General features: G+C 35.4%; 5 protein-coding genes and 2 pseudogenes across 11 annotated transcripts; 5 read left to right on the top strand and 2 right to left on the bottom strand.

The window, feature by feature from the left end:
* Positions 1–9,663: 9,663 nt before the first annotated feature.
* Positions 9,664–52,918, top strand: Ripk2 (receptor interacting serine/threonine kinase 2). The gene is made up of 11 exons (XM_026383825.2): positions 9,664–10,105; positions 15,077–15,230; positions 17,456–17,611; positions 37,796–37,953; positions 39,683–39,732; positions 40,589–40,750; positions 44,104–44,189; positions 48,326–48,412; positions 49,534–49,627; positions 51,459–51,617; positions 52,151–52,918. The coding sequence occupies exons 1-11, from the start codon at positions 9,933–9,935 to the stop codon at positions 52,486–52,488; spliced, it is 1,617 nt and encodes a 538-aa protein (XP_026239610.1). The 5' UTR covers positions 9,664–9,932; the 3' UTR covers positions 52,489–52,918.
* An 83,653-nt stretch (positions 52,919–136,571) lies between these two features.
* On the top strand, positions 136,572–162,007 carry Osgin2 (oxidative stress induced growth inhibitor family member 2). The gene is made up of 6 exons (XM_026383178.2): positions 136,572–136,699; positions 143,140–143,294; positions 149,065–149,201; positions 149,689–149,880; positions 157,055–157,146; positions 159,878–162,007. The coding sequence occupies exons 1-6, from the start codon at positions 136,656–136,658 to the stop codon at positions 160,908–160,910; spliced, it is 1,653 nt and encodes a 550-aa protein (XP_026238963.1). The 5' UTR covers positions 136,572–136,655; the 3' UTR covers positions 160,911–162,007.
* Positions 162,008–173,878: 11,871 nt separating this feature from the next.
* On the bottom strand, positions 173,879–212,582 carry Nbn (nibrin). Of its 4 annotated transcripts, XM_026382941.2 has the most exons (16): positions 212,215–212,582; positions 209,102–209,235; positions 207,110–207,258; positions 206,520–206,679; positions 204,147–204,250; positions 198,492–198,609; positions 197,749–197,942; positions 191,959–192,056; positions 189,886–190,015; positions 187,304–187,579; positions 185,659–186,109; positions 182,628–182,696; positions 181,525–181,677; positions 180,614–180,727; positions 175,241–175,290; positions 173,879–174,058 (listed from the first exon to the last, which is right to left on the bottom strand). In XM_026382941.2, the coding sequence occupies exons 1-16, from the start codon at positions 212,249–212,251 to the stop codon at positions 174,028–174,030; spliced, it is 2,268 nt and encodes a 755-aa protein (XP_026238726.2). In that variant the 5' UTR covers positions 212,252–212,582; the 3' UTR covers positions 173,879–174,027. The 4 variants fall into 4 exon arrangements, with proteins under 4 accessions (XP_026238726.2, XP_026238728.2, XP_026238735.2 ...); XM_026382943.2 differs by lacking the exons at positions 206,520–206,679; positions 207,110–207,258 and having other exon boundaries at positions 212,215–212,581; XM_026382950.2 differs by lacking the exons at positions 207,110–207,258; positions 212,215–212,582 and having other exon boundaries at positions 209,102–209,189.
* Positions 178,597–178,776, top strand: LOC113180281 (U2 spliceosomal RNA; annotated as a pseudogene).
* On the top strand, positions 201,319–202,076 carry LOC113179596 (protein BTG3 pseudogene; annotated as a pseudogene).
* Positions 212,583–217,258: 4,676 nt separating the features above from the next.
* Positions 217,259–254,594, top strand: Decr1 (2,4-dienoyl-CoA reductase 1). 3 transcript variants are annotated; one of them, XM_077800839.1, is made up of 11 exons: positions 217,337–217,425; positions 225,018–225,124; positions 231,320–231,522; positions 232,972–233,029; positions 233,155–233,241; positions 234,179–234,326; positions 245,719–245,818; positions 250,851–250,923; positions 252,926–253,072; positions 253,493–253,555; positions 253,681–254,594. In XM_077800839.1, the coding sequence occupies exons 2-11, from the start codon at positions 225,113–225,115 to the stop codon at positions 253,738–253,740; spliced, it is 951 nt and encodes a 316-aa protein (XP_077656965.1). In that variant the 5' UTR covers positions 217,337–217,425; positions 225,018–225,112; the 3' UTR covers positions 253,741–254,594. The 3 variants fall into 3 exon arrangements, with proteins under 3 accessions (XP_026239846.2, XP_026239872.2, XP_077656965.1); XM_026384061.2 differs by lacking the exon at positions 225,018–225,124 and having other exon boundaries at positions 217,259–217,425; XM_026384087.2 differs by lacking the exon at positions 225,018–225,124 and having other exon boundaries at positions 217,336–217,425; positions 231,399–231,522.
* Positions 254,595–262,443: 7,849 nt separating this feature from the next.
* Calb1 (calbindin 1) lies at positions 262,444–284,336 on the bottom strand. Of its 2 annotated transcripts, XM_026384109.2 has the most exons (11): positions 284,258–284,336; positions 283,657–283,733; positions 279,991–280,065; positions 272,020–272,103; positions 271,869–271,925; positions 268,734–268,811; positions 266,138–266,193; positions 266,008–266,047; positions 265,832–265,885; positions 262,896–262,967; positions 262,444–262,557 (listed from the first exon to the last, which is right to left on the bottom strand). In XM_026384109.2, exons 1-11 carry the CDS (start codon positions 284,334–284,336, stop codon positions 262,444–262,446), a joined length of 786 nt encoding a protein of 261 aa, XP_026239894.1. The 2 variants fall into 2 exon arrangements, with proteins under 2 accessions (XP_026239894.1, XP_077657210.1); XM_077801084.1 differs by lacking the exon at positions 279,991–280,065.
* Between the last annotated feature and the right edge of the window lie 4,022 nt (positions 284,337–288,358).

Raw genomic sequence — 288,358 nt, 5'->3', positions numbered from 1 at the left:
AGGTACAACTGCATTCAGGGCCAGAGTTCTTGCTAAAAGATTATATTTTCTACATGATATTATATAAACAAGTACAAGTTGTAGCAGGCATAGGAGAGATAATAAATCAAAATCAAACTGGCACAGCTAGATCCTAAAAGCCAATTTGATTACTCTTCCCACATTTTGCCAATCACCATATATAAGATCACAGGCTATACCGTATCAATGAACATATTACTTCTGAGTACCCGATCCACCTGGAACATGTTAGTCAGTAAAAGAATATTTATTAAGCTTCCCAGAGATGAATAATTTTAGAAACAATATTAACAGAAAACGTACAGGGTGGAATAATTGCTAAGCCTCTAAAAACTGTTCACTCTTCTTCCAGAACACCTAGAAAGCAGGATATCCTGTTTTCCCATATGTGCCCAACATAATATTCATCCTCAAAACAATATTAAACTAAAATAACGACAATTTTAGAGTAGGGCCAGGATCCAAAACTTAATGAACATGTTGGAGTTCGTGAAGCACTTGCACATACCTTATTTCATTGACTTCTCCCTGGAACCCTTACAAATGACAAAGATAAGTTTCATAAAATAGGCAATGTGGGTACCAAAATGAAGAATGGGCCTGAAACAAAGCATGGTCCTGTTAACATGTTTTTTGTATGTCTGAGTAAAGCCAAGTACCATAGAATTTTAGAGCCTTTACCCATATACCCACAAGTTGTAAAGAAGAACTTACTTCATAACACTCAACTCTTAATACATTTCATTGCTGCAGAGTGCATGAGAGTACGGACCTGATTAACTGCGACTACTGATCCCTTGTAGCTTGCAGGCCTACTAGTGGTACGGAATAATGTGTTTTCACTCTTAGACTTTATAGTCTTCTCTAAAATGCGTCATACAGACTCCATATGAACTTCCTTCTTGTCTGTAATTAAAAAAAATGGTTTTCTCTTGTAAATTGCCCTTCTTTCCTTAACTTTATCCTAATCATTTACATCCTGCAAAATACTTCTAATTGAATTCTTTATTCATAACCTCCCTAGTAACTGTCTCACTTTAGCATGAATACTACTGAAACTTTTCATTGTGTTTCTGTTAAATATTTTTGTGCATATACACATATACACTCTGGTATGTCTAGAAGGCAAGGCACTTAATGACTAAGATGTTTCATAAAACTTAATCCAAATATGTGCATGAGGTTGGTGGCAGGATACTAGAGATTGAACCCAGGACCTCACACAAGCTAGACAAGTACTCTACCACTGAATTACATCCCCAACTAATTTTGGTTTTGCTTTTTTGAAATAGGTCCTCCCTAAGTTGCCCAGGCTGGTCTCAAACTTGTGATCTTCCTGCCTCCACCTCCCAAGTAACTGGAATTATAGGTATGCTCTACTTAGCTGGTTTTGTATGCATTATTTGAGTACTCACTAAATAGAAATATTACAATACCTTTATTCTAATGAGTTCACTTCCTATTACAAAGCAAATAGAAAGCTGCAAATTTACAATATTTGGCTCTGATATTTACATGTCTAGGATCAAATTTTTACTTAACTCTAAGATATCATATCATGAACTAAATTAACAAGGACTTTCTGATAAACCTGAATTAGACTAAGGTTTACTTACAGCTCTATCACTTCCTGCTTGAAGCCAATCACTCTACTTTTAGGTTCAGGATTATCTTCTTTAAGTTGGAAATTGTTGACAAGAACACCTACCACCATCCCTCCATTCTGGACATTTCATTCTAGGAGGAGAGTTTTTTATTGGAGTAACTTTGTGGTCTCTCTCTGCACCATCCATTCCCCACATCTCCCTAGACCCAGTGCTCCTTCCTAAAAGAGGAGGAGTATCTTACCTGACTTGGGAGTTTGGAAACATGGCAGCTCATCCCCTCTTTCTTTGGAATCTTCCTGCCTTCAGAGAGAATGCATTCTGCTTTGCTCCTCAATGCCAGACCCTTGACAATGGAAGACCTCCACAGAGAAAGGCCTGGATTTGTCCTTCCTGTGGTCAGGTAGCAACAGGATTCACAAGCTGGCTTGCCCAATACATCTAAATCATGTTCCCCAAATTTCAGTAAATTCACATTTTGGTCTCCATCCATGCTGTTCTTGCTTGCCCCATTGGTTCCAAACTTAGATAAAGGATATCATTTATTAGCCGCATTATGTAACACTAAATATAAGTTACAAGATTGTATTTAAATATATTGTATTTGGTGGCATATTAAACATCTTTTATATATAAGGAGTTCATATTTCAATTTTATCACTTCTTTAATTTATCTATTTACTTCCTAATAATTTTTAATATGTGTTTATTCATTCAGTCAAACAGTAAAGTTTCATTTTCTAAATAGGTAATAGGAAATACACTGCATTTGGATGTAGCCTAGCATTTAGAATATAGTCTCTAAATATTGGTAACAAAACTTTTTTAAATATGCACTTTTTTACAGCTTTATATCTGTGAATTATAATCATTTTTAAATATGAACTTGGTAACTCTGAGAAAGCTGAGAATAATCATATCACATAAATCTGCATGCTTTAATCTGAGAATTGTGGTCTTCAAATTGCCATGACATATAGCATCCTCCTACAGCCTAAGGTAATAAAGGTGAATTATTATCACTTTTGTTTATGGTCCTAGGCACTGGTAAACACATAAATATGGCTCTGTCTTCATGGGGCTCCCATTTGAAACAAGAGCATAACATTTCATAAATCAGCTTTGACAATCACCTTAAAAGTTGATAATTCTCATACTAAAATTAACAAGGTCACAAATATTTTATTTGAAGAAGGGAAGCTAATATTCATTTGATATAACCTTATGCACATAATCTTAATTCTTATAATATCCTCAAGAAAAGTTATTACTATCACTAAAAGATGAAGGTAATCGGCTCACTGAGATTACATAATACCAAAAAGATCACACATATTAGATAAAGGAGACTAACTCATCTCCATTCAATTCTGAAGTTCTTATTTTTTCTGCTAAAATTAATCAAATAGTGTCAATTATATCCCAAGTCAAAATTGTTATGATAATGAAAAAGATTTTTAAGGGAAAAATGATGTATATGAAGATCTGGCATTATGCCTGTGTAGGTAGCAACATAGAGCTTATATGTCCCTTATAGAATTAGTTCTTTAAATAAAGCTTAAATCATTCCTAACCACAAATTTTTATTACAGACACATTAATACTCTAAGATTACTAGACTGCCCTTCTTTAAAAGACATCCTTGATCATAGATAAAGTAACTCTTCATACAAAAGCACGTTGATTTATATCAAATAATTCACACTCCCATCTCTCAGTGACCTAATACCATTTTATAAGAACAGTTGAATAAATTCAGAATGCAATGATTTGATTTCCTTAATTCAAATCCAGGCATTCTTATAGTTGTGTGACTTCATCAAGTAAGTAATCTTTCTGTGCCTCAGTTTCTTCATCTGTAAAGTGAGAAAGTAAATAACATGTACTCTATTGTTGTGTTGTATTAAATGCTATTTTAAGAACATTCCTAGAAGAGTGCCTGGCATGTGGTAAACATCTTGAAAGTGTTAGTTTTATTGCTATTGTTTTAAAGAAATTTAGTATCTTGGATTCATGTCCCCATAATCCACAAACGACACGGGAGTCTGAGTTTACAACTAGCCACAGTCTTTTCCTCACAAGGTCTGGGTTCTGAAATACCACTAATACCATAGACAAATCTCTAGAAAAGCCAGAGGAACCAGCTCTCTGCCTAAGAGACAGTGAGAGCTCCTACAGGGTAATAACTACTCTATGAACTCATATGTCTTTTAGTCAATGACTAGGAACATATCTGCAGGTCTACTAAGCTGAGTGTATTTATTCATTGCAAGGAGGAGAAACAAATACCATTGGGAACCACAGGGCACCTCAATAAGACAATGTTAGAAAGATCTTAGTATAGGATTTGGGACTTGGGTGCATTCAAGAAAATAGGGATCCTCCCTGGACTGGATGCTGTCCAGAAGCACGGATGATTCTCTGATTAAGTATCTTAATAATTATTACCTAAACCTTAGAGACATAAAGAAAAGCTGATGTTATAGTTGGAAAACAAGCAGTAGTCAGCCACTATTAGCCAAGAAAGGGAGGTGTTTGTTCATTTTCATGGTTTGGAAAATGATCTTATATTTTCTGTTTAGACATAATCATGATGATCTTATTTTTGTCTTGCTCTACTACAGTCACAAATGCTCTTATCTAAGGTTGGTGTTCTATGACAGCATTTATATTCAACAGGAGAACACTGCAATATCATTGTGAGCACCAGGCAGCTCCAGGCTAGCAGAGGTTGCTTTACTAGTTCTCAAAGTAGATAAGACAGTTTCGTTCAGGAGGAAGAACCGGCCAGGAAAATAACTATTATTGTTATTATTTATATATATCGTCAGGCTTACAGTTTTTAAAGTCCTTTTGTATTCACTGTATAACTTGAGCCTCTCAGAACAATCCTGGAAAATAAGTAAGCCAGAAGGCCTCCTCATTGCACAACTGCAGGGGCCTCCTTCATAATGTATTTCACGTGAATGATACTTGTTTGATGTGAATAACGCCCCCTGCAGTTGTGCAACAAGACTGCCCTGGGAGGGATATTTCTATTCCTTTTGACAATTATGAAAATTGGGTCACAGAAGCTTCTGGATTGCTTCTTATTTCTCAATAATCCTTAGCATTTTCCTTAGCAATCTGTTCAGCTGCTGACGTTGAATTGCTGATTCAGTCACAGTTTCCACTTTCAGAAAATTGCACCAGCCTATCCTGTTATGAACTAAACTATACAGGCTACAGTAGTGAGAAAGTTCTGCCTTTTTCCACAGCTATGTCTGCCTGCCCAAAACAGGATGCTTAAATGGGTGTTAACCTTTTATAACCTCCTTCACCAAGTAACTTCCTAAAGCAAAAATAAGTATGTGTGTTGCCTAAAAAGTTAATATACCTTAGTATATTTTGCTTACAGCCTGGAAGTAACAAATGATTATGACTTCTGAAAAAGAAAAATTTAAAAAGCAAAATATTAAAAAGCAAAATATTCTCCTACATTCCAGGGCTGAAATGTTTAAATGTACACCGAGCTACTAGTTACATGTTTTTCCACATTCTTAGAAACCTAACAATTAAATCTCAAAGGAAAATGGAATTTCCCATGAAATTTCTCTAATAAAAAAATCTTTGCAAGCACAATATTTTTGTAGGTGGGAAATTCCCTCTTTTCATTAAAGTTCTCTCCTAAGCATCACATAAAGTGAAACTGAAAGTGGAAACACCACTGATTATTATCAAACTAAAGCAGTTCCCATAAAGAATACGGACTTTGATTCAAACACATTTGTTGGGGAATATGTCTCTGTAACTTACAACTATGGCTTCTATCAGTTTACCTAACCTCTATGAACCTGGCTTTTATTAAATTAAGACACATGCTTCTGTCCTCTGTTACAGGGGAATACCCTGGGACTTCTCTTTCAAAACCAAATGTTCTGGTGTCTAACCCTCTTAGAACACTCAAAGCATTTTGAGGGTAGAGACCACCAATATTTATATCCACAAAATGTCACTTAAGTTTACTTATTGGCAAAGGGTAGGTGGGTTTGTCATCAGACAGGGATCCAAGGAGGTCCCTTTAAGAAGGCAGTTGGACCTCAAGTTTGCCTACACAGGTTCTTGACTTCTCCCACTAAAAAGAATTTCAAGCCACATTGAAAGCAAGAAGTTATTAAAGGAGCAAAATAAAGGTATACCCAAAGGCAGAGTGTGGAAGCCCCTTACCCCTCAGAGAAAATGAGTGACACCCCCAAAGCTGAGCTCTCTAATTCCATATATGATTTTCCTGTGAAGAAATGTGCAGATTCACTGGCAAGCTTTTGTGAAAATCAAATTTCACATCAATCATTTGATCTTTGGGGTTTAGAATTTTGGGGGGTTGGTTAAGCAGTCTAGCCATAAATCAGCCACAGGCATTTTGAATTTGGTGACATTTACACTGATTATGTTTTTGTTCTGGTTGATCTGCTAGACGCATACACTGGAGATTTTGCTCTTATAACAAAAGAGGCAAGTGTAGCTGGTCATGCTCACAGATCTGGATCTCCATCTAATAAGGGTCTCTTTCTCTCGCTGAGTAAAGATCTGGAATACTAAAAAGGCTTGGTTTTCATTTGCATGTCTTTTAAAAATGTTTGAATGTTTTACTATGCCTATTGGGTACATATATTTCTTTTTAACTAAAAATCATAGTACATGAATAGAAGAAAATGTTTCTTGGATATATATATAGGCAAATGAACATATAATAATGAGTAGAGGACACTGAACATTGTTCGGCTTCCTTTCTTCTTTGGGCATGGGATTCAAAGTGATGATTTTAAGACGAATTATTTATTCATCTTCCACATAATAAACCATATGTCTAATTTTGTAGACTAAAATATAATTTCATTTGAATGAAATTTTTTTTCTTTTATTATGAAGAAAAGATTAAGGAGTGTTAATCCCCTCAGTTCTATTTTAAATCCAGGACTTTCCAGTTTGAGGAGAGATGAGAAGGGCACAGGACCATAAACTCCCATGGGATGAATACCAAATTTCCTGGCTTTTATATTGTATCTTAATTACATAAGGTGCAATCATGAGGGGAATTGGGTGATGATACATGGTGCCTCTCTGTATTATTATTTTTTTACTTTTTAGTTATACATGAACACAATATCTTTACTTTATTTATTTTTATGTGGTGCTGAGGATCAAACCCAGTGCCTCACATGTGCAAGGCAAGTGCTCTGCCTCTGAGTCACAACCCTAGCCCTATGCATTATTTTTGAACTTCTGTGAATTTATAAAAGCTTTTAAACATTGTCCCTGAGTGTACTCATTTCCTAGATGTTGGCAGGGTTGGTTACTTCTGACAACTGGGAGAGAGAATCTGTTCCACTTCTCACTCCCAGATTCAGTTTTCCTCAGCTTGGTGGCCTCAGTCATTCCTTGACTTAGAGATGACACTCTCACTGTATCTTTGCAGTGTCTTCCCTCTATGCATTCTTGTCACTGAAATCAAATTTCTCCTTCTGATAAGGACTAGGTCATCTAGGATTAAGGCCTTCTACAATGACTTTAACTTGATCATTGCAACGACCCTATTTCAAAATATGGTTAGTCACAGGAACTGGAGGTTAGGACTTCCATTTTAGGGAGGATACCCAATTCAGTTCATAGTACTTGGTCTCCCAGTGGCTCAGGAGGCTAAGGAAGGAAGATCATGAGTTCAAAGCCAGCCTCAACAACTTAGGGAAACTCTATAAAAACTTAGTGAGACCCTGTCTCAAAATAAAAAATGAAAAGGGTTGGGGATGTGGCTCAGTGGTTAAGCACTGGGGTTCAATTACCAGTACCAAAATAATAATAATAATAGAAAAAACTAAAATGTAACTAATATAGAATTAGTAAATACTATGATTTTAATGTAATCTTTACTAAGAATTCTAAAATGAGAAGTGTTTAGTTTTTTTCCAATTGACATGTGAAACATTTTGTTTAATGCAGCTTAATTATCTTAGAAAAACCATTTTTAAACGACACTATGTCAATTTTAGGATTGAATATGAAATGGCTAAATGTGAAACATAATTGTACTCTAACTGCAAAAATGGGTATTCTTTTACTCATAAGAAACTCCACATCATTAGATATAGCAGGTTTGATTTTTAGTTTGGGGGGTGCAGAAAGATACCAAATGTACTCCAAAGCATTAGTTTTCTCATGTAGAACATTCATTATCATACAATTATACAGACTTGCTGGCATTTGTGTTTTTAAAATTTCAAGGTACTTTTAGATTGAAAAACAGAACATTTATGAATATGAGATGTTGGGAATTCTTGGATTTGTGTGCTTTTAAGTGGCTTTTCAATTTTTTTTGTTCTTGTTTCTAATTGAAGAGATGAGATATTTAATATTGCTACTTCTTAAAATTACACAAACAGGTACAAATTTTTAAAAAGTGAATGGAACACAAATTTTGATGTAATTTTATCAATTTATTTAGCACAGGGGACTGAACCCAGGGGCACTTAACCACTGAGCCACATTCCCAGTCCTTTTTATTTTTTATGACAGGATTTCCCTAAGTTGCTTAGGGATTGGCCAAGTTGCTGACGCTGGCTTTGGACTTGGAAATCCTCCTACCTCAGTCGCCCCAGTCACTAGGATTACAGGCCTGTGCCACTGGCCCAGTTTGATATAATTTCAAACACATGAATCCAACATATAGAAATGATGCTTGGTTTTAAGAATAATTTGCATAACTATTCTATTTTTGTTTCTTATTTATCAATGTATTAGTATTCCTTAAGCTTTCTGTCTTTAACCAATTAATTATGGAAACTAAACAATATATAATATATTCACACACATATATTCCCAGGTAGAAAATTTTTCCATTTATATAAAATATGTATTCTTAGTTGGAAATATATAGTTTAATTCATTTCCATATATAACCAAGAACACATATTTTTAACATATTGTATACAGGTAAAAACTATGATGCTTTAAAGTATAGGGGAGGGGCTCATGATCTAGCTCAGGACAAGAGTGTTTGCTTACCATGTGCGAGGTTCTGGGTTTAATCCTCAGTACAACAAAAATAAAAAGGAAACAAAGAAAGAAAAGGATAGGGGAGATATGCCTAGGTTATATATACTCTACCATTTATACAAGGGACTTAAGCATCTGCAAATTTTAGTGTCCTACAAGCGAGGCCCCCACAAGTATGGGATGCCAAGAACTAACTGCACCACACACCCTGTAAAGTGCATCTAATTAGAAAGGTGTTTGTTTAAATGGATTGATGGTTGCAGTCTTTTTCTTTTGGCATTTAACACTGCATCTTACCAGTCCGTAAGAAATCTTGGCAGTCTTACCTAGAGTCAGAGGGATAGATTCTCTCAAGGTTATTTTTTCAACCTCTACATATGCTTATGTGAGTTAAGAGGTGGGAAAACATTCCCTAGTAGAGGCGCACGTCACGTGAGCTAAACATCTGAACGTGTTCCACCAAGGTGGAGTTCTCCTCCAAACCTCACTCCTTAAGTGGCAGGAAGTGAGGAAGGCTGGAGTCCAGGTAAGTACGCGAATCGAGGCCTTCATTCAGTGTGGAGAACCTAGAAGTCACAAAACTTGCCTCAAACGCTTCCTCTGCAGCAGGGGTGGGGACCCCACTCCCCACCCGCTGTCCTGGGATTCCAGGGGCTACAGGAAGGCACGCAGCCCGGAGGAAAATCCTCCCACGTGTGGAGGCCAGCTGACTAGCCTGACACCGGTCAGCAGGCCTCTGAGAGGGACTTTCCCGAAAGAAAAACTCTTCCAAACCTGGGGGTGGAGGAGAGCAAGCAAAAGGCGCGCCCGGAACTCCCTCTCCCAGCCTCCCCCGGAAAACCAGCCGAACCCCTCGAAGTCGCGCGGACCGTGGGGGCGGCGAAGGATCCCGCGCTCAGGTTCGGCGAGACCCGCCCCGAGAGCCGCGAGTGGGCGGCGCCTAGCCCCGCCCCGCCCAGTGGCCAGCTGACCACGCCTGGGAAGTTTGGAGCGGGAGGGGCGCGGCTGGCCGGCCAGGCTGCGCGCCGGGGAGGGCCGGGTCCGCGAGAGCAAGCTCCTCCTTGGCGCGACGCGGCGCTGCGTAGTTGACCAGGAATCCCCCCCGCGAGGGTCCGCGGGAGTCTGATCGGCCGGGAAAGCGGTGGGAGCCAGGGGCATGGGCGGCCGGGCGACCTAGCGTCCCACACAGGAAGGAGCTCGCGGCCACTCGGGCAGGCCGGGATCTCGGCGTCCGGAGCCGAGGAGCAGCGGGCGCACCGGAATCCGCCGGCCGCCACCATGAACGGAGAGGCCATCTGCAGCGCCCTGCCCACCATTCCCTACCGCAAGCTCGCCGACCTGTGCTACCTGAGCCGCGGCGCCTCTGGCACCGTGTCGTCCGCCCGCCACGCAGACTGGCGCGTCCAGGTGGCTGTGAAGCACCTGCACATCCACACCCCGCTGCTCGACAGGTAGGGCGCCAGCGCGGATTCCAGGTGGATCCCCGAGCGCTGCTGCACACACCCCCGCACACACACCCAGGCGAGCGGGTTTCAGAATCCTGACGACCGAGACCCTTGGGTTTGGCCCCACCCCTCGTCACTTCTAGGTAGACCCCCAAGCCTTTCGCCGTGGAAGGTGGGGAGAAACTGCACTGCTGGAGATGAGTCAGTCGCTTTCCTGCACTCTTCTCTCCGCCGTCCTTTCTCGCCTTACCTCCTACTCTCCAAGTCGTCTTTTCTCCCTACTCCAAAAATCAGCAATGACAGCCCAACTCGAAAAGCTGTTTATTGAAGCTTATGTGTTTGTGTGTTGGGTGTTGGCTTTGTTTGCTTTTGGCTTTATATTTTTTAATGGGACTCTTAAGATTGCACAGTTCACTCTGGAGCTAGACACAAGAGCTATTGAGTTCTTGGAACGTGACCCTCTGAATGGAGATAGGCAAGAAATGTGAAAGACACACCTGATTTTTTTAACCTTTACTTTTATTTTATTTATGTCTTAATTTGTTATTATATAAAGCAGAATATATGATATGTATTTCATATCTCTGGTTGTACACAGAGTCATTCATGTCTTCATACTTGTACTTAGGGTAATGATATCCACCTCCCTCCATCGTCTCTCCAACTCCATGCCCACTCCCTTCCCATCCATCTCCTTTGCCCTATCTAGAGTTCATCTAATCCTCCCAACACACCGGATTTTTAATAATAATATCTCAATAGTTTTATATTGATTACATACTGAAATGGAATCTTTAGGGGGGTTAAATGTAAGATGTTAAAAACTCATCTAGTGCTTCTTTTTTTTTTTAATGTGGCCACTAGAAAATCTAAAATTGTATATTTTCACTGGACAGTGCTACACTAGAGATGTTTGGGTTTGGTTTTTTGTTTTGTTTGTGGTTTATTACATGTGGTCATGAAAGTTCAAATGTCAAACTCTTTAATAGAAGTTCAGTTTCTCTTACTGTCACAGGGGAACACTGCCCACAGAGGAAATGTGTATTATTTTTGCTAACAATAAATTGAATTAGAAAAAGATCAAATGGTCAAAAATTGTGAATATCTCTCATACCCTGGAACAATTTTAGCCCAGTGTTCACATTATTTTTAATTTTTTTTAGTTGTAGATAGACACATTTTGTTTATTTATATTTTTTTGGTGGTGCTGAGGATTGAACTCAGTGCCTCATAGGTGCTAGGCAAGCCTCTACCACTGAGCTTCAAACACAGGCCCCAGTGTTCATATTTTAAGAAAAAACTGGCATTAGTTTCTCTTTCCATTACAATCACATACCATGGACCTGTGACTGGATGTTTCAGTCATAGTCTATTCACTAGTACTGTGGAATTTGACTAGAACTTTACTTTCAGTTCTGGGTGAATTAACATCCTTTGCTGTGGCATCCTCTTCTTTTGTGTCTATTGTGAGAATATGTCATGATAGACGAGTGCTTGTTCAAAGGCTGTTAATATCAATATCAGATAAATCTCTCAACTTTACCACTGCCAAATTCTAGATTTTCATCTGCCTGTGGGGGCTAGATTCCATTGTAGATTTGGAACACCTCTAAAAATAGTTTACACTTTTTTTTGTATTATAATCCAGTTCAGCCACGTACCAAGTGTAATGTGTACTTACCCTGGATCTTTATAGTCTGTGGAGCAGATGCTGGGCAATGTGTGTATGTCGTCACCTTTTAATGGTGGTGGACATATTTTAGAACCAGCTATATACAAATGCAGCACTGCTGGACCATTACGTATTCTAAAGCCAATTGATCCTGCCATTTTGGATGCTGCTTTTCAAGATTTTAATTTTTCTAAGTTTTGCGCCATTTGAGGACAAGGGGTGAGAAGGGAGTTTTCTTCCCATACTCATTAAAAGCTTTCATAGTATAAAATTTGTCACTAAATTGAGTAAGAAATTAATTCTATCCTCAAAAGAAGCCATAAGACCAGTAAAACCCTAACATTTCAATATCACATTCTTTTCTCCCACTTGTTGCTTAAGATCTTTTAGCAGTATTTATGTAGTCTGAGAATAGGGCTAAGCTTATGCAATTGACTTGTAGGGTGTCTTATTTCCTCACGTAAAAGAAATGTGAATAATACAGTCCATATATTTCTTAGACTCTGGTGTGGATAATGTTTGCATTGTTCTTTGGGATCACATGGAATAAAAATAAGTTTATGAGATGTTACATGTTATTTTAGTGATTGGTGATCATTCCTCATAACCTTTTATCTAGTGAGTGGAAATTCTGCAACATCTTTCTCCTTTTGAGGAGATAAATCCTATTGGTTGTTTAAGTACCCTATGGGTAACATAACTGTTTTTTCTATTGAAATTTTGAGTTGGGTAATTTTAGTGAGCCACCTATAAAAAGCTATATTTTACATTTTTAATTTTCACATCTTGCCTTTTTAAAAATGTTCCAACTCTCAAAGTCTTCCTAAAATTAGTCTTCATGAACTGTCCTTGCTTCTCTAATCAAGAAATGCAATTGGAAGAACATTGGCTTTAGAATACTATGATTGTATTTAAATCTGATTCCAGCCCTTCTGGTTGTAGTGGTATAGTCATTAGAAAATTATTCCTTTTTTCTGATCCCCAGTGCCCTTATTTATAAAGTGTAGATAATGAAGAGAACTTTAGAGGATTGATCTTAGGATGATAGCACACAAGAGGAGGAAAGAATGTATTAGATACCATTGGAACTTTCACAATATTTCCTCTCAGTAGTTCTTAGTATCCAGGAATCGTCAGGTTCATTCTTTGACTCCCTGGAAAGGTACTACCCAGTAACAGTCTTAATGGCTCATGTCTTTAGGGAAAATACAGAACACTCTGAACTTAAGGAGTATGAGTTTAATTAAACAGATACACTGATAAAATTGGTTTTCTCACACTTAAGGTATGAGGTGGTTGAGGGACAAGAAGGAGGAGAGACACTTTTCACTTTATGTCTTCTTGCAACTCTTGAATTTTAAAACATACAAAATATATTACCTACTCAAAAAATAAGATTTTTATTTTTGCTTTGTTTTGGTTTTTATGGGTTCTTAAACAGGCTTTATGAGTCTGGTCAGGAATGTCTGTTGGTATTCTTTTTTCAACAACCATTCATCCAGAGCTTGGGTGTTTTAAGAGCCAACTAATCATCACCACTTACCTAATAGACTTCTCCTGGAAGCATTTCTATTTCTGTTATTGTTACCAACACCCACTCATCTAGGTTAAAAACTGATGACGTCTTCATTTCCCTTCCATTTTTCTAATCCCCCATAATCAGTCACCACAGCCCAGCTGAGGCATTCTGTTCAGCTCGTGTTTTCCTTTGCAATTCCATGGCTACCCACATAGTGTAGGGCTCCCCTTGATTCACAAGTTGACCAGTATTAAAATCTCCCAACACCTGACTTTCAAATTCTTCCTCTTTCTATTGATCCTGTATCCTGCTGCCAAGTTAACCATCCTAAACTTTTGTTTTACTGATGTCATTCTCCTGCTCAAAACCTTTAATCACAACTATCAAATAAAGAGTCACCACCTAACCTGCCTTTAGGACTCAGTGGTAGCCCCAGCCTGTCTTGTTGTCCTTCACTCCTTTTATATACACTGTTGCATATCCTGATCCATTTTAAACAGTTTGCAGTTTCCCAAACATAACCTTCATTTTTACTCCTTGAAATCAGTTGACACATATCTACTGGACATCTATGTTACTATGCCCAAGGTACTCTTCACATCCAGGGGTGCACATGTGAACTAGAAAAGCATGGTCCATCCTCATCCATCTTAACTGCCCTGTCTCCAGTTTTGAAATTCTGTTCATCCTTAAGGTACAGCCAAAATCCTACTTCCCTGCAGACAGTGTGACTTCCCCAGACCAAAATTATTCTTTCCTTGGAGCTCCCATAATTTTTATTTTTTCTTTTTCTTTCTGTTCATATATGTTTATATTTTCTTTTCTCCCTTTCTACTTAACTTTAAAAATTAAATACAAATATTCTACTATGTATATATATTTTTTTATTTTTGTTTGTATTTTGGTGGCTCTTATCACATTCTGTCTGACACTTTTACTTATTTTTCTTAAAAGATTTTCAGGCAGTTTGAAGGCAAAGAATACATCTTTTTATTTTTATATGCTTCATAATGCTGAGCACATTTCTTATACTAAAATACTTATTTGTTTTGTTTATGAATAAGCAAATGAACCTGGTATCCAGAGTTATACTTGGGATGTGTTATGAGCATTTATCTGCTCTCAGTGTTCTTTTCTAAGCATCATTGATCTTTATGCAGCCATTATCATCTAGTCATTTAAATCTACAACATTTAAATGTTTTAAAATTCAGAATATTTGGGAAAATGTACATTGTATGCAACCATAACATTTAATGTAATATTCTAATTGAATCTGTTTGATACAAAATAAACATAATTAGTTCAAGCACTAATCATTCTAACATAGATAGGCTTTATAAACTTCTCTAAAACACTGTATTCTTTCCCATTCCTAGGAAACACAATAATAGTAACATGGGTATAGCACTTTGACCTGACAGTGGTTTCATTGTTTTGTTTTATTTAATATTTTTCAAATTGTGGATGGACACAATGCCTTTATTTTGTTTATTTTTATGTGGTGCCTGGATCGAACCAGTGCCTCATGCATGCTCGAGAAGTGCTCTACCACAACCCTGGCCCTGACAGTGGTTTTTTAAAAGTTATTTTGGTCTGTAAGCAGACCTGTGGAATACATAGGGTGGATATTACCTGTTTTAAATGTAATGGAACTAAGGGACAGAAAATTTGCAGGGTTTATTTGAGGTCATATAATTAAGGAAAAATACAGGGTTAATTAATCTTATAGATATGATAATTGTATATTTTTCATTACCCAAAATATTTATGCTTTTTTTCCTTAGTGAAAGAAATGACGTCTTAAGAGAAGCTGAAATTTTGCACAAAGCAAGATTTAGTTACATTCTTCCTATATTGGGAATTTGCAATGAGCCAGAATTTTTGGGAATAGTTACTGAATACATGCCAAATGGATCATTAAATGAACTCCTACATAGGGTAAGTATTATTCATTTTCATTAGTTACCATTTCTGTTATTCAAACTACATTATATTTTGGCTTTACATTCATTTTGATTATTTGGGTATCTCAGTGAATCAAAGTAAGAATACTGAAAAACAGTGGCAGTGATAAAGTTCCACTTTTGTGGCTTCATGGTATTAAGATATACTGTAGAGTCAAGCCTTGTATTCCATGAGATCTTGATTATTTTGTTTAGGTTACTGTTTCTGATGTTTATAATGAATTCCAATATTCCCATATGTGAGTGAACACAAGTAAGAAAGAGAAAAGAGAAGCTCTGCATATACTATAATCCACAGTTAAGCCATCCTTTCATATTAATGACATTTAGAGTTAGTACTAAGTGTTCTAATACCATATACCTACCATAAAGTTCTGAATTAACAGGCCAAATTAATTATTTGAGTACCAGATACTCTAAGTTTGCCAATAAGAGACAGCAGTTTGAGGTATTTATATTTTTTCTCAAGATTTCAGTTCTTCTGGCTTTCAGTTCTATCAGTAAGCCAGTTTGGGAAGCCCTCATTCTCAAAATTCAATTATTATTTTTTGCTTGAACTTACCTTATAATTATCTCCCATCTGCATTTTCTCTTGAGAAATCTTGTAAACCACTTGGTCCATTTTGTGAGAGTTGGTTTAGTTAAAACTGCATAATTTATAAAATCTGGTTAGATAAATCTAATTACGATGTATTACTTAATTAGATAAATCTAATTACAATATATCACATGTTCTGTCAGCCACCAAGGGAAAGTGGACAGCATCATCAGCCACTCATGGAGTAGCCTCCTCTTTTTTCAGAATACATCCCATTCTGCTCATGACTTGTGACATCTGAAACAAGTCAAGTAACTGTTGTCAGTCTGTGTAACCACCTCAGGAAACAAAATATAAATATTAAAAAAGCAAAAAATTGTTTTCCTTGAGAAATGAATATAAGTAGAAATTCTAATGGTTTCTTCGTGCACTCCCTAGAGATACTCTGGAACCCAAATTTGGAGGCCCCTGGAAATTCTGGGTATTGCTAATTCCTGGCGGGGAGTATAAATTTATAATGAGTGCCCTCCACCTGTGTCCATGCCCAAAAGCCTTCATACAGCAAACACTATGCTGTTGGGAGGCTTTGTTATTCCTTTAAACTGCAGAATTTTTAGAAAAATTTCCCTTTTTAGAGATTAAAAGTCATTTACTCCAGCGAATAGGGCCATGTATATCCCAGAGAAAGTAGTGTTCCATGCATGTGTTTTAGATGTCTTTTAGTTTTCTAAATTGTAACTAATGATCACAAAAGGTCTGAAGAAAGAATTCTCAAGAACAGTTTTGAACTTTCAGTAGCAGCAGATTTTTTCATAGCACTTGGAAAAAGTGTACCAAGCAGTGTATGCCTGATGATTCATTGTCAGTCTTCCCAAATTATTTGATTTTTCTGAGTATGTTCATTTTCCTGGGAAACTTTTTTGACAGATATGTTCAGAAAATACTTATTTTAAGGAAGCTCATATAGATATTGCAGTTATAAATACCAGGAATTTAAAACATAACATTCCAAATGTGTCTTTACATAGGTTTAGAAACAAAAATGATCTTTGTCTCCTTCAGAAAAAGAAAACTCTCAAAGATTAATTTTTCAAGAGGGAATATAAATTATGATATAAAGTATGAGATATTAATGGTTAATATGCAAAAATATAACATGGTCATAATTTTTAATTGATGCAAAGATTATTATGATGAAGTGTGGTTTTATACTAGTAGAAAATTAAAATGTAAATTTTGAATGAATTGGTATATATCAGAAACAAATCAAGTGTAATTTTCTGTGTGTGTGCTGGCCAGTGCACAAGTTACTAAATCAGAATGGGATAGTGGATATAAGTGCAGGAATATGAATCTGGCTATAAGTGGCAGAAATTAATTGAGAGCCATGTTACTTGAAAAAAAAAAAGAACCAATACCATGTGACTGCATATAAATTAAGGTAATATTAATGCTATAAGATTATCATTATTTTCTCTAAAAAGTAAGGAAAGTAAGAACATTAAACAATATCAAATTGATGCTATCATATGAAAATGAGCATATGTCTTGACCTTAGTTCACAGTATTTTTTTCTCATGGATTTAATTTCCTAAGTGTGAAATGGAGAGAAATTTGGATGCTAATTTTCTTTTTTTTTTCCTTTTCATTTATATATAAAGAAAATTGAATATCCTGATGTTCCTTGGCCATTAAGATTCCGCATCCTGCATGAAATCGCACTTGGTGTAAATTACCTGCATAATATGAATCCTCCTCTACTTCATCATGACTTGAAGACTCAGAATATCTTGTTAGACAGTGAATTTCATGTTAAGGTAATTATTTTTTTTTAAGTTTATCTGTTTTAAAAGTCTTTTTAGTTATTTCTTACACCTAGCCAATTTAATACCTTTTCCATATCCCTAGTTCCTATGTTGAGTTCCCCTTCTTCCTACTGTAGTGACTTATTTATCCCTCAACTTCAGAAATAAGTAGAATTATGGCACAAAATGCTTTCATCATGTTTCTTAAGTGAAATTGTTAAGAATACCTTTTTATTTTTTTACTTTGTATCTTGAAATTATAGATTCATGGTAAGTTACAAAGAGATCCCATGTACCTTTCACCCAGTTTCCGTGTTACATAACACATAACAATGTACACCTTCAAGACCTAAGAATTTGACAGGAATTGATACAATGTGTGTATGTCTTTATGTGACATTATCATGTATATAATTGCATAACCATCACAGATCAGGGTGTGTAGCACTTATCCATCACCACAAAGGTATTTGTCAAGCTACCGTTTTATAATTATACCCACTTCATCCCACTCACCATCACATATTCCTGATAATCCCTAATCTATCTTCCATCTATAATTCCATAATTTTGAAAATACTGTAAAAATGAAATTATAAAGTATCTATACCTTGAGATTGGTTTTGTTCACTGAACATAATAGCCTTGTATTATTCAAACTGTTCTTTGTATCAGCAGTTGATTGTTATTAATTAATGGTATACTATGGTGTGGATGTACTGCAGGTATTTAGACATTCAGTGAGGGACTATCGGGCTTTTACCATGGTTTTGGCAGTTAAAAAGCTGCCATGGATAGTCCTCTACAGGTTTACGACTAAATAGGTCTTCATTCCTCAAGGGTAAATGCTTAAGAGTGCAGCTTCTCAGTCATATGGTAAGGGTGCGTGTATTTTAAGAAACTATCAAACTATTTTCCAGAGTGGCTGTACCATTTTACCTTCCACCAACAATGTGTGAGAGACCCAGCTTTTCTACATCCTCACCAGCGCTTGGTATTATCACTGTTTTTTATTTAGCTATTCATATGTCTATATTAATTTGTATTTTCCTAATAGCTAATGATGTTGAAAACTTTTTTTTTGCTTACTTACCACCTCTTTAGCCTCTTTAGTTTAATGTCTTTTCATGTCATAAGCCCATTTCCTAATTGGAGTTTTTGGCTTTTATTGTTCAGTATTGAGAATTCTGTATAGATTTAGATTTAGATATGGGTCCTTGCAGTTTTCAAAAATTTCCTCCTAATCCATGGTTTGTCTTTTTGTCCTTTCAATAGATCCTTTCACAGTAGAAGTTTTAATCCAGTTTATCATTTTTATCCTGTATGTATCATGCTTTTGCATCAGCTCTAGGTACTGGTGTTCTCCTTCTAGATATCATCTAAAGATTTTGTAGTTTTATGTTTACGTCAAAATCTATGATCTGTTTTGATTTTATTTTTGTAAGAAGTGTAAGGCTTAGGTACTAATAGCACTCATGTAGTGACTTTAGTTACCCTACATCTAACTAATAACAGCAAATAAAAAGTAGTTGCCAACACTGAATGCAATAAAATTTATTTTTACATATTATTTTTCTATACTTTTTCAATAACATAATCAGAAGACTAGCATAAGCATCAAAAATGTTCAAACAAATTAATAATAGAGAAGTTGATGCAATAGAAAAACTAACACAAGGCCAGGAGTGCTGGCGCATATCTGTAATCCCAATGACTATATTGACTAAGGCAGAAAGATCACAAGTTCAAGGCCAGCATGGGTAACTTAGACTTTATCTCAAAGTGCAAAAAAAAAAAAGATGTAGCTTAGCCATAAAGCAATCCCCAGTACCAGGAAAAAAGAAAAGAAATGTGACATAAAATGATGAGAAAAATTAAGGAACAAAGCATTCTTTATTTAAGACACTTCCTTTCTCTGGAATGAAGTGGTAGGGGAAGTGAGAAAGAAAAGAAAGCTTCTACACAGCATTAAGTTCTCTGAATTCATGTGTAGCAGACCTTGTTTCCCAAGACAACTATGCTATGAAGGAGACTTAACATCCTTACTTAAGTGACTGATATTTTCTTGTATTATCAGTCAAAGATCAAAATCTCTTCCCTGTTACCTTCACCCATCTGTCCTACTTTACCTCTTTGTTCAAACTGAATAAACCCAATCTACTTACACATATCAGCCCTTCCAATATTTGAATATAGCTATGATTCTTCCACTCCTCACATGCCCATAGATTTTGTCCTTCTTCCTGCTAAATATCCTTAGTTCCTCCTGAAAATTTCCTTATTACATAGGTTTTAATCCCTGGTGCTATTTAGATGCATCTGTTTGTTTGAGTCTCCCTTAAATTTTGGTCCTAAAGCTGAACTTTTGTGAAATTTTCTAAGCTTTTTTAAACCAGGATTTACTGACAATATCTTAGTAGGTATGTAAATTTGTAAAATCATCATTTTTTTAAATTAGACTGACATTTACTTTTCTTTTTTGTTTTTAATTTTTAATTGACAATATTTATAATAGCTATGAGATGATAATTCAGTACATGTATATAGTGTTTCATGTTCAAGTCATGGTTATTTCCATCTTCTCAAACATATATCATTTCCATGTGTTGAGAACTTTCAGAATCTTCTAGTTATTTTAAAATATTTCCTAAATTATTGTAGTTTACGTTTACCCCGTTGTGCTATTAAAACACAGAACTTATTTTTTCTGTCTGACTGTATTGTGGCACTCTATTTACCCTTACCCCTGCACTTCCAAGTCTCTAGTAACATCTCTTTTACTCTCTTCTATTCGAGTGTTAGATGCTAACACTTTAAATATACTATATTTTCTCTTTATTCTGTCTCAGAAGAACACTAATAGCACTGTGGAAGTGTTTGTAGGTTTTCTCAACTTTAAATTATAATGATCCTTGTACCTTTCAACATCCTGCAACTTGTTTCCTTTATTATAGTCCATAAACCTGATAAGACAGAAGTTGATGTCCTCCACTTTTTCTTTTTTATCCACCAATAGGGTACCATTGGTCGTTCTGTGCTATGAGTGTTTTAAATATTATTGGTTTTGTGAATTTTTTATAGATTTTGTTTTAGGATAAATAGTACTCTGAACTTGCTGATATTTTTCTCATAAATTATTATTTTTCTTGTAAATATTTTTTCTTATAAATTTCTTTTATACAAAAGAACATATACTCTTTTATATGCATCCTTATGTATCTCTACCTTTTCTTTATGAATATCCTTTAAAAATCAAAGTTCATCAGGGACTCATGAAGAAGTCATAGTTTGTTTTTTTTTATTGGTTGTTCAAAACATTACAAAGCTCTTGACATATCGTATTTCATACATTAGATTCAATTGGGTTATGAACTCCCATTTTTACATAATGCCATTTTAGTGACTGTTGTAATCTGCTACGTTTCCTATCCACAAATATCCCCCCTCTCCCCTCCCATCTTCTCTCTCTACCCCATCTACTGTAATTCATTTCTCTCCTTGTTTATTTTCCCATTCCACTCACAACCTCTTACATAATTTTGTATAACAATGAGGGTCTCCTTCCATTTCCATGCAATATCCCTTTTCTCTCCCTTTCCCTCCCACCTCATGTCTCTGTTTAATGTTAATCTTTTCCTCCTGCTCTTCCTCCCTGCTCTGTTCTTAGTTGCTCTCATTATATCAAAGAAGACATTTGGCATTTGTTTTTTAGGGATTGGCTAGCTTCACTTAGCATAATCTGCTCTAGTGCCATCCATTTCCCTGCAGATTCCATGATTTTGTCATTTTTTTAGTGCTGCGTAAAACTCCATGGCATATAAATGCCACATTTTTTTTTATCCATTCATCTATTGAAGGGCATCTGGGTTGGTTCCACAGTCTAGCAATTGTGAATTGTGCTGCTATGAACATCAATGTGGCAGTATCCCTGTAGTATGCTCTTTTAAGGTCTTCAGGGAATAGTTCAAGAAGAGCAATAGCTGGGTCAAATGGTGGTTCCATTCCCAGCTTTCCCAGGAATCTCCATATTGCTTTCCAAATTGGCCGCACCAATTTGCAGTCTCACCAGCAATGTACAAGAGTACCCTTTTCCCCACATCCTTGCCTTGTTGTTGTTTGACTTCATAATGGCTGCCAATCTTACTGGAGTGAGATGGTATCTTAGGGTGGTTTTGATTTGCATTTCTCTGACTGCTAGAGATGGTGAGCATTTTTTCATGTACTTGTTGATTGATTGTATGTCCTCCTCTGAGAAGTGTCTGTTCAGGTCCTTGGCCTATTTGTTGATTGGGTTATTTGTTATCTTATTGTCTAATTTTTTGAGTTCTTTGTATACTCTGGATATTAGGGCTCTATCTGAAGTGTGAGGAGTAAAAATTTGTTCCCATGATGTAGGTTCCCTATTTACCTCTCTTATTGTTTCTCTTGCTGAGAAAAAACTTTTTAGTTTAAGTAAGTCCCATTTATTGATTCTTGTTATTAACTCTTGTGCTATGGGTGTCCTATTAAGGAATTTGGAGCCCGACCCCACAATATGTAGATCGGAGCCAACTTTTTCTTCTATCAGACGCACAGTCTCTGATTTGATATCAAGCTCCTTGATCCATTTTGAGTTAACTTTTGTGCATGGCGAGAGGAGGGTATTCAGTTTCATTTTGTTGCATATGGATTTCCAGTTTTCCCAACACCATTTGTTGAAGATGCTATCCTTCCTCCATTGCATGCTTTTAGCCCCTTTATCAAATATAAGATAGTTGTAACTTTGAGGATTAGTCTCTGTGTCCTCAATTCGATACCATTGGTCCACCCGCCTGTTTTGGTACCAGTACCATGCTGTTTTTGTCACTGTTGCTCTGTATTATAGTTTGAAATCTGGTATCCCTATACCGCCTGATTCACACTTCCTGCTTAGAATTGCTTTTGCTATTCTGGGTCTTTTATTTTTCCAAATGAATTTCATGATTGCTTTATCTATTTCTACAAGAAATGCCTTTGGGATTTTGATTGTCATTGCATTAAACCTATAGAGAACTTTTGGTAATATTGCCATTTTGATGATGTTAGTTCTGCCTATCCATGAACAGGGTATATTTTTCCATCTTCTAAGATCTTCTTCTACTTCTCTCTTTAGGGTTCTGTAGTTTTCATTATATAAATCTTTCACCTCTTTTGTTAGGTTGATTCCCAAGTATTTTATTTTTTTTGAGGATATTGTGAATGGAGTGTTTTTCCTCATTTCCGTTTCAGAAGTTTTGTTGCTGATATACAGAAATGCCTTTGAATTATGCGTGTTGATTTTATATCCTGCCACTTTGCTGAATTCATTTATTAGTTCTAGTAGTTTTTTGTAGATCCTTTTGGGTCTTCTAGGTGTAGAATCATGTCGACCGCAAATAGTGATAATTTAAGTTCTTCTTTTTCTATTTTTATGCCTTTAATTTCTTCCGTCTAATTGCTCTGGCCAGTGTTTCGAGAACTATATTGAATAGAAGTGGTGATAGAGGGCATCCCTGTCTTGTTCCAGATTTTACAGGGAATGCCTTCAATTTTCTCCATTCAGAATGATGCTAGCCTGAGGCTTAGTATAGATAGCTTTTACAATGTTGAGGTAAGTTCTTGTTATCCCTAGTTTTTCTAATGTTTTGAACATAAAGGGATGCTGTACTTTGTCAAATGCTTTTTCTTTGTCTATTGAGATGATCATATGGTTCTTATCTTTAAGTCTATTGATGTGGTGAATAACATTTATTGATTTCCGTATATTGAACCATTCTTGCATCCCAGGGATGAATCCTACTTGATTATGGTGCACAATTTTTTTGATATGTTTTTGTATCCAATTCGCCAGGATTTTATTGAGGATTTTTGCATCTAGGTTCATTAGAGATATTGGTCTATAGTTTTCTTTCTTTGAGGTGTCTTTGTCTGGTTTTGGAATCAGGGTGATGTTGGCCTCATAGAATGAATTTGGAAGAGCTCCCTCTTTTTCTAATTCCTGAAATAACTTGACAAGTATTGGTATTAATTCTTCTTTAAAGGTTTTGTAAAACTCCGCTGTATATCCATCTGGTCCTGGGCTTTTCTTGGTTGGTAGTCTTTTGATTGCTTCTTCTATTTCATCCATTGATATTGGTCTGTTCAAATTGTGTGTAATCTCCTGACTCAGTCTGGGCAAATCATATGACTTAAGAAATTTATCAATGTCTTCACTATCTTCTATTTTATTGGAATATAGGTTTTCAAAATCATTTCTAATTGTCTCCTGTATTTCTGTAGCATCTGTTATGATATTGCCTTTTTCATCCTGCACGTTAGTAATTTGAGTTCTCTCTCTTCTTCTCTTCATTAGCATGGCTAAGGGTCTGTCGATCTTATTTATTTGTTCGAAGAATCAACTTTTGGTTTTGTTAATTTTTTTTTATTGTTGGTAGTTTAAAACATTACACAGTTCTTAATATATCATATTTCACAGTTTGATTCAAGTGGGTTAGTTTTGTTAATTTTTTAAATAGTTTCTTTTGTTTCAATTTCGTTGATTTCCGCTCTGATTTTAATTATTTCTTGTCTTCTGCTACATTTGCTGTTGTTTTGCTCTTCCTTTTCTAGGGGTTTGAGATGAAGTGTGAGCTCATTTATTTGTTGGTTTTTTCTTTTTTTGAGGAATGACCTCCAGGCAATGAATTTCCCTCTTAAAACTGCTTTCATTGTGTCCCATATATTCCGATATGTTTTGTCTGTATTTTCATTTATCTCTAAGAATTTTTTGATTTCCTCCTTTATGTCTTCTGTAACCCATTGATCATTCAGTAACATATTGTTCATTTTACATGTGGTGTAGAATTTTTCCTTCCTTCTTTTATCATTGATTTCCAGTTTCATTCCATTATGATCAGATAAAATGCATGGTATTATCTCCACCCCTTTATATTTACTGAGGGTTGCCCTACGGCATAATATATGGTCTATTTTTGAGAAGGATCCATGTGCTGCTGCGAAAAAAGTATATCCACTTGATCGTTGATATATTCTATATATGTCAGTTAAGTCTAGGTTATTGATTGTGATATTGAGTTATATAGTTTCTTTATTCAACTTTTGTTTGGAGGATCTGTCCAATGGTGAGAGAGGTGTGTTGAAGTCACCCATAATTATTGTGTTGTGGTCTATTTAATTCTTGAACTTGAGGAGAATTTGTTTTATGAACGTCGCAGCACCATTATTTGGTGCATAAATATTGATAATTGTTATGTGTTGTTGGTGAATGGTTCCTTTGAACAGTATATAATGTCCTTCCTTATCCCTTTTGATTAACTTAGTCTTGAAGTCGATTTTATTTGATATGAGGATTACCACCCCTGCTTGCTTACAAGGACCGTGTGTGTGGTATATTTTTTCCCAACCTTTCACCTTCAGCCTGTGTATGTCTTTTCCAATCAGATGTGTCTCCTGGAGGCAGCATATTGTTGGATTTGTTTTTTTTAATCCATGTTACCAGCCTATGTCGCTTTATTGGAGAGTTTAAGCCATTAACGTTTACAGTTACTATTGATATATGGTTTGTACTTCCAGCCATGTTTGATTACTTATCTTTTTTTTTTAATTTAGTTTGTTTTTCCATGATTAGCTTTCCCCCCGCCCTCTGTCTTTACTGAGGCACTTCCCACTGATGGTTTTGGTTATTGTTTTTCATTTCTTCCTCGTCTAGTGTTTTGCTCAAGATGCTTTGTAGTGCTGGTTTTCTGGCTGCAAATTCTTTTAACTTTTGTTTATCATGAAAGATTTTTATTTCGTTGTCGTACCTGAAGCTTAATTTTGCTGGATACCGAATTCTTGGTTGGCATCCATTGTCTTTCAGTGTTTGAAATACGTTGTTCCAGGATCTTCTCGCTTTCAGCATCTGTGATGAAAAATTTCTTGTTAAGCTTATTGGTTTACCCCTGAATGTAATCTGCCTCCTTTCTCTTGTAGCTTTTAATATTTTCTCTTTGTTCTGTATATTGGATATCTTCATAACAATGTGTCTTGGCTTTGGTCTACTGTGATTTTGTATGCTCGGTGTCTTGTATGCATCTACAATTTGTATATCCATTTCCTTTTTCATTTCTGGAAAGTTTTCTGTAATTATTTCATTCAGCAGGTTACTCATTCCCTTGGTTTGAATCTCTATACCTTCCTCTATCCCGATGACTCTTAAGTTTGGTTTTTTTTATGTTATCCCATATCTCTTGGATGTTTTTCTCATGATTTTTTACCAGCCTTTCTGAGTTGGCTAGACTCTTTTCAAGATGATATATTTTGTCTTCATTATCTGACGTTCTGGCTTCTACTTGCTCCACTCTGTTAGTGATACTCTCATTTGAGTTTTTAATTTGGTCTATCGTTTCCTTCATTTCTAGAATTATTGTTTGATTTTTTTATAATCTCTATCTCCTGATAAAGATGCTTGACTTCTTCTTTTATCTGTTTATGTAATTCATTTTCAATGTGTTCTTTCACTGTTTGAATTTGCTGTCTCATATCCTCTTTAAGGTTCCATTCCATCTGTCTAAGGTATTCCTTGAGTTCTTTATTTGACCATATTTCTGGTGACTCTATATCCTCCTAAATATTTAGGCTTTCCTGCATTGTTTGCACTCCTTTTCTTCCTTGCTTTTTCATGCTGCTCATGTTACTTCTTGTTCTGTTTGACTGCTGAGTTACTGTTTACTCCTATAAATTTATTTGATGCTTGGGAGGAAAGGTATTAAAATGGAAGGGAAGAAGTCACTAAAGAGAATGAGAGTAAGCAGGTGGAATTCAAGGAAGGGGGAATAAGAAAATTGAAAAGAAATGAAAAGACAAAAGAAAAAAATAGAAAATAAAAAAGAAAAAAATAATAAAAAAATAAAAATTTAAATTAAAAAAAATTAAAAAATTTTTTTTAAAAATTAAAAAACAAAAAAAATGAAAATAAAAAAACCCCAAATTTAAAAAAAATTAATAAATGCAGTTTTAGAGTTTGATTGACTTCTCTTCCAGTAAGTGGAGCTGTGCCCACCGGGCCAAGCTTCTCCTGTCAATATGCGGGAACCAATCACTGTGCAGCAGCTCCTCCTCCCAGACTGGGTGGGTCTCCAATCCTGAGTGCCTAGGGCCTTCTCTTGTGTCTAGTCACTTCCCCACTTTTCCTCAAGCCAGGCCCCGCTCACCGGTGATGTTCACCACAATACTGTCTACACGCCAGGTCTGCTGCTCCCGGGAGCCCTGTTTTCATGAATGATTGGGCACACTCTCCCTGTTTGCCATTCCCTCAGACCCTAAGTTTGTAGAGCTTGGGGCTGAGAACCCTCAGCGAGTTTGCTTGCCCTTCGGTAGCCACGCCCCCGGTAGCTGGTGCAAGAGACCTCAGTTGTCAGCACTGGTGGGAGCGGTAGCCGGGAGTTCTGCGCCGCGAGTCCCGCACCACTCCTGATTCCCTTGGTCTGGCTATTGCGCACGGGAGAGCTGGGAGGGGCCCTTACGGGAGAGCTGGGAGGGGCCCTTAAGGTTTCCCCGTTGTGTGGAGAGGGAAGGCTAGGGGGTTACACACCTGTCGCCGCTGGTTTCAGTGAAGTTATCTCCTCTGCCACATTCTGGTGATGTCAGTCCTCTGCCATGGTGGAATCCCATGCAAATGGCTACAGTTCGTTTCCCTTTGCCAGGTGACCAATGCAACGGGTGGGTCCTGACTGGCTCTCCCAAGCCCCGTTTCAATCCTGTGGCCACTGCCTATGAAGGCTCAGTTGGCATTTACCTCCATAGGTTCAAAAGGGCCGCCCAGTTGTTTCAGCGGGATCGTTTAGTGCTGAGTCACAGCAGTTTGTCTGCGAGAAGCAGGTGAACGGGAGCTTGAATTCAGCCAATCCGGGCTCAGTGTGTGTTCTGAGAGGCCCAGACTATTCGCCCCAGATCCACATCAGCTCAGCATTGGCTAGTGATCCTGAGCAAACAGCATTTAGACGGTTTAAGACTCCCTATGCCTGCGCAGCTGAATCGGTCAGAGACTTGATCTCTCCGCGCCCGCCGCCATGTTGGATCTCCGAAGTCATAGTTTTTTTAATCAACTTACCAGTTTGTAGGGCCTTTAAATGAATTCTAAAAAAATCTTTAAGATAGATAATAAAATTAAATTGAAATTAGTACCTTGCTACCATTTTTTTGAAGCAAATTTTCTTACTGGAATTCTAACTAGAAACATAGTACCTAATAGAAAAACATTTACAACCAATTAAGGGCAGTTGAGACTTCTCTGTGTCTGCTTAGTGTCTACAAATACATCCCAGAAAGAGAGAAACCAGTGTTAAAAGTTAAACCAGTTTGAAAAGAAAATAATTATACCTACCATTTCTGCTTTCTCTGCTGTCATATCAATCTTGTGTGGAAACCAGAGTGCTTACTGTTCTTCACAGTTTCTTGCAGACAATAATATTATAGATATTCAGATATGAATAGCATTTTTATTTTTTTATTTTTTACATACATGACAATAGAGGAATGCATTACATTCATAATTATCCATTCACAGCATGACTTTTTGTAACTCTGTATATAAAGTATGTTCACGCCAAATTATGCCATTATACATGAATTCTATTTTTTTTTGCATTACAATTCTTAATACACATTTATACCACAATTTATCATATCTGTTTGTATATAAGGTATGTTGACACCAAATCTTCATACATGTATTTTGTATAATGATGACCATCACCTTCCATCATCCTTGCTATTCCCCTTACCCCTCCCTTTCCCTCCCACCCCTCTTCTCTATCTAGAAATAATCTTCCTCCCATGCTCTCCTTCCCTAAAATGAAAGTAGTCTAGTAGGATGATGGGATTATGGCAGATTTTTGTGGATAGTATATTTTAATATTTTTAAATCTTTCTGTCATCTTTTCCATTAGCTTTGAAATACCTGTAAAGATCTTGTCTCAAATAAGAAAGTTCCAGCTCTCAATTTTCACTGTTTCTCAAGTCCTTCAAAAATTATATAATTATTTCTTCCATTGCATTCTCCCCTTCCCAATGTTCTTTTCTACTGAAGATCAAGACGTAGTGAATTTTATCTTACTTATATTTGTAACAGAAAAGGGAAAAGTATGGTTGATGTGAAAACTAATCTAAATCATCTAATAGAAAGAATTCTTATTAAGGAGGTTCTCAGCCACATTTGAAAGCACAAAGATGAATGTCCAACGTAAAGTAAAAGGAGCACATATAGAAGCAAGCCAAGGAATGTGTTTTCTCTAGCACTGCATTTAAGAGAAGTTAGCCTCCAGTTGTTTGGAAATTATGGTTCAAGTGTAAGGTGAGACAACATACTGCATTTTTTTTTAGCAATTCTAATTATAGCACAAAAATAAACTATGCCATAGTAATGCTTTGTTATCCTAGCAGATATGCAACTAGAGAACTGTTTTTATTTTAGATGGTAGGTAGAGGGCAAGTATAGAAGTGGCAAGTAGAGAAGGTGATATTTAGAGTCCTCACTCCTCAATTGTGATTTGATTCAAGGCCCTAAAACTTTGTTCTGATTTTTGTTGGTATTATGTGAATGACAGCAATTTTTATTTAGAGACTTCCTGTCTTTAAAATATTAATAATGGCAACCAACATATATGGATCACATATTATATGTCAGATATTATTCTGAATGCTTTACTTATACAACTCATTTAATTTTCTCAATATACCCCTATGAGGTAAATTATCCCCAGTTTAGGATTGGGTATTCTAGGCACAGAGAAATCAAACAACTTCCTAAAGTTCACACAAATAAAAAAGCAGTAGAATTGGAATAAAAATTTAATCTAGGCTCCAGAACCCACATTTTCTCTCTCCTCCCTCCGTCCCTCCCTTTGTCCCACCACCCCCATACATATTAATTTTTGTTAGTTTATTTTAGTTATACGTAATATTAGGGTTCATTTTGATATAATTGTACGAGCATGGAATATAATCTGCTCTGAACCAGTCCCAAATACTTTCCCTTTTCTTCTCTTCCTCCCTCTCCCTGACCCTTTACCTCTACTCTACTGATCTTTCTTCTACTTAATAATTTTTTAAATTAATCCTTATCAGTATACATAAAGGTATACTTTATGTATATGTATACTTTGGTATATTCATATAGATAACCTAGGAAAGTTAGGTCAGGTTGATTCCACCGTTCTTCCCTTTTCCGTCCCTCCTCCCTTCCCATGAATCCTATTCTTCTTCTCCTCTGATTTCTATTTTTCATGGAATTTCATACTCCCACTTTTTTCCTTTTTCCCCCTTTCCCTCTTATTTTGACCTAGCTTCCACATATCAGAGAAAACATTCAGCCTTTGACTTTCTGGGTTATTTCACTTAGCATGATGATCTCCAATTCTATCCATTAACTGGAAAATACCATAATTTCATTCTTCTTTATGGCTGAGTTAGCACTCCATCATGTATATATTCCATATTTCCTTTATCCATTCGTCTCTCCGTCAGCACCTGGGTTGTTTGCATAGCTTGGCTATTGTGAATTGTGCTGCTATAAACATTGATGTGGTTGCATCCATTATAGTATTTGGTGATTTTAGATATTTTGGGTATATACTGAAGAGTGGATAGCTGAATCATATGGTAGTCCACTCCTGGTGTTGTGTTTTGTTTTGTTTTGTTTTGTGGAATCTACATACTGCTTTCCAGACTGGTTGCAATAATTTGCAGTCCCACCAATAATGTATGGGTGGGCCTTTTCCCCACCAGCTTTTATTATTATTATTCGTATTCTTGATGATTGCCATTCTGACTGGAGTGAGGTAAAATCTCAATGTGGTTTGATTTGCAACTCTCTGATTGCTGGAGATGGTTAATATTTTTTTATATATTTATTGGCCATTTCTATTTCTTCCTTTGAGAAATATCTATTTAGATATTTTGTCTGTTTATTAATTATATTATTTGTGTGTGTGTGTGTGTGTGTAAGTCTTTTAAGTTCTTTGTATATTCTGATATTAATGCCCGAAAGAATAGGTGGCAAAGATCATCTCCCTTTGTATTGGCTCTCTCTTCACACTTAATCATTTCCTTTGCTGTGCAGAAGCTTTTTAATTTGGAACTGGCCCACTTATTGATTCTTGATTTTATTTCCTTGTGTTTTAAGTCTTATTAAGGAAATCATTGCCTATGCCATTGTGTTGCAGTGTTGAGCCTTCATTTTCTTCGAGCAGTTGCAGAGTTTTGGGTCTAGTTCCTAGGTCTTTGATCGACTTTGAGTTGACTTTTGTGCAGGTGAGAAATAGGGAGTCAGGTTTCCTTCTTGTACCTGTGGATATTCAGTTTTCCCAGCACCATTTGTTAAGAAAACTATCTTTTCTCCAGCATATGGTTTTGGCACCTTCATCAAGGATCAGATGACTATAAATATGTGGATTTATCTGTGTGTCTTCTATTCCATTGGTCTTTGTGTCTCCTTTGGTGCCAATACCATGCTGATTTTGTTAAGGTAGCTCTGTAGTATAACTTGAGGTCTGGTATTGTGATCCCTCCAGAATTACCCTTCTTGTTCAGAATTACTTTGGCTATTTAGTGTTTCTTATTCTTTCAAATTAGTTTTAGAACTGTTTTTTCTGGTTCTATGATGAATGTCTTTGGTGTTTTATTTGATGGGAACTATACTGAATGTGGATGACACTTTTGGTAGTATGGCCATTTTGACAATATTAAATTCTGCCTATCCAAGAACAGGGGATAGTTTTCTATCTTGTAAGGTTTTCTCCAATTTCTTTCTTCATTGTTCTATAGTTTCCATTACACAGGTTTCATCTCCTTTGTTAGATTAATTCCCAAGTTTGTTTGTTTGTTTGTTTTGAGGTTTTTGTGAATGGGATAGTTTTACTAATTTCTTTTTCAACAGATTTATTATTGGAGTTAAGGAAAGCAATTGATTTATGTAAATTGATCTTGTATCCTGCTACTTTACTAATTTTTTTAAATCAGCTCTTGATATCCTCTGGTGGAGTTTTTTTTTTTTTTTTGGTTTTATTTTATTTATTTGATCAGCAAACAGAAATAATTTTACTTCTTCTTTCCCTATTTAGACCCCCTTTAATTTCATTCTCTTGCCTAATAGCTCTGGCTAGAATTTTAAGAACTATGTTGAATAGGAGTGGTGTGAGTAGATGTCCTTGTCTTCTTCCCGTTTTTGGAGAAATTGGTTTCAGTTTTTCAGTATGATGTTGACCTTGGGTTTGTCATATGTAGATTTTACCATGTTGAGGTAAGTTCCTTCTAGCCCTAGTTTCTCTAATGTTTTAAACAAGAATGGGTACTATATTTTGTGAAATGCTTTTTCATCATCTATTGAGATAATCATGTGATTCTTATCATTAACTGTTAATTATGTGGTGAATTACATTTATTCATTTGCCTGTGTTGAAACAAACTTGCTTCTCTGGAATGAAACCCACTTGATCATGGTGCACTATCTTCTTAATATGGTTTTGAATGCAGTTCACCAGTATTTTATTAAGAATTTTTGCATCTATGTTCATCAAGGATATTGGCCTGAAATTTTTGTCTCTTGATATGTCTGTTTTTGGTATCAGACAGATCCTGGCATCAAAGAATGAACCTGACAGTGTTCCCTCCTTTTCTATTTAATGAAATAATTTGAAAAGGACTGATATTATGTCTTCTTTAAATGTCTGGTAGACATCCTCAGCTGAGAATTCATTTGGCCTTGGGATTTTCTTTGTTGGAAGACTTTTACTAACTACTTCAATTTTTTTTAACTTGATATTGATGTGTTTAAGTTTTCTATATCCTCATGGTTCAACTTGGGTAGGTCATATGTCTCTAGGAATTTGTCAGTGTCAGATTTCAAAACTTGTTGGCATATAAATTTACAAATAATTTCCAGTGATCCTCTGGATTTTAGTAGTAATAATATTTCTTTTTTGTCTCTAATTTGTTAATTTGGGTCTTCTGTCTTTCTTTTGGTTAGTTTGACTAAGGTTTATCAATCTTGTTCATCCTTTTAGAGAAAAGAACTCTGTTTCATATATCTTCATTTGATCCTTTGTCTTTTTTTATTCTCAATTTCAATGATTTTTGGCCCTGATTTTAATTATTTTCTGTCTTCTGCTTTGGGTGTAAGTTTGTTCCAGGCCTTGAGATGTAACATTGGATTATTTATGTTGGTATCTTCCTATTTATTTAATGTAGGAACTCAGTTCTATAAACCTTCCTCTTAAAACTGCCTTTACCATTGCCCCAGAGATTTTGGTATGTTGCATCACTATTCTCATTTGTGTTCTAAGATTTTTTTTATTTCTCCCCTGATTTCTTTTGCTATCTGTTCATCACTTAGAAAATTATTATCTTATCTCCACGTGTTAAGAGTGGTTCCTGGTTTTTAATCTTATTTCTCATTTCTTTGCATTATGATCTGATTGATTATCTGAGTTTTTTTAATTATTATTTGCTAAAATTTGCTTTGCGCCCTAGAATATGATCTATTTTAGAGAACGTTTCATGTGCTGTGAGAAGAAAGTGAATTTGGTTGTCGATGGATGAAATATTCTGTAGATATCGATTAGGTTCATTTGATTAATAGTACTTTTTTAGTTCTGAAGAATCTTAATTTGGTTTATGTATGGATGACCTATCTAGTGTTAAGAGAGGTGTGTTGAAATTATCCAGTATTATTGTATTGTGGCTTGTTTCATTCTTTATATTGAGAAGAGTTTATTTTATGTACATAGATGCACCATTGTTTTAGGGCATAAAGATCTAAAATCACTATATCTTCTTGTTGTATGGTTCCCTTAGCCCCATGACATGACCTTCTTTATTTCTTCTGATTAACTTTGGCTTGAAGTCCACTTTGAGACATTTTCATGGTATATATATTTCCCATCCTTTTACCAGTCTGTGGATGTCTACATCTGTAATATAAGTCTGTTGTAAACAACATATTGTTGGGTCTTCTTTTTAATCCAGTCTGTCAATCTGTGTCTTTTAATTGGAGAGTTTAGGCCATTTACATACAGTGTTGCTATAGAGAGGTGATTTTTTTTAATTATTTCTTGCCAATTTGATTTATTTCTAATGCTTAATTTGGACTTGATTTTCTTTTAATTAACTATTTTTCTAATGCAGTTCATCCAAATGCTGATTTTCATTTTAATTTTTTATTTCTTTTGCATGAATATTTCATCGAATATATTTTGTAATAAAGTCTTAGTGGTTATGAATTCTTTTAGTTTCTGCTTATCATGGAAAGTTTTTATTTCATCTTAAATTCTGAAGGATGATTTTGTTGGATATAGTAATTATGGTTGGCTCCCATATTCTTTCAGGACTTTGTATGTATTAGTCTAAGCCTTCCTGGCTTTGAGGATTTGATTTGAGAAATCAGTTGAAATCCAAATATAACCTCCTGTTTTTCTCTTGTGACTTTTAAAATTCTGTCCTTACTTGGTATAGATGTGTCTTAGAGAGGATCTCTTTTGGTCTTGCCTATCTGGAGTTTAGTATGTGTCTTATATTTGGATTTCCATTTCATTCCTAAGATTTGGAAATTTTCCTAATATTATTTAATTGAAAAGATTGCTCATTCTTTGAATTTGTTTTTTGGAAACTTTATCTACTCCAGTGATTCTTATATCTTGATGTCACCCCAGATTTCTTGAATATTCTGGTCATAGTCTCTTTATCATCCTTTCTTTATTGTTAACTTTATTTTCAAGATTATATACTTTGTCTTCTCAGCCTGAAAATCTGTCTTCAAAGTGGTCTTATCTATTGGTGATGCTTTGCATTGAATTTTTAATTCGATTTATTGAGTCTTTCATTTACAGGACTTCTGTTTGGTTTTTTTCAAAGACTCTCTCTTTATTGAAATGATCTTTCACCTCCTATTATTTTTTCCCTAATTTTACTTCTCATATTTTCTTTTATCTCATTGAATATTTTAACTATGAACTTTTTTACTTCTTTCTTCAACATTTCCTCCACTGTGGTGTCAGCAGAATCAGTTGTTGAAATGGGCTATTTGAAGTGGTTTGTTCCCTTGGTTTTTCATACTTCTTCTGTATCTACCCATCTGTTGGGATGGTTATCACTTCTACCTTTATACAAGGGACTTTTTTGTGCGCTTCTTTCTCTTAAGAAGCCGAGGCTGGGAGAATATCCAGGTATAGATACTTTAACTCAGAGTGTGAACTCTCCTATTCCCAATATCAGCACCATTTTGAGAGAAGACACTGAACCCTATTTACTACAGTCACTTCAGAGCAAAGCCCACATACTATTTTTTTTATTCAGCCTTATGAAAAATGAAAATTTATTGATATTGTGCACCACAGGTCCTCTAATTCAGGTATAAACTTATAGTTAAGTTCTGGAATAGGTTGAAAAAATTATTTATTTATAAATAAAGTAAAATTGCTAGAACATTATATAGAGGCTGAATGAGGGAAGAGAGAAAAATTGAGCAAAAGAGAGAAAAAAGAAAGAAATGATAGACACACAAAGTTAAAAAAGAAAGAAAAGAAAAAGATAGAGGGGAGAATTGGAGGTAGTAGCAGGTAAAAGGACTGGGTAAGAACAGCAAGTATAAACCAGAGCTAGGAAAACAAAGAATGATTCCAATTAATGCTTTAAAACATTAGGAGAAATATAGTCAAATGGGTTGAAAGCACGGTATTGTCTACTAGGGCAACAACTATCAAAATGAGAGATGTATATATGACCAAAGTTGACATTAGAGCTATTTATAGTAAACCATGCCAAGGTAAAGGACATCCTTATTGAGTCTTGGTTTGGATTTCATCAGGATTTGGGATCTTTAAAAGATATCCATGATCTTTGGCTTTGGATCCCTCCAGGGGTGCTGGAACACAAGAGCCTCGCTAGTTGCTATGGACCTCCCACCAGCTGGTGCTCCTTGTCAGCCCTGGGGCCTGACACTGGCTGTTCAGAGGGTGTCATGTTGTGTCTGCTGACTCTTTCTGTCGTGTGCAGCAACTCAGGATGCAGGGCTCTGAGCTTTCTCTCTGATTGCTATGGGTCACCTTGTACCTGCTCCCCTCCTTAGGACCCTTCTCAAAATGGCATGGATCCTGTGGCTGTCTGGAATACAGGTCCTGTAGTTGTGGATTCTCTTTGGGTAATCTGTGGTGCAGAAACATCCACCCTGGCCAACACAACTCATAGGGTACTGTCCCTACTATTAGGTAAAGAGACTCAGTCAATTTGCCTAGATTCTTGCTTCCACTGCCCCCAGTTGGGAGCCTCAGGCACCTCTTCCCCCTTTGCTGCCTGGCCCACAGGCAGCTTCCAGTTGTGACCAGCTTCCCAGCACTACTTTCCCACTAAGGAGGCTCCAGTGGAGGCTGTGTGGTATGCTGGGGTAGGCTGACCCTTCCCCAGATGGGGCTGCTCTACCATGTTCACAGTGGAGAGGGGGTTTCAGCCACTTTCAGCTAGTAACAATCTCTCTACAAGTTCTTTCTAGATGGATTCTTAAGACAACCCACTGCAGGGGTCCTCCCTCTGGTTCAAGTTTTTGCTGTACAGAGGTGGGAAGATGCCATGTTTAATTTCTTCTTGGGTGACTAGTGTGTTGTGGGCTCCACAAAAAAGGCTGCCATGTCCTGAACGTCTTTCTGGCTATAATTTGGTTTAAACTTTTGATCTCCCCCAGTGACCATGTTTTAATTTGGTCTGCTTTTCTTTCCAGCTGTTGTTAAGGGAGTGGCCTTCTGTGCTTTTTTTCTCCGTGTTTCTCTCTGGGTTGCCCCTTTTACCTTCCCCACCTTGATCCAGGTTTGGGGTTGGGAAACTCTGTCCTTATTTTCTGCTCTAGTAGTTGAACTTCAAGTCCCAGGTATCAGTCAGGGTTGGAGTTTCACATGTTGACACCATGTTTTCTTGCAATTTTTATTCTTTTTTTTTCCTTTTTTTGTCTTATACTTGCCTTTTTATTATATTAAAGGTAGAATACTCATGTATTCTATCTTCCTACTAGGGATGAGAGGCTACATTTTTTTTTAATCTCAAATACATCTAAATGCTTTTAAAACCAATAAAAATATAAGTTAAATAATCAAAATACAGCTGATGTATTGGTTGCAGCTCATTCCATCCTGTCAATTTCTTAAGTAAACATTATAAAACTCTAAGTAATTTAAATGTCTTTAAAGTTTTCCCATAATTCCTTGTCCACTAAATATCATTTCTTTTTGCATTTTGCCTTTTATTTTTTTAAAAACAAAGAACCTTTTAAATATTTATAATTACAAGGTATTATGTAACATCTCCACAATATTTGCAATTAAAGTAAAACTGTAAAGGATATATATAAAATGTGTAGAATGTTATTCATTGATAATTCTCTAAATACCCATTGTCGTGGTCTTAAATACGCCTATATGGTAGCTATATTATTTTTTACCAAATATGACACTTTTAGTAGTGAGCATTAGACATATAATGATAATCTTTACAATTGAGATTTTACTTTTTCCAAAACTTAAGGACTTCTAGGACATTATGAATAAGAACATATAAACCGAAGTTGTGAAAAATGCCTAGTAACAGTTGTATGAAATGTACTTAGCAATTCTGAGATTTATATGAATTTGGAAAGCACATGCTATAAAATTACTTGACTTAAAAATTACTGTTAAGCCAGGCACGATGACAGTGTCTGTAATCTCAGTGCCTGGAAGGCTGAGACAGGAGGATCATGAGTTCAAAGCCAGCCTCAGCAACGGGGAGGCACTAAGCATCTCAGTGAGACCCTGTTTCTAAATAAAATACAAAATAGGGCTGGGTGTGTGGCTCAGTGGTTTGAATACACCTGAGTTCAATCCCTGGTACAAAAAATAAAATAAAAAATTACTGTTGAGTATATATTCATTCAGAATATAAGGCAAAAACCATTAGATTGCCTTGTAAATTTTGTAATAGTGTGCTAAACTTCAAGTCAGTATTTATTATTTCAAGAATTTGGGGGCATAGCACTATGGAATTTAATTCAGTATGAAACTGGCAGAATAAATAGGAATAAAATATTAGCATATATGACATCTGTGATAACTAACTACAGTGACTAAACACAAAGAGAGTCAATTCTTGGGCTTTTTAAAGAGCAAATACTTAAATTCAGCTATGTACTCTTTTCTTTTGCAGATTGCAGATTTTGGTTTATCAAAATGGCGTATGATGTCTCTCTCACAATCACGAAGTAACAAATCTGCTCCAGAAGGAGGGACAATTATCTATATGCCACCTGAAAACTATGAACCTGGACAGAAATCAAGGGCCAGTGTCAAACATGATATATATAGGTACTACATCTTGTCTAAAACATAAGGTTAATCAACCAGAATTTTGAAACTTTAAAGTATCATTTTTTAATTCTTCTTCCGTAATTGTGGTGAACATAAATTAGAAACCACAGTAATTAATATTTTTCAAATTAAAGGTGCTGTCCTTTAAGAAACTTTTGTATTCTTTAAAAAAATGTTAAAAGTTCTTCTATTAATTTGTAATATGTACTCAAATGTTCTTATCATATGCCCTGGGGAGGCATAGAGAAACTGATTCCTCATAGCTTAGCTTTAAATTTTTCAACCTTTCAATCTCTGTTATCTGTTCATATTTTCAGAAAAAATGAATGAGCTTATAAATGTACTGGGGATTTTTCTATTTTAAGAATCCCTGATGCTTGTAAATGTGTGCCAAAGGAATCATTGTTTGATAAAATCGTGTTTTTGTGTTTCAATGCAGATTACTTATAATCTCATAATACAGTAATAAGTATAATACATTGTTCTTGGTAGTGGTTATTTGATAAGAGAAAAGGAAAGTGATAATTTTTAATGCATAGAATTAGGAGTGGGTGCATTCACTTCATGTATAAGTTAAACTAGTGTCTTTTAACATGATAATTTATGCAAAATCAGACATTTACCATGAACACATTTTATGTCCCTTTAAAAGAACTTTTTTCTATCTTTAAAAAATAATCTACCTGATAAATATAAAGATGCTTTTCAGCAATTAATGCTGTAGCTCTACAAAAAAACTGTAGAGTTAATTAATCTTTTCCAAAAAGATTTTAATTTTTGTTACTTCTAATTAAATCCAATGCCAGCCAATACATATTAGTGACTGCATTTAAACACCAGGTATAAATCTTGTACATTCACACTATTGTATGAATAAATATTCTTTTTATATTCTGTTCCCTGATATTTTTAGCTGATTTTATATATTATTCTGAGGAAAGGGAACAAAAATATTTACATATTCTAGCCAACAATTCTTGAAAGCTGATTTGATTTTGTAAAAAAAAAGACCAACTTAAATCTACTTATTCATTTTGTGAATTATGCCATTATGTTCAATTTTGGTATTCCCTGTCAGGGAAAATGAGGAAATGTTATTTCTTGATTTGAGTGAGCATTTCCTCTGTAATCTTCACTCTCCCTCTAAGACTGTGTATCAGTACCTAATCGATTCAATGTGTCCATTTTGGATGCACAGTTAATTTGGTAGTGCAGTAAAATTTCTATATCCTACTTAATCATTGATCCCAAATATAAGCTTAGTGAACCCTAAGTGATTTACAATCAAAGTTTAATTGTAAGCAGAATATTTTCAGAATAAACAGTCAACAGAGTAGGGCTACATAAGACAGACATTTTTATGTTCTTTATTTTGTGTAAAAAGTAGAATCATGTAATTAGAGAGCATGGCTTACCTGAGTATTCAGGAATGACAATTAATTTTCCTCTAAAAAGGTAACTTTAAACTTTTATTACAGTAACTTCCTGGATGTTTTCAAGTTAAGATTAATTCCCATTCAAAATAATGCTTTGTATGAGCATTCATCCTCTTGGTTGCATGTGGTGATTCTTTAAGCAGCATTTCAACCACCTTCACTTTAAGAAATGCTATCTGCACAGTCTGCTTTCAAATTAGTTCTGTTTTAATTTATTATGCAAAGCTCACATATAACATATAATATATAAATCACATTTAATTTAAAATAAATGTTTTTATTTTAAACAGCTATGCAGTTATCATGTGGGAAGTGTTATCCAGAAAACAGCCTTTTGAAGGTAACTTACTGTGACTTCCTTATTCTTGGTAGCATCAGGTTGTTAGGCCATACTCAGAACTATCTAAAGCTTATCTTATTTTAAATCTATAACTTATTTCATACAAAAAGTACTATAAAAATATAGCAGTTTATTAATTATGCATATCTGTGTACTCCAAAGTATACTGGATTAAAGATCTGTTCTGATTTCACCATATACTGGAGAGTGTACTGGATTAAAGATCAGAAAAATCTAGATTCTAATTCTTGATCTGACAGTAATTAGCTCATGATCAAGCTTCTTGACTTCTCATTTTTTGTCTTCTATAAGAGTTATGAATAACTATTTCCAAGATCCATTCTATAAAAATTTAATTAATATTCCTTTTGGAAAGACTGCTAAACTTTGAAAAATAATGTCTTTTTCATTCTCTGATAATATTGGTTTTATTTGGAGGTTTATATAGGTCAGCTTGCTGTGTACCAATTTCGAAATCTCATTGGCTTACAAAGTAAACATTTATTTCTTATGCACATTAGATATTAGTCACTGTAACTCCTCTTGCCCTGCTAGGTTTCACTCAGCCCTACTGAGCTCTGCCCAGCTCTGCTCTACTCATGTCCCCTTGACAAAATCGCAAAACAGGGCCAAGCCCAGAATTAATGAAATGAGGAAGTAAATTCCTCCCACAGGAGGTGGACAGGTCTGACACTGCCCGGGAATTGCACAGATTCCTTTTACAGAAAGGGGTAGTAGGAATTCTAGGAATGATTCCTAGAATTTTAAGATCCCCTCATTTTCATTTGGCTAGATTGGGTGTTTAATATACTGGAGCATAATATCTTTCTACTTAATGACATATTTGTTTTGACAGACGTCACCAATCCTTTGCAGATTATGTACAGTGTGTCTCAAGGACATCGACCTGACACTACTGAAGAAAGTTTGCCATTTGATATACCTCATCGAGCAGTCATGACCCCTCTAATAGAAAGCGGATGGGCACAAAATCCAGATGAAAGACCTTCTTTCTTAAGTGAGTATACAGTTTTAATCTGGACCCTTTGAATTACAGAAATAACCGATAGAGTGTGAATAAAATATTGGAAATTATGCAAATTACCTGAGTAGCTCAAAGTTGTCTGAATTCTTTTCACCTTTGTTACTCATAGCACTTATATATAGGGACTGTTTCTAGAGAAGAATAGAGAATGTATAACAGAAAAGAGAAATTTCTGACAGGAGTAACAGTTCCATTCATGTATTCAGCAAGTATTTGTTGAACACTTAGCATCTGACACCTACTCACTGGGATAAGCACCCAAAACAAATAACAAAATATAAATTACTAACTTCCCAAGAGCTCACATTTAGTCAAAAAGGCAGAAAACAAATCAGGTACAGATTGTAAATTCTTATGAGACAATAAGCATGATAGTAGACTAGTTAAGGAAAGGGCTTTATAAGGAGCTAATATTTGAGTTGAGATTTGAAGCTTAAAAAAAGCTAGTCATTCAAAAGCTAAATGAAGAGTGTTTCAGTCTGAGAAAACAGCAAGATTCTGAGCCTAGAAGAAGAAAACATTTCTATTTGTAGGCAACAAAAAGAAAGTCTGTTTAGCTGGAATTTAGTGAGCAAGGAATGAAGTAAAGGAGGTGAGAATAGAGAGGTGATAAAGATGTTGGCCATCGTAGAAGGTTAAATTTTTTTTCAAGTGTGATGGAAAGCCATCATAGTGTGTTTTACAGGAAGTATGGTCTGATTTAAGACTAGGTGAAATTACTCTTGCTACTGTGTGGGAAACTGGAGAAAGGCAAGAGTAGAAGCAAAGAGACCAGCTAGGAAGTCTTTCATTAATTGTCTAATTAGGTGATGATTCTGGAGATAGAAAAATTATACAGATTTAAGATGTATTTCAGAGGTACAGTGACAAAATTCTGGTGAAAGACATCTAAATGTGAATGTAGGAGAAAATCTTCATGGCCTTGGATTAAGCAGAGTTCTGAAATTTGACATCAAAACAGAATTTATAAAAACAATTGGTAGTGGGACTTTAAAAAATTGGAAACTTTTAAGCTTCAGAATGCACACTGAATCAGGAAAAGACAAGCTACAGATAGAGAAAACATATTGTATATCATGTATCTGATAAAAGGATTTGTATCTAGAAATATAAAGAACTCTGACAATTCAATAATTGGTCAAATAACATAATTTAAAAAATGAATAGAAGATTTGAATTTCACCAAAGGAATTATACAAATGATTAAAAAAATGAAAAGGTGATTAACATTATTAGAAAATACAGATTAAAACTACAAGGGCTGGGCTTGTGGCTCAGTGGTAGAGCACTTGCCTAGCATATGTGAGGCACTGGGTTCAATTTTCAGCACTGCATATAAATAAATAAATGAATGAAATAAAGGTCCATCAACATCTAAAAAATGTTTTTAAAAAAACTACATAAAAATACCATTACATATCTACTTTAACTAAAAAGACACATAATAAGTGTTGACAGTGACATGAAGAAGCAAAACACTCAGAGATAGTGGATAGGAATGTAATGTGGTTGTTTTAGTCAGCTTTTTCACTGCTGTGACTAAAAGGATCCAACCAGAATAATTTTAGGGGAGGAAAAGTTTATTTAAGGGCTCACAGTTTCAGAGGTTTTAATGCATAGAAAGTCAGTTCCATTCCTCAGGGCTCAAGGTGAGGCAGGACATCATGTGGCACAGGGAAGCAGCTCACATAATGATCATGAAGCAGAGAGAGAGGTCTCCACTTGACAGACAAATATATACCCCAAATGCACTCCCCCAGTTCCCTCCTCCTCCAGCCACACCCTACCACTTCAGTTACCACTCAGTTAATGCCTATCAAGGGATTAATTCACTCATTGGGTTAAGATTCTCAAAATCCAATTATTTCTCCTCTGAACCTCTTGCATTGTCTCACCCACGAGCTTTTGGGGGACACTCACATCCAAACCAGCCATGGGGAAAATGGTTTGGAAGTTTATTAACAATGAAAAATAAGTTTACTGTGCAACCCTGTAATTCCACTCACAGGTAGTTACCTAAGAGAAATAAAAACATGTTCATACAACGACTTTTATATGAATAATCATTGTAGCATTATTCAGATTGCCAACAAGTGGAAAGCATCATAATTACTGATACTACTATAATAATATGCAAATTTGTTGCTCAAGGGAGAAACTAGGGCTCCTTGTATAAAATTGAACTTCATTCACAGACAGTCTGGACTGAGTAGAGAATATTGACAATAAAGAGTCAAGTACCCATATTAGACCTCTGAGCCATTCAAGCACTTAGAAACATGAGTAGAAGAAGAAGAAAAGAAATTAAAAATTAGAAGAAATAGAAAGTGTAGTTTCTTGTATCTCAGAAGCCACAAGAAGAAAAGTTTCTGGGAGGAAATACCAGTCAGCCATATTTAATCTGCCAAGAATCCAAATAAAATAAGAGGTTAGCTGGGTATAGTGGTGGGAGGCTGAGATAGGCGGCTCTCTTGAGCCTAGGAGTTCAAGTTCAGGGGTCAGCCTAGAAAACATAGCAACACCCCATTGCAAAACAACAACAATAAAATAATTTCCCATCACTGTCATCATTGGAAACTCAAACAAATGTAATTTTAATGGCAATACAAAAGCAGACTGATGTATATCTAAAAATCAATTAACTGGAAAGAAATAGGGAAAATTTATATATAAGATTTTTACTCATTTTTAAATTGTTATTTGTTCTGTTATTGAACTGTCAGAGTTCTTTACATATTCTAGGTACAAGTCCTTTAGCAGATATGTAACATGCAAATATATTCTCCAATCATTAGCTTATCTTTTTATTTTTTTCCTTAACAGTATTTTTCTGAAGTGCGAAAATGTTCAGATTTTTGAAGTACAATGATCAGGGTTTTTTTATGGATCCTGTTTTTGATGTTTTATCTAAGAAATCTTCCTAACTCAAGGTGATGAAGATTTTTTTCTATGTTTACATTTAGGCTATGATCCTTTTCAAATTAATTTTTATGTGTGATGGTGAGGTAAGGATCTAAACTACCGGTTTTCATGTGACTGTACAGTTTTCTCATCACTATTTCTTAAAAAGACTGCCCTTTCCCCCATTGAATCGACTTAGCCCCCTTGTTGAAAATCAGTTGACCATGATTGTAAGAGTTTATATTCAGACTCTCAATTCTATTCCTTTGATCCTTATGTCTAACTTTATACCAGTAATAAAAATTCTTTAAAAAAGCTGGCTGTCATTAGCTTAACTTAGGGCTTTATGACTTAAATGTTAACATTTTAACTTAATGATTACAATCAATCTGAAGTCAAATTATGATTTGTTTTTTCTTATCTAGAGTGTTTAATAGAGCTTGAGCCAGTTCTGAGAACATATGAAGAGATAACTTTTCTTGAAGCTGTTATTCAGCTAAAGAAAACAAAGGTAAATTGCCCTATGAAATGCTAGAAATTGGAACTTTAAACAACTCTCTGTGACTTATGAAGTTTTTAGATTAGTTTTTATCTATATACTTTACACAGATATGGGTTATAGTTTTAAGATAGGAGAATTTATCAGAGACTTTGAATACTACCTTTCCCTGTCACCACAGGGTTTTTCTGTATTTTTCAGAAATGACCAAGATCAGATTTAACATTCCAGAATCTTCATATATCAGCTGTAAATTTAAAATGTGTAATGAAAGGCCATCTATATATAATGAGTGTGAATATCACACAGGGGTGGTTGTGTATATGTGTTTTAATTTACATTTACCTTCCTTAAGTTTTAATATCTTACAAAGTAGTAGATACCTGGGTTCTTGGATTTTAATATGAATTACCTAGGACAGTTGTTTGATCAGTCTGGCTCCTGTGGATCAGAAGAACATAAAGGACTTTACTCTAGGGTTTTCTGATTATTTAAAATTGTTTAAAAAGCTGCTGTAGTCCTTTAGGGCTGAGTAAGGATGGATTAGCATTTGCTAGGTCTCATTAAATTGTACTTAATATTTGATAATAAAAACCACCAGTTTGGGGTCAGGGATGTGGCTCAAGCGGTAACGCTCTCGCCTGGCATGTGCAGGGCACTGGGTTCAATCCTCAACACCACATAAAAATAAAATAAAGATGTTGTGTCCGCCGAAATATCTCTCTCTTTCTCTCTCTCTCTCTCTCTCTCTCTCTCTCTCTCTCTCTCTCTCTGTCTCTCTCTCTCTAAAAAAAAAAAAAAAAAAAAAAAAAAGACATCAGTTAGCCAAATTCTTAGGTTATGGAACAAGCACAGTCTACAGTTAACTTTATTACTTAATGAGACTGCTTTCTCCTTGTGATTCACTACATCTTTTAACATAACCTTTAGTTTAGTTTAAAAGGAAATACAAAGGAAACAACTAATCCAACTTCAAATTTGTGGTAGCAATATTCATGCCTGAGTTTTGGCAGGAACTTAAAAAGGAACTACTGTTTTTGAGATCTTTTGATAAACTTTTCAATAACTCTCTTCTTTTTTTTGCAGGGATTGGGGGTGGTTACCAGGGATTGAACTCAGGGGCACTCCACCCCTGAGCCACATCCCCAGCCCAATTTTTTTATTTAGAGACAGGGTCTCACTGAGTTTCTTAGCATCTTGCTTTTGCTGAGGCTGGCTTTTAACTCAGGATCCTTCTGCCTCAGCCTCCTGAGATTACAGGCGTGCGCAGGGCTTGACTCCCTCACTTCTGAGAAATCCTTTCCAGAGCATACCAGTTTCTCCACTTGATAGATACAAACCTCAGAAAATATCTCTTTCTGCCTAATTATTTCAGTTCCTTTTTTTCCTCCTTACAATTTTTTCTTGTCCTTCCAAACAAAGCTGGATGGAAGGGCCTATTGTCTTAGTTATGAAGGGGAAGTTTCAAGGGGATGATGGCCAGTGTCTCACTGGGGGATTCTTCTGCCCAGGGGAATCCAGGCCACCATAAATGGCCACCCTAAATCTTATTATCTCAAATAATTAACAAATAATAAAACACAAACACTCAGAATATATATTTACAAAAGTGAAGCCCTTAATAAATCTACTCCACATGGGTTCTTGAACTAGACAAAGACAAAATGGCTCCAGTATTTTATTTAAGGGAGTACATCAAAGGCAGGGGTAGTTTCAAGGGTGAAGTCTTACTTTCCTGATGTCTTGTGGTCAGCAGATTTATTGATATCTTGGCAGGTCACACCCATCTCAGGTGCCCTGTGGGATCTTGGGCAGAGCTTGAGGGGGAGGTTCACCTGCATCAGTCGATCAGACCCTGGGGGGTGCTACAGGGAGTTGGCAATGCCAGACCTGTTCCCTCATTAGGCTACTATGCACAAGAGTCCACACACAGCCGTTGGACGGCTCGTGACAGTTACGAGAACCATTCTAGATCATTTTTGTTTCTAGCACTAGGATTCTATATATAACATTAAGTTTTAAAGAAATTTTGGCCTTTAAAGTAAAGTATATATTTTCAGATATATTAATACCATTTAGTAATAGCATTACTTTCTTCAGTGTTTTTAAGTTGCAGTATTGCTTTCACTTGGAGTTGTTATAGTTTGGGGTGTTTTTATTTGGTTTGGTTTTCTCTTTAAACCCTTGTGTCATTCTGTGAAGCTGCTAAAGTGAAAATATCATCTGATTTTTACAGATTAGATATCTAAGATATAGAGAAGTTGTCACTTAAATAACACCTCACATAGCTAGTTAATAGCAGGGCCAACCGTAGAATACAAATATAATAAGATTTTTCATAAAGAAATTTCTGAAAATGAAGATCACTATCTAGAGTGACTTATTTTGTTTGCATTTCCTACATTTTTTTCCAATTTTTTGAACCAGCTCTTGCAATTCATGTTTCCACAGATAAATGCTTCCTACATCTTGAATAGTAAAACTTGAATTAAAAAATTATTTCATTTCTTAGGGACTGATTTTACTGCTTGATGGGCAATTTGAATTATCACCTGGTCAGTTACTAATGCATATTCAGTTACATTTATAAGAAATGTTTTGTTCAAGTTACAGAAAACCTTACACAATGGACACATAGAATAAAACTAATTTTTTTAAGTTTCATATAAAAACGAATTTATAGGGGATAGGGTTGTGGCTCAGTGTAGAGTATTTGCCTGGCAAGTGTGAGGCACTGGGTTCAATTCTCAGCACCTCATAAAAAAATAAATAAATAAAATAAATAAATAAATAAATAAATAAATGTCCATCGACAACTAAAAGAAATATTTTTTAAAAAACAAGTTTATGGATGTTTATTGAACTACTGTGTACCAAATATTATAGTTGATGTGTTGTATACACAGTTGAATAGGAATTTTTTACTTCTAATAGAACAGGTAGACATAACTGAATAATGGAGGGCTCGGTGCAAAACTCAGCAGTTTTTAAAGTTCTGAAAAGCAGTTGGCATTATGTTGGTTTGAGGAAGAAAACAGACATATAGGTTGTTTTTCTGTTGTTTGACTGGTTTTTTGCAGTACTAAGTATTGAACACAGGGGTACTTTACCACTGAGCTACATTCGAGCCTTTTTCATTTTTTACTAGTAATCATAGGTCCTGTTTGCATATATTACACTTAATTCTCCTTATAGTAATTGTATAAAACGTATTATTATCTATAATTTATAGATATGATAAATTGAGATACATTCTCATGCTTGAGGTCAAATAGTTAGGTATTCTTGGATTCTGAACCACATCTGATTGGATACTTGACCTCCACCATTCCATTATAACATATTAGTTCCTTTACTAAGTCCAAGCCTTCGTTTCTTATCAATAAAACAAAAATAATAGTACAAACCCAGTGCATGAAACAGTTAATGCTAAATAATCATTGATAGAAAATGTGTGTATGTGTGTGCTACACACACACACACACACACACACCAAAATTTAATAAGTAATAATTTTTTTTTTTAGTTGTAGATGGACATGCTATTTTTATTTGTTTTTGTTTTTGTTTTTATGTGGTGCTGAGGATCGAACTCAGGGCCTCATGCATGCGAGGCAAATGCTCTACCGCTGAGCTACAATCCCAGCCCAAGTACCTAATTCTTACCAGGCACTTTATATTTATTATCTCAATTTTTAGGGACAATCCTGCATGCAGGTATTATTTTAAAAATGAAGCCCTGAGACTCTGATTGATCAATAATCTTCTCAAGGCAACTAATTAATATGAGACATAATTCAAGGTCTCTCTATCTAAGGATATTTCCATTTTTTTATACTATCTCTGCCTATAAGTTATATACTGTGTTCTCAACCAATCTAGAGTTTGTTTCCATTGATTTTGTATAAATATATAAAATATGTTAAGTATGGGCTGGGGATGTGGCTCAAGTGGTAGCACGCTCGCTTTGCATGTGTGAGGCACTGGGTTCGATTCTCAGCACCACATAAAAATAAAATAAAGATATTGTGTCCACCTAAAAAAAAAAACTAAAAAATATATATTTTTTAAAAATGTGTTAAGTAAGTGTATTTTAATTCTAATTTCCTAATTGCTTCCAATTAAAGTGCGTGTATATGTTCATTCCAGTTACAGAGTGCCTCGAGTACTATTCACTCATGTGACAAGAGGAAGGAGGTGTCTCTGAACATACCTGTAAATCATGGTCCCCAGGAGGTAAAAAAAAAAATACACACACACACATGCAAATGTACATTTTATACACACACACACACACACACACACACATATATATATATATTCTTACATATATATATATATATGTATGTAAGAATATGAAAAATCACTCAGTCTAACCCCTTCTTTTAACAATAGGGAACTAAAGCTCAGGAAGCTTTTGGAATTTGGTAGCCCAGGGAAAACTTGAAATCAGCTTCTCTGATTCTCTTTCATCACTGATCCCATCAAATCATAAAATTTTTTTTCTTTGGCATTGACTTCTGTCCCTGTCATTTTGTACAGTTAATAATGATCTAGGGTGTGTTATATGGGCAACTCATTGACTGTAACTCTACTACATTATTTATGCTGCCTAGTCCTTGCCTTTTATAGTAATTAGTAAGAGAGAAAGTCTTTTTTTTTTCCTCACCAAGAAGAAAGATTTCTTTTGGAGCACTCTTCCAGATTTATTTCATGAGTTGTTTTTTCAAAAATATATATATTCACTTTACAGATTCAGAAAAGTAATAATGCCTTCAAAAAAAACCTAAAGCAGAATATGTGGTTTTTTAAGTCACTTTATATAAACCATCTCATTTGATCCTTGAACCTATGCATGCATATTTGAGATAGACAGTACAAAGAATCAGAGAGCCAGAGAGTTAAATGCCTTGTCAAAGATTAGTCAGTAATTCCATGACAGAGCTAGGAGAAGAGTCAATTTCTCCATTACTTTTTCAAGGGTTTCCACTTCTTATTGAAGGAACCTAATAATAAGCCATTGGGGTAAGTCAGTAGATAACCCAGATTCCAAATTTCTTATCCACTATTCAAGCCACTGGACAAAGCCTCTGAGATCATATAGATTATACTGAAAAAAAATTTCTAGTAATTGTTGCCCATCTCCTCCATTTGATAAGAAAATTAAGTTTGTATTTGTTGAGTATTTTATATATGTTCCTTTAATTCTCTAAGTTATAATCTGTTAATAGTTCTGAATCTTTGTAAACCAAAAGCAAGAACTGTTAGAAACTCAAGCTGTATAACTTAAAAAAAAAATTTTTTATTACCCATTAGGAGTAGTCTCCCTAAACCTATTTATCATTTGTTTACTTTAGGAATCATGTGGATCCTCTCAGCTTCATAAAAGCATTAGTTCTCCTGGAACCTCGAGGTCCCTGTCAACTCCCCAAGAAAACGACTTTTTATCTGGTACATTAATTTTTCAATCAGAATTGATTTCAAGTTTTCCATTTTCTTTCAAGGACATTTTCTTGGCAGGGAGTTATGGTTTGTATTGAATATACTTTCATATGTATTCATAACTCATTTTCTTAAATGACAAGGTCTAAAGATGTGAAGATAGCAGTGGCATGTTCAATACACACATTTAAGTATTAAAGGTGTTGTGTTAGATACTTTAAAAAAAAGTTATTAACAAGAGAGGAGAAATGTTTGTAAGTTACCGCAGTATGAAATAGAAACAGATGTGGGGGTTGGTAACTAGGGATCGAACACTGAGCACCTTACCATTGAGCCACATCTCAAGCCCTGAAACTTGCAATCCTTCTACATAAGCCTCCCAAATCACTGAGATTATAGACATGCATCACTGCACCTAACTTCAAGAGTAATACTCTTTACAGAGTACCGCTCTTTACAGAGTACTTCAACAGCAGCTTTGAAAGGGAGGTAGTCTTCATTTTTATAGATTAAGAACCCTCTGGATCACAGAGCTAGTAGCAGGCAAACCCAAGACTGGACTGAAATCAGGTCCTTTAAGGAGGACTTTTATGTCACTCCGATACACCAAATTGTTATCATGATGACACCGTTTCTGGCCTGGACATCTAGTTATAAAGCAGAAGCATTCCAGAGAAAAAGAACAACACAGAGGCCCAAGACCAAGAAGACAGACAACAGTGAGTAGTTTGGTTTGGTTGATGAAGAGGGTGAACGAAAGAAGATAGATAAGTAGGCAGGGGAGTTACATCGTCCAGAATTCTGACACTCAACTCAGCTCCTTCGTATGTTGAATTGAGGAGGGAGTAATGTTGGAAAATTTTTGAGCAGGAATGTGTTATGATAAAATTCTTCAATGTAGGAGACTTTTACCAAAGTACTGGTAAGTGATTATGAAAACTGATCCAGAGTGAAAACAAGCAGAGATGGTGTGAGAATTATTATGGAGGCCTCACGGATAGGAGTTGTAACTTTTCACTTGAAGAAGTTAAGAAAGAAAAAAAAAAGATAAAGATAAACAAGTTGTTAAACCTGGTCCCTGGGTGAATATTAATGCTACTCACAAAAATAAGAGTTGAAGCAGGTCTTAGAGTTAGTGAATGATGGTGGAAATTTTTAACTTTTTTTTTTTTAATTTGAGGTTCTAGCATTACATATGGAGGTGATGTCCAGTGGGCTGTTGAAAATGTAAAACCATATTCAACAATGACAGAAAATTTAATTACACATATCTGAGAACACAAATAGACAATTGAGACTCTGAGTGAGGCTGGATAGAATTGGGAGAGGGTGGAAGATAAATGTCATATATAGATTGATACATTTAAAAATGTATATTAACTACATATTGACACATGTATAGAGCTCATGTTTAAAGTGCAGTGGAAGGAAAAGAAGACAGAGAATAAATATGGGACTATGAGAAGAAATGAAATTCCACAGCTCATAATTAATATAGAATAGACAACACAGACAAAAGTATAGTAAGAACATATGGTATATACCCTTATTTGATCTAAAACCTGTTTATTTGCAGAATTAGTTTTCTGAGGCAACTTTATTTATTTAGTTAGTTATAGATGAACATAACATCTTCATTTTGTTTGTTTATTCTTGTGTGGTGCTGAGAATCGAACCCAGTGAGGCAAGAGCCACAACCCCAGCCCCTGAAGCAACTTTAAGAGCAGTGAAAACCTAAGAGATTGGGGCCTACCTTCTATGCAACCAGAATGTTGATATTTTAGCTAATAGGAATATCTAAGGAATATTTCAGCCCTAATGAAGATCTTGTGTTTTATAGGAAAAACTCCAGACTACTCTTCTATGAATCTACATCAGTCAGTAAATCACAGTTGGGATAGTACTGTTGCTGCATCTCAGAAGGCTGTATTCTGTGATCACAAGACCACCCCTTGCTCTTCAACAATAATAAATTCATTCTTAACTGAGAGGTATTCAGGTAAATGTTTACCATGAGACATATTGTAAATGATGCCATCTTACCTCATAAGTATATATCCAGCAGATGCACTGGACAAGATATGTTTGTTGTGTTTCCTCAGTAAGATAAATAAATACATACCCTCTTAAGTAGGAAAACACTTTCAAACTCTGCTGACATAATATCCCATGAACATCTAATTAAGAAGGAAGTGCTAACAGGAGGTATTACTATGTCACTAAAGGTAAAGCTATTTTTTAATTTAACAAATATTCATATATCCTGTATATTTGAAAGAAATCAAAAAACAAAACCCAAAGAATAAAAGAATATTTTCCCCATGATTTGTGGCATATAAAAGGGTAGTGCTTTTTCTGAAAGGTGAAGGAAAGATAATCCAGATCTCCATGTTTCCTGAAAAAATATACAGTGTCCCACATTAGCACAATCATACAAAAATTAGGTTTTATGCCTACTTTTTTTTTAGTAATTTTAGTCATTGCTAAATATCCATCCTCACCTTCTTAATTGTTCATCCCTTACCTTTACAGAGCGTCTACAACCTGGTATAGCCCAACAGTGGATCCAGAGCAAAAGGGAAGACATTGTGAACCAAATGACTGAAGCCTGCCTTAACCAATCACTAGATGCCCTCCTGTCCAGGGACTTGATCATGAAGGAGGACTATGAACTTATTAGTACCAAACCTACAAGGACTTCAAAAGTTAGACAATTATTGGACACCAGTGACATCCAAGGAGAAGAATTTGCTAAAGTTATAGTACAAAAGTTGAAAGATAACAAACAAATGGGTCTTCAACCCTACCCAGAAATACTAGTGGTTTCCAGACTACCATCTTCAAATTTCCCTCAAAATAAAAGTTTATAAGTCTTTTTCAAGAAGAAAAGTCAGTTTATAGAAGATTATTTATATCTCTGTTACATTGACATTGTTTTTACAAAATCCATATGAGTATTACAAGCTTTACTGAAGATATTTTTTGGAGGGCAAATGTTATCTCCTTCCATGATATTGCAGTATTTTTTTAAGTTAACATAAGTAAAAAGTTTGCATTTTTGCTACATGTTTCAATTTTACTGCCTCTTTCATTAATTAGAACTATGTTTAGTGTAATAATGTTCTTGTACTTAAAAGTTGTCTTAAAGTATCCTGTGTTTCTGATAGAAGCCATTTGCACACTCATTTTCTCTGTGGATTATTTATTACTCGCCTAAGATTTGATCTTTATGAAGTGTAGACCCTCTATAGACAAACCAGAAATAGCAAAGCATTCCTACTCTGTCTTCCCAGATTCAAATTCTCTCTAAAAAATCATTCATTCTAAACTCCATGTTCCAGGTTACATTTTTCCTATAAAACAGGATTATTTCAAGGAATACTCTTAATAGCATTATCTGCCCCGACTTTTTAAAAATTTTTTTTTAGTTGTTGATGGGCCTTTATTTTATTTATTTTATTTTATACGTGGTGCTGAGAATCGAATCCAGAGCCTCACACATGCTAAGCAAGTGCTCTACCACTGAGCTACAACCTCACCCCCCTGCCCCGACTTTTAACCTCAGCCCTACCCACTGTCAATAACAACCAAGTTCACTAAGGTTAGCAGCCTGATGTGTATTCTCATGCACCTCTTCTTGCTCATAACAAAGTATATGCTAATTTGAGAGAAGGTCATTTCTTAATATTATTATCTTTAAACATCATCCTGCAGCCTACTTTTTGCATTTAGTAGGACAGCATGTATAACTGTCCAGATCAAATATAGATCTAACTATTTAATTGCTGCACAGACTGCTTTTTTTCTTTTTTCTTTTTTCTTCTTCACCCCAACTGTAGCCCAATCAGTAAAGGTACAATGTGAATGGTTTTTTTAATAATGGGCTATATCACTAAATGAAAACCTACAAGGAATAGTAGCCTTTTCCTGAAAAACATCTAACAAAATCAGTAAAAAGTAAGATACAAGGTAAATTTGAAAGTACAAATTTTCAAGAAACCCCAGACCCATAACTTGAAAAAAAACTGAATAAAAAAATAAAAGAAATTAACTGGAAGAAAAACGAATAAAAGAAATTTGATGGCATTAAGGCGATTAAAATTTTTTTTATTTAAAATAACTCTTTCAATCTCCTGTAGTATTTCATTAACTTTTGCTGTCTCCTTATGTGCCTTTGAGAAGTATGGAAGTTGATAGGGAAAAATGAAAACTAATTAGTTAATTAACAGCACAGCTACCTAGTAACTCTAAAAAGTGATAATATAAAGGTTTAATTTGGGAAACAATCAGTAGAAGAAGAAAAAATTTCTTTTGGAGGCTTTCCCTTTCTTCTCTGTATATTCTTTTTAAAATTTTTTTATATTGATGGCCTCAAACTGACTTATGTTGATTTGGGGGTGGTATATGTGAGTTGATAAAATGAGCTTTGCCCTGCATTTTCCATTTTCTTCAAAGATCTAAAACCTCATCAACTCTCTGCTATGGCTATGTGCTTACCGCACACTTTCTCCCATGGATCACTGTGTGAAGGACACAGATATAGTCATCCATCATCAGCTCTTCAAACTCTACATGAATAACAACATATTGATTAATAAGAAGATGGTGTCAAGGATCAGAGTGAATCTGCAATGAACTCACCTCCTTTCATAGAATTATTAGAATCTCCGCAACTGATTTTCATGATGACCCATATTTAAAAATATAGTGATGCTTTGGGAGAAGGTGAGACAGTATGCTGATTAGGGCCAGTCAATACAGAATAGGGTCAGGCACATACAGTGGCACCTTTCTAAAATACTCTTTAATGAATAATTAATCAGTGGAATAAAAGCTGGAGAAGAAAAGAGGGTATTTCACTTTAATCACATTTCCCAAAATGTAGTACAAGTACAGCTAATAGTGAATGGGGTTAAGAAGTACACAGATATAACACTAAACAACATTTGAATCATATAGTAAATGAGTTTCATTCAGTCCATTTTGGAGCCTTCTGATTAAGAGAAATGTCTTAATTTTGTGCTATCATCTTTTGATCTCCCTTAACAGAACTTCAGAAGTAATATTAGCAAGGGCCTGGGGTTACAAATTACAGCTCAGTGGTAGAGTGCTTGCCTACCATGTTTGAGGCACTAGGTTCGATCCTCAGCATCACATAAAAATAAATAGAACAAAGGTATTGTGTCTATCTACAACTTTAAAAATACTTAAGAATAGAATATTAGCAAGAATTTTGTAATTATTTTAAACTGTATTTCCTTTGAAAACAAATCACGTTTGACAAATAGTCCTGGTTTTTATGTTTGTAATAATATATAAAGTTTTATAATATTCAAATAAAAAGACACTTTGAAATAGAAATTGTAAATAGGTGGTACGTGAGTATGCCAACAATCACACAGAAGTAGTAGAACAATGAGTTGGATTCAGTCTCTAGGATTTTTTTTTTTTTTTTTTTTTTTTTTTTTTTGGAGACAGGGACTTGCTAAGTTGCTGAGGCTGTCCTAGAACTAGTGATCCTCCTGTTTCAGCCTCCAGAGTTGGTGGGATTACGGGTGTGTGCCACCAGGCCCAGCCAGATAATCCTAATTAGACTAGAAAATGACATTCTTTACATTGTATTTTATAGCTGTGCTGTCTGGACGTGTAGTCCACACATCAGCTGCATTAGCATCACCTGAAGCTTGTTAGAAATTCAAATTAAGGCTTCTCTATAGAGGTGGAGTCCAGAAATCTGTTTTAACAAATCCTCCTGGCAATCTCAAGACCATAGTTTTAAGAACTACTATAGGTAGAACTGTGTATAACATAATTTCTCTTTAGGCTTACAAATCAATTTTTCTTACTTCTGATTGCCATGTTTGTCTTCAGAATGTATAGTCTCTGAACTGAGGTTTGATTGGAAATTTTTACTTTTGCATCCAACCTGAATTCCCAAAGCATTTTAGTCATATATTGTATTTTGGAAAGATTGCTTAACATGACCCTCAGATCAGATTAGAATCTAAAACTAAATTTTTTAAGAAGAACTTCAGAAGGAACACTTAAATGATGACAGCAGGAGAGCTGAGTTGACATAGGAAGAACAACCCAAGAAGCAATACCAGGTTGTATTAAAAGTTATACCGAAGAAACAGGTAAGATTGAAAGAATGGGGTATTGGAGTAAATCTAATTTCTCCATATGATAGCCCTTTATGTGTATTTTAGGCAACTCTTCTGTTCCTGATGTTTTGTTTTATTTGGCTCTTCTTTAGAATAATCCCTGCCTGCCTCAATGGTTATTTAAGAGGGATGGTCTGAATGCTTCTGAAAGCATGGTTCCCTAGCTAAACATCATGCTCCTAATTCTAGTTGGCTTGCCAATACAACTGAAATATCTCCTCCCTTGCATTTAAATAATATCATGCAGTGGGCGCCCGTCATTTTTCTCCATCATGCATAGTTCATCATAACTTTACCTAGTAATTGGGATGATCTATTGTGTTAACTGATTTTCTTTGTCCAAAGGAAAGATGATCATTTTTAAAGGAATTAAGAGTACGATTTGAAGTCAGGCAGCCTGCTGAAGTTAGACTGCAACCCTCAAGGACAAAATGGAGGGGGGTAGGAGTGGGGAATCTTCCTGGATGATGACATTACAAAGAAATGGCTCCTGGGTTTTGAGAAAGACACTCCTGAGTAATAAAGCTGCTTAAAGACCTTTCTCCAGGAGGATTTATATGTTTTTCAAAAAGATGAGAAAATGCTTACAACCAAAAATTTTCTAAAATGCTGACTCCAAAATAAAATAATGCAATAAAAAGAGGAGGAAAACATTTTTAACAGGGACTTCAGCTTTTTATTTTTAATTTTGTTTTTTAAGGCCTTGCTAAGTTTCTGAGGACGGCTTTGAACTTGCAATCTTCTGCCTCAGCCTCCTACGCCAATGTTATTATAGGCATGCACCACCACACTGGGCATTTAATAATTTAATACCATCTTTTTTTTGGTACCAGGGATTGAACCCAGGGGCATTTAACCACTGGGCAACATCCCCAGCCCTTTTTTATATTTTATTTGAGACAGGTTCTCCTGAGTTGTTTAGGGCCTCGCTAAGTATTTAAAGGAGTCTACTCTCTTGAAGAGGACTCTACCCTCAAGAAAATCATCTTTTCACAGCTGAATGGAACAGCAATCTATAAACAAGCAAAAGAAGATAATTATAGATTATAGAGCTAGAAATGAAACAAACAAGTACTATTGATAGAATTTGCTTGTGAGGTAGAAAGAATGAATTTGCATGGGCTGGTAGGGAACATCTCTCTCTGAAGGGGATGCTACAGTGCATCACTGGAGAATGGGACAGCCATGATGAGGGGTGGGGAAAGGACTTTAGTGATAAAACATTAGTGGGCAGTGAGGATGGAAGACAATAGAGATGATGAGAGATGACAGGAGAAAGAAACACAGCCCAAAAGGTGACATATGATTAGGTCTGGTAAGAAATTTAATTTTACTCTAATGTATCATGTAACATGTTGAAGGCTTCATTTGAAAGGGATTCTTTGTGGGGTGGGAGGCAAGAGTTGACTGTGAGACTCCATTTAAAAGGTTTAGACTGGAGTAGGCCAGTCTTCACAGAAGAGATTTGATATATAGTCCAGAGCGAGAAACAGCACAATATGGCAATGGACTAGATGTGAGAGAAGAAAAGGACTAAGGATTACTCCTGACCTGAGTAATTTAGCAGATGGAAAAAGAATAGGAAAAGGTTTTGTTTTATTTTGATTGGTTTTGGGGAAGTGAAGATATTTGTTTTGGATACAATATATTCAAGACGCTTTTTCGGACACCAATCAGAGAGAACAAGTAGGCAGTTGATCACAGAAGAAGATCACAGATGGGCACCAGATCAGAGATTTAAGTGTAAATCATTAGCAAAAAGATGGTTTTTATATAACTGGAATTGCTTAATATAGTAGCTATCATCTTTTGAATGTTTGCTCTGTATTAGACTAACCAACCCATTCAAGTGTTTTTGCAAATATCATCTAATGTATTTCTGAAAACAATATTGTGTGGGTGATATTCTTATTATCCTTATCATATAGATGAGAGAAAACTGAGGTTTTAGTGACTTGTCTTAGGTGACCCAGCTAGTAATTTGCAGAGTCTAGAAAGACTTCTTCTGAACCCACAGTGATTCCATTAGCCACCATAACCTTTTTTAACCAGCTCTTATATCCTGTTACTAAATAGATTCTATTTTCATTTGCTGAATCCCAAATGATACGTTTCAAGCAGCTACTATAATGCCCCCCAGCATTGTGTTCTTTTACACTAAAAGAAACAATATCATTTTAATCCAAGGTAAAAAGAGCAGTGAAAGTGGGACTAACAGAGCAAAACAGAAAAGTCAGTCATGGATCACATTAAATTGATCTGTCTTTATTAGACACCTTGTGTAGAATTATCTGTGATTGGGACTATCTGAACTAGTAAGAAGAATCATGATGTGAACCTCTATTCTCAAGTTGCCCATACTGTAGTCATAGGGAGAAAATATACATACAGAATAACTAAGAAGATAGAGCTAGAGATACACAATCATACAGAGATAAGCCTGCCAATCAGCAGTGGAGACAAATCATTCATTCATTGAACAATATTTACTGAGCATCCTCTGTGTACCAGAGATTTTCAAGAACTTGGTATATAGGTATGTCAGTAGACAAGGCAGACATTTGACATGTTTCTTTAGTCTCTTGTCATTCTTGATTTCTAACAGCCTACTATCCCTACTCATTCCACGGCCTTTATTTATTTATTTGGCTATAATCCACTTAGGTATTGTTGAGGGTATAAATTGATACAGACTTTTAGAAGAGAATTTGCCAATATTCATTGACATTTAAAGTTTTATACTTTTAGACCCAAGAAGTTAAATTTCTAGACATGTGCCATTTTATATATATTTCTAATAGCAGAAAGTTGGGAAAATAAATAAAGGAAGGAAGGAAATAAATAAATAAATAAGTAAATCTGGCTTCTATCTGAACCACTCCCCTGAAATTGTTCTTGCCCAAAATGACTAATACATCTTCCCAGTTTCTAAGCCCAGGGAAAGCTATTCGGTCCTTCCCTGTCTGATGTAGCTGGCCACTCTCTCCTTTGTAAATAGTTCTCTCCTCTTTCATGGCACCACACATCACTGGTTTTTCTACTAGGTCTTAGTACTGTTCTAGTCAAGTACTTTAGGTATTGTACTTACTCCAGGTACAGTCTGGACCTTCTCATGTTCCTAACCCACTTACCTCTTGTCACTTCCCTGATCTACCACATCCCCCTCCATGGTCTTTAGTTATCACCTCGACGTCCATGAGTCCAAAGTCAGCTCATTCTCCTAAACTCGAGGTTCACTTCCTACCAGCCCAGCCCTCTTGACTGCTCCACAGGAAACTCCACATTCCAAGCCTGACCTCCTCATTCCTCTCTGCAACATCACACAAAACTTTATTTCTTTCTCCTGTGTCTTCTCTCAGCAACTAAGACAACCCTCTACTGATAACACCGGCTCCTCCCTCCCTCTGCTTCTTCTTACTCTACTCTCAAGGTCCTCACCATTCATACTCACTTAATCTCAAGTCCTACGAGTTCTACCTCCAGAATATATCTACAGCCTGACCACTTTTTCCATCCTCATTGATGGATATCATACTGCAGGTCAATAAACAACTTCTCTTTCCCAGACAACTCTATCATCAGGTTGTTAAAAAGTAAATACTCCCAAGTCAGCTTCTGGCTTAAAACCTGCTCCCCCCTTTTTTCAGTTGTAGATGGATACAATACCTTTATTTTATTATTTATGTGATGCTGATGATCGAACCCCATGCCCCACTCATGCGAGGCAAGCGCTTAACCACTGAGTCATAACCCCAGCCCAAAACTTTTTTTTTACACTCTTCCTTCTTTGTTGTTGTTCTAATTAGGTATATATGACAGCAGAATGCATTTTGATTCATTGCTCAAAAATGGAGCACAACATTTCTCTGGTTGTACATGATGTAGTGTTGCACCATATGTGCAGTCATACATGTACCTGGAGTAATGATGTCCATCTCATTCCACCATCTTTCTAATCTCCATGCCCCCACCCCTTCCCTTCCTCCCCTTAGCCTAGTTAAAGTTCCTCCATTCTTCTTATGCTCCCCCCTATTATAGATCAGCATCCACTTATCAGAATATTCAGCCTTTGGTTTTGGGGGATTGACTTAATTCACTTAGCATGATATTCTCCAACTTCACCCATTTACCTGAAATGCCATAATTTTATTCTATTTTATTGCTGAGTAATATTCCATTATGCATATATACCACAGTTTCTTTATCCATTCATCTATTGAAGGGCATCTAGGTTGCTTCCACAGCTATTGTGAATTGAGCTGCTATAAATATTGGCTGTGTCATTTTAGTAGGCTGATTTTAAGTCCTGTGGGTAAAGACTGAAGAGGGATATCTGGGTCAAATGGTGGTTCCATTCCAAGTTTTTATTAAGGAATCTCCATACTGCTTTCCAGAGTGGTTGCACCGATTTGCAGTGCTACCAGCAATGTATGAGTGTACATTCTGACTGGAATGAGATGAAATCATAGTTTTAATTTGCATTTCTGTAATTACTAGAGAAGTTGAACATTTTTTCATACATTTGTTGATCGATTATATATCTTCTTCTGAAAAGTGTCTGTTCAGTTCCTTAGCCAATTTATTGATTGGGTTATTTATTTGGTTATTTATTTATTTATTTATTTTGGTGTTAAGTTTTTGAGTTCTTTATGCATGCAAGGCAAGCACTCTACCAACCGAACTATATCCTCAGCCCGTGTTTAAACTCTCTTCATGCTTAAGGGAAAAGAAATCTACAAGATGTGAGCATGCTGGTCTTTGATCTTATGTCATATCCTTCTCCTTGCAGGCTCCTCTAGAGCTCACCTTTGCCCTTTCAAAATGGGATCTTTCTTGACATGAATCTTCTGGGTCCTTCAAAATCTCAGCTCACATCTCATTTTCTCAGAACGGCCTTCCCTGGTCACTATATCTAAGTGGGTTCCCAGTTACTCTCAGCCCTATGTATTCCTTTTGTACCATATCTCAATGGGTAAATATTTCATTTATTTATTTTCTACTTGCTTTATCTTCAACAAATAAATCTCATAAGGGTAGGTGGGAACCATGGCTATTTTATTCTAAGTATCTTATTACCTAGCATATCCTACTAGTCCAAGAAAGTATTTATTGAATTTGAATGAACGATTCATTGCTCCATTCCTCAATACATTTTTTTAACATAGGAACCAAAAATAATGGTGTGTAATCCGTTTCTTCCCTTTTTGTATCCTTTGATGGTTTTTCATTGTCCCAGGCCATAAGAGGCCTCCAAATTCTGCTTTAGCTTCACTTTCTTTCCTCTCCTTTCTCCAAATCCTTCTGTTGAATTTAATTCACCCAAGCTGTCAGCAGTCCACATAACCTCAGCTACCTTCTCTGACTCCTGCTATTTTAATAAGACCCTTCTTCCTTTTCCCTTTCAGGCTATCCTAAGCTTTTCTGAAGGGTCTTGCTTTTGAAATCTACCATTGAGCCTCACCTGATCCTGAGTCATTGGTCTCTTCCCATAGGCCTAGATCTTTTTCTTTACCTACTGCTAAACAATCGACAACAACAAAGATGCCCAAGTCCTAATTCCTAGAACCTGTGAATATTATCTTGTGCAGCAAAAGAGATTTTTACTGATATGGTGAAGTGGAGAATCTCAAAACAGGGAAATTATCCTGGATTGTGGGAGTGGACCCTAAACCTAATCACAAACATCCTTACAGAGGGAAGGTGGTATCATCACAAAAGAAATATAGCATGTGATCAAGGAAGCCAGGAGATTTGAAGATGATATGTCTTTAAAATAGAGGAAGCCACCAAAAGCAAAGAAATGCAAGTAAGGAAGCTGTAGAAACTGGAAAGGACACCCTGACCCTCTACTCAGAACCTCCAGGAGGAACCAGCCCTGCAAACACCTTGACATTAGCCCAGTAAAACTGATTTTGGACTAACAGCCTCCAGAACTAGAAGAGAATAAATCTGTGTTGTTTTAAGCCACTAAATTCATGGTACTTAGTCACAGCAGCAATAGAAAATTAGTAAACCTGCCTCTTCACAGTTTTAATTTCCTGTCTTATAGTTGCTTACTATTGGACTAAATCCCCCATTAAACCTTGGGGACAAGAAATATGTTTTGTTTTCCAGGCATAGTGACACATACTTGTAATTCCAGTAACTCGGAAGGCTGAGGCAAGAATATCTCCAAGTTCAAGGTCAGCTTCAGCAATTTATCAAGACCCTTTCTCAAAATAACCAATAAAAAAGACTGGGATTGTAGCTGAGTGGTTCAATTTTCAGTACCAAAAAAAGAATTCTGTCTTACTTACAGTAGTGTTCATCCTAAATGAGCCTACTCTTTTTTTATTTTTCATTTGTTATATTCATACATTCACACAATAAAACAGTATAATTTGATCAATTTTAAGTAAGACTACTGTTGCCTAAGATATAAAAGTAGGAGCAGATTGTATGTTCAAACCCAGAAATAGTATTACTCATCAGACTGCAATGCTAATTAAATGTCTATGTGTTTATCAAATCTTTTTTAGACAATTTTACAAATTCTTTAGTGCCATAATCAAGAGATGGCTATGTGTTGCCTGTATAAGCATAGCATAGTAAAAATGTAAATGTACAGATGTTGGAGTAGTCTAAAAGTAGTCAAAATTACTGTGCTGAAAAAATCAAATGACTTTGGAATAAAATGAGGATGCTATTATCACTTAATAGATATTTATTGAGTATTTTTTATTTATTTCTAAGTCCTGTGGCTCATTGGTAATAAAGAGAGGGGTCATCTCTGCCTTAAATGAGCTCACATGACTATGAAATAAACAGACAATAAATGGAATCAAATATAAAATAATTACAGATTGTTATTAAAACATTGAAGCCCAAGGAGGAGGAGTAAGAATGACTAATGAAGAAACTTACATTAATTAGAGTAGTTGGGAAAGACCTCCATAAAGAGGTGTCATTGACACTGAATTTTAAATTGGAGTCAGGAGCTAGCTTTCCTGGGTATGACCATCTAGTTAATCTGGGAGAACCAGAAATGCAAAATAGCAATGGAAAAGGTTGTTTTGCTTTTTGTTTTTGGTGTAACTAGAATACCTCATAAAAGGAGGTAGGGAAGATCAAGATCATACAGGGCTTTACAGAGCAGGGAAGGAGTTTGCATATAATCCCAAGTGCAAAAGGAACTTCTGAGAGGGTTCACAGGAGAGTAAAAGCATAATTATTTGAATTTTTAAATATCACAAAAGCTGCTACATGCGCATATGAAGTGAAGGAAGGAGCACCAGTTAGGAGGCTGGTCTAGGTGGGAGACTGTGGTGACTTAGACCAAGGTCTCCACAGTGGGGACAGAAAGCAGTGTTGGAGTTCAGGCTTATTTTAGAGATATAACAACATGATTTGCCTACATATTGGGTATGAGAACAGTGGGTAAGAAGGGAAAGAGGAATCAAGACAAGCCCCAAAGTTTTAGCTGTGAACATGAAAGAAAAACAATCCAATTTTCTGAGAAAATTATAATTCCTCAAGGTTTGAAGTGAAAAATACCAAGAGTTGAGTTTGGTATTAAGTTTCAAAATGCAATAAGAAGTCCAAAACTACAAAGCACAGTCTGTGATCAGAAAAGTCTGAGCCAGATAAATAAATTTGATAGTCATCAATATATAAATAACATAGATGTTACTTAATTTCATGAAAACAGATGAAATCACCAGAATGGTAATAAAGAAGACTAGAAAAATAAAAGTGTATTAAGATACAGCAAATGATAGTTACTATCCAAATGCTAATACATAGACAAACCAGAAAATTATCACTTCTTTATTTTTAGTATATATTTTAGATTTGTTTAAAAATTTTAAGTTACTCATGATGATTCTGGAACTAAACCAGTACATTTTTGAAACAATGATATTAGGGCTGGGACTGGGGCTCAGTGGCAGAACGCTTGCCTGGCACATGTGAAGCACTGGGTTTGATCCTCAGCACCACATAAAAATAAAAACAAAGACATGTTGTCCATCTACAACTACAAAAAAAATTTTTTTAATGATGTTACCTTTAATAAGTGCTCTTTAAAAGAAAATCTATGTAAGGAGGAGGCGTTGATTTTCATTGGAAAAAGAGATCTTTTTTTCTGGTTAATAAAATTAACTTTAATAGTAGATTGTATATGTTTCAAATGTTGATTAATTATATCAGTTTCTAACTTGAGTAATTGAATTATTTTGTTAAATATTGATGCTTCTAACATATACATTTTACATCTGTCCCAAAGTATTAAATATATGAATGTAGCCATTTCTAAGCAGAAGTAAGCACACATATTTCAAAATTTTTAAAATACTTTTTTCCTGTTTTTTTTTATAATGCTTTTATTAAGGCATGAGTGGACATACAATTTTATTTATTTAATATATACAACTTGATAGGGAGTCTGAGGCAGGAAGATCATGGGTCAAAGCCAGCCTCAGCAACAGTGAGGTGCTAAGCAACTCAGTGAGACCCTGTCTCTAAATAAAATACAAAATAGGGCTGGGGATGTGGCTCAGTGGTTGAGTGACCCTGAATTCAATCCCCGGTACCCCCAAAAGAGATGAATCTTGAAAAACATTTTTTGCTTCTTTGTGTTTTGAGTCTCCCCTACACACACACACACACACACACACACACACACACACACACCTTCCTTTGGTTTGTTTTTAGTTTTCACCCCACCTTCACCCCCCCATGCCTTTTTCTTTTCTCAGTTTGCTTTTAAATATGTTGTTTGGTCACAGTTAATGAACGATGACTGAACACACCCTTTCTAAGTTAGTAATCTGCAAATAGAAGATTGGTAGCTTCTTTGTGGTGAGAAATCATCAATACTTATTATTTCAAATCTCTTTAGATGAACTCTTCAGGAATTCAGAGCTCTTTACCAGCAAAGAGGAAACATCCCTCTTTCCTTGTATCTCGTTTATCTTGTGTGTATGTAATAATCACTAGGGAATAGCACTGGAGCACTTCACACTAAAATGGCCTTAAATGATAGATAATAGGCAAATTGAGAAGCCACCAAAGGAGTTTGGCTTCCAGAAATCTACTCAGTAGGACCAAGACTGACCTGATAAAGCTCTCGGGAAAGAAAAGAAAGGAAAGAAAAGAAAAAGGCCAGTGGTCTTGTCAGAAAAGTCTTCAGATTCCCAAGGAAATAAATTGACTATTGCTCTTCTTCATACTGGTAGAATCCTTCCCTAACCATATAACTACTTTCCATACTCAAAAATCTCTTCTCTTTTGCCTCCTTTTTTTACTTCCTGTGCCAAACTACAGCCACTCTCTCTGACCCCTTCTCCCTAGATATAGATGCAGGATTCTATATGCCCTGGTGCATTAAAAGTACTCTGGGCTTTCCAACCATATCATGGGCAGAACTTGTGCTTTTCTCAGATCATGTTTCGAAAGGACAAGTTCTTTTCAGCCAATCAGAGGTCTCTGCTGAGGCACAAGATTGCTTTCTGACTCAGCTCAGGGCATACTTAAATTAGTTGGGCAGATGGACCATGACTGGGTTTTCCCCAGGAGAAGGAAGTTTGTTTCTATCAACTTAACTGTTCAATTATCTGAAAAGAAAGAGAGTGCAAGGTGTACGTACTCTTTTTGCCTCAGCCTGCTGGGATTATAAGTGTGTACTGGGATTATAGGTTTGCACCACCGAGCCTGGCTAAGGGGTATTCTTTTTCTCTCTGGGATTTCTTACAGCTTTTATTTAAAAATCCAAACAGCATGTCCAATATATATGTGTAACTTTTGTTCATCTTTCAAATGCATAGCTCTTTACATCTTTCAAATACATAGCACTTTAGAAGTCAGAGATAACTTTCAATCCTGTAGATCTGGTATTTTTATGCAATGTATTAAAATAAAACTGAACCTTAAGCTAGGCTGTCAAACTTTAATTTTTATCTTAATAAAATGGAATAGGAATTATATTCCTAAGACTGCTATGTAGAGGGTGGCTGGTGATGGCTCAAACAGAGAGGCTGATGGCATTCTAAAGCATTTGCACATACTTTATCTGCTATTTGCACCACTCATGCCCACCCCACTGCATGTAGTTCAAGTTCTTAGTTTACCATCAATTCCAGCAAGCCTTTCCAGAGCCCACATCTTAGAACCATCCATGCCACTCTTTTGTGCTCTCATGGAGCTGGGTATTACCTCTATCGTTCTATATTGTGGGTATTCATTTACTTGTCTCAAGTTTCATGTAAATGGTAAGCCCCAAGTTTCTCTTGCTTGTTGTTACAGAACCCAAAGCAATGCCAGCACTTAGCTGTCACTCAACATTTTCTGAATAAATTCAGCAAAGTTAAATGCAGCCAATGACTGGGAATCTTCAAGGCTATAGTGAGAATTGATGTCTTTGCCAGGAACAGTTTAGCAAGGGAGCCTAGAATCCATGGATGAAGTCCGGCTTTTGTGAATAGTATTTGGGACCAACGACCCACACTTAGCATCTAAAACAACCCACATTTGCTATTTCACATTTCTATAGGTCAAAAGTCTGATTCTGACACAAGTAATAGAGCTAACATCTAAGTGTGGTGGGCAGCATTCCTTTGCAGAGGCTTTAGGGGAGACACCATTGTCTTGCTTGTTGGAGGTACTGCTAGAATTTAGTTTCCTTACAGTGATAGGACTGATGTCCCCTTTGCTGACAGCTAAGTGTTGTTTGCAACTTCTAAGGGCTGCCCATACCTGTTGGCTCCTGGCTTGCTACCTCCAGGTTCAAAGTCCCCAGGAAAGTGTAGAATTACTCTCACACTTTGTACCTCTCCTGCTCCTTTTTAAATAATTGCTTGTGCAGCTGTAACTTCCTAATGTAACACATTAACCATAATGTGATATATTCATGATCACAGTAGCATGATGCAAATCATGCGGTCCCCATTCCAGCCTGTCACACACTTAGTGCCTCAAAATTTCTTTTATCACCCGGCAAGGACAAGAAAATTCATTTTATATAATAGAAAACTTAATGACTCCTCCATCATTATACACATTTTTGTAGAGGAAGTGAACATAATTGACTTTTTCAGAAACAAAGACCATACCAGTTGTTTTTATTTCAGGATAACAATATCTTAATGGAGAAGACAGAGAAGGAAAATAGAGATCCCAGAGAAAATTCTCTAAAGAGAATCCATCTCTGCCTAGAAAAAAAAATCTTCCATTTTGATGCAATTTTGATATTCCTAAGCTACTTTTCAAATTTTCTAGTAGTGTACTGGCCTTCACATTTTTCTTCTCAGAAACTTACGATTGGCCATTTCTTTGCCCACACTCATTGTGACTGTCATTTTCTGACTATGTAGTTTATTATACTGTCCTAGAACAAATGATGCTGTTGCTGTGATAAGTTTGAAACAAGCTACTGCTCTTTCCCTCAACTAAGTTTTTTTTTTCTTTTTATTATGCTACTGGGGAGTAAACCCAGAGGTGCTATACCACATCCTCATCCCTCTTTCTTTTGAGACAGGGACTCACTAATTTGCCCAGGTTGGCCTTGAACTTAAGATCTTTTGGGGATTGTAGATATGTGTCACCATGGCAGGCCACTGTGATTTTTTCAAATTAGAAAATACTAGTATGGGAATATCATAAAGATTAAATCAGTTCTACATTTAGTGTTTACAACAGAGTTTGGCATAGCACTGTGGTTTGGGTAAGTGTCCTCAAAGGCCCTTGTGTTAAGAACTTGGTCAACAACCCAGGGTGCTATCAGGACATGGTGGAATCTTTAAGACACAGAGCCCCCCGGGGAAGGAATTTAGGTCACAGGGCAGAGTGAGGGATACTGGAACCCTAGCCCCTTCCTCTCTGTTTCCTGTCTACCATGAGATGAGCAGCTTCCTCTGCTCTGTGCTCCCACTATGATGGATTGTCTTGCCACAGGTCCAAAGCAATGAGTCAATCTATCATGGACTAAAATCTCCAAAACTGTAAGCCAAAATAAATCTTTCCTCTTTTTTGGTTGATTATCTCAGTTATTTTGTTAGAGTGACATAAATATGACTATCTCACATAATAACCTAAATTCACTGATAAAAATTCTTCAGATCATTAAGAAGTATTCACTATTGTCACACTTATCAACTACAGGCCACATTCTGCACACCAGGAAATATCAGGAGGGCGATTCTGATTCTCTATGGAAAGACTGAATCACAAAATCAGGCATAAGATTTCCTAATGTCATGAAACCTATTTACAGCCAAGGTGGTCACAGGTCAACACACAGTAGTTTCTCAATCGTGTTTGTTTACTCTACCTGTGACCTCGGGGAAGTTCCCAATGTGCTACCCAACAAATTACTCCTCTGTCTACAACAAATTTTTACCAGGAGGTTGGCTGACCAGAGCAACATCAGGGATTAATTGTGCTCACAGTATCCTAATGTTATAGGCTGATTTCACTCATCTCCTTTTTAAAACTTTTACATCTCCTTTGAAAAAACTGAAAACAGATGTGATATTCCCAGCTCTGATTCCTAACTTAACAGTTTTAAAAAATACATATTTTAACTCATTGTAAAATCAAGGGAAAAAAAGAAAAATATTATGAACTTAATCGGACAGTACATTGTGGCATAATATGCCTTTATAAATATGACTTTAGGTTTTTGAGAGGAAATGAACCAAGAGAAACATGGGTATTAATTAGGTTCCTTTTAGGCTGTACAATAACTTAAGAGCTTATTGACATCTCTCCATATAAGACATAGAGATCATCAACACACCAAATTTTGCTATTATTGGTATGATTTGTCAATTTCTTAAGTAGCACTACATCCATGTAAATTGATTTCAAATCTCTGTGTACTTAAATGAGTCCTGAAAGTGAACCATAGGTTCTCACTAATGACCTTTTTTTCTACTAATTATTTTCTTTTCTGATTCCTCCTCCCTTCTCAGATACTTAGTAATAAGGTCCTTGGTCATGTTCTAGGACTAATTCTTACTATAGTGACCATGTTTTGTTTCAATGGACTGAACTCATCAATTGTTATTGCATCCAGGAAAGAAAAACAAAAATGATTTAGCTACTCATGTTCTTGAAGCTCAACTAAGGGAAATCAATAGCTTCTTAGGTTCAGTGGTGCTAATAACCCCAGCCATACCCTTCCAGTACATCTTGATCTTGTTTTCTCCATAAACCTATTCCAGTGATTTAAAATGCTAAAGTAGGGTCTCTATTTCAGTCACATTTGTCTTTCACAGGTTCTGCATAAATACAGCCCCTTTAAAATGACTCCCATGAAGTGAGAAAGCACACAGCAGCTCAGTCATTTCGTACACCTTGCATGGTCGTGGGCCGGGATCATTACTCAGCAAAGCACTAATGCAGAGAAGTGCTGAGTGGATGAATACAAAGGAGCCAACTGATGAGCACAGCAAAGGCTATGCAAAACCCAATATCCATGCACACCTTGCTCAAGGTGCTTAAAATCCCCTCCAGTCTGCCCACTGTACGTTCCTGGTTGGCCATCTCAGCTGCCCTGCTACTAGCTAGACTAATGTGGGACAAGCAGACAGCAAATGAATTATAAAGAGAATAGAGGACGTTAGTATGGGCATACTTAGAAAAGGTTTTTGGGTAATGATTGTAGTTTGGGATGGTGAATAATAAAGATGAAGCAATTTAACTTTAAATAATAAAGTTTTCACAATTAGCATTACTAATCTTATCTACTGTCACAAACCTGGTGAAATTGTTGCTGCTAAGAGTATAACTGTCCTTGTCTTTGAGGTGGGTAAACATAATCATTCAGGGAAATGTGATGGGCCTGATCCAAGATCACACGCCAGTAAATGACAGAACTCAGGACTCATTCTCCTGTCTCTGACGCCAGCTTCTGTGGCTTTCCCATCGTACCAGGCCCCCTCTTGCTAATGATAAGTGAGGTCTGCTTCTGTCCAGTGAGAGAAATGGTTTGTCTCAGTTTTTCATTTCCTCTTGGTTGTCTTGTCTAGTGTCTGCGTTAAATCGTATTTGGCAGCACTTGGTCCTGTCTGCCTTTGTCCCACCTTCCCCCTCCTCCTAAAAAGTGACCAAAGTGTCAAGTACAAGTGGATCTCAGTTCTACTATCTTGTTCTTGTGTGACCTTTGATTTCTCTTAGTTTGAGAGTAAGAAAGTAAAACGTCAGTGCTTCATGATGTGCACCATCTGAACCTCTCCCCTTCTTGCCACCAAATTTACATAGAAACACCAGCTTCTGGGTTAGCAGATCTTCTAACTGATGGCAGATAAAGCCATTTATCCTTCACACCCATTTTCTTGGCTCTTGAATGTGGGCTCAAGGGAAGGGCACCTCACTACTGTTTAAGCACAACCCATGTGGAATGATTCACACCCGTCTCCGCTCTGCTCTTCAATGTAGACAAATGATGTCTACCTCACAGAAATAGCCATCAATGAGAAAGCCTCTCTTGTCTTACTTATTTTCTATATTTATGTTTCTAAGAATATTCACACATCTCCACCCAGCTTTAAAATAAGAGAAGTGCATCTTAGAGCTTCTTTTTTTTTTTTTTTTAAGGGCCGAGGACTAAACTCAGGACCTTACACATGCTAGGCATGTGCTCTGCCATTGATCTAAATCCCCAACCTCAATTAGAATTTCTTAAATCTATGAGAGACCAAGAAGCCTGGGCCAAAGATAAGCAAGACCTGGAATCTGAACAACACATGCCCCCCTTGAGTCCTCTATACCCTTGCCACTTTGATAGGTAATCAGGAAAACAAGGCTTTCCTCTGTTCTTCTTGAGTTTCTAATTATTAAGGTTTTAAGAGTTTGAGTTTGTAAACTTAATTACAGTTTAGCCACACGAGAAATTGTTTTTCTCCAATAAATAATTGTGATAGAAAAATCTCATCTTTCCCTTCCTGTACACTGATCTTAATAGCACTATACTTTCTGGTTATTTTTGTTGTTATTTTAGGAATTTGAGAGCAGAGGAAAGAGAAGTGGGTTTAGAGAAGCTGATCTGTCTTCTATGCTCAGAAAGCCATGAAGCTGGCTCTCTTCTAACCACAAAAGTAGATGTTGAAGACATTCATGTGGTTGAATTCCTAATTTTCTATTTTAGCTAGCCAAGTGTTTGAAAAAAAAAAGAATAAGGAATAAAACTTATCTTAATTTTCATTTTAGTTAATTTATCCCTTCTTGCACATCCAAGTCTGAAAGATGGGTTGTCTACCACAGTTAAGAAAACTGATTTCTATTCATTTATATTTCAACATCATTATCGATGAAGTGCAAGATAGATAGATTGCTACTAGTAACTACTGGAAAAGATTTTTTTGTTGTTTTTTTCCTAAAATGTGTGACTGAAGTTTCTGTCATAACTACTTTTTTTAATATGAAGATTTGTTCCTATGAATCATTGAAAAGATGAAAAATATTTCCTATTGAAAAATATTTATTCCTTGGAAACACTATGTAAATGAAAGATTTTATATTTTTTCTACTGATGTAGCTTGTTTTTATAGAAAACATCAATGGATCATGGCTTCAAGAATCTCGGGCTCAGGGCTGGAGTTGTGGCTCAGTAGTAGAGCATTTGGCTGGCACATGTGAGGCCCTGGGTTCGGTCCTCAGCACCACATATAAATAAGTAAAATAAAAGATTCATTTAGAACTAAAAAATATATATTTAAAAAAAGGGGGCTGGGATTGTGATGCAGTGGTAGAGCCCTTGCCTAGCATGTGCAAGGCACTGTGTTCTATTCTCAGCACCACATATAAATAAATAAAGATCCATTGACAACTAGACAATTTAAAAAAAAGAATCTTGGGCTCATAATAATTATCACTTATTAAATATTTGCTATATGCCAGATGTGGTAATAGGGACCAGGATTACAGAAATAAGTTAGACACAATTCTGTACTCAAAGAATTTGGGCCTTAGAAATAAGTTCACACTAAATTTGGAGATAGTTGGAAACCAACTTTTAGTGCAAAATTAGAATTACCTAGGGTGATACTACAATAGTGTGAAAAGGGCATGGGGATGGTTTGGGATAATATGCAAAGGTTCTATAGAGAAATCACCATTTCTAGAGTCAATATTAAAGTTGGGTAAAAGTAATGATACACTCTTTCAGTTCAGTTTAGATAGAATAGAAGATATGTGAATCATCTAACATAGTCACTAAAGATTAAGTAAGAAAAAGAAATGGGCTGGAGCTGTAGCTCAGTGATAGAACACTTGCCTAGTGCATGTAAGGCACTGTTTTAATCCTCAGTGCTACATAAAAAGAAATAAATAAAAAGAATAAGAAACAACCCTTGCAAAAAATCGAAATAAAAAAGAAACAAGCTTTGTTAAGAATTATATGGAGGGAGAGACAACCTAACCAACAAGTACAATAACGTGTGACTGGTATTATTACAGAATACAAGAATAGAATATTATAGAATACAAGGTCCACAGAGGAGGGTACTTCCCTCAGCTCTGCAGATTAGGAAGGCTTCCCGGGACAGAGATGCTTTAGCTGAATTTTAATGAATAGGAATTTCCCATCAAGTCAGGCAAATAGGACAAAAAGGGCAGTTAATGAGAGACTACATGGGGGGAGATATTGGAGATATAAAGGATAATGTGTACTTATTGGGCACTTACTATGTGCTAGACACTGGGTGTGATGGGAAGCAATGGGGTGAAGATTGACCTTGGATAAGATATTCAGCAGCCTGATAGTCTTATAAAAAATAAATCACATCATCTTACTCATCTCACTCTCTTATTGAATAACTTTCAAATGTGGGTTCCATTTGCAAACTCATTAACTATAGCAGGTCCTCTCAGCATGACCCACAACATCCAACATGATTAGTCCCTGACACTTTCAACAAGCTCTTGTCTTGCAACATCCACTTATTCCATCCCTCTGACCTTCTTCCTATTTTACAGGAAAACCCCTTATGTTTCCCCCTGGAATTTGCATTCACCATTTCCTGGAATGTTTATTCCTCAGCGTTCAGGCTATGATTCAACTACTTTGAGAAGCCTTTCATTACTACCATAAGATGGTAGCCCTGACCTGCCCAACTCTTATCCCTGACCCGTCTCCTTGTTTTGCTATCTCAGTTTTTATTAATCAAACTTAAAAGTGTCTATTTATTTGCTTTGAGTGTTCTATCCCCTCTAACAAAACTCTACAGAAACAGAAACGTCTATTTTTTAAACACTGCTCTTACCTCAGTATCTAGAAGACTAGCCAATTGCCTGTTGATAAATAAATGAATAATAACCACAAAAGCGAGTAAGGTGAGCAGTGTTTGTGATCATAAGAAATGAGATTAAGGGGGCTGGGGTAGTGGCTCAATGACAGAGCACTTGCCTTGTACATGTGAGGCACTGGGTTCAATCCTCAGCACCACATGAAAATAAATAAACAAAATAAAGATATATATATATATATATATACACATACATATATACATTCATATACACACACACATATACATATATATATATATATATATATATATATATATATATATATATATGATTAAAAGGTTTTCCTGGGTGAAGAGAAGCCCAGATAGGAAACTAAACAACTAAATTGAAGAAGATATAAAAAAATTAATCTATGAGTAATTATATTGTAAGAGAACAACACAGTAAGTGTGATTATTTATATTGGGAATGTTTGTGCAATCCTGGAATTTTATGCCAAAGGATTTAAATTTTCATCTGTATAAAACCATAAACATATTGTTTCATAAAACATGGTAGTCATGATGTGTCTTCTGATAAAGAACATCTTTCAACAGTTTAACTATCATTCCTTCAGCTACCAATGCTGCTTTGGGCTCTCTGTTACAGGATTGATGTACTCATAAGGAAAACACAGTCTGAAAGACCAATGCTAATCAGTGTAGGTAAAATATACACAATCTGAAAATATCTCACTACAGTACTTGAATATTTTTTTGACATATGTTCACACATGGTTTCTTGTTTTTTTAAAAAAAATAAAAGAAATACCTGTGAAAAGCAAAGTTAGTTTTTTAAAGAAATAATTCTTGCTAGGCACAGTGGCACATGCCTAAAATCTCAGTTACCCTGGACGCTGAGTCAAGAGGACTGCAAATTCAAGACTAGCCTTGACAACTTAGTAAGACCCTTTCTCAAAAAAAAAAAGAAAAAAGAAAGAAAGCTGGGGGTTTATAGATCAGTGGTGGAGCACCTGGGGTGATTCCCTAGTAAAACACACACACACACACACACACACACACACGTCATTCTTTACCAAACATTTACATATGTAGTAATTTATTGTAAAGGTAAAATTTAATCAACATGAAAAGAAAAGTATATCAAGGTCAGCTATACCTGTATTTGTAAAAAAAAAAAAAAAATAAAGAATAACAAAATATGCAGCAACTTGATAGGACATCATCCTATAGCTTATAAAATGATACAAAATCCATACAAAGCAGAAAAATTCATGATAAAATATATATTTAAATGAAAATAACAATATTAAAATAGCATTCATAGTACAGCAGTCCTCCCTTATCCTTGGAGGACATGTTTTAAAACCCATAGTTTTGATGTAGATCCTGAAACTGCAGATAGTAATGAACCTGATGTATACTATGTTTTTTCTATACATACATATCTATAATAAAGTTTAATTTATAAATTAAGCACAGTAAGAGGATAGCAACAATAATAGTAAAATAGAGCAATTATTAAAATGTGCTTTTTCTTTCTTCGTCTTTTTTGAATAGATAATTTCTTACATAGATTTTAGAAACCTTAATATACATTTTTTTTCTTTATTAAATTACAAAATTTCAGCTTTTCACTTAGAAGAAGTACTTCATGGCCTCTTTTGGGGATACTTGAATTGCAAGTATCACACTGGTCTTCCACTTTTAGGGCCATTATTGAGTAAAATAAGGCTTACTCAAACATTAGCACTGATAGCTCAGTCAACTTGATAACCAGCCAACTGCTGAGTGACTACTGGGCAGGTAACATAGAGGGCATGGAGATGCTGGACAAAGGATGATTCATGTCCCAGGCAGGATGGAGTAGAACAGCATGAGATATCATCATGCTACTCAGAACAGTGCATAATTTAAAACTTAGGAATTGTTTATTAAAACTCTGGAATTTTCCATCTAGTATTTTCAAACCACCATTGACCAGTGGCAACTGAACCCTTGAAAAGCAAAACTATAAGAAAGGACTACTGTATAATATGTTGGGTCAGATTAGATTAGAATATGAGAATCTTTATCCAAATACCATTTAGTCATTTATGCATTGTATGGCCTTGGGCATGTCCCTTAATATTATTAAAGCTATGTTTTCTCATTTGCAAACTAAAAAGATAAATATCATTAATTCTATCCCATAGGAACAATTTTTTTGTCAATTGAAATTTATTTATTATAAAAAAATGTTATTGGAATCCCTCATTAAAAAATATTCATGTGAAGGGCTGGGGATATAGCTCAGTGGTAAAGTGCCTGTCTCGCATGCAAAAGGCCCTGGGTTCAATCCCCAGCACCACAAAATATATATATATGTTCATGTGAATGTTCTCTCTGATATGTGGATGCTAACACACAAGAGTAGGAGGAGGGTAAGAATAGAAGTCAATGAAGTAGACAAAGGGGGTGAAGGGAAGGGAGGAGGGACAGGAATAGGAAAGACAGGGAAATAAATCTGACACAATTTTCCTATGTACATATATGAATACACCACAGTGAATCTCACCATCAAGTATAACCTCAGGACTAGGATCCTAATTAGAATAAGAAACACTCCATGTTTGTATAAATGTCAAAATATACTCTGCTGACATGAATAACTAAAAAGAACAAATTTAAAAATATGGCAAAAATATATTCATCAGATGGGGCTGGGCATGTAGCTCAGAGGCAGAAGACTTGCCTAGCACAGAGAAGGCCATGCATTAGATCCCCAGGCCCAGCATCCCCCCACCCCCATATTTTATCTGAAAATCATTTGTTACCTTCTTTGCAACACATTTTTTTTTATTTTGTATTTAACTTTTATATCAAGTTATGGTTCTCATTTTGTTTTCTTGCATGGTACTCATAGTTCATCATCATAATCCATTTTTGAAGAAAAAGCTAATGAAGTTTCATTAGAGGACTTGTTTGGGAGAGTCTAAGCTATTTATAAAATAGGAAAGAAATAAATAACAGCAAATCCATGACAGATGAAAAGAAAGAAAAACGAGTGAATGAGTATTTGTAAAGAGAACAGATAAAGTGGGTTAATGAAATGCAATAATGAATCTATGAATAATTTTCACAGATGGCTACAATTCCAGGTATGATATCTATGAGCAGCATCTAATACACTCAATCATTTCATTTCAATTCAGCAATTCTAAATCTATAATATTTAGAAATGCTGAGATAATATAACCTGCTGTTTCTGGCTCACAGATTTGTCACTGTAATACAAAAAGTATTACTGCCTTCTTGCTGTATTGATAGAAGGCTGACTAGCTTATTTGTTTCTGTGTCATTAACAGCACTTGCTGACTATTGTAAATACCAACTATCATTTCAGTTGCCTCTCTTATAATTTTATTGGGATATTTATATTCTTTTTACCTAGAGATGTTTTTGTTTGTGATCAAATATGATAAACTGGGAAAATTACAGTAGTAAATTCTAATCTATTTCTCTCCAGGTAAATGGAGGTAGGAGTTGTTATGGTTTTTAGTTGTAATGCATGAATAAAATAATTTAAAGTTCACTTTTACTTGATGCTTTTCATGACCAAGTGAAGATTGGAATTAAGATTTTAGTGTTAGGGGATTCCCACAGATGTCAAGAGTCAGGTCTTCACATGGCCCAAATCTTCTGTGTTTAGGATCATCTTTTTTTTTTTAATTGGTTGTTCAAAACATTACAAAGCTCTTGACATATCATATTTCATACATTAGATTCAAGTGGGTTAGGAACTCCCATTTTTACCCCAATAGGATCATCTTAAATGTCACAATCAGCTCAGATTCTGTCATTGCACAAGCAAAACTAAATTTATGAATTTTGACCCATTGCTTGTATTACTAACATAAGAAGATAGTGGAGTTGAAAAAGATAGCTGGTAGAATAAGGATCAGAGTCAGAGAGAAGAGGCCACTTGGTACCTCCTGTAGTTATATAATTATTTCTTTTGTTCTCTCTTATCCCAAGCCAAGTCTCTTCTTTCTCATGATTCATTGCCTGTGTACCCTCTTCCTGATGATGCCCCCTCCCCTTCATTGATAAAATCAACTTCCTAATTGGAATCAGAGTTTCTCTTCTGAATTCCCGCATATTTCTTGATACTATATTTACCAGTTAAAAGTCAGTTTTAAGGGATTGGGGTTGTAGCTCAGTGGTGGAGCACTTGCCTCACACATGTGAGGCACTGGATTTGATCTTCAGCACTACATAAAAACAAATAAATAAAATAAAGATATTGTGTCCATATGCAACTAAAAATATCTTTTTAAGAAAGTCAAGCTCACCTTTTCTTCCTATTGCACAATTAGACTTACATTCGTAACCATGTGAATGGAGTAAATGCTCGTTCGTATAAAATGAAAGGACTTCCCCCTTTCACTTCCTCCAAAACACATGCATGCATCCACGTCTGAAAGCATTTAGCAATGTGTCCAGCACAAGACCGAATATTATTTCCCCTTTCCTTTGTATAGGACTGTGCAAGCCACCAAATATAACCTTAGGGAATTAACGAGCAAAGTAAAAGACAGAAAGAGTAGCTCAGATTGGAAAAGAGAGCTCTGGTGTCAGACCCGGTTTTGAATACCAGCTTTATCATTTGACAGCTTTCTGTCCTTAGAAGAATGACTTCACCTCTGATTCTCAGTTTCCTTTGTACACAGTAAGGCTTGCACCACTTAGGCCATTGAATGGTTACTAAAAGTAACAAGATATTCTATGCAAAGCTTCTAGCACAGTACCTAGAACATATGTATTTTTGAATCTTTTTTATAAAGGACATACCCATTAATCATTAGAAAAAATGTAAATCAAAACACCAATGCAATATCACCTCACATTCAGTAGGAGGACAGAAAGAAAGAAAAAAAAAGAAAAGAAAAGAAGAGAGAGAAAGAAAGAAAGAAAGAAAGAAAGAAAGAAAGAAGGAAAATAACAAATGTTGTTGAGAATGTGGAAAAATTGGAATCCTGTGTACTACTAGAGAGAATGTAAAATAGTGTAGCTGTGATAGGAAACAGTATGGAGTTTTCTCAGAAGAGGAGTGTAATCCTTACCATAGCATTCAGCATCACAATTCTGGGAATACGCCCAAAGAAATATAAAGCAAGATATCAAAGAACTATTTGTACCCCTATGTTCATTGCAGCAGCATTTACAATAGCCAACTCAAAGAAACAGCCCAAATGTCCTTTGATAGATAATGAATAAAGACAATGTGTCATACACATACAATGGAATTATTCAGCCCTTTCAAAAAAGGAGATCTTGTCTCATGCTATAACATGGATAAAACCTGAAGACATTATGTGGACAAAACAAGCCAGACACAAAAGGACAAATACTGTTTGATTCCATTTACATGAGATATCTAGAGTGGTCAAAATCATAGAAACTGAAAGTAGAACGGTGGTTTCCAGGGAGTTGCTGGAGGGTGAAATGGGAAGTTGTTTTCTGATGGGTAAAGAGCTTCAGTTTTGCAAGATGAAAAAGTTCCAGGGATATGTTACACAACATTGTGCATACAGTTAACTGTGCTAAACTGTATACTTAAAGATGGTTAACAGAGTAAATTTCATATTATGTTTTTTTCACCACCATTTTTTTAAATAGGGAAAACTAAAACAAAACTTAGGTTGTTAAGTTCTCTCTGATGCCCAGAATAGAGAAGGGAGAGGAGAAAGAGGAAGATTTAGAAAGCAAAGAACAACTTTCAATTCTTAAAGTAAATCTGTGTAACAGAAAAGCCTAATCAGAAGCACCTTCCCCACTCCCCACCCCATGGGACACTCAAAAGAGACTATAAACAACTGTCATGGATAAACAAGTGTCTGAGGGTATGTTTGCCTAAGAATTGGTAATGAGAAGAGTTGAAAGGTAGGAAAGAAAACTTTGAAAGGGAGAAAAGGAAAAAAGTGTTATAGGAAAAAAAAGTCAATAATTTGAATTAAAATGCAGAGTTTGAACCCTGTTTCTACTACTTGCTTATCTTCTCTGGGGTTGACTTTCCTTCATCAGGAAAAACAAGGATGATATCGTGCATATGCGAATATGAAACAATGAATCTCACCATTATGTATAATTATAAGACACCAGTAAAAATTGGTTGAAAAGGGATGATCATGCTTTTGTGGCAGAGATGTTGTGAACATTCGCCTAAGATCCTGTGTTTGAAATGTTCTTTCCATCCTATGAAGCACAAAACACATTTTACTTGCAATTTCTACAGCTATGCAAACTAGCTGATGACCACCACAGGGGAAAACAGTAGTTTCTATATTCTTACACATGGGGATAATTACTTATTATTTTGATGCCTATCATTAGTCTTGCTTATGAATATCAGTATTTGTTCAGTGCAGGAAAGTGTGGGATGATTCTTATCTTCAAAGTGAAAATGTGACAGTTTACCCCCTGAGCATTAAAGATAATAAATCAGATGTTCTTAATCAAAACAAGGAAACAGTTTAATGTTTCTTAAAAAAAAAATCACATTGAATCATGGCTCAAGAATGCAAGTCTATTCATTGTTGCCCCCTTTTCTAAAGACAATATTAAATGCAGCATTTACAAAAGGTAATAATCAAATTCTTTCTACTGCCAAAGACAAAGGAGAAAAAAATCACCTTGAAAAATAGAGGATATTTTAATAAAGCTGATATGATCGTGGGCTTTTGTTTGTTTGCTTGCTTGCTTGCTTGCTTGTTTGTTTTAAAGAAAATCATAGTTTTTTGTTCCATTGAAGTTTTTTTTTTTGTTTTTTTGTTTTGTTTTGTTTTGTTTTTTGTACGAGGGATTGAACTCAGGGAGCACTTGGCCACTGAGCTACATCCCTAGCCCTATTTTGTATTTTATTTAGAGACAGGGTCTCACTGAGTTGCTGAGCACCTTGACATTGCTGAAGCTGGCCTTGAACTCACAAACCTCCTGCCTCAGCTTCCTGAGTGGCTGGGATTACAGGCATGTGCCACTGCGCCCAGCTTCATTGGGGTCTTTAATTGAAGATCTTCCATCTCCTAAAGTGTGAAGTTCGTTTCAATGCTTCTGGGAATCAGAATTCACAATACTGAAAGTTAATATTTCCCAGGGTGGTTGTCAGTAATGCAACTTCCCATTTTTTTGTTTTTGAGTAGATATCGTAGTTTCAATAACAAAATACTTTTGGTTGGTCTGCTGCTCTTGTCTAAAGCGTTGGACAAGAAAATTTTTCTTGTTGAACAAGAAAAATCTCAATGAATACCTATAGCCATGTACCACATTTTCAAATTACATGGGCTTTTCTTATCTATAGCCTGGATTCTGTATTAGTTTCTTTTCTGATGTTTAACATTTTCTCTGCTGAAATTGGTTTACTTTACCACCAAGATTTTTAAAGTATTGATTAATTATTTTGGACTGATATCTGTTTTGTTTTAATATGAAAACTCAATCACTATCTATAATTTGGACAGGGGAATCTATAAATAATATCAAGAGCATTCACTTATGTTCTTATGAATCTCATTAGAGGAAAGTTAGTAAATAATCTTAACCTTGTAAAAAATAAATAAATAAATAAATTACCTTCAAAGTATTTGAGGCGTGTTGATTTTGGTAGTGTTTAATAAAGCAATACCAATTTCCTTTGCTAGTGTTCTCCAAATACTAACAGTAAAGGAATTGTTTCAGTGGGTTCCACTTCACTAATCTACTCCTGACTCACTTCAACTGTGAGCCTTTCCACTTAGTTCTATCCCTTTGGACTTGCTTTCAACATATCCTTTTCATGTGCAATCAGAGGGAAGAGAAAAACTTGAATGTGTATATGAACAGAAAGAAAAAGATGAAGCAGTAAAAGGTTTCCAGGAAAGTAGAAATTTCTATGAAAATCTTTAGCCTCTTTTTTTTAAAAACACTATAAACAATCTTTGTGTCTCACCCAACTTGACTTTTTTAGCTGGTCTGCAACTAATCCATTTTTTTAGCTGGTCTGCAACTAATCGTTTAAGTGAGGAACTTTAAAATAGAGCTGAATGACAAATCCTATTTTATATTTTCTTTCTTCTCTAACTAAACCAAGAGATTGCCATGGAGATTGTTTTAAAATTAGGCTTCACATCCAAGGCATGAGGTTTAGAGGAATAATCAGTAGATTTGGAGCCTGGATTCTAGAGGTGACTTTGTCCATTATTGTGACCTTGGACAAGAGTTCTTAACTCATGAGGCCTTACTTCATCTTTGAAGTTGCCTAAAATTTCTACCTTTATAGTTTAGGTAATATTAAATTTAATAGAAATTTAGAAGTTTAAATATATCCTTTGGAAGGGGGGAAATCATGCCTTCTCTGGACCCTCGGATGGTGACATCAGTTTGCGTTGTCAATTTCAATGATATCTTTTTAGAGAGGCTTTCCCCAACTGCTCTATTATTGCCATCTATCTGAGCTGGCAACCTAAGCTGGGTTCACAAAATCTGACTACTACAATAACCGAAGAAAACGGTGAAGAAAGCACGCAAGCACACAGAAGTACCTTTTCAAAATCCGGAGATGGCTCTCCACCATAGGGTCGTTGGAAAAAAGAGAGCACCACCTGAATTCTTTATTCTTATATAGGGGGGGACACACAAAGGGAAGTTCCATGAAATGCATGGAATGTTATTTCCAAAAAAAAAGGTCAGGGGTAATATTACAAAGGAACAAGAAGGCAGCTCACTCCGTTGGGTAATGCCCACTCCCAAAGCTTTGCTCCTCTCCTGAGCGGAGCGGGGGATCCACCTGCTTCCCAGCCAGTCTCCACATTTCCATTGCTCAAAGCTAAGGGGCGCTCAGCTCCTATGTGGCAGCTCCCAACACTCTATAATAATGTCAGTCTCTTCATTGGTCGCTAATACTCCTCCTTGGGCATCAACGTTCTAATAATGATCTGCAATTATTTCATGTTGATTCTGTTTATTTTATGTTTACTGCACCATCGGGTAAGCTCCCTAAAGGCAGAGATGTGCCCTCTCCTTATTACCACTGAGCCACAGGACTTAGAAATAAATAATAAGTACTCAATAAATATCTATTAAAAGTGATAATAGTACCCTCATTTTATACCAAAGTCCTGTATCATTTAATTTGATTTTTTTTTAAGCACAGAAATTTTGGCCTGAGTACCTCAACGTCTGTACATTTACATTTTTACTATGCTATGCTTATGCAGATAACACATTGTCTTGTTGGGTCTGGAAGATGAAGAAAGCTACACTGTGAAGTGTGAAAACCAAAGAAGAGAAAGTTGGTTGAGGCTGACCCTATCAAGGAAAGAAAAATGAAATGTGCTGCCAAGGAGTCCTCATACTGCTTCTCTTTGTCCCAAGGCCACATTTGGGTGGTAGAGATGTCTGGGAGTGATGTGACTTGAGAACAGGTTATTGAGGGACAGAAGGACAACCACCCAAAGTGTACCCAGGAAGCTGGAAAATAGGCATTGCTCTGATACTTTCAGTTAAAATTCATGTGTGAGGATTATGCCTGAGGTTACATAGGAAGAAGAGAAGGTTAAATATGGAAGCATGGGGAAAAAAAAGAAAAAACTAGATTTTTATTCAAGTAAAATGTAAATTCATTATTGAAAAGTTAAAAGGTACAATTTTTTTAAAGTTAAGAGGAACAGATAATCACAAAATGAGCTTACTTTACTTAAGCACAAAATAAGTACCATTAATATTTTGCTGCATATTATTCCAGATTTTTATAGACAAACCTATACATAAATACATGCTTTTTAAAAATAGGCTTGGGGCTGGGGTTGTGGCTCAGCGGTATAGCGCCTGCCTTGCACGTGTGAGACCCTGGGTTTATAAATGTACACCTTTAAGTATACGTAGAAAGTACCAATCAGAAATAAATAAAGGAGGGTGAAAAGGAGAGGGAGTAAGGGAGGAAAGGAAGGATAGAAATTGAAATAAAATTATTTGTATGTATAATTTTGTCTAAATGAAACCAAGTACTATATATAATTTTTTAAATGAAACAAATAGACTTATTCAAAAGTGCTAAGCTTTTAGGTTTAGTAGAAATTGTATCATATTTACGTGAAATTTGTTTTCTTTTCATGATTTATGGCAATACCCTTTATATTTCAAGCCCTATGACATTCAAATATGCATTTCTACAGTCCTAAAGAGTATCAGATTTATTATCTGTGGGTCATACTTGCTGGACATGTGTTAAATTGTGTAGTTTTTAAAAATACAGTTTGTATAAATTTCTTGTATTTCATTATGAAAGGATTAAGAAATTAAAACAGCTGTTCTCTAATTCTATTTATTTCATGTTAGTAGGGCCATTAATCTGTTACCAAGCAGAAATGTACTTAGAACAAAATTTATAATTATTTTCTATCCTGCATGTGTTGAATCATGGTCAGAAATAAGGCTTCTTGATGTTGTCTTTCTCATCACATTAACCACCTATCAGGAGTGAGCCTTCATCTACAGCAGAGAATGAATTTCCAGATTTATATACAGATTGCCTCCAGGTCAAGTAATTTTAGAAGTAATGTTTTGTTATGGGTATGATGGTGCATGCCTGTAATCCCAGCGGCTTGGGAGGCTGAGACAGGGAAGATCGAGAGTTCAAAGCCAGCCTCAGCAAAAGCCAGGTGCTAAGCAACTCAGTGAGATCCTGTCTCTAAATAAAATACAAAATAGAGCTGGAGATGTGGCTCAGTGGTTGAGTGCCCCTGAGTTCAATCTCCAGTACCAAAAAAAAAAAGTAGTATAAATGTTTTTGAAGAAAAGGGGCTCATGTTCTGCATATTTTTTTAAGGTAAAATTCACAAGAGCCATTTTAAAGTGTACAATTCAGTTGCTCTTAGCATATTCACAATGAGGTGGTGTATCCAATACCTCTGTCCAGTGCTAAAATATTTTCATTGTTCCAAAAGGAAAACTTGTACCCATTAAGCAGTTGCTATTCATTCCTCCCCCCACCCCCAACCCCCAATCTCTGGCAACTAACATTCTGCGTCCCATGTCTACTGATTTACCTATTCAGTATATGTAACATAAATGGAATCATGAAGATACTTGCTCCACCCAATGACCTCACTTCTTTCTCCCTGCTGGTTTCTTTCTCCACTGTCTGAAAACAGTTCTCCCTGGCCACTGGCTCCCTCCTTCCTTTCAACAATTGTTAATGAGAATGGGAAGGATCTGAGTGTACTGAGTGTAATAGCATCTGAAAGGATCTGGAATCAGTGAAACATTGTGTACGTGATGAAAGTGGGGGAGGGAGGGGTCTAGATGACTCAGAAGTGTCCTCTAAGAAGCAACAGCAACATGGTCAGCGGGTGACTGACTCAGCTGACCACCTTAGCAGGAGGAGCTATTACACATGAGAAGTTTCACCAGCGAGTTCTTCAGAATTTGCTATCATACTGCCTTATTTCATCACTAATGATTCACTACTTACTCTCTGACCTTTAGTTTCTCCCTCTGTTAATTTGCCTGAACTATCAGCATTGCACAGAGAGTAATTTCTAAAGCTGAGACTTACAAAGAACAGATACAAAAATTAGCAGCAGTGGTATAAAATCAAGAACAACTTGAAAGTCCCAGCCAGACTTCTATGAATAATGCAAGGAATGCCAAAGTTTAACATGAGCTTTAAACGAGTCTTCAGAAGAACAATTAAAGTTTGGGAATAACAGACAAAAGGGAATCCTTATTAGCTATTGCGGCGCAACATTTAACTGGAGGAAAAGAAAGTAGAACTATGCAATCTACATCTGCCTTTCTTCTGCTCTAACAAGGAAAAGATCTTCAATGAAAAGCTCCACCAGCTCAAAACATAAAACAAGAATATTTAAGGAGAAAGAGGGAATGATAATCCCATTTAGTTATTTTCTTTGTTCAATTTGGAATACTTTTCAGAGCACTAAAAGGAGCTGTACGTGTCAGTGAGAGACGGCCGTTGATAATCTTTGAAAAATTACAACAAATTGGAGAGGTGCCACACATTGCTAGTGGGACTGCAGATTGGTGCAGCCACACTGAAGCAGGATGGAGATTCCTCAGAAAAAAACTCAGAATGGAACCATCATTTGACCCAGTTATCCCACTCCTCAGGTATACTCAAAGGACTTAAAATCAGCATACTACACTGACATGACCACATGGATGTTTACAACAGATCAATTCACAATTGCTAAGCTATGGAACCATCCTAGGTGCCCTAAAACAGATGAATGGATAAAGAGAATGTACTATATATATACACAATGAACTATTATTCAGCCATAAAGAATAATGCAATTATGGCACTTGCCAGTAAATGGTCAGAATTGGAGACTATAATGTTAAGTAAAATAAGCCAATTCCCCAAAACCAGAAGCTGAAACTTCTCTTTGATATGTGGAGATAATACACAATAAGGGGTGGGGAGAATAGAAGTGCAGTAGATTAGACAACAGGGAATGAAGGGAAGGGAGGGAGGATGGGAATAGGAAAGACAGTGGAATGAATCAGACATCCTATGTTCATATATGAATCTACCACCAGTGAAACTCCACATCATGTACAATCACAAGAATGGGATCCTAATAAGTTATACTCCATGTATGTATATTATATCAAAGTACAATCTACTGTCATGTATATTTAAAAAGAACAAATAAAAAGAAAAGAAGAAAGGAAGGAAGGGAGGGAGGAGGGAGGGAGATGTGGAAGAGAAATAGACATGGGCATGCCTTAACTTAAAAAAACAAAAAACTTTTCTTCTAGTTACCACATGCTGGGTGAGGTTGATGAGATTTCAAAGTAGAACTCTCTAACAACTGCTTATCATAGAAAGGAAAGGGTGGTTTCCCATTAAAGGTGGCCGGCTAGATATGTGCATTCATCCTTCTTCCCAAATCCAACAAAATGTCAGAAGAGAGAAATTAAATAAAAATTAACCTAAGTAAGTTTTAGAAAACTCAGAAGGAATACGTTGAGGAATTCCCAGAATACACTGATGCCCAAACACAACAGAATTGAAAGACCCACAAGGGGCTAGGAATGTGGCTTGCTGATAAAGCACTTGCCTCACAAGTGAGTCCTGAGTTCAATCCCCAGCACCACCAAAATAAGGGGGGGGGGGAAAGACCCACAAGTCCAGATCATGAAAGATAACACTGAAAACTAATTTTCTTGGCAGAGTTCTGTAAAAGACTCACACTCAAATTAAGTAGGCCCAGATTGGAAGAAGTGAGGCCTCCATGTATGTATATTATATCAAAATACACTCTACTGTCATGTATATTTAAAAAGAACAAATAAAAAGAAAAGAAGGAAAGATGGGAGGAAGGGAGGAGGGAGGGAGATGTGGAAGAGAAATAGACATGGGCATGCATGTTGGAAAGTTGGAAAGTTGGAAAGGCAAAGTTGATTCTTACTCCACCTAAGGGTTGATGCAGATGAGTCTCAAAGAGGTCCAGAGAGTGAGGTCCTTGTCACAGGCAAATGGCAGCTGTGCATCCTTTAAACAAAGCACCCTCAAGGCTGAAGGAAATGTCCACCCTCTCTCTACTATGTAAGAAATAAAAGGTCCAGTGGTCCATTTTCAAATACGGTATTTCACCTTAAATGTAAAATTGGGATATAAGACAGGCAACTGGAGCAGAGAACAGAATGAAAGTTACAAGCAGGTTTCACAAGAGTGTGAAAACTCCAGAGCCCCTTGACAGGAGGTGAGAGAGAAGGGGCCAGCCTGACCAACAGAGAAGACTTCATACGTGCCAAAATGCACTCAATCCCAGAAAGGCCTTCCTGCCACAAGAGGACAAAGGGAGGTGGGAACAGATAAAGGAGTATTTCTTTAAATAATCCAATAGGAGTCAGTAAAATCTAGGTGACATTTGAGAAGATTGTGCATCACATAGTACTCAGCCATTGAGGAACCGTGGGAGGGACCTTGCACTCTAGGGGATAAAATATTGGTTGTAACCTCCCCTCAGATCTGTTTTCCCCAGACACCTATCTTGCAAGATTGTCAATAAAGCCTTGCTTTTTGCTCTACCTTATGTCTGTTATGTTTCTTTGGGTTTGGACAAAGGAGCATGTGTGTAGTTGTGTTTCTCACAACTACACACAACCACCTGAGATAATTTAACCCAATACTCAGACTCTGGCCACACAAAGAAGAATTTTAACACTTTCCAGTCATTCATACTATTCAAATTAGTATTTGTCTACAAATACGTCCAAACAACCAAGAGCCATCCACCAATCAAAAATGCAAAAAGAAGCACCAAACTCAAAAAGCAGAACTAAGGCCTGACAAAATGCAACATGGGCATCAAATAAAGTGACAAGTAAGTACATTTAATACTTTCAGAGAGATTCCAGGAAGCTCTGAACCCATAAAAAAAAAATGAAATACAACCAGCCATGGTGGCACATTCCTGTAATCTCAGTGACTAACGAGGCCGAGGCAAGAGAATTGCAAGTTGGAGGCCAGCCTAGGCAACTTAGTGAGATCTCATCTCAAAATTAAAAAAAAAAAAAAAAAAGAAAAGGGATGGGGATGTAGCTCAGTGGCAAAGCACTCCCAGATTCAATCCAAACTAAAAAAAAAAAAAAAAAAAAAAAAAGTGGGGGATGGCGGGGGACTATTAAAGAGAAAAGAAATATAGATGGTTCTAAACATAACTAATGAAATACCATTCAAATATTGAGACCAGGGATAGAGATGGCACTTGTATAGCAAATATGAAGTCCTGAGTTTGATCCCCAAACCAAAATAGAATAAAAAAGAGTTACTTGAATGTTTAAAATAACAAAAGGAGTTGGAAAAAGGGAAGCGGTGACCACTCCAAATCAGCATGGACTCATGAAGGACAAGTCATGCCTCAGTTACTTCATTTCCTTTCTTGAGAGTCATCAGACTGTACATCTGGCAATGCCAATTGCATGGTGTGTCTGGTGTCCAGAAAGCCATTAATTAATTATTTCATGACTTTAGACTCTGAAAAATATTATATCCTATCAGTGATTGACTAATAAATCAATAAGCTAATAGATATATATATATATAACACCTAGTATACAAATTTTAAATTTAATTGTTTTTCCCTCTATATTAGAAACTTCTTGAGCAAAGAAATATTTTTTAATTACATTCAACCTATCTCTATGGCCTAAAATAATATGGTAGATGCTCAGTGAGTATTTATGAAATGATAATTAAACAAATATAATTAATGCAGTCTGTTTAAAAGCATAGATGAGGTTAAAGAGGAGTAGCTAGGTGCTCAGTTTATTTGGGAGTGATAAATTGGTAGCACCATCCCATTTATATTTACCACTGAGTTACATCCCCAACCCTTTTTATTTTTTTTATTTTGGTTTTAGTTTGTTGCTTAATGCTGTCAACTAAAATGCTGTGATGTGGCTGACAAGACAACTACAAATAAAAAGCTATGGCAATGAACAAATAGTGACATTGTGGTTTGGATGTGAGGTGTCCCCCCAAAGCTCATGTGTGAGACATTGCAATAAGATTTGGAGGAGAAATTATTGGGTTAGTGAATTAATCCCCTGATGGGATTTTTGTATCTGCTGAGTGGAGTCTCTCTCTTCTTTCTGATCATCAATGTGAGCCACTTGCCACACTCTTCCGCCATGATGTTCTGCCTCACCTTGAGCCCCAAGCATTAGAGGCAGCCTTCAATGAACTGAGACCTCTGAAACCATAAACCCCTAAATAAAGTTTTCCTCCTAATTATTCTTGTGAAGACTTTTAGTCACCGTAGTGAAAAAGCTGACTAAAATAAGTGAAAAACACAGGAGAATGTGACACACATCCAGCCATCTTCCTTTTCCTGGAAGTCACTTTTCTTGGATGATTCCCACACATTTATCAGAGTTCAGAGTACGTATGGACTCTTACATGAGGTTTTTCTAGCCAATCTTTTCTCTAAGATCCTACATGGATCTCTACAACCACCTAAGACACTACTTCATAATTGTCAATTGGCTTACATATTTGTTATCAATTCTAAACACCAGAGTATCCACAGAATCCACTACAAGTCGAACATATCAATACAATCAATAAAATGCTTCCCAAAGGAACCACAGAAGAACTATTTGGAGAGACCAAGAAGTCAAGGGAAATATTTTAGCATGCTACTCCCTAGGATCAAACTTCAGTTCAGTCATTTTCCAGCTGTGGAACCCTAGACAAGTTACTTAACCTCTCTGTAATTGGTTGCAATGTCTGTTACATGAAAATAATAATAAACATGTCATGGGGTTTGTTATGAAGATTAAATAATATCATATGTAAACAAGTTCTACATGGTGTAAGCATTTAGTAAAAGGTCATTATTATTTTATGACCCTCACTTATCTATGAGATCCTTTCTGTGTTCTTCATCATTGTATTCTCAGAACCTGGCATGTAATAGATATTTAATTAATATTTGATGAGTTAATCTATATGAATAGGTATATTTTAAATATTCAAAAATAGTTTTTCTCCATCTCTCACCACTTCTATTCAACATAGTTCTTGAAACACTGGCCAGAGCAATTAGACAGATAAAAGAAATTAAAGGAATAAGTATAGGAAAAGAAGAACTTAAACTAGTACTATTTGCTGATGATATGATTCTATACCTAGAAGACCCAAAAAACTCCACCAGAAAACTTCTAGAACTAGTAAATGAATTCAGCAAAGTAGCAGGATATAAAATCAACACCCATAAATCAAAGGCATTTCTGTATATCAGTGACAAATCCTCTGAGAATGAAATGAGGAAAACTACCCCATCCACAATATCCTCAAAAATAAAAAAATTGGGAATCAACTTAACAAAAGCAGTGAAAGATCTAGACAATGAAAACTACAAAACCCTCAAGAGAGAATTCAAAGAAGACCTTAGAAGATGGAAAGATCTACCTTGCTCATGGATAGGCAGAATTAATATTATCAAAATGACCATACTACCAAAAGCACTATACAGATTTAATGCAATTCCGATCAAAATCCCAATGGTATTCCTCATAGAAATAGCAATCATGAAATTCATCTGGAAAAATAAGAGACCTAGAATAGCTAAAGCAATTCTTAGCAGGAAGAGTGAAGCAGGTGGTATCACTATACCAGACCTTAAACTATAATACAAAGCAATAGTAACAAAAAAAGCATGGTATTGGCACCAAAACAGGCCAGTAGACCAATGGTACAGAATAGAGGACACAGAGACTAACCCACAAAATTACAATTATCTTATATTAGACAAAGGTGCCAAAAACATGCACTGGAGAAAAGATAGTATCTTCAACAAATGGTGCTGGGAAAACTGGAAATCCATATGCAACAAAATGAAATTGAACCCCTATCTCTCACCATGCAGAAAACTTAACTCAAAATGGATCAAGCACCTAGGAATTAAACCAGAGATTCTGCGTCTAATAGAAGAAAAAATAGGCCCTAATCTTCATCATATGGGATTAGGCCCAAACTTCCTTAATAAGACTCCTATAGCACAAGAATTAAAATCAAGAATCAATAAATGTGATGAATTCAAACTAAAAAGTTTTTTCTCAGCAAAAGAAACAATCTGTGAAAACAGAGAGCCTACATCCTGGGAGCAAATTTTTACCCCTCACACATCTGATAGAGCACTCATCTCTAGGGTATATAAAGATCTCAAGAAGCTAAGCACCAAAAAAAAAAAAAAACAGATAACCCAATCAATAAATGGGCCAAGGACCTGAACAAACACCTCTCAGAAGAGGATATAAAGTCAATCAACAAATATATGAAAAATGCTCATCATCTCTAGCAATCAGAGAAATGCAAATCAAAACTACACTAAGATATCATCTCACTCCAGTCAGAATGGCAGCTATTATGAAGACAAACAAGAAGTGTTGGCGTGGATGTGGGGAAAAAGGTACACTCATACATTGCTGGTGGGACTGAAAATTGGTGCAGCCAATTTGTAAAGCAATATGGAGATTCCTTGGAAATCTGAGAATGGAACCACCATTTGACCCAGCTATTCCTCTTCTCGGACTATACCCAAAGGACTTTAAAACAGCATACTACAGGGACACAGCCACATCAATGTTTATAGCAGCACAATTCACAATAGCTAAACTGTGGAACCAACCTAGATGTCCTTCAGTAGATGAATGGATAAAAAAAATGTGGCATTTATACACAATGGAATATTACTCAGCATTAAAAAAAGAACAAATCATGGCATTTGCAGGTAAATATATTGCGTTGGAGAAGATAATGCTAAGTGAAGTCAGCCAATCCCCAAAAAACAAATGTTGAATGTTTTCTCTGATATAAGCGGGGTGAATCATAGTGGGGTAGGGAGGGATAGCGTAGGAGGATTAAATTAATTCTAGATGGGGAAGAGGGGTGGGAGGGAAAGGGAGGAGGAAGGGGATTAGCAAGGATAATACATATACAAAATATATGTATGAAGACTTGAATTGGGTGTCAACATACCTGTATACAAACAGAGATATGAAAAATTGTGGTATATCTGTGTATTAAGAATTGTAATGCAAAAACTGTACATGTATAATGGCATAAATTGACGTGAATATACTTTATATACAGAGATACGAAAAATTGCACCCTATATCTGTAATAAGGATTATAAGGCATTCCACTGCTGTTGTGTATTTGAAAAATAATAAAATCAATTAAAAATAGTTTTTCTTTAATAACTAATTATTTGGTCTGTGAAGTCAATTCTTCACTGATTGCAGCAGGATAGAGAGCATGCAGTGTTGGAGAAGCCATATTTCAGTCCTAGAGGTGAAAAACACAGGTAACCTCACCCAATTCTGAGGAAGGCTGCTGATGTACTTCCAAGTTTTTCTTTCAGAATGTTCTTTCCATACTTTCAGGCTTATATTATATGTTCCTAAATCCATAATCATCTCCTTTCTTATGTCTTTCTTCCATTACCCATAACTTTGATAATAACTGTTGAACAATAACAAAAAAGGTCACACAGGAAGGTGAGGAGACATCTAATCCTACCTCCAGTTTCTGGAATAAGACCTACCTTAGAATATTCAAAATGAATAATAATTGACACAGAGTTTCAGTAAAAGGATCTCTGTTCAGTGGCTCACTAGTACCTACAAAATGGAAAAAGCTAACTACAGTTCTCCATTTCTCATTCCAGGTCACTTTAAGCCCATTTGAAAAACAATTCTTGTAAATTCATAGGGAAGATGAAATAACAGATGTGGAAGGGCTTTGGGTAGCACCAGTTAACAATAATGAGGCAGTAGAGGCCAATGCAGGAGGTTAGAGAAAAGATCTGTGGTATTAGAAGCAATATATGTCATCATGTTTTGCTTTGAGAATAAATTCTCCTTTTTGTACCTTCAGCACTAAAAGTTGGCAATAGTTACCAATATCAATTTAAAATTCTAAATTAAACCTAAGGAAGGTTAAAAATAGGTATGTTTTTGTCATATCTCAGAAGTATCAGGGCCCATTAATATTAGCAAAATGAGAGATTTGAGAAATATTTTCACAGTTCCAATAACCAGGCACCTCTAGTGAACAGTAAACATGGCATCTCTTCCTCTCCACAGAAGTTAAGAACCAGGGTGAGAGAGCTGGGATAAATCTCTTCATCCAGTAGCAAGTGTGTTCTACCTAAAGAGCTCCACACCCTGAGCCCTTTTCATAATATTTTAAGTTACTGAGGTATTTATATAGAACACTTTATGCTCTACAATTATTTTCCTGAACAAAATATCTGTAAGGAAGTGGTGTTTGGGCCAAGTCTTAAGAAGACTGACAGGGAGGGTTGGAAAGGAAGTATGGAAGCAAGGAAAAATGGAAGGAAGGAAAGAGTGAAAGAAAGGAGGGAGGGACATATATTTGGGGACACTAACAGGTCCTATAGATTGAATACACAGACCCATCCCAGTGACCCAGACAACAGGACCATTCTGGAACCTGGCTAGGCCCTGTAGACTCATACTCAAGGCCTAACCCAGTGCAAGTTCAGGTTCTGTGGACCCAGGCTTCAGGGGACCCCCAAGCAGATACAAGCTCCAGGTTTACCCCTCATAGATTCACTCTCCAGGAATATCCCCCATGGACCTAATCACAGGTCCAGCCCAATGGATGCAAAGTCCAAGATCCAGACCCACCCAGCTGCTGACCCAGGCACCCTCCCAGCCTGTCATGACCCTAACTTGCCTAGACCATTCCACATGACCTGCCCATAATGTCTGAACAGGTTGACAAAAGACAAGTTACTTGAAACATATATAGTCGAGGATAAAAATGAGAAAGATTAAAAAAAAAAAGAATGAAAAAAGCTTAGAGTATTTGTGGGAGGGAATTTAAAGAATAAATATGCAAGTTATAGGAATGTAAAATGGAGAAGAGAAAGATAAAGGGTAGGCACCTGTTTCTAAATTTGGAAACTTTTCAAATTTAGAGAATGATATAAATATCCAGATACTTGTCAGTAAGGTTAAAGGTCTCTAATCAGATTCAATCCAAACAAAACTACACCAAGCCATATTAGAAACCGTCAAAAATCAAATGCAAAGAGAAGATCTTAAAAGCAGCAGGAGAAAATAAGCAAATCACATACAAGGGAGTTCCATTAAGGCTAGCAATGGATGCCTCCTCAGAAAACTTACAGGTTGGGAGACAATTCAAAGTGCTGAAAGAAAAAAAAATGTCCAACAAGACTACTATGTCCATCAAAGTTGTTCTTCAGAAATTAAAGCTAGATAAGACAGTCCAAGACCAATAAAAGCTGAGATAATTCATCATGCCAAACCTATCTTACAAGAAATACTAATAGAAATCCGTTAAGCTGAAAGATAAGAAAACTATTTAGTAACACAAAAATTTATTAAAGCATCAAACTCATTGGTAAAAAGTAAGGGCACAATCAAGTTTAGAATACTGTAATGGTAGAGTATGAATCACTTATCTCTTTAGTATGAAGGTTAAAAGAAAAAAATTTTAAAGTGGTAGCTATAATAATTTGTTAAGGAATGCACAATGTAAGAAGATTTAAGTTGTGACAATGAAAACATAAAATGTAGGTGGGGTGGAATCAAAGTGTAGAGTATGTTTATGCTATAAAAGTTGCGTTGTGGGGCTCGGGTTGTAGCTCAGTGATAGAACACTTGCTTAGCATGTGTAAGGCACTGAGTTCAATCCTCAGCACCACATAAAAATAAATAAATAAAATAAAGGTACTGTGTCCATCTAAAATTAAAAATATATATTTTTAAAAAGGTTGTTCATCTCTAGCAATTAGAGAAATACAATTCAAAACTACTCTTAAGATTTCATCTCAAGCCAGTCAGAATGGCAGTTATCAAAAATACAAGCAACAATAAGTATTGGCGAGGATGTTGGGGGAAAGGCACATTCATACATTGCTGGTAGGACTCCGAATTGGTGCAACGAATCTGGAAAGTAATATGGAGATTCCTTAAAAAACTTGGAATGGAATCACTATTTGACCCACTCACTCCTTGGGCTTTACCCAAAGGACTTAAAAACAGTATACTACAGTAATGCAGCCACATCAATGCTTATAGCACCACACTTCCCAATAGCCAAACTGTGGAACCAATCTAGATGCCCTTCAATAGATAAATAGATAAAGAAACTGTTGTATATATATACAGTGAAATATTACTCATCAACAAGAGAATAAAATCATGACATTTGCAGATAAATGGATGGAGTTGGAGAATATCATGTTAAATGAAGTAAGTCATTCTCAAAAAAACAAAGGCCAAATGTTTTCTCTGGATGCTAATCCATAAGAGGAGGGCAGGCATGGGATGGGTAGAGTAACTTGGGGAGGGGAGGGGACATGGGGATAGGAAGGATGGTGGAATGAGACAGACATCCTTACCCTACATACATGTATGATTACATGAATGATGTGACCCTACTTCCTGCACAGCCAGAGAGGTGAAAAATTACACTACATTTGTGTGCATTGAATCGAAGAACATTCTCCTATCATGTATAACTGACTAGAACAAATAAAAAGTTTTAAAAAGGTTGTTATCAGCTTAACATAGTCTGTTATAACTATGTTTTATGTAGGCCTTATGGTAACCACAAGGCAAAAATGTATAGTAGGTGAAGGAAAATAATATTCCTACAAGACAGTTCCCCTGGGAAAAAATGGAGGGACAGTGTGACTCAGAAGGAGGGAGAGGATATTAACCAAACAGTAAACTTCTCCCAGTACCTCCTTTCCCAGTAACAATGGGCCCCAAGGAAAAAAAAGCAAACTTTCATACCTTCCCTGGTTCATCCCCAGCACCTCCACCAAAAGCAAACATTTACCCCCTCTAAACCACAAGTCCTGAAGGGAAGAGGTGAATACTGAAATGCTGCACCCTGGACTCCAACCTTTCCCATTGCAGATGACTCCTGGAAAGAGAAAAGCAAATAGTGAAGTTTTAGGTAACAATGTGTCACAGAGTAAGGAAGATAAGCAGTGAACACCAAGTTATGAGCTTTCCCCAATGACAATGAGTTTCAAACTTTCTATAATTGCCTTCCTGAGTTAAAATTTTAACCTGCACAACTAGATCCCTGACTGTCTGAATGGCACATTTGCAGTCTCAAATGACTAATTCACCCTCATTTTAAACTATAAAACCCAGACTACTTCTGTAACTCGGGGGCCATTTCCATACCCAGAAAATGAGCCCTCCTGTGCCTGATTGACTTCACTGAAGAATAAATGAAAGCTTGCTGATCCAAGGTTTGCTTCCTATCTCCTGCCTCCATTATTTGTGTGCCATGAGCTTGCAGTAGGAATACAAAAGATAAAAGGTAAGGAAGCAAAGTGTATCACTAGAAGAAATCACCTAATCAAAGAAAAATACAATGGGAGAAAAAAAAGGAACAAAAAAGCTACAAAACAACTAGAAAACAATTAACAGAATTGCAGTTGGCCTTACTTATCAATAATTACTGTGAATGAAAATGGATTAAATTCTCCAATCAAAAGACATGGAGTGGGGGCTGGGGATGTGGCTCAAGCGGTAGGGCGCTCACCTGGTGTGCAGGGGGCGCTGGCTTCTATCCTCAGCAACACATAAAAATAAAATAAAGATGTTGTGTCCACCAAAAACTAAAAAATAAATATTAAAAAATTCTCTCTCTCTCTCTCTCTCTCTCTCTCTCTCTCTCTCTCTCTCTCTCCCTCTCTTAAAAAAAAAAAAAAAGACATGGAGTGGCTGATTAGATTTTTAAAAAGCACAAACAAAAATCAAGACCCAACTACATGCTGCCTACAATAGACTCACATCACCTTTCAAGACATATAATAGACAGAAAGTGAAGAAATGGAAAAAGATATTCTACACAAATGGAAACCAAGAGCAGAGGCATGTATGTATGTGTATATGTATGTATGTATGTGTGTGTATATATAACATCAGATCTTTAAGTCAAAAACTGTAAAATGAGATAATGAAAGTCATTACATAATGATAAAAGAGTTAGTTCATCAGAAGAATACAACCATTATAAATCTTAGTGCACTCAACATCAGAGCACCTAAATATATACAGTAAATATCATATATATCTGAAGGGAGAGATAGATTATAGTACAATATTAGTAGGAGACCTCAATATCACACTTTCAGCAATGAATAGATCATTCAGACAGAAAATCAATAAGGAAATATCAGACCTAAAATACACTTTAGACCAAATGGACTGAACAGACACATACAGAACATTCGATCCAGCAACAGCAGATTATACATTCTTCTCAAGGGCATACAAGAAATTGTTTGGCATAGATCATAGGTTAGGGCACAAAGTAACTCTTAACAAATTTAAGGAGTTTAAGTCATATTAAGTATATTTTCCAATCACAATGATATGAAATTAAAAATAAAAAGAATTTTAGAAAATTTACAAATATTAAACAAAATATTCCTAAACAACTAATGTATCAAAGGAGAAATTAAAAGGAAAAATTTTAAATACATTGAGAGAAATCCTGGGGTGCACCAAAGGCAGTTGTCAGAGGGTAGTTTGCAGCAATAAAGGCCTACATCAAGAAAAGAAGAAGGATCCCAAATAAACAGTCAAATGTTACATCTCAAGGAACTAGAGAAAGAAAAATGAAATAAGCCTGAAGTCAGTAGAAGAAAGTAGATAATAAAGGTCAGTGCAGAAATAAAAGAAATAGAGATTAGAAAAGATGAACAAAGATCTGGGTTGTGGCTCAGTGATAGAGCACTTGCCTAGCACATGTGAGGCCCTGGGTTCAAACCTCAGCACCACATCAAATAAGTGAATAAAATAAAGCTATATATATAAAAATAAAAGTTCAACAAAATGCCGAGTTGGTTTTTGAAAAGATAAAATTGGTAAGTCTTTAGCTAGACTAAGGAAAAGGAGAAATTTTAAAAATAATAAAATGAGCAAAAGGCAAAAAAAAAAAGAGAGAGGGAAGGGAAAATTCAAATATATAAAATTAGAAATGAAAAAGGATAATTGCAACTGATACCACAGAAAAAGGAAGGATCATGGAAGATGTCAGGTCAGTGGTGGTGACTTAGGAACAAAGCACCAAGCAGCCCATACACAGGAAAGAAACATCAACCAGGCACCAGTGAACCACCTGTCAATCAGCAGAGTCTCCTGGCCAATCCTGGATCTCAGCCAGTTCCCCCCAACCAACTCCACTGGGACAAGGGACTCTAAAAATCCCTTTTCTTGTCCCAAGCCCTTCCTTTCCTGCTGTAAGCCCCATAAAATTCCAGTCCTATACAGCCCCCACGTGGTTTCTCCTCAAACCCTCTTCCTATCCACTCTGTTAGTTTGATAGAGTTCCTCCAAGGAGTGGAGTCTCAATAAAGCTTTGTTCAGCGGCCTTTTTAAATCTGCCTCCTTTTGGTTGCCGCCATTTTCTGACCTTACAGAAGATATTATGAATTATTATATACTGAAAAACTGAATAACTTAACACAAATGGATAAATTTCTAGACACATAAATCTCTAAAGACTAAATCATGACAAAATAGAAAATCTGAACAGAAAAATGATTAAGTATGGAGATGGAATCAGTAACATATAAAAAAAAAATCACTCATCAAAGAAAAGCCCAGAACCTTACAGCTTCACTATTAAATTCCACCAAACATTTAAAGAGAACTAATACCAATTCTTCTAAACTCTTCCAAAAACTTGAAGAGGAAGAAAAACTCCCAAATTCACTTAGAAAGGCCCAAGATGGACCACCATAAGAAAGGAAAATTAAAGGCTAGTATCTCTGACAATACTGATGCAAAAATTGTCAACAATATACTAGAAAATCCAGTCATGTATGGTGGCATAAGCCTGCAATTCCAGCCAGTTAGGAGGCTGAGGCGGGAGGATCCCAAAATAGAGTCCAGTATGGGCAATTCAGTATCTCAAAATAAAATTTAAAAAAGGGCTGGAGATGTAGGGCTAGGGGTGTGGCTCAGTGGTAGAGTGCTCACCTAGCATATACAAGGTGCTGCGTTTGATCCTCAGCACCACATAAAAATAAATAAATAAGATAAAGGTATTGTGTCCAACTACAACTAAAAAAAAAATGTATATTAAGCAAACCAACCAACCAACAAACACAAAAAGGGCTGGAGATGTAGCTCAGTGGTAGAATGCAGGCAGAAGCCCTGGTTGAATACCCAATAGAGGAAAAAAGAGAGAGAGAGAGTGAGAGAGAGAGAGAGAGAGAGAGAGAGAGAGAGAGAGAGAGAGAGAGAGAGAGAAGGGAAAGAAGGAAAAAAAATTTAAAAAAATACTAACAAATCCAATTCAACAGAATATTAAAAGGATCATGCAGCACAATCAAGTGGAATTTATCCCTGATTTGCAAGGTGTTTCAATGTACGTAAATAAATAAACGTGATATACAACATTAACAGAATGAAGAACAAAACACATGATCATCTCAGCAGATGCAGAAAAGCCATTCAACATTCTTTCATTGTTAAACAAAACTCACAACAGATTACATACAGACAGAATATACCACAACAGAGTAAAGACTATGTAGGACAAGTACACGGCCACATCATTCATACCCAATGATCATCAGTGGATAAGGGATAAGGAAAATTTCCACACAAAGAATATTCTGTCATCCAATTATCTGTGATGACATGGAGGTACCTGAAGGACATTATGTTAAGTGAAATAAGCCAGGCATAGAAAGACAAATACCTCATTTATGATCTCACATATAAGTGAAGCATAAAAAAGTAAATCTTCTACAGAGTAAATTGATGGTTATTAGAATTGAGGTGTCAAAGGACACAGTTTGAATGGTGTCTTTTCACACTATTTTATAATCTCATGAAACATCATCAGCTATTGTAACTTCCATTTTTAGTAATCCTTTGAAATTATAATTTTGCTGGGTTCAGGGGCTCATGCCTGTAATCCCAGCAACTTGGGATTGCTAAGGCAGGAGGGTCATGAGTTCGAGATCAACCTCAGAAATTTAGTAAGACTCTAAGGACTTATCCAGATCCTGTCTCAAAATAAAAACATAAAAAAAAGGGGGGGGGGGAGGGATGTGGCTCAGCGGTAAAGCATCTCTGGGTTCAATCCCCAGTACAAATTTAATTAATTTATTAATTAAAATTTAAAATAAAGTTATAGTTTTTTTAAGTTATAGATGGACACAATGCCTTTATTCTATTTATTCATTTATTTTTTACTTGGTGCTGAGAATCTAACCTAGTGCCTCACACCTGCTAGGCAAGTGCTCTACCACTGAGCTCAAACCCAGCCCTAAAATTATAGTTTTACAAAATATTTCCTTAACAAAAGTTCTGACTCAGTAAATATCTACCATTGTATAAAATTAAGTAAGAATAAAGGTAATTAAATTTAATAAATTTAAAATAATTGAAATGCAAAATTTGTAAACCATCAGTTTTTAAATGCATCTAACAAGATTGTCACTAGAGGGAGCTCAGCATTTAATTTGTATTCTAAAAGAGTCCAGCCCTCTGGCCATCAAAACTGCGGTTTGCATCCCAATTCACTGTATGTGAGGGGGTTCCAAATAAACTGACACCATTATTTTTCCTAGAAAATGAAAGTGACTGAAAGTATTAGCTCTCATGCTTTTCATGGTATCTGGAGCAAATATAAATGTCTTCGCCTCTGTGGCGCCGCTGTCAAAATAACACATACACTTCTTTGAATGCAGTTCCAAAATGGCTCATGCTCTCTGCAGAAGTCCAAAATGGAATGGAGGAATAAAGATCAGGACACGACCCACACAGTGTGATTCAGCACAGAGATCTCAACAGGAGGGCCTATGCAGGACAGAAAGCACAGTAGCCCCAGGAAAAGGTCTGGCCTCAGATGGTTCTCCACCTTTCAACTTGTATTAATATCATATTTGAAGTGCTCATAAGTACATCTTTTGTGATAGATGACGTTTTTAAGAAAACAAGGAAGACCTCTACTGTGTCACCACCATTTTGGCCCAAATCAACTGAACTTTAGAGCTTTTTTCTAAGAATAGATGAGACATTTAGAAGACAATAAACTTTTCCCCTCGGAAGGAGGGATTTGAATAAAAATAAAGCAGTTCTAGGCCTCCTAAAAAGAATTGAATTGAATGAGCCTGTAAACAAATAAAAATTAGGATGATAACATCACACATAATTTCACAAGCCTGATTTTTAGTGAAGAAGTAAAATATAAAAGAACCAGGCATCCTTTCTACTTTCTAGAGCAAAACCAGTGAATGTCTTTGCTTATTTGCACAATTTGAGGGAAATGTTGAAGTTCATAAAATTGCAGACTCTTAAATCTACAAGGAGCTCAGGAGTAGCTGTCCAACCTTTACCCATACAAAATCCCCTTGCCTTTCTAATTCCTATGCTTTCTTGGACAGAACTGGAGTTCACACAGTAACCAGGGAATCTCAGCACTTCTAAGGCAACCCCATCCTGTATTGGGTCATCCTAATTCTGCCAAAGAAACTCTACTATCTTCAGAACTGCAATTTTCTGCTATGTACTTTTATTCTGGTTCTGCCCTTTGGTGGAAATTTAAAAGGACACTTTTCATGTTCTCAGGACACGCTGCATTTGAACTTGGGCTCTTCTGCATAGCTGCCTCTGTCTTCCCAGCTCCAGCTCCCTCCCACAAACTCTTCTTATATTCAGCCAAGATACTATAAGCTTATTTTCCTTTCCATTAAAATTGTCTTTTATCACTTTTCCCTTGACATAAAACTTTGTAGAAAAAATTAAAATTCAGATATGCCAAATGAGGAAAATAAACTTACTGCTCAACTGCTTAGAAATAACTCAACTTTTTTTTTTTTTTTTTGGTACTGTGGATTGAACCCAGGGAAACTTAACCACAGAGGACAGCCTCAGCTTTTTTATTTAGAGACAGGGTCTTGCTAAGTTGCTTAGGGCCTCACTAAGTTGTTGAAGCTGGCTTTGAACTTGTGATACTCCTACCTCAGCCTCCTGAGTCACTGGGATTACAGGTATGCAACATCACGTCCTGCTGACTCTTTCTATGTTAACATATACCTCTTAAAGTTTTTGACAAAAAAATAGAATATTATTATTTCTAAACTTTCATATAACCAATCAATAAACCATCCACAACATTTCTAAAGCTGAATCATACTCCACTGTGTGTTTAAATCATATTTATTGAAATAATTCCGGGTTGGGGATGTGGCTCAAGCGGTAGCGCGCTTGCCTGGCATGTGTGCAGCCCGGGTTCGATCCTCAGCACCACATACCAACAAAGATGTTGTGTCCACCAAAAACTAAAAAATAAATATTAAAATTCTCTCTCTCTCTCTCTCTCTCTCTAAAAAAAAAAGAAAGAAAGAAAGAAAGAATTCCTACTGTTGGATATTTAGGTAATTTTATATTGGGGCTATTAAAAAACTTCTTATAGGTGTATGATTTATAAGACACGTATTATTTTCTTATATTTTAGTTTCCTAATCTAAAATTCCAATTTTTATAGATTAAAACTATAAATTTTAAAAAGCTAGTAAAGTAAAAATACATTCTTCACTTCCTCAACATCTAATGAAACATTGTCCAAATCTATCACCATTCTGATGAACCTCAAAATCTTAATATATCTTTCCAAACACTTATTCCAAAAAGCCACACACACACACAAACACAAACCACCCTATGTCATTTTGTTAAGGAGGCTCCCTGAGTCTGGCCTAGATCAGGTCTTTGTTATAAAGTCTCATCACAATTTTATTTGTCTTTTATGGTATTTTTTCATTATTATAGTTATGTATTTCATAGAATGATAATTTAATTCCACTTGTCTTTGAGATTCACAAGTGTAGAAATCATGTCTGTTAATTCAGTGCGTATCAAAAAGCATACACTCAGTAAAACATTTCTCGAATAAATGGAAAGGTGTGGATTTTACAGAAGAAAGTGACTGGGGACCAGTGAAGTCCACCATCTTGGGTGGGCAAGCTATATGGTTTAATGTTCTATGTTCCAAGTCCTAACTCTACAGGACTCCCAGAAGGCTTAGCCTCAGTTATTAACTGTTTCCATATTTTGTCACTTCACCTCATATTGAGCTATAGTTTTGAGATCCTATACAATAGGGCCAAAGCTTTGAAAAGGGCTTTCTGTACATTGATCATCTATCTGCAGATATTGCCAATCCAATATTCCTCTCTGACTGACCTCTTTAGATCTGTGTTTTTTTTTCATAACTTCTGAGACATGTCTGAGACATGAGAATCTTCTTATTAAGCTGCCTCCATCACAAAAGTCCACATCCACAAAACACAATACTCAGTTATCTGTTGGCCTTTCCACCTCCCTAGAAGGTGCAGAGAAAAGTAAATTCTCCCTGCTCAGTGACCTCCGATTATCTCTGTCTTCTTCCACGACCAGCCTATAGAAACCTCTTTATTGCTTAACTAAAACAGTATAAAAATGGGCAAAAGTTAATAGTTTACACACACACACACACACACACACACACACAAATACAATTTTTTTTTTTTGTACCAGAGATTGAACCCACTGTACTTAACCACTGAACCATACCCCATCTCTTTTGTTATATTTTATTTAGAGACAGGGTCTTGCTGAGTTACTTAGGGCCTCACTAAATTGCTGAGGCTGGCATTGAACTTGCATTCCTTCTGCCTCAGCCTCGCAAGCCGCTGGGATTACAAGTGTGTGCCACCACACCTGGCACAAATGTTTCTTACACATATGAAACAATGTTAAACCCAAATTCCAATCAGATCCATGAAAGTGAAAATTATGAGATATCGTATTTTACTTATAAAATTACAAAGCTCTGGAATGCAAGAGAATACAATCCTGATGGGAATATATATCAGTCCCACTTTAAGGCAGATTAAAGTCTGGTTGAAAATTCTTTCTCCCCAGTCCCAGTTGTTCTAGGACTTCTAGCCCAGGTGCCAGACACAGGAGTGAAGAGGGCTTCAGATGACTGTCCTCAGCAGCCATCTGTCTAAAACAAGCATATGAAACTCCAAGTCAAACCATCCAGCTGAGCTCATAAACAGAACAGTGAGAGAAAATTGTTGGGGTTTTATTTTATTTTATTTTAGTTGTAAATGGAACAATACCTTTATTTTGTTTATTTTTACGTGGTGCTAAGGATCCAACCCAGTGCCCCATGCATGCAAGGCAAGCATGTTACCACTGAGCCATAATCCCAACCTGGAAAAGATGCTTTTTATTTAAATAGTTGTATTAGTTCAAATATATGATTTCACCCCAGAGTAAACTTTTCAAGTAAGTCAGACTGGTATAATCTTCATTTTATAGATGAAAAAATTAAGATCTTAAAAGTAAGGTGACAGTGGCAACCCCAGATCTTCTCGGTGCATAAGGCTCGGAATGACAATCTGACCAGAAGCCAGGAGGACCAGTTTTATAGACACTGCTGTATAATCAGGTATACTGATTTTACTTAGACTACACATAGCTCAAGTTGCTAATATCCTCCCAAGACCACCACTCCCTCCAGTTTTTCCCCTGTACTCCATCCCATGAAGGGGCTTGCCCAACTGCTCCCAGTCACTGTGTCACAGAGCTCTCACCAGAAACAGAACTCAGCTCAGTCCTCTGACCATTTCCGCCTCAGATTGGCACTAGGTTTGTTTTTTGGAAATATTACACCTGTTGAATCGACACTATCTTTTTAGTGAACACTCTACCCTTAGTAAATCAAGAAAAATAATACATTCTTTTAAAATAAGGTATTTCATTAAGAGTTAGGAAACTTTATTTTTTGACATCTATTTTGTCTACATAAAAGGGGTAACTAGTTACTATTATCATTGTTATTACTAGTACAAATCATAAGGCAAATGCAAGATTCATTTACTGATCTTTTTTGCTCTGTGCTATGTAGTGCAGTAACTTATGTATATATGTCCATTCCTTTCAGCAGCAATGTTAGACAAATATCATCTCTCCATTTGATAGATGAGAGACTGAGACTTCAGAGAAACTAAATAACTTGTTTAAGTTCATACCATTCACTAGAACAGAGTCATCATTTAAAACCAGGTGTTTCTGACTATAAAGCACTACTATTTCTCCTGGATCACTCCACCTCCCTGGATTAATTGTCATTACTGCAATGACAAAAGAGACAAAATTTGTCTTACACGTGAAATATATATGTGCCCTTAAACACAGTAGGTCTTATTCATTTTGTATCCCCCATATCTAAAAAAGCTCCTAACACGTAGCCAGAGCTCAATAAACATTTCATAAAAAGAATCAATTTTCAAATTTGTTGAATATGTTAAAATATATTTCAAAGAAAGCCTATTTGATGACATTTCAACTTTTCTGGATCAACAAAAGTCCGGCCTAAACAGGAAAAAAAATCTGTCAGGCTACAGTTTTTACAAAATATAAACCTTTCTTTGTTTCTAATAGCTGAGCTAAATGCAACTTTCTCACAGTTGGGGAAGAATCATGAGGCCACTCAGTTCCACCCTGGAATGGAATGTCCACTTGTTGCTTGTTCAGGGAAATGATGATGCCAACTATTCTTTGTCTTTGATATAATCAGACTCTGAAGTTTGTCCAGACCTCTCGGTTCAGGCTGCCAACATTGGCAGCATGGTTTCCAGATAATTGACCTTGGTTCTGCTGACTCGGAAAGTCAACTCCCAGAGGCAGACAGGACTCCTATTCAGACGGGACCAATGTTCCTTAACCTTTTTTCTTGGGGGGGATGGGGGAAAGTGAGGAGTGGGGAGTGTGCTCATGAAACTCTTTGAAATAAAAGGGGATTCATCTGAACCCTGAAGCCAATGTCCATGGATACCCAAAATAAGATTTTAAAACTATACTATTTTGCAAAACCAAATAATTTCTTTTCCATCTTCTTAAATATTTTCTACTCAAAATGACTTGATTTGAGTAAGTCATATCTTCCGGTGGCTTCTGTAACAAAATGCAAGATAACAGAGTGATTTTTGATATTCTTTATATCCCCAAAATAATTTTTTCAGCAGCAACTTGCTCAAAACTATTCTTTACATTCTGTTATTAGATTTAAAACATTTGGAGAACGTTAGTATGCCCATCAAAGGAAAATGTAAATTGAGATGAAAAGGTATTGGGGTCTGGAAGTTTGTATAATGTCAGTGTCTCCCACAAAGAAAACATGACAATACAATTTTACTTGTGTGTTTTTTTTAAGGTTTATTTATTTATTGAAGTGCTGGGGATTGAACCCAGGGCCTCACATATGCCAACAAAGTGCTCTACCACTGAGCCACACCCCCAGCAATACAATTTTATTTCTACTGACCAAGCTTGAGAAGGCATTACAATTTTCATACCCAAAGCTTGATGGAAAATCTTAGTTATTGAAATGTTATAATTTTTTCCTTACACATTTAATGGTGGCAATATGTACCGAGTAATGGAATAAGAAGTGCCTGCTCTCAGGGTCAAGACAGTACCCAGGTCACAATATTTACAAATGTTTTGGACTTTGTTAATATCTGTGGCTACAGATAGTACACATAGTGTACCCAAGCACTTTCCTGGCTAAAGCAGTTTGGAAACTATCTTACTCACAAGGCATGTTTTTCTTTTGCAACATAGAACCCTGTGAAGATTTACAAGGCCAGGAAGGATTGTACCCTGTCTGGATTTCTAGATCAGAGATGGAGTAACAAAGGCATATGAACTAATAAGATCATAAGACTGTAAAGATAAGATGTTTTATCAAGTAGTGTTGAAGCAAATTGTTAAAGGCCTCCTGTTTCTTCAGATAAATATTATCATTTTACCATTTTGCAACTGAGGAGGCCAATCTTTGGAAAATTTAAGTAACTTCACCCAAAAATCACCTGGTCAAAAGTGTAAAAAATATCTCAACACATAACTCCATATCCTCAAACCCATATCAACTCCAACATATTTTAACTGAATATATGTGAAAAATACTATTATTTAGTTAGTTCAGATACTATGGGAGGCAACATTAGTGTGAATGATTCAAAATGTAAATTTAAAAAAGTGTTTTCATAAACTTTGAAATGAAATTCTATAACCACATTTGGATATGAATGTTGCTAATCTGAAAATTCATAACATTGCCTTGTTCCCCAAAGCCAGGAGAAATAATTAGCTATCTTGATTTCAAAACAAATTTCATGTATTTTTTCCTTTCAATAGCCTTTGGATTTGAAGTTTCCAAAGCCCAAAATGATTTGAATGTATTTGTGGGGATGAAAGAAAAGATTTGAAGTCAGAATTGTCTGAAATATGTGGTTGTTTTTTTGCCAAATATAATTTAGTATTATACACAGTAAATACAATAATATTAACAAGAAAGTATTATATTTGAGCAATTGAAATTGCCTGGACTAAATTAAGGCAAAATTTTTTTGGATAAGTCTGTATTGTTCATGCATACATAGGACAGAGCAGGTGACAATTTAGTGACAACACGCCTTGCTAATTCTAGATCACCGAGGAAACGAAAAATGCTTGGAACTAAAAAGGCAGCTGAACTAATTTGCAATGGTGCTTTAAGACTGAAATGTTACATTCTCAGTAGTCAGCTAAAGATCTTGGGAAGGAGTAGACACATTAAACATTCTGATTAAATATCATCAAATGTTTAAAAATCACTAAAAATAGCAGGTGATAACAATATAAAACTTAAGTGATTAAAACTGCTTTATATAACATGGGTCTGAGGTTTTCATAAGATAATTAAAAACCAAAATTATTCATCAACAACAAAATCAATGCATACTTTTAGAAAATCTAAAATAAATTGTAAAAAAAGAAATCCCAAGCTTAATATTCTGAAAAGAGCAAAAAACAAACCTCCAAACACAAATAATAACGTTTTGATGTATTTTTTTGCTATCTTTTTACCAAACATAATGCTTGTGTATTTTTATCTACCTATAAATGAAATCCTACTGAACAACTGTTTTGTATTCTGTGAATTTATCATGTTTTATTTAACAATTCTCCTACAGCCAGAAATATAGAATATTTTGGTGTTTATAAATGTAAATAACATTGTTGTGAACATCTTTGTACACAGACTTCTCTGCAGTTATTATTATTTATTCAGAAAATATTCCTAGCAAATGGGTTGTTGATAGCAAAAGAAAAGATGTAAATCATTTAAAATCTTGTCCACCATTGTAAACCATATTTCATTTGTTCTCTAATGTACTTCCTTTTACATTTTCAAATTTTCAAAATTGAGACATAGCATACAACCCATGTTTCAAAGTGCCCTGCAGTAGTTGTCATTCCTTGTGTATTTGTGAACTGAGTGGGAATATATCTGGTGGAAACAACTGGACCACTGTAACCCTCAGAATTTTAGTTAAAGGGCCTGTTAGGAGTCTTTTGAAGAATATAAGAATCTTCATTGTTATTTGAAAACACTCCATTGACATTTTTGGCAAGATCAAGAAAGCACATGTTTCAAAATTTAACCCAAATACAATGAGTTTTAGACACTTAGAGCTGTCTTTGAAGGAAGGATGTAGTATTTTACCATAGAATGTATGGAGGATAAAAATGATGAAAAACGTGGATAAAACTCCAAACAAATGTGACACAGAGTTGGATTCTGACTATAAAGACATCTTCTTGTAGTTTACACTTTATACACACACCGATATTATTAATAACAGTTCATGTTTGAAGAATTCTGAAATAAAAAAGTATAAAACAAATGTTACAAATAATAAGTCACTGTGTCCCACCCAGCATATGGCAGTTTTACTTCTTTCTTAGTGATAAATAAAGTTGCATATTAAGATTGAAGGAGGCTGGGGTTGTGGCTCAGTGGTAGAGCACTTGCCTAGCACATGTGAGACTTGGGTTCCATCCTCAGCACCACATCAAAATAAATAAATAAAATAAAGATTGAAGGAGCTAAAAATATGCCATGCTGATCATGGTCAAATATTCAGGTTCAAAGCACTTGAAAAAAAGCAGGTGCAAAAGATTCACTCTGATCTTCATGCTATTTCTTATAAGCAAAATTGAGATTCTCTTGGGAAACATGCAACCTCCTTATTCTTAAGGACAACGAGTGGAGACCAAGAGAATCCTATTCAGAACTTATTATAACAACTCTTATCTTTTTAACACTCCCCAGATGTTTCTGTTGCTTCTTCAAAACTTACTTTTCTTTGTCCAATTCAGGGTGTCAGTAACTGGCTTCTTAGGGTCTTCATTTCTTCATGAAAGTTGACTTGCCATGTAAAATTTGTATTAAATAAATGTGTATGCTTTTCTCCTGTTGATCTGTCTCATGTTGGTTTAATTCTTGGACTCTGCTAGGACCCTGAGGGGATGCAGGTGGAGTTTGTGCAGCCTGTACAGATTGTGACATTTTAGATTCTGAAAGCACATTGTACGCCAAATTACTTTTCAAAGGTGTTACATGAATTTACAAACAAGCAATGTATGATGATGGCCAATTCAACATTTAAAAATTCATTAAATATATAATATATTAAAAGACAAAGATAAAATAGGATATAAAAATTTATTAACACATTTATATTTATAAAAAACTACTTCACAAATGTCCACAGATCTTTTACATTGTACAAAATAGGTACCTAATAAATATTTGTTGATAATAATATACTTAAAGCTGTGATGACAACAATTTTATAATATGGTACTCTTCATGTAATATTTAAACATTAAGCATGGTATATTTTTAGCTCCTTCAATATTAAAATTGCCTGCTTTTTAAAAATATTTATAGGAAAGGAAAACTTATAAACTATTTATCTTCATCTTCACAATGCAGTTCAGCTTTTTGAAAATTGTGTCTCCTTGTCAGAATAATACCGGTTGAGTCATGGACATGAAACCATGAGGCTCTGGAGAACATGATATTAAAAATACAAAATAATGGCTGGAAATGTAGCTCAGTGGCAAAGCACACCATGTACCACGTGCAAGGCCCTGGGTTTGACCCTTAGCACTATCAAAAATAAATAAATAAATAAATGTAAAAACTCAATTGTTCCTGCAGGTAATGGAGTTGATAGTCATAGATAAAATCAGACAAGTTTAGGAACATACAGGCAAATGGCCAATGAACCCATTTTTAAGTACTTAACCTTATTAATAAATGAGGAATTGCAAATTAAAGTAAAATACCATTTTTATTTATCAGACAGAAAGTATTAAAAAATATCACAATGGGGAGCTGGGGTTGTAGCTCAGTGGTTGAGCACTTACCTCACATGTGTGAGGCACTGGGTTCATCCTCAGCCACATAAAAAATAAATAAATGAATAAATAAAGATATTATGTCCATCTACAACTAAACAATTACTAAAAAGATTATCTTTTTTTTTTTTTGAGAATTTTAATATTTATTTTCCATTTCTCGGCAGACACAACATCTTTGTTGGTATGTGGTGCTGAGGATCGAACCCGGGCCGCACGCATGCGAGGCGAGCGCGGTACCACTTGAGCCACATCCCCAGCCCTAAAAAGATTATCTTATTAAAAAATCACAATGGAGGAAAGGATGCTTTTATGTAAGAATTTTGATAGTGTAAAATAATAGTAGCTATCAAAAAAAGTGAAAATATACATATCCTTTGACCTAGTAGTTATATTTCTTAGTATTTCTCCAATAAAAATCATCACCCAAAGTGGTAAGGATATGTTTGAAAATATTCTTAACAGTATTTTTTTTAAATTATAAAGAGTTAGAACAAATTTAAGGAAAATCATTGAGGAATGTTTAAAAAAAAGTGTGTTAAACTCTTTCAATAGAATAAGAGTCAGACTTTAAAATAATAAAGTAGATATATACATAATGGAAGGATGTCAGGGTATGTCATTGAATAAAGGAGGCAAATTACAGAATTCTATATTAGTCATGATTATTTATGTATTTATTTATTTATTTATTTATGTACTGGGGATTGAACCCAAGGGTGCTTTACTACTGAGCTACATCTCCAGACTTTTTTATTTTTTATTTTTAGACAAGGTCTCACCAAGTTGCCAAGTCTGGCCTCAAATTTGTGTTCCTCTTGCTTCAGCCTCCCTAGTTGCTGGGATTACAGGTGTGTACCATTGCCTGGCAACAATTTGGTTTTTAAAAGAAGTATGTCTGGATTGTATAAAGAAGGGTATAATAGGATAGAAACTAAATTTTTAAAAATTGTTACATCTAAGGAGGCAAAATTGCAACTCAAAGTAGATCAGAAACATGAATCTCAGTAAGATTTGGTAATTTTCAACCATTTCCAAATTTTCAAATGAAAATATTTTTAAATAAAAAGAGATAAACATTTTTTTAAAGTGACCAAATATTTCTTAGAGAAAACAAAGTACACAGATTTGACAATGTCTCAAGAAGTTCAAGTTAAGGAGACAGAGCTGGAAACTTTAGAGTTGGGAAATTTAGTCCAATTTTCTCTCAACTGAAAAATTTAACCCTAAAAACTGAGAGGTGCAATTTTTATTTTCTTGATTTTTTAAAAATTGTTTTTATTGAGTTGCAATAAATTGTTCACTTATTTAAAAAAGTGAACTGTTTTTAAATACACAATAAAGTTTTACAAGTTGTGGGAAAAATCACATTTTCTTTTGTTTTAAGTATGTATGTATATGTGTGTGTATGTATATATATGCATATATGTGTGTGTGCATGTATATCATATATATTCATATGTGTGTGTATATATATGTATGTGTATATATATGTGTGTGTGTGTGTGTGTGTGTGTGTGTATCTCATAAGTTCAGGAACTCATCATTCATTCTTTCATGCACATTTGCACTTTAATAGAAATCTTATTCAGATGCTCTCTACCAAAGGGATAAAACTTTAATTAAGTATTAGCATCCTACTTCTTTCAAAGCACTGTATATCAGGACAAACATGCCCCAGGTCTCTCATGAAAGCAAGACACAAATAAGGTGAGATATTTAGAGTCTATACAAGTGTTCAGATTCCAGAAAATAAATTACTTGCCAGTGTGCTCATTCATGTCTTGCCTGTTTGTTGCCAATTCAATCCCCTGCTGATTTTCTATGCTCCAGACTGGGTTCAGTAACCTTACTTTTTAAAAAATATTTTTTAGTTGTTGATGGACCATTATTTATTTACTAATTTCTATGTGGTGCTGAGAACCAAACCCAGTGTCTCACACATGCTAGACCAGTGCTCTACCACTAAGCCACAACCTCAGCCCAGTAACCTTACATGTTTGGCTTTGATTCTGGTTGACCTACAAATTCTCCATTGTTTCTGCTGTTTTGGACCTCAGCACACTTCTGCAGCATTTAGTTTTGCTCCCTTTATAGGCAATTGCTTATTCACTACAACCCAGATTCTTGGAATAACCTGCTAATCCGCAATAGGGACACCCAGAATCCCGTAGAAATTTGAAAGGAGAAAAAATATTTGGAGACTTTACACTGTCCATCAGGCTGTCAAGAACCCTTTTCTTTGCCCAGGGTTGAATATGGTCCTCTGCTCTTTCTCTTACCTCACTGATTTTATATTGGCTTGCTTCTTAAGGTGACTAGGCCTTTTGATCAAATTTCTAGTTGAGCAGTCTTTAAATTTGAGTTCAAGAGTCAGGGAAATGGCATTACAGACATCTATTTCATTTAACCAGTTTATTTCCAAACAGCATGTATAACTTTTGCAACATTTAAAATAAAATATATCAACTGAAGACAAAAATGGTGAGGTAGTAAGGCATAAGCCTTTTAAGGGAATCATTTGCCAGATCTTGATTTTCATCTTAAAATGAATCTTTCCCAAGAGTTCTTTACAATGACCTATTTCCCCTGGTACAGAACAAATACATGCTTCTCAATCCCACATTGTACTATAATGCTTCAGGTATGAACACCCCCAGGAAAAACAAAGGGAAATCATAAAGTATTGAAATAGGTGTTGAGAAAATGAATTTTTCTAAAGATTGGGGAGCAAATTGACTTTACAGTTCTTTGATTTTATCAGAATTGATATAGGATCTAATCTATCAACTTATACTTATTTTTAAATAACCTTTAATAATAGATCCTTATGAAGGGGGGTTGACATATAACTTGGAAAGACTTCAAAATGACATTGCTACAACAAACTTTTTACATTTGTATTGAAATACATTTGTATTTGCATTTATGAAAACCCAGTTTCTCACCATTATATTATACTTAAAAAAATAGAAATGGAATTGATACTGAATCTTGCCTCATTCTATCAACTAATACTATTCATTAATGTAAAACTGTTCTAACCTGAAAAATTGAAAAACAAAACAAATCCACCCACCTCCTTAAGTGATACAAAATTTTAGCTTTTGTTTTTCATAACTATATAAATTATATGTAAAAGATTTCATTTGTGTACAAATTATGATTTATTAGAAATTCAGTTGAGAAAAAAATTATAACACTCAGATTTAGGATCATAATTTTTAAAAATTCAATTAATAAGGACATTGTTGCAGAGAAGTATAATAGGATGATCAAGATGAGATTTTCAATTACGTTACATTAAGAGGGTAGGATATACCTTAAAAATAGTGTTCTTGCCTAGCATGTATAATGCCCTAGATTCAATACCATAAAAAAAAAACATAAAAGTGTGAAGAGAGAGTAGAACAGAAATGAAAAAGACAGGAATTAGGTAATAGATATTATCCTTAATAGTTTGTTCATTTGTATATAAATATCATTTTAGTATAGAAATTTAAAAATACATGCAAAAGAGCTGAGGTTGAGGTTCAGTGGTAGAGCACTTGCCTCAAATGTGTGGAGTACTGGATTTGATCCTCAGCACCACATAAATAAATAAAACACAGATATTGTGTCCATCGACAACTAAAGTTTTGTAAAAAAAAAAAATACAAAAATAAAATGATATGGAAAAACTTCATCACCTGGCTTCAACAATTACTAATATTTTGCCCATCTTATTTAATCTATTTCATCACACTCTTTTCTGGGTGAAGTTTTTAAATCAAATATTAGATATCTTTTCATAGTAAATGATATATTTGCAAAGTGGGTGATAGTGAGTATCAATTTACTAATTGTACTTAAAGTTAATTGGAAACATTGCAAAAGAACATTAGGAAAGTTTATTTTTAAATATTAATAATGACTATAGGTCTGGGGTTGTGGCTCAGTGGTAGAGCACTTGCTTAGCATGTGTGAGGTACTGGGTTTGATTCTCAGCACTACATATAAATAAGTTAATAAAATAAAGGTCCATCAACATCTAAAATAATAATAATAATAATGACTATATGCCTGCAATCACTATTGATTATAAGATGTACATTTCTCAAAAAAGTAAGTACAACACCTATTCTTTTTCCTTTTAAAAGATTTGGTTTTAAAAGAATACTACTTTCTAAAATATACATTTTATTTTACGTAAGTATAAATTATAATGAATAAAAATATGATATTTTACCCCTATATAGCTTATGGCATCATTACAGTTAACTTTCGTCAGTTAAAAAGGCAACTAAAAATGGATGAAATAATTAAATGTAAGACCTAGAATTATGAAATTACTAGTAGAAAATATGAGGAAAATGTTTTAGGTCATTGGAATGGAATTCCAACAGGTGAGGGTTTTTTGGTTAAGACAACAAGAAACACAGGTAACAAAAGCAAAAATGGACAAACAGGATTATATCAAAATATAAAGCTTCTTCACAGCAAAGGAAATAATGAACAGAGTGACGAGACAGCCTACCAAAAGTTTTTCATAATTTTAGCGTAAACTTATTAGGTAGCAAAATCCAACTAAGATGATGTTATTTATGGTTTTTATTTATTTCACTTCATATGAATATGCATCCATTTTGTTGCAAAAAATTGTTGTTTTAAAAATATTAATATGTTTGATTAGAGGATGCTGCCTCAGACCCTTATGGAATATCACTTGAATGACAAAAAGCAGATGTTTCAAAAAACCTTATGGAATAAATATGACCTCAAGAGTTTTAGATAAGGGGTTGTGGGCCTATATTAATAACTTTATATTTGATTTAGCTGCAGAAAAATCACAGTCTGCATTTTTAATTAAATCTATTTTTTTCACTAATACATAAAACACAAGATTACACATATTAATGGGGTACCATGTGATGTTTCATGAATATATTGTGTCATGTTTAAACCCATTTAAATATTTCTCACTCCTCAAACACTTATCATTTCTTTCTGGTGAAAACTTTTAAAATATTTCAAAATATTATTTCAAATGACAGGATTCTATTTATGGCTAAATAGTATTCTACTGTGTATGTGTATCATATTTTCTTTATCCATCAATTGATGGACACTTAGGTTTTTGGCTATTATGAATAGTGCTAGAATAAATATGGTAGTGCAGATATCTCTTCGACATACTGACTTAATTTCCTTTGCTTATATACACCAGTAGTAGGATGGCTGGACTATATAGTAATCCTATTTTTAACTCTTGAGTATCTTTCATATTGTTTTCCATAATGGCTAAACTAATTTCCATTCCTATTATTAACATTTAAGATTTCCCTTTCCTCTACATTCTCACCAGGATTTGTTCACTTTTGTCTTTTTGATAAACAGGCATTCTAATTGGACTGTGGTAATATCTCATCGTGGTTTTGATTTGCATTTTCCTAATGATTAGTGTTGTGAATGCTTTTCATATACCTGTTGGCTATTTGAATGTCTTTATTTTCATGTCTTTATTTAATAAATGTCTATTTCTATTTCTTAAATAGTTTTTTACGTTTTTGCTATCAGGTTCTTTGTGTATTCTGGATATTCACCTCTTATCAGCTGTGTAATTTGGAAACATTACCTCCATTTGTCCATTTTTGCTTATGTTATCTGTGTTTCTTGTTGTCTTAACCAAAAAACCCTTGCCTGTTGGAATTCCATTCCAATGACCTAAAACATTTTCCTCATATTTCCTACTAGTAATTTCATATTTCTAGGTCTTACATTTAATTATTTCATCCATTTTGAGTTGACTTTTTAACTGGCAAAAGATAGGATTCTAGCTTTATTCTTCTGCATGTGGATATCTAATTTTCCAGACATTCTGTACTTTTTAACCCACATATTGCATTACTTACTTTGCAGTTGGTGGTCTACTCTTAATAAGATGGAATATAATATAAAGCAAATATGCATATTTACATAGCTAATGACCACAGATGCAGCAAAAACTATATCTATACTTAAAAAATATTGGAGTTTTTAAATAGAATGGAACTAACACTTGACAAGTTCTTTTTTGTACCCCTTTGGAATTAAACTGTTTTCTCCAAAATAGAACCAAATACTAAAAGCTTGCATTTATTATTAGGCACACTTATGTCTGAAAATAACACATGATTGATGAAATAACTAAATAAGCTCCACAATGGAAATTTTAATCACCTAGATTACTTCCCCAGCTCTCCCTCACTCGTATCCAATATATCCCCCAAGCCTTTAAAGTAATCTTCATCGAAAATAATATAAATGGTATATTTATAGGTAAAAGAAACAATAAAAAAATACTTTGTCTTTTAAGAAAAAAAATGGATTTTTCTACAGGAATTTTCCAAAACAGAAGCAGTATGTCTTCCTCACATTTTGACTCATGCAAACATTCTATTTAGACAATCTAAAAACATCTCAAATGTTCAATGTAACATCTAACAAGCTAAGAGAACCAAAACCATTGTGTATGTCAAAAATACAGAAGTAAGCATGTAAATAACAGAGGAATCATTTCAAACTTATTTCACAATCAATATAATGTTAAAAATAGCAAAAATTAAAGAGTATTTATACTAGAAGATTGGATTTATGCTTTTTCTTAGATGTTTAAAAAATCACTTCTAGGTCTTAATAAGAATTATATAAATGATTGGGTTATATTCATCAAGATACTTAAAATTTAGAAAATCTCATCATCAGAATGTTAATCAAAAGTCTTAAATTTTATGACTTTTGATTGGCAGGAGGTGTGGTTATTATTTTTATTATAATCAATCTCCTATCCCTGAACTGTAGCAATGACTGAATAGGCATGTGTAATAATCAGTTTTCTGTCACTATGATAAAATACTTGACACAGAATACCTATGAAGTTTGTCCTGGCTCATGTTTCAGAAGGTTCAAGTCCAAGATCAGGCAGCACCATTAGTTTGGGCTTCTGGTGAGGGCAGCTCTTCATAACAGGAGCACATGTCAGATCAAGTGATCATACCTCAAGTCAAGAAGACAGAAGACTGAGTTCTCACAATCCCCTTTAAGGGCATGCCCCCATGACCTAAGGACCTCCCACTAGGTCCAACCTCTTAAAGATACAAAGTATCTCTTAGCACTGTCACCCTGGGGATCAAGCCTTCACATATGGACCTTTGGGGAACACTCAATACCAATCACAGTGGCATGAGAATAAGAGGGAGGGAAAATAACATTTTCTCTTGTTTGTCTAGCCTAATTTCTGGCTAAATTTCATGTTTTTTTTTCTATTATTATTCACATAAATACTTTTTATTGGGCTATACTTTCTCTATCCCTACTCCACGGTGGTAACTCTGTGCCTTCCTTACTCTCACCATTTGTACCTTTCTTACTCTCACCATCTACCAACATCTTCCCACTATTTAGTCCTAATCCATGATAAATAAGGGACCATGGCAGTCAAAGGTGTCAGAGCAGATATAGTAGCAGCCACTGACTTAAAAACAAAACAACAATAGCCATGGCAGTATATACCTGCAATCCCATTGATTGGGTAGGCTGAAACAGAAGGATCTCAAGTTCAAGACCAGATTGGCCAACTTAGTGAGACCCTTAGTGAATCTCAAAAAGGGCTGGAGTTGTAACTCAGTGTAAAGCACCCTGGGTTCAATCGCTAGTACCAAAAAACATCAAACAAACAACAACAGAGAAGCATACCATAGACCAAATTCTAAGTCAACTGAAGACATAAACACTTTCTCTGGACTATTTCAACACCTTCCATCACCTTTCTTTTAGATTTACATGAGTAGGAACCAAGCAGTAAGAGATGCACAGCTCAGTGCTCACCTCTCTAGTCTTGTCCAAAATATATATATTCTAAAGAAGGCTGCAAAGGAAATCCACATGAGGAGTTCCATCAGTAGCAAGAGGAAGTACTGATATGTCTTCCTTAAACGTGCTCTCATAACTGCTAGAACTTTATGCTTAAAACAATGAAAAATCGTATCTTGCAGTGTTATATATGTTTTATCATTTCCGACACTCATCAACATTCTAAGGTTAGTGAATCAAGAGAAGGAAAACAGAGACGGATATCTGCGACTTACCCAACCATATGACTGGGAAGGACTAGAACTGAGGTTTTCAGAGTACAGAGGTTTAGGATGTGGGCTGGAAATGCTGATTCTGAAGATTGAAATCTTGATTTCACCATTTCTGAGCCTGGTGATCTTGGTAAACGATTTACCCTCCCTGCGGCTGTACACTGAGCTACATAATCAGCCCTCAGTTTCCATGGGAGATAAGTTCCTGGACCCCTCCAGACACCAAATTCACAGATGTTCCATTCCCACATATAAAATGACATATATTAGCACATAACCTATTCAATCCTCCTTTATATTTTGAATCATCTCTAGATTATTTATAATACATACATAAATACTATGAAAATAGCTATTATATTGTATGGTTTAGGGAATAATGAGAAGAAAAAAGTTCATACATGTTCAATACAGATGCAACCATCATAGGCCTACCTACATATTTTTTATCTTTATTATCTCAGAGTTTCTGAGGTCATACCTTGTGCTATGGTTCAGGTATGATATGTCCCCCAAAGATTTTATACTGGAAGGTTGGTACCTAATTTACATTATTGAGAGATGGTGGAAACTTTAGAGTTTGGGCCTGAAAGGAGGTATGAAATGATGGGAACATCACTCTCAGAAAGGATTAATGCTCAAATCATGGGAGTGGGTTGGGTCTTATGGGTCTATACAGGTGATTGGAGAGTGGGGTGTTGTAAATTGGGACCATCCTATGTTTGGCCCCTCCTGCATGCCTTGCCTGCTGCTGCTCTCACATGCACTACCACTGTGTGGGGTCATCCACTGTTATTATGACAAACCATGAGAACTGAGACACCTTCCCATTCCCCTTGCATAGCAATGTACTCTCCCTTTTCAAAGCTATACTTTATATTTTCCTCTATTGCCTGGATGAAACTTGAGGATGGGTCCTACTCTGCTTCAATTATGTCCAATGACTGATTACTATAATTAGAAATGAACTTTATAAAAAAATTCCTTGGTATTATGAGGCTTACATGAATTAACTTGTATAATACTCTTAGGAGTATCTGACAAGCATCCTATAAGTGTTATTTATTATTATGTGCCCTCTTCCTTATTCTCACATGGGGCCCTTAGAATCTGAATCTTTGCTTACAACTGCTTTCACCAAATTAACATAATATCTAAGGGATGGTGATCCCAACATGTGGTTTCATTGGCCTAACTTCCAAATTATCCCAGGTCTCATGAAAGATTCATTTAAGGAGGGAATCTTTGGAGAGAATCTCAGATTTGCAATTTCTAGGCTAGACTGTGGGACATTAGAGCTATTTGGAAGTGGCTACGTGTTCTTGGTGCAAATCTAGTCCCTGTCCTGGGAGTAGACCCCTCCTCTAATCTCCATGGGGAGTGAAGAGGACTTGCTGAGGTCTTTGAGAAAAAAGAGTTGTGAGCCTTCTCTTCGCTCCCACTTCCCACCCCACCCAGCCCTTTGTGCTCCCATTACAAACCACATTTCTAAATTTTCATTTGGAGCCTTTCTTTTCTTCTTTTTTTGGGGGGGCTGCGGATTGAACTCAGGGGCACTCAGTTTCACTGAGTCATATCCTGTTGGGAGCTGCACATAGGAACGAGCACTCCTTAGCCTTGAGCAACGAGAATGTGGAGATATGGCAAGCCAGCCGTTGGCTGTGTGTGTGAACTATGAGCATTGGGCACACAAAGTGGACCGAACCAACGTTGCCGTCTTTTTGGACGGACAACATATGTGTCTTTTCACTGGCTCTGCCTATGAGCCCAAAGAGCACATGAGATGGGCGTGGCCTTCCCAGATGTCAGTCAACCTGCTGACAGCAAGACATCATGAAGCTAGTCTCAACCCCCTGAAACCTGAGTTCTTGCCTCATTTGAATGGCTTCTCCCCAATAAAAGGATTCAGCACGTGCTCCTCGCTCTCTTTTCTTGGCCTGCCTTGCCCCCGGGTGAGAGCTGCAGCTGAGGAGCAGTCACTGAATCAAAAAAAAAGGTACTTTCTGTGTCTGTGTCTTTATTTATTCCGCCAAATTCACTTAGAGTGATCCTGACCAGTTTAGTCTTGTGAGGAGACTACATCCCCAGCCCTATTTTGTATTTTATTTAGCGATAGGGTCTCACTGAATTGCTTAGCACCTTGCTGTGGCTGAGGCTGGTTTTGAACTCACAATCCTCCTGTCTCATCCTGCTGAGCAGCTGGGATTCCAGGCATGCACCACCGCACCTGGCCTGGAGCCTTTATTTTCAAACCAAGCTTGTATAGCCACTAAGCCCTGTCTTATTATGCAATTATGAGGTCTATATTTCCAAAAATAAAAAGGAAATGAAGTTTTTAAATATTTTCCTTGAATTTTTTCCAGCTGGTGTTTCTATATCTACTTTCAAATCAGATTAGTTCTTTTTTTTTTTTTTTAAATATATCCTCTGCAGCAAGTAAGACAACATTGCATCCTCTAGTTCTTTAATTCATTTCAAGATTGTTTGATTCCAGATAAGGAACTTGCTTTTCTGGTAAGGAAACACTGACCTTATGTGAACTCCCTACTTGCAGCAGTGACCAGCATGATGTCTGGTGGAATCTATGGAAGGGTGGCACCCGTTAGAACTCAGCATGGTTTGTTTTTCCCTCTTTCTTTTGAAGAACTTTCTGTGAATCCATGGCCATATTTGGAGAGAAGGAACAGAGCTGTAATAGAGATAGAGCCATGACCTTCCAGCTTTCTCCACAGAAAACTGGATTTGAAACAAAAAGACCTCTATGCTGAGCCAACCCAAACTTGCTCTTCACTGAGGATAAAAATGCATGCAAAAGAGTGCAGAAAGGATTTTCTCTGGTTTAAATATTTGAGTTGCTAAATTCTATTTTTTTTTTTGCCTAAATGTTTAACAGGAAGGAATACAGTTAAATATTCTAAGAAAAATACAGTGTATTATTAGGAAACTATTGAAGTATTTTGAAAGGATATTTAATGAAAGTAGGATTTTAAAAATGTGTATGTAGGTATGCACATATCTATCTGTATTTATGAAGGTATATATGTTTATTATATAAAACAATGCATAAAAATATTAATTATGGTTATGCATAGTGGTAGGATTCTCATGACTCATTTTTAGGAGTTGGTATAAAGGAAAAACAGTGAAATGAAGCTGACCTAACTTTCCAAGGTACATATATGAATATACTACAGTGAATCTCTTAAGTATATCTGCAAGACATTAATTTTACAAAAAAAAGTAAATAGATCAGTAGAGTAAAAGAAAGAACAAGAGGAGGGTGGAAGGGATTGGTGAGGGTAAGTACTGGAGACTTAATTGGAGCATGCATTTATAATTATGTCAAAATGAATCCTAGGGGGGCACGGTGGTGCACGCCTGTAATCCCAGCAGCTCTGGAGGCTGAGACAGGAGGAACATGAGTTCAAAGCCAGCCTCAGTCACAGCAAGGTGCTAAGCAATTCAGTGAGACTCTCTTTAAAAAAAAAAAAAAAAAAAAAAAACCTGTCTCTGAATAAAAAACAAAATAGGGCTGGGGATGTGGCTCAGAGGTTGAGTGCCCCTGAGTTCAATCCCTAGTACAAAAAAAAAAAAATACTAATGTTATATATAACTATTATGAACCAATATATAATAAATACGAAAAAACAACTGGTATCATGTAATATGTCAATTCTGAGATGCTTGTTAAGAGTCTTTTTGTTGGGGGGAGTACCAGGGATTGAACTCAAGGGCACTTGACAACTTAGCCTCATCCCCAGCCATGTTTGTATTTTTTATTTAGAGACTGGGTCTCACTGAGTTGCATAATGCCTTGCTTTTTCTGAGTCTGGCTTTGAACTCACGATTCTCCTGCCTCAGCTTCCTGAGCCGCTGGGATTCCAGGTATGTACTACCATGCCTGGCAAGAGTCTTTCAAAGTCTTATTTTCATCAAATTGTCTTTATTTTTCTATAAGTTTCTGCCTCTTCTGTGGTTGCTATGTTGTATGGTGCATAAAGGTTTATATATGTTGTATCTTCAACAACAACAAAAAGAGTTGGTATTATGGTTTACAAACTATTATACTCTCTTTATTGTACCAGTGAATACTAAGTGTAATTAGTTCAATGGACCCTTATATAATAGAGGACTGCTTTCTGATACAGAATTTGTTCTAGAATCTAAAAGTAAAAAACAAAAAACAAAAAATCAAAAAACTTAAGTAACTTAACAAGAAAATAATAAAATAATACATTTTGTTCACTAAAGAAGATATATGAATTGTAAAAGAACAAAAGATGCTCAACAGTGTTAATTGCTCATGAAAAGCTAATAAAGTCACCATAAGAAGACACTACATATATCATCAGAAGTTTAAAACTACAAAGACAGCTGTGGGTTGTGGCAGACACCTGTAATACTAGTGGCTCCGTAGGCTTAGGCAGGAGGATTGTGAGTTCAAAGGCAGCTTCAGCAAATTAGCAAGGCCCTAAGCAACTTAGTGAGACCCTATCTCAAAATAAAACATAAAAAAGGGCTGGTAATGTGGCTCAGTGGTTAAGCACCTTTGGGTTCAATCCTAGGTACCAAAAAAAAAAAAAAAAACAAACAAAGAAAGAGAAAATTTAAAAAACTAATAACCACCAAGTGTTAGTGAAGATACTGATCAACCAAAGTACACATGCATTTCTAGTTGGAATACAAAATGATACAGCCACTTTGTAAAAGAGTTGGGAAGTTTCTTATAAAGGTGTTTTAGTCAGTTTTTTCATGGCTGTGACTAAAGGACTTGATGAGAACCCATAGAGGAGGAAAAGTTGACTTGGGGGCTCATGGTTTTGAAGTTCTCAATCCATACAAGCAGGCTCCATTCCTTGGGGTTCAAGGTGAGGCAGAACAACATGGTAGAAGAGTGTGGTGGAGGAAAGTGGTGCACATGACCATCAGGAAGCAGAGAGAGAGAGAGATTTTCACTTGCCAGATACAAATATATTCTCCAAAGCCACGGCCCCAGTGCCCTACCTTCTCCAGTCATGCCCCACCTGCCTTCAATTAATAATCAAATAATCTCATAATTCACTGACTAGGTTAAGACGCTCATAACCTAATCACTTCTCCTCTCAACCTTGCATTGTCTCACACATTAGCTTTTAGGAGACACCTCACATCCAAACCATAATAAAAAGTAAACTTACGCTTGCCTTTATACTCCTAGGTATTTTCCCAAATGAAATGAAAATATATCTATAGAAAGACCTGCATGCAAATGTCTAGAGCAGTTTTATTTTTTAAATTTATATTCATGATAGCCCCAAACTGGAAACAACTCAATGTCTGCTAACTGGTAGGTTATGGTAGTTCATATAATTCTACTCAGCCATAAAAGGGAGGACATTACAAAAAAAAAAAAAAGACAATGACTAGTGCAAAAGTTCAAGACAAGAATTAGCTTGGTGTACTAATGTAAATATTAGAATTTGGTGGTCACCTGGAGTTTTTCTGAAGGGATAAACAGCTATTAAAATAAACTCTATAACTTGTATGCTATGCTGACTTAAATGTTAGATTCTAGGTGATTCCAACTTGTACAACTGGATTTAGATTGAATAAGACAACAGGCAAGTACTGAGATAAAATAGAGAATATCTGTTCACAAGTGCATGAACTGACATTGCCAAGGTACCCTAACTTGTGCAGGTAGACTAGGGAGTCAGACAGGGATGTGAACAATGGCATCCATTATATTTTCTAGAAGGTGTAATTTAAACATATAGGATTTAAATAAGTATACTTTTTCAACTAACCAAAGACTACCGAGGACAAAAGAATATGATATTTTCTTCTGTCAATAAGATAAATAAAGTTTTAAATCGTTTTCTCCAGATTTGGCTCCAAAGATGAAGTCAAGAAATTTAACACATAAAGGAATTACAAACTTTACAGATCAGCTTTCAATTTAAGAAAATAAAGTTGGGTGCAGTGATATATGCCCGTATCCCAGCAGCTAGGGAAGCTAAGGAGGCAGGAAGATAGGATTCCAAGTTTGAGGCCAGCCAGGCAAGATCCTCAGCAACTTAGTGAGACTCTGTTTCAAATTAAAATATGAAAGGACTGAGGATATAGTTCTGTGGTAGAGCACCCTGGAGTTCAACCCACAGTAAAAAAAAAAAAAAAAAAAAAAATTCAACAACAACAAAAGAAAATAAAAAGCTTAGTTGAACAAAGCCAACCAGGATGATTTGATCACAGGAGTACCCCAGATGGAAATATAAAATAGGAAGAAACTGGATCATAGCTAGCAGGGAAAATTTGAGGCCCAGGAAGGAAGGCAGTCACTAGAACTGTTTACAGAAAGTCAGTTACAATAATGGAGGTTTATTGCCAAGTTCTATAATTTCACCAAGTCTCCCCTTGGCAGTCCTGAGTGCCCTGCCTGGACCTGCAGCATCCAAAGAGATAACCAGAGGACCATGTTGTAAGGAAAGGATCTATGTCCAAAAGAAACAAGCACAAATAGGGGACTGAAGAGTAGGTGTTAGGACAAGGAATCAGCCCCAATAGGTTATAACTCCTTGGGTGAAAGCTTATACCCCACTTAGAATCACTTAATTTGTGGCTCTGCCATGTATGTCTAAATTCAGCACATGCATAGACTCTGCCTGATTTGTTCAGCTTGTCCATCTTGTGTCTCAATTCTGGTAACTGGGCTTTTATTACAAGCCAAAACTCTAGTGCCCACTTTGACTTAATTCAGATTTAAAAATAGGGCTACTTTGTTCTAAATGTCAATGTCACTTCCAGTTAGTTTTCTGAGTACTTCAGCCTACTGGAAGCCTTCTTAGTTTTTGTTAGTCCCACTTTAATGGGACAGAATCCTGACTTTGAGCAACAAGTAATTAGATGTAAATGCTACTGCCAAAATAGTTTTACTAGCTGTAATATGCCAAATAATAATAAAATATTGAGTACTGTGCATATCAGTAGTGAATTTAAGTGAAAAAGTACTAGTTAGATTCTTTTGAAAAGAAAAAAAATGTTATTCTACTTTACCCTAGAAATGATGAACATTCAGAAACCACATATTAGAAAAGGTTCATTCAACTATTTCAAGGTGATTAAAAAAAAGAAAAATAATCTCTGTTTACTATCTTTGTATCCATGATACAAGTAAATGTAATTATAAAAAGGAAAGTAATTAATAAGCCCAACTAGAATTCACAATAAAAAAGATTATAAAGATTTTTATATATTAAATTCATAAATTTGGATTTATACATCAGCACAAGCTTGTATTAGAAGGATCCCTTCTTACCAACACAAACACATGAATCAAACATAACAATGTATGATTTGGACACAATGTCAAGTTAGAAATTGACAGGAAAGTCTCCAGACTGTAGGAATAAAAAAGGAATGGAAAACGTAAGGAATGGAAAAAGTGGAGCTGTGATTAGTGAGCAGAAACAGAAGTTAAAATAGCTTAAGGTGACCATACATGGGCTTGTTTACCAAGGACAGGTTTGCTTTGTGCCTACTATTTCAAAGTAATTAATACTAATGTGCATTTTCAATTTCCAAAGTGCCCTGATTTCAATGATAAATTATAAGTTGGGATGCTTGATAAACACCTGCAAGGAGTATCCTGGCCAAAAGTCCTAACTGTAAGTTCCCTGCATACAAGCAGAAGTCATGGGGGTAACTCTTCTATAAAAGGAAAGAGTTAAGGATTGGCTCTGCCTAGGAAACTGCCTCATCCTCTGTCTAGGTTCTTAAATGGGGAAAAAAAGAAAACACCCACAGGAAGCCAGCCCCTTTACCTGTGGGTTCTTGTGTGGAATCCAAATTCCTCAGTTGGCTGGCACAAATGATCCTGAACTAACATTTCTATTAGAGTTGGTCCAGATAAGGCAAAACCCACCCAGTCTAAGTAAGGCCAATGTGAAATTGCCCTGTGGTTAAGATTCTATACAGCCCACATACCAATAGTCAACCTCCCACTGGACATGAATTTATAGCCAGAGATTATAATCTGTTTGAGGATGTGAATCACTGTGAGAAAGGATTAGCAGAACCAACAAATAGGAGAATTTGTTACCAAGGACAAGAAAAACTGATACAATCTAGTTGTAAAGATGCTTTGAAATAAATATTTACAAGGAAGAAAAGATTATAAATCATAATGAAAGAACAAAGCAGTATTTTAAATAAGAGCTAACAGATTTATAAAATAGCCAAACAAACCTAATGCAAGCAAAATATATACAATACACATAAGATAATGGGAAAAAAACAGTGGATAGAGCTTAAATCTCTTCTCTTTCATTAGTTTTATTTAAGTCTTTGTTATGTTATATTATTAACTGTGGAAATTAACTCTTGAATACAAAGGATTTTTAAACAGGAAAGAAGATTAATTCTTCCCCTCTGAAATTGTACATGGAAGGCTAGATGGGTTTTTCATGCTTTTCTGGAAATTCATTTCAAACTAATTTTAAGCTTTGGATGTCACACTAAATTTCTAAAATATTTAACATAAGTTTTCATTGATTTCTACTGTGGTGCTTAAATTAGCATAAAAATGCATAAAATAAGCACATTCCTTGGCAATCCTACAAAAGGATTCCCTTATTAAATATTCTAGAAACAGAATGTAACAGGCAATTAGATTATCAAAAAAGAGTTATTTTAATTATGTCATGACTGGTACATATTCTAAAACAAAATTTAAGAAATAACTATTCACCCTTATGATTAAAGGTATCACTTGTGGGATTTATAAATATCTGGTTTTGGATGGAGAACAAGAAAGAGTATATAGCTATTCTAGTCATTTAAATATTTGGTAATACCACTATTACCTAAATGTAAGTTATCTTATTATAAAATAGTTCTACAATTTTAAATGTCTTAAAATGTCAAGTAAACAATTTTTTTTAAATCATGTAAACATATCAAGAATAAATTACAGTGGTGGAAATTCAAGACTCTTTCCAAATAACCTTAACTCTGGTGCATTTGATATTGCAGTGCTTTCTTTCGATATAGGAAATAAATGCAGAATAGCAGTGGATGTTCAAAAAGTCACTTATTTGTTCAGTCATCTCTGAACTCCAAGACTGGAAGCAATTTAACAATTAATATGTAAAATTCATGTACAAAAGAATTGCTATGTCATAAAATCCTTTTTGTTGATTTGGGAGACTAGTTAAACTAAAACAGAATAAAGTTAAAAACAAAATAACACAATACACTTAAAAGGAAAAAAATCAGTGCCCTCATAAAATAATATTCATTAGTGGCATAAATTTAAATTCTGAATTTTCTGCACTGAAATGTTGCAAATGCGTCCCTTTCCAAAATTACTTTGCCATACATCTTAACATTTTTTCCTGGTTTAATGGGCTAGATACCAGTACAAAGGATGATTAAGTAGAAAAGATATCTAAAATTGTATTTATTCTAAGTCTTGTTTTACAGATAAATGGATTAAGGGAAGGTAATGTGCTTTGCAAGATGCAGATTGGATATGCTTATATAGCACCAACCAAGTAGCAATATTTAAATCAAATAAACCTTGCTCCATCAAGACAAAGAACTAAAATCATCCATTTCTCTAGTCAATAATCTCAATAAAGGCACAGTTACTATCATCATATCATCATTCAAATAGAATCTTATTGTAGCACTAAATTAGCCCCTAATTGGAATAAAATCTAATAGGAATATATCCATGTAAATTAATAAATCTAATTGATTAAATATTTCCCACACTAATATTTTTCTGAAATATTAAAAAGGCTAACTATATGAAAGATATTAAAATGTTACTATATTCTTATGAACATAAAAGGCTGAATATGCCAATGGACAATAGCCAGACCATATATAAAATAAGAACTCTGACCAACAATCTACAACAACCCATCAGGAAACCAAACCTCTCATCTACAATAAGCAGCTTAGAAAGCCAGCCTGATACATGTCAGACTTGTAGAAAGTCAGATTACTATCTCTAGTGACAATCCAGGAATCATAACAATAACTTCTGTAATGAGAAACTAAACAGTAACTTGTGTAACTTATTGTTACAGAAGGACTTGATTAGAAACTGACAGTTCCCCTAATTTTTGTTCCCACTTCCAACTTAGATCCAACTAGAGAAAACCAGTAACCAACTACGTAACCCATTAACCAATCCTGCTTCTAGTGAGCTTGCCAACAACTTCCCCATGCCAATAGCCTCCACTTACAGAACACCTGAACCTTTCCCACTCTTTGTTTTCCTTTGAGTATCTGCCGAAATGGCAAGCATTTGCAAGAGCTGACTCCCTTGCAAATAGGTCCAAATAAATAGCTTTTGTTTTTCTCAATAAGTCCAATGTCTTTACTTATTTCTACAACCCATGCAACAGAAAATGATGCTATGATTAGTATTTCATAAAAAGCTGATAGTAAAAAATTATTAAGCCCTTATCACGGATCATGAACTGTACTAAATGTTTTTACACAGATTATGTAATTTAATTTCACAATAAATATAATAATGCTTACTGAAATTGATGGCATTATTGCATTCATTTTACAGATGAAACATCTGAGGCTAAGAGAAGTTGAATAACTTGTTGATACTTTGGTAATAAGTAGCTAAGAATGTCTTAAAATAAAGACAATTTGATGCCAAAGAGGTAACTCTTAATCACTATACCTAATTCAACTTGGAATATGAAGATATGTATATGTTTAACTTTTCTAAGAAAATATAAAATTAACACTTCATTTTATTTCAAGCTCACAGTTGGTAATAAAATACTGCATAATAGAAGAGGAAAGGAATTTAGAATTCATTTATCCTTTCCTTTATAGATTATATAAATAAAGTTCATAGTAGTAAATAACTTATCAAATATTATATATCTAGTTAATAGACAAAATCAAAGCCCCAGTCTTCTGCTGGCTGTTCCAGATGCCCAGCAGCTTCACTGGGAGACAAATTTGCCTGGGGAGATTTAGAACACCACAAAGATTTTATGTAACAATGTAATGCTAGCACATTCCAAACACATATTATATAACATGGCTAAACACACCTCTTTTATAATGAGCTAAATGTTATTGAAAAGGCCACTGTAGTTCAGCAAATATCTATTTGAGTGTTCAGTAGTTTTAGATACATTAGCTTCCCTAGTGAACAAAATGTAAAAAAAAAAAACCCATCTTATTGGTTTGTATTCTAGCGGGCGTGAACAAAAAAATAAAAATAGGCAAGTTATATGTTAGAAGGTGCTAAAGTGCTTATGATAAAATTGGGCAAAGTAAGTTAGATTGGAAGTGACATTTCAAAACAGAGTGCAGTCAAAACTTTTCAACAGGTGATCAAGGTCAGCCTCATTCTAAAGGTGACCCATTTATATAGTGGGTACTCCAAGTAGGGGAAGCAGGTAGTACAAAACCCCAAGGAAGAGAATTTGCTTGGCACATTTGGAGAACATGTTGGAAAGGTAGAAAAACTCGAGAATACCAGCAGGTGAGATAAGAACACAAATTAGGGTATGGGTGTGCAGGGAGACTTTTGACTATTGAATTAACTTTATTAATGAAATAAAAGCTATATATTTTATGTTTATGCTATTACTATGTATTCTAACACCAAAGAAGTGATTGTAGTTTTTTTCTCAGATTTTTAACAATATTACAATTGTCAGAAGGAAAATGTTTGACAAAGTGTTTTGACACTTCAATTTGTTTTGCTAATTCAATCAATTGTGCAGAAATTGCATGTAGATTGCATATTAATGATTTGAGAGTTTGTTTGGAGGTTCTAGCAGGGGAGCATAGCTACTTGTACACCCATGATCAAAGAACAGTCCTCATCTATCTAGGAAGGTCGTCCTCTTTGACCCAGCCCACAGCTTCAGGAGGGACTTACATAGAGCAGTGAGGAAGAAAGGAGACACTCGGCTAGCCAGCCAGATCAGTGAAATCAACCCTGGAGATCAATGGGGTGACAGAAGTCACAGCTAGATTGCCTTCACATCCTTATGATTTGAATCATGGACCTGAGGTCCTTCCCTTAGACACTTCTTAATCTATTTGGTAGTGGTGGGATTCGGGAGAGGAGGAGGTTGCTAGACAAGTGCTCCCTACTATTGTGCTACTCCTCAGCCTAGCATTTATATATATTTTTTTCATGTTGGTTATGTTGACTTTCAAATAATTTTTAATAGTTGGTCTTTTTAGTTATTCATGACAATAGAATCTATTTTGCTATGTATTTATGTAAACTTGAGATATATCTTATTCTAATTAGGATCCCAGTCTTGTGGATGTACATGATGGTGAAATTCACTGAGGTGTATTCTTACATGCACACAGGAAAGTTGTCAGATTCATTCTACAGTCTTTCCCATTCCCATCTCTCCTCCTTTCCCTTCACTCCCCTTTATCTAATCCACTGAACTATTTTCCCCTCCTCCCTCATTGTGTGTTAGTATCCACATATCAAAGAGAACATTCAACCTTTGGTTTTTTGGGATTGGCTTATTTCACTTAGCATGATAATTTTTAGATGCATCCATTTACCAGTGAATGTCATAATTTCATTCTTTTTTTTAGCTTAGCAATGTTCCATTGTGTATATACATCACAATTTCTTTACCTATTCATCTGTTGATGGGCATCTAGGTTGGTTCCATAGCTTAGTTCTTGTGAAATGTGCTGCTATAAAAACATTGATGTGGCTGCATCATTGCAATATGGTGATTTTAACTCCTTTGGGTATATACCAAGGAGTGGGATAACTTGGTCAAATGGTGGTTCCATTCCTAGTTTTTTGAAGAATCTCCATACTGCTTTCCAGAGTGGCTGCATTAATTTGCAATCCCAATAATATATGAGTGCACCTCATACACTCATGCATTGATGCTTTTTTAAAAAGCTTCCTGGTGATTCTAATATTCAGTCCTGGTTGAAAACCACTATGTAAAAAAGAGATTTTTGTTTTATTATTTCTGCTTTCAAGTAATCTGCTTAATGTGCTCCTCACTGTTGCTCCTGTACTGTCATTATCTGGAACGCCAAAACCAGAAATTCCCTCTGCAAAATTCTGGGACCTCTGCCACCCATTCCTGGGTACAAAAAAGATAGGACAGGCCACATTTCTCCTTTACTGCACCTTTGTGAGTTCCCCACACCAACAAACAAGACTTTGTTTTTATTGTGTTAGCATCCACATATCAGAGGACTGCAAACTTTGTGTTAGAGAATAAAAATGGAAGAGGAATAATGAGAACAAAGGATAGCAACCAGTTGGCATCAATTGCCTAATAAACAATTTTAAAAACAAAGTTATCTAATATTCAATTTGAAATTTGGCATTGTTATGATAGAAATATCCTGTATCTCCAAATATTCAGCAAAGTCCATTTGAAATATTTATGTGTGCCTGATATACACATTTTTATATGAATGAACAAATTCAAGTGGGCTCAATGCAAAAAGCAGCAGGTCCCCAACCAATCTTATTCATACCCTTGGAATTGTTTTCAAGAAACAATCACATCTTACTGGTTTTAGTTCCCTCCTATCTTTCAAAATATGCTTATAATACTATTTCTCAATTAGTCAATGTTAGATCTTGCATACCCAGTTCTTGTCATTATAAGGTTTTAATTACATTAGATCACCCCAAAATCTCCCTACCTACATGCAATACCTAATAAATTATGTCACTATTTAGTTTTCTCACTGATTATGTTTGTGATTTTGAACACTATACTTAAACACATATTTCTGATTTCAACTATAAGCAGTATCTCTTCACTGTGTCAGTTAAGAATTTTTTTTATTCCATAACCTTTCTTTCTTTTGTTCTCTTTTATGTTAACATACTTAACATTTACAACCTGTTCTGTAACCATAGTTAAGTGATTCTTTGTCTACAGGTGGACTGTAAATTTGAAAATCAGTAAACAATGTTTATATTTCGTCTACTTAAACATTATTCACCCAGGCAAATGGTATTATTTGCCCAGGCAAATGGTATTCTATGATTATACTTTATTTGGTTGTTTTTGTCACACAATCAACCCCACTAGATTTCAAATTGCCATTTTTAAAATATTTTTAATATAACTTTATTTTATGTATTTATTTATTTATTTTTATGTGGTGCTGAGGATCAAACACAGTGCCTCACACATGCTAGGCAAATGCTCCAGTGAGCTACTTCAGTCCTCAAATCGCCTTTTTACTTTTGTCTCAAGTCTCCTTCCACGCCATTGTTAGAACAGGTTCTTCCAATATTTCCAGGATATTATCAAGTCTAAAAGTTCCTTTGTTTTTTCCCTTGTGCATAAATATGTATATGTGTGTGCGTGTGTGTGTGTGTATGCATACACATATGTTTATTTTTCTTTTTCCTGCTCAGTACTTACTCAGTAGGTTTTCTTCATCTGCAGACTCATGTCTCCTTTTAGTTCTAAAACTTTTTTCTTGTTAATAATTTTCATCCAACCACTTTCTCTAATCTCACTTTCTGGAACTGCTGATACTAAAAATCTAGATTAATTCTTATGACTTATCTCTTATCATATGTACTCTTTCTCTACTTCTCCTTATCTTGTAGAATGCAAACAGTGCCTTCCAATTGACCTTATAAACAATGAGATAGAAAAATCTCATAACTAATATTTTTTCCTTCCATTTCGTTCAAGGCTTACCCAACTTTGGCCCTGCTGGTTTTATTGGGTGAGTGTTATCTGATTTGTGTGTTGCTCCTATCAATATCAAGATCTGTTCTCAGTGTTGAGTATACAACATTGAACAAAGAAAAAAAATTTCTGACCTCCTGAACTCACTTTGTAGGACAGGGAGGCAGTGAAGGGAAATCGAGGAACAAGAGACAGGTGAACAAGAAATGAAAGATGGAAACCATGCAGAGATACATACGAGAGTTTATTTGTCAGAGCTGACAAACAAAGGCTATCTCTCTATAGGAGAGAGAGGCAAAACAGGCTTGAATTCTGGGATTTTTATAAGGTAGACTCAGGAATCAGAGTAGGTGGGTCCTAATTAAAGCAGTTAAGGGTTGGGTTAGTATGAGGGTGGTGAGCTTTTCTCAGAAAGGCCCTTGGGTGGGAAAGTGAAACTTTTTCCTTAAAATGATGGCTGTCACTTAAGATGGCCATCCAGATGCCAAGCAAGGACCTTATAGGCAGATTTTTTTAAAAAAAAGATTAAAATATTACACATCAGGTATATATATTTCTGGAATCAGAGGCTGTAGCAAAATTTTCTGATTTGGTAGGCAGCTTTTCATTCACAGACAACAGCTCCCTTGGTGACTGCTCTTGCTGTGACAGGGAATTTTTCAGAGTTCTACCTATGTTTCTTTAGTCTTCCTCTAAGTCTGCAAAATATTTAATACCTGTATTCTTAAATTAGCCAGAGTGAATTTTATGTATTGTTTTCTGCAACTGAACATGACTGCTACAATATTCACAAAAATAAAATGTTTTTTTTTTAGTAGGAAGCCACCTTGGTATTTTTCTCTCTGTCCCCTGAGATCAAACTGTAGGAGCAAACATCATCTTAAAGTCCCAAACATAGCTCCTGTCTCCAACTTTGTACTTACTCAGGGAAGCACTCTTATTATTTGCCATCTATATGGAACATTGAATTGATGAGAATTCCAAGCTGGCAGTTGAACAGAGGTAGTTAGTGTAAAAACAAGTATATCAACAGGCTTGAGTCAGATAAAAAATCTGAAAGGCATCCGAGGTTCTCAGAATTTCAAGTTTAATAAAGGAGTAACTGTTTCTCTACAATGTTTTCTAGAACCACCTGAGTCTTACACTATCAATTTACCTTTTCTGGCATGGTCCACTGACTGATTTGCAGAGATTATGAACTGCAACCAGTTTATTTTGAATAGTTTACATTAAAAGTTTTGGTTTGCTTCTAGAAAATACAAATACATACTGTCTTAGTCATCTTGGGCTTCCATAATAAAATACCAAAGACTAGGTGGCTTAAACAATAGAAATTTGTTTTCTTACAGCTGTGAAGACTAAGAAGTCCAAGATTAGGTGGCCAGGGAATTCAATTCCTGGTGAAGGCACTCTGCTTAGCTTGCCCCTTTATCCTCTTTTTGAAGGAGGAGCTCTATCTTCTTATAAGGCACCAGTCATAACCCATTAGGGCTCCACCTTTATAGCTTCATTTAACTTTTATTACCCCCTTTTAGGTCCTGGCTCCAAATACAGTCACATTAGTGGTTGGGCTTCAATTAAAAAATTTGGGGGACACAATTCAGTCCACAGCATATACTTTTCGGAATTTTGCTTTTAGGAAATGTAAAAATACTTTGCAATATTACAAATAATACTGAAAATAACATTCATTTGGCAACCAATAGGAGCCAGGCACTGTGATTCTCATAAATGTTCTATCATCACAACTGCTGATGTAAGTTCCATTATCTTCATTTTACAAATGAGGATATGCTCTGAAATGCTAACGTCACTTGCCCAAGATCACACAGCTAAGATAGTGAAGATTCCAGTATAGGATCCTCTTGGTCACTACACTATAATTTAATGTATATATCAGTAAGATTGTTTGGTAAGGAGTTTACAACCAGGTGACACTGTGGACCCAGAACTACCATTCACTGTAAATTAGATTGTGGTCATAGAGTACATTGAGTTCCTCAAATGCAAGTGATAGAGTTTTGGATTACCTCCTGATCTGCACTCTCACCAACAGTATCTGATTCTATTTCCCCATTACTTCACCAACCATGGGTTTTATGCTTAAATAACATTTCACCCACAATTTCAATTCAAAAATATGAAAATTCGGATATGCCTCATTTGCCCTAATAAAAATCCTCTACACAGTCATTGTGGCCTGGTTTCACCACAAGCTGTTATCAAGTTTAAACCATCACAGCAAGTTCACAAGGTTAAATATAAACCAGATTAAGCCCCAAAACTGACATACCTACTTTTTATTTATTGTGAAAATACTGCAAGAAAACTAAAAATGAAAACAAAGCCATGAAGGAAAAATGTATATAATAAAACAGTGTAGGATCTGATTGGCATAGCTGTCAAGAATTTAGGGGCTTTTAAAAGGATAATGGTGTAAATATTAAACTTCATGCTTCACTCTTAGAACCAACATTAAACTGAACATGTCACATTTGTCAGTAGTTGAAAGAAGAGAAAAAGAGAACTTTTAATATTGGCAAACATACTCTTTGATTGTATAAACCTGTTGGCAAGTTGAATCCTACGGTTCTCTTTAAGCACCACAAAACCTAAAATAACTGCAAACTGCAAGTCTGGTCAAGGATAATATCCAGCAAAATCCGAAAACTTGTTTTAAAAACTATATTTAAAAACACAAACACTCTGGGCTCTTGGGCACTTGCCTCTAATCCCAGCAACTAGGAAGGCTGAGCCAGGAGGATTCCAAACTGGAGGCCAACCTTGGCAATTTAACAAGACCTTGTGTCAAAATGTAAAATACAAAGGGCTAGGAATGCAGCTTAGTGGCAAAGCTAGTGAGTTTTGCATTTCAGCGGCTCAAACCCCAGGGGTTAGGGGGAGTGGGTACGAAACACAAATATTGATATTTTAATTCCCCCCAATAATCGGGGCTTTTCTGGAGGCAGGATAGAATGCATTTCTGTTCAGTACAGTATGCAATCAATTCCTTCCAGTTGTCCACTGCCAGCCTCTCACCCCGCGCCTTTTAATTTTGACAAACACCAAATAGGGACACTCACGAATTACCTTTACCTCCAAATCGCATCACAGTCACCTAGAGGGACTCCAACACGCACCCGGTCCGTCCCACTTCCCCACACTGACTCGGTAGGTCTGTACTGCTCACATTTGCGCGTGTCTGAGAGCCACTTACTGAAAGAAGGGAGGCTGACCCCTTCCAGGAATGTGGATTTTCAAAATTGCAATCTTTGGGGATGTGGCCCGGCACCAGTGGTGTGAGGACTCCCAAGGTGACTGTGATGCTGTGTCGGACGGCAGTACCTAGGAGCTCTGGGAGTCTGCATCCCGGCCAGCGCGAGCAAATGCGCTCAGGCTGCGCCGGGGCGGGGAGCTCGGGCTTTCCGCGGACCTCGGCAGGGTGGCGAAGGCCGCGTGGGACGCGGGGACCTCCCCAGGGACGGATTAGCAGCGCCTCCTTTTCCGCTCCGGCCTCAGACCCCTGGGAGCCCCCAGGCTGCATACCGGGCGCAGGCCGAGGTTCGGGAAGGGCCTCGCCGCCGCCGCCGCGCGGTTGGCCCGCCGAGTTCGGCAGGCGGCCAGCACAGCCTCCTCTCCATCAGGCCCGGCCCCTCGCCGTCTCCGCGGCTCCACCAATCACAGGCCTCGCCCGCCGCCGCCGCACCTGTGAGGAGGAGCCCGCGCGCCTCGGCGCTGTCGTCGCAGCGTCCCCGCCCCGCTCCGCCCCCACCGCGGCGCCCGAGATCACCCGCCGCCGGCGCTCGGCTCCCCGCTGGCAAGAAGCGGAAGCCGCCACCGGAGGCGGACTCGGCCAGACTGAGCCCGGGCAGCCGCGGCAACGGCGAGGCGCGGGGCGGGGGCGCCCGGCGGACACCACGACCCCGAGCAAGCGGGCGCCCCGAGCGGGCAGCCCCGCCGGGGGTGGCGGCGGCAGCGGCCGTGGTGGCTGAGCTCGGGCGCCCCTCGCGCAGCGCTCCATGCCGGTGTGGTGCTGCCGCTGCTCCCTGGCCGGTCATTTCAGGTGACTTCTCCGGGGACGGGAAGGGAGCGGGCTCGGGTGGAGCGCGGCGGGGGCCTAGGTGGGCCGAGCTGAGCCGAGCGGGCGGGGAGGACGGGCAGCGCTGCGTTCGGCCGCCGCTGGGGTCCCGCCGCGTCGCGATCCCGCCTAGTCCGCCCTGCCGACGGGCTCCCTGCTCGTCCTCCTTCCCTCGCCCAGGACCACGGGGGTCACGGGATGGACTGCGAGACCGGCTAGGCCCGGGATGGGTCGGTTACGGCGGGCTGAGACTTCCAAGTCGTGCCGAGTTGTAGCGACGGATTCCCGCGAAGGGCCTCCTTAAAAAAAAAAAAAAAATGTTACTTAATTTTTTTTTTTTCTGATAACATAAGTTACTGGGTTGACAGAAGGTAGGAAACTACGTTTAACGTCGTGATCTGGTTACGAATAGGTTCTGACTTAAGATGTTGCTTATGATAAGTCAGTTTCTAGATATAGAGTAGAAATTTGAAAAAGTGTCACAGTTTTATACTCAGTGATGGGGAAAGGTTTTAAGGGGTGAGAAAGATAATACATTTAAAAAATAAAAGTGGGTGTGTTTTCTATGTCTAGCACAGTTGATCAGAACTTCAGTTGCAAGGGAGAAGACCAAAGACACTAGAAATGGTTTTAACCCAGGGGTGAAATTTACACGTTTGAATGCTCCAGAATGATGATGCGTAACACTTATTTTGGGGGGGGGAGTAAGCTATGAAACTCTAATCAAGAGTTTTAAATTGGGGTTCATAGGATATAGGTGGTCTATGAACTTGGACCGAAAATATATTATTTTCACAACACTAGCATTTCCTTCAGTTAGGAGTATAAGTAACAAATCAAAGTAGTATTTATGATTGACATCAATGTAAATCACAAATATTTCCCTATCACATTAGTTGCAGATATCTAGAAATACTGTTTATGCTTAATGTTTCTTCAGAATTACAGTAATTACTATACATCAATAAATTGTTCTTTAATGCACATTTACTTGTATGTCACGAGGTTTTTTTTTTTTTTAAATACATTTTTTAGTTGTAGATGTACACAATACCTTTATTTTATTTTTTTATGTGGGGCTTAGGTTCGAACCCAGTGCCTCACACATGCTAGACAAGCGCTCTAACACTGGGCCACAGCCCCAACCGCATGAGTTTTTTTTTTTTTTTTTTTAATAACTATTTTAATGGTTTCCTTGTAAGTCCTATTAATGCTATTATTCTGAGAAGAGGTCCTGAGGCTTTACCAAATTATGAAAGGGATGTAAGGCACAGAGAAAGTTCAGGACTCCTGTTGTACTAGCAATAAGCTAGGCTTGCCCAGTGAGTTTTGTGTGAGTCTCCAAATTCTGGATATTAAAAAATCAATAAAAAATAAAAAAGTATGTAATAGATTGCTTTTGTAACTTCAAGACAAATTGTCGTCTACTTAACAAACAGGGTTTTGAGAGTATCAGACACATTTTGGAGAGTTGGAGAGTTTTAGAGAACTGGTTCCCTAATGGAAACTTGTTAAATTTAAACCCCTGAGAAACTAACATCACTTTTAGAAAATACTATCCCAAAGCCTTTTGACAATCTTTTGTATACAGCTGAACTCTTAAGGTGCCTGGTTGGGATTTATATCCTTTCCTCAAATACTAGGCAGTAAACACCATCTGCTTATCTTTGTGCACTGAAATTTTGAATAGGGGCTAAAAACAAAAGGCATGGGGCTACATTTTGGTCTTTAAGAGAAAGGACAACAAGCCTGCAAGCTTTCTGCCTCTAAAAAAGAAAAAAGGTCACCTAAAACATTTTTTAGGAATGTTTCTCATTTACTAATGCTATCTTTGTGCAGATTCATTAGAAACACATTTTATACAGATTGTGACAAACTACATTTTGAGATTTGTCTAATATTTGAATTGATATGTTTAGTGAGAGAACTGTCTACTAACCTAGTACTTCCTATTCTGGCAGATGATAATTGTGACTGCCTTTGTGACTTTAAAACTTCTTTTCATGTGTTAGTATTGATTTGGTAAAATTTAGAATTGTGCTTCCAAAGATTATAAAAATTGAGGTATTAAAGCATTTCATTTTAATTAAAGAGATATTGCTACAATGTGGGAAAAGTCTTTTTGTTATCTAGATATTTTGCTTACACTACCCTTTTAAATTTGTTTTGAAACTTGGGACAGTAATGTTTCAAAAACCAAAAAATGGGAAGCTTCTAAAGTCCTCTTAGTTATCTTCTTTGATACTGAATGTTTTGGTAACTGTTGTTGTTTACTGTTTTCTAAATTTGATTACATATTTTTCAGTTTAACTGATGCCCCAAATAGAGGAAAAGTAGATTTTTATTACTCAAAGTAAATTCTGGTCTTTTTTTTTTTTTTTTGTACTTGGGATTGAACCTAGGGGCACTTAACCAGTAAGCTGCATCCCCAGCTCTTGTTTATATTTTATTTAGAGACAGGGTCTCGCTAGTTGTTTATGGCCTTGCTGGGTTGCTGTGGCTGGCTTTGAACTTGTGATCATCCTTTGTGTGCCTGGCCCACAAATTCTGGTCTTAAATAAAGTTTTCATAAAGTTGGAAAATCTAAGTAGAAATTAACATTGTTCATAGTATATGCATATACTATAAAACATGTACAGCAATACTAAATTTATAATATAGGGTTTGATTATTTTTAGAAAGAATAGCTACTAATTGGCTTTTGATTCATTGTTGCTATATGTAAAATCAGTTAACCATAGTTTCATTTTATTTTCCTGTTGACTCAGGATTTTTCATGTCTCTATGAAACCACTATTTTGAAAGCTATCTTCTTTTTTTAGCTTTTGAAAGCTATCTTTTTTTCTTGATTAACACTATTGAGTTATCAAATACCATGCAAGTTTATTACAAATAGTTGCCACACAGATAGATTACACCAGTGATAATAAGAAATCAAAACAAATTATTTATACTGTGTAAATTTAGGCAAGCTAATATATAGAAAACTTAAATAACATGAAACTTTGGCTCTTGTTAAGGGACCTGAGACAATGGGAAAAGAATATTATCTTCAATGAATTTCAGGGCAGCTGGATATCTACACACAAAAAAGGATGAAGTTAGGGGCTGGGGCTGGGGCTCAGTGGTAGAGCGCTTGCCTAGCACGTGCGAGGCGATGGGTTCCATCCCCAGCACCACATGAAAATAAATAAATAAAATAAAGGTATTGTGTCAACTAAAAACATTTAAAAAAAGATAGTTATGTGTCTTACCCTGTGAACAAAACTAAAGTGGACAAAAGGCCTATTAGTAAGAACTACAATTTTAAAATGTAGGAATAAATATTTGTAACTAGATCAGGCGGCAGTTTCTTAGATATGCCACCAAAAGCATGGCAACCAATAAATAAATTTGATTTGGTCAAAAATTTAAATTTATTCATTCAGAGGACATCATCAAGAAAGTGAAAGGGCAGGTCACAGAATGGGAGAAAATGTTTCCAAACTATCTGAAAAGGGATATTTGTCCAGAATATATAAAAAAACTTTTTTTTTTTTAACAAAAAAACAGTTAAAAACAGGCAAAGGCTGGGTGCCATGGTGCATACCTGTAATCCTAGCGGCATAGGAGGCTGAGGCAGGAGGATAGCAAGTTCCGAGCCAGCCTCAGCAAAAGTGAGGCACTAAGCAACTCAGTGAAACCCTCTCCAAATAAAATACAAAATAGGGCAAGGGATATGGCTCAGTGGCTGAGTGCCCCTGAGTTCAATCCCTAATCCCCCCAAAACAAAAACAAAAAATGGGCAAAGGGTTTGAATAGATACTTTAGTGAAAATATTCAAATGGAAAATAAGCACCTGAAAATATGCTTAACTTTAGTCACTAAGGAATGTAAATCCTAAAGGCAGCTGCTCTGGAGGCTGAGGGAGTGTTTTAAGTTTAAGGCCTTTCTGGATAAAATAGCAAGACCCAATATTAAAAAAATAAACAAAATTTGCAGTTGAGATGCCACTTCACAGACACTAGGATAGTTAACTAAAAGACTTAATAATGCTGGCAAGAGTGAGGCAGTTCCTCAAGATGTTAATATAGATAGAGTAAATGGCCAAATTATTGCTGTATATTCTCTGGGAATATTCCTTAGAAAAATGAAAACTTGTCAATACAAAACCTTCAGTGAGTGTTCATCGCAGCATTATTTATAATAGCAGAAAAGTGGAAAAAACCTGTGTGTTCAACAAATGATAACAAACAAAATGTAACATATCCATGTATAACATATCCATTGAATATTATTCAGTCTTCAAAAGAAATTTAAGTACTCATACATGCTCTAACATGAGTGAATCTTGGAAACATGGTAAGTGAAAGAAGCTAGACACAAAAGGCAACATGTTTTGAGAGTGGTCACATTCATATGAGGTGTCCAGAATGGGCAAATTCAGTAATTCAGAAAATAGTTTAGTGCTTGCTAGTGGCTGGGCAAAGGAGAAAAAGAGGATCATTGCTAATGAATGTACTATGTTAGGGGGATGATGGTTGCAAAACCTTGTGAATATATTGGAAACCATCAAGTTGTACACCCTAAGGGTGAATTTTATGTATGAATTATAATTCATTGAAAGTCTTTTAAAATTTCTTTCTAGTGTTTCTTCTGTTTGCCTTAATGTAAGGCTTGATCAAGTAACCTATTGTCTTATGTTTTTGAGCTTTTGAAAGCTATCTTTTTTTTTTTCTTGATTAACAGAAGCCCACCAGAGGGCATTTTATTTCTGATTGTCTTAAGCTCTTGATTTATTTTTCTAAATAAACTGATTGAGAGGACAAGTTCAGTGAAATGAAATATAGTTGCTTATAATAGTCTATATATAGAATTTATAGGTGAATAAAATTCTAAGGCTTGCCAGAAAAATAATTGCTTGAGACAGCTCGACTTAGAATATTAAATGCCCCCTAAAAATGAGTCCTGTAGAAACTGAGTTCTACTGTACCTTTAGGTGAAAGTAATTTGTAGTTTCATAAGTTATAGTTTAACCTTTTAGCATTTGAATATTACATATTAATTTCACAGCATTTATTTGTAGACTTAAAGTTATTATTTTCCAGGTTTTATATATATAGAGAGAAGCACAGTGTTTGAGGTAGGGATGTCTGGGAAATTAAGGGAGAAGTCTGCATTTCCTTAGAATTGTGACCATTACAACAATGTTTATTCAGCCTGGGTAGCCAAAATGACTTTGGTCAGAAGCCTCCAACAGGAGCTGGACTTGTCCTTTGCACACACTTTGGAGAAGTATCAGGAACAGACCAAAGTAGAAAATACTCAGGTTTAGTGTAAACTCTAAGAAGCAGAAGCAGGCAAGACAGTAGATACATCTGGATCTGATCAGAGGCAGTAGTTAGAATGCTCTTGAAAGGGATGGATTGATCATAAAAGATGCTTCCTTCCAGGGATAGTGTCCTTGCAGTGTGAGGAGGGGCTTTCTTTAGTTGCCAGTCCAGAGGGTTATCTATTTTGGCAATGTTAGGTGAGTCCAGATATTTAGGGGTAGACATTACTTTCTTTGGTTTAAGAAAGCTCTCATAGTATTTTGAGAACTCTGCCCCATCTGAAGGTAGATTGGGACCTCTGAGGGATACACAGAAGCAGACTTTGCTGTCTCCATCTAATTCTTTTCATTTGCCAACATCTTCTGGCATCAGTGAGTTGACCCTTAGTCTTGTGAAATAGCTGATCTATCTGTCATTTATCATTTGGGAAATACTAAGAAACATATCTACTCCTGGGTCTCAATACTTCCAGACATGATGACTATTGCTGACTGTATGAATATGGAAAATAATTTAGGAATTCTATTTCAAAGTAATCCACAAAATAGTACAGCATTACCCATGTTCAGGGAATACTCCATTTATTGTGTGAACATGCCACAGTGCTAAAACTAGTTTCTAGAGAGGCAATTGGGAAATAAAGATTGGAGATCAACATTAAAATCATTCCTTATTTTTATATTTTCTTGATAATAAAAGTGTATAAACCTCTTTTACCGAATACCCAATTTGTAATATTTAACTACAGTAACTTTTCCTTAAAACATTTATGACTGTATATTTTAATGCATTCGCCTTTTAGTTAATGAGAAAAAGTAGAGAAACTAGTCTTCATAGAAGATCTCAGAATTATAAAATCTCTAATGTTGTGTCTTTGATCATTAAAGAGAGCTTCTTGAAAAAGCTTGCCTACAAGATAAACAGCTACTTAGAACTTCTGGCCTTCAAAGTAGGATAGGTTGACATACAGCTAAACTACTAATTTCAAAGCATTGTGAAACTATTAAGTATTTTGTGGCTTAAATAAAATATGAGTAAAAAGTGACTTTTATATCAAGGCTATATTGACTGACTCTCTCTCTCTCTCTCTCTCTCTCTCTCTCTCTTTTAAAGAAATTATAGTGACACTGAAACTGAAGGAGAGATTTTTAATTCCTTAGTGCAATATTTTGGTGATAATCTGGGGCAAAAAGTTAAAGCGATGCCATTAGTTGAAGAAACTTCTTTACTCGAAGATTCGTCAGTGACTTTGCCTGTGGTAATAATAGGTAAGTTGTTTCATTTTGTTGTTAAAAATTTTTACTGCCCTTACTACTTTAATAAATCTGCAGTAAGGCAGTGCAAGTTCTTAGCATTATATTAAAAAGTAGTCTTATTTCAAAATGGCTAGTACAGAGAATTTTTAGTGTCCTCAACACAAAGAAATGATATATGTGTATGGTGATAGATATGTCAGTTACCCTGAGTTGATCAGTAGACATTGTATATGTGTGTTGAAATGCCGGAGTACCTCCATTAATATGTACAGTTAAACTATGTGTGACTTAGAAATAATTTTTAAAAATAGTTTTTAAGGAGAGTGGAAAAGATAATAAAGGAATTAGTTCTAATTTAAAAAGTATTCTAAAGTTGTTTTATGTGTTAAAAAAACTAATAATCAAATCTTTGGAGGAAGTAATCTGATGTTAGTGGCTATGTTAGAATTTAATACATTTCACTGGAGACCTGATAATAAGAATTCTATTAACTGTATAGTAGTGTCATGGTAGTGATAATAACCAATATTAGAGGTCTGAAGTGAGCATTCGGTGTATATTATTAGATTATACCTTATAACCTTATTGCCCTCTAATGTTGGCAGGGGACACACATATAGGGAGAGACTCAAACAGTGATTTATACAAGTTAGTAACCCAATTTGTAATATTAATCCTTAATTGGCAACATTGTAGTACGATGATATTTATAATTCCCTTAACCATGACATTACTGTTGTATATCCTTTGTACTTTAATTCAGAGTTAGTAGGAAGGGAATTAAAGCTGTGTTCTCTGATTAACATGTGGAGATACTGGGAAGTAAGGGAGGGAGATGGGCAGGAGAGCAAGATTGTTCTTCTATACTAGATTCTCCTCTAGGAAATAGATGACAGTATTTCCTATCCAAGATACATCTCAGGGGCCATATCCTGTATCTGACTTTTTCCCCTTTTATATCCAATCCTGATTTTTCATCCAGGATGACAAGGAACCGTGTCTTTCAGAAAACTACCTTTATCTGCATCTGTTTACCCTATTCCTCCCAAAACAATCTATCCCTATTTGTCTTATCTAACCTATGAGTTGCTTACCCTAATGTACATAGTTCCATTACTATTTGGAGTAGCAATACCTGAGCATAGGTAAAGAGCTGATTTCCTTAATATATGTAAGGTTTTTATGTTCCTATTATAACAATTTACCACAAACATGGGGCTTTAAACAATATAAATATATTATCTTATTGTTTGCTAGGTCAGAAGTTCAGAGCTGATCTTACTTGGCTAAAATTAAGGTGTCAGCAGGGCTATGTTAACTTTTTGAAGGCTGCAGGGAAGAATCGTCTCCTTGCCTTTTCCAGTTTCCAAAGGCTGGTCATATTACTTGCTTTTAAGCTCCCTCCTGCATCTTCAAAGCCAGTAATGTTTGCTTCAATGCTGGGCAGCCTGATTCTCTGTTTTTAAGAACTCAGGATGATTGTATTGGGCCTACCTATATGATCCAGGCTACTCTCCATCACAAGATCCTTAATTAAAAATAGTTTTGTTTTTTTGTTTTGTTTTTTTGGTGGTGGTGATGGGGATTGAACCCAGGGCTTTGTGCATGACAGGCAAGCACTATACCAACTGGGGTAGATCCCCAGCCCCCAGCTTTTGTTTTTGTTATCTTTTGCTAAGATAACATTAGAAAGTTTTGGGAGTTAGTACTGAGACATCTTTGGGATGAGGGTGCATTCTCCCTATTACACTGTATTTCTCTGAATTGCCTTTTTGTATTCTTTGCCTATTTACTTTTGAGTGTTGTACCTTTTTCTTTCAAGGAATTTAGTAACTTCTGCTGGTTGGCTATTTTAATAAATAGACTTTTTTATTAGGGCATTTTCAGTTATAAAATAATTGAGCAGAAAATAAAGGGAATTCTCATATTCTCCTCTCTCTGCCTCATTTTCTCCTGTTATTAAAATTAGCATCTTGTATTGGTGTGATATGATCGCTATAGTTGAGGAATCAATTTTGGTACATTATTATTAACTAAAATGTTTAATCTACATGAGAGTTCGCTCTGATAAGTAGTTCCATGGTTTAGCAGAGTGTATAATGTTATGTATCTACCATTACAGTATTTATAGAATAGTTTCACTGCCCTAAAAATCTATACTCCACTTATTCATACCTTTCCTTCAACCCCCAATTACTAGAAAACATTGATCTTTCCATAGTCTTCCAGCTTTACCTTCTCTAAAATGTATATAGTTAGAATTGTAGAGTATATAGCCTTTTCAGACTGGTTTCTTTCACTTAACAATATATTTTTATGGTTCCTCCATGTCTTTTTGTGACTTGATACCTCACTTTTTTTTTATTACCAAATAATATTTTATTATATAGGGTACCACAGTTTGTTTATCTGTTTACCTTTTGAAGGATATCTTGTTTATTTCCAAATTTTGACAATTCTGAGTAAAGTAACATTTATATACAGGTATTTGCATATTTATAAGTTTTTAACTTATTAGGGAAAATACTTAGGAGTATGATTGCTGGGTCATATGTTAAAAGTATGGTTAGCTTTTTTAAGAAACTGGCAAACTATCTTCTTATGTAGCTATAAAATTTTGTATTCCCAGGAGCAGTAACAAGAATTCGGTTAATCCACGTCTTTGTTAGCATTTTCTTGGCCTTTGTTTTGCTTTTCAGCCTATTAGGTGTGTAGTGTTGTTTTAATTTTTAATTCCATAATCATGTATGGTGTTTAGCATCTTTTCATATGTTTATTTACCACCCATGTATTGCTTTTGGTAAAACATCTGATTAACTCTGCCTCCTTTTACACTGGTTCTTTTTTGGGGGGTTGGTGGAGGTTAGTTGTTAACTTTAAGTTTTAAAATCTGTGTGTATATTTTGGATGCAAGTCCTTTATCACAATGTATTTTCCAAATATTTTCTCCTAGTCTGTAACTTGTCTTTTCATTCTCTGAGCAGTTTCATTTTTTAAAAATATTTATTTATTTATTTTAATTAGATATATATGACAGGAGAATGCATTTTGATTCATTGTACACAATTGCAGCACAACTTTACATTTCTATGGTTGTACACAATGTAGTGTCACACCATATGTGCAGTCATACATGTACCTAGGGTAATGATGCCCATCTCATTCTGCCATCTTTCCTGCCCCCATGTACCCTCCCTCACCTCCCTCCCGTTTGAGAGCAGTGTCTTTTGCAGGGCAGAATTTTTAAATTTTAATCTTTTCATTTGCAGACCTGACTTTTGATGTTATATCTAAAAATTCATCATCAAATCTAAGGTCATCTAGATTTTCTTCTAAGTTGTCTTCTGGAAGTTTTATGGTTTTGTATTTCACATTTAGGTCTATGATACATTTGTAAATAATTTTTGTGAAAGATGTAAGGTCAGTAGCTAGGTTTTTATGTTTGCATGAGAATGTCCAGTTGTTACAGCACCATTTGTTGAAATAACTGTCCTTTTTCCATTGGATTGCCTTTGTGCCCTTGTCAAAGATCATTGACTATATTTTGTGGGTTTATATTTGGGCTCTGTTTTGTTCCTTTCATATATTTGTTTATTCTTTCACCAGTTCTATACTGTTTACTGTAGCATTGTAGTAACACTTGAAGATGAATAATGTCAGTCCTTTAACTTTGTTGTTTTTCAAGATTGTGTTATCTCTTCTGGGTCTTTTACCTTTATATAAATTTTAGAATCAATTTTCTGAAATCTGCATAGTGCTGGGATTTTTTTTTTTTTTTTTTTTTTGGTGGGGGGCGGTTTGCATTGAATCAAATTGAGAACTGACAACAATATCAAGTCCTCCTATCCGTGAACAGGGAATATCTTTTCAACTTAAGTGACTGTTCTTTGATTTCTTTCATTAAATTTTGTTATTTTCCTCATGTAGATCTTATATGTATTTCAGTAGATGTATACCTATGTATTTCTTCCTTTTTTGGTGTAAATGTAAATAGTGTTGTTTTTTTATTTTCAGATTATATGTGTTCATTGACAGAATATATGAAAATAGTTGACTTTTGCATACTGACCTGCATCCTTTAATCTTGCTGTCATTGTTTATTAGTTCCAGAATTTTTTTTAATCAATTCTTTGGGATTGTTTACATAAATGTCATGTAATTGGCAAAAATGGATTTTTTTTTTCCTTCTCAATCTGTGTATCTTTTATTTTCCTTCCTTCTCTTATTATATTAGCTAGTACTTAGGTTATGGTGTTGAGCAAAAGTGATGAGAAGGAACATCCTTGTCTTAATTCTGATCTTAGAGGGGAAGTATCTAGTTTCTTACTATTATGTCAGCTAAGGTTTTTTGTTTGTTTATTTTGTATGTGGTACTGAGGATTGAAACCAGGGCCTCATGCATGTTAGGCAAGTGCTGTACAACAACAGCTATATCCCTTTTTATTTTTTATTTTAAGATGGAGTCTCACTAAGTTAATCAGACTGTCTACAAATATATGATCCTCCTGCCTTGTGGCCTTTGTGTATTAGGACTGCAGACATGTGCCACCACACCCAGTTTGTAGCTTTATTATAGATGATGTTTATCATGTTCAGAAAATTCTCTGTTTTTTTTTAATTATGAACAAATGTTCGGTTTTTTTCAAATGCTACTCTTGCTTGTATCGATTAGCATGTGATTTTTATTTTTTTTTGTCTCTGATTCAAGGAAATTAGCTTTTTGACTTCTGTTTGTCACTTATTTTTAATTTTTATCAAGTCAAATGGTTTATTTTTCTGTCTTTTGGGTTTTCTGTCATGCTTAAAGCTTTTCCATGCTAGCATTATATGTAGAAATATTACCTTTTTCTAGTATTTTTATGGTTTTACTCTTTTTGCTTATGTCTTTAAACATATTTTATTTCAATAAATGGACAAAAAATTATTTTTTTTTTCGTGATGGCTAGCAATTTTCTCTGTTAGATTAAAGTTTTGATAGAGATTCAAAATAGAAGTGGCAACCTAGGCTAACAGAGCTACATGAATGGAAGTAGTTCAGTGGGGTTCATCAAGAAAACCAATTTGGCTTTAATTAAAATATACATACCTATAGGAAGGCATTATTAATTGCTGATAATGGAAAGATGGTTGTTACCAGAATGTGGAAACATTGAATAGTCAGAAATAAGCAATATTGGTTTTAGAATAGAGGGATAACATAATGAGGACTATGTTTTACCAAACTTATGTGGATGCAATATGTCAAATGGAATAGGTAAATCTCAAGAAGGAGAAACAGAAGACTTTATTCCTCCTTGTGAAAGTACAGAAGTGATAATAGCAAAGACAACTGATGGAAAATAGGTTTAGAATCAGAATTTGATTAATTCAGGATTTTGCTAGTATCATACTTGGAGATGGGTGATGAAATTTAAAGCAGAGAGCATCTACTTGAAGGGACTCCTGTTTGCTTTTGAATACATCATTTTTGTTACTAGTAGGTCAGTCAGGTGGAATGAGGAAGTAGCATATGGAAATGTGGGATGTATCTGGGGGGAAGTTCATCTAGAGAACTAATTTTGAGAATTAATAGCATAAAGAACTGAAACTTTCAGTAGATGAGATTCCCAAAAGAAAATAGAGAGAAGCAAAGATCAGAATCTTTGAGACATCTTGTTTTTTGAGACAACTTTAAGAGATTAGAGAAGAAAGAATAAGTGAGGGAGAAGAGCCATCTTTGAAGTAGGAGGAAAGCCAAGTGACAAGAGTATTAATACACCTCTTTCTACCTTTTTCAAAATAGGAAATGGACCCTCAGGAATATGCCTTTCTTATATGTTATCAGGCTATAGACCATATTTATCATCAGAAACAATACACCCAAATACAATTTTACATAGTAAATTAGAAGAAGCAAGACATCTTTCCATTGTTGATCAGGTATTGTTTATTATGTCAATTTTTAAATTTTTTATGCTGATACAAATTAGTTTTATTTATATAAGCATTGTTTCTCAGTTAAAAATTCTTCATTCTAAATAAAACTTTGTTATTTTATTTTAGATTCATAAGTGTATTCTGTGAAGTTATATCTATTTATGTCTACCTATTTTATGGAATTTATTAAAGTATAATTTCCCAAATTGTGTTCTAGTGGAATTTTAATAGTTGCTGTATGCTCACGTAAGTTTGAAAGTGCTGCTTTTTACATACAAAAGCCATCTTCAACTTTTCCAGTGTAAGGATCTGGTTAGCTTTGTGGAAACCTAAATTTTACCTGTATTATTTGACCAAAGAATCCATTAAGATCTCAAGGAACATCAGTATTCTATAACTCACTATCTGGGAAATGCTTAAGGGTAATGGCTTTTACTATAATTATCATTGTCATGACTTTTTTCAGACTCTGCCCTTTTTTTCCATTCAGGACTTAGAATACTTGTCTGAAGGCCTTGAGGGCCGATCATCCAATCCAGTTGCAGTACTTTTTGACACACTTCTTCATCCAGATGCTGACTTTGGGTATGATTATCCATCCATTTTGCATTGGAAATTAGAGCAACATCATTATATCCCTCACTTAGTTCTTGGTAAAGGTCCACCTGGTGGAGCTTGGCATGTGAGTATATTGTTTTTAGCCTTTTCATGTACATGAATTATTATTTGTTGTCCTGATGAAATCAATTTGATTCAAGCATTATGAAGATAATACTGTTGTATATGTTTACTGCATTTTTATCTGAGAAAAATTTTAATGCTCCTCAGTTTGGTTAAATATCAGTTAATTGCCTATAGTAGTTAAGGCCAAATTTTTATTATTAATACAATCTTAGAACTAGCATTTTCCTATAGTATCTTACAAGAATTATAAAGAAAACATTTCAGAAATGTTTTATATAGCAAAACTTACTCATTCATTTATTTTCAAGTTAACAATATCTCAACATCTTATTTCAAAACCAATATTTATTATTCCCAGACATTTTCAAGATAAAAATGAAAAAATATATTAAGAGAAACAAGTTGTATTAGTTTGTTCAGCTGCTATAACAAAAACTGGGTGGCTTGAAAAACAGGTATTTATAGCTCACATTTTTGGAAGCTGCATAGTCCAAATTTAAGGTACTCGTTAATTTGGATCCTGGTAAGGGTTGTCTTCTTGGCTTTCAGGCACTTTCAGGCAGCCACCTACATTTTCACTGTGTCCTCACATGTACAGAGAGCAATTGTTTCTTATAAAGCCATTAATTCTATTTTGAGGGACCTACCTGCATGACCTCACCTAAACATCATTAATCCCCAAAGGCCCCCTCTCTATATGACATCACATGGAAGATTAGGACTTCACCATAATAATTTGTGGTAGGGGGACAATTTAGTCCATAGCAGAGGTTAAACAAGAGAACCAATAAATTGAAGATTCATCCAGTATATTTCATTAGGTAGGGGGCCAATTATTCTTCATTCTTATATCCCTAGTTAACACTATGTCTAGAATTGTCAAAATGTAATGAATGGTCATATGTTATACAAATAAATGTTAAATAATTTAGTTTGGCCAGGCATGGTGGTGCACACCTGTAATCCCAGTGGCTTGGAGGCTGAGACAGGAGAATCGTGAGTTCAAAGCCAGCCTCAGCAAAAGCAAGGTGCTAAGCAACTCAGTGAGACCCTGTTTCTAAATAAAATACAAAATAGGGCTGAGGATGTGGCTATTACAGCAGCTGCCCTTGAGTTTAATCCCTGGTTTTTACCAAAAAAAATAAAAATTAAAAATAATTTAGTTTGTTGTATGAAATACAGATTTATGAGAACTTCAGCATGTTAAATAATCAAATATTTAATACAGATTTCAATTGGCTATTCCTATTAGTACAATGTTACACATCTAAAAAGTGGTTTACATTTGTTAAGTGACTATGTCAGGGTATTGATATATTCTTATATAATATATATGACTAATAACTTTTAAAATCTTAATTCTTTTTATAGTATTATGTAGAAACTGCCAAGCTATCTGTACCTTTTCATTTAAGATTTTTGTTTATTTTTAATATTAACTTTATTTAAGAATAGTTGATTTACAATGAGCTGCATTTATTTAGTATATAATTTGATGATCTGTAACAAATGTCTATAACTGTGAAGCCACCAATACAAGATATGAAAAAATTCTGTTACTTGCAAAGCTGTGTTTATATTTGCTCTATGAATAGTACTGTCTTCCTTTTTTATGTAATTGGTATTAGGGATTGAACCCAGCCTTTACACAAGCTAAGCATATACTCTACCACTGAGCTCTACCCTGACATGCTGAGAAGAATTCTTAATGAAACTTTATTTCTTGAAAAAGCCGTAATGTTTTATGTGGGGAAGGGTATTTAGATTGCCTTCTCTAAATTCCTGAGGTTTTATTGTATACTTAACTTTTTCTGCTTAAAAAAACTGTGCAGGGAATAATTGATCTCTTTTTACTTCATTTCTTTTATTTTCATGTAGAAAAGTTAAAGTCTGGATAAACCATTATTTCTAAAAGCATATTTTAGAAATTCCTTATCTTTTCTTCAGGAATATGTTAACTAGAATATCGATATAAATAACTGGGATTTGAGCTGTGATACATTTGTCAAGGATACTTCTAATGAGGATTTCTGACTTTCCGAGGCATAATTATTTTTTCCCATCTGTCCATTCCATACCTTAATCTTAATCTTTCAGGGCTTGCCTATCGTACTGTTGAGGTGTTTGTGCTACTTTCCCTCTGCCATGTGCTCTGCACATCCTCGCTAGCCTTAGACATCTACCCTCTCTCATTCTTATCTCCATTTTGTGATCTGGTTTTTTACCACTCTCTTCTCTTCCAAGCTTTATAAACTGTGTCCTCTAGAACCTCAGCGATAAACCCTATATTCTTAACTATTTGAGTTATATGGTGCTCCTCCTCCCTTTCTTGAAAACTTGTTTTTTCCTAAAGATACCTTTCCCATTGCAGCTCTCTGAAGTGAAGCCTGTTCATTCTCCTACTGCCTCATGTTTTATCATTTTGCTGGTGAGGTTAGAGTTCTCTTTACTTCTCATTGCTCTTTTGTAAATTCCCACGTTCCTTTGAACAGGTCATCTTCTAGCTCCTTTACCTTTCCAAATTATATCCATTAATTACTCAATCTGTGACATCTGGCTCATGGTCTTTGATTATTATTTCCGAAATTTTATTGTCACATTGAATGACTACATACAGGATGCAGAACCAGCACCTTAACCTCATAGTCCCTTCACTCCTCATTGCCAACAGTTTTTTATGTTTTTTCTATGGATCTTATCTCTTTCATAATCACTCAGTTTGTGAAACCAGTCCTCAAACATCTTATTTTCTGAACACAATTTCTGTTCTTATAGCTGCATCACTCAGTTACTTGCTCTGAACCTCAAAACCAGAGTGGTCCAGCCCTGAGCTTCACCTTCTTACCAAGCTTAGATTCTACAGTCTACTGATTTAACTATTTTCCTTAGTTAATTTCCTTGGCCCATTGTCCTTCTATTAGATGGGTTTAGCAAAAAGGCAGTTCATCTAACTGTGTATTTAATCTAAGCTGTTAGACCCCCTGGGGAAAAAAATCATACAACTCTGAAAAGTATTGTCTAGCCTCATTTGGGCCCTAAACACCTTTTGGTAGCATTTGGTAGCATTTGGTTTGAAAAGTATTGTCTAGCCTCATTTGGTAGCATTTTCTTGCCAAAGTTACTAAGTTCTTTTCAAACCCCTGTCTTTTTTGAGTTCTGTTTTATGCTTAGATGTGCTCTTGGTTCTTGTTTTACGGAGAAAATAGAATCAGTATTGAACCTCCACAGTTTCATAGTTTACCCTACATACTTACTTGTATTCATGCTTATTCTTTGTTTTTTTTTTTTTTGTCCCTGTTATAAGGGAAGATGTATCACTTCTCCTATCTAAGGGGCACCTACAACTATATCTGGACCCTTGTCGTCTTAAGGACAGTCTTTGATCTCCTCTATCTTCTTATATCATTAGTTCTCTGCCAGCTTTTATTGGTCAATATATAAATGTGCTAAAATTATTTCTGTCTTTAAAAAAAATTAGGTGTTAGCTTGTCTTATCCTTTCCTTTAACACATCTTGAAATGATTACCTGTACATACCATCTTCCATGCCTTTGCCTCCTGTTCCTTAGTTCCCTGACTGTAGCTTCTGTTTCTGGTTTTCCATAGGAACTATTCTTTCTGAAGGTCAATAATTTCCTTTTTTGCTTAACTTGATCTTCTCAAAATTTCCTGACATCTTGTTTTAGTCAGCCTTTTCACTGCAATGGCCATAAAACCTGACAAGAACAATTAAAAGAAGATAGCTTATTTGAGGGCTCATTGTTTCAGTGGTCTCAATCCATAGACAGCTGGCTATATTCCTCAAGATATGAGATGAGGCAGAACATCATGGTGGAGGAGTGTAGCAGGAAACAGAAGCTGGAAGCATGGCACCAGGAAGCAGAGAGAGTGCATTTCCCTCATGGACAAAATATGTCTTTCCCTCAAAGACATGCTCCCATCGACCCATCTTCTTCAGCCACACCTTACCTGCCTTCGGTCACCGCTCAGTTATTCCCTATTGGGATTAATGCTCAGGTTAATGCTTTCATAACCCAATCATTTTGCCTCTAAACTTTCTTGCATTGTCTCACACATGAGCTTTTGGGGAATACCTCCCATACAAACCATAACAGATCTACTGCATTTGACAGTTAAATCTAATATCTTTCTTATATTTTCTGAACCTTCAGTCTCCTTGATGTTCTTTCTCTTTGGTACTCCTTTTCATTTACTTTTGTGGACTCTTATTCTTTAAAACTGTGCTTCTGTGACCTCTATCCCAAGCCAAGGTCTTCTTATCATACTCTCTAGGTTATTTCATCTAGTCTAACGACTTGCATATGGATGCTGCTTGATTCTTAAATAAAAATCTCTAAACTATATTATTCTTTCTCCTACATCTAAGTTCTAACCCCCTTTTTTTATTCCAAAGGTGTCCTGAAACTCAGCATTCCTAAAATTGATCATCTTTTTTTTTTTTTTAGAATTTTTAATATTTATTTTTAGTTCTCGGCGGACACAACATCTTTGTTGGTATGTGGTGCTGAGGATCGAACCCGGGCCGCACGCATGCCAGGCAAGCGCGCTACTGCTTGAGCCACATCCCCAGCCCCTGATCATCTTAATTATCTAATTTCTTTAATTTCCTTATGACTAAATGACACAGTCCTGTAGTTACTAAAGCCAGAAACCTGGGAGTCTTCCTTAATGTCTCTTTCTTCAACTGCCACTTCAAATTTATCACAAAATCTTTTCCATTCTTTCTTTTTTTTTTTGGTGCTGGGCATTCAACCCATCATCTCTTGTGTGTTAAGTATATACTATACACTTAGCTGCACCCCCAGCCCTAACATTCTTTATCTCAGAGACATATTTTGAGTCTGCCTACCGTGCTTCTCCCTATCATAATTGTAATTTTGCAAATACTGGCTATCATTATCTTTTGCCCAAATTATTGCAGAATTCTTTCTAAATGCCTTTTCTACTCAGCTTGTCTTTTTCAATTTTTTTCTTAATACCAAAGACAGAGTTGTCTTACTAAAACACAATCTGAGATGTTATGCCATGGATAAAGCCATTAATTTCTCCCCCTTTGTCAGATGTATAGTATACAAACTTCCTGATATATTTTACCATATTCCATGTGATTTAACTCCTATTTAGCTTTTTTGTCTTATTCCCCACACTCTCATTCCATGCTTTGACATTTTCATGTTGCAGAATCCAATGTTCAGGCTCTGTGATGCAGTAGTGTTCACAGGACTCAGAAAATGATTTACTCATGCTTACAGTTTATTGCATGAGTGGATATAGATTAGCATAGCAATGGGAAAAAGCTCATGGGGCGAAGTCTAGTAGAAACACATAGGGATGTGCTAAATCTCCCAACAGAACAGTGTGTGGAAACACATGTAGAGTTTCCAAGAAGGGAAACTCACTCATGCTTGGTGTCTAGGGATTTTTTATGGACCAACAGTCATATAGGCCAGCAGTGCCTGTGTGTCTGACCTCAGCCATCAGACCTCTGCCTCCAGCACAAACACTGGTATTAACTGTAAATCATATCGTTAGGATAATTTTACATGGCCACACTGGTAGAACATGTCCAAGGCCTCAGGTGTGAAAAAAAACAAAAACAATACTTTAGGGGCTCAGAGTAATCTCTTAGGAGGGAGTAGACAAGGCCGTGTCCAGAAGACAAGCCTTTCTTAATATATGAAGGGTTGGAATAACCCAAGTCTGCTAAATTTTATTTTTAGAAAGCTACTTAAGTTCTTTCTCATTAAGCTGTTACATAAATTTATATTTTGCCTGGAATATTCTCCTTCTAATTGTGCACTCCTAGAAGCCCATTTGTATGTATCCTTGAAGAAATAAAATACTTTGCATATGTTCCTATATTGTACTTGTATCTGGTTTGCCTCCCATATTACACTACAGTCTCCGTAAGAACAGACATTCATGTCTTATAGTTTGCATAGAACAGACAGACACTGATTGGTAGAAAAGTGAGATCAGAGAACTAGGTCTCTCAACAATGCTACCTCTCAACCTCTTGAAGGTTGAGTTCTGCACGAGGCAATTATGGCTTCAGAAAATCTCTGATTCAGTAAATTTTTAACAGTTCCTTTTAATGATGATTCATTTTCTTGATTCTGAACCTATTATCAAAGCCAGTCTGCCTCAAATCATGTGCATCTTGCTGCATTCTCTACCCGTAGTGGTGATCTGTATGCTGTCTCAGATAATGCACCATAGGCTTTGCACATGGTAAGTTAAAAAAATATAATATAGGCCCCACTCCCAGTTCTGGGCCTTATAAAAACAGGGTAAGAAGAATAATATCTAAAACAGTGGGATGAAAGAGATTATTGGGATAAGTGTTTTGACCCTTGGACATTTATTCCTTTGTATCAAGGAGAGCAGAAGTAAGTAGGTTCAGGAGCTTGAAGTGCTTACCTCTTTGATGACAGCATTAACTCCAGCAGTGAGTTTGTTTCTCAGGAAACCACTGCTTATTTTTCTAGTTGTAGTAAAAGATGTTGCTATATCCAAACCAATCTAGACTTCAGAATTAAAATTGATGGAGGGTAATTGATGGATTAGGTAGTTTTCTAATTTTTAAAAGGCTGTAAATGAGGTCTGGGCTCAGTGTAGAATGTTTGTCTGGAATATGGAGGCCCTAGGTTTGATCTATAGTACTGCCAAAACAAAAAAAAACTGTAAATAATGTTAAAATGGAAAAATATCTTAAGTTTTAGAAATTATTGAATATTTTTCATTTTGTTAAAAACAGTGGAAATAGTGACTTATAACAGGTACATCTAAATTAACGTATCCATCATATGCCAAAGCTATCAACGTTAATATGTACACATGATTGTCATATCAATTGTAAGCTAAAGCTATCAATATTGTGTAGACATTGGAGAATCCGCTAAATATGTTTATGGTTGTATAACTGTATAAAAGAAGATATATAAATGGATAATACAAAATGATGAAAATATGTAAAAGTTTATTGGAATAAAATTTTGGAGGCAATTTATACAAACATTTATGAGTACATTGAGGACAACATGTCTAGAGTCTGAATTATTATAAATGGAATTTTTAGCTTTTATAAAAATCCATGATATGTTTAATAGTGTTTTTTTTTTTTTTTTAACTACTACTTTTTAATTTTAACAGAATATGGAAGGCTCCATGTTGACAATCAGCTTTGGGAACTGGATGGAGCTTCCTGGACTTAAATTTAAAGATTGGATATCTAGCAAACGAAGGTAATGATCAAACTATTTTAAAATTCTTTGTTATAAAATGAAAAAGACTGGAAAAATTTCACAATATTTGTGATCCTGTCCTGGATGAATAATATAAATATACATGTTTTTCAGATGAAAATATATCCTGCAAGCAGTAATTATGAGCTAGTTTCCTTTTAGAGATATTATAAAACTAAGTAGTAAGAAAGTGTTTATAGATTTTTTTTAAAGTTTGTTAATCATGAATTTCTTTCCTGTTAAATCACTGTTTGGTTACTTTCTCAACTACCCACATATCATTTTCTACACTTTCAAACACTCATTTTTATGAGTTGATATATAACTTCATTTATTTATATCTTGTGTACATACCCAAAGTGTTTGATTTTCAGGGTAAAGAGTGTATATTGTATGATTGACTATGTAGAATGATGGAATAATTCAGAATTTGGGATATGGTTGGCTACTTGGGCATGAAAGTCAGTCTTTAATTAAGAAAATATGAAAGTAGAAATAACTGAGAAAAAATATCATCTTGGAAGAATATAAATTTGTTTTATTTTGAGGGAAAGAATCCAAAAGTGAAAAAGGAAAAATATGGAAACACTATTGTTTTCACAGATGATAGATATTAGAGAGGAATTACCAATAAAGAGAATCTATTCCACTTTGACTATTAATGGAAATAAGTTAAAGCAGGAAGTTATTTAACCTTTGTTATAATAGGGATGTGACATTTGAGTAGTTATCTCCCTGATAGATAAGAATCATTTAATCCGTATAAGTTTTCTATCATTTGAAATTTAAGATGATCAGATTTAGAGCATGAGTAATTGAGATTAAACCTTTAAATTTATTTTTATTTTTATTTTTTTTAAAGAGAAAGTGAGAGAGGAGGGAGAGAGAGAGAGAAAGAATTTTTTAATATTTATTTTTTAGTTTTTGGCGGACACATCATCTTCGTTTGTATGTGGTGCTGAGGATCGAACCCAAGCCGCACGCATGCCAGGCGAGTGCGCTACCGCTTGAGCCACATCCCCAGCCCCTAAACATTTAAATTTAAAAAAATTTAAATGAAAACCTTAAAGTTTCATTTTTAGGCTTTTTAAGATGGAATTATATATGGGTTTCAAACAAAGTTACAAAATCAGGCACGTTATACCAAGTTCCCTATTTTTTAAAGTAAACAAGCCAAATTGCTGGGTACATTCTCCCTTTGTAAAACAAGTAAGAGAAGGAGCTTTATGATTTTTTTAACAGAAGCATTTATCTTTTTATATTGTGCATATTGTATCTTGAATATTATGTGAAAATTAGTCTTGTGATAAATATTAGCTTTAGCTCCTGATCTTAGTGTTAAGAGCAGATTTGTGTCTCTTAAAAGATTGGTAGGGCTTGAGTCCTTCCCTTTTTTCTTTTTGGATACTGGAGATTGAACTTAAGGGCATTCAGTTGAGCCACATCTCCAGCCCAAATTTGTATTTTTATTTAGAGAGAGGATCTCACTGAGTTGCTTAGTGCCTCATCTTTGCTGAGGCTGGCTTTGAACTCCATATCCTCCTGCCTCAGCCTCCCAAACTGCTGGGATTATGGGTGTGTGACACTGCACCCTGCTTGACTTTAACTTCTATTGTAGTGGTCTCAGGCAAATAACTTCAAGTAATTGTGAATTTTCTATTCTGCAAAGAATAGAAATAATAGGAGATAATAATATTAACAATTTCATGGGTTTTCTGTAAATGTTAAGATTTAATGTATTCTAAATAAATTATAGTAAACTTAAAAAACTTTTATGAACTTCCGTTTACAAGTAATAGTGCATTATGTTTAATGATTTGGTTTGTTTTTACTGCTACCTATCTGTAATTTGGGCATAGTTGTTGGGAATATTACTGACCATTTGTTTTACAAGCCAAGTGTACGTTAGTACATCTTTCATGAAGAACAGTTTATACTTTGAGTTCTCTTTCTGAGGAGGAAAACACATTGAGCAAAATATAATATCTTACTTGCTTAGATGTAAAATTATTTTGTACAGCAGAAGACAGATGAATTATTTTTGGTCTTTTAGAAAACTGTAACTTAAAAAAAAAAAAAAAGTCAGATTGGGTGCCATGTGCCTGTAATCTCAGCATTGCAGGAGACAGAGACAGGAAGATCACCAGTCAAAGCTAGCCGGAGCAGTTTAGCAAGGCCCTGTCTCAGAATAAAAAATAAATAGGCTGGGATGTGGCTCAATGGCTAAGCACCCCTGAGTTTAATACCTGGTACCTTAAAAAAAAATAAAAAATCATGGCAGGATGGTATTATATAAATCTTTCAAGAAGCATAGATATTACAGTTAGAACTGTAATTTCTTAGTGATTATAATCTATGTAATTCAGTTAACAGTTACACATTATAATTGAGATATAAAATAGTCTAATTTTCAGATATCCACATTTTAATTCCTTCATTTACTTAATAAAAGTTTATCAAACAACTTAATTTGAGCTGACACTATGAATGGCGCTAGAGGAAAAAAGATGCATTAATGTCCCTGCCCTCGTGTCTTCTTTTGTTGATAAAACTTATTCATTAAAAGTTTTTAATTAAAAACAAAAACATGCTTTCTTTATAAAGTTTTAGGATAAGTTTTAGCTAAGACAGTCCAGAATAACTAAAAAGATATAAATACTTACTAGAGAAATAATAAATGTGGCAACTTAAGTACTCTCTTCATAAGATATTTTTTCTTTTCTTTTTTTAGGAATCTAAAAGGGGATCGAGTTATGCCAGAGGAAATAGCTCGCTACTATAAACATTATGTAAAAGTCATGGGTCTTCAGAAGAATTTCAGAGAGAATACGTACATAACCTCTGTATCAAGACTCTACAGAGATCAGGATGAAAATGATAGTCAAGACTCAGATATTTCAACAAAGCATTTACAGACAGAGAAGTCAAAATTTGTCAAGAGAAACTGGGAAATCAGAGGTTATCAGCGAATAGCAGATGGTTCTCATGTTCCCTTTTGCCTCTTTGCTGAGAATGTAGCTCTAGCAACTGGAACATTGGATTCTCCAGCTCATCTCGAAATTGAAGGGGAAGATTTTCCTTTCGTGTTTCATTCAATGCCTGAATTTGGAGCTGCTATAAGTAAAGGAAAGTTACATGGCAGAGTGGATCCAGTGTTAATTGTAGGTTCTGGGCTTACTGCAGCTGACGCAGTACTGTGTGCTTACAACAATAATATCCCCGTGATCCATGTTTTCCGCAGACGAGTAACTGATCCAAGCTTAATTTTCAAGCAGCTTCCCAAAAAGCTTTATCCTGAATATCATAAAGTCTATCATATGATGTGTACTCAGATATATTCTGCAGACTCAAATCTTTTGTCTGATTATACCAGTTTTCCTGAGCACCATGTGCTTTCCTTTAAGTCGGACATGAAATGCATTCTTCAAAGCATCTCTGGATTGAAGAAAATATTTAAGCTGTCTGCAGCAGTGGTATTGATAGGGTCTCATCCTAATCTTTCTTTCCTAAAGGAACAAGGATGTTACCTAGGCCATAATTCAAGCCAGCCAATCACATGTAAGGGTAATCCTGTGGAAATAGATGCATATACCTATGAATGTGTTAAAGAAGCCAACCTTTTTGCATTAGGCCCTTTGGTCGGAGACAATTTTGTTCGATTTTTAAAGGGAGGGGCATTGGGTGTTACACGCTGTTTAGCTACAAGACAGAAGAAAAAGCAGCATTTGATTGTTGAAAGAGGAGGAGAAGATGGGGTAGCTTAAAACAAGTTTACAAAGAATTTAAATGGACAGTTTACTATTAAAGATTTTTAATAGTGGTTTTGCAGTGTACTGGCCTGAATTTTCTGGACTTGAATTAACTGGAGGAGAGCCTCAAGCTATAGTAACTTCATTTTTATAACTACCACAACTTGGCTTACTGATTTATATTGTAATGTATCGGAGATGTCAGACAAATAGAAACACTGCCAACTTGGTAAACTTCAAGCTTAACTAAAATATTCTTTTCTTCCAAGACTTATTTTTTTGTGATCATTTTGGGTTATTTATTTGACTGCAAAATATTACAGCCTAGAGTCCATAAAACCACACACTTGTTAGGCCAGACATTGTCCTAGTGAGGACATATTTGGGTCACCTTGCTGCTCCAAGGATGGTCCAAGGATCAGCAGCATCAGCTTTATCTGTTGCTTGTTAGAAATGTACTGTTGGGCCCCACAATATACTTGCTTAATCAGAAATCAAGACATCAGTATGCTTATTAAAGGTTGAGAACACTGGCCTAAGTGAAAATGGGGATATAAAATATGTATACTAGGGCAGGGTAGGGGGAGGAGGCATTTTCAACTCAGGTTTTATTTATTTTGAAATTGTCAGTTTTATAAATAATTTATTACCAAATATGATGGTCTTTTAAAAATATTTTTATTATTGAATCCTTGATAGGTACTTCATTTTCTTAACTTCTAATAATTTAAACATTCCAATAATATTAGTAAGCACCTTGACATACAAGAACCCGCTGTGACATTTTTCAGGTTTATTCTCTACTTTTAATCATCATAACATCTAATTAATCTGATTTATAATTCAATAAATTGTGGATGGAACTACTTATCTTTGTGTGAACATTGAGTAACTGATTTCTGTCACTGAAACTAAGATATTTGGATATAGTAAGAACTTCCTAAAATTGTAATACCATTTGGTTATTGTCAGGATCATTAAAGGTTAATTTGGAAAATGATTATTTTTTATTCCCAAGGTGATTATTACTTTGACATCTCTAATAATGTTTGTTCATTGGGTTTATCTGCTGTAGTAATCCTGATCTATATTTTTTGTGCACATGTCTGCATTTCCATACATTGCCAGAATTTTTAATGTTAGTTTTTTGAAGTTCTTCTTGAAAAATTAAATTTTTTAGCCCTTTTTTTTTTGGTACAATTATTTCATCTGGAATATGCTCATTGAATTTCGGTTTTTCTTAGAATTAAAAATAATGCACTAATGTGTTCATATTTTTCTTTAAATTTTTTTTTAGTTGTTGATGGACTTTTATTTTATTCATTTATTTATATGTGGTGCTGAGAATCGAACCCAGTGCCTCACAAATGTGAGGCAAGTGCTCTACCACTGAGCCACAGCCCCAGCCCCCTTTTTCTGTTCATTTTATTGCAGTGCTATGTGCTTAGTTTACAGGATCATAATTTACCTTAAATGATTCAGAATATATTCATTTCTTCCAATTGATTGCTTCAGATGAATTCTTAACTCTTGGTAATTGTCAGGTTTAACTTTATTTTATAACTGTAATCCAGTTTTAGTTCAGTATTTTGATGGTAACTTTTTTCAAACTGATTTCACTCTTTATTGAAATAGTGTAACATCTTATGACAGCACGTGATTCAAAGTACTGTTGTGTTTGCTTGTTTTTGTTCTCTGAATGAGTTGGACTGGATAAATTTAAATGACTGTTATAAAGATGGTTTCTAGGGAAGGATGAGACCTGTAGACATCTCCTTACATCTCGGAAGGCTGCTTTAACTGAACCAATGAAATTTTTGTAATGAGAGTATTCCTTTTCTAAAAAAGGATTCAGGGAAAGTAAAGCTTCAGTGAAGCCCTAAGTAAACCTGTTGGGTAACTTCATCTCTGACAATCTCGAATTTCCCACCTCTCCCTCAATCCTAGCTGTCCTGTGCAACATATAACGTGTAAATATTTTTTTCTGATGTATTATACTGCTCTATTTTTAAACTTCATTGAATCTTTTTTTTATATTCACTTTTTTTTTTTTTTTTTTTTTTTAGTTAGAGGTGGACACAATATCTTTATTTCTATGTGTGTTGAGGATCAAAGCCAGTGTCTCACATGGGGTAGGTGAGCACTCTACCTCTGAGCCACAACCCTAGCCCCTAAACTTCATTAAATTCTTTTCCATAATTCCAGATCTCCTTACATTTCAGCATCAACCAGGTATTAAAGGAAAAGAAAATTACTAAATACTCAAATAGACGTGGAATGATGTTAAGATGTTGTCTTTCCAAGTGCATCTTAGTATATGGCAAACAGTCCATAGTTGTTGAAAGAATGTAATGCACAATCTATTAAAGATTTTTTAAAAATATATAAAATGATAAAAGATTTAGTTACAGCTTTCAGTGTCTTGGGTATGTGAATTCATCCAACTGTACTTTTTTTCAGAATCCAAGTTTTATCATGTAATATGTTTCCATGGCATCAAATTTTAGTTAGCAGATTTTTTAAAAACAAAGGTATTTTAAAGTATGTAAACAATAGGAAGTGGTGAAAAATTCAAAATAAACCCTATTATTAAATAAAAGCAAGTTCTGTTAAGTTTCACTTTCAGAAACTGGAACCCAGAATGAAATGAAATAAGACTGAATTTAAATGTCATTTTTATCATCTAATTTTTTAAAGGACTGCTTATTGCATAAAGCTGTTTTGACCACATCAGATCAAATAGTCTTTAAAAAACTCCATTCTGTACATTCTTGGTGGGGGTAATGAACCTGGTCCTGAAGGTGAGCCTGAAGAGAGGATGTGGAAGAAGGATAAAACATCCTACTGATCCTGAATTAGCTCTCCACCCAGGTTATTCAAGAACAATGGTGTCTTTGAGGAAAAAAGCAGGGCAGATAGACACAGAATAAACCAAAAAAGAGAAGGAAAAATAACCTTCAATTTTAAAGTTAGAACTAACAAAATTACTTCCTGATTCCATTTATGGAATTATGATTGTCAACTATGAAAGTCTAATACATATAAAGCAGTATTTACAACATAGCGATTCAGGACAGATTCTTAAGAGAAATGAGATTTTTTTTTTCCCCTTTAATTATCATGACCCTCTGCCTGTGGGCACTTTGCAAACTAAAACAAAGTAAAATGTGTGCAATTTGCTGAGTAGAGTACTGACTGGAGAGGAGAAAGCTACACAGAGAAGCTCCAGAAATTAACAGTGATTTCCTTACATCTGGTTCAGTACTACATAAACAGTGCAGAGTGGGAAACATGGAGCCAGGACCACATGGAGATTCTGGAGGTAGGTGGTTCTGGAAGACAGGAGTGCTGACCAGCCAAGGGAGACAGACTTTGCTGGACTCCCCCTCCCCCACAAGGCATTCAACTGAAAATGCTAAAAAGCCATGTCTTGAGGATAGGGTTACTGTAACCTTGCCTAAAACTTAAGCCTCAACAAGATTTAGCAGATCTGACAATACATTAGCTACCTGCCAGCACAAAACATTCTTTAAAGGAAGATAAAATCCAGACTCTGAACATAGGGTCCACAATATCCAACATACAGTAAAATTATTAGGTGTGCAAACAAAAATGGGACAATCAACCAGGAGAAAAATTAAGCAATCAAAACAAACCTAGAGTTGATAAGAGATGTTGGAAATAGCAGATAGGTCCTTTCAAAGTTGATATAAATATTAGAAAAGGTTGACAGTTACTGGAATCTCAAATTTTTTAAAATGAAATTTTACAACTAAAAAAATTCTGAGCATAATGTAAAGGACAATGCAAGAGATGATGTACATTAATGGCAGAGGTTAAAATCTTTCAATACTGAAGTACAGAGGTAAAAGGATTGAAAAACAATTAGCAGACAATGACTTAAGGGATAATCTCAGTGATTTAATGTTGAAATTCAGAGAGAAGATGAGAGATGAGTATCAAGAAACACTCTATAATGTTTTGAAGTGCAGAGATAAGAGCACAAAACTAACATTGTATATCCAATGAAAATGTCCTTCCAAAGATGAAATAAAGACATACTTAAAACTAGAAAATGTGATACCAAGATGCCTGCTCTATAATAAATGTTAAAGGAAGTACTTCACATTGAAGGTCCATGATACCTAGTGAAACATTTATGTGAAAGGAAAGAGGAGTGCCAGAAATGGTAAATAGAAGTTTTTTTAATTATTTAAAATCTAATTGTTAAAAAGGAAAGTGTTTAAACAGTTTAATAGATTTAAGAATTGAAGATTTAGGATATATAGAAGATATCTGACAATGACAGAAAAAATTATAGGAAGTATACTTTATAAGGTATATACAGTATACATGAAGTGGTAGTTGATGATAAACTGTAATAAGAATGCATATCCTTATAGCAACTACTGAAAAAAGACAACTAAAAGGTCAACAAAGAAGATAAAATGGAATACTAAATAGAAAGCAGAAAGGAAAAAAGAAAAACAGTCTAACAGTACAAAGAGAGAACAAGTGTGATAACAGACTCTAGCCGTACCATACCAATAATTAAAATGGATATATGTGGATTAAGCATCATCAATTTAAAGGCAAAGATCAGACTGAATAAAAAGGTCTCACTTAATTGCTTAGGGCCTTGCTAATTTGCTGACATTAGTTTTAAACTTCGAAATCCTCCTGCCTTAGCCTCCCCTGTCACTGGGGATTATAGGCCTGTGCCTCTGTGTCTGGCTGAATATAAACTTTCAACAATATGGAAGTAACAAGAGACTCATGTTAAAGAAACCCAATCCTTCACAGGTAAAAGGATGGGAAAAGACACCATGCAAACAGTAATAAAGACTTAAAGAGAAATGTTACTAGAGAGAGGTGTTTCATAACAAAAGGTTTATCCGACTTGTATATGTAGCTTATTACTGATTTTTAAGATATATAAGCAAAACAAAAAAGTAAACTAAGAAGAAAAACTGATAAAATCCACAATCACGGAAGATGTTATTATTCCTGAGTAATAATAATAAAATCAGAAAAGATATAAGATTTCCAAAGCATTATCAATCCCTGACCTGACAATTTTAGAACACCTACTTTCTAAGTTGTAGAATACACATAGAATATTCACTAACAGAACAATCTTATTCTTCTCACAAACAAATTTCAAAAATTTTCAAAAGATTAAAAACTTACTGAATATAATCTTTGACTACAGTGGAATTTAATTTAGGAATAGAAACATAAAATACCAATTAACTTTCATTTTTTGATGGATGCAAAAATGTGTAAGCTACATGTGTGAATGAAAATCAGGGAAATTAGGACATTGTGAACTGAATATCAACAACAAAAAGTACAAATTTGTCACATTCAGCTAGAGCAGTGATAAGTGAAATTCATAGTTCTAATACTGATAATTAGAAGATAAGTTTAAAATCGATGATCTCCAGGGGCTAGAAAAATCAGTACTTGAGGGCTGAGGCTGTGTGGCTCAGTGGAAGAGCACTTGCCTAGCATGAGTGAGGCACTGGGTTTGATCCTTAGCACTGCATACAAAAAATAAATAAAATAAAGGCATGCTGTCCATCTACCACTACAAAAATAAATAAATAAGTAAATAAATAAATAAATAAAATCAGCACATGAAACCCAAAGTAGAAGAAAGGAAATAACATGAATGAAATAAAACAAAACAACAATGAAATGTTTTTTGGAAAAACCCTAGCTAGACTGGGAAAAAAAAAACCAACAAAGCTCTGATAACAAAAAAGAAAAAGGAGATAAAATTACATATCAAACAGACATGAAAATTTCAACAGGAATATTATGAATAACTATGCCCATAAATTTGATAACTTAAAGAATGAATAAGGCCCTTGAAAGACACAAACTGCCAAAAGAAATGGAAAATCTGAGGAACCAAGATTAGAATAACATGCTTAACATTGTTCTGATGGTTGTAACCAATGCAATAAGGTGAGAAAATGAAAAGGCAAAATAATTGTAAAGGAAGATGTAAAGCTTTCTTTACTGATTACACAATTGTGTGTGTAAAAATCCTGAGGAATATGAAAAAAAACTAAAGGTAAATTAGCAACTTCACAAACTACAAATTCAATGTGCAAATTGGCATGGTATAGGCACCAAAATAGACATGTAGACTAATGGCACAGAAAACACTAAGACAAACACATATCAATACAGTTATGTCATACTAGACAAAGGTGCTAAAAACATACATTGGAGAAAAGGTAGCCTCTTCAACAAATGGTGTTGGGAAAACTGGAAATCCATATGCAGCAAAATGAAATTAAACCCCTATCTCTCACCATGTACAAAACTCTATTCAAAGTGGATCAAAGACCAGGAATTTGACCAGAGAACCTATGCCTAATAGAAGAAAAACCAGGCCCAAATCTTCATCATGTTGGATTATGCCTTGACTTTATTAACAAGATCTTAAAGTGCAAGAAATAAAATCAAGAATCAATGAATGGGATGGATTCAAACTAAAATCTTCTTAGCAAAAGAAACAATCAATGAGATGAACAGAGAGCCATATTGGGAGCAAATTTTTGCCACCTGCATATCAGAGCACTAATCTCTAGGATATATACGGAATTTTAAAAACATAACACCAAAAAAACAAAACAAAACAAAAACTCCAAACCACCCAATCAATAAATGGGCTATGGAACTGAACAGACACTTCTCAGAAGATGATATACAATCAATTGACAAATACATGAAAAAATGTTCAGCATCTCTAGCAATTAGAGAAATGCAAATCAAAACTACTCTTAAGATTTCATCTCACTCCAATCAGAATAGCAGCTATTAAGAATATAAACAATAAGTGTTGGCAAGGATGTGGGGAAAAAGGCACACTCATACATTGCTGGTGGGACTGCAAATTGGTACAACCAGTTTGGAAAGCAGTATGAAGAGTCCTTGGAAATCATGGAATGGAACCATTGTTTGACCCAGCTATCCCACTCCTTAGTTTATGCCCAAAGGTCGTAAAAACAGCATACTATAGTGATGCAGCCACATCAATGTTTATAGCAGCTCAGTGCACAATAGCTAAACTATGGAACTAATCTACATGCCCTTCAGTAGATGAATGGATAAAGAAACTGGCATGTGTACACAATGGGACATTACTCAGCACTTTTTTTTTTTTTTATTGTTGGTCGTTCAAAACATTACATAGTACTTAATACATCATATTTCAGTTTGATTCAAGTGGGTTATGAACTCCCAATTTTACCCCGTATACAGATTGCTGTATCACATCAGTTACCCTTCCATTGATTGACCAATTGCCTTTCTAGTGTCTGATGTATTCTGCTGTCTGTCCTATTCTCTACTATCCCCCCTCCCCTCCCCTCCCCTCCCCTTTTCTCTCTCTACCCCTTCTACTGTAAATCATTTCTTCCATTTGTATTATCTTGTCTTACCCCTCCTTTCCTCTTATATGTCATTTTGTATAACCCTGAGGATCGCCTTCCATTTCCATGTGGTTTCCCTTCTCCCTCCCTTTCCCTCCCACCTCTCATCCCTGTTTAATGTAAATCTTCTTCTCAAACTTTCGTCCCTACCCTGTCCTTGTTTACTCCCCTTATATCAAAGGGGTCATTTGGTATTTATTTTTTAAAGATTGACTAGCTTCACTTAGCATGATCTGCTCTAATGCCATCCATTTCCCTCCAAATTCTATGATTTTGTCATTTCTTAATGCAGAGTAATACTCCATTGTGTATAAATGCCACATTTTTTTTATCCATTCATCTATTGAAGGGCATCTAGGCTGATTCCACACTTTTTAAAAGAGAATAAAATCATGGAAGTTGCAGGTAAATGGATGGAGTTGGAAAATATCATGTTAAGTGAAGTAAGCCAATCCCCCAAAACCAAAGGCTGAATGTTTTCTCTGATATGTGGATGCTGATCCATAACGGGTGGGGGTGGTGCATAGGAGGAATAGAGGAACTTTAGATGGGGCAAGGGAGAGGAAGAGGAAGGGAGGAGGGATGGAGGTAGGAAAGATGGTAAAAATGAGAAGGACATCATTACCTTAAGTACATGTATGAAGTACATGTATGAAGACACAAATGGTGTGACTCTACTTTGTGTACAACCAGACACATGAAAAATTGTGCTATATATGTGTACTATGAATTGAAATGCATTCTGCTGTCATATATAACAAATTAGAATAAATAAATGTAAAATAAAAAATAAAGAAAATTGAGAAATTAAAAACAAACAACAACAAAAACTTAACACCTCCCAAAAAACCAAACAACCCAATCAATAAATGGACTAAGGAACTGATCAGACACTTCTCAGAAGAAGATATTCAATCAATCAACAAATTTATGGAAAAATGTTCAGCTTCTCTAGTAACTAGAGAAATGCAAATGAAAAGTACACTGAGATTTCATCTCACTCCAGTCAGAATGACAATTATCAAGAATACAAATAACAGTAAATGTTGGTGAGGATGTGGGGGAAAAGGCACCCCCGTATATTGCTTGGTGGGACTGCAAATTGGTGCAACTACTATGGAAAGAAGTATGGAGATTTCCCAGAAAAGTTGGAATGGAACCACTTTTGACCCAGTCATCCCACTCCTAGATTTATACACAAAGTACTTAAAATCAGCACCCTACAATGACACAGCCACATCAAGGTTTACAGCAGCTGAACCCACAATAGCCAAACTATGGAACCAACCTAGGAGTCCTTTGACAGATGAATGAATAAAGAAAATGTGGTATATATACACAATGGAATATTAGTCTTAAAGAAGAATGAAATTATGGCATTTGCTAGTATATGAATGGAACTGGAGACTTTTATGCTAAGTGAAATAAGCCAATCCCCCAAATCCTAAGTCTTGGCCACAGCCTGCTTGGGGAGGGAGTAGGTAATTATCACAGATGAGGGCTGGCTGAAAATAAAAGCTTGAAATAAACAGGGCTGGAGGTGTGGATCAGTGGTAGAGCATTCGCCTAGCACGTGTGAGGCACTGGGTTCGATCCTTAGCACCACATAAAAATAAATAAAGTCCATCAACAACTAAAATAATATTTAAAAAAGAATAAATAAAGGGCTGGGGTTGTAGCTCAGTGGTAGAGCATTTGCCTAGCATGTGTGAGGTACTGGGTTCAATCCTCAGCACCACATAAAAATAAATAAACCAATAAACAAAGTTATTGTGTCCATTTACAACTAAAAATAAACAAATAAACAAAAAACCAAAAGACAAATGTTTTCTCTGATATGAGAATGCTATTTTACAAAGAGGAAGGGACTAGGGAGAATAGTTACTTTATTTTTTAAAAATTTATTTATTCATTCTAGTTAGGTATATATGACAGCAGAATGTATTTTGATTCATTGTACACAATTGTAGCACAATTTTTCATTTCTCTGTACAGGATGTAGTGTCCCACCGTATGTGCAGTCATACATGTACCTAGGGTAACAATGCCCATCTCATTTCACCATCTTTCCTCCCTCCCCTTTACCCAAAGTTCCTCCATTCCCGACCCACACCACTGCATTATGGATCAGCATCCACTTATCAGAGAAAATATTTGGCCTATGATTTTTGGGGATTGGCTCACTTCACTTGGCATAATATTCTCCAATTCCATCCATTTACTTTCGAATGCCATAATTTTATTCTCTTTTAATGCTAAGTAATATTCCACTGTGTATATGTAACACAGTTTCTTTATCCATTCATCTAAGAATAGTTACTTTAGGTATAGGGGTGTGAAGGGAGGGGTGGAGGTAGGAGGGTAAGGATAGTAGAATGACTCAGATATTATTACCCTATGTACATATAAAACCATATGACTTGTGGGATTTTATATCATGTATACCAGGAGAACGAGAAGTTAAATTCCATTATATATGATGTATCAAAGTGCATTCTACTGTCATGTACAACTAATTAAAACAAATATAAAAAATAAAAAAACACCAAAAACTAATAACCCAATCAATAAATGGGCTAAGGAACTGAACAGACACTTCACAGATGAAGAAATTCAATTGATCAACAAATATATGTTCAACATGTTGTGCTAAGAATGCTTTATTTATAGTGAAACACCAAAGGGATTCAGTGAGAAGCTTCTTTAGGAAAACAGGGTGAAAATGGGGAAAACAAGTTGTTTGGGGCTTGGCAGGTTATGCCCATCTCTGTGCAACTTCATTTGAACCTAGGGCTGTGAGCTAAGGCAGGGTACCAGCATGATCTGAGCTTTCTCAAACTGGGGGATTTCACCCAGGAGTTCCCAGAAAAGCAAACTCCCTGCCTTATGATGACTCAAACAAACCCATAATTCATATACAGCTTCCAATGTGAATGTTAACTCATAATAGGCAGGGGGAAGGGAGGAGTGGAGATTCACCAGATTGGATGCGGGGGGAGGGGAGAAGGGAAGAGGAATGGGAATGGGAAAGACAGTAGACTGAATCATACATGACTTTCCTATGTTTGTATATGATGAATACACAACCAGTTTAACTCCATATCATGTACAACCACAAAAATGGAAAGTTAATACTCCATGTAATGATATGCCAAAATACATTCTACTGTCATGTATAACTAAAAAGAATAAAAAATTAAACAAAAAATCCAATTAAAGTGTTCACAATATCCTAGACTATTTCAACAATTTTTTAATTGATCATTATGCCTATAGTAGAAATTGTAGGTTGGCTCACCCCATTCCATTCTCTAGGAAGGCCAAGAAAGCTTATAAACTATGTGACTGACTCCCTTGCAGCTACAAGAGTTCTACCTGCAAATAGTCTGAACTTGCAAAAATTGGTTAATTAGGTTTTGGCAAATAGAGGGAAAGTGAAACCAGCTTCTTGTCCCTTTTGCTATTTCTAATTATAAGGGAAGCCATGGCAGTAGCATTGTTCCATTCCTCTTTCTCCAGAAAACTGATTAGTAGTATTGATTCTTAACTGGAGTTTCCTTCTCTCTAAATCATAGGTACATGGAGGTATTGTTGAACTTGGAACTCCATTGAGGCCTCAGAGGTAACAATTACTTACATAGGTCTGTTCAAAAATTTTCCTGGAATTTTAAATGAAGACCCTGACTAGAACCTGCTCCAAGTCTAACCATTTTAAACTTCTAACTCCTTATGATCTTTTCCTGACTAAGATAGTGATTAGTTTCTTCAGTTAGTATTCAGTGTAGAAATGTCTGTGCCTTCCATTTCCTCATACAGCTTATGTAAAATTAGCACACCTATTTTGAAATTCCTGTTTGGAAAGTGTCAACAACTCCCCCACTTTCTATGGAATAAAATCCACACCTCTTATCCTGATGTTTAAATTCTCTCAACTTGCTAAGAAAGCTGACGCTTCCTTTTAAAGAAGTGCTGTTCCCCTAGTTTGGGAGGCTAGCCTGGATAGTGCCAGATCAAGAAGCAATTCAATTCTACAGTTCAAAGCAGTAAAATACCTTCCAACACATTTACGTACCAGCTATCATCATCTTTAAAGGGAAGTGGTCTGATTCAATACTTTTATTCTTATAAATTTTGAGTCATCTGTTTGACAAAAAAAGGCAAAAGCATTCAAAAAGGAAGTTATACAGAGCCTTGAGAAGACATTATCCAGGTCCCAATTTGCTTCAGTCTCTTAAGGAATTTGGGTCATGATCCTAATTCAGATAATCAGATGTAGATTTCCAGTGTGACCAACCACAAAGCCTTAGCTAAAGAATCAGGAAGAAGTCTGGGGGGAAATATAATCCTGAATAGTAAGTAAGCTGTGCCCTGAGAAGAGGGTGTGCCACTGGCATGAAGCCTGCTGGGGAATGGTAATTGTCAGATTGTGGCCAAAGACAGGTCACTTCCTCCCTGCCATTGGGAAGCTAAACTGATCCTTAGCACCTAAATCCTTAGGGTAGAATTGGGGCTGGTCACAGTTCCCATTCATCTAATGAAGAAAAGTGGTGCATTATCCCTCTCCTTCTTTCTCCTAAAACACATAAAAGAGTTAGAAAAAAGGAGTTCCCAACAAAGCCAGGGGGAAAATTACAAACCCCAGTTAAGCAAGTCTGTGACTCAAGTTGTTCAGGTCAGAACCATATTCTAAAGATGGAACAGTGCAAAACAGTGGGAAACACGTCCATCCACTTAAAAAACTTATAAAAGAGTCTTAACAACAGACCATCAGTTCCAAATACAGACCCTTAATTATTAATCTTTGAGTTCTTTCAGTGTTGTAGAGGGCAGTGCTTTGCATGTTTAATAATGCTTCCTAAACAAAGAATTTGAAAGTACAATGAAAGGTGAGAATAAAACAAAGACCTATGATGTTTATAAACTATCTCCTTTAAAAAAGAGTATATTCTCAGGGGAGGTCAAAGGGTATCATGGACAAACACTTAAATGTGGTGACTTCTTTTGACTGCATATGAACACTGAATCTTTCATAAGATCTCGCTACTATATGTACTAACTTATGCTATAGTTTCACATCTTATACTCTTAACCTAAAAAAAGGTAATATTAATAGGATGGCAAAACTTGCATGAACCAGGAGGCCTTCAGTCAGTATAAAAGAAAAAATTATAAAATTACATTGATATGCTTAAGATCTTCAAATACATTAGGTGAAGAGCAAGGTGCAACACTGTGTAATGCTATCATCTGTATAGGAATGAACAAAAATGACCATCATAGGAATTTGAACAGAAATTAAAAATCTGGAAAGACTCACAAGAAATGAGTATCATGGATTTTTTCTGTAATAGCTAGATGGATAGTAAAAGAGACACTGTCCTTTACCCTTATGTACTTTTAAGATTTTGGACTATGTTTATATTAACCATTGAATAAAAAGTAAACATTTTAAAAATAGAAAAAAAATTATCATGAGAATGAAATGACAAAAGCATGAAAACAGAACAAACTATATTCATTACCATACACAACAAATGGAGTTTTGGGCACTTTATTTAATAAATTTAGGATATGGAGTACTTGGGACTTAAATCTCTGCTATACACCATTGAGACATCCCTGTTAGCATGAAGTAAATACTTGTTAGGAAATCTGTTTCCACAGCTTCCTTTTAAAGTTCTCAATTATCTTCTCCTTTTTACATTAGGATTGTATCTGCAAAACAAGAAATGGTGTTCATTTAGATAAGTGATCCCATTTCTTTTGCCTTTAAAGTTAAAGGGATTTCCAACTACAGCCACACTTTGACAAATTAGATGAAAATGGTAATTTTTGTCCTCCGAATCAGAAAACAAACACATTTTTATTTGTTTTGTTCTCTTAATATTGCTTTGATGAATATTTAGTAAAAGACAATTATCACCAATAACAAAAAATTGTGTAAAGCATTACAATAATTAAAGAAATATTAAAAATCTAGTATAGCATCAAAATAGGTCCCACATCTGCCTTTCCTCAAATTAAAGTGCAACATTCACACAAAAGAGCATAATTAACCTAAATATAATTACTTTTTTTTTTTTTAACAAAGTTTTCTCCTGTAGCCATGAAGTAAATACACCTGGGAAACCAGATAGTCTCATTTGATTACTTATGAAAAATCAGTATTATTTGTCAACATTTTTATCAGCCATTTATAATGTGAAATGTGAAATTAGAGAATCATAAAATTGGCTGCAAAATACTTAAAAATATAGTATTTAAGTAAGTTTGGGAAAATGTTATTCTCTGTTAGCCAGCAGGTACTATCTATATAGTATTTTATTAGTTTTTGAGAGGCAATTATTATAAGGTTTGTTGGGCCTCCACAAATGGTGAAAATGTGTTAAATCAGATTATATTATAATCACCCATTTTACCTCTCCTAAAGCCTCTCACAAAAACTTGCTTTGAAATCTTAATCCAGCCTATGGCCATACCACCCTGAACTCCAATGATCTCCTCTGAAATCCTAATCCAGTCTTTGTTTTTATTTATGTGCCCATTAAAACTAAACATGTGGTTTGGCATTTACTTCTAAATTCAAACCCATTCATTCATAATTCCTCTCAGAGCTTAAGCAAGTCACAAATTCACCCAGTAGAAACTTCATTTTGCCTAAATGCCCCATACAATTTTTTTCTATATCTTATTATACAACTTAATCAACCCCAAACCTTGATGGTATATCCAGTAAACATAATTAAGAGGTGAAAATAATAAAAAGAAATATATATGTAAAATAATATTCTTTAGGTGAGGGACTAAGAAGAAACAGATTTTTAATCTCTGTGAGCAAAACTAATTTTTTATTCACATCTCTCAAAGGTATATAAGAAAGGTGAATCAATAATTTACCTAAAGAGATCATCAGCCAGAGAGTCTTCTTTAGCTTGTTGTTTTTGTACCTGTCAAAGTTAACAGAATTTCAAACATTTGCTTAGTAGTGAACTTAATGAATTATTATATTTACAGGTTTTTAAATTTTTTTTTAGTTATACATGGACACAATATCTTTATTTTGTTTATTTATTTTTATGTGGTGCTGAGAATCAATCCCAGTGCCTCACATGTGCCAGGCAAGAGCTATGCCACTGAGCCACAACCCCAGCCCTGTTAACAGGTTTTGGTAAGCTGTCTTTATGATTTCCACATCTGAGATATTATAAATCTTGCCTCTTCAACATCTCTCCCATTCAACAGTTTCTATTTTCACTTCATGCTAAGATTATTATTGCAAAATTGCTAATTAAACAACTTTCTCCAGCCAACTGCTCTGAAAGGCAACCAACATAGATTGCTAGCTTGCTGAACTTTTAAATGTTCATTCCAGCAGAATTCTTTTACTAAATGAAAATTCAGTGCTCTGGATTGGAAGTGGAGAATATTTTGCTAAGTGAAATAAGCCAATCCCAAAGAACCAAAGGCTGAATGTTTTCTCTGATATGCAGATGGTAATTCACAATAAAGGGCAGTGGAATTTTGGACTAGACAGAGAGGAGTGAAGGGAGGGGAGGGGGCATGGGGATAGGGAATGACAGTAGAATGAATCAGATATTATTATCCTATGGGCCTGTATGGTTACATGACCTGTGTAACATTATGTACAACCAGACAAATGAGAAGTTATACTCCACTTATGTATGAAGTGTTAAAAGACATTCTACTGTCATGTATAACTAATTATAACAAATTTAAAAAATATTTTTAAAAAGGGTGGTGGTGGCTGGTGATGTGGCTCAGTGGTATTCCTGTGTTCAATCCCTACCTAATCCTATGAGAAGGGAAAAAAATAGTAGTGGGGCAAACTTAGGTAAGTAAGATACAATATGATATTTATGTATATATGAAGTAGACACACAGCAGAAGAAAACTTGCTTTACAGAGTAAATCCTCCCCAGGTGCTTTCACTCTAGCAAAAAAAGAAAATCAATGATATAAATGCTAGAACACAGAAGCACCTCTAATTCCTAATGAAATTCTCCCAATTCCTCCCCCATCCCCAAACCAACCAACCAAACAAAACAACTGCAGTAATGAATTGAGTACAATCCTACACCACATACTAAAAAAAATACAGCTGTGTAAAGAACCAAAAGATTTTAATGCACCTCATTACCAGTGCTGTCCCAACCTATTAAAAAGGGGTATAGAACTGGCCACATCTGAAAATTCTTGCCAAGGTACCAAATTTGGGGAAAAGGTAGCCTGAGAAGGGAAAACATTGCTGGCAGTCTGTTAGAAAGGGTCTACTGTCACAGGAGGTGAAGAAGTAGAACAGATAATGATCAAAGGCATAAGTTCCAGGATTCTTGATAAGTGAGATGACCAACCTAAAACGCTTGGTTATTTTCTTTTGGGACAGAATGCACTCCCAATACAGGCTATTTAATTCAAATCTCGGAAGAGAGCTAGCCTAGCTTTTCAATAAAAGCAGCACACAACTCCGGTTGAGTCCTTCCTTTTTCTGACTCAATGTTTCCAGGTAACAGAAGCTATGTGGGACATGCAATGTGCTTTTGATTATTTCACTGATAGGCACCAGGGCAATTCTGTTGGCTAAGGGTATGCTAGGAGGGTTATGAATAATTTTGATTACACTCAATTTTTGCCTTACCCACTGGCTTTAGAATGTAATACCCAAATAAAACTGTACAAGATGCTTTGCTTAGCAAAGAGAATGTCTGTTTAAAACATTTCATTTTGAACAACTAAAGATGAAAGAAAATAATAAAGCTACTTCATACAATAAAGAGAACCAAAAAAAAAAAAAGAGAGAGATATGAGAACAGAAAATGCAAAAGATAGTTTAAAAAGTTTTTTTCTCAGCAAAAGAAACAATAAGAGAGGTAAATAGGGAGCCTACATCCTGGGAACAAATCTTTACTCCTCACACTTCAGATAGAGCCCTAATATCCAGAGTATACAAAGAACTCAAAAAATTAGACACTAAGATAACAAATAACCCAATCAACAAATGGGCCAAGGACCTGAACAGACACTTCTCAGAGGAGGACATACAATCAATCAACAAGTACATGAAAAAATGCTCACCATCTCTAGCAGTCAGAGAAATGCAAATCAAAACCACCCTAAGATACCATCTCACTCCAGTAAGATTGGCAGCCATTTGGAAGTCAAACAACAACAAGTGCTGGTGAGGATGTGGGGAAAAGGGTACACTTGTTCATTGTTGGTGGGACTGCAAATTGGTGTAGCCAATTTGGAAAGCAGTATGGAGATTTCTTGGAAAGCTGGGAATGGAACCACCAATTGACCCAGCTATTCCCCTTCTCGGTCTATTCCCTAAAGACCTAAAAAGAGCATGCTACAGGGACACTGCTACATCGATGTTCATAGCAGCACAATTCACAATAGCAAGACTGTGGAACCAACCTAGATGCCCTTCAATAGATGAATGGATAAAAAAAAAATGTGGCATTTATACACAATGGAGTATTACTCTGCATTAAAAAATGACAAAATCATAGAATTTGGAGGGAAATGGATGGCATTAGAGCAGATTATGCTAAGTGAAGCCAGCCAATCCCTAAAAAACAAATGCCAAATGTCTTCTTTGATATAAGGAGAGTAACTAAGAACAGAGTAGGGACAAAGAGCATGAGAAGAAGATTAACATTAAACAGGGATGAGAGGTGGGAGGGAAAGGGAGAGAGAAGGGAAATTGCATGGAAATGGAAGGAGACCCTCAGGGTTATACAAAATTACATACAAGAGGAAGTGAGGGGAAAGGGAAAAATAATACAAGGGGGAGAAATGAATTACAGTAGAGGGGGTAGAGAGAGAAGAGGGGAGGGGAGGGGAGGGGAGGGAAGTGGGGATAGTAGAGGATAGGAAAGGCAGCAGAATACAACAGACACTAGTATGGCAATATGTAAATCAATGGAAGTGTAACTGATGTGATTCTGCAATCTGTATACGGGGTAAAAATGGGAGTTCATAACCCACTTGAATCAAAGTGTGAAATATGATATATCAAAAACTATGTAATGTTTTGAACAACCAACAATAAAAATAAATAAAGAAATAAAGAATGCACAGCTATAAAATAATAAAGCTAATTATTATTTCAAAAAAGAAGAGTGGATATGACTTCCATTCTTTAATTTTTGATAATAAATCTTGTGAGTGACCTTCCTAATATCTTTCTTTTATGAGAAACCTTCCTAACCCTTATATAAAACAACTTCAGTATTTCTTGGCCGTTGTCTAAAATGAATGTAATATCTGTTCTGGTTAGTCGAATATGTGATATGTCTTCTATTGGAGGACATCATATTAAATGGATTTTTGAAAATAGGAGATGGAAAAGGAGATATCTCTGTCACATAGTGACCTGGTACTGCAATACTTCCAGGGATGGTACAGCCCTCTTCCACAAAAAAAAAAAAAAAAAAAAGCCCTGATTTTAAAAATGTGTTTTTAAAAATGAATCACTAAAGGTACACTATGCCCACAATAAAGCAAGAAAAGGAACCCTGACAAGTTAACAAGTACTAGAGTCAGCTTTTGCCCTCATCAACCATGAAAAATTTGATCTCATTTGATATCTGCATGGGGTGTGAGTGATATGAAAGATAACCTAAGGGACTTTACAGATCCCAATACTATAGGGAGAAAGAGAAATAATAGGAGATGGTAAAAAACTTGCCTATTTTGACTTTGGCACTTGGTGAAAGAAAGAATGAAAATCTCACTTAAAGTATATTTTTTTAATATCACATTTATTTATTTAGTTTTAACCCATGGCCTCGTGCATGCTAGATGCGCACTCTACCGCTGAGCCACAACCCCAACCCTCACTTGAAGTTTATAATGACAAGTTGGCTGTCATTTGTTCTACTGTAAATATATACAAACACTTGAGTGACCTAAAACAATCACAAGAAGAGATTTTAACTTAAAAGTTAGGACTAGGGATGTAGCTTAGCATAGAGTGCTTGCCTAGCACACAGGATATCCTGAGTTTGATCCCCAGCACTCCAAAAAAAAAAGTGTGTGTGTGTGTGTGGGGGGGGGGGGCCCGCAGGTCTGGCAGACATAAGCATTATCTTAGTCCTAAATCTGAATTTAGGATTCAGAAAATCCTACAGATTACATTTTGAGGAAAATGATCTGTTCATATACAAAGATCACAAATGATATACTCAGAAATAAAATACCCTATGAGCAAAAAAACAGATCAACAAACACTTTGGTATCATTAGGCAAACACTTCAGCAGGGAATAAGATTTAGAAAAGAAAGAAACATAATTCTAATAATGAAAAAATGAAATAGACTGAATTTAAAACTCAATGAATGGGTGCAATACTAACCAGAGCTAAAGACAAAAATAGTAAACTGGAAGAAAATCTGAATAAATTATCAAAATATTATCCAGAGAAACAAACAAAAAGACAGTGAGAAAATTTAACTTATTTCAAATTAAAGTTCTAGAAAGAGATATGGATAAAGGAAAGGGTAATGTTCAAGAAAATAATGAGAAAATTGCAGAACTGTTTTTTTTTTGTTGTTGTTTTTTTTTTTTTTTTTTAATATTTATTTTATTTTTCTAGTTCTCGGCGGACACAACATCTTTGTTGGTATGTGGTGCTGAGGATTGAACCCGGGCCGCACGCATGCCAGGCGAGCGCGCTACCGCTTGAGCCACATCCCCAGCCCCAGAAAATTGCAGAACTGTTGAAACACAATTTCTAGATATAAAAAGGACATTTCATTTATATATTACATCATTGATATATTATATATAATTTTCCATATGAATATATGGCCAACCTTTTAATTATTATTCTTTAGTTTCCTTTAAGATTTTTGTGACTTAGGTCTTTTATCCCCCTTTACATTATATTTTCATCTGTTTAAGTCCTACTTTTTTTAAGCAATAAAAATAAATCTAGAGGCTGGAGTTGTAGCTCTGTGGTAGAGGGCTTGCATAGCACATGTGAGGCACTGGGTTCAATCCTTAGCACCACATAAAAATAAATAAAGGCATTGTTTCCATATACAACTAAAAATATTATATAAAAATAAATACACAATTCCCTTAAGGAAATGTCACAGATTAATATTAATACCCTGTATTCTAGAAATACATTTTTGAATGACCTTAGGTCACTTAAGTTTGGTTTTAAGAAGAATCTGCTCTAAGAAAACCACAAAGGACTTGAAATGCAAGTCAAAAAGTTTTGAGGCCTTATTTTGTACAAACCTCCATTTCCTGCTTAAGCCACTCTTCTAATTCTGTATTCTTTCGAGCATGGTGAGCTATCAGATCTGATCCTCCAATGATGTGTGGAAGCTTTCCTGCTCCAGGAAATATGACCTGTTAATAACAGCAGTGAGGTTAAACATGTTAGTAAATTAAGATGACCATGAAAAAAAAAAGATTAAAAAGCAAAGATTACACAACTTTCAAAGATGTTTAGATCCTACAAATGAGACAAAGGAAACTGTTACTGGACTCTGCTTTTACCTGTTTTTTTTTCTCTAGTTATTACCATATCAAGATTTAGACATGCCACTGGAATTTATGTATTTAAAAGTTTTAGTTTGTAGTTTTTATTTACAAATGGCCTTAGGTTATCATCTAGCAATTGAAGCAACCAAAGTGAACCAACACACTATAATTTAAAGCACTGTATTTTGTTTCAAAGATTTCAAGGTTTACACCCTTTCTAACACTGATTAAAATTTTAAGTCTTTTCAAAACTTTTCAGTTTATAGTTCCTTATCAGGGCATTTTGGAGATGGAAACAATTTATACTTTCAGTTGACATTTTAGTTGTTGAAAAACAAAGGGGTAAAAAAAAAATCCTATGTAAACTTCATATCAAGTACACTGATATTATTGTACTTTAGGAAATAAGTAATAAATCCTTAGTATTTATGGGACATGCCAGGTAAATAGCAACCTAAAAAGAATTCAGTCTTGATAAAATATTTGTCATTTTAGGTGTTCTATATATTAATTATTAATTTAGTCCTTCTTATTTTTTTTTAAAGTGGGAGAAACCAGCATCATTTTTCAACATACTGTTTTTATTACTATTTAATGCCACTGGTATTTCTAAAAACATTTCAAACATTGCCCTCTTGTGACACAGTTAAAGAAACACCTACCTTTTTGAATTTCTTGAAATTCTTTATTTGACCATAATCATAATTTACACATGGATCTCTGTAAGTGGAATTATTAACCACCAATGATCTAAATTCAGTCAGTAACACCTTTCTTGGAAGCATCTCACTATTGTCCTGAAGGTCATCACTGTTCTTAAATGGGGTTAAAATGGATAAATTAGAAGAAATAAGAAGGAAAAAGAAAATTATTTGTTATTTGGGTATATACAGAAAAAAGTTAAAATACTTGAAAAACAAAACAGTAAGAGGGGTTTATTTCTTGTACCTGAATTTTGTATTTGAAATCAAAACATCTATTTCAAAACCAGAAAATGATTCTATAACTTTGAAAACATTCCATATGTTCTCATCTATAAACTGTTGAAGTCTCAATAGTTTGTTATTTTTTATATCTCAAAAAAATTAATCATTAATTCTGAATATAATACCTTATTAAATGAGGTGTTTTTTAATTCTAGGTCAATAGTTACTAAATCTGAAGATTTTTCCTGTTATCATTCAATTGTTCAGTGGTCAGCATTGTTAGAGCTGCTGAAGGCTAACCATCTTAATTCTTTTAATTGCTGAACTATATAATTCATATGAAAGTTGCCACCATGTCTAAGATAGTCACAAACAGGAAGAAAAGAAAAATGGGAAAAGCCAGAAGAAAAGGATCATCTGATAGTGACAGAATATAAGAAGGACCTCAATTAAATAAAAATGCCCTAATTTTTTTGGAATTTATAAATATTATATTTATAAATCTGTTATTGAACTTGATATAACAACAACCCCTCTAGAAAAGCATTAACCTTATCTTACAAACAAAGAACCTGAAGTTCATAAATGTGAAAATGGCTTGTGCAATGTCACTTATCTTTGCAGTAGAGAAGAGAATTACACCCAGGCTTTTCTTTGCACTACACTATATCATGATTATAGTATGATTTATCCATTTCCATAGGAGGCACAATCATGAAATAGTCCAGAATTTAAAATTCAAAGCAATATTTAATCCTAAGAATATAACTAATAAGATGCTGATACTTGTAAGTCAAATTTTCATGAAAATTACATCAAATACAAAAGAATTTCCTTACCGATACCTCTTCTTTAGTTGACCACAGTGATTCTTTGAGCTCACATTTGTTCCCCATTATGTTTTCTTGCTAAAAATTAAAATAAAAAATAGTGTTCACAGAAGTTATTTTCTAAAAACTTTGAGATATTCATACTGACCCAGCCATATGACCTTCAAGTATATTTCCTAAATTATGAGATAAAAATAAAAATAAATGTAAGGATATTTTAGTATGAATATTGAAACAAAGAACTGGAAGGTATCAAAATTCATATAAATTATGTACGTTGAGAATAGTCAACAATAGGAACATAATATAAATTAATAAAACTGCATTAACAGTTGATTCAAACTATACAAATACCAACATATTTTATAGTTGTCTGTGGATGGTAGGATAACCAACAAATCATTTGTCCTATTTTCCTTTTATTGATGAGCTTTCATAAATTCAAATTAATTCTTAAAATGATAAAAAAGAAAAAATTATAAATAACTTCCCATTGAGTAAGGTTGGTTAATGGCATTAATGTTAATTTCCTGGTGTGATACTATACTGTAGTTGGTTAAGCTGTCCAAATAATTAGGGAAAATGGGATGAGGTTATATGGGATCTCTTTACATCATTAATTAAAACTACAAATGAATTAGCAATTAAATAAAGAGTTTTTAAAAATAACTGACACCAAAAGCAAAAACAGTTTTGTACCTAGATTTTTATTAAAATAAATTTAGTGCTGGAATGTGATGATTTAACTTTTAATATGTCCTAAAGTGTGTTATAATCAAATATCTATTTGTTCTCCAAAGTTCTTGTACTATATTTTTCATTTAGAATGTCATGAATTTTGAAACAGTAAAATAAAAGAAATTATGTTGTAGAATCATAAGCAAAATAGAATAATCATGTTACCTGATATTATATATCATATAAACCTTACATAGTAAATGAAAGTTCTTTTCTGGTCCAGAAGACTATTTAGTGGTTCCCATGTCAAGAGTGCATAGTGCTTTGTTCTTTTCTTTCTCTGGCTGTGCTCTAATGACTAATGCCTGGGGTGGGTAACAATAGCTCTGGGACAATGTGCAGTCAATAGTGAAACATCCATTAGTGGTCAGACAGGATGGAGCAAGGAATTCTGTGATTAACTAAAACCACAATCATTTCCACACAGACCTGTGTGCAGTGTGATCCGGGGACCAATTTGGCACAAAATTTAAGGAAAAGGAAATTTAAGGAAAAGGAAAACAAGTCCCCCTCTCCCTCCCTCGCCAAAAAAAAAAAAAAAAGACTAAAAAAAGAAAATGTCAAAGAAAATCAGAAATAAACACAGGAGGAAAGGTTCTGTAAGGAAAAGTAGTTTACCAAGATGTGGTCAAAATAATATAAATAGGATCTTTCTTAAGACTAAATGTTTATAATATTAAGCAACCTCATTAAGTAGATGAGTTCCTGAATTGTAGAAGGTTGTGACGCTTGTTTTCTTTGCCCATTATATATTTTTAACAGTGACCAGGATGTCTGAAGTATGATTAAGAGGGAAGGGGAAGAACGCTGCTCTTGTGGGACAGGACTGGTAATTTCAACAGTGGATTGTTATAAAGCAAGGCTGAGCCTCAATTCTTGTCTCTCCCACATCGACCCATCTACATTTCTACTTTTCTACCATGTTATGACACGGGACTAAGCTCTTACCAGATATAGTTATTCAACCTTGGACATCTAGCCTCTGAAACTATAAGCTAAATAAGCTTCTTTCATTTATAAATTACTCATTCAAGAATTCTACTATAGTCAGGGAAAATGAACTAAAACACCCAGAAGGTAAACTTGATGTCTGGAAAGTAGAATGTCAGAGCCAAAAAGACAAACAGCTAGGAAAGGAGTTTGATTATCTACTTCTAGGCTTCTTATATAAGTAAAACAAACACAAACAACCTTCCCCTCCCCCCAAAATAACCCTATCTTATTTAAGCCACTAATTTTAGAATTTTAAAAAATATCAAAAGAAATCTCAATTAATGGGGCTGGTGTTGTGGCTCAGTGGTAGAGTGCTTGCCTAGTTCACATGAGGACCTGGGTTCCATCCTCAGCATTACATAAAGATAGATAGAATAAAGGTATTATGTCCATCTACAACTTGGAAAAAAAAAGAATTAAAAAAATAATTCTCAGGGTTTTAGCTCAGTGGTAGAGTGATTGCTTAGCATGTGTGAAGCACTGGATTTGATTCTCAGCACTGCATATAAATAAATAAATAAATAAATGTCCATCAACAACTAAAAAAAAAAAAAATTCTCAATTAACACAAGAAGGAAATTTTTTTTCTGGGCCGGAAGTCAGATGTACTGAATCAGGATCTGTAAGATTTTTGGTCTGGGAATCATATTTTTAAAAAGCTTACTAGGTGACTCTAATGCACTTAGTCCACAAAAGGACATTTAGAATTCACATTTTTGTTTCATCAGTTCTGTGTTCTGATCTAATGAGTTAATCAGTACAGATAGTTGGTCAACTTACTGATACACGAAATAGAAAATAATATGAAGAGCTTTCTTAGCTAAAGTAAGATAAATTACCAACATTCATGAAAACTAGAAAAGCATATTAAAGAACAAAATTTATAACAAAACATCCTAGTGATGTCATACATGTTTTCATCTAAAAAATTTACTTAGTAGATAAAGTGCTCTGTTCTACTAACTTTCTTCTACTTTCTGTGCCGTTTATTCTTTTAAAACATCCACTAACTTACCAGCATGGCTGAAAATCTTTTATAACAGTATAGCCTAATTTGGAAGTCTACCAAAACAATCATGTATAATAGTTTTATTTGTTTTTATTTATTTTATCCTGATGCATAGCCACTGTATTTTTACACTTATCTTACTGAACAGCAAATTCTTCACTTCATACTGGGTGTTCAAAACATTAATTTCTTTTTCAAGTAGACACAATAGCTACTCATACTGTTAATATAAAATCTAGAGTATTTTTTAATATTCTAAGTTACTATTGGCAATAGCTTTCATTTAAAATTGTTACTTACAGATATTTTGCTGCTTTCTGGTATTGTTTCATTATTAAAATTGTTATTTGTTTCTATATCCATCCTTAACTTCTTTCTTATATTGAACTCTTCCTCTTGTTTTTCAACTTTTACTTCACTTTCTAACTCTGGTTTCATGCTCTTGAATAACTGTTTTGATATTTCATCTTCTACGGCCAAATCATCAATTTCTTTTCTTTTTTTAATTGATCTAAGGTTTTCTGTAGAAAGAGATTTATCAGAAGAATTTTTCACACTGGATTCTAAATCTTCATCATCTGTAAATAAGTTATTTGATTTTTTGTCCACAAGCTCATTCTGAGATAGATTTTCTGCCTTATTTTTCCATAGTGAGAGTGTAGCAGGTTGTGTTTGTTCTAAAAGAGAACAAGACATTTCTATTCTTGCTGATTTGGATGAACACATTTCTTGATTTTCTTCATCTCTTTCCCTTAGATTAAAAAAAAAGAGAGAGAGAGAGAACAAAACCAAAAGATTAACACAGCTACATAATTTTTTAAATTTGACATTATTCACCACTCACTCCATTTAATTCACAATGTAATCCTGATTTTATTAACAATAGCACTAGAAATCAACAAATAAGCATTTGAAAATAGTACCAAATTCACATACATTCTATTTTGATAGGAATTACAGGCCCTATAAATTATCCACCCTAAAGCAATGGAGAATTCTATCTTCTTTGCTGAAGTAGAATCAGATGTTATATCAAAGTTAAAGAAAAGGGAGATAAATACACAAAGGACCTACTGCCAGGAGATCACAGCTTAATTTATAATGTAGGGAACTTGTGGGCAGGGAAAAATTAAATTGGGTATATAATCCTATGAGTTAATGGGAGGTGTATTCAAAATAATAAACAAGAGTGGCTAAATCTAGAACATGGCATAAACTGTATACTGCATATACTATGTGAATCTATCACAGAGTATTCTATACAATACTGTATTACTCACTCAATAAATACTGAAAACTTTGTGCATGCAAATTGTATTGAAGTCCACAGAAGACACAGACTTGAGTATCTACTATCTAGAAGCTTAATGAATTTATAGTGTATTAAAGAGTTAAAGGTGATGTACTATTAACAGTAATGTAAGGATACTGGGCACACAGATTATTCAAGAGGTTTTTGTAGTAACTTAGGTGATCAGAGTTTGAAGGAGGGAGCTGACAACACAAACAGATGGCAAGGGAAGGACTGATAAGCCACTGAAAATAAGGATCAACAATATTCATTTGGGAAGACAGAGGAGAAATACCAAAGATTATATAATAAGGTAAAATTTGATTTACCTTGTGAGAGAGATTATCAAGGGAAAAAAAAGCAAAGAAGGTGATTTTGGAATGTAGGTGTGAGTAAACTCTTCTTCAAAAGAAGTGCAGCAAACAAAACAGCAGATAAGCTAAGGTACAGAAGAAGAAGGATGAAGAAGAATCTGTCTAATGGTCTTAATAAAGGAGGAAATTAGGGCACTTCTCAGAGTGAAGGAGCTGGGGGCCAGAGTTTTCCAAAGGAGCACACTAGAGCATAACAAGACTCAAATACTCTACTACAGTAATATAAAAAATGCTAATTTTTTTCACAGGCACAAGAAAAAAATTGTTATTGAAAATATACCTTTTTTTGGCACATGGTTGAAAGTAGTTTTTGATGGAGTTTGTCTGCTGCTGTTGAGAAGACCGATCTCTACTTTTATTTACACTTAGGAATTTGGTTGGTGAAAGCTGATAGTTTGGGACTTTTGTCCTAACCAAAGTATTTAATACTATATTGTTATTATTGGAGCTTGTTTTGGAAGGTTCCTGTACAGTGAATGTTTCTTGTGAAAGCATTCTGACTTCTTGTTCCATCTTGGAGATACTTATTTCTTTTGGCCTTTCATTCAAAAACATACTGTAGAAAAACAAAAGAACAGAAGGTAAAGTTCACAGCAACTTTTATGTAGAAACAAAGATCTTTAAATAGTTCTACTGTAATATAACTTTATAAGATTATATTTAGATAATAATTTGGGCAATATATTATCCCAAGAAAATAGCTCCTCTGTCATCTAAGTGCCTTGAAAAAGGTTGGTATCTTACTCTTCTTCATCCTCTATAATACATATGTAGAGGCATGTTCTACCAAAACGACTTTCAAGTAAACAAGGAATATCAACCTAGTATCCTATTATAAATGAAACTAGTTGATAATACCAGGTGATTTTTATTTTGTTGAGAAATTTTTTTTAGTATTTTTATGTAAAAGTACCTTCATAAAAACTGGAAAATTATAATAAACTCCTATTATTATAGTGTCACATATAATAGGGTATTTAGATCACTTTAGATGAACTGATATGATTCTATCCAACCTTTAAAAAGTTAAATCTGGACACAATATAAAACATGAGGGTAGTAAAAACTAAAATAAATATGATCTAATATAATGATATCATTAAGTACATTAATATAAATACTTCAATATGGAATATTTGAAATACACCATTGTAAATGAAAAATAGTATAGAATACAAAATAGCTAATCCCATCCATTAAAAAACAAAACCAAACCTACAATCCCTCTTCAAATAACCACTGACATGGACAAATATTAATAACTTCATGGACAAATATTAACTATACAGATAGTTAGCAGACCCTATCAAGTATCTAAAAAATTAAAAATAATATTTAACTATACAAAATCGTAATACAAGACAGATATACACATGGTACCATCCCCATCTTTTTAGGGGATACATTTCAAGACATTTCTATAAATGCATGAAACCAATGGTAGTACCAAACTATATAAACATTTTTCCTATACATATACAACTAAGATAATTTACTTTATAAATTAGATAAAGAGACTAAAAACTAGTAATATAATTTATGACAGCAGACTATGATAAAAGTTACACAAATAGAGTGTCTCTCAAAATACTGTACTGTACTCAGCTTTCTTGTGATGTGAGATGAATAATGTTCATGTGATGAGATGAAGTAAAAGATGAATAATGTAGGCATTGTGACGAAGAGTGAGGATACTATGTAAGGATTACTTAAACAGAAGTACTGCAATACCAAGACAGTTTGATAACCATTATGATTACCAGTGACCAACAAACAGATGGGTAACATATTGAGTGTGAATTTCCTAAACAAAGGGATGATTCACATCCTGGGTAGAATGGTAAAAGATTTCATCATGCTATTCAGATACAAGTACAATTTAAAACTTGCGAATTATTTATTTCAGGAGTTTTCCATTTAATACATTTGGACCACAGTTTACCACAAGTAACTAAAACTGCAGCAAGTGAAACTGCAGATAAGTGGAGACTACCAAGTTTCAAACTTATTTCACCAGTCACAAATGAAGTACTATAATTCTTTTAGTTTTCCATGTATGTTTGTAAGGTATGAAACAAATTATCCTATGACAGGAATTAACAAATTACAGCCCATAGGCCAAATCAGGTCTGTTATTTCTTTTTCTGAATGAAGTTTTATTGGAACACAGTCACATTCAATTATATGCTGGCTGTCTCTAACTTCTTTCATGCTACAATGGCAGAGTTAAGCAGGAGGAAATGATTAACATTAAACAGAGACATGAGGTGGGAGGGAAAGGGAGAGAAAAGGGAAATTGCATGGAAATGGAAGGAGACCCTCATTGTTATACAAAATTACATATAAGAGGTTGTGAGGGGTGGGAAAATAAACAAGGAGAGAAATGAATTACAGTAGATGGGGTAGAGAGAGAAGATGGGAGGGGAGGGGAGGGGGGATAGTAGAGGATAGGAAAGGTAGCAGAATACAACAGTTACTAATATGGCATTATGTAAAAATGTGGATGTGTAACCAATGTGATTCTGCAATTTGTATTTGGGGTAAAAATGGGAGTTCATAACTCACTTGAATCTAATGTATGAAATATGATATGTCAGGAGCTTTGTAATGTTTTGAACAACCAATAAAAATAAATAAATAAATAGCTATAATAGAAATCAGTGGCCCACACTGCCATATTTACTGCTGATCCTTTACAGAAAATTTGTTGATTCCTGTCCTAAGGTATGATTTTTCCTGGCATCTCATACTCCCAGACTTTAACTCCTAAGAGATGACTTGCTAAAGACACTGACTTGACTTCTTGAATATTCTATTAACTTATTCATAAAATAGCAATAATTTTTAACAAAGAAGCTTTACCATGTATCTGCTTGCTCTGATTCTGTGTCAGCTACATATGCTGTAGTATTCACTGAAGCCACTGGAATTAGTTTTTTATTGACTGACAAACCTTGTGAAAGGCTGGGTCCCGGAGTCGTTGTCTTTAATCCTATAAATCATAAAAGTGGAAAGAAAAATATCACAATTATTAGACAGGAGATGGACATTTGATCATTTAAAATTGTTAAAACTGTGCCATGCTGAGAGGATTAATTAGGTAATATTGCACCTGATTGTTTCTAGTCAGTGCTCCCAATCATCTCACACTATCATTTCTCCAAACTTCAAACATGAAAACACAAGCCCTTTGTACTGCAGTGTAATAATGTCTTAACAGCTTTGACCTGAGTCAATTTGAATTAATTACTTGCTATATGACCACTGGCTAATTTCTTAAACTCTCTGTACATTAGTTCCCTCATCTATAAAATGCATATGATATTCTCTTTCTTCACAGGATTATTTTGCAAATTAAACTGTAGCAATGTATGTAAAATGCTAACTTTGGTATCTGCACCTCAAAAGACAGCAGTTATTATTACTACTAATAATTATTAATGACCTACACATCTAATTAATTCCTGGTCATTAGGTCCTAAATGGTTCACATCTTCCAAAATGTAGCTTAACACATTCCTTATCCATTTAAATTAAAATTGTCAAGCACTCAGGAGGTACATGGCCCAACTGCATAGGTGCCATTGGATGGACTACAGTGTAAATGATACTCCTACCCCCAGGTAGCAAATAATGATATGATACTGTTCTCTAACTTGTCTATTAGCCAAAGACCAATAACTGTTCATGAAATAAATATAGAAAGAAACCAGAAAGCAAATAAATGTGCACAAGAATACAGACTGAATGCTTTGGTAGCTAGGCAAAGAAGAGGCAGTGATTAGAGAGAAAAAATGAAAATATTTCTAAGGTAAAAAAAGCAAGAAAACAATAGAGGAATAATCTTTATAATGGCAGTATCAATTTATTTATAAAAAAGAGATAAAAGGTAGAGGAATATACACTCATCCTTAATTATCCACAGATGATTGGCTCTAGCACTCTCCACTCACCCCCACCCATGTATACTAAAATCCAAAATACTCAAGTCTTATATAAAATGGTATAGTACTGCATAAAACCTATACACAACTTCCTGTATACTATAAATTAACTCCTGAGGGCTGTGACTATGGCTCAGTGGCAGAGCGCTCGCTTAGCACGTGTGAAGTGCTAGGTTCAATCCTCAGTACCACATAAAAAAAAATCAATAAAATATTGATTTTAAAGTATTGTGTCCAACTACAACTAAAAAAAATATTTTAAAAAGTATGTACATGTTCAGTATAGATAAAATAGATACAATATTTTTGTTTCCCAAATATTTTTGACTGAAGAATTTTTGTTAGAATTCTCAAATGTACAACCTGGGTAAACAGAGGGCTGAATATAATAAAGGAATAACAATGATCATCTCTGAGTACCTCCACAATAGCCACAATAGCTTTCTACTGATAACCTCACTTCTATTTTGGACCCCTGTAATCCATTTTCCACACCAGAGTGATCTGTTCCTTCTACGAGGGATTCTATGCCAGATTCACACATAGTTGCCTTTTCTCATCAATCAGGATGCATGAAGCTCAAATGTCACATCTTCAATGAGATCTTCTCTGACTACCTCTCTAAAACCTGTTTCCAGTCACTATCACATCACCTTGTTTTGCCTTCCTCTTTGTACATGGCCCTATCTGAAATCATGTGTGTGTTTTTCTGCTTGTTCACTATTTGAATCTTGACCTTTAGAGTAGAAAGTTCACAGGAATAATGCTGTTCTTTACTTTATTCACAACTAGAATCTTCAACATCTTAGAACAGTGATTAATACATGGCAGAAATACTTATTGAATGAATAAACAAATGAATACACTGTTGAGTTTTAAAGGAAAGTGAATACAGTCATACCTGGCAGGTGTAATTCTAAAGTGCATATAATCTATCATCAATGTACATAATAATGTTGCTAAGAAATCAATAAGATAATGCTTTACTTACCTGTATTGGGTTGGCCCCGAGGATCACAGTAATTTTCTGTAGTCATGAAAATAACTGCCAATCCAATTTCTGCTTCAGGAATAGGTCTAAGACCTAGCCTATTAGAAAAAAAAAATAGTTTAAGCATAACAATATATTAAAACAACTTTTACTGAAATGGTGTCAAACTGAATCAACTTTTTTATCCTCCCAAAGACATATCAGAATTTTATGGTATGAACAGAATTTTATGGTATGAAAATACATAGGGCACTAGCTTACTCACTGGGAAACATTACTAGGGCAGGTCCATCACCTGTTAGTAACTCAGTTAATTTTGCTTGTAAAATAAGGAGCTAGAGGAAAGAATACATATCTTAATAGTTCTAAAATTCAATAATTTTCAGAATAAAAAGAGTAATACGCAGATGAAATGACAACATGAACTTTTAAAAACAAATTTATGATTACTATGATTCTAAGATAAAACTTAATAGAGAAGAAGAGAAGGAGGGAGAGAAGCACAAATAACTATGTATAAGTTTAATAAGTTAAGTCATTTTATCAAATTTACATATATTAAGGTATCTTAATAAAGGAATCTTCTGACAAATTTATTTTCTTTTGTTCTGTAATATGAATGACTGATTTTATAAAACAAGGAATATTCAATAAAATTTTTAAAAAATATTTCTTTTTAGTTGTAGGTGGACACAATACCTTTATTTTATTTCTTTATATGTGGAGCTAAGGATTGAACCCAGAACCTTTCACATGCTAGGCGAGCACTCTAACGGCTGAGCCATAACCCAGCCCTATTCAATAAAATTTAAAAATTTTTAAAATTTAAAAATTTTTAAAACTATACCTAAAATTTTAACAAAAAGCTACATGTCTTTTAAAAAGCTAATGTCTTTTAATACTCATTGTAAAGACATTTTATATGGCTGTATTAGTTTAAAATACGTAACATGTTTTTTTGTGTGTACTGATTCAATTATATGTGTAATCATATAATTATATGTGTAATCATAACAATACTACACTAAAAAAAACAAGATTTTAAAAAGCATCATAGCCTGGCTGGGCATGGTGGTGCACTCCTGTAATCCAGTGGCTTGGAAGGCTGAGGCAGGAGGATTCAAAGCCAGCCTCAGCAACGACAAGGTGCTAAGCAACTCAGTGAGACCTTGTTTCTAGATAAAATTCAAAATAGAGCTGGGGATATGGCTCAGAAGTTGAATGCCCCTGAGTTCAATCCCCAGCAACCCTTCCCCACAAAAAAGCACCATAGCCTGGAGCAGTGGCACACAACTGTAGTATTAGAAACATAGGAGGCTAAGGCAGGAGGATACCAAGTTGAAAGCTACCCAAAGCAACTTAGCAAGAGTCTGTTTCAAAACAAAAATAAAAAGGACTAGGGATGTAGCTCAGTGGTAAAGGTAAAGGTTCCCTGGGTTCAATCCTCTGTACCAAAAATAAATAAATGAATAAATTAAAAAATTTCAAATCAAAATATCAAAATACTAGTAAAAAACATATAGATATCTTTTTGATCTATGAATAGATGTTATGTACAAAATAAAAAGAGTGCTGACTATAAAAAGATATTAATTTTTACTATATTAAAATTAGATGTCTTTTCTTTTTCATCCCACTGCAAAAGGTAAGTTATAAAGTGGTAACAGATTTTGCAATGCACATAAGTGAAAAAAAGAAATATAACATCAAGAAAATAGAAAAACTTGCTATAAATCAAAAAGCACAAATATATAATTACTGTATAGTACAGTAATTGGTATCTATGTACATTTATCCCTGAGAAATAAATATTTGTTCACATGGAAACCTGTATATGTTAATTGAAGTTTTATTGTAACAATAACTATGCACAGGGCAAACTTCTTTCAATGGTGAATGATTCAATGGAATACTACTCAGCAATAAACAAGTATTAACTATTGATACAACTTAGGTGAATCTGAGGATTTTTGCTGAGTGAAAAAAAGCCAATCCCAAAAGATTACATGCTCTTGGTTTTCATTTAAATACATTTTATTTAAAAGACATTTTATTTATTTAAAAGTGTTATACAAGGCCCTGGGTTGGATCCTCAGCACCACATAAAAATAAATAAATACAATAAAGATATTGTGTCCAACTACAATTAAAAAATAAATATTAAAAGAAAAAAAAAAGCAAAGTGTTAGAAACAAGCCAGGCACAGTGGTGCATGCCTATAATTCTAGAGCCTTGGGAGGCCAAGGAAGGAGGATTGCAAGTTCAAAGCCAGTCTCAGTAAAAGTGAAGCACTAAGCAATTCAGACTCTGTTTCTAAATAATATATAAAAAATAGGACTGGGGATGTGGGTCAGCAGTCGAGTGCCCAAGTTAATCCCTGGTAAACCCCCGCCCTGCCTTCGGAAAAAAAAAAATGTTAGAAACAAAATAAATAAGTGGTGGGCAGGGTTTCAGGATGAGGAATGAATAGTGGGAAAGGAGATTTGGAGGTGGATATAGTCATAAAAAGACAACATGAGAGATCTTGTGGTGATGGAACTATTTTGTATGCTGACCCTGGTGATGAATATAGACATACATGTGATAAAATTATATAACTAAATATACACACACCAATGACTAAAACTGAGGAAAATAAAAATAGGAAAATATAAACCTAGGTATAAAGAATATTGGGTAAATTTGTAGTAAAAAGAACACAGGGCTGGGAGTATAGGTCAATGGTAGAGTGTTTGCCTAGCATTTTCAAAGCCCGAAACTTCACATTCTGCACAAGAGACATAAACAGGTATTTCACAAAGGAAGAAAAACAAATGTTCTATAAATGTGTGAAGAATTAAGTATCATTGGTGATCAGAAAAACACAAATCAAAACCACAGTAAGCAATGATTATAAATCCATTCACCTGGTAAAAATGAAAACATGACAATACCAAGTATTGAGGTACTGGGGTGTGGATTAGAACAAGATATATTCCATGCTTATATAATTATGTTAAAATAAATTGAACTGTCCTGCATAACTAAAAAAAACTATTTAAAAAGCCATAATAAAACTATACATTAAAAAAAGATGATATGCATCTAGAAGGATCTCTTCTATGTATCTCTTCTATTGTGGGTAGGAATGTAAAATGAAAAACAAAGTTCAGCATTCATATAATCCTGCAATTCTAGTCCTAGAAATGTGCATGTGCACATTGTATGTACACATAACACAGACATTTTTTTGGTACTAAGGATTGAACTCAGGGATGCTTAACCACTGAGTCATATCCTCAGCTCTTTTTTATTTTGAGACAGGGTCTTGCAAAGTTGCAGTGCCCTGATAGGTTGCTGAGGCTGATCTCAAACTTGTGATCCTTCTACCTCTGCCTCTAGAGTCACTAGGATTACAGACAGGAATGGGCCACCGTATCTGTTGGCTAGAAATATTTTTTAAAATTTTATTCATTTGTTCTAATCAGTTATACATGAAAGTAGAATGCTCTTCAATTCATTGTACACAAATGCAGCACAATTTTTCATTTCTCTGGTTGTGCACAAAGTAGGGTCATACCATTCGTGAAGTAATACGTGAACCTAGGGTACCTAAGGTTGCCCATCTCATTCCACCATCTTTCCTATTCCCATACCCCCTTCCCTTTGCCCAATCAAAAGGTCCTTCACTTATTCCACGCCCCTCCCCCCACATTATAAGATTAGCATCCACCTATCAGAAAACTAGAAATATTTCTAAAAGGAAATCTTGGGTCTATGGTAATGGCTAAGTGGCAGAGTGCTTGTCTAGCATGTGTAAAATTCCTAGACAAGCACTCTGCCACTTAGCCATTACCATAGACCCAAGATTTCCTTTTAGAAATATTTCTAGTTCCTGACAGGAATTTTACATTCCTGGGTTTGACCCTCAGTTCTATGTAAAAAAATAAACTAATAAAATAAAATTAAAAAAAAAAAAAGAATCTGTACCAGTACCAATAGGGAAGGTACAAAAAATGATAACAGTGTTTAAAATTTTTAAATCTGGAAACAAGGTTTCAAAACCAGATAACAAATCTGGGGGCTGAATAAATGAACTAATATATGCACAAAGTGAAACATATTCTACAATGGAAACAAATAATTTACAACATGTATCACAATACTTACAACATAACATTGAAAAGAGAGAAAAAAGAACCAAAGATTACATGTAGCACAATAACCATTTTATAAAGTTAAATACAAGAGACACATACAAATCCATATTAGGAATACATTTAAAAAAACTATAAAACTACACAAAAGCAAGCAGGTAAATTGAGTGTGGTGGTATATGCCTGTAATCCTAGTAATTTAGGATGTTAAGGCAGGAGGATTGCAAGTCTGAAGGCAGCTTAACAATTTAGCAAGACTTTCTCAAAATAAAAAAAAAACTAAAAAGTGCCCCTAGGCCAGAACCCTAATAACATGCACACATACACCCACTCCCCAAAAGTACAAGCAGATAAATGAAGATCCCAGGATTCAGAATGATCAAAGATCTAGCATGTATTATAGGTGGCACATTTTAAAATATTTATTATAGTATTAAAAGTAACTAATTACATAATTATTAAATCAAAAGATTTTATACTGTGTGTGATTTGATGATGACAATGTATCATTTATAATTCATCCAATTTTGTGCAAGCCTAGGAAATAGATGAGGGAAGGAGATGATTTTAAAAAAAATAACTAAAGTAGTTACAGGCAGAGTTCCCAAATTTCATCTAAGGTTCTGGAAAAATACAGTACATTTTTGTTGTAGTAGTAGATTGGTGTAACTTTGTTACAAAATCTACTTTTACAGTAGTTAATACATCTTCAATAAGTAAAATACTTACAGGACAGATGACTAAATTTTAACTTTTTATTTAGAAAAAAAGCCAATTCCCATAATCAGAAGGACTTCTGGGAAAGGAAACATGGGTCTTTTGGAGAAAGCTGGCTGTGGACTTTTCATTTTGGGACTCAACTACTTTTTGCTGGTGAAAAGAAATTTAATCAACAGATTGCCAAGTCTGGTATTTCTATTAGTTTTTGGCTTCAACAATGCTAATATTATGATTAATAAAGAGTTTAAGGAAGTCAGGTGTGGTAGTGTACACCTGTAATTCCACATCATTGGAAGGCTGAGGCCAGCATATCAAAAATCTAAGGCTAGCCTGGGCAACTTAGTGAGATCCTATCTCAAAATAAAAAATAAACAGGGTTGGAGATGTGGCCGAATAGTGGAGTTAGGTTCAGTTCTCAATACCACAAAAGAAAAAAAAGTGTATGGAAACAAACACTTGATTGTAGCTCTTTTATATTCTCCTTCCCCACTATAAACACCATTCTAAGGTATGTGACATTTTCCACGTACATAAGAACTCATATAAGATGGATAGAAATTTTATATGCATTTTAATTGGTAATAAACATCAAGGGGCAAATACATTTCAGCTCCAATTTCAGAAAAAAAATCACTTTCTGAATGTTCACTTTGTAACATATTCTACAGAAAAACTTAATATTACTTTATTAATTTAAAGAGAAGTTTCTACAAATTCTATAGTAAAAAAGGCAGACAATCTTGAGATCAAGTTGTTATGTACACAGATATTCTATTTCTAGCATATCAAGTCACAATCAGTTCTCGTGTAAATTACAGGTTACATCCTTTATAATAATTCTTCTCTCTGTTAAAATGAAGTACAACAAGGAAAATTACATATAAAATCTCCTCCCCGCATTTTTTCTCTTAACTAATGAAGAATAATTCTGTACCTTTGGAGCATATCCATAATTGAATGGACCCATTTTTTCTGAGAATCAGGAATTAAGATCTGTGTATTCGTTATTCCGATATCGACAACACAAATTCCAGGAGCTGAAAAGAAACTATCTTCTTCTTCATTTTCTTCTGTTATCAACCTAGCTTCTCCACCTCCAAAAATGACTGCTGAACTTAATTTCTTATGCTAAAAATGAAAAGAAACATTTAAAAAAGTGATGTAACATTCGTATTTCATTTTTTTTAGTACATTCTTAACATGTAAGAATTTGATTGGAGATGTGAAGTAGAATTTGTTCTACTTGCTGAATAGGCAACTTGAGGTTCCACTTTGGGAAAATCCTTGGTTCAGCAGGTGTCTCTGCAGCCCTCTTAATAATTCCCTTGCCTGCACTTCATCACATTTACCACACAGTCTAACTTACCTGCATAATTCTCTACAACACAAATTCTTGGAATCTCCATTTTGGTACACAGAAGACATTCCATAGATGTTTACCAACTGAACAAGTTAAGATATAAGTTTTCTGTCCTCTCCAGTTTATTTATATAAGCTTAACTGATAATAAGAAATACTATAATCATACACAGGATTACCTGGTAGGTTCTGGTGCCTGGGCAGTTTTTTATTGTACTTCACAAAGCTACACAAAGCTCCCAAATGAAATGCTATTAATAACTATCATGAAAAGTATTAATGAGCCCTATTCTGTATGTTTTCTTTGGGAAACGTTACCTGTTTGGCATTTAGAAATATAAATGTTTTCCCTTTGAAGATTTGTTTTCTCTCCTGTCGTTCTGATAGATCAATATTTTTACTTCCAATAGTTGGTTCATCAATAGGTGGGTAAAAACTGTAAAAATAATTAAAGAATACTTTATATACCACTCTGTATGTTTACTATTAAATTAGTAAATGATGTGACTATTTGATAGTAGAAAGACTCAATTTCATTAATACTATCTTAGTATTTAATAAGACAATTAAGAGTTCTATCTGGCACAAAATGACAAAACTCATCTAAATCCCTTTTTAAAAAATATGGTGAAAGGTGCCACATATTATAGCAGAATTGTCTTTATTTTCTCAAAATAAAAATAATCCAAGGTAGATAATCATAACAAGATATAAATTAAATATATATGATCCAAACAGATTACATGAATTACAAAAGGTTGAAAGTTTTGTGGCAGATCTCCTCCTATCCAATTTCTACAAGGAAAACAAAGAAGGCACATAACAGTAGTTTGTTGCAAAAGTGAGGAACAATGACCTTGGGAAATTATGCTTTTTATAACTAGTTATAAGCAAGCCTGCTCTTTGCCCCAAGAGGGAGACATTATTTCATTTCTCAAGGTTTCTCACTATAAACATAACTGAGAAGTGGACTGTGTAAAGGGATGTCAGGGATGTATATTCTTGGCATATCTAACAAGTTGTGGATGAATGCAAGAGACCCATGGAAAATGGGATCACAGTGTTAACCCATTGATGTCCTAATAGTATCTTCCAAAAACAATACTTTTTTGAAATAAGGTAATATATTAAGCACTCCATAATATGAGAGACTCCGTAAAAAATTAAAAGCAAGTCCTTTTCTAAAGAGTAATGTCCATATGTTCAGATATATAGAATATTTTAATAAATGTCCCTTGTTAGAATATAGATGATTAAAGTTAAATACTCCTCTTAAACAGAATCTTTTAAAAATGACTTCATCTACACTAACATCGAGAGGATCATTTTTGAAATGAATTATCACAAATCATGTTAGGCACATGAAACTGCAACTGCTTTTTGATGATAGTGCAAAGATACAGATATAGCTGAACTAAACAGGACTGCACTTTTTCTTGGGTAAAAATATATTTTGCCTCCTAACTTAAATATAGGATTAGTAATCATGCTTTTGCAAAACTAAAGAAGAGTTATTCATGTAATCAAAAGAGTCACTCAGGGGCTGGGGTTGTGGCTCAGTGGTAGAGCACTTGCCTAGCATGTGTGAGGCATTGGGTTCAATCCTTAGCACCACACAGAAATAGATAAATAAATATAATAAAATAAAATAAAGGTATTATGTCCATTTACAACTAAAAACATAAAAAAGTCATGTAAGTTTATTTCTTATAAACTTTGTATCATTTCTATCACTAGTTTCCTATTGTTTCTATTACTAATTAATGCTTTTAAATAAAATATTTTTTTTCTAACAGTAACTGAATACTGAGAAATTTTCAACAAATATATCAAAATAGATCCAGATAGGTGTAGAAATCTATTAAGGCAAATGATAGGCATTTTAAAATATTAAGAACCTGATCACAAATGGTCATCATCAAATATGGGCTAATATAATAGACTTTCCTGGTTAACAGTGAATTAGGCATTATTCAATCTTATAGTACCTAAAAACTCTGCACTGAATGAAATACCTTATAATAATTAGTAATAGTTTACATTTATCTAGAAAAACATTTTAATTATTTTTTAAAAATTATTTTTAGTAGTAGATTGACAAATTACCTTTACTTTATTTATTTATTTTTATGTGGTGCTGAAAATTGAACCCAGTGATGCACCCAGTGGTAGGCAAGAGCTCTACCCCTGAGCTATAACCTCAGCCTAACATTTTAATTTTAAAACCTACTCAAATATTAAAAACTGTCCTGAAGAAATACGATGAGCTTACAGACATTTTGTAGTCATGTAGAGCCAGAAACTGTGCTGAACCTATTAGTCAAAGGCAGATCCAGATTAAACAGACCAGAAAATCTGAAAAGATAGAGGAATCAATGACTTAATTCTTTTTTTTTTTTTGTATCAAGGTTGAACCCAGGGATGCTTATGCACTGAGCCACATTCCCAGTCTTTTTTAATATTTTATTTAGAGATAGGGTCTTGCTGAGTTGCTTAAGGCCTAGCTAAATTGCTGAGGCTGGCTTTGAACTTACAATTCTCCTGCCTCAGCCTCCTGAGCTACTGGGATTATGGGCAGGCATAGTGGCTCCATAACTAATCCTGAAAACTCCAGGACCACAAATGTATCCACCAGTAGTGAAAACTTACAAGATGCTCTACCCTCAAGTATTCTAAAATTACCAATGGCTTAATATTTACAGGATTTATGGACTACCTAGAAGGTTCATGAATAAGTTTCTGGGGAAAATATGATTCTGTTAAATACTAAGCAAGCTACTAATATGTAAGTGAAGTTTACTAAGGACAGCCCCATTCTCATAAGGGTCTAGGAATCAAGAAACGTTAAGAATGTTCTATTTCAAAATCTGAGAATCTTTTCCCACAGTCCGGAAGTTACATTATTTGCCAGGTTATATTAAAAAACCTCCCAAATGAAAATTATAAAGAAGGTGAAGCTTGCCTGCCTGCCCGCCCGCCAGCCGGTCCCCAACTCGGGAGCCACACACTCCGCTCAGGACAAGGCTCCCAGGGCTCCCTGTTGCCCAGCGAAAGCCACTGAGCTGGCGCCCTGGGTTCCTGGCTGGACATGGTCATGGCTGCTAAATCTGCAGCCCCAGAGAAGTGGCACCTCGGTGGGGGAAAAATGAAGAATGAAATTGCTGCCATTGTCTTCTTTTCACAAAGCTAGTTCGAAAACATTATAAGCTGAAAAAAAAGGCAGTTGAGAGATTTGCTGAGAAATTGACTCTAATACTTTAAGAAAAATATAAAAATCACTGGTATCCAGAAAAACCATCAAAAGGACAGGCTTACAGATGCATTCATGTCAATAAGTTTCAGAGAGTTGATTCTGATGTCCTAAAAGCCTGTGAGAACAGCTGCATCTTATACAGTGACCTGGGTTTGCCAAAGGAGCTCACTCTCTGGGTGGACCCATGTGAGGTGTGCTATCGGTATGCAGAGAAAAACAATGAATTCATTGTTGCAAGCTTTGAAAATGAGGATGAGAACAAGGATGAGATCTCCAAGAAAGTTACCAGGGCCCTTAATAAAGTTACATCTGATTATCACTCGGGATCCTCCTCCTCTTCAGATGAAGACAAAGTAAGGAAGTGGAAATGAAACCCAATTCTGTGACTGCAGCCCGGAGCCCTGTGTACCAGATTTCAGAACTGATATTCCCACCTCTCCCAGTGGCACCTTTTGCCTAGGAAAAAACCAGGAATGTATAGAGGAAATGGCCATCAGAGTCACTATCTTCCTCCTGTTCCACTTGGTTATCCAAATCAGGGAAGGAAAAATAAACCATATCGCCCAATTCCAGTGACATGGATACCTCCTCCTGGAATGCATTGTGACCGGAATCACTGGATTAATCCTCATATGTTAGCACCTCACTAGCTCCTTTTGATTCTATGAGTGTCATGTTAAGAGTAAAAAGAATATATCTTACTACACATTAAAAGTTCAAAGTCCATACTCAGTAATGAAGTTAGATGGGCCAAAACCATCAAACTTATTTTTATGGAGAAGTTATTGAGAATAATCTTAAAAAAAATATATATATATATATATATATATACATACACACACACTCACACTTTAGATATATTGATATAGTTTGAGAAACTTTATCATAAAGTTAGTCAAGTGCCTGAGTTTTTAATATTGGACTTGAGTATTTACATATTGTGCATCAACTCTGTTGTATACAAAACACTGTAGGAGTGCACGATTTGTTCTAGCATGTTTAAGCATTTACTTTATGGAGAGTATGTAAGTTATTTATATACAAGGATATCTATTTTATATCATTCTTTAGAAAAATTGCATGAAATCATGTAGTTGCAAATAGAAAGTAGTTTGAGGCAATAAATAAATAAATAAATAAGGTGAAAAATCTGATTTTGGGTGACTAAGACAAGCAGACATCTATTATTAATAGGGATATAAATAGTACCTAAAAACTCTGCATTGGGCAAAACAACTTACAATAAGTAGTGATTTAACTTGAAAAACACTTTAATTTTTAAAACTTGCTCAAATATTAGAATTGTCCTATAGAGATATGACAAGCTAATAGGTAATCTATTGTGCCATACAGACTGTAATCTACTGACATGCATTTTTTTTTTAACATTACATAGTTCTTAATACATCATATTACACGGTTTGATTCACGTGGATTATGAACTCCCCCTTTTACCCCGTATACAAATTGCTGTATCACATCAGTTTCCCTTCCATTGATTGACATATTGCCTTTCTAGTGTCTGATGTATTCTGATGTCTGTCCTATTCTCTACTATCCCCCCTCCCCTCTCCTCCCCTCCCCTCCCCTCCCCTTCCCTTTTCTCTCTCTACCCCTTCTACTGTAAATCATTTCTTCCATTTGTATTATCTTGTCTTACCCCTCCTTTCCTCTTGTATGACATTTTGTATATCCCTGAGGATCGCCTTCCATTTCCATGCAATTTCCCTTCTCACTCCCTTTCCCTCCCACCTCTCATCCCTGTTTAATGTAAATCTTCTTCTCAAGCTCTTCGTCCCTACCCTGTCCTTGTTTACTCCCCTTATATCAAAGGAGTCATTTGGTATTTGTTTTTTAAAGATTGACTAGCTTCACTTAGCATAATCTGCTCTAATGCCATCCATTTCCCTCCAAATTCTATGATTTTCTGACATGCATTTTTAAGTAAAGAAGTTCTTGTGCTATTAAATTGACTAACTATGCAATCCGAAAAATAAAAAGTCTAATATCTTTGTTCTCAAGGACAATATATATTATTTCTACGCATCACTAACATAATATAGAGGGAACAGATCCTGTAGACTGATGATTCACAAACTTGACACAGCATCAAACTAATAATAAAATAAAGCTTTTATGAATCTTCCCATATATTGTTTCAATTAGCAACATGAACCATTTTTTTAAACTAGGTGACATTCTCAGACTTTAAATACTGTATACTCTTACTAATACTTTTAAGAACACAGCTGGACAATTATAAGTCTCATTTTTGAAATGAGATAACTGAAGCTCACAAGAAACAAGCTCTATGCTCAAGGCCATAGCTCTGCTACTATTTTTGTTCTGTGCTACATGGCTCCTGAAGAAGGTTGCTGCATCATGCATTTTCAGGGGTTCCTCTTGCATGATGGAACATATGCTCTTCTGACCAAATCTCAAGGCCATTTACTCTCCTTCCATTTTTTTCTTTAAGTAATTAGTATTTATTTAATGTTTGTTTTATGAACATAAGAAACAACCTACAAGGAATTTGGGAAATCCTTTCTTTATAAGCTAACAACAACAACAACAAAAACTGCCATTAGCAATACTGAATTATAACATCAACTATTACATACTAAAATAGTCATTAAACAGGGTATTAGTCTAAATAAAATCAGTGCCATCTGTTTTATATGTCCTATCTTGTTATATTATATTTGAAATACATAATGTACCTTTCAATTTGTGGAGGCTGTTTCTTGGACTGAACTGCTTTCAGAAATTCAGTAAAATATTCTGGCTTTACAATTGGACGTCCACAGATGAGTGCACATATTGTCTAAAATGAAGAAAATATACATAAATATATATGATCATACATCAACTTTTTTAAAAAAATAAAATGTTTTAAGTTATAAACTAGAAAGAGACTGTTCTATATTGTTTTTCCTTTAGAGTCCTAAATTTATAAAGGAAGCACAATTTATAAAATGTATTTGGTCATTGCTTAGTTTTAGAATACAAGTTATTATAAAATCAACCATTCACAAATTTAATTTAATAATTGCTTTTGAGGGGGTGGTGGTGGGACATGTAACAAAATATCAATCAATTTAAAACATTAAAATTTTAAAAACATTAAAATGTGAAAAGCATATTGTAGACCTAAAAAAATGCATCTGCTGCAGAGGAGACTATTAAGAAATAAATAAGCCTCAAATCAGATACAGTCACAAACTCTGAAAAGATTTGAAACTATTACTATGAGCAATTGAAATGAAAATGCAGAGACTGGGCATAAATCTATGAAATAATACAGCAAGAGTTTATAAGGATGTTTTTAATAACAAAGGGTCTGGTCTAAACAGGGACAAGCAGATATAGGGCACATCTCAAGAACAGAATTTGAGATACTAACCTCCAATATGAATGAGATAAATAACTTATAGCATGAAGTAGTAATGTGCAATTCAATACTGGATTGAGTAAACCATAACACGTGACTCCTGGAAAATTATTTAATTGTTCCATATCTCAATTTGTACTTCTAGGTTCTCTTTTGGTTCTAGCATTCTATAATTTTAACAATATAAGTTAATTTGCATTTTGGAAAAATTTTCAAAAAACAATACAATGACCATGTTTTCTTTTTTGGCATATGATTAATCAGAAATATGGAAAAAGATAAAAAATATTGAAAAAAGTCTGCAAACCATGTTAATGTCTAATAGAGAAAGATTCACTATTCAGTTCTGTCATGGAGTCAGTACAGTTTCTCAAGGCAATCTAACTGCCTTTGATTTTACTTTACACCTACCACACAAGAAGTATATGATTGTTTACTCCATTTCCTTAAGTACCTTACTATTTTAATGGGGATTTCCTGGAGCCCATACTCAAATATTCCAATCACAGTAACAGTATATTCCTACTATAAATTAATAGACATTCTGACTTATGAATCTACCATCTGTGGGTTTATTTGTATAAATTAGTACTGTGGAGGCTATTCATGTGCTGAATATATGAATCAATTTCATAAACTTGCAACAATGAAAAATTCTTGATGAGAGGTATCCTCAATCAAGGTACAAGTTTAACTTGAGGTTTGATCTAAGCTGCAAGCCTATGACACTTCTTTAGAGTAATGCTTATATTTAATTGTATTAATTATATTGAACATTAAAATATTTTTGAATCATCTCTATATAGATATTAACCTAAAACAATCCCACATATCTATAGTTAACCTGTTTAAAAGGAGACGAATCACCTCCCAATGTCATTCTTCAATTAGATTTGGATATAAACAAATCTGAGGAAGATGCAAAATCTGAAAACATACCAAAATATATTACTGTTTAACATATAATCAGCATCTTCTAAAGATACACATCTATATATCTTTAGGTTGTGAAGATTTATTAATGTTAAACTACATAAAAACTTAAAAAGTCTTTGTGATTAGGGCCTTAAATCAAATAAATACTAAAATACTAAGAGAGCTTCAAATCATAAAATGATATCAGAAACTGGAGGAAGACAACTTCACAGAAGAGACATGCATGCTAATTTTGAAAACGAGCCTCTTTGCTTTTAGAGAGCACAAATTATGAATTCCATTAAACTTCATGGTGAAAGGATAACACAAATCCTTTTGAAAATGCTAAATCAAAATCTGAAATCTAATTTTATGTGCTTCTGCTTGTCTCAGATAATAAACAGGTTATCCAAAAAGCCATGTGAACCCAAATAAAGCCAGGGAGTGGAAATATACAAATTTATGACTAAGAGACCTGATAGTTTCAAAGCAAATCTTTTTAAAAGTCTGTGTATAGGTACAGGCTGGATGTGGTGGCGCAAGCCTATAATCCCAGCAGTTTGGGAGGTTAAGGCAGGAGGAACACAAGTTCAAAGCCAACCTTAGCAACTTAAGCAAGGCTCTAAGCAACTTAGCAAGACTCCTTGTGGGAAAAAAAAAAAAAGGGTGGGTAATGTGGCTCAGGGATAAAGTGATTCTGGGTTCAATCCCTGGTACTGAGAAAAAAAAACAAAAAGCTTAGTGGGTGAGTAAGCTTAGGTTTATAGAACTTAATTTTAACACCTACTTTAATGGTAACTTTAACTGATATCATAACAAGGTGAGTACATTCTTCTGTCCAGTTGTTTACAGTAAGTCCTCCAAGTTGCAATATAGCTTGATTTAAAGCAGTTTTCCCAGAGACATCTAAACAAGAAGAGCATGCAACCAAAGGCTCATATTCTACTCTGTAAGTGAAAATAAGTTATAAAAAGTTCTATTATTATAGTTATAGACATGGTAATTTTAAGTAATTTAAACCTTTAAGCTCACATCACATTTTTATGTATCATTAAACTTTATAATTTATGAAATTATCATTTCCTAAGTCTTGAGTTCCAGTAAAGATAAAATGATCAAAGTTAACATTATACTTTCACCTATGTCAAGCAACTGAACTCCCATTATGGTTCTCAGAGCCTGCACAAACTGCCGTTCACTTTTATCACTATCTATGATTGACAAATGTATAACCACAAGGGTTCACTACTGTGCTAGGAATTTAATTATATTGATATACTGTTTTCAATTCATTATCCATAAATATTCTTATCTTTTAGAACTAGTTTGGTATAAAATAAAACTGTTCATTTTAATGTCAAATTTAAAACTTCTCACCTGAATTTACTTTCAAATACTCCAAAGGTAACCCTATCTCCTGTCTTCAAAGTTTGAGAAAGGCCATTTTGCATTTTTTCCTCATTAACAAAGGTACCATACTTAGAATTATCTTTTATCGTTAATGTAGGGATTTCATTTATTTGACTCTGAAAAAAAAAAATCAACAAATAATTTATAGTCTTTTACCACTCAGAAATTCAATTTTCAAGGAAAGGATTTCAAAAGATAAATAACTTTTTGAATAAGCAAAAGCTAAGTAGACAATATAACTTAAGGTTGCCTTCAGGAATAATCACTGAAGTGGCAATTAATAATTTCTTAAGAAAATTTCTTAAACCCAGATTACTGCTTTTATAACATATATTGGCTTTTTTTTTAAATCAGTGCAATTATATTAATAATCCTAAGTTATAGGATTTTCCTGACTCTGATTTCACACATTTTAGAAGTTTTTGTTTGAGGACAGTTTGTTTCACATATAATATGTCAGTTTCATTTCCAAAAAATTCTTTTTTCCTTTTTAAATGATCAAAATCACATTGTAAAAACTGGTCCAATAAGAATAAAGAGTTAAAAGCTAGAGTTTCTTACTTATAGTAATAATTTACTTTTTCTGTAGGAATTTCAATAATGTTTCTCTACACCTAAAAGAACAGACACAAAACCAAAATATCACAAAATGAACCCAGTTTTTGCTATATGCGGTCACTGCTCAAAATAATGGATTGCCTTTTTTAGTACCACAAACATTATTGTGAGCACAGGTATTTATATACATTTCTCTTTTCATACATTTGTATCCATGGTTGTGATTAAATAAATCACAAGCGATTTGTGTTATTAAAACAAATCATCAAGGGGCTGGGGTTGTGGCTCAGTGGTACAGGCTTACCTAGCATGTATGAAACATTGGGTTCGATCCTCAGCACCATATAAAAATAAATAAAATAAAGGTATTGTGTCCATCTACAACTAAAAATATTTAAAATAATTAAATAAATAAATCACCAAAGCTATTCAAAGGAGCTGTGTGGCATACTTGAGAATTATCTTCCCTTGTACAATAAAATGATTTTTACTGTGAAATTTTGTTTTATAAGGAAAATGCTTGTGTCCATAGGGAGAGTCATGAAGGTCCAATCATTCACTGTTCTATTCCTAGACTTGGTATGATGACCGATACACATTACCCACTCAATAAATGTGCTGTAATTTGGATCTGGAGTGCCTCCCAAAGGTCCATGTGTTCAAGGCTCAGTTGTCAGCCTATGGTTCCACTGGGAGGTGGTGGGATCTTTAAAGATGAGCCTAATGAAAGGAAGTATGTCCCTGAAGAGGACGTTGGAACCTTGGCCCTTGCTCTTTGTGCTTCCAGGCTGCCATGGAAGTGAGTAGTTACCTCCACCAAGAACTCCTACCATAATGTACTATGAGGTAATGGGTCCATGGCAATATGGCAAAGCAACCATGGACTCAAACTATGAGCCAAAATAAAACTTCTCTTTAGATTTCATCACAGTGATAAAAAGCTAACACGAAATACAAACATGCTCTACTTCCTCTGAGTTTCTAAATCACTAAGAGTAAGTTACTAACACAGAAACTTCAAACACAAATATCACTGGTACCACTGCCAACCATAAGAATTTTTTTTTATTGTATTGCTAATTAAATGCAATGTTAGCCAAGTGGTCTGCCACAGGGCAATACCCCCAACCCAAATTATAAATACTTAATTTTGTTAACATTAAGATAAAAATCCAGGGGCTGGGGTGTGGCTCAGTGGTAAAGCGCTTGCCTAGTACACATGAGGCACTGGGTTCAGTTCTCAGCACTTCATAAAAATAAATAAAAGTCCATCAACAACTTTAAAAAAAAATCCAGTTCCATGAAAACAAAAGGTCCAATGAACTTTCATATGCACCAAGATAATCTGTAATGATTTCAGTTGCCTTACTTCAAACTAGTGAAATAAAATTAGTAACATACCAGATTGGTTAGAGAAAAGTTAGCTGTTAACACAGCATGATTTCGACTGATTGACTGATCCTCTTCAATTAAAATGGCACAGTTTTTCCTTCCAACAATGTACTCGATACCAGTCAAAAGTCTGTATGGTTCTCCTAAGCAAAAAAAAAGTAAATTGAAGACACATGTGTAAATACACATACATACATATATGTGTGTACAGAATATGTGATGTTAAATATTTAAATAAAACTTTTGATGTTTAAATGTTAATCAACTTTGTTTATATCAAACTTGTGTTTTCTAATAAAGCCCCATAAAGGACAAAAAATAATTCCTAAATAGATGAAAGGTTATATCATTTTTCTAAAGGGAAAACAATATTGAAAGAAGTAAATGTTCCCCCTAATTAACTTATACATTTAATGTATTACCAAGAAATCATAATATTGTGTTTGGAACTCAATTACATAGATTAAAAAATTCATTAGGAAAGTATGTTTAAAAGTAGCCAAGAAAAATTTGAATAGTATTACAGGAACTTGCCCTATCAGATAGCAAAGTATGCCATAAAGCCATAGTAATTAAAAGGTATGAAAGTTACAATACAGCTATACAACTCCTGGTGAAGTCAGCATGCAAGATATACCTGCATATACATGTTCACTGTGGCACTGTTCACAATAGCCAAGATAGGGAATCAGGCTAGGTGCCCATCAACAAATGGATAAAAAGAAAATACAGTATATATACAAAATGAAATTCAATCAGCCATAAAAGAATGAAATGTTATTTGCAGGAAAATGGATAGAAATGGAGGTTATCAGCCAGACACAGAAAGATTAAGTACTACATGTTTTCTCTGATATGTAGAAACTGGGCGGGGCGGGAGAGAAAGAAGGAAAGAAAGAAAAGACCTGAAAACAGAAAATGGACTGTCAAGAAAGGAGAAGAAAATTGGAGGGTATTAAAGAAGGTTGACAAAGCATCACATGTGTAGCCAGGTGTGGTATACACCTGTAATCCCAGCAACTCAGGATGTTGAGGCAGAAGGATCACAAGTTTGAGGCCCACCTGGGCAACTTAGTGAATTTTAAAAAAAGAAGAAAATAAAAAGGGTTGGGAATGTAGCTCAGTGGTAAAGTGAGTTCTCTTCCTAGTACCATTAAAAAAAAAAAAAAAGATAATGCACATATGGAAATGCCACAGTGAAACACATTAATTTGTACAATTAATAAAACTAAATGATTAGAAAAAGCCTTCAAACATAAACAGGTACATAAAAGGTCTGAAATGGATTAGGAGTAAATAATATAGATCAAGGCAATAAATTCTGGATGGGATTCAAGTGCAGAGTTGGGGGAATTCTGTTTTTATGTTAAACATAGCATCAATAGGAAATGATTATTAGTTTTAAAAACACATTGTAAATCACACATTGTTAGAGTAACAGTATGTTGGGGATTTGTGAAATTTAGCCTGGGAGCAGGGGATTCCATTACCACAATTGTAGGATGATTAGAGCAGTTATATTAGACAAGTTGGAAAGGAGCCCAGGAAAGTCCTGAACTCCATTCTGGAAAGTAGTTTGGACTACATGGCCTGTTAATCAGATTCTTAACCTGGATAGTTTCAAGGAAAAACCTTTGTTGTTTACCACACAACACAAACTGGATTAAGGGACTGATCTATAGCTTGCATCAGATTATGATAATAGTTCATGACACTCTACTACAACCTAACCTGAATATCAGTCAATCAGACCCTGTCAACTGATCAGACCATGGTTACATATCAGGCAAATGCTGAGGTGGAACCAATCAAGCTGTTTTGTATGGCTTCCTTTCCTGTCTATAAACGTTGCCTGGCCAAGAGGCTGAACGAAACGCTCTGAACATCTACTTGTTTAAGGTTATGCTTGATTCACAAATCCTTATTTCTTCAAACTCTGCTCAACTTAATTTGTTCCAAGTTTCTTTCTTTCAGCAGTGCTAGGGTCTGGCATAAGCTAGGAAAGCATCGTATCACTTTGAGACAAGGTCTCCCTGCACTGCCCAGACTGAATTCAAACTTGTCAATCTTCCTGCCTTGGCCTCCAAGTAAGTGGGATTACATGGATGCACCATAAGCCCTGGTGGTCTCTAAGTTTTTCTTATAACACACCTACAGGAGACCTGAGAACCAGTCAGATTTCGTTTGTTTTTTAAAATATTTATCTTTTTAGGTGTAGTTGGACACAATGTCTTTTATTTATTTTTATGTGGTGCTGAGGATCGAACCCAGAGCCGCCTCCTACGTGCTAGGCAAGTGTTCTACCACTGAGCTACAACCCCAGTCCTCCAGTCAGGTTTCTTTAAATGAACATAATCCTAACTTGTCCATAAACACAAAATTTGTGGACAAATCGCAGTACTCCAAGCCACAGGGATGCCCTCTTCTATGTATTTTTGTTCTAGTTATCTTCACATTCCCAGACATTATCAATTTAGCCTCTTCATTGATTTTTTTTTTCCAATCACAATGTAAACTTTCTGAGGACAAGACCCAATTATAGATACTTGCTTAACTTTCTATCAACGAATAACACACAGGAGGCAACCAGTAACTTATGAGGAAAAATTTCTACTGCTGGAAGTTCAGGAAAGGGGTTGGGGAATCATCTTTTCCCACTGTACAGCTATTTTGGGGGAAAGGTCTGAAACAAATCTGAAAGCATGTTTTCCTGTGTGCCACGTGGTTCTTCAAAAAAGAAAAAAAAAGAAACGCTTTGCCCCAGACGGATCGCTTCCTTGTCATCCTGTGGTCTGGCTTTGTTGACTCCCTGGTGATCTCTTCCTAAAAGCCTACGACCAGGTGTGCCAAAAGGAAGGCGTCCGGGGCTCGCTCCATCGGGGCGCCTGAGCAGATGCTGGTTCCCGTCAGGTGTGGACTGAGTCGCCGCACCGTCCCGGAAGAAAACACGGCGTCCTCACGCAAACTTCCGACTTTCGCATCCCGCTCTCACAGAATCCCAGGGCTGGCACAGAGGCCGCGCCGGAAGGCAGTGAGAGCGGACCGGAAGCGTCGCTCCGCACACTCCACGCAGCAGCTGCTCCCGGGAAAGCCGGGTCTCTATCTTTCCCTTCTACCCTTACCTCGGGCCGTGCCCTCGGCGGGAAGGAGCTTCCACATGGGTCCGGCTCCTCAGGACTGGAGCTGACCACCGGCCGCCTCGCTGCGGATAGCCGATGTGCACGCGATCACAGCACGGGCAATGCGCGGGAACACTAGGACGTGCGCGCTCCCGGCAGTCGCGCAAGCCCTGTTGGAAACCGAGGGATGGGGCGGGAATGCTATTGAACGCTAGGGCGCCACCTGGTGGTAAGGAGCAACGCAGTATGAACTAAAAGGTGTTGCATTAAGAGAATGAAAGCCGGGTTTCATTTTAAGGTGTTCATAAAATATAAGATTTTTTTTTTCTGTTTGTGAAAGGAAATAATTTTTAAAATTAGCCCTAAAGCAATGTGATGAAATCTTATGATCAAATACGCTAACTAATCGTTTAGTTCTTTGCATTTGCAATGTATTAAATTTCGGTTGTTACTTAGATCAATAATGATGAAGGTAAGGATTTTACCTGAAAGGAAACTCATAACATTAAATATTTTTTAAAGTTTAAATCAACTTCTCCATTTTATCAGGATCTACTTTCATCCAATCCCATTCTAAGTACTGAACAGACTACATTTCCAACTGTTCTTTTACTGGCCCAGCATTCCCTAAAAGGATACCATTCACCTCTTGCACATTGCTGAATAAACATCTGAGATCACACTTTTGATCATGTAATTTCTGGTTGACAAAAGCGGATTGTAACAGAAAATAAAAATATGCCACTTTAAAAGCTTAGCTTACCAGTCTCTGTTACCAACATAGATGCAAAAAAATCCTAATACAAGATTAGTAAATTGAATCAAGTGGTATTATAAAAAGAATAACCACACCCAGGTGGGCTATATTCCAGAAACAGAAGGGTGGATTAACACTGGAGGAAAAAAAAATCAGCATAATTCACCAGAATAAATTCTTTAAAAAGGAGAAAAATTTCTGCATCATTTTAGTAGATGCAGAAAAAGCATTTGATAAAATTCAATACTCATTCATGACAAAAGCTCACTGAAAAATAGGAATAGAAGGATCATTCTTGACCTGATGAAAGACATCTACAAAAAAATTACAGCTTACATTATACTTAAGATAAATTATTGATCATTTCCCCTTGACATCAGGAATGAAATAAGAATCTATCTGTTCTATTCTTATTTCCTTTTTCTTGCTACTCGGAATTGAACTCAGGATTTTTTTGAAAAGTGCGCAGTAACACTTGTCATATAGTTCAGCCTAAATTCACTTGGTAATTGGGATAACTGTCTGTGGTAGCTAATTGATTTGATCCAAAGGAAAAAAACTTGTCCTAGCTTAATGATAGGAGATAGGTTTCCTGTTTGGAGTCAGAACAGTCAAATATTAGGTTCCTACCTTCAAGGTCTTCCTTGAGAATTCTTCCATGTGAATTATATTTCAAAGGGATGGCTTTCAAGTCCTTGAGAAAGACATTGCTGGGTTGTAAAGGTAGCAAGAGGTTGTGATAGAACTTTTAGGAGGTGGGGACTAGTGAGAGGAAGTTAGGTCATTGGGAGCATGCCTTGAATGGGATATTGGGACTCTGGAATTTTCCTTTCTCTCTCTTTTACTTCCTGGATGCTATGAGGTAAATAGGCCTCCTCAACCATGTGCTTCCTCTATGATATACCATGCCACTACAGGCCCAAAGGAACAGGGCCAAGTGACCATGATCTGAAACCAAACCAAGCCTTTGCTCCTTATAAATTGTTTATCTCAGGTATTTTGTCACAGTGATGGAAAGCTGAATAATACAACCTGTCATTGTAAATTCTTTATCTTTGAAATGTATATAAAATCTTTCTTTAAAAAGGCTAAGTAAGCCTCTTGCTAGCTTTTGGTCAATGCCTTGGTAAAAGCATTATTGCCTCTTAATTACTCAGTACTATTTAAAATATTTGTTAGGAGAGTTTTTACAAACCTGATATACAGTACCCAAAATCAGTTTACAAAAATGTATTTGGGCAAAGTCACAACTTTTCTGGCCCACTCTTCTCCTGGGAAGGTTCCCTTCCTTATTTTTTTCCCCATGAGATAGTACATTTTCTTGGTAATGATCTTGTTAAATTTGCTTAATAGGTACAGCCTGTTATTCCATAAAAAAGAAACATTATTATAATAATGAGGTCAGAGGTTCTCCTGTAGTTTTTGATTAACAATGGTCCACTCTTTATGTGCATAATAGTGTTTACTGGTTGTTGATGTGCTGGGCTCTGTTCTAAGTGTTTTAAGTACATTATCTCATCTATACCCAGCTACAACTTTGTGAATTCTTAATATCTGCATTTCACAGATAAGGAACTCAGGTTTATACCTGTTAAAACATTACACATCTAGGGAGACATATAGCTCACTTTGAACCTCAGCAGTTGACCAAGTCTACACTCGACCTGAGAGCAAGGGTGCTAGAGCCAGACAGAGTTGGGCTCAGATTCCATCTGATTCCATAAGTTGAAAAATTTACCTAACTGCTCTCTACCTCAGTTTCCCAAATGTTGATAATAATAGTGTATACTTCATGAATGCTTATGAGGATTAGTGAAATACATTCATAGGATGTTGAACAGTCTGACATCCAAAACAATGTTGAGAAATATTAGCTTCTATGAGTAATAAAACCTTTCCTCAGTGGCTGCCTGCCGCAGTCTGGCTGGGCACAAAATAACCGAGCTGCCACACAGCCTTGTAGGTTCAAAATAGGAACTCCTTTATTCTCTGCACTCCCACAAACACCATGCACGCGGCCTTCTCGGAGGACACACCACACACCAACCGGAAATCCTTCCTCCGGAAATGACTCCTCCTGCACTTCCCCAACCAATAGGAACTCTCCAGGAATCCCCGGAGAACTCCAAAGTAGCAGGCTGAGGCGGACAGAAGAGGTCTAATATACAATTGAATACACAGCTTAACATAACCATTATCATCTCAATGGCTTGCTGGCGTCACCTCTAAACCACTCTGTTCTGGCAAAAATGCCTTGGGTCAGCTGCCAAGGTGCCTGGTTCTTCCAATGAAGCTAAGGCCGCATTGGGGGGAGGCCTTCATTTCATTTGGTGGTTGACACCATGCCTCACAGTCAGCACGATGGCCTCGGTCTCTGAGCTGGCCTGCATCTACTCTGTTCTCATCCTGCACAACAAGGTGACTGTCATGGAGGATAAAACAGTGTCCTCATTAAAGCAGCTGGTGTAAATGTTGAACATTTTTGGCCTGGTTTGTTTGCAAAGGCCCAGGCCAATGTCAACATTAGCAACTTAGGGGCTGGTGGGCCTACTCCAGCAGCTGATGCAGCACCAGCAGGACGTCCTACTCCCTCCACCAGGCTGCTCCAGCTGAGAAGAAAGTGGCAGCAAAGAAAGAAGAATCTGCTGAAGACATGGGCTTGATCTTTTTGACTAAATTCTTGTAACATGTTCAATAAAAAGCTGAACTTTGCTGATTAAAAAAAATAAAACAAAAACAAAAAAACCCCAAACCCAAGCACTGACATTAGTTAGATCCCATGGCTCCTAACAGAATTTGTTGCTTCTGGAATGGCATTTCTCTTTCATGTCTCTAATCTATTCCTTACTAGCTCCTATGGCTGCTACAAGTTTTTCTCTTAAGTTATTTTTGTGGTCCATGTTTAGGAAATGGCAATAGTATCAGTACTTAGTCATCGGATAAATGTTGAAGGGTCACTATTGTGCTGAATCTGGGAGATAAAAGAATGGTAAATTAAAGCTCCCCCCTTCTGAAAATCCCCCAAATTTAATTAGTAATACCCTGCTATCTACTGGAAGCCTTACCAATAACAGTCAATTAGCACATACTTTGTATGAGTATGTTAATGTCAACAAAAAACACTTTTTACTGCAATATGAACTGCAGATCAACTAAAAGATGGTGACACCCAAGCTCACAGAAATAGCAAAAGGAAGTGGCTATAAAATTATCAAAGTAATGTAATATGTACTAGTTAATTTTATGCAGCTGTGATTTCAAACTGAATCTTTACTGGTTTTTCATTTCTCTTGACTACAAATGGCACCATGTAAGGTCCATGTTTGCACGCCTATTTTAACAAATTTTAACTTTAAAAATAGAATTGTGAGAGGGGTGGGAGGGGAAGGGAGTGGGCAGGGGGCTAATTAAAGATTGTTGAATGTGATGATCATTATTATCCAAAGTACATGTATGAGGACACGAATTTGTTTTAGTATGTATACAACCAGAGAAATAAAAAAATTGAGCTCTATATATGTAATAAAGAGTTGTAATACATTTTACTGTTTTATATAAATAAAAAATATATATAAATAAAGATAGAATTGTGCATATTTTATGATAGTACATGATAAAAAGGACTTAGCTAGGTGTATTTTATGCATTCATGATATATGTAACTTTACATTTTTTCAGTATTTCTACGCTCCATAGTTTGTGAAGCCCGCCCCCCGCCCCATATGTTCCAAGTCTCAAAAACAGGGAAAAAAATTTGCGGGGAAGCGGGGGGCGAGTAAATGGATCCGTGCAGTTCAAACCCTGTTCTTCCAGGGTTGAACTTTGCTTTTTAGTTGTGTACCAGTTCCTTTGGTCCGGGAGGTCCAAGTAAGGCTGCATTTCGGCGATAGGCGGCGGTGTGTCCTGCAAGGTTGCCGCCGCTTCCCCCTAGGAAAAGGAAGCCTTGTTTTAAATCTGATACTATTCTGCCGCTACTGTGTGAGTTAGCGCGACCTCGACAACGAACTTAAACGTGCCCTTAAGGAATAGACTTAAATTACCCTGAAGGGTGTTGGCACTGGGTGGGCAACAGGGGTGTGTCGCGCGTTTATGCAGTTTTGCAAACCCTCATAGGGCGCCGGGGTCGGTCCACCCACAACAGGGGCGCCCAAACCGCTTTTGCCGCTCGACAAAACACTCTGGGCCCAGGCGGCGAGGAGAAAGTGTCCGGGAGGCCCCGAGGTCGTGTCCTTGGCAGACCAGGGCTGGCTGGCCCGCAGTCTGGGACTGCGCCTCAGGGACCCGCGCCTCAGGGACCGCGGGCCTCCGCCCCGGCCCAGCCCCCGGAACTTAGTTTCCCGGCCCGCCCCGGAGCCCCGCAGTCTTCCGGCCGGAGTTCTGCAGGTGACATGGCTTTTCCGGGCCGTGTGTGCTTTGCTCGGGTGTCCCAGCTGCCCTGTGGCCTCGGCCCCCGGCGGGTAAGGCGGCGCCGGAGGGGCTGAGGGTCCGGCTGGAGGCTGCCGCGGAGGAGGCGGCCGGGACGCGCGGAGCCAGGACAAGGGCGCAGGGAGGCGCGCGGAAAGAGGACGTGTAGGTGCCAGGGCTGGAGCTGCGTGCCCAGTGAGGGACCGGGCGCTGGTCACAGTCCCCTTTCAGATAAGAAGGCTGTTGAGCATAAGTGGATAGGGAGGCTCGTGGTTTTCAAGTTTTCCCAATTCCTGCAAGTTTCAGAGCTGTGTGTAAATAGGTATAAAGAGGCAGGGAAGGGCACATCCCACCTTGAGTGAGGGAGGGTCGTGATGGGGAATGGTTCCCAGAGGGAGCATTGATGCTGTCATCATCAGAACTCTTCACTACCCCCTCCCCTCGGTCCGGAAAATGAACCCAGGCCCTGGCTCATGCTAGGCAGAAACTCTACTGAGATCCGTTTATGTGTTAATTTAAGTGAGTTCGTCATCAATACTGCCTATCAAAAAATACAGAGACGAATCTGCCATCAAGGGACTTTTATTTGGATTGTAATCCACTTGCACAGATGGGGTGACTGGTATGTCCATAGAACCAAGGAGGTTTTTTTTTTTTTTTTTGATATTTTTTAAATTGTCGGTGGACCTTTATTTTATTAATTTATTTATATGTGGTGCTGAGAATCGAATCCTCACACATGCTAGGCAAGTGCTCTACCACTGAGCCACAACCCCAGCCCCAAGAAGTTTTATTAGAACAGAGAAATCTCATACCCGAGAGTTATTTTGGAAGAAAGTTCATTGGCACCTTCCCTACTTTCAGTAGTTGGCTGGCTCCGATTTGCAGTGGTTAAATGTGGTCTTAAGGTCATAGCTGGCATTTCTGTAGTTAGTTTTTAAGAAAATAATAATAATAATAATAATAACAACAACAACAACCACCTTAAAGATCCGGCAGCTTGTTTTCTTGGATTGGTTCTGTGATACAGTTCCTGGAGCAGGTATTTTTGAGCAGAGGGTGTCCTTTTCTTAACTGCCTGCCCCTCAATCCATTTTAGTGGAATGTGACAGAAATGGCTCCACATTGTATAGTGAATTTTCACAAAGCAAATTCACATAAAGATGAAACAAACTAAACCTAAACTATATATAGACCCCTTCTTGGAGTTAAATCTGGGAGAGAGGCACCTCATAATGTAGAAAAGTTAACCTATCAACTGTTAAGCTCCCTGCCCCTTTTAAATCAGTTTGACAGAGTGAACAGCTATAGTGTTTTCTTTAGAAAAATATGGGCAACAGTGGTACCAGATATGAACACAGGAATGGGTATAGTGATTCTCTCAAGTTAGAGAACTTTTAAAAAGAGATTTGTGCATGTCTATGGGTTTGCTGATACTATATACTCTTTCTATAGAGAGGAAGTTATAGACAATTGTGGGAAAGAAAAAGCAAAAAACTATTTTCTTACTCTTCTAAGAAGTGTTCATTTGAAATCTACAACAGTTCTGATATAAAAGTTTTAGTTTTTTTTTTTTTTTAACACAAACCACTAATCTTAATAATAAGGTCAGTTAGGCCATACCCCAGTTCCTCTGAAACAAGTAGACAGCACAGTTTGAGAAGAAGAAAATGGACTCATTTAAAAATTAATTATAACCTGACTATTTACTAAATTCCTTTGCTTAAGAGAAGTGGAAGTTTTGAGGTTTGGGGTTTGAGGCCAGAGAGCCCCCTGTTAATATGGTTTTCCCCTTTTTGGCACATGGAGGTTGTAGTTTGAATTTCTAGTAGAAGAAAAAAGTCTTAACATCTGTGAAGTGGGAGTTTGTTCCAGGGAACATCATGTTTTTGAGGGCAAATACAAGTTGTTAGAATTAAAACCCCTATTTGAATACTTTTGTTACCATAACCAACAGAAATGTTTCATGTGTCATAAAACCTACTTGTGAAATACTATATTAGATTGTGCCTTTAGCTAGTAGGCCGAAATTAAAAAACATTTATTGAGAACAGGCTCTGTTGCTGACCTTGTGCTATGTCTTGGGGATGAAGTAATTAAAAAAATATGAACCCTGTTCTCAATTTCTTTTGGTTGCCCTGAAGAAGATAGACACATATTTAAAACATGAAAAACAGATGTGGTGACACACATCTGTAATCCCAGTGACTTGAGAGGCTGTCAGGAATATCACTAGTTCGAGGTTCAACAATTTAGTGAGACCCTGTCTCAAAGGGCTGGGGGTATAGCTCAGTGGTAGAGCACTTGTTTAGCATTTGCAAGGCCCTTGATTCAGTCCCCAGTGCTACAACAAAATAAAAACAACAACAACAAAAAGAAGAGAAAGGGAAACATCTGATCTTGGAAGAAGCATTTCCTATCCTTCCCTCACTCCACATTGGAGAGTGTCTAGTTTCATGGGAGCATTGTTTTGGGTGTATTTTTAATCTGACTCATGAAGAAAGAGGAGGAGTAGCCAGTGAGAGAGGCGTGAGAAAGTTCTAGGTCAGTGAGTAGCCTGTGTGAAGGCCCCAAATAGAGGTTATCAGTAGAGTAAGGAGGGAGGGGTTAGAGACATGTTAGTGAGCAGCCTGCTGGCCACGAGGTGTCAGAGTTTTGTTCCGAAGCTATGGAATTGAGAATTAGAGTGGAGGTAGATAGTCAAACCTGGGTAATTGTCCATGCATCAACTGAGGAATGATAATCGCTGTGGGGAGACTTGATGTGGAAGGATGTTGAGGAGGTTATGTTGAGAGAACTTCGTTGAAAGCAGGAGCTGGGGAGAAAAGTGGGGCTGAGGAAGTGGTATGATCACATCACAGTTGTAAGTAGGAAGGTGATTTCATTATGGAGACCAGAAGTCAAACAAAAGTGATGAGGACCTGAACCAAGGGCAGTATTAAAGCTACTAAGGACTAAAATGATCTGGAATGATAGTTTGAATGTGTGGTATGTGGTAAAGCCCAGATTTCTGTCGCTGGCCCTTGAGCTAAGGACTGACTGTGCCATGATCCAAGAGGGCATTCAAGGGGGAGTTGGGTAGAGGAGAGGAGTAAGTGATGTCAGTCTCAAAATGTCAACAGGTGCTGGGTCGCCTAAACCATCCTATACATTCTGTCTGGGAGTGTCAGAGGGTGACAGAACTCTGAGCTGGGTTTGAATGATGAACGTGGGAGTGATGGTGGGGAGTGATTCATGAAAGATAGGGAGGTAGGAAACTGGTGGAACCCTGAGCACTTTTTGCCCTGAGAATAAATTTCAAATAGGATGAGGCAGGAGAGAAGGGCAAGAGCCAGGTCCTGATGACTTGGAATGCTTGTGAAGCTGAGGAATCTGCACTTTATACAGCTCTGGGAGCCATGGGAGAATACTAAGGAGAGAACTAACATGGTTACATTTTGAGTTCCCTGGAGATCAGCATTGTAGGTAGGCTGGGGTAAGCAGAGACCACAGGCAGGAGACTGGTTAAAAGAAGACACCGAGTAGGTCCTTAGTATTTATGAATGGTGTGAGATATGGGCTTTGAAATCAGACAGTGGATAGAGAGGAAAGATGCTGTGTCCTAAAAGCAGTGACAGAACTGAGCTTTCACAAGCGCTAGAATGAGGAACCCTGATTTTTTTCTCTGTTACAAAACTGGCTTAGGGCCTGCCTGCCTGCCTTCTTTCCTTCCTTACAGTAGTGGTCTTTTACTGAGTCATTAAAATATCACAAGTTGGTTTCATAACCCAGGGCCTTATACAGAAACAGGATGACTGTTAGATCTTATTTGTCATTCTGCTGAACTGTTCAGGAACAAACATATTGACGAGAATTTCCTGATATCCTTGTTTTTAACTGTTGGGGTTTGCTGAATCAAAGCAGCTGAATTTGAAACAAGTTCAGTATCATTTCCTTCAAGGAATCACTCTTCTTTCTGGGCTTGTCCTTATCTAAATCCTATATATATATTTTTACCCAAGCAAGTTCAAATTCCAAGAAGAGACCCATTCTCCTGAATAATAGTGCTGATGGAGAAGTGAGCATACACAGGCCTCATCTTGTCAGGGAAGCCAGTTGCCCCCTAGATCATGTTCGGTATGTGGCTACAGACAGTGTGAACAGTAATCAGTTCCTTTCTGTTTCTCCATCATTTGTCAGCACGGAGCTTCTTTTTTTTTTTTCCAAGAAGATTGAGTTCTGTATTGATGTCCCTCTGGACTGTTCTTCTAGGATTCTTCACAGTTAATGGGCATCTTTTCTGAGTGATGTCTGCAGGCTGATTGCTGAGAGTGGTCTTCATTCTTGTGATAGATATGGCAAAGAGCCCAGATGCAGCATTACTAGTCCAGAACTCTATCCTCAATCCTCCAATGTGGGTCTTCTCATATCAATCCAGTTATTTTAGTTACAGTGCCATCCTGAGCTCTTCTCTTATTACTTCTAGTATTTGGTGCAAGCTAATTTTCAGGTTCAATGTGTGGCTGTGTTGTCTCTATTTCTAATGCTTTCAGTATCTCTTACCTAACTAATGCCTCCTGTCTGATAGGACTCCATTCCTCTTCTTACCTCAGTTAAGTCTTAATCTTTCTAGAACACAGAGGCAATGCAGAAGTAGCAGAGGTATTGAGGTGATGTTGACACAGGCAGAAAAAGCTTTCACAGTTGAATGGCCTTGACCTTTTCAGTAAACAAATAAACTGACCTATTTATCCATTTTCAGTCAAATTAGGTCAAAGTATAGTGAGGTTGGGCTTTTAAAGTAAGAAGAAAGATTTGAACCAGGCAATGTTAGGTGTAGGGTAATTCATTACATCCTCATTTTCCTGAGCCTTCTCATTTGCAAGTAATTTTATTTGCCACTTCTAATGATAGCATCCTGGTTAAGGCCATCATCATCTCTTGCCTGGCCTGTTACACAAATGGTTTAGTCTCCCTGATTCTAACCTTTCCCCCTTGTCCCCATTCTCAACACAACATCCAGAAAAATTCTCAAAAAAAAAAAAAAAGCTTAAGGCAGATTATATTAATACTCTGCTCAAAATTTTGTAGACTTTATTGTCAGCTCAGAGCAAAAGTGAAAGTCTGTTTAGGGGCTGACTCAGCCTTGGTGATCCAGTCCCCTTTGCCTCACTGTCCTCTTCTCCTCCCACTGACTCTCCTACTCACGCCATGCTGGCCTCCTGCCATTCCTCCAAATACTAAACTTCTTCCTAAGGGCCTTTACTACATACTCTTCCCTTTGCCTGAAATTGAGTGACTCATTCCCCTCCACCTTCGGGTCTTTGCTCAAATGTCACATCAGTGAGCCCTTGGCTGACCACCTTATTTAAAGTAGCAATGCTCTGCCTCTATTCCATACTTTATTTTTCTTTGCAGTACCAATCAATGTTTAATATACTATGTGTTTCATGTAATTTGTTCATCCCTTGTCCTCCCAAATATAAACTCACTAAAGAGTGACTGTTGTATCTGTTTCATTCACTGTTGTATTGTCATTGCTTAGAACAGGGTCTGGGGCATTGTAAATGCCTAAAACTTGCTCAGAATAAATAATTGAATGAACTGTATACCCAATAATAATGTCACACTTATCTTTAATGCTTTTTCATATAAACAAACTCCCAAATCAAAACAAACCCTTTGCAAAAGCAGGGGTTCTGATTTTGGGCTCAAAAAGAGAGTCGCATTAGTTTTAGCTATGGAATAGGAGGTCAAATGAAAGGCAGAGGAGTGAAGATCCCAGTTGAATATTTCAAATTGCCTCCTAATTTACTGATTTCATCTCTCTTCATTGTGTAGTGTTAGGAAACATCTATTTGGTCTGTATCTAACTGCAGATAAATAAGAACTGTAATAAAAGTGGGAAGTATACCCTGTAGCAACAGAGTATCCACTTTTTCAAGGACTCATGTTCCCTGTTATAAGATGTATCATTACTCGAAAATGTAATTTCTATCTTGCTACCGGCAATTGCATGATTCAGCCTAGCCATGGAGTCCAGTGAGGCATTTTCTTTTATATTTGCTCAGCCTTACCTTCAAGTTGCTGTGGTAACGAGGTCTGTGGCAACGAGGTCTGTTGACAGAAGCTCAGACACCAGTGGCCTCTGTGCAGTGCGCTGCATTAAGTTAAGGAATGGGTAGGCATGCTCAAGCAATCCACACAGACACAGATCTCCAGCTTAATGTGGCCTCTGGTGAGCTGTGGGTTTGGTAGAGTTTGGGTACTTCAGTTCTTCAACCTTTGCTACTGGCATTTGGGGTGAGACAATTCTATGGGAGTATCCTTTTCTGCAGTGAAAAATCCAGTAGAGTGTCCTACCTAGCTGCCTCTTGTATTTCTGGATACCTCCTGCCAAGAACTACATGTACCATTTTGAAGGAGCAGTGGTCTTGGCATTGAAGAAATACTTTTATGGCACAGACATGTAGCTTTTTAGCAATTGGACAAAATAAGCTGGGATAGTTTTAGAAGGCTTAGTATGTGCAGAAAATGCATGAGGTGCTTTGGCAGTACAAAGATGTAAGTTTTTAAAATTCATCCTTTGAAAACTATGGTTATCCAGTATTTACCAACTGACATTTTTATATTACAGCTAAGGTCCAGCTTGTAAAGCTCTTGGGATAGGAATTCGAGTCAATAAATTCGACTTAAAAATATTTGATCTAAACTGACAGATACCTTGAACCCTCTCCCCCAAAAGAAATGAAATTATTTCATTGTCTATTATAAAGCTCACATTCAAGTATGAATATAGAGTACTTACACTTGAAGTAAGGCATATGTCCTTATGAAACTGATTCTATGCCATTTTTCTTCTTCCAATAACTTTGTTTTTTTCTATGTCCTTCATGTATTGTGTGCTTGCATATATGATTCAGTTTTGTGTTAACTGTTTTAATGGCATTAATTAATGAGTATATGGAACATTAAAGCTGTATCAAAGGATTGTATCAAAGGATTGTCAATATAGTAAGTACTTCTCCTAAGAAGATATTACAATAAATAGTTTCTTATGGGTTCTTCCAACAAATTTTGCATATTTATCAACATATGTACAAAAATACTCATTTTTTAAAAAGCCACACAAATGGGAGCATGTGATATATATTTCTCTATCTTGAATTTTTCACTTAACACATGTCTCACATTATTGGTATTCAACAAATGTTTGTTGAGTGAGTGAATCAACATAACAATGTTTACATTTAGCATATAAGTTCTCTCTCCTTTTAGTAGGTAATAGATCCATGCTTTAATGAACATCTTTGGGTATTTTGATTTTGTTGCATTCCATATCAATTTTAGGTATTTAGACGATCTTTGCGGAAGCCCATTTGGAATTTTGATAGAGATATCATTGAATCTTCTGGGGAAGAATTTCCCTTTACACAAAATGAAGTTTTCCAGTACATAAACACAGGCTATCTTTTCATTTATTTAATTTTTGTTTCTTTAATTTTTTAAAATGATGTTTTATAGTTTTCAGCTAACAAGTATTGCATTTCTTTTATTAGATTTGTTAGATTTTATTGTAAATAGAATTTCCTTATTTCATTTTCTTTTCTTTCTTTCTTTTTTTTTTTTTTTTTTTTTTTTTTTGCTTTGCTGGGATCAAACCCAGAGTCTCCTGTGTTAGGTAAGTGCTCTACCTTCCTTCACCCTCAACCAGCCACTTAATGTATCTTCAAAGAGAGCTTCTTCTCCCACCTCTCCCAAATGAGTCCATCTGTGAGTAAATTCCTTAATGTGGAGCTACTGAGTAAAAGTGTATTTATATATTTATATTTAATATAATTTTATATATTCAATATTTTGATAAATGGGCCAAATTGACCTTGAAAGAACTTACCACAATTCATATCAAAGAGTGTAAGAGTGGCATTACTAAGCTGTTTCTTGTGTTATGTATTATGAAATTTTGAACTTTAATCAGTTTGGTAAGAGAAAACTGATATCTTTCTTTGTTTATACAAGCTTATTCACTTATAAATATGGTTGTATGTATATTCTTTATGTGGGCTACCTTTTTTAAGCCCATTTTTCTATTTGCTGTTGACTTAATAATATGCATACAAATAGATTCTGTTTTTCTTTTCTTGGGTATAAGCTCACAGTTAAGATACCATAATTGATGGTCATTGGAAGTGACTTCTAATTTTTAAAAACAAGTGGCAAAGAGCTGGATTGTATTGTATATTTATGTAAGACTACATGTGTGCATCCAAGCACTTTTGAATGGAATTGGAGCATGGTCAACAGTGTTACATCCAATAAAATAAGCATTTATTGAATGCCTAATTGGAGCCAGATGCCCTGCTATAGTGCTGAATAAAGTACTGTTCCGTCTTCCCGAGTCCTCACAGTCTAGTGTGGAAGTCTGGCGCCTGATGGAGGGAGGGGTTCATTTACCTCCTTTTTTTTTTTTTTTTTTTTGTACTGGGGATTGAACTCAGGGATACTAGACCACTGAGCTACATCCCCAGCTCTATTTTATATTTCATTTAGAGACAAGGTCTCACTGAGTTGTTTAGCACCTCACTTTTGCTGAGACTGGCTTTGAACTTGTGGTCCTTCTGCCTCAGCCTCCTGAGCTACTGGGATTACAGGCATAGGCCACCATTGCCTAGCTCATTTACTAATTTTAATTGAGGAGGCACCTGTTTAAAAGTGTCAAGGAAGATGTTGACATTTTTGCCTTGTTTGGAAGCTGATTCTGCTAGGCTGAAGAGAAAGCAGGAGCAAAGGCCAGAAGGTGAAAATACTTGATAATTTTTGGGAGTGCTGAGGAATTAGTAAGTCTGTGAGATAGAACAGGTAGGAAGCTAGGCTGAGGCCATATTGTACAACGGTTTGAATGCTAGGGTCAATAATTTGACTTTTTCTTTTTGATTCTGGAGGACATCAGTGTGTTTGAGGGATTGGATTTTAATATGGAGGCTTCATCAGAAGAGATGATGATGATGGTGGTGGTGGTAATAGTGGTGGTGGTAAAACAGCTAAGTTAATGCTTATTTAAATATGAACTTAGTTTCACAACTTACATATAAGAGTCTATTACTATATAAGTTTTTACAGATTTGAAACTGGATTTTCTAAAATATATATCTTAATATTTTTACAGAAATCTGTTTTATATGAAATTTCAGAAACTTACATATAGTGCCAAAACAAAATAACCCCCTCCAACACACAAATCAAAATCCTGCCCCGCTTCTTTTGTACTGCTTCTTGGGTTTTGTTTAGACTAAGGGTTCTATACTCAAAATACCTCAGGTTTGTAAAGTTTCTGTAAATGAAAGCCACCCAGTAAAAGGGCTTACTGTCCCTATGTGAGTCAGGGCCAAAAAGAGCCTAGGTCTGTCCCAAGAGGCAGGCAGGTTGGGCTGAAATATGTAAGAAGTTGGACCCAAGTGTTAGTAGAGCTTCTGGTTTTTGTGAATTCACCCAATATCTAAATGTTGACTTAAAATTCCAAATTAGGTCTTATAAAACACATTTGGCCTAGGATCACCAATATACCTTTAGATTTTGACTCTAGACATTTTAGACTAGTCCAAATCCTTAAGTAATTTAGGTGTGACTCTCATTGACAACAGTTTTTATCCTCCAGGGAAGAGATAAGGTCAAGACTGTTAGAACTGCCATTTTGAGGATTAGAAGCTGGTTGTGACTCATTAGTTTAGGTGTAATTTAGCAATATATGAAGGAGGAAGATATTGTTTATGTAAAGTGGGAAGCTGACGAGTTTGGAGGTGGGGTGTACCAGGGGTAGTTAACCTTCTTGAGGCAGATTATAGCTTCTAACACTAAAAAATAAATCTGTATTGTCAAAATTGGAGGACTTCAGAGAGTTTTAAGAATTTTAGATCACCAAAGATCTCTAGAGAAATCAATCTTGATAGGAAAGGTGTTATTTCCATTTTCAGAAACAATTTATTTCTAAACAACTTGTGTTTAGAAAAACTACAAAGCAAGATATGAAAAATCTTTCAAAGCCTGTTTTGTATCCGCTTTTTAAAAAATAATTCAAAGGAAATGACCAAGTACGATTACTATTATTCAGAATATTTCTTTGTAGAAATATGAGTGTATACAATGTGATCTTGTGAGACCTGAGAATCTCTATGTATTTCAGTGCTGATATGGAGCAACTAACCTTGATCAGGCCAAGGGATGGCTGAATTTATATTCACATATATGCTATGAGTGGTCAGAGGGTAATGTGAATTAAAATAGTATATCAGGGTGTTTTTTTTTTTCACTTTTGGATTGGTAAAGTGATGAAGTCATAAGATCAGTATTGATCAGATCAAAAAAGATAGGTAAGATCTTGTTATACAATAATCTGTTATAGATGTTTATTGGGTATTATTATTATCAAATGTGATGTTTTACTTTTGTAAGCTTTCCCCTAGCAGTTAGGAGGTTGAAAAAAATGTTTTAAAATATCTTCTTTAGTTATTTTTAATAAAGCCTCCCATCTAATTTCCTCCACAAACTAAGTAAAAAATATTCATGGTAGAGCCTTTGGAAAATTAGAATACATTTTTTTTTCATTATTATTAGGTAGTGACAAATTTGCCAGCCTACTCATGCAAACTTCCTGATTCATCATCTTAATGCAGTAATTCTGGAGGTGGGTGGCAGCCTTAGGTAAAACTGCCATTTAGGTAGAAAAAGATTATTATAGGTTGCTTGGGATTATCAAACGTTGGCAAAAGGATTCCAAAAAAAAAAAAAGCTTTGTCAATATGAAGTTAAAAGAAATATGACTGGCATGGAACATAACCAGATTTGTCAATTTATCTTCAATTTTTTTACATACATTCTCAAATTTTATCTCTCAATAACATTTTTCATGATTATGAAATCAAGTAATACTTGATAGATTTTTGTAAGTATTTAAAACCAACCAAACTGAAATAAAAATTAAATAATTATCCATAATTCCATTACTTATAGATAATAACTATAAAGGATAGACTCTGAAGTCAGATCTTAGATTTAGATCACGTAAATTGCTTTTTTCTTTAATTTGTTCTTTTTATACATGATAGTAGAATGCATTTTGACACATCATTTATAAATGGAGTATAACTTCTTATTCTTTTGGTTGTATATGATGTAGAGTTACACCAGTTGTGTAATCATATATGCACATAGGATAATAACATCCAATTCATTCTGCTATTGTTCCTACCACCATACTCCCTCCCTTTCCTTTACTCCCCTCTGTCTAGTCCAAAATACCTCTATTCTTCCCTAGCCCCCAGGCCCTTTTTGTGAATTAGCATCCGTATATCAGAGAAAACATTAAGCCTTTGTTTCTTTGGGATTGACTAATTTTGCTAAGTATCATATTCTCCAGTTCCATTCATTTACCAGCTAATGCCATAATTTCATTCTTCTTTAAGGGTGAGTAATATTTCATCGTTTATATATATCACAATTTCTGTATCCATTCATCTGTTGAAGGGCACGTAGGTTGGTTCTAGAGTTTAGCTATTGTGCATTGAACTGCTATAAACATTGATGTGGCTGTGTCACTATAGTATACTGATTTTAAGTCCTTTGGTTATAAACTGAGTAGTGGGATAACTGGGTCAAATGATGGTTTTATTCCAAATTTTCTAAGAAAACGCTATACTGCTTTCTATAGTGGTTGCACCAGTTTGCAGTCCCACCAACAATGTATGAGTGTACCTTTTTCCCCACATCCTTGCCAACATTTATTATTGCTTGTATTCTTGATGATTGCCATTCTGACTGGAGTGAGATGGAATCTCAGTGTATTTGTATTTCTCTAATTACTAGAGATGTTGAACATTTTTTCATATATTTATTGATCAATTGTATTTCTTCTGTGACGTGTCTGTTCATTTCCTTAGCTCATTTATTTATTGGGTATTTGTTTTTTGGTGTTAAGTTTTTTGAGTTCTTTATATATCCTGGAGATTAATGCTCTATCTGAGGGGCATGTGATAAAGACTTTCTCCCATTCTGTAGGCTCTCTCTTCACATTATTGGTGGATCATGTAAAGTACTTAGTGTGTAAGTACTTTATAAATAAGTAGAACTATATAAATGAGTAGTGAAGTACTTATTATTATTTGTCTATAAAAATATAATACATGATCTTTCTGTGCTTCAGTTTCTCCATCTATAAAATGAGAATGGCAACAGAATTTAGTATATGAAGTAAAGGAAGAGGGGAGGGAAGTAAAGGGGGGAGGAAAGTCTAATAGACCTTGGTAGATGGTAAATATTCAGTCTACTGCTTACTGCTGTTATTTCCTTCTAGTCTTTTTTTTCCTGAGCATTTGGTTTTATTTAAGAATATACACTGTATTTTTCTTTTTTTACTCAATATTACATCATAAACATTTTATGTAATTTCCAGTTGACAAACAACTTTACTCTAAATCATTGATCATATTTCTGATTATTTCTTTAGGGTAAGTTTCTGGATATCTTGGATCAACAGATGGCAGCTTATTTAGCTTATAGGAATACTCTAGCAGGAAAAGATGAGATTCTGGAGTTTTGACCTTGTGATTGTTTTCCTGGTGGGGGAATATTACATACCTCCCATATGTGATTATTAAGTAGGAGCTCAGAGACTAGATAGAAGCAACATACAAGGTGGTTATCAGAGGAGGGCTCCAGAGTCTGTCAGCCCATGTTTGAAGCTTAGTCCTGCACTTGCTCAATATTTTTAATCTGTTTGAGCCCTTCCTCTAAATGGGATTAAAAAAATAACTATTTCATGTGTTAGTTGTGGTGATTAGGTAGTTTAATATCTGACCCTGGCATATGGTAACCACTTAATGAATGGTAGCTCCTGTTGTTTGTTATGTTAAACTCTTACAATGTGTTTTTATAATTAACTGTGAGAGAATATCAGTGGTTTTCAAATGTAATGTGATTATAAATTTCTGTTCTAAATTTGTTGGTTAGAAAAAAACAAAATAGAGGCATTTGATGTAATTAGCATTAAAGAATTTTAAAATAATTTTCTTCAGTAATTCAGAAATGAAGTGTGATATTTATCCAAATTATTCTTTTTTTTTTTTTTTTTTTTGTTAGTGGGGATTGAACCTAGGGCCTTATGCATGTAAGGCAATCACTCTACCAACAGAACTATAGCCCCAATCCCCAAATTATTCTTTTTAAAAATAAAAATGTTTTATATCAGTTTTTAAAGTAAAATTTAAGCAAAACACCTGCAAATAATAATGTTCATATGTATAGAACATATAGTGCATACTAATGTATTTTATATATATAGCTATATGTATATACTATAGTCATAGTTATTTCAGTTATATTTACCTCCTTTTTTTTTTTTTGTACTGGGGATTGAACTCAGGGATACTAGACCACTGAGCTACATCCCCAGCTCTATTTTATATTTCATTTAGAGACAGGGTCTCACTGAGTTGTTTAGCACCTCACTTTTCCTGAGACTGGCTTTGAACTTGTGGTCCTTCTGTCTCAGCCTCCTGAGCTGCTGGGATTACAGGCATAGGCCACCATGCCTAGCTCATTTACTAATTTTAATTGAGGAGGCACCTGTTTAAAAGTGTCAAGGAAGAGAGTTCTTTTATTCCCATCTTATAGATGAAGAAAATTAAGCACAGAAAGGTTAAATAACTTTCTGTTGACTATATGACTAGGGAGAAAATTTCACACTATTTAGTCTATAGTTCTAGAACCCATGTTTTTTAACCCCTTCATATATTACTTAGTACTCAAAAAGAAAAAGAATAATAATTGATTAAATATAATAATCATGTTTGCAGCACATTTGTATTAATCCAAGAACTTAATTAATATTAAATTCAAGAATAAATTTTAAATATCTCTTGTGCAAATTTATGTCTGCAGTTCAATTTGTTTCATTTTGGTTTTTTTTCCTTTTAGTTTTTCAGTTATGGAACAAAAATATTATATCAAAGCATGGAAGCTTCACAGTCTAAATTCTTTCCTCCCCTTCAAAAAGTGATGCTGCCACCTAATAGCTTTCAAGGAAAAGTGGCGTTCATTACTGGAGGAGGTACTGGCCTTGGCAAAGCCATGACAACTTTTCTGTCCAGCCTGGGTGCTCAATGTGTGATAGCCAGCAGGTAAGTCAGTCACAGCCCTTCACTTCAAAGTCTGGTGAAGAACCTGTCTGTGTCATAATATTGAAAACACTGCTTGCTGGATTGTTTGATTTGCATCCTAATCTTATATGAAGTATTCTGCAGATTACTAAATAAATTCCCTTGGAAAAAGTCATTATGATTGAGATGGTAGAAAAAAAGACAATTAAGGAACTGATAATATTTACTTTTCCCAAATCCAGCCCATAGATTTTTTTTTTTTCTGTGTATGAAGTTAAAAAGTACTATGTTGGGCTGTTGTTGTAGTTCAGTGGTCGAGTGCTTGTCCAGCATGTGTGAGGCCCTGGGTTCCATCCTCAGCACCACATAAAGATAAATAAATAAAAATAAAAAAAGATGGTGTGTTCATCTACAACTTAAAAAAGTATTTTTTTTAAAAAAGTACTATGTTGAGGCTGCTTTATTTTTCAGTGGGAGTGATTGTGATTACTGCTTCAATTGATAATTAACCTTGTAGCAAGATATTAGAAGTTTTCCTTCCACTTTATTTTAGATGCACAGATATTTCAACACATCTGTTGTGATGAATCTGGGAAGGGTAAAACCAAGTGGAATGTGTATCTTCTTACTTAGGCATATCTGGTACCCTATATCTATAAGTCTGGAGCGCTGGAGACTAGCATAAGATCTACCCCTTCTTCCAGTTTTGAGTGGTATAAAATTTTAGGTATCTGAATGACAGTTACTGTGTCACTCACAAATGCTCATTGGCCAGAATATTTTTGTTTTTATGTTGCAATGTTTTTAAGAGTTTTATTTTCATTTTACTACTATATAGTTTTATATTCATGGTTTATTTTATATATTTCAAAGACATAAGATTCGGAAGGCATATAGGTTATTTGAACAACTTACTAACATTATAGCATAAATGTATTTATTTTTAATTTTTGTAAAGCTGACTCAGGTGGAAAAAACAGGTACATGATTATAATTAAGGAAATAATTTAAATATTTGTCAAATAACTGGTATAAAAGTGCTCAATTTGGTAGTATATGCCAGTAATTCCAGTGGCTTGGGAGGCTGAGGCAGGAGGATTGTGAGTTCAAAGCCAGCCTCAGCAAAAGTGAGTTGCTAAGCAACTCAGTGAGTCCCTTTCTCTAAATAAAATACCAAATAGAACTGGGGATGTGGCTCAATGGCTGAGTGCCCCTGAGTTCAATCCCTGGTACCTCCGCCCCCCCCCCAAAAAAAAGTGTCCAATTCAGTGAATTACTATCAAATATATAAAAATGGTTCGAATTTAACTTTTAAAATAAATTCATTCAAATTGATTTGTATGTAGATATAACTCATATTTTCTCAAAAATGCATTACTTTAAGCTGTAGATTCTAATTTATGGAATTAAAAAGAAAAATATATGAAGTCATTTCAGAACTCATGCATCATACCATGTGTTTAATTCTAGGAAGATTGATGTTTTGAAAGCTACTGCAGAACAAATTTCTTCTCAAACTGGAAATAAGGTAAATTCAAAAGCAGTCATTTAAATTAAATTTGTGAATTATAACATGTTTAAACAATTTACTCCTGTTTTGGTTTAGGAAGTCTGGGGAGTGTAGAATTCTTTTTTTCTCTTTGTTTTATGCAGGTTCATGCACTTCAGTGTGATGTGAGGGATCCTGATATGGTTCACAAGACTGTGTTGGAACTGATCAAAGTCGCAGGACTTCCTGATGTAAGCATATGGTGATGAAGACAAAGTGAGAGTCATTTGAAGTTGATAACACCCATCAGGATGCAAAAATGAAATAAACTCTTGATGTGAGCAAGGGCTTTACAGAGAAGCACATGTTTTCTGTCCCTAGGAAAATGCTAATTCGGCTCAAAGCAGGGAAAAGATTAAGTGGACTGCTACCCTTCTTTCTTTCAGGAATACTTTAAAAATGCATTTATAATCATGGAACAAACTTGATTTCACTTTATGTAATAAGATTAAGAAATAACAAGAGCAGTTAGTCCAAGAACACAATATCTAGTTTATATGATTCATGGTCTTTGCTTTTCTTAATAACTTTTGATTATCTCTCGGTGGAGGAGAACAATACAACTAAGAAAAACTACAAGAAGTTCTAAATTTCTCCTTCTAAAACCTGAGATATAAATGGACATTTTATTTGGTCCATTTATTAGAGATAAGCCATTTCTTCCAATAATCTCAAAGTGAGTCCTTTTCTACATTAAAGATATTTTCAAGCCATCTAATAATATTGAATCTGTCATACAACTAAGCAGTTGATCCTGAAGAAACAGGTCAATGACCAAGAGTTTCATTAAGTTAAAAAGTAAATAATAGAAATCCAGAGGCATTTCTTGAGGTTCCCTGAAATAGTGTAGTTACACAATAGACATGCTTACTCTGTCTTTTTTTTTTCTTAATAATAGAACTACCCCAATTTAAAGACGTGTTAGGATTCTGAACTTGGAAATAATAGATTTTCAGACTCCAAGAACATGAAACTGAACCCAGTCTCATAGTATTGTTATAAAGGCTGACTATGAACTTAAGCCGTATTATATTATTTGGATTAATAAGCTTCAAAAATAAAAGCCCTAGTGGGAAAATATTCTACCTTATCTGAAAGTTTCTATAACTTGCCTCATCCACTTATTAGATTGTGATAAACAACGCAGCAGGAAATTTTATTTCACCCACTGAAAGACTCTCTCCCAATGCTTGGAAGACCATAACAGACATAGTTCTAAATGGCACAGCCTATGTGACGCTTGAAATTGGAAAACAGCTTATTAAAGCACAGAAAGGTATGTTTGTTTATTCTTCCCGTATTTATTAGGTCTCTCCTCTCTACAGATTCTGTACTAAACCCTGGGACACTTAAAAAAGAAAATGAGACAATCTTTACTGGAAGATTGGAATGGAATTAATGCTTAAATAACTACCATATGTTAGATGTAAGCCATAATATATACATGTTTCAAGGGCATTGGAAATCCAGATACAGAAATGACTTCCTCTCCCTAGCGTCAGTCAGCAGATTGAGGAATAAAATGCAATTTGAGCTGAATGTTAAAAAAAACAAAAAGTAGATGTGGAAAAGGGAAGACAAGGAAATGTGTTGTACCTGGATAGAGAAGTCTGGTGAAGGGGGAAAAAAGAAGTGTTTTTTTAGGGAATGATGTGGATAGAGAAGGCTAGGGAATGATTGTGGGGAGGTAGGTGAGGTATAGCCAGGAGAGTGCCCAATACCAAAATAGGCAGTTTGATGTTAATTCTTTCCATTGGAAGTATTTCATTAAGAACGTGACTTAATTCAAAAGGTAACTGGCAACAATGTGGGGCATGGAAAAGTTTAAAGAGACTCATTCAGGAGATCTTGTTTTTTTTTTTTTTTTTAATTTTGGCATGTGGATACATGGCATGGGAGATAAAGTAGTAGACGCATAGAAAATACGAACTAGAGGCTTTACTAATTAGATAAAGGGATTTGTAGCTGGGATGAACAGTTTGGATGGTGATGACATCAATGAGATTGAGAATACTGGAGGGGGAGTAGATGTAGATGGAAATTACTACAATATTTTGGTTAGTACTATGAACAACTTTATTCAAGTTCTGTTGACATACATAGTAAACATGTATAACGTATATATGTGTATGTACACCTTTATGTGTAGGACCAACTTAATATATTCATTGACAAAAACTGCAGACTTGCGTGTACCAGGCCCTATGCTGCATGCCTGAGGCAGAGGTGGACAAGACTCTGTCCCTGAATAAGTTGGGCTTGTACCTTGAATGAGGGGGTGCTTTTCAGAGAGGGTAGAGAGCACTCTGGACAAGGACAAGAAGGAAGAATCCTCCTGATCATCAGGATGGCCTTTGAGGAGGGAGGGGAGAAAGGCAGGCATGGAGTTGGCCAGGTTCCTCTTCCTGAGTCAGAAGGCTTTGTCTTCTGAGGTTCAATGTCTTCTTCTGTACAACATGGATAATCCTCAATCAGGCTTGAGAAAGGGTAGAAGGATGATGATGCAGAGGCACAGCTTCTTTTTTTGTTGTTGTTTTTGGATACTAATAACTTCCATCCTTTCCCTGTAATGCTTGTTGAAATTTAAGTATCCGGTCACTTCACTGCAGCAAAGTGGATATGATTTAGATTTGAAGTTTATATACATTTTTTATTTATTTTCTGAAGGGATAGATAAATTTGGGGAGGGGGACAGGAAGAATGGGCTTACTTCTCTCTCCACTTCTCTGTTCTGGACTTCGTATTTTTCTTTTGTTTCTCTGTATCTTTCTGATTTTTTTTTCTCTCTTCTACCTCTTGCTTGTGTCTTTATTTCTCTCTCTGCCTTTGTGAACTTTTCATTTTGGGGTATCTGTTTCTCTCTTTATCTTCATCTCTTTCATCATTTTGTCTTTCTCTGCCTCATTATCTCTTTCATTTCTTCTCTTGCCCATCTCTGTGACCCTTAGATTTCTGTCTGACTTTTTCTCATTATTGTCTTTCATTTTAACATAGACTTTGATCTATTTTTATTCATCACATTGGATTAAAATTCTATGGGCTTCATTAAAAATATATTAGGTAAGACTTTTAAAAGATGGAAGCCAGTTTTTATTCTTCCAAGATTCCTGTCAGTTATTGATGTAACCTGACAGAGTTTGGAGAACTTGGACCCCTGGGCCAAGGAAAGTACAGTGCAGAAGGGTCTATTCTAGCAATGGATCAACAGTGAAAGAGTTCAAGTGCTAAGATGACCTCTCAATTGTGTCAATGTGGATGAACCTGGAAGTCAGTTCAGGATCAGAAATGCATGGTAATCTGTGATCAAAAGTATGTTAAGTGGCTCAGCATGTAAGAAATCAATCAAGGAAAGATATTGGGGCAGTCACAGGAAAGACACATTAATGGGTTTGAAGGTTTAGTCACAAGGGATATGGATAGCATAAAGACTGAATTTTTCTGTTAAATACTAGAATCAACAGGTAGCTTTGAAATTCACAAGAGGTGATGTTTTTGATCTATAATAAGAGTTATTTTGTTGAATTAGTCTTAATAAACATTTTAAACAGTTAAGGCTACTATAATAAGTTACTCTTCCCTCATCTTCCGTAATCCAGTGCCCTCAACCTGTCCAATCTGTGTCCGTCCAGAACAGCTCTAGTTTGCCCCCTTATGCATGCTCTGACTAGAGTCATTCTTTCACTAAGCCATTCAGAATCATTTAGCCCAGCTTCAGTCACACTGTTCAATGAAGGACTCCCTCATTAGAGGCTATAATGTAGACTTCAGCATTTAAAACCAGGCTGCATGTTGTTCTTGTTTTATGGTAGAAGTCTCCTTTTCCTACCCATCAAGATCAACAAGGCTGGTTCCTTCTTTCTTACCTGTAAAACCCTTTCTATCTCTTTATATTCTTTCTCCACTTTTTCCTTATCATTGTGTCTTTTTTGGTAGCAGGGATTGAACCCAGGGAGCTTAACCACTGAGCCACATCTCCAGCCTCCTCTTTTTAAAAGAGACAGGGTCTCACTAAGTTGGTCCTTGCTAAGTTGTGAGGCTGGCTTTGAACTTGTGATCCTCCTGCCTCAGCCTCCTAAGCAGCTGGGATTTTAGGCTTGTGTCACTGTGCCTGGCTGTTTACTGTTCTTATTGTGAAACACAAAGATGGTCCTTTGTTCATTCAGTGAAACCTTGTAGAAATACACAAAGGTAGTTGAGGATGTATTTAACCCTTCTTTCAATTGTGTCCTTCAACTTTACCTTTAGATGGAAAAGAAGATAACCAGATAGCTCACAATAGAAAGAAGGCAAATGGCTTGTGTTAGAACAGGAGGAGAGCAGAATAGGCTTTGCATATTTGTCAGCAGTGTGAATGTGAGGTGTGTGTTGTAGAGATTTTTAAGTATATAAGAACCATATGGGCAACAATAAAAAAAAAAGAAAAAAAAAAGAACCATATGGGCACATTGTTTGGATCATGTCCAAGGCTTTCTTTAAGTGCATTTAGAGACTATTTGAAAACATACTTTTGGTAATCAATTGAAATTTTTATGGCAACATTAGTATCCTTTAAAAATCCCTTTTTGCTAGAGTTCCTTGCTAGTTGGGTGGAAGATTTCACTTCCATTTATTAAACAATCATGGAGTAACCATGTGTCTTTGTTATTTTGTGAAGATAATGTAAAGATTAGGTGATTTGTGAATTTTGAAAAGAAATCTTTTTTTTTTCTTTTTAACTATGTAGTAGGAAATTTTGTGGGGAGACTGTTTTTATATAGTAGTAAAGAATGATGGCTCTAGAACCAAATGGCTTAGCCTGATTACACTACTTATTAGTAGTATAACTGGGGCAAGTTACTTCTCTGTGTCTCTTCCTCTTCTATTAACAATAATTCCTGGCCCAAGCTAATTCAGGTTAGCCATTAAATAAAAATGTTAATTTCCTCTGTAAATGTATTTTTAGGCTTCTTTTAGTGGACTGTTAAGTACCTGAACTTTAGCTTATGACTCATAATTAAAGGGATTAGAAAAACCAGAACCCTAGTTACCACTTATTGTAATTAAACTTGCAGGTTGCAACCTATATGAGAATGTGATATATTAAAGATTTGAACAAGAAGAGTTGTTACTTAATAGATAATATTCCTTTATAAAGTGTTGCTCAATTTTCTTAAAAAATTATGTGGGCATTTGGCTAACTTTAAGAGCATTGATGCTTTTTAGCTATTAGTCTGTGCTTTATTGAAAAATGGCTGAGAAACAGATTTCCTTGAGTTCCTCATCAAAGAAAAGTTTCTCTGCTTATGATTGTGGTAAGATTATTTGCCAGCAATAATAATAGAAGAGGTAAAACTGCAAACAATCACATACTTGTGTGTTTAAAAGGTACAAGGGGTTCCATACAATGCCTGGAGAGGCAGGAGATGAGGCTAAGAGATATGGACTTTATCCTCTGGAGATGGGTAATGTTTAACTGGAAGGTTTTAGGAAGAGATTGGTTTGGAGTGGAGATAAGACCTTGACTAATGGCTCAGAGGAGGGCCCAAAGAATAGAGGTGTTAAAGATGAAGGAGAAAGAGACACAACCAATAAAAACATGATCTAGTTTTAAGAGTTGTGAATCCTAAACACTGGTGGAGGAGCTTATTATGTATATTGAGAATTGATGAGTTGAGAGCCCAGATGAAATGTGTAGACACATCTTTCCAGTGACATCCACCCACATTTGTAACAGTATCAAACTCCTTCTAGGTAAGCATGGAGAGGCAGTTGTGGGTGAATGGTTTAAGAGATGATGGCAAGGAATTGAGTGATTAATTCATGTAATAGTCCAGCATGAGCATCAGAAAATTAGAGTAGGAGGAAATTATAAGCCTAAAGAAGGAAAAGAAACACCAAGAATTTATAACAGAATTTTAAGAAATACATGTAGTATAAAGGTGTGAGAGGATTGGAAGGACTGAATCCTAAGAGTGAGGCACTGTATTCATTATTTTGTAATGATAACATAGATCAGGTGATGGCCTAATTGGAGAAGCACTGGAGATCAGTGGGGGTGGGATGTCACAGAGCTATAGGATTTATGATTTTATTCTCGTGGGTGTTGCCACCAGGGTGATGGCAGAATCTGGGTTTGAGATGTGGGTATATATGTATTTGTAACTGTGAGGCCAGGAGTCAGATTATAATGAAAGTAGCAGAGTAGCTGCGAAGTCAAATGTAGAATCAGCTCAAGTTACAGATTATTAAAATTTTTTAATGATATAAAAAATGATATTATTAGTTTCAAAATGGGGCATTTTCTGTGAGGTAGATGAGTAGTGGGTAGCCGAGGTATCTTTGTACTATACTGTGCTGTGGTAGTAGGAGCAAATATGACTCCATTTTGTTTTATGACTTCATCCTGTAAAACAACCATGCCAAGTAGAAGAGTCATGACTGGGGCAAGATGTTCTTTTCCTTTTGCTATAGAAAACTTTAAGAACACAAAACTACCTAATGGGGTATTGTTTCTGTAACTAGAGTAATGGGGCTCTGTTTCTGTAACTGGGGTGACTGGGCTAACTGTAATTGGTTAGGCTTCCCTCCGCTTGACTGTACTGTCCCGCTTCTGTAACCTGGCTTGCTTGCATTGGCTAGACCCCCTGAACATCCCTTTTGCGGTTTTCAGGCTTATAAGGAGTGCTCTTGCACAGCTTTATGTTCTGGTCAGCCGCCACCGGTGCACTTCAATAAAGGCTTAATTCGATTATACGTGAGTGGTCTGGAAGTCAGTTTATGAAACCCTGGGACGAAGCTTTAACTGTAACAGTGCCATCTCTGTTGGCCGTTGGAACCAAAACTATTCATTGACTGCCATACTTTTCATTCTTTGTATTGAAACAAGATTTTAGAGCTTTTGAGTCTTCTTCTGAAATTGGACCCAATCTTATGCACATTTTATTATTTTAATATGCAGTGTGATTTTTAATATTTCTGTATTACACAATTTTTTTCCATTTTAGAATAATGAGGACAGGCTAGCATAATTTTAAATTTCATTTATATCTTTTAGTTATTATTTATGGGTATGGTTCCCTACAGTGAAAGAATACAAAGCAGAGACAATAAAGGGAAAAGGTATACCTGGCCAAGTCTGGGGAGAACAGCTTTTAGAATCCTCTCCCACTGGAATTACACAGGGCAATTTTAGTTCTCCTTTCTTTACATCCTTGCCAGCATTTGTAATTTTTTGTCTTTTTGATAATAGCCATTCTAACTGGGGTGGAATGGTATCTCATTTTAGTTTCGATTTGCATGTCTATGATAATTAATGATATTAAGCATTTTTTTTCATATACTCATTTGTATATTATCTTTCGGGAAATGTCTGTTCAGATCATTTGCCTATTTTAAATTGGATGTGTTTTTGCTGTTGAGCTTTTGAATTCCTTATATATTCTGGACATTAATCTCTGCTTGGCTAAATAGTTTGCAAACATTTTCTCTCATTTATTTTTGTTTTTGTTGCTTGTGCTTTTGGGGGCTTATGCAAAAAATTCTTGCTCATTCCTTTATCCTGAATTTTTACCTCTATGTTTTATAGTTTCAGGTCTTAGATTTGGGTCTTTGATCCATTATGAGTTAAGTTTTGAAACTGATCAAAGGTAGAGATTTAGTTCCATTCTTCTGCATGTGAATATTCAGTTGTTTCTCCAGCACCATTTATTGACAAGAGTGACAAGAGTGTCCTTTCTCCATCATATTTTTTTTTTTTTTTGGTACCAAGAATTGAACTCAGGGGTACTTGACCACAAGCCACATCCTCAGCCCTATTTTGTATTCTATTTAGAGACAAGGTCTCACTGAGTTGCTTATTGCCTGGCAGTTGCTGAGGTTGGCTTTGAACTCGTAATTCTCCTATCTCAGTCTCCCAAGCTGATGGGATTATAGGCATGCACCACTGTACCTGTTCTTGATATTCTTGGCACTTTTGTCAAAAATTAGTTGACTATTATGTAAGTACATGGATTTATTTCTGGGTTCTGTATTCTGTTCCATGGTCTCTCTGTTGGGGTCTTTTGTTTGTTTGTTTGTTTGTTTGTTTTTGTTTTGATACTGGGGATTGAACCCAGGGGCACTTAACCACTGAGCCATATCCCCAGCCCTTTTTATATTTTATATAGAGACAGAGTCTCACTAAGTTGCTTAGGGTCTCGCTAAGTTACTGAGACTGGCTTTGAACTTACAATCCTCCTGCCTCAGCCTCCTAAACCAATGGGATTACAGGCCTAGCTCTGGGCCTAGCTCTGGGTTCCATTTTGTAGCCTAATATTGCTCCCTTTCTCCATTTTCTTGGCCTCAGTAAATAACATAAATTCATTTTTGTTGTCTGTATTGGGCTGTTAGAAACTTGCTACTTACAGACACCTTCTATGGCAATTATTTTCATTGAAATGACTGGCTTTCCTACAAAAAGAAAATGTATCTGTGACTAGCCCTGAAAATCTTTACTTTGAACTTCTGGTCCCACTGTTTGTTTTTGAAGTCTAGCTGCTAACTGTTTCACCGTGCAGCATTCATTCCTATTGGAACAGTGCAGTTTCAAAGTTCTCTTCCTGTTTATGCTCAGGGAAAATAAAAAATGAGCAGTATTTAATTCTAAGTAGTAATAAAACCTACAGGGAGAAAGAGAAGTATGCAATAACTTTTCTTTTTTGGCCTCTAAATGACATTTAAAGGCTTAACTTCTTCTCTCCCACACTTGGAAAAAACATCCATTTAATCTTAGTTGAGAGATAGTGCACTTTCTGTTGGAGCATTTGTTTTGTGTAAGTAACTGGCACTCTTGAGGTGGTTTTTAGATTTCAGTATAAGAATCATGCAGTTAGCATCTGGTGTCTGGGCACTGTGATGAAGCACACTAGTGTTCTGCATCCTTCCGTTCTAACAGAGTAAGATTTTGGAAGCAAAGGAGTATTCAGAGATCTGAAAAGCTGAGGTTGATATATAAAAGGAGTCACCAGAATGACTAACATCACTGATCTTATTTTTCATATCCTCAAAATGGTACTCCTGCCCCCTCCTCCACCTCCATGTTCTCTAGCATGTGCTGAGAAAAAAAATGCTGAGGGAAAGAGAAACTAAATATGTGGAAGAGAAAAAAGAAATTATCTAAATGTTTTTCAGAATACTTCCCTTATAGTCTTTTAACTTCTTAAAGCATGTTTTATAAAATATATAAATGTATTTTGATCCTTTTGCAAATATTAGAATATTTTCTTTTCCCAGTGCTGAAACTAAAGACATAGAAAATCACTGATTTCCTTGGAGCTAAGATTACTCTTTTAATCTTTCATTAATCTATTTTATTTATGGAGAACCTGCAATATTGCGGAAACTATGGAAATCGATACGTAGTATTATAGGTAGTATACCTTTATACCATCTGTTTTTCCCCCCTTTTTACTTATTTTTTCTTGTGTTTTAGTTTTTTTATAAAGTCAATTATTTTTAAAAGAAATTTAAAAACAAAAGAAAATGTCTTCTATTTACATACTGTGTGTTTTAGTCAGCTTTTTCACTGCTATGATTAAAGGATCTGACTAGAGCAACTGTAGAGGAAGAAAAGTTTATTTGAGGGCTCATGGTGTCAGAGTTCTTAGTTCATTGAATGATGGCTCCATTCCTCAGGGCTCATGATGAGGCTGAACATCATGGCAGGAGAGGGTGGTAGAGGGAAACAGCTCACATCACAGTGATTAGGAAACAGAGGGAGATTCCACTCTCCAGATACAAATATATACCCAAAGCTACACTCTAATTCCCACCTCCTTCAGCCACACCCTACCACTTTTGTTAATCCTTATAAGGAGATTAAATCATCGATTGGGTTAAGACTCACAACCCAATCATTTCTCTTCTGAACCTTTCACTGTCTTACATATGAGCTTTTGGGGGACACCTCACATCCAAGCCATAACATTTGAGTTTGTTAGCTTTTCATCACTGTGACAAAATACCTGAGAAAATCAATTTAAATAAGGAAAGATCTCTCTGTCTTTTTTTGGGGGGAGGATGCCAGGGATTGAACTCAGGGGCACATAACCACTGATCCACATCCCAGCTCTTTTTTTTTTTTTTTTTTTGCATTTTATTTAGAGACAGGGTTTCACTGAGTGGGTTAGTGCCTCACTGTTGCTGCGGCTGGCTTTGAACTCTTAATTTTCCTGCCTCTGCCTCCTAAGCTGCTGGGATTACAACAAAAGTCATTTTTGACTCATGATTTCAGAAGTTTCAATCCATGTTTGGCCTGCTTCACTGTCTGGGCCTGTGGTGAGACCATAGTCATTATGGAAAGAGATGGTGTTGTACATCTGCTCAGAGAAAAATGAGAGGGAGACACACAGAGAGAGAGAGAGAAAGACAGAGACAGAGACAGAGACAGAAAGAGAAGCCAGGGACAAGATACACCATTCAGATGCTCAACCCCCATGACCTACCTCTTCTAACTAGCTTCGTCCTCCTTCCAATAGCACCACCAACTGTGGACCAAACCTTTAACACTTGAGCCATTGATGGACATTCCATATCTGGACCATAACACCTACATATTTACCATTTCTGATATTGATCATTTTTTCTGATGATCTGTATTTCTTTCATTTAACCTAATGAACTTTTTTCAAAACTTATTTTAGTGCAGGTCTAGCAGCAATGGATTCTCTCAGCATTTGTGTATCAGAAAATATCACCTTAATTTTTGAAGGATTTTTTTTACTAGATATAGAATTCAGGGTTGACTCCACACACCTTAAAGATACCATTCCATGGTCTTATAGTTTATACTGTTTTTGATGAGAAGTCATGAGAAATATTATGTGTTCCCTGATTACCAAGCCATCCCACCTTACCTCTCAGCTGCTATTGAGCCTTTCTCTTTATCCCTGCTTTTAAGTGGTTGATTGTAATATGCCTTAGTGGGTTTTTCCTTCTTCTGTTTATTGTGCTTGGGATTTGTTCAGCTCTCTGGAAAGTGGCAGTTTTTACCAAATTTGGAAATTTTTTCTCAAGTATTTTTTTCTTCCTTTGTAGACTCCAATTCTACATATATTAGAAGGTTCAATATTGTTCCATAGGTCACTGAGGCTCTGGCCTTTTAAAAAATTTTTGGTCACCTATTTCCCCTTTTTGTCCTTTGTTTTGAATACTTTTATTGTTTGGTCTTTAAGTTCATAGATATTTTCTTCTGCAGCTAAACTCATTTATTTAATTTTTTCCAAGTATTTTTTTCTGTTATAGAAATTCTATTTATTTCTATTTTTTTATTTTCTATTTTTTCATTCTATTTTTTCTTTGAAATCTTTTAGCATGTTAATAATTTCCCCCCTCCCCCACCCCCACCCCTCTGCCCCTACTGGGACTTGAACTCAGGGGCACATCTCCAATGCTTTTATTTTATTTTGAAGTAAGGTTTCCAAGGCTAGTCTCAAACTTGAAATCCTCTAACCTTAGCCTTCCATGTCATTAGGGTTATAGATGTGCACTGCTGTGTCTGGTTTATAGTAGCCTTTTAAAGGTCTTTGCTCATTCTGTATTCTCTGGTATTTCTGAGATTCTTTCTGTTAATTGATATTTGTCCTGGTTATATTTCCAAATCTTTCTATGTGTAGTAATTCTTGATTGCATGCTGTGAAATATGTTGTTGTTGTATATGTGTTCCTTATTTTAAGTTTCCTTTTGAGGTATGTTGAATTTTATTTTAGCAAGCAGATAAATTATTTGTGGATTGGCTCAATCATTTTAAGGTGTAGAGTAGCCTTTACTTTCAGGTTAATTGAGCCCTCCTACTAAGCTCTCTTTCTTGAGCTCTCTATAGAAAGCGCTGAATGTTCAATGAAGCTCTTTAGAGCTCCTGTGTCTCCCGTCCTATGTGAGCTCTGGAGTTGTTCAGCTTAGAGCTCCCTAGAAATTGTTTTTTGCCTGTCCTTATGGAATTTCACTCTTATGTGCATACCTCAGCATTTGGCCAGACTCAAGTAGACTGTGAAAAATTATAGTGCTCCATCCCTGCTTAGTTTCCTCAGTCTCCCCAAACTCTGATTGCTATCTTAGCTGAATGCCATTTTCTGCTTGGATTCTTTTTCCTTATGGCACAGTCTATGTGGTACCTTTAGGCACAAACCCAAGATGATCTTAGGGCCCCAGGATGATCTTAGGGCTCATTTCATTCATTTTCCTTCTCTCAAGTATCACTGTCCTTCTCTGCCCCTTGTACAGTATCTGAAAATAGTTGTATCATGTTTTTTGTTTAGTTTTTCTGATGTTTACAAAAAGATGAAAAATCTTTCATGGCTAAAGGCAGAAGTTCATGATAATTTTATTTTAAGTATTACTTATTTTTATTTAAGTGGTACTTAGTTAATGGGAATCCCAACTAGCTGATTATAGAAGATGTTATAGGGACATTTCTTTGAGGTTAGAGCCTTTGTTTTGACTTACTACGTATATAATTCTAAGTATGTACAGACTGGGCCATCTAAAGACAGCAAGATTGGTAGCAAGATATAACATTTTTCTTAGAAAAAATAAAAAATACTTTAGTTTTTGTGATACTCCCTTGAATCAGATTCTGTTCATGTAAATATTGCCTTCCTGATGGAAATGGATGTGGCTGTATTATTAATTGACTGTATCCTTTAACATTTTAGGAGCAGCATTTCTTGCCATTACAACTATTTATGCTGAGACTGGATCTGGTTTTGTAGTACCAAGTGCTTCGTCCAAAGCAGGTGTGGAAGCCATGAACAAGTGAGAACTACTTTACTACCTCTTGCTGAAGATAGCTCATGGAACTAAAATTCCTGTTTTCTAGTCTTCACCCAAAGAAAAATAAAACAAGACAAATTGAATTCACTAAGAGACACACATTCTCCTTAATTAGTTTTATTTTTCTATAGCAGCACTATAAATAGAACTTTTTATAGTTATAGAAATGTCCTATAATTCCAATATACAACAACCACATGTAGCCACTGAATCCTTGAAATGTAGCTACTGTGACTAAGAAACTAATTTTTGAAAAAAAAAATTTAATAGTCACTTGGGGCCAGTATCTACTAATTAGGTACCACAGGACTACAGCCTTTTCCACTCTACCATGTGTCTTTATTAATGCCATTTCTAAACTTGTGAACACATCTTCATCCTTTTATTTTTCCTACTGTGCAAGATTAATGGGGCTAACATAGTCCATGAGCATTTACCAAGATTAGTGGCTTTTCCTTGGCAGATTACAATGTCTTTTTGAGTTTGTTTTCCCCATCGTATTTGATGTTATGGGAGTTTTCATTGCTTGTCTGGTTTAATAATCCTGTAATATATTTCTTTTCTTTCAGCTTCTTCCCCTTTTATTTTTTGTTCACATTCTCACCAGAAGTATTGTTCTTTATATATATGTGTGTATATGATATTCCCTAGATAAAAACCTTCGCTCATATTCCATTAGTGTTTGGAATAAAAGCTGTAACTAAGTATAGCATTCTAAACAGTCTTGTCCCTGGCCTTTGTGTTTTTAATCAATTTATTCAATAAGTGTTTTTTGTGTGCATGCCCTTGTGCAGAAACCAAGGATGTGGTTGTTATGGAAATAGAACAGCCTTGGTCCTCACCTATTTATATTTTTACACCATTTCATCCATTATTCCTGTGTTTTAATTTTCATTGAATTGTTTCACTTTTCCTTAAACATGCCAGTAGACAATTTCTTTGGTGTTGGGGATTGAATCCAGGGGTGCTTTACCACTGAGCCACATCCCCAGCCTTTTTATGTTTTATTTTGAGACAGCGTCTCACTAAGTTATAGAGGCTATCCTCAAACTTGTGGTCCTCCTGCCTCAGCTTCCCTTCTTGCTGGGCTTATAGATGTGTACCACACTATGCCTAGCTTATGCTAAACATTTTTATGTCTCTAACTGGTCTGTTGTTGGATTTGCTATGATATATTGTCTACTTACCTCTATGGCCACGTTTCCTCATTACACAGAATTAATTATCACTTACTCTCTGTGCCTTAAGTCTTGCTTTAATCCAATCTAGTGAGAAGACATACACACTGAAAAATAGATTCTAGATAAACTTAATATATGTTGATGTAGCAGGGACACGGAGAAAGGAAAGATAGACTTTTAAACATAACATTGAAGCTGACTTCCCCACTGGGGTGTGAGATCTATGAGAGGAGGGACCGTATTCTTGTGTCCTCATTACCCAGTAGGATTCTGGCACATCGCTGATGTTCAGTGCTTATTGATCTGCATTTCTGTTCTGTTCTTCCTCAAGTTTCAAAATACTCTTAACATTTAGATCTGCAGTAACACATTTGTTGAGACAGAAAGAGAATTATTTTGTATCTTAGTCCATTTTGTGCTGCTATAAAAGAATACTTGAGCTGGATGCGGTGGTGCACACCTGTAATCCCAGCAAGTAGGGAAACTGAGGATCAAAAGTTCAAAGCCAGCCTTGGAGATTTAGTGGGACTCTGTTTCAAATAAAAGGAGGGGGCTGGGACTGTAGCTCAGTGGCAGAACACTTGCCTAGCATGTGTGAGGCATTGAGTTTTATCTTAGCACTACATAAAAATAAACAAGATGAAGGCATGCTGTCTATCTACAACTACAAAACCAGTAAATAAATAAAGAATAAAAAAAAATAAAAGAAAAGAAGGGCCGGGAACACAGGTTCAATCTCTGGCACCCAAAAAGCAAAAAACAAAACAAACCCTGAAACTGGGTAATTTATAACAGGTCATTTATAAAGAAGTGATTTATTTATTCATAATTTTGGAGGCTGGGAAATCCAATATCAAATTGCCAGAATCTGGCAACAGCCTTTTTGCTACATCCTTCCATGGCACAAAATGAAGAGAAAGCAAGGGTGGGGGGGTCAACTTTGATTTATGAGAAGCCATTCTCGCCACAACTAACACGTTTCTGATTTAACATTAACTTATTCTGCCCTCCTGGCTTAATCACCTCTTATTAGGTCTCACCTCCCCAAACTATTGTTTGAGTATAAAATTTCTAATGCATGACCTTTGGAGACACAGTCAAACCATAGAAACTTTATTCAGAAGTTAAATCTTGTTCTGAATAATTACCTTTTTTTAATGTCAGAAAGAATTGGAAATAAAGGATGAAAACATGATAGCATTTGTGTAATGTCAGCATTTGTTTCATTGGCACCTTTGACTCCTTGTTAGAGGTTTCAATTTCATATCCTTTCAGGACTTGAATTCCATGTGGCTTTTCTTTGTGTTCCTACATAGTGTATTGAGCTTAATAAATGCTCAATAAATATGTGCTTTTTTTTTTTAATAGCCTGAACTAACTAACCCTTTTTTCTACTTTACAGTACACAGTCAACTGGATAAAGGCCTGTAGATTCCCAAATATTGCATGTTGTCTGCACCTTTGCCCTTTACTCATACTGACGCATATGCCTGAACTGTCTTTCTTTCTCCATATGCCTGGATTCCCGAATCCCTGCCATCATCCCTGCATCCCTGCCGTCACCTTCTGCAGCAAACTCAATCTTTTTTAAGTGCCAGCTTCCATACCACCTCTTCAGGGGAGGCTTCCCTGCCCTCTCAGTTTGAGTAGATATCTTGTCCTTCAAGCAGCCATGACACACTTTACATTATTCCAGGTACAATAAGTATACAACCAAATTGGCATCTCTTCAGATAGACTACTCTTTTGAGAACAGACACTGACTTCCTTACTGGGTACTAAACAGTACTTATAGAGTGTTGGTGTTTATGATCAACATTTGTTGCGTGAATAATAATGGCTAACGTGTTGAGTATATTGTACTTCAACTTAACATGCAGATCTAACCAAATGAGATAGATTCCTTGTCCTGTTTGTTCTTCAGTATATAACTTAGCTTAATGAGAGCAGATAGATTGTGCTAGCATGAAACAGATTTATTTGGTATACCTCTTAGAAGAGATAGGATGGCTTTTCTTCTAGGTAGATTTCCTTACTAAGTTGCTCAGTATTTCACCAGATGACAGATTCTGCTTGGCTGAGTAATTCTGTTAAAACATAAAATTACTACTTCTCTAGCACTTTGGAGTAGGTGTACTGTAGGTACATGCCTATGGTAGGCATGGTCATGAATATTATTAAAAGGACCATTCAGAGAAGCAATTTTTATTTTATGTATGATTTGCCTGAAAGAGATGCTACCCACCCATTTTTCTAAAATGCATCTAAGGTAAAAAGTGTATCACAGTGAAGACTACTATTATGTATGGTTGTTATTCACCTAAAATTAAAAAATAAATAAATAAAATGCATCTATGGACTAAGTCACTATAAAAGACTGAACTGTTTCACATGTGCCCTATCACACACAGCTGGTTTTACTGAATTGACCTTTGAAGTACTGTCTGACTATAATAAGGATATCTTATAGTTTCATAAAACTTATCCTTTTTTTTATCCACTGCAAAGATATAATGTCTTAAGGACATTTTTATGTTATACAGTTTTCCTTTTATAAATCTTCTCGGAAGAAATATTCTAATTTTTGTATCAGAAACAATTGTGCTTTTCTGAAGCATTAGCTTGCTCCTTTTGTTTTTAAAGAGAGAGTGAGAAAGAGAATTTTTAAAAATATTTTTATTTTTCAGTTCTTGGCGGACACAACATCTTTGTTTGTATGTGGTGCTGAGGATCGACCCCGGGCCGCACGCATGCCAGGCGAGCGCACTACCGCTTGAGCCACACCCCCAGCCCTAGCTTGCCCCTTTTTGTGGGGCACTGTGAACCATGATTAGGCTTACCTTTTTTATATAGGGTTATAGAAAGAGTGGATAGAAATTTGTGACCTGCCTATTACAATCATATGAAACATCATAAGATATTTAGAGGTTTATTTCATTCTTTGCCCTTGTATTTCTTCTCCTTTTCTTTTTCCTTGCCTTTCCTGTCTTCTCATTTGCATTATCTATTATCTATACTTTTAAGCTACCCTAACTCATTAATTGAAACTAAATTAAGTTTCTGTATACACACAAATATACCTACAGTATAAATTCATAAAATGAGTTTATATTTAAAAAAAATAATGATCTGTCAAGTATGTTTGTCAAACAGTTTGTTTCAAGTTTCCATGTTTGCTATTAATGTTATATTTTGCTTCAAGATATTTAGTAAGGTTCCATTAGATTTTTATTACCTTTAAAGCTCAATTCAACAATTATATTAAAGACTAGTTAAACATGGATGTGGTTGATATTTTAAGTCTATGTAATTCACTTCTTATTCAATTAAAGTACTTGTGATGCTGCAGACATTGGAGTCCAGTGCCCAGGGTTACAAGTAAAATTATAATGAACTTTGTAAATGTAGTATTGAATTCCAGAAAATGGGAGGGAAAGGCTTGAAGCTTTCACATTTTTTATGTGCCTAGTGTATACCGACTCTAAAATCTGTGTCAATACTAGATTTCTTGTTCTACAGTGTAAATGATAAGTGGCATAGTGAGTAAGGACATTAAAACAAATGGTAGTGGTACAGCAGAGTGACTCAGGGCACAAACTCTGGGGCTAGACCACTTGAGGTTGATAGATTAGTCATATAACCTAGGGAAAATGATTTCACCTGTCTTTACCTTCACTTTACCTTATCTATAACTTAGGAAATAATACTATCATGTACCTAGAGGAGTATTATAATCTTTGGTGTGGATTAAGAATGCAGTGAATCTTAGTTATTTGTGGTTCTCAGAATATGGTGTAATCTTTTTAATGTGTTTTGTCTTTTTAAATTTTTAGGTCCCTTGCAGCTGAATGGGGTAAATATGGAATGCGATTCAATGTAATTCAGCCGGGGCCTATAAAAACTAAAGTAAGTTATAGTTGCCTTATTTTAACAGTGTAAATGATTAAAGAATGAAGCAGTGATGAATGCATTCTGGGTGGCATAGGAAGGACTGTCCAGTATGGAAGAGAGCTTTTGGCATTGTTCAACATGAGAAATAATGGGATGGGAAGGGATATAGCAGCTGTGGAACATCATGATGAGGTCTGTTTCATTGTCTTCTAGGACCTTTTACACCGTCAGTACTGAGTTGTTTTTCCAATTTGCTTCTGTTATTGTAATCTGTTATTGTCTGGTATTTTTTTCATTTTTTGCCAAATTTTAAGGACTCTTGTTACTTTGACTTCTTTTATTTTTTTAATCATGGAAATGTAACTATATTTTTAGTTTAAGAAGTGCCCTAAAATTTGATCATGAAGGCTCGGTCTTGCTATAGGTAGCATTTTCTTTGACTCATTCCTGTGCCTTTTCACTTTCCATCAATTATGGATGTCATCCAACTCCTACGTTTCTCTGATTAAAAATCCTCCCGAAGGCATGCATTTCACCTATAATTAATAATCCTTACAGATACTCATTGCAACTCATAATTATCACTAATGCTGTTACAGATGTTGCTCAGAATGTCCACAGGTTCTCTGTTCTCTAACATTACCCCCAGATAATTTGACTTTCACACTTTTTGTTAGCATGTGAAACAAGATTTTATAATCTCAACTGGGTTATGGCTGGAAAACCTAGTCAAAATGCATAAGAATATAATAAATAATACTAAAGAACATTTGGGTGGCAAGGTAGCTCTGGGATATTAAATTTTAACATGGAAATGGCAAGAACAATTTATTTAGCTGTTTAATGTGTGGAATGAAAAAATTACCAGAGTGAAGCTTGATTGAATATCTTCTTATCTGACACTTTAATAATAAAGAATCTAATAAGAGCAGGGAAAATATAACTCAAAAACATTTATTAAAACACATGGCTTAGTGTGGCCTGTGCTCAGAATTATCTGAAAAGAATTCTGCAGTCACAGAAACTTATTCCTTGGACTCCAATATCTAGGAAAGATCACTTTCATGTTACTATTTATTTAACATACATTTAATGAGTGGCCACTGTGCACAAAAGTACTGGGAATGATACAGCAGCATTTGTGACAAAGTTCTTGCTATCAAGGAACTTATAGTCTAGCAGTGGAAATATGACTTCTACCCAAAAATTAGGTACATAGTTTTAAAGAAATTAAAGAAAGCTGAAGAGTAGAAGCTCTTTAGCAAGTACAGATAGAACCAGGGTTGGGACCAGTGTCTATGCCCTATCTGCCTAGGGAGAACTGGAGGACCTATAAACAGTTTCAGAACTGTTGAGAAACACCATTACCTACAATTCAAGGCTCTAGGACAGAAAGCTCCAGTCATTTTTATTGATCAGCGCATATCTATACCTCATCTTGCTCTGTTCCTGCACATCATTAACATAAAAACAAATTGGCTAAGTTAGATATGGTTTAAGATCTATGTGATTTTAATATCTTAACATGCTTGTTTTATTCCTTTCCTATTATTCTGGGAAGAAGAAAAGAAAGTACCTCCTACTTGAGTAACTTTTCTCTGTTCACTAAATGAAATGACCAGTAATTCCACTGCCTCCACCACACTGAGCTTATACATTTTTCAGAGGACTTTTATATATATGCTCATTTGATGTTTATAACTTGGTGAGGTAGCTAAGGTACATGTCCTCATTTTACAGAGAAGAAACTAAGATTAATAGTTATGTTTTCCATTGATTTTTAAAATTTAAAATTTAGGTAAAATGACCTGTTTTGGCTTAAAGTGAATATTAAAGAATTTATTGAAATTCTGTCACTCACAAAGCCTAAGGTACAAACAGGCTACTATAGTAGAATTTCATTTTTTGCAAATTTAAGTAGGAAAATAGTTGGATTAAACACACACACACACACAAAAACAAACAAACAACAAAAAAAAACAACCAAAAAAACCTAATGATTTTCTTAATTTTAAAGGGTGCCTTTAGCCGTATGGACCCAGCTGGGATATTTGAGAAAGAAATGATTGACAGAATTCCCTGTGGACGACTGGGGACCATGGAAGAACTTGCAAATCTTGCTGTTTTTCTTTGTAGTGATTATGCTTCTTGGATTAATGGAGCAGTAAGCATTTCATCCCTTGACTTTTGGGGAGTTTGGGAAGCCTTAATTTGGAAGCAGTTCTGATAATGTTGCATATAAATATGATTTAAAATATTTATGTAGCTGTAAATAATATAAAAATATTACATTTTAGCCCATAAAAATTATTCATTAAATTATTTTATTAATTGCAGGTTACCCTGGTAGGCACAGCTTTAAGATGATCTTTTAAGATTGGGTAGAATTTGAAATTGTGGAGTTGTTGGAAAGAGTATTCTAAATAGAATATATCAGTTTAACTTTAATCATCAGTTTTATTCTTTAAAATTTGGTTTCGAAAATACTAAGGAGATATTTCAACTAATTAGGAAAAGAAAATGGGAATGATTAAGAAGCTTTTCAAAAGAAGCTAGTTTCAGAGTTTTTAATTTTTTTTTTCAGACTATTAGATTTGATGGTGGAGAGGAAGTATTTATATCAGGTGAATTCAACAGCCTAAGGAAGGTAATGCCATTTTGTGTATATAATCAATATTAGTAGCTAGCAGTATTATATGCTAAATATTATATGCTAAACTTTGTAAATATGCAAGAACCCCTTTAAATTGACATTGTTTTCTCTTCTATCAGGTCACCAAGGAGGAGTGGGACACAATAGAGGGACTCATCCGAAAGACAAAGGGCTCTTAAGATCACTCTGGCCTTAATCTTTGGTGCCGTAAAATTTAGAGACTAAAAATGATATAAATTGACTGAAATCTTTCAAGTATTTTCAAGTCTAATAAATTGTTAATTAACAAGCATTTGCTGAGAGTATACTGTGTACCTGGCTAGTGGAAGTTATTACATATTTAAAGATGAATAAGATAGGATATCACCTGTTCAGTTTTTTTTGTTTTGTTAAGTAGGTGGGAGAGTGGAGAAAGGCCTAGAGGTGAAAAGTGCTTAAAAGTACAGAGTGAGGCACTGGTAGTTGTGATCTGGAAAGTCAAGGGAAAGCTGATGGTGAGAGTAGCATGTAAGTTGCATATTATACTATGCTTATTGTGCTAGGGCATAAAAGAAAGAAATCTACACTAAATTCAATGGATTCCACCTTTCTAATAATTTCTTTTTCATTAAACTTATGAATTATCTTCTTTTTTAAATTTGAAGTTACTCATTTTCTTTAGTTATACCTGACAGTGGTATATATTTTAACAAATTATACATACATGGAGTGTAACTTCCCCTTCTTGTGGTTGTACATAATGTGGAGTCATGTATTCATACATGAACATAGGAAAGTTATGTCGAATTCATTCTACTGTCTTTCCTATTCCCATCCCTTGCCCTCTTGAAACTTCATTATCTATCAGGATAGGTAGACAGGTAAACAATTAGGCATGACACATTTATTCAAGCAGTATTAAAGTGTGGAGGAAGAAGTTACTCATTTTGTTTCTGAAGTTCAGAGAAGGTGGCTCCCATGAGACAGCATTCATCTCAGCCTTAAAGAAACTAGATTTCTCTGGGTAGAGAAGATAAATAAAGCATATAAAATATTTTTGTGTGTATAATTTCATATTTTTCACTAATTTATAATCGTGAGAATAGAATAAGAAAACCAAAGGCTCAAGTCTACAGTTATAATTTTGAACCTATATTTTTAAAAAGGCCATTTGCTTTCATAGAAGTCACTGATAACATGTTCACTAGACTGAGTATCCCTGTTGCCCAAATTGTTCAGATAGGGGAACAGCTTCTATCTTACTTCATCTGAAGAGGTCCATGGAGGAATTCAGTTTTCCTATTTGAATTATATGCTATAAACCTTTTAAGGCAATCTTTTTAATTACATTTATTATGTTTTATAGTGTACACTCAGGATAATGTTATAGGCTTGGAATAAATGCTCTTGGTTTTCACTAGCTTTTTAGGATGTTAACACTTTCCATATACTCTTCAGTACAAATACCCCATCTCCATTTACCTTAAACAGTAATCCTTGTTTCTTCTCACTGATCTTTTTTTTTTTTTAATTGTTAGTACTTCCCATAGTGTTAAGAAAGAAAAGTTCTGGTTGTTTTAAGACCTTGTGTCTTACTTCTTATTTTCTTCATCTATAAAATACTAGATTATAATATCTGCTTCATGGGTTGTTAAGTGAGATGAAACAAACAAATAAAAACACTGTAAAGTAGCAAACAAACAAATGAAAGACGGCCTTTCTAGTTTTTGTACCTTTTATTTTTAAGACCTGATTGTTACAGAAAAAGTGAGAATGCAAAAGAATAGAAAAGGACAAGCTCACTAATTTCCTAAGGAAAACTTATGTTCATACTTTGGAATAATTTTTCACCCTTTTGCTCTTTCACTTATTATTTTTATGAAAGTGATCTCTGTATAATTTACACAGAGGCTACTGCAGTCCCCACTCTACTGCTCATTTTCCAACTATCTTCAGCTCTTTTGACTATTTTTTTTTCTTTCTAGAAAAAGAAAACAACACACTAATTTGCAATTTCTTAAATTTTTCCAGTTTTAGAAGTTTGTTTCTTCCATGAATGATGGTTTAGCATTCTTATTCCATTTCTATACCCACCTTCCACCCACCACCTGTCACCAAAAATACAGGGACACAGACACACTCTCTTCACTACTTTCACCAATACACCCATATATTGGGTAAATGAATATTATACTCATATTTTTATAACTTTAAAAATATTTTCTCTAGTGTTTTCTCAACCACTTTCTTTTCTTTTCATAGTTCAGATTATATGACCAATCAGATCCTACTTTTTTAAAAAATAAAAGTATGATTTTTAGTGTCTTCTGGTTTACAAGTATCACAGTTTAATTCGTTGTTCTTAGAATTCTTATTTTTAGTTAAATTTTTTCCTTCAAAGATGCTTATTGGTTTGCCTTTTGGCAGTGCATTTTAAAATTATTATTTTTGATTCACACATCATAACTGGATACATTTATGGAGGACAGCCTGATGTTTTGATGCATGCATAAAATGTGGAATGATTAATTAAGTTAATTAACAGATCTATCACGTGGCTGATCTATGTCATTTTTTTAAAAAAAATATTTATTTATTTATTTATTTAGTTGGCGGACACAACATCTTTGTTGGTATGTGGTGCTGAGGATCAAACCCGGGCCGCACGCATGCCAGGCGAGCGCGCTACCGCTTGAGCCACATCCCCAGCCCCTCTATGTCATTTTAATGGTGAAATATTTGAAATTTATTTTGTCATTTTGAAATTTAAAATACATTACTATTAACTGTAGTTCCCATGCTGTGCAATAGATCTCAAAACCTGTTCCTTCTGTCTTAAAATTCCTTTGATCAACACTCCCCACCTCCACCACTTTTGGAAACAACTCTTCTGTTTTCTACTTCTGAGTTCAATATTCTTAGATTCCACATGTAAATGATATCATAGGTTATTTTTTTTCAGTCATATAAATAAAACTATGTGAACATATTTGTGTGCTAAAAACATTTTTATAATTTGGATTTTTTTTTTCCTCATGCCAGATTGTTTCTTGAGGCGGGTACCAGGGATTGAACTCAGGGCACTGAACCATTGAGCCACATCCCCAGCCCTAATTTGCATTTTATTGAGAGACAGGGTCTCACTGAGTTGCTTAGTGCCTTGCTGTTGCTGAGGCTGGCTTTGATCTCATGATCTTCTTCCCTCAGCCTCCTGAGCCACTGGAATTACAGGCATGTAATGCCACTGCACTCCTGGCTTCCTCATGACAGATTCTTAGAAGTAGTAGTATAAATCAAAGGTTCTGAAGCTTTTAAATGCCCTGGATACTCATTTCCAAATTTTTATTCCAAAAATTTGTATGGACTTAACCTTCCCTGAGCAATGTCTGATGATTCCAATTTCAACAAATAGCTGCCAACAATGAAAACTATTTACCAATTTTATAAGGAACAAAGTATAGCTCTTTTACAAATGTGTCCAATTACTAGTGAGTTTTAACACTTTTCTATACTTGAGAATTTTGTGTTTGTCATTTTACTTGTTGGAACCTTAATGGTATGTTTAAATTTTTGATTTGTTATGAGTTTTATGCATTTTCCCTTCTATTAGTTATCTCTTAAAGTTTGTCTTATCATATTACAAGAGGTGGATGAGGGAGATAAGTTTATGAACATGGCAGAGAGGACCAAAAAAGATAGAGGTCATGGAGATTTCCCCTACCAGACATTCTTCCTGAGTCTGAAATAGAAACAGATGTTACTTATGGATAATCAGTGTCCTGATTACAGACTGCCTTTGGGTAATAACCACATCAGTGTCTCATCTCAAGAATTATTACTGGGGCTGGGGATGTGGCTCAAGCGGTAGCGCGCTCGCCTGGCGTGCGTGCGGCCCGGGTTCGATCCTCAGCACCACATACAAAGGAAGATGTTGTGTCCGCCGAGAACTAAGAAAAAATAAATAAATGTTAAAATTCTCTCTCTCTGTCCCCCTCTCTCTCTCTCTCTTTAAAAAAAAAAAATAAGGTGCAGTTTTAAAAAAAAAAAAAAGAATTATTACTGTCACTTAGATACTTATAGTCTTGTTCCTGTTGCACTAATGGAAGAATTAATATGCAGCCATTTAAAGTAAGGGCTGTTGTTAACATCTTAAAACTGACTTGGGGAAACCACCAGGAAATATTTCCATTATAGAGGGACAATCATTTCTTCCTTTTTGTTCTTGTGGAAACTAAAGCAGCAGGAATGTGACTGCACCATATTTTTTTGGGGGGGGGTGTCAGGGTGTGTGTGTGTGTGTGTGTGTGTGTGTGTGTGTACCAGGGATTGAACTCAGGGGCACTCAGCCACTGAGGCCACATCCCAAGCCCTATTTTGTATTTTATTTAGAGACAGGGTCTTACTGGGTTGCTTAGTGCCTCGCTTTTGCTGAGGCTCACTTTGAATTCTTGATCCTTCTGCCTCAGCCTCCTGAGCCACTGGGATTACAGGAGTATACCACTGCTCCCACATGAATAGTAGAATCTTATAGTTGGAGAAGCCTTAATTTAAGAAGTGTACCAATCATGAATTATCACAAAATTAGCATACACTTGTAACCTCTACAGGTCAAGAAACAATATTACCAGAAATCTAGAAACCTTCTTTCTATCCTCTATCAAGACTCCCGGCATCCTTTTAAGAACACTTTTGTTTTTTTGGTACTGGGGATTGAACTTAGGGCCTTGTGCATGCGAGGCAAGAACTCTACCAACTGAGCTATATCCCCAGCCCCAAGATCATGATCTTGACATCTAACACCACCATAGTTAGTGTGCTTTAGAAATTATATAAATAGAATCATGCAACATATATTCTGTTTCTGGCTTTTTTATGTGTGATAACTGCACATCCTCATTGTCTTAGATCATTCCTTTGAATATATACTGTATATGAATATACATAATTTATCAGTTCTGTTAGTGGATATTTGGATTGTTTCCAGTTTGAGGCCTTGACAAATATAGTGCTGCTGTGAACATGCTTGTCGTTTGGGTGGGGGAGTGTGTGTGGATATATATATATATATCCACACACACAGATATGTACATATCTTTCACCATTATTTTGATAATACATAGAAGTGAAATTTGCTGGGTTATAATGTATGCATATTTCAAATTTAGTAGATACTTCTAAATGGCTTTGCCAAGTATTTGCAATTTGACCTCCCATCATGTAGTATGTGAGAATCTCCACTGTACCACATCCTTATCAATATTTAGCAAAGTCGTTTTACTTTTGGCATTTTTGATGAGCATATGGTAGGATCTTGTTTTTTAAAATTACCATTTCTCCTGATCAGTGATATAGTTGATTGATTACTTTTTATATGCTTATTAGAAATTTACATATTCTTTTATTTGTGAGATGCCTATTAAGCTTTCTTACACATTTCTCAATTGGGTTATATTTTTAAAAATTTATTTTTACAAGTATTATATTTTTGATACGTGCTTTTGTGTTATAATTGTTGCAAATATCTTCTCCCACACTGAAATTTTATTTTTCTCTCCTAACAGTGTCTTTTATTTTAGTGAACAAGCTCCATTTAAAGAATAGTGGCCATTTTTGCTGTTTAGTAAATCACTTTAGGAAACGTCCTATCTTCCTAGGAAGGAAACCATCATGGTCATAGACTGTTGGGAGCCTGTAGGAGTGGAGACCAAGCGGGAAGCCAGGACATGGTGGAAAAGTCTGATGGACCCACTTGGTTGTGTGTGTTCCTAGAGGAAGAGACTGCTAGTCCAAAACAATAGCATATCAAGATGAATCTGGGGTCCTATGAATATCAGAGGCCTAAGTTGGAGATCAGGGAGGACCATGCTATTACTGGTGACATCTTTTCTAAGGATGACTAGTTCAATCTCTTGGCAGATGGGTCTCATCAGGATCTCTTTTCTGGGAGTTGTAGCAGACGCCAAGACATTAGGTTTCAGGGCTCGGGTGAGGTAAGGGGAGGCTATAGCTCCATGACCATTCAACTGTTCTATGCCTAGGGTTGTCTGAACTTAGGAATATATGATGTGGTTGGGACACATATTACTGCCAGACTCTGTTCTTAGGAACCTAGGAGAGATAAGGGCTTTGAGCCTTCCAGTTGCAGGGACTCAGTGTTTGGAACTGGGGATGACAGTATGGATGACGATGCTCTGTGCTATCCTAACTGAGAGTCCTTTCACAGTTATTCTGGTGCAACCCTAAGATCCAGAGCACTTGTGCAGAGTCTGAAGTCCTGAGGGCTCATCTAGACATCTGGTTGGGTGATCCTAGACATGCCGTCTACCTCTCTCCACTTCTCTGTTTGTTTCAAGGGAGTTGATCATTGTTTGAGAGGCAAGTGAGTTCCTACAATATTTTAAATTGATGTTAAATAAAAAAAATTTTCCCTTGTCCCCACTGCCTTTAGGTACTTTACTATATTAAAAAATGATTTAAATATGAAAAAACTCTTGTGAATGTAAGTTCTTAATTTTAATGTAGTACAATTTTCAGTCTGTTTCTTCCTAATTGGTTAAAATATATTTCATAACTGGTATTTTGAAAATGCTTTTCCGTGTTATTGCCTGCATACCTTTACACCTAGATAGAAACTAGGAATGCATTTTTTTTTGTGTGTGTGTGGTGTGAGGTAGACATTGTGCTCATAGTCTTACATTTATTTACCCTTGTAGGTACTTCGTGTGTGTGTGTGTGTGTGTGTGTGTGTGTGTGTTTCACTCTTATTTTCTGTTCTAGAAAGCAGATGTGTCACATATAAGTAAATGTGACTGATTAGATGAGGTATGTGAATTTCTTTGTCTGGTAGTATTTAGGAGCTGAAGGCTAACGTGACAATCATGATGGAAGATTCGTGACCATTATTACCATCACCTCTCTAAGGAATCTCTTCAGAAATACTACCATTGTACTATTTTGTCATTAGTTTTTTCTTTTTCTGTGCCATTATGGGTAGATTGCCAAACTTGATATAGTTTTTGTGTGTATGTTATAGTGAATAGCTATTTTTTAGAGGTGAAATGTAGGAAAATTCTCTTTGTTCCACCTGTTCCTTGGGAGACATTGCATGAGAAGAACTATCTGGTTATGTCAGTTGGCAAAAATACTTCAAATATTTGGATTTTTTGAAATTTGTCAGGTATAGTGTCAGAGAAACTCCTTAATTCACCAAGTCATCTCATAATTCATTAAGTCAATTTTGCATTTATTTGGATTGCATATGCTATAATTATTTGAGAATCCTATATTTCCCACCTGGATTGTTTATGGATTATATGTCAACAGATATTTTGGAGAAGAAGCAAATACAAGAGATTCAGGTCATTTTTATCTTTATTTATTCTTAGTAGTTAAATTCAGTCTAATGTCAGTGTTTCCATTTATTCACTACACGCAAAGCCAATCTATCACTCACTTACATCATTGGATAAATTTTATTTTTTTGGCGGATCTCTTCTGTTCAGTCTCGAGGGAAAGAGATTACTCATACTTTTTTGTTGTTGTTATTTTTATGAATTGAAAAAGTAAATGTTGAAAGGGAACATTGAAGCTGACCCAGTACCATCATTAATTCTTTGGCAGTTACGTTATAAACTCCCCTCAGACACTTCTCTCATCACTCCTGGCTTCACAATCATAGAATCTGAAATCACCAACCATTACATGTCAACTATAACCAGTATAGAATATTCTAGCTACAAATAATGTGAAACTGTGACTTATATGTGGGTCAAAGAGGTTTCAGAATCCCCCCTTACTAGATAAGATAAATGATTACATTAGCATTTCTCTTTAATACTATTTTCAACTCATTTGAAACTATTTGCAGATAGAAATAGAACTATTTTGAATGCTGATCTCAATATGAAATATAGAATCCACAGAATACACAAAAGTATTGATGATATAACATTCAATAATCAGGATGCTATGAATTTTACATTAAAATTCAATTATGTAGTAAAAAATAGAGTTGTTATAGCTAGAAAAAAATATTTTCAGAGGCAGCAGATACCCTTGGTGGAAATGAACAGTTCTACAAAGAAAGAAATCCAGGAAGTATGCAAACTGACACCAGGATACTCAGTATATTAAATTTAATCAGTTTACACACAATATGACATAAAGAGCAGTTTACTAGAATAATTATATCTGAAACACATGAAAATAGTTTAGAAAATGGATTAAGGTCATATTCTTAAACAGTAGACTTGTTGGAAACAGAATCAGATTTATGTATTATCTGGCACTACCTTGACTTGCCACCAAATCAACTTAAGCCAAGCAGTAAATATTTTGTTGATTAATAAACTAAATCCCTAGTGATACTTTTAACTTTACATAAAGACATACTAATTGTTTATTGTAATTTGGTGAATATTTTAGTAGTCAAAGAACATTCCTCTTAACAGTTGGAAATACAGCTTAGAAATATTTTGTGGAACAGTCCTGTGATTGTCTAAAATAAAAATGCTTGACTTGCCATGTATAATTTCATATTTAGAGCCAAATGTGCATTTACACATCAGAGACTAAAATTTTAGAGATTAATCTTGGTGGAATATTTAGGGAAATCTTAACATCCAGCTGCATTTAGGAAAGCAAGGATATGTTAGACTATTTTTTTAATTGGGTTACTGATTGACCTAAGCATAGGCTCTCTTCTTATCAATCATAGAGTTACAAAAACTGTACATTACAAACAGTATAGAAACAAGCAGAAAAGAATGTGCCACACATCCTGGATAGTTATCTATATGCAGTGAAATTTACAGATATAAAAGAAAATACAGCCTACTCCTTTATAGTGCACAGTTATTTTTTAGATACAATGTATCACTAGCAAGTGGTTGCAGCCACCAACTCTAGTTGTCCCCAGCAGAGAGAATAAGAGCAAGATCCGTTCGGTACAGCTTCCCTCCATCTGACAAAGCCATTATGCTTTTCTTGTATGTTGGAATATTATTAATGTCCAGATCCTGTATAGAACATAGATGGCATCGTAATCCAGTTAAATATGAAAGTTAATTAACTACAGTCAAGTGAGAAAATGTGAGTTGAAGACTGCTTGTTACATCAATCCTTTAAGAGCTACATTAAATTCCCATAATGTGAATAATCACAAGGTTGTTTTTAAAATGTATTATTCACAGTTACACTGATTTAGGACAGAATCAAATTGAGTTAAGAAGTGAAGTCTACTTCTACTCCTCTATAAATTTTTAAGGTACATTTCCAAAATGGAAGTGTGGTTGCTTTTGGATGGATTCAATAGAGTCAATTAAAGAAATAAGTGGCATAGTAATAACTAAATTACCTGTTTATTTTTCTCACACAGATCTTTCAGTAAAGCATCCAGTTCATTTTCATCTATGTACCCATTGCCATCCTGGGGGAAGGAGAAATAAAAAACAGTGTACAATTAATTCTATCCCCAGTAGAAGGCAATGAAGTAAAATGGAAATAATTGGAATCCTCAGATAATCTGCCAGTGGCCTACTTATATTCTAACCTGTTATATCAGGCCTTGAACATTTTTAACCACTCTGACATTGTAAAATAGGTGAGTTGCCTTGCAAGATACCTTGAACTATTCAGAGTGCCTTCACATTTACTCCTTCACTTGATGTCAACAATATCATCATAAATATAAGTAGTCATTAATATATCCATATGACAAGTGAAGACACTGAGGCCTGGAGAAGCTATATCGGTGGTCTGATGTCACACCAGGAGATTGTAGTTGTTCTAGAACCCAGGCCCAGGAGCAGAGAAACTAGAGGAATAAGCTGAAGACATGAATTGATGACATCACAAACTGCCTTTCTGCACATATGGGTATTACCATTGACTGCATGGGAGGCTTCTGAGGGATGTTGTTCCCTAGCTTCATCCTTATTCAACCCTGCAAGTCAGCATAACTATTATCACTTGTTTACAAATGAGGAAATGGAGGCTCAGAGGATTTGGGTCCTTTATTTAAAGTCTCATGGCAGACAATCCTAAGGTGGGGTTGGAATCAAGGTTTATGCAATGTGGGATATGCCGTCATACGCTTGTATGAGAAGAATGCATTGGTTGTACAATTTTCACAGTCTCTCTCTATTAATATGAACGTTGAGTTTGAGGTTTTTGCTTTCCCTTAGTGAACATTTTCCAAATTCTCAAGAATTAAATTATAGATAAAAGCAAACTCTTAAGGCATCCAAATCAAAAAGGAAGAAGTAAAACTGTCCCTGTTTTCAGATAATATGAATTTTACATTTAGAAAAATCTAAAGATTCCAGTAAAAGCTTAGGCATTTAATAAATATAGTAAAGTTATAGGATATAAAAGTCACATTCAAAAATCAGTTTTATTTTCACATACTAACAAAAAATTATCTGAAAAGGATTAGAAAATCCCACTTTGCAATAGTACCAAAAATGAATATACTTAGGAGTAAACTAAGAAATGAAAGACTTGTACACTGAAAACTACAAAATATTAATGAAAGAATGAAAAACACAGGCATATAGATACCCTGGCTGTGGGCTGGAGGGCTTACTGTTAAAATGTTCAGAAATCCATAGATTGAATGCAATCCCCTTCCAAATTCCAATACCTTTTTTTTCTTTGCCAAATTATAAAACTAAAATTCACATGGAATCACAAAAACCCCAAAGCCAAAACAATTTTTTAAAAGAATGAAACAAGAGGCATTATACTTCCTAATATCAAAGTATGTGACCAGGACTGTGGTTATAACTCAGTGGTAGAGTGCTTGCCTAGCATGTGTGAGGCACCACTGGGTTTGATCCTCAGCACCACATATAAATAGATGAATGAATAAAGGTATTGTGTCCATCTACAAGTAAAAAAAAAGTTTAAAAAAAGTAGGTGACCAAACTACATTAATTGAAATGATATAAAAGACCACCACAATCAGTAAAAATAGTAATAAAGACAGAAACAGACCAATGGAACAGAAATCTGTCCATATGTAGTCAATTGATCTTTGATAAGGATGCTGAGAATACACATGGGACAAAGATAGTTTCTTCAACAAATGGTGGGAAAACTGTATTATCCATATGAAAAGAATAAAATGGGATCCTTATACTATATAAAAAAATCAACCCACAATTAATAAAAACTTATGACTGGAAGATGTAAAACTCCAAGAAGAAAATAGGTAAAATCTTTATGATATTGTTCTTAGCTGTGATTTGATGGATCTGAGCCCCATCTGCACAGGCAGCAAAGGCAAAAATAGTGGAACTATATCAAATCAAAGACTTCTGCATTGCAAACAAACATCAGCAGAGTGAAAAAGAAACCTACAGGATGGAAGAAAATATTTGCAAACTGTCAGATAAGGTGTTAATTTCCTTTAATGTAAAGAATAAAATATTTAAGTATATAAGGAGATCCTGCAACTCCATTAACCAAAACCTAATAATAATTAGATTAAAACATGGGCTAAAGATTTTAATAGATGTTTCTCTGAAGAAGACATAAATGGCCAGCAAGTTTATAGAAAGACATTCAATGTCACTGATCATTAATAAACGCAAATTGAAACCACAGTGAGATATCACCTTATACCGGTTAGAATGGCTATGATCAAACAAGCAAAAGGAAAAAAATAAGTATTGGTAAGGATGTGAAGAAATCAGTACCCTTGTACACTGTTGGCAGGAATGTAAAATTGTGTAGCTACTATGGAAAACAGTACAAAGGTGCCTCAAAAAATTAAAAACAGAATGACTATGTAATCAGCAATGCCAGTTCTGGGTATTTATCCAAAGACCAGGATCATGAAGAGTTCTGGTTATGGAGACAATAGATCTTTGATGCATGAAATGACAAATTTGTGTGTGTGTGTGTTTAGATAGGTCTAGATATATAATATAATATTATTCAGCCTTTAAAGAAAACATCCTACAATATATTGCAACATAGATGAATCTTGAGAACATGATGCTAAGTGTTAAACAAGCCAGTTCCAGGAGAGTAAACACTGCTTGATACATCTAAAAGAGTCAGACTCACAGAAACAAAGTAGAAGAGTTGTTTTTAGGGCTGGAAAAAGGGGAGATGGAGAGTCATTAACCATTGGGATTAAATTCTCAATTATGAAACAAATAAATTTTAAAGATTTGCTATATAATATTGTTTCTACAGTTAGTGATACTGTATTTCCTACTTTAAATTTTAAAAGGGTAGATCTTATGCTAAATACTATGACAATAAAAAAGAACAAACATTTACCTGATCATATAACTCAAAAGCCTTATTGAACTCTTTCCCACACATTTTGACTCCCTAGGAGACAGAGCAAAGGTTAAAACACAGTCACTGTATTTTAGTACATTTCTCTTGACAAATCTCCCATATTCTAACTAGTCAAGGAAAGTATTTTGCACCATAGAGGAAAAGTTAAATACCTGAAATTTAAGAAGAAAATTCTCCTGCACTGGTAATAACCTTTTGAAAGAAAAACATTATATTAATAGATTAGATTTTTGGATAAGGACCAGTTTATTCTAATAACATTTCCATAGTTCCTAAACTCACCTGGCCATTTCAGTCAATTCCAGCTTCCCATCATTATTCGAGTCAAATAGTTTCAGCTGAAAGACAAAAATTGCTTTTTTGTTTCCAAAGACAAAACAAAATATCATGGAGGAATGATTTACTGAATAAAGATGAACATTCAAAATCAAGCAGCTTGAATTATCCATAAAACAAAATTTCAGAAATGAGCATTTTTTAAACTTTTTTTTTGAGGGGGGGTGTTACTGAGGATTGAACTCAGGGGCACTCAACCATCGAGCCACATCACAAACCCTTTTTTGTATTTTGTTTAGAGACAGGTCTCACTTAGTTGCTTAGTGCCCCTCTATTACCGAGGCTGACTTTGAATTCTCGGTCCTCCTGCCTCAGCCTCCTAAGACTTTGAATTCTATAACTTGTGTCAATTGCCAAAGTTCATTAGAGCAATATAGAATAGTCAGAGTAACCATGATCTTAGCTAGGTTTCTAGAATATTATAATTCATTTTTCTTGCATATGTTTTTATGTATATAAAGAGGTGAGAGGGGTGGTTCCTGGCAATAAGTGGCACTTCCTGAATCTTCCAAATGATTGTAGGAAAATAAATATTTAATTCATTTTACCCTTTTAGAGCACAAAATAGTACAAACAAAAGCAATAGGCAGATAACATGAGAGAACAGAAGTCTTGAATAATTCTGAATCCTTTTACTTTCCACAGGGTACTAGACAGTCAATAAGCGCCATAGCTCTCCATTATACATAATTATGCCCTTGTCACACCCTGAGACATGTCCTGGCATAAATACACTCATTCATATATTTAGGGGAAGCATTTGCATTTTTAGAAAGTAACAACTATTGTTATTATATTGAACTGGTATATGTGAAATAAAATACATGAAATATGTATACTAAATGAATGCTAAGTATGTAAACAAGTAGCCTTATTTTTGTTTTTAAAGGAAGTGTTGTGATCAGGTTATAATGGACCTAGGTTTAATGAGATCTTTTAAAGGAGAAAGGAAGGGTATTCTATGGTTTGAGATGTTCTCAGAATTCTTTGTAGGAGCGGAATTTTCATTGTCCTGTGTTGACCTATAACATTAACCATAAATTCTAATATTGTATAACTGTCTACCAAGATACTGGACAACTAGATCACACAGTTTAGAACCCATAGGGAAATATTTCCCCACCTATATATTTAAATTTTAATTAGTTCTTGATTAATTTGCTTCCTGGATTTGAACTGGTTTATGACATTTAATCAGATATACCAGGCCAATCCAACAGGGGGAAACTCCCATCAGAGTAGTTTTTGAAAGGCTGCTTCAAATTTCTACCTGGAAAGAAGACTACTTTAAATAGACATCCTTTAATATTGGAGCAGCATAGAAAGTTAATAAATGTAGGTTATTGTCCATTTCACAAGACATGAGTGAGGCCTTAGATCTTCCCATTGTGGCACATGGCAAGAAATCCCAATTGTTTGCTAATATGCTATTGTAAATGGAAATGTAATTAGGAATTAAAGAGAACCACACACACAAAACTTTTTGATTATTTTAAAACCAAAGATTAGTCCCACTTTATAATAAATGTAAGTTTAGTGAATAAGCCAATAACAACATTCTATAACTTTGTCTTTGTTTTTCTAGATAAAGTAGGCTGAAAGCAAACCTCAGCTGCTACATCAAATATTTCATACCTATTTTACAAGATTGTTTTTCAGGGTAACCAGAGGTTTGAAGTTGCTCATCAATCTAATGTAGTATGACAACTTTAATAGTATACAGTATATTTTTATAGGTTATTTATTTAAATCATGGCATAAGAACTCAAAAGTACCTTCACAATACTTAGAACACCTGTAAATATATGTATATCCTGGAAGTCCCAATCCTGTCACAAATTAAAAGGAACAAACTTCACCTGAGACAAAGTAACTTCATGGACACTGTTTTTATTTAGTCTAGAATCTCATTAATTACTTTTTCCCTCAAACTTTAGGAGCCTATGTATAAGAGGTTTTCTTGGTTCCATTATTCATATCCTGTAATAGATCTTGCTTATACTACTTACCAAAGCAATGAACTCAGGGTGTATTTGGATTTCTTTATCTATAGCATTGATGCAATGCCCAAATATAACAATCAAGAGAAAAGAGATCCATTTTAAGTGGCTTAATGAATTAAGTAACTAGAAGTTCTCTTAAAACTCTAAAAAGTTCAATTTTATAAGCTGTAATAAAAATGGATTCAGAACCTCTATAATAGAATTTGGGGTGATGTGATTTATAATTTATATATATAACATATACACATTATATAATTGGGTGGTATAGTCACGTGGACTTTATAAGAAAAACAAATCATCTTTTGAGAGAGAAAAATGATATAGCCTTACAAGAAAAGAAGTGTTCATACATTGATCCTTAAAGCCAATCCCTGTAGCATTCAACCTAAGATGGAAACATCCTAAGTATTTCAGTTTTCAAAGGAAATGATGTGCATGTGTTGGTTTGTTTATTTCATTCTGTGTAGCCTGGAGAATTAGCAAGAACACAGTTGTACTTCATGAGCTCTTGGCTACCATCTTTTCCAGATCAGTCTTACCATTAGGTCCGTATACTCAGCTAGTTTTGTATCGTCAACTGTCTTGTTTGCTTTTTCTAGCAGGTCCTTTAGAAAGTTCTGTTAAGACAAAGAACACTCAGATAAATTTCATTGATAATATACTGTCTGCTTTTGTTTCCAAATTCCTTGAAATAGAACATACTAGGAATGCAAAGAAAGCTTCTTTTTGAGGGTAGAGGCAGGTGAAGAGAAAACCTTAGAAAAGACTGAACCACATGGTCCTTGTATCATTCCGTTGATGAAACTGCCTTTGATAGATTCAACATCTGCTTTTTATTGAGACCAGATCTGTTGCAGTCCTTAGCTATATCATGTATTGAGGATTTCAATTATAGTAGAATCTGGATTGTGAACTGTTAGGAATGTGAATTAAAACTAAAAACCAGCCAACCCAAAGGATGCCTTTCTGCTTAATGATATCTTCACAAGTATTCATACGACTTTTTTTGTAAGAAATCTGAGGGTTTTTCTCTATACTTCTGTAAGATGTGAAAAATTACCAGCAAATCAGATGGAGTTCTACCTCTAATTTCAAATTCATGTTCTGTCCTCACAGGCTGTATTTAAAGATCAGTTTATAGCTATTACGAGGTTTGTTTCTCCAGAGGGCTTATTGGTTGAACCTTAGTCAACATGCTTTAGCTGAATGTACAAACTAAAACAGTTGGTCATAGATGATGGCATCTAATCCTTGAAGGTTGTATGAATCATATTAAGAGATTAATGTGGGAAGGATGAATAAAGATGATTAACCATCAAGTTGAATCTTAGGGTGAGTTCATTATTTTTTTTTAACAAGTATAAGTCAAATAAAAGCTTTATAAAGGCTTGCCATATAAATAACAATGTAAGTCCTTAAGCATATAAAGTCTTTCATCTTGTGTTAATCATTAGCAACTTTTTATTTGCTCAGGAAATGAATTAATGCAATATGGAAACTGAGTAGATCCTGGGCTGAGATATTATTGGAGAACTGGGTTTCTTTGAGTTGGCAGTGGTTTATCTCCCTCCAAAATGAACAGTTCTGCTGGGCTGATTTGACTTCAGTCTCTTCTGGAAGGAAACCTTTTTCTTGGCTTGATAAATTTATTTTCATTTCAAACATTCTGTTTCATATCCAAAGAGAGGCATGGAAAATTCACAGATATCTGGTGGGGGTGAATTTTATTTTTGAGACTTCTGAGACTTTTGTCAGAGATTAATTGGGTTAAAAAGCCTCATCAGAGACTAAAATGGTGGTCACAAAAATAGCCTGGGAGAAACCTTGGAACACTGAGATTCAAAGTCATGTCTGAGAGCAAGCGATGTTTTATTCTATTACGGATCTTAAAATTAGCTTTCTTGAAAGATCCATTAAAAAAGAATGCCAACTTATCTTCAAAATTCCCCAGGGAGCAGGACTTCTATTTAGAATCTCTTTCTGAGAATAAAATTTAGAACAAAGAAGGAGACTTTCAGAATATTTTGAGGTCAGTATTGGAAATGCGCTAAGCTTTTCATTATGAACTGAGGTGATTTTTAAAAGAATTTTTTTAATCTAATGGAAAAAAGACACAATAGCTGCACTTATCACCTTGTGGGCTCTAGATTCAGAGCCCCAAGAGTGTAAAATACATAATTTTTCAGCAACTTCACATTTCTAGAGGTTACTGTTGAATACGTTTTGGCAATTTTGCAATGGTACAAAAGTTCCAATTCCATCTCTAAAATTATTTGTTCTTTAAACCCATGTTGAACTATGACTAGGAAACTATTTGATACTTGTATTTTCCCACATAGCATCAGCAGAAGTAGCTCAATGAATGAAGCTTGAAGGCATGTGGTTTTATAGGAAAAAGGCATTATTAATATTTGGACCTAGATATGCTAAGTCCAAACCTGGGTTCCATTCCTAGGCAGCTGTGCAATCTTGAAAAATTATCCAATTGCTCTGAACTTCAGTCTCTCTATACATCAGGAATAACGAATAAGAAAACTGCCTTGCAAGTTTTCTCTGAGGATTAAATGTTAAAATACATTTCAAGCACATAGTACTGTGCCTACCACAAAGAAGGTGTATATTCAAGTGATCAGTAAATATTAACTTTGCTCCCCTTTCGGTCTCTCTGAATTAAGAATATAGAATCTTTCAAATCATAACATTCTAAGGTTGATTTGAGAAAATGTGATGAAAGATTTGTCCACATTTCTGAAAGGCTAGTAAATTGAGTTCGTGTATAATACGATTTATTATGTCTTACATTTCACAGAATCTTTCACATATGACATCTTATTTGAGCTTTGCAATACATCTGAGGGGAAGGTATTATTACCCCAATTTTAAAGATGAAAAACATTAAATAGAACCAGGGACCAATTTGCCCCAAGGTAAGACTTGATTTCAGATTTCTTTTCCATTATATCCAACTCCCACACCACCTCCTCAGTCCCTCTGTGGGATATGAATTGATAAATTCACTTTCAAAGTTGCAATTTTCACAAGTTCAATTCTATTAATATTTTGTTGATGTTATTGAGAGGCAGTAGGTTGTATGGAATGTCGGTGGGCTTTGAAGGTAGACAAGTCTGGGTATAAACACTGCAGTCCTGTGTCTTTTTTCCATGTGGTCTGCAGTAGATCACTTCTTGGAAGCCTTTTGTTACTGTGGTAATATTAATCTTGAAACTCATGCAAAACTTAAATAAGACAATGTGTATAAACTAGTTGGCATTGAAATTGGTGTCCCGTAATTTCTCTTTGTCTTTCTTTTGAAATAGAAGTCTATTTATATAAGTGTTTATTTTATTAAATAAAATTTCCAATTTCAATGGAAATTGGGTATCTTTTTCACCTTGTACATAGTTCTATCTATCTGTCTGTCTGCCTTATATAATAATTTATGTACACCCCAGAAATGCTAATTTCTCGCTTTGCTGAACAGAATTTCAAGAAGCACTTGAAGTCTCTTTTTTGATATGGTATTTCATTAATGATATGGAAGAGTGGGTGAAAATGTGCCATTGCTCAACATTGGTTTCTTTTGTAGGAGGTTTTTTAAAAAAGCTATGAAGCCCTTAGCAATTCATAATTGCATTTGAAAGGAAAAAGCTTAGCCTAAGTTTTGATTTGCTTACCTTAAGCTCCTCGGTTTCTATGAAGCCACTGTGATCAGTATCATATTTTCTCCATGTCTGTAATTTTGGATAAGAAAAACAAAATTAAAAGAAGAAAATTGACAATTTTTGCACATTTAGCAGCTTTCTTAAAGTAACATCTTTCTTCTACCTTCATGAATTCCTCGCAGGACTTTAGCTGCTGGCATCGGAAGAGTAGCAGGAAATTTTCTTCTGTGGGTAATACATGAGCCAACTGGAAAAGATTTAAAAGAAAGGAAACACTGTGGTAAAGAGCTTGAAAACAAATCTCTGCTATCACCTGCTGCTTAGTTTTGCTTCAACATGTTCCTAAGAAGCAGTTTTTTTTTTTTTTTTTTTTTTTTTTGCTTAGAGAAGCAGGAGAGGAAAAAACATGAGCTGATGTTCTCTTTCTGGTATTCTGCTCCTTCAAACTCTATCCGGTTTTCTGTTGCTCAGGTGCTCTTAAGTGCTTGGTTCTCCCATCAGTGAAACAGCTGATGCAGGACCCTATCTTGTCTATGCACCTACAAGCAGACGTACCCTGGCGGCTTGAACCCTTAGTATTCTGTGCCACGAACCAAGTCTCTTTCCTCTCCGGTTGCACAGATGGCACATTTGGCCATGAATTTCATGTGAAATGGAGGAAACAAGAATGTAGGGGAAAGGAGGGAATAAAAAAAAAAAGGTGCATTTTCAAGTCAGAGGGAACCGTCTACTATGAGATGCAAGAGACGGTAAACTGAAGACAACTGTAAAGCTGCAGGAAGATAGGCTGAGAGACAATTCACAACTAGTGAGAAACCGAACAGTCATCAGAGAAGTCAAGTTGTTGGGTTCTGTGAAAAGGACATCTACTGCTTGAACCCAGGGCTTAGGTTAATTTTTGATCTTTACTGTCTAAGTCTATGACATTTCCCCTAGATTTCTATTCATAGCTTCAATACTTCTCCTCCCCCCCTTTTTTTGGTGGGGGGAGAGGACTCTGGATCCCGTTTTAAGACTAATATAATCCATCTATTGCATACAGAGGAGGAGGGAGTTGGATTGATGGCGCCACTGCAGATGTGAATTCTATTTCTGGATTAGCTGCTAATGAGCTGTGGTCCCAGAAACTCCCTCAGCCATTTCAGGACCTCAGTACCCTCCCTCATCACTAAAATAAGTTGAAGGAGAAATCAATGTCTCTTAAATGTACTGGGTTCAAAACACCTTCTGTTGGACTCATTGTGTCTTCAACATTAAAGAATGAACCTACATACACTATACTTCACCTAATTTTTAGAAGTTGATTAATTCCCTGGGGCACAGACATGAACCCCCATTCCTCCAGTGTAAAGCAAGAATATGTCATCTAGAGTAACTTTAAGGTTAGTATAAGTCCTAAAAATGTTACCATATTAGATTATCACACCTATTTTTTAAAAAGTGTCATCATCTTAAGTTCGTTTAAAATTTAATTCAAAACAACATTTTAAGTTAAATGCAAGCAATCTCATCTTCCTTATGCCTGCATAATATGTCCTGTAAATTATCTTGTTTTAGATCTTTGAAATAATACTGCAAGTAAAAACTTTAGTTTTTGGTCATACATGTGGGGGTAAGACTAAGGCAAAGGACCAAATATCTTATTAGGATGTTTAGCAAGACTCAGTTCAGAAAACATCTTATTTTAAAGCAAAGGTCATGAGTGTGGGTAGATACCAATAAATCTAAAAAGTGGAAATAGGAGTTTAGGATTTGCAGTAATTTTTTAAAAACCTAGTGAGCTTTTTGTCCCAAAACACATATACATTGCTGGGTGTGTACATGTGTGTGTGTGTGTCTGTGTGTGTGAGAGAGAGATATCGAGAGAGATCCAGATCTCTTAATACATTCAGGACTCTTCTATGGCTTTTGATTTCTTTGAATTCTTAAATTATAGAATTAAATAATTCAGAAATGATGTAATTCAATTTAATTTAAAGCCCCAATTTTTGAGTTGAGGATGCTAAAACCCAAGAGATTGAATAATTTGGTGATTGGAAGACTTTGAAAAATCATTTTAATTTGCTGCTTATTAGAAAGTTAAGTCAGCAGCATGCTTCTTAAAGACAGAAATAAGATAGGTTGCTTCTTCAATCTTAGAATGCAAATATGGCTAATTTTTACATGTGACAAGATAGTCTGGATATGATATGGATATGTTTTCGTTTCACTGAAAACTAGAACACTATTTTCTTTATAACATCCCCTTTCCACTTCTTCTGTGAGTGGGTTGCTAGTGGAAATCGAACCATCTCAGGTTCATAAATTAAAGTTCATGTAACTCATAGAAAGTTTAGAGGTCTCTAGAATGTCAAACATAAAGAGGGTCAAATTGTTAGTCATGTCTAAGGTCAATGTGTATTCCTTGGCTCATGCTGTTTTGTTCTTTAATGATTAAAAATTACAGATTGTATATATATGTGACATATTCTTTCTTTCTCATTTTGCTGAACTACTAATGATATACTCAACACAATACTGCCCTATTTTACAAACATTGGAAATGAATCTTAAACATGTAAATTATTGTTATAAGACAAACCAGTCATTAAAGATCAATGAATATATATGGATAGGAAGAATGTGGCTGTTGTAAACATAAATCCTTTTTATTGTGTGGTTTAACATTGTGGTGGTCCTGTGTTGTAATTGATCCTTCAGAGTGGGTAGAGTAATTTTCCAGCTGCAAAATCTAAGACCACATCAATATGGGTCTTCATAGACTGTATTAAGTAGGGCTGCATTATTCTTAGATTTGCCATGTCACTGTTGTCCATAGAAGTACCCAGTACTGCCTATGCTAAGATGCTGGTGATTTCTAGTCCTTAGCCATTACCAAACTTTTTTTTATTGGTTGCAGAAGATAGTGGAGAATATCAAGAGGATGAATGGAAAGAGGATCCCTGTAGACACAAACAGAATCCCTCAGATCTTCACTTGTGAGAATTGTCTGCTACTGAGACGGGGGAAGTAGAACTTTCTATTTATCTATGTTTTACTTACTGAGTTTTTTTGCTCAGCAACTGCACAAATTTCAGTAAATATTTATTGATGCAATGAATGAAGGCAATGGACTTTTCTAGTGTCAGGATAGGCTATAAGTAAATGGAAGTAAAATTCCACGGGAAATAATTCAAATAACTTATTATTGAGCTGTGGGTAAGGGTTGGAGTAGACGTTATGATATGCTACCCAGAGCTCCTTCAGGTTCTGGAGTATGCTGTGACCTCAGCTATCAGGCTCCTTTGAGGAAATGCCTGGGCTGATGACAGTTGTGACCCCAAGAGGTGGCTTCCAGTTACAAACCCACCTGGGAATATAAAGGCCTGAATTTCTCATTCAACTTGGGAAATCTCTGAAGGGCCACCCCTACTTCAGAGCTCACTGTAAGGTTAGCAAAAGCCTCCGTTAGGATGTCATTTCCCAGCATCTGCTTTTGTCCAGTCCTGTTCTCTTCGTGGCTTTATGCAGGAAATGATCTCAAAGCACTTCCTAATCACCCTCTTCAATATTTCTCTCCCACTCAAATCTGCTTCCCAGGAAACTCAATAACTTTACATCTTGTTCTTTTTCTGGAATAGTATGGAGCCCTTGTCTTAAGTTTTGGAGTTGATGTAAATCTCTCTCTGTGGTTCATTTGGCTACTAAATACTAGATCACTCTGTTACTAGCTGGTGATTCATAGTCACCATAGTAAGAATCTTACAGGGAGACAGATGACTTCAACCAAATATTTTTTTCTTAACAATTTCAAGCAGGAGATAGATAAAATGATAAAGTTAAGTGCTAGGTGTGAGAAGAGTTCACATGATGGGAATTTCATTAGAGATATAAATGACTGAGATACATAAGGTATATGAAGCACAATTCCTAACTTCCAAAGACAATCCTGGTGTATGTTCACCTTCTTGAGCCCATTAGCCACACATTCCCTTTTTCATTTGAGAACGAGGGTAACATTATCCTAGCCAATAAGAAGTGAGTTCAGAAAACTTGCAAGGCAAATGATCTCATACATTTCAGGCTACTTGAGTCTAATGATTTGAATTTGACAAGTTATATAACAAGTGGTGGGAAAGACTTGATATTCAGAATATGTAAATTTTCTAATAAGTTTTTTTTTTACATTTAATAATAATAACAAACATTTATTAAGTTTTTACAATGGGCCAGGATTTATCTATTTGTTTGATATATATTATCAGATTTAATGTTATTACTCAAAACAACTATGAAATTAATACATAGTTCTCTCTATTTAGAGCTCAGAAAATAGAGGCTCAGAGAGGATAAATAGCCTGTTCTTACTTGTAGTTTGAGCCACATTTGAAGTCAGTTTGACTTTCTTGATTTTGAGATCCTTGTCCCTTACAAGCTTCCTTATCCTCCATTTAAATGTTCAATCAAAAATGTTTTCTTAATAAATTATTTTTAAAAATCTATTCAGAGCAAAATTTTGAGTCAAATTTTATTGTCAGTCATTTACAAAAATTATAAGGTGGATAGATAAGTAGTCTGCCATGAAATACTATATTCATCCTGCCTAAACTTATATGCACAAATCCCACTGTGGAAAGAAAGAAAAAATTGGCAAGAGAAGTGCCTGTTTTCCTGGGAGGGTTGTTACACTTTTAGGATTAAAATAGCTTTTAGATCTATTTTTTTCAGTGGATGCACTGACCTGAACAGATAAAAATACTAAGACTGGAGAAGATGGTAGGGTCCCATACATTGCCCAAGGGATCAGAAAAAAGCTTACAGATATGACATCCAGCTAAAGAAAATAAGTATACTTGTGTGAATCCCAGAAAAGAAAATTCCGTCCCCTGCAAATCATTCAGTCTCCTTATTTAATTATTTTAATTAGACTTCTTTGCAATAGACTTACTAGTTTGCATACACTTAGAACGTTTTTTAATTGTGGTATTTGTTAAATTATTTCAGAATTTTAATGCTTCTGTTTTGAATTCATATTAAAAATCTTGTTATTACTGAACTGAATTTGTATGAATTTTAAAATCCATTTAAATACATGAAATTATTCATGTATTCATGTTCAGAAAAAAGTCATATGTGCACATTACTTTTTACACATTACATTTGGAAAGATGGGGGATTCATATTCTTTTAAAATTGGTTAGGATTTGTGTCTTTGTGTTCCATATTACATGTAGGATTTCTAAGCAAGTAATATATTTGGAGTTGGATAAAGAAAGGATGAGCATCATTTAACACAACTTTCTGGTGACACCAGCGGTCACACAGTAAGTTCAGGCATTCTCTGCTTTCTTTTCCTCAGTTTGTTCACGTTATCTGTAACTTTCAATTTCTTTTTTTTTTCCAGCTTTTTTTCCGAACTGCTCTTTACTGCTTGTTAATCTCTCTAAGCAATGTGCCTATGAACTACCATGGCAATCTCCTCCCTGGTCTCCCATTCCTTCATTTTCTCATCTCCAATGAATCCTACCCCTCCTGCTCCCACATCCACATCCACATTCCTCCTATGTCTTTCACTGGTAACTCAAGTACATGAAAAGAATTGTGGGGTTAAAGTCAGATCTAGGTCTGGATACAGGTTTTGTCATTCCCTGTTAGTGGGCTGTTGGGCATATCATTTAACTTTCTGAGCTTCAATTGCTTCATTCTGAAAATGAGGAAGTTGGCTATTTCTTCTCAAGGGTCCTATCTAGCAAAAAGTGCCATGTCCCAGAACACTAAAATCTTGTAACAAATTCTTATATGTCTCACTTCTCTTCTTTGAATTCTTTCTGTTTTAACCGATCTGCCCAAATCAAGTTTCAGATTCTTGGGCCAAATAACGTCTCTATATAGTCCCTGATTCAGGATGGTTCAACTTAACAATTTTTCAACTTTACAATGGTGCAAAAGCAGTATACATTCAGTAAAAATTGTACATCAAAATCTCAGCTTTGAGTTGTGCTTATTATTATTTTTTTGACAATATGTCAAATATGACAATATGTCAAAACACATTCTACTGTCGTGTACAACTAATTAGAACAAATGAAAAAATTCCATCACTCTGGAAAAAAAATTAACTTTTATATTTTCCTGGAATAAAAATATACAGTAGAATATTCTCTTTAAAACTGGGCAGTAGCAGCAAGCTGCAGCTCTCTGTCAGCCACACAGTCATGAGAGTCTGCAACTCTGTTCCACAATGTTCTCTGTTGCTAAGCTATGATGTTCTGTAGGCAAAGTGTATTAATAATGCATTTTTTCTTATGCTGCTTTCAGCTTCCAATGGGTTTAATCAAGATGTAACCCAATGTGAAAAAAAGGAATTTTAATTTGTGTAACATTATACAGTTTATAAAGTTTTCAAAAAAGTTATTTTATTTGACCTCATAACAATAAAATAATGTCTAAATATAATAGGAGGATCTATTTTTTAGCCAGGGAACTCGAACCTGAATATTTCTTATCTTAATCATTTGGAGAAATATATCACCAAATATCCAAGACAATCTGCATCTGCTAAGTGACCTCTTGCTTCTAATTCATATTAGAATGAAAATAATAAGGCATAAATGGTTAAACTACATCACAAATACTAACAGCTGGATTCAAAACAAATTCATCTATTTTTTCATTTTAAAAGTATAAAATTCATGTGAATAAGATTCATGTTTTTTACTATACAACCTAGCATAACCAAAGAAGTGAGAGAGAATAAATAGATAGATCCACTGAAGTCCTTCAAGGTGTAACACATAGCATATAAGATGGCAGTCTTCCCTCTACTACAATTATAGAGTATGCCAAATTCTGAAATAACTAATCTAGACTTTCACTGATGTCAGATTCTGAAAGCTAGTTTTGAATAATTTGATTTACTTGATCTCATTTGTGTCATTTTAAAGTTATTTTATTATTCTTGATGATTTTATATCTTGATTAATTGGCCTCTATCTGAATCTGTAAGTCTCATTACTAATATCTATTTATATAGTAATGAGTTATACATAGGCAAAGGGAAAAGGGTATACTCCAGGGAAATTTTTTAATTGCAAAGATAATAATAGTATGCCCTCCCTTAACTCTATTTGTAGTAGCTGTTTAAAATTAAGTGTATTTCACACCAGCACCACAGTGTCCTAATAAGATCAATTATTTGAAAACCAGGTTAGTTCTCTGAATCAAAGGTAAGTTATAACTAAAAGTTGTTGAAAGCCAGAACACCTGTCAATCTAATGCACTGAGAACACTCTATGAAAGCATTATTATACTTGGGATTTGTCATAGTTTAAAATGACCTTATTACTTTTTTTCTGGAAAAAACTTTCCATTCAACTGCTTTAAGCTTACAGAGATAGACAGAAGCTGCTGCACCACCAGTTTGGAAAAGTAGAAATAAGGGAAGTGACAGTGTTCCCTCCCCACCCCCCATAAATCTGAGAATATAAAATGGATGCATCCTCAGTTTTGCTTCCTTGATTCACAAAGTAAGTTGTCCTCAACTGGAAAAGAAAGGATATGACACTCACAGTTTCAACTTTTAGAGACACAAAAGGAATATTTACCTATAACATAGCATGAAATATTCACTTACTTTTTTTGAGTTCTTGAGTTTTACTGAGGCCATCATCCAATCAAAAATAGAATTTCAGAAACCAGGATGCAGCTTTTTGCCACATTTTTATGACAACTGCAAACATTTAATTTTAAATTTCAACAGAAAAGTCTACACGGTTAAATGATCGTATGTACCAATGAAGCAGTTGAAGTGAGGGCGGGTGGTGTTATGTGATGAGCACTCACCCAGAAGTCGGGCACTCCTCTTCTAACTGCACTGGTGCCAGCAAACAGCTGCGTGACCAGATGCTAACCATTTCACTTCTTGAGGGTCTCAGCTTTGCAATATATTATACTGAGGCTCTGGATTAGGTAACTCTTAGGTTTCTTTCCTTTCTAAATATTTTAAAATTTCATATGTTCTGAACAGAAGATTATATATTACTTAGGTAAAATAGGCTTCTCTGAATGAGTCTTGTCATATCATGTCTGACTTGAATATAACTTAAAAAAATGAAGCTCATTTATTAAATCAGAAAAAAATGCACATGTTCCTTACCTCTACGATTCCTATTTTTCCATCATCTCTTTGCGCATACTGATCCACAAAAGTTTTCATCTCAGGCGATAACTCCTAAAATGATATGAAAGCAGGTATGAAGTTTGTAATACAAAACAAAACAATTATGCTTGTGATGGTGTTGATCTATTTTTATAAAAAGCCAAAATGGGAACCATTTAGAATTATGCATGTTGATAAATGATTGTCATGAAAATTAATTAGTAATTAATACAGTATTTGTTAGTTTCAAATTAAATATTTATGATAATTTTTGTTTCAGTCACTAGAATTTATCTTCAATTATTAGTTTTGAGAATATGCTATTCTTTGAAAATAATCAGAATTACTCATTATTATTCACTTTAGTTAATTTAAATAGAATCATAGTTATTAATACACTTTAAATATTACTTGTTTCATTAAAGATTATTTTATATTCTGCACTATTTGTCCTATAACATTTTCCTTATGCTAGCATAATGTATTATGTATGGTAGTACTATGTGTTTTTGGTTTGGATAAGCAAAAAAAAAGTGAATGTTGAAGAGTAATTTACGTGGTGAGCAAGAAATGTTCCCAGAATGAAACAGCTATTCATTGATTAAATAAATTTAAAAATTAATATTGGGGGGAAAATATGAAATGAAAAAAATGATTTGATCAATTTGAACTTTCATTAAGAGATAGACAATATTGATGACCTTATTTTTGGTGAACTTATTTTAGACTGTGGATTGTATGCTTATGATTTTTGCCTCCAACAGTAATTAAGGAAGAAGTTTTTAGTGTTTCCACTTCATCCACGATGATATCCTCTTCCCCATGTATTGTAGTACAACAAAATAAGCTTAAGAGTGACAGAAGTTAATGCTGTCTTGTCGCTTTTTTCAATATAGTCTATTGCTTTTATAATCTCTTTTGATATTGAGAGATTAGAGAGTTCTGAACTAAAAGCTGTGATCTGAACATAGAGCTATTATTCAGGAAGTTTCATTTTTTACCCTTGGGTTTCGACAAGCCATTTAAAATAGCCCTGTTGCATTAACTGAAGCCTATTTAAAATAGGTCAGCCCTTACTAATATTCTACATCCTTCTGAAAGCAAATTAAGGTCTCAATTTTCATCATAACTGACAACACAATGGTCACCTACCACACAGGTTTGTTCTAGGCATAGATAAGTTAATGTAATTTAAAGGCTATATTGAGACTAAATATTACTGCTTGTATTTACAAAATCCTTTTGATATCAATGCAAATATCTTTAGTTGAACTAAGGTAATAAATAGTAACAAAACAATTTAATTATATTGTAGTCTGATAAGAACTCTTCTACTGTGGGTAAATTGCCATTTGCATTTATTAAATTTTGTTAGAAGAACAACTACAAGAAAATAAAATGATATCCCCATGGCAACGGAGGAATACCAGTCCCTATATTTTTCACACAAATCTTAAAGTAAAACCAATGCATTCATTCTTAAATTTTACAACTACATAAAACTACTAGTTTAACCGGAACACTTGATATTTAGTTGTGAAGTTTCTGGTGACAGTTGTGTCAAAATCTATTTTTTAAACTGTAAAATATATAATGATCATTAAAGATTTATAAAGAGGAGTACAAATTTAAAGACAAAACAATATATTTAGTGTAAAAGGTTTCAGAAATATATTGGACTACCATCTTTCATTTATGTTATATTCACTTGGTAAAATTTTTGAAGTTTCTAGAAAAATACTCAAGAACCAAGGTATTAAATAAATTGACATAATCATTTACCTGTGCTCAAGTTGAATATTTTTGAAATAAAATCTAATAATTGGATCTTCATACATTCCATACTTAAGAGTATAGGCAGTAGAAAAAAATAATGAAGCTATAAACTCTTTAAAACTCCAATATGAACATATTGTTTACAAAAAAGTTCAAATTTTAAAATGGGAGGAGGAAAGGAAATATTGGAAAAACCGTACAAAGCTCTTGAATATTTGAATATCTAAGATGAAAATAAATTTCAATATTAAAATTACTTCTGGAAAAATTATAGTCATTTAGTTGTTGGAAGTATCTTTCAAAATTTTAATTGAAAATTTTATGAAAAGTAAGACTTTTTCAACCAGGAATTCCCCCCTCTCTCTCTCCCCACTACCCTCTTTTTCTCTCTATATATATTTTAAATATATATTATTAAATAAGGAAGATAAGGGCTTTTACTGGCCAAAGATTCATAGAGCTATATTGATAGGATTGTATGAATTTATTTACATAGTAATGAATAAGGTGGGAGGAGGGTAAAAGTATATGACATTTTTAATTTGATCTCATTCTATTATACTTTTAAAAGATTTGCATTATATTAAATCTGTATAAAACAATGCCTAGAAGGAGATCTGGTTTAAAATCAATTTGGCCAATGAATTTAGTAACCCACAGTTTTGTAATACCCCATAATACACTTTAGAGCCTCCTGGAATTCTTTTAAATATGTTGTGCAGAGAGGTGTAATATACACTTTAGATAGAACAAAAAGATAATTCCCTTAGTAAATTTTATACACACACACACACACACACACACACACACACATATCACTCAATCCTAAAGCTGTTGATCTTCTATCTAATATACAGAGATGACATGTACAACATTTATAATGTAAAAATTTATTTCTAATCATAGTAAAAAGGCCAAAGATCATTGATATCCAATTAGATACCCAACACTACCTTCTGAATGACAGTCTTACATAAACCCCAATATATTGGTTGAAATTCTTAGCCCATTTTTCTCTATACAACCATCTCATATGGTTAAAAGTTGGGTATATTTTATTTTTATGTTGGCAATCTTAACAGATTGATTTATATCCAAATGATATTTATAATTAGTAAGAAATGTCATTTAATTACCTAATGGCTTAAAATACAAACAGCTTCTTTCAAAACATCATTAATTGCTTCCAATTAGAATCTCTCTCTTTTTTTTTGTAAGAATATATTGAATTCTTAAAATTGTTTTACATTTTATTTCTCTAGCTTTTGGAATTCTCTTTAACAAAAATGAAGACATTTCTTTGCTAAATTCTTGTGCATTATTATATTAGCAATTGACCAACTTTCCCCAGTGAAGGGGTCAAGACAGGATGCTTTCTCGGCTCCCCAACTACATTAACATCACAACAATAACTGGCATTAGAAGAGATCCATAATCTGCAGATCTGTTTCCTGACCACCAAGGGGCAGAAATGTATTTCTACCCCCTTCTCTCAGCAAGGAAGAGAGAAGTTAAAAATTACCCAACAGAATTCAATGATAGAAGTGGTGGTCTGCTAAAGGTTTTCACATATCCACCTTTCTTTTCCAGACCTGTTGAAGCAGGTACAAGTATAGAATATCTATATTGAAAGCTCTGATTTAAGACTGTAAGGTTTTTCCTCCCTCTTTCCCTCTCTCCGGAATTCCCCCCTCTCCTTCTCCCCACTACCCTCTTTTTCTATCTAAGCAATTTGAAAGCTGTTCTCGCCTTTCTCATTCAAAAGATGTTTACATTTTTTTTTACATCCCGGGAAAGTCCTTGACCCCCTGATGACTTATGAAAACACAAGAATATTCATGTTTTAGGGTTGAAGGTCTTTTTCCTCCTTCACAAACTCTAACCTACCAATCCAGCCTTCTTCCGCGCCTGCTGGAGCTCCTGGATCAAGTTCTGCAGCTCAGTTCCTTCCAGGTAACCACTTCCTGCAAAGACAAAGAGGGGCCCAGGTGTCAGATACCTCACTCCAAGTTTTCTTCTGCGTCCTCTTTCCACGACATCTATCTTTGTGGCAACCTAAGAGGCTCCCTGGCCTCCACATTAACTAACCAGCCAAGGGTACAGCCACGGCAGCTCCCCGCTTCTGGGGTGTCAAACTTTAGCTGCACTAAGGACAAAGGTGGCTAGTAGGATGCTGAACGCAGCCACAAAAAACTTTGGGGGGTGGACAGGGTTCCCCAGTCCTTGCTCTTTCTCTCTCTCTCCTACCGTTATCGTTCCTAGAAAGAGGAAAGTTTAAGGTTTGAGCATTACACACAAGCAATATAAACTTTCACATTGAAGGATTGGCAGCAGGTACGGGAGATAAAATTAAACAGAGTAGGGGGAGAAGTAAAGAATAGAAAAAAAAAGGACGACGGGATCAGGAGGCTCAGGGAAGTGCAAGGAAAGGGTAGGTGGGTAGGGTTAGGGGAAGGGGTCTTGAAACAGTTAAATAGATAATAATTACCGTCAGTGTCGAAATGAAGCCAGATCTCGAAAAACTGTGAGGCTGTGATCAGGGATGATTGCAGGTGGGATTCTGCCATTGTACAGAGCGGTAGGTGTCGGTGCGTGTGAGTGTCCGTGCGAGAGTGGGGCGAGCAAGAACCTCGATGTGCCCGTCAGGGCTGGGGAGCAGGACTTGGGGGCGGGCGCTGCCGGGCGCTGTCCTCGGTGCTGCTCAGCTCAGGCGTTCCTCCGGAGTTCTCTCTCCGCACCCCGCACCCAGTTCGCAGTATTTATCCCAACCGCCCCAAGCTGGGCCACGCCTCCTCCTGCCTCCCAGGCCTCGCACTCCCCGCCTCTTGCTCTCACCAACCTTCTTCCCCTCCCTTCCAGTTTTCTCCTCTCTTCCCAGGAAGGCTAGCTGGAGCAGGAGTTTTGGAGTCTAGAGAGCAGCAGGTGGTGGGAGATCTTTGCTTAAAGACTGGATGTTGAAAACAGAGACTCATTTTCCCTCACAGTTTCTTAGTCTAGGGAGAAACTTATCCCGGAATATCATAGCAAAAGAACACACTTGGAAAGGGTTTGATTTTCAGATGGAAAGGGAAAGCTAATGAAGTGCAAAACCATATAAATGATTTTATTTGCATGAGGTTTCTTCAAGACTTTTTGGTATTTGTTTGAAAAAAATCAGGTGGAAGCTTGGAAAGTCCTAAATTAATTGGATTCTTGTATACAATAAATTGGCTGATACTGATAATTATTCTGTTTTGTGCTTGTGAAGATTATCTATCATATGGTTTATATGAACTAGCCTTACCAAAATGAGAAAGCAGGATTATGGCTTGTTTTTTCAGCTTGAAGTAGAATTATAATTGGAAAGCAATTGAATTGAATTATAGAATTTTAAGATTTTAGAAAAGGAAGTAATCTTAGAGATACTATAACTTATTGCTGTGAAGTTTAGAAAGAATAAACCAAAATTAAGGAAAGGAAGTATCTGGTCATTAGGTAAATTGTGACCTAGACACAGCCACATTCATTGACCTTAATATATGTACTCCTCCTTATTTCTATCTCAGGTGGAGAATTCTTCAGAAACTGAAGGTCACTAGAGTTGGGAAAAAACCCACCTAACTAAACCTCATGTTATATTATGCATATTTGTATATTTGTTACATTTCAATATAACAAATGCTAATTTAAATTATTTATTTATACAAATACTTCTAATGAATATGGTTTTCAATCTTGTGAGATCTTTGGGTCTGCTAAAAATGTGTTCCAAGTGTCTTATTACAATGATACAAAACAAAATAAAGGGACAAAAGAAACTTCAAACATAGCCAACTTAAAACTAAAGTGGACTGGTTAAGCCTTATATTTTTAAATTTGTGTAATTTATATTTCTGAGACTAAAGATCTATCCTGTGGTGGATTTGTAAGACTTTTTATGAATCTCATTTGCAGAGACCCATCCATTCAAAGCTGGCCTATTTCGATTATATTCTCAATGGAGTCCTCATTGCGACAATACTTTGCAGTTCATAAATTATTTTCACTTCAGTTACCTTATCTGATTCTCATATATAGTCTCTGAGTTGATGTTACACAAGAGATAAACTAGAATTTGAGATGTTAATAACCTAATATTCCTTGACTTAAAAAATGATTTAATGTCATTTGTTTGCACTTTCATTCATTCAAGTGTTCTACCAAGACACTGGAAATAATAAGAGACATGGCTCCTGCCATTTTGAAGCTTAGACTTACCAGGATGTAGCCACATAGACACAAAAGACAGTATGTATTGATATAAAGGAAACATGCGCAGGCAACTATATGTGCATTAACCTCAGTTTTCGGCATCTGTGAGAGTTGAAGCTTAAGCAACCTCTGAAGTTTTCTCATAGAGAAAACTTTATTTTATGGTAGGCACTTTGGGTAAAAAGAGAAGTGGTCATAGGAATAAAAGACCAACAGCTTGTGCATATTTATCCTAACTCCTGGAAAACTAATACTGAGAAAGGTCCTGTTTGTCCTTCTGTGGCCAGTGTCTTTGTATGAAACATGCTGTATGGGAACATGGAAGCCAATGCTACCACATAAACTTTGAAGAGAGGGCAAAAAAGCAGGGACTGTGGAATGATTCGAGGGTACACTCTGATGCTTCCTAGTCCTGACAGATTTGATAGTATCTGGATTTGGGCCACAGTGTTGAGACAAAAATGCCAGGAAAAAAATAATAAAGGGACAGGGACTGAACAAACTGATGCAAAGAAAACTAACATTTCTACTCCTTTTTATAATTATAATGAATTTTCTTCCAGAAAAAGAAAACAAAAGCACTTTCCCAAACTTTCTTATATGAAAAGCACTTTGATTTCACTTTTCTGAAACTACGACATTTCAGACTTTCATGTAGGTAAGTTCAGGTGTTGTGACTTGAAAGGGAGAGTGGTTGGAAAGGAAAGGAAGACTTTCTTGGAGCTGTGTACAAATACAAAGCACATTCTTTCTGCTTCTTTTTATTGTTTATGTGGAGTGAGTTTTTGAGGAAACTAATGTGAATGTGGAAATCAAAAGTCACCTTTAAATTGCTTCTTACTGCTATTGCTACACTGAGGAAATCAGTATTGAAAGCACCGGGCTAATACCAACATATAAATTCTCATATACAATTTTTTTTTGTGTGTGTATGTTATTGTTATTTGGCTTTAGGAAAAGGGACTATGTTATGGATATTACCATGAGTTATTTATTAATTAGAGGACATCCCTCCAGTATTAAAATTAACATCAAATTTATACTTTTTAAAGAGTTGAGTGCTATTTTATTGATTAACCATAATTATATATATTCACCTTTTTCTAGTGTTTTGCTGTGACAAAAATGCTGTAGCAAACATCTTTATACATTTATCATAGACACATGTTTCTGATTATAAGAGAAACTCCTCAAAAATAGTATTGTTAGTTTAAAAGTATACATTCTAAATTTTCATGTACATTTCTAAATTATTTTTTCCAACTTGTAGCAACTCAACTCAAATACACGAAGTGTAAGGATGGCTTAAATAAATGAAGTGTGAGGATGGCATACTCTCATGGCTATGGCTGTTGTTGCCTTGAAAACTTTTGTACTAATGTAATGGGCAAAAAAAATAGGTGGTTATTCTTCCTTTAATTCGCATTCATTAGTAATTCTTAAAATTTGTCCTTTTTTAAAGGTAGAATTTTTATTGCTCAGATTTTTTTAACAGCAGAAATGTAATTTATAAAAGATTTTTTTCCCCCTTGGAATTGCTACTGGTCCCATACTGTCACCTCTTATCAATATCCCTTTTCATACTTGTATTTTGGGCCATTTCTAGATTAAATTCTACTTTAGGTTGCCAGTAAAGAAGCATATGTTCCATATCTATTGATCTGAAGTAACTTGAGAAATACTTCTCTCACCTGATTCTTTAATCCTTTAGTTCATTAACCAAGGTAGGAGAGACCTTACTTCTCACTGCTTAGGAATCCTTTTACGTCTAGAATTCTGGGAGAACTACAAATGCTTTTAATAATGACAAGATTTTTCCATTAGATTGGAGTTTCTAAAAACAACATTGCAAACACAGCATTTTTATGACTTCCTTTATAGGCTTCATTACCTCACATTAAGGTGAATGGGTTCGTGATCCCATATTATAAAAGTAGAAGCAATCTATGTGAAAAAAAAATATCCAGGGTAATTAAACTGCATTTCCCATTTTATGTTACTGAATTACTACATCTCCATTCATATTCAGCCTGCCACAGGCCATTCCAATTCACTATGCAAATTGAAGACTCAGAACTTCCCAGGTTTGGTGAACGCTTATTTAGCTTCCATTCAGAAAGGAAAACTCTGAGAAATATTTCACTCTGGGTTCAGTTGCTTGGGGAATATAGGGGTTCACCCTCCTGTAGCATTCTAGTCTCTCACAGATGAATCCTTAATAGATGAATTAAACCTTCTGAGGTTAGTTCATGGTTTTACCTACTAGTGTTCTCTGAAGGATCCCTGATCAGCATCATCTTGTCTTTTGGTGTAATTTTTCCTGAGGATTGAAGAATTTACATAGATTTAGTAGGAGAAC

The sequence above is a fragment of the Urocitellus parryii genome, chromosome 7, assembly GCF_045843805.1.
Source record: "Urocitellus parryii isolate mUroPar1 chromosome 7, mUroPar1.hap1, whole genome shotgun sequence".
Taxonomy (NCBI): Eukaryota; Metazoa; Chordata; class Mammalia; order Rodentia; family Sciuridae; genus Urocitellus; species Urocitellus parryii.
This window is presented reverse-complemented; position numbering and strand designations above follow the sequence as displayed.

Excerpts from the sequence above, each read along its gene's own strand:
- Ripk2 (XM_026383825.2), top strand. The coding sequence starts at position 9,933 with ATGAACGGAGAGGCCATCTGCAGCGCCCTGCCCACCATTCCCTACCGC. Across the intron at positions 15,231-17,455 it reads TAAATGAACTCCTACATAGG|AAAATTGAATATCCTGATGT; the intron begins GTAAGTATTATT and ends TTATATATAAAG. Across the intron at positions 37,954-39,682 it reads GTCAAACATGATATATATAG|CTATGCAGTTATCATGTGGG; the intron begins GTACTACATCTT and ends TATTTTAAACAG.
- Osgin2 (XM_026383178.2), top strand. The coding sequence starts at position 136,656 with ATGCCGGTGTGGTGCTGCCGCTGCTCCCTGGCCGGTCATTTCAG. Across the intron at positions 136,700-143,139 it reads TCCCTGGCCGGTCATTTCAG|AAATTATAGTGACACTGAAA; the intron begins GTGACTTCTCCG and ends TCTCTTTTAAAG. Across the intron at positions 149,202-149,688 it reads ATCTTTCCATTGTTGATCAG|GACTTAGAATACTTGTCTGA; the intron begins GTATTGTTTATT and ends TTTTCCATTCAG.
- Nbn (XM_026382941.2), bottom strand. The coding sequence starts at position 212,251 with ATGTGGAAGCTCCTTCCCGCCGAGGGCACGGCCCGAG. Across the intron at positions 197,943-198,491 it reads TATTTCTAAATGCCAAACAG|CATAAGAAATTAAGTTCAGC; the intron begins GTAACGTTTCCC and ends TTTCATTTTTAG. Across the intron at positions 174,059-175,240 it reads CTGGCTGATGATCTCTTTAG|ATACAATCCTAATGTAAAAA; the intron begins GTAAATTATTGA and ends CTTGTTTTGCAG.
- Decr1 (XM_026384061.2), top strand. The coding sequence starts at position 217,357 with ATGGCTTTTCCGGGCCGTGTGTGCTTTGCTCGGGTGTCCCAGCTGCCC. Across the intron at positions 217,426-231,319 it reads GTGGCCTCGGCCCCCGGCGG|TTTTTCAGTTATGGAACAAA; the intron begins GTAAGGCGGCGC and ends TTTTCCTTTTAG. Across the intron at positions 245,819-250,850 it reads GGTGTGGAAGCCATGAACAA|GTCCCTTGCAGCTGAATGGG; the intron begins GTGAGAACTACT and ends TTAAATTTTTAG.
- Calb1 (XM_026384109.2), bottom strand. The coding sequence starts at position 284,336 with ATGGCAGAATCCCACCTGCAATCATCCCTGATCACAGCCTCACAGTTT. Across the intron at positions 283,734-284,257 it reads GCTTCATTTCGACACTGACG|GAAGTGGTTACCTGGAAGGA; the intron begins GTAATTATTATC and ends TTGTCTTTGCAG. Across the intron at positions 262,968-265,831 it reads CTTTTGAGTTATATGATCAG|GATGGCAATGGGTACATAGA; the intron begins GTAAATGTTTGT and ends TCCTTCCCCCAG.